The 228,629-nt window shown below is 50.3% G+C and overlaps 1 protein-coding gene and 1 long non-coding RNA gene across 2 annotated transcripts; one reads left to right on the forward strand and one right to left on the reverse strand.

Moving 5' to 3' along the window:
- Positions 1-104,064: 104,064 nt before the first annotated feature.
- Positions 104,065-217,078, reverse strand: LOC309842583. The gene is made up of 3 exons (XR_014299683.1): positions 216,912-217,078; positions 104,634-104,746; positions 104,065-104,521 (listed from the first exon to the last, which is right to left on the reverse strand). It is a non-coding gene; the product is annotated as an uncharacterized lncRNA (long non-coding RNA).
- Positions 217,079-217,269: 191 nt separating this feature from the next.
- ZC3H12A (zinc finger CCCH-type containing 12A) lies at positions 217,270-226,025 on the forward strand. The gene is made up of 6 exons (XM_082687703.1): positions 217,270-217,418; positions 218,251-218,703; positions 223,063-223,202; positions 223,465-223,699; positions 224,260-224,366; positions 224,505-226,025. Exons 2-6 carry the CDS (start codon positions 218,330-218,332, stop codon positions 225,377-225,379), a joined length of 1,731 nt encoding a protein of 576 aa, XP_082543829.1. The 5' UTR covers positions 217,270-217,418; positions 218,251-218,329; the 3' UTR covers positions 225,380-226,025.
- Positions 226,026-228,629: the final 2,604 nt, after the last annotated feature.

Here is a 228,629-nt window from a genome sequence, read left to right on the forward strand (position 1 = left end):
CCCAGGGATGTGCAGTGGCGTACTGGGGGGGGGGGGGGACATAAAGGCACCGAATACCGCACACACCCGTGGCATTCGGATTTCATTGAAAAATGGCTGGCAGGAGGCAGGGGAGCTGTTTTGAACCTCGCCAGTCACACACATCTTTCTCCTAAAGCAAAGGCAGCACCCTCCTGCTTTCCATTTTGTGTAATTTCATATTTTTTCATGAAAGCTTGGAGGTTTTTTTTTAAACGTTTAATCAAAGTAACACACAAAGTTACAGTTGTATTTTTTTTTAATAAAGTTACAGTTTTAAAATCAAATCATACAAAGAACTTCTCATGAAAAACCATAAAGTCCTGCTCTATCCCACTCAACCCCCCGGGCAGCCTGCATCCCCCGAGGTTAACAATTTATAAGTCTTTATAACTCTTGCAACTGTTTTTTTTTTTTTTTCCTACCATCTATCTCCATATTTCTACATAATGTTGTTTAAACTGCTCTTTATTGATCCATACATTTCAGACATTCTCTATTGATTTTGAATTATGATGGCTGTGGGTTTGACTCTTTCATTTCCCCAATCTGCATAACCCCGTACAGCTAGTTCATTCTTTGTAGTTAAACAGTTTGGGCTGAGAAGTACATATTTGCTGTTTGATGGCCACGTAACAACAACCATTCTCTTTCCCCTTTTATCTGCGCTTTGAGTTCCATTTGGGAATCCACAGCTCCTCTACACAGGCACCGCCCTTTCTAGATGCTGACACCGGCTCCAGCCGGAGGTGGGGGGGAGAGGGAGGCTCTGATTGGCTGAACCCAATTCCCCAAGCTATAGTGATTGGCCAAGGAAAGCTATGCAACCCAGTACTGACCAATGAAAGGCTTCCTGGTGGAAACTGGAACAAAATTTCCTTGCTTTTTTGTAGAAGCCTCTAGAGAAGTGTTCTTCTCTTGATAGACATGAAGGAGGAAACTCGAAGCCCCCAGCAGGTGCTGGAAACCACCTCGGAACTACAAGGAAAAGCAATCTTACTTTAATAAATACTGCAGAAGGCAGAGGATGATTAATATTAAAGATTTTAGGGAGCTCCTGCTTCGAGCTTATCTGGAACCTAACCTGCCTTCAAAGTTGCCAATCTTGCGAGCTGCCTACTAGAATTCCTTTACGGTTTAAGCCACTTTGAGTTACTTGCAAAGCAAAGATTCCTCACCAGCTTCAGGATTTGCTTCATTCTGATACACAGCAAATTATTTATGATTTTCTGCAGAGCGGGGCAGTATATGATCACATATCTTTTCCTGTAGTTTTTTTTAAGTGGTTTTTGAAAATTAATTATCATTTCTACTTGCAGAATGCTCTGTATGCATATCCTTAATTCTTTCCACAAACTTGGGTCCATCCTCTTTTTCCACTCTGGGCTGGAATCTCTCTCAGCTGTTAACCTGCACCTTCTCCCCCAGGCTCTCCTGAGTTGAATCCCTGGTTGCCTGAATCCTATGATGTCCCCTCTTTTGGATGATACTTGGGATTTGCTAGAACATTTTCTCAATGTTTTCTGTGAAAGAGTTTCAAGCAAGCAAATTGCCTAAGGAGGGGTGAAGATGTCTTGATTCCACCCTCACAATGGACTAATAGCTTAGCATGGTACACAATTTCCAGATGAAAATTATATTCTGTAAATGTTTGATGCTACTTTTCTGTTGCTTTCTGGTATCCGGTGTTGTTACCGAGCAGTCTGATGTCATTCCGATTCTAGTCATGTGTGGGTGACTTTTTTTGCATTATTTTTGCTTTGTGGAAGCTTTTAAGGGATCTCCTAATCCCGGGTTCTAAAACCTTTCTATGATGTCTCTTGATATGGGTATTTTTTTCTCTCTTTCTGATGTGTCCCCTTTATGAGGTTAGCCTCTTCAATCAGAAGCCTGATGTCTTTCATTTTGGAAACTTTTTTCTCAGCTTCTTCTGCATCTTTTCCTCTCCTCTCTTCTTTCTTTCTTTCTGGGGACTTCTTAGTCAGATGTGGGATTTCTAAGGCATATACTCTGTCTCTTCTCACTGTTCTCTTACTGTTCAAAATTTTATCTTTTTGTCCTGCTTTATATCATATTTTCTTGACTTTGTCTTCTACTCATTTTTGAAATGCGAAATACCATTTTTATTTCCATGAGAACTTTATCATATCTTTTTTTCAGCGGCAGATAATTTTTTTTCACTTTTTTTTATTATGTTCAATTAGCCACTGTATAGCCATCATTAGTTTTTGATGTAGTGTTCAGTAATCATTAGTTGTGTATAACATCCAGTGTCCATCACAAAACATGCCCTCCTTAGTGCCCATCACCCAGTAACCTCACACCCCAACCTCTCCTCCCCTCTGAAACCTTCAGTTTGTTTCCTGTGTCCATAGTCTCTTATGGTTCATCTCCCTCTCCAATTTCTCCCCCTTCAGTTTTCCATCCCCTCCCCTATGGTTCTCTGCACTATTCCTTGTATTCCACATATGAGTGAAACCATACGATAATTGTGTTTCTCTGCTTGACTTATTTGCTTAGCACAATCCCCTCCAGTTCCATCCAAGTCAGGGTAAATGGTAGGCATTCATTCTTTCTGATGGCCGAGTAATATTCCATTGTATATATGAACCACATATATATTTTTTATCCATTCATCTGTTGAAGGGCCTTTTGGCTCCTTCCACAGTTCGGCTCTTGTGGACATTGCTGTTATGAACACTGGAGTACATGTGCCCTTTCTTCTCACTACACCATATCTTTGGGATAAATACCTAGTAGTGCAATTGCTGGGTCATAGGCTCTCTTTTTAACGTCTTGAGGAACCTCCATCCTGTTTTCTGGAGTAGCGGCTGTACCAGCTTGCATTCCCACCAACAGTGTAAGAGGGCTCCACTTTCTCCACATCCTCGCCAACACTTGTTCTTTCCTGTCTTGTTAATTTTTGCCCTTCCACCTTTATTTGGTGTAAGGTGATATCTCATTGTGGTTTTGATTTGTATCCTGCCACACTGTTGAAAGGACAGCCTTTGCAGTAGCCTATAGGTTCTGGACCAATGTGTTTTCATTCTTATTAGTTTCCATGAATTAAGTTCTTCCTTAATTTCATGGTTGAGCCAGTCATTCTTTAGTAGGATGTTTGAAATCTTTCCAAATTTTTTCTTGTGATTGAGTTCCAGTTTCAAAGCATTGTGCTCTGATAACATGCATGGAATAATCTCAGTCTTTTGGTATCAGTTGAGACCTGATTTGTAACCAAGTATGTGATCTATTCTAGAGAAAGTTCCTTGTGCACTCAAGAAGAATGAGTATTATGTTGTTTTAGGGTGGAATGTTCTGTATGTATCTACAAAGTCCATCTGGTCCAATGTTTCATTCAAAGCTCTTGCTTTTTTGTTGATCTTCTGCTTAGATGACCCGTCCATTGCTGAGAGTAGAGTGTTGAGCTCTCCTACTATTAATGTATTATTATCAATATGATTTTTTATTTTGGTTAACAGTTGGTTTATGTAGTTGGCCACTCTCATGTTGGGGGCATAGATACTTACAATTGTTAGATTTTCTTGTGGGATAGATCCTTTAAGTATGATACAGTGTTCCTTTACATCTCTTACTACAGTCTTTGGTTTAAAAATCCAATTTGTCTGATATGAGAATTGCTACCTCATCTTTCTTTTGAGGTCCATCTGCATGATAAATAGTTCTCCATCCCCTTACTTTTAATCTGGAGGTGTCTTTAGGTTCAAAATGAGTCTCTTATAGGCAGCATATGGATGGGTCCTGTCTTTTTATCCAATCTGAAACCCTATGGCATTTCATTTTTCAGGCTGTTCACATTGAGAGTAACTATTGAAAGGTATGAATTTCGTGCCATCATATTGCCGTAAAGTCCCTGTTTCTGTAGATTATCTCTGTTACTTTCTGGTCTATATTACTCTCGGGGTCTTTTTTCTTTTATAGAACCCCCCACCATGGCTGGCTTGGTGATTACATATCCTTTCACTTTCTGCCTGTCCTGGAAGTTCTTTGTCTCTCCATCCATTCTGAATGAAAGCCTTGCTCAATAAAGTATTCTTGGTTGCATGTTTGTCGCATTTAGTACCCTGATTGCGTTTTGCCAGCCCTTTCTGGCTTGCCAGGTCTCTGTGGACAGGTCTAATGTTATTCTGATGTTCCTCCCTCCGTTGATAAGAAATCTCTTCCCCCTGGCTGCTCTCAGGATAGCTTCCTTGGCTCTAAGATTAGTAAGTTTTACTATCATATAGGGGTATTGGTCTATTTTTATTGATCTTGGGAGGGGTCCTCTCTGCCTCTTGGTCACAGATCCTTCTTTTTTCCCCAGATTAGGGAAGTTCTCAGCTATGATTTGCTCAAGTATACACCCTAGTCCTCTCTCTCTCCACCCCCTCAGGGATCCCAATAATTCTGACTTTGGAATGTTTCATGGTGTCTGTCACTGATCCCTCTATTTCTGATCTCATGGGCTTATAGTTGTTTACCCCTATCTTTCTTGACTTCCTTCCTTTCTGTCAGCTTATCTTCTAGATCTCAAATTTGTTCTTCTTTCTCATTTATCCTGCCATTCAGAGTATCCAGTTTAGACGGTATCTCCTTTATAACATTTTTAATTTTGGCAAGATCACCTCTCCATTCTGCACTTAGAGATTCTATACTGTCACTAATACTTTTCTCAAGCCTAAATAGCAACTTTATAAATGTTACTTTGAAGTCTTCCTTAGAGCCATATCCATTAAGTCTGTGGCAGAGGCCATTGTCTCTAGTTTTTTCCTTTGTTGGGAGTTCCTCCTCCTAGTCATTCTCTTGAGGGATGGTTGAGGGAATGTACAGAGTCCAAAATATCAACCACAACCCAGACAAGATGAACCCAAGGAAAATCCAGAGTGGTCGGAAGCCACCAATCTCACACTGATTTCGTGGGTGCTCAGGATGGTTTGGTAGATATCCAGCGCAATTCAGGGGACCAGTGGCAATGAGTTTCCCTACTCCTCTGTCATTTTCTTTATCATATCTTATTGTTTTATAGATGCGATATTTTCTTGTTGCTCTCTGAAAACATCTATTAGAATTGGGGAAACACACTAAGAATGTCCCTTCCCATTGTCTTGCTGTCTTACCCTGAGCCAAGGAATCTGGGTGACAGCATCACTATTACCTGAGCTAAATGTGCAGCTGTGCTGAGTATGTCACCATGCCAGCAAAGAAAGCTCTAAAATGGTGATACCACTAGGAGCTTGGTCATTAGTGTGTAATTCACTTTGCCTGGTCTGTCTCAGAAAGGTACTGAAGAGAACGCATACTCACTGAGTTAGAGAAAAGAGAAGGTCTATTTTCCACATTAAGCAAGAGCCCACCACTACATGGGACAGTCACCAAACATACTACCAAAAAAAAAAAAAAGGAGGAAAAGAGAAAGGAGGAACAGAAGGCAGAAAAAATGAAGGTAGAAGAGAAGACAAAGATGCTGGCAAACTACTAACTATCCTGACAAAGCAAATAGAAGTTAGACAAAGACTTCATGGGAAAATCCTAACTCAAGAAATGAAAGCACATTTCCCATCCATGTACACTTAAGAATGGCTAAGATGGTAAGTTTTACATTATGTACATTTTATCACAATCTTCTAAAAAACACCTTGGGATGAAAGACCCCACATATTGGGAGAAAGGGAAAGAAGATGAGGGACCAAACCATAAATGTGTCTGAAGATCTGGGGTCAAAAGGGGTAGCCAAGATAGAAAAACATACCCTTATAGGCTGAACCATAAAACACCACATTATAATGTGTTTGAAAAGATATATTTGAGGACACCTGGGTGGCTCAGTGGTTAAGCCTCTGCCTTCGGCTCAGGTCATGATCTCAGGGTCCTGGGATCAAGCCCCACATTGGGCTCTCTGGTCAGCAGGGACCCTGTTTCCTTTCCTCTCTCTGCCTGCTTGTAATCTCTGTCTGTCAAATAAATAAATAAAATCTTAAAAAAAAAAAAAGAAAGAAAGAAAAAGAAAGATAAAAGAAAAGACATATTTGAACAACCAGTCAGGAGATGGGGCTTAAGTGGATTCTTTACCTTACAGTCGTATGACTGAACAGATGTTGATGTTTAGGGCATTTTATTGGTATTTGTTCACTATGTTTATAATGATGATGCCTGTAAAGACATTAAATGCAAATTTCTTGATGGCAAGATAACTGTTTAAGAAAATTTCACCAAGATAATATGAGTTCCTGAGCAAACCATGATATTGGCTGTTGAAAGTGAACAGATGGAGGTAAAATTCTGACAGGCACAACTGCAAGAGTGGCAGTAGCAGGCTCAGGCACACTCTGAGTGAGCCAGAACCACTGCTTCAGTCATCTACATGCTTCACCTCAAAGGGTCTGCCTCCTGATTGCCTTCACGTTCTCAGTGAGGGAGTGAAATGGGTAAATTTTGTAATAAGGGGAAGAAACTCCTTATCGCAGAACACTCATCTGGTGGAAGGTGCCTTGAAAAGCTTGTTCTACCTCACTACTGTACACTGGTTTTATAAGGCCAGATCCCAGCCCCACGTTTCTGAGACACAAAAACCCAGTGTGAAATCATTGATGAGAGGAAGGAATTTGTGGCTCATCTTAATGACAAAGTGGCTCCCCAAACCAGCTTATTTAGCAAGCTTCTTCTTTCAAGGTTGAACACACTCCATCAAAATCTTTAAGGCCAAACAGTGGAGGTACACTATTAATAATCACACCAAGTCCTGGTCTTAATTATGAGGACACCTCGAACTGCCAGAAGATTGGCTCTTGAATTTGCTGACATAGTCTTAGAACAAAATAATCAAATTGCTCAACATGTGCAAAAAAAAAAAAAAAAAAAGCTTGATTTGGTGTTTCTTTCTTTCTTAGGTCATAGTCTTCGTAAGTGAGACTGGACTTCTGCTTCCAGAAAGAAATTGAAGATGTGTTTTTCCCTCTTCCTCCTACTAAATATAGTTAGAACCATGGACATGACATTCAAAACAAACATAAGGCTCTGAAAGGTAGTGAAAAGAATACAGACTGGCTAAGGATATTGGGAACCAAGGAATGATTCAAGTGAGCTCCCTGGATCTTTCTTGGCCTTATATAACCCACTGGATACCAGAGAACCTAGCAACCTGGAAATGTCAATGGGTGCAGAAAAAAGACAAGTTGAGTAAAGACTGCTTTCTCTAGACAAAATATCAAGAAAAATGCATCTAGTAAACTTCTAGATAATAAGCACTCTATCCAACCAAACATCAAAGAAAACCTTTGACTCCATCACCACCCCCACCAGCAAAGGCTGAGGAGGAAGCCTAGATTTCCATCTACATCAGGATGAAATGAGGTGCTCAGCCTTCTGCCATCCTCCCCCCACCCCCCGCTCCAGGTGGTGTCAAAAAAGACCAGGTGGAGAACTGGGACCTTCACATCCACTAAGTGGTATTGAGCCTTCTCTATGCTATGTCAGTAGAGATACACCCACCCAGCTGTGTCAAAGTTCCCTCCCCTTTCCTGCTGAGGTGGTGTCAGAGGAGGATTAGTGAGGAGTTCAGACTTTCACCATCACTCAAACTTAATGAGGCCTCTCCACCACCAGTACTATCACCACCATAATCTATATTGTGTGAGTGGAGGCCATGTGGAGAGCAGAAACAAGACACTTCTGCCTCTACCAGCCAGGGTGGTATCAGCAGAGGCCTAGTAGGGAGCCTGCACTCCTGCTCCCACACTGTGGGGCAAATATCCTTCCCCCACTATCCTGTCAATGGAGGTTGAATGCTAAAACATCTGATTGAAATAATATCCAGCATCTTATAAGAATATACCCAATATGTCCCAGTTTCAATCAAGTCACTCTTCATACCAAGAACCAGGCATATCTCCCATTGAATGAGAAAGACAATCAACAGATGCCTGACACTGAGATGACACAGATATTAAGATGATCTGACAAGAATTTAATAGCAGTCATCATAAAAATGATAAAACAAAAAATTACAAACACATTTGAAAAATTCAAAAAAAAAGAAGTTCTCAGCAAAGAAATAGAATACACAAAGAAGACCAAAATGGGAATTTTAGAACTGAAAAATAACTAAAAATTTTAAATTCAATGGATTGACTCAATAGTAAAATGGAGAGGACAGAAGAAAACCAGTGACCTTTTAGAATAGAAATAAACAGATCTGAACAGAGAAAACTGACTGAAAAACAAATGAGCAGAAACTCAGCGAATTGTGGAACTTTAATAAAAAGTCCTAAATTTCATGTCATCGGAGTCCAAGAAGGAGAGGAAAAAGAGAGTGGGCTGAAAAAAATATATATATTCAAACAAATAATGTCTAAAAATTTCATGAATTTGCCAAAACACAAACCAATGAACTTAAGAAGCTGCAACCCCAAACAGGATAAACCCAAAGAAATCCACACCAAGATACATTATAAACAAATTTCTGTGAACTAAAGACAAAAAAAAAAAAAAAAAAGAAAGAAAAAGAAAGAAAGAAAATCTTGAAAGTAAGAAAAACAATACTCTTTCTATAGAGGAAAAGCAATTTGAATGATTTCTCATCAGAAACCATGGAGGCCAGAAGAAGTGGCATGACATTTTTCAAGTGCTGAAACAGCTGTCAAAATAAAAACCTATATCTAGCAAAAATATCCTTTGAAAATGAGGAAAAATCAAAATATTATTAGTTGAAAGAAAACTAAGAGAATTTGTAGCCAAGAGATGTGCCCTAAAATAATAGCTAAAAGAATTTAAGTTGAAGATAGAGCAATAAGAGAATACAGGAAGGAAATGATAAAATTAGGAAACTTTGAACATCAGGAATGAAGAACAATGGAAGAGTAAAATTATGGGCAAAGAAAATAGACTTTCCTTCTCTTGAGTTTTCTAAATTATGTTTGATAGTGAAGCAAAAATTATCACACTGAAGTGGTTCTCGGTATATATAGAGGAAGTATTTAAGATAATTACATTATAAATGTAAGAAGTAAAGGGATACAATGGGAAATAAGATTTCTTATACATCACACAAACTGACAAACGTTGACACCAGTAGACTGAGATAAGGTTGTGTATATATAATGCAATGCCTACAACAAACACTTAAAAAAATATCTGTGCTAAGATTGCTCAAAATATCATAGATAATTCAGGTCACCTGGGTGGCTTAGTCAGTTAAGTGCCTGCCTTTGGCCCAGGTCATGATCCCAGGGTCCTGGGATCCAGTCCCATATTTGACTCCTTGCTCAGTGGGGAGTCTCTTTCTCCCTCTACCCCTACCCCTGCTCATGCTCTTTCTCACTCTCTCTCTCTGAAATAAATAAATAAAATATTTTTAAAATAGATAGTTCAATAGATAATTCAAAATGAGTTTTTTAAGATGTTTACATAATCCACAGAAAAGTGGGAAAAACAAGGAAATTTTTTAAAGAGATAAGAGAAAACAAACAAAAAAGGTAGACTTACTCCCTAACATATTAACAACTACATTAACTGTAATTATCTAAATACACCAAATAAAAGATGGAGAACTGGCAGAATGAATTTTCCCAACTACACGATAGCAACAGGAAATTCACTTCAAAAATATTAATATAAGCAGATTGAAAGTGAAAGAATGGGAAAGACACATTAGGCAAACATTAATCAAAAGAAAGCAGGACTGGCTACATTAATATCAGATAAAGTGCACTCACAGCAAAAAAAAAAAAAAAAATGACCAGACAGAGGTAGACATTATATAATGATAAAGGAGACAATCTACCAAGAAAATATAGTAATCCTAAGTATGCATGCACCAAACAAAAGAGCTGCAAAATGTGTGAAGCAAGGTATAAAAGGAATTGTACACCACAGTCAAGTGGAGTTTATTCCAGGAAGCAAGGTTGATTCAATATTTGAAAATCAGTCAATGTAATTTGCCATATTAACAGGCTAAAGAAATGGATACAATAGTCTTTAATAAATGATGTTGGAGCAATTGAATATCCACCCACAGGCAAAAAAAAAAAAAAAATAACTGACTTAAACTGAACACCTTATATAAAAAAAGAACTCACATGTATCATGGACTTAAATTTAAACCTGAAGCTATGAAAACTTTTAGGAGAAAATATTCTGGACTTAGGACTTGGTGAAGAGTTCTTAGAACAACAGAAGCACAAACCATAAAAGAAAAAAATCAATAAATTCAACTTCACTAAGATTATAAAATTTGCTCTGAAAAGAATCTTGCTAAGAGGATAAAAGCTACAGATGGGGAGAAACTATTTGAAAACCATGTATCTGATAAAGAACTAACATCTAAAATAAAAAATTCTCAAATTCAACAGTATATCACCTCACATCCATTAGGATTGCTATTATTTAAAAAAAAAAACAAAAAACAGAAATTAATGAGTATTGGCAAGGATGTGGAAAAATTGAAACACTTGTGCACTGTTGGTGGGGATGTAAAATGGTCCAGCCACTATGGAATAACATTCCCTCAAAATATTAAAAATAGAATTGTCCCATGGCCCAACAACTCCAACTCTGGTTAATTCTCTGAAGGAATTGAAAGCAGGGTTTCAAAGCACTATTTGTATATCCCTGTTCATTACAACATAATTTATAATAGCCAAGAGGTTGAAGGAGTCCAAGTGATCATCAGTGAATGAGTGGATACAAAAAATGTGTATCTTTACCATGGAATATTATTCAGCCATAATAAGGGGAGGAAATCCTGGCATAGTCTACAACATAGGTGAACCTTAAGGACATTGTGCTAAATGAAATAAGCCAGTCACAAAAAGACAAATACTGTATGATTCCCTTCTATTCCATGTAAGTTAGCTAGAGTAGTCTAATTAATAAAGGCTGAAAGTATGATGGTAGTCACCAGGGATGGGGGAAGGGGTAAGTGGGAGTTGTTTCCTGAATGCAGAGTTTCAGTCTTGCAAGATGAAGAAGTTGTGGAGATTGGCTCAGCAATAATGTCAATTAATATACATAACACTACTGAGTGGTATGCTTAGAAATGGTGAAAATGATTAAATTTTATATTATGTGTATTTTACCATGATTTTTAAAAACTCACCAGTACAGAAAAAATCCAATTAGAAATGGGGCAAAAGGCACAAGAAGGCATTTCACCGAAGAGAACAGAAGGCGATAAATAAGTACATGAGCTTCCCCATCACTAGCCATGGGAGAAGCAGAATAAAATCAGAATAAAATCACAACAAAATGTCCTTTTTGAAAACTTTAAAAGGTGACAGTATCAAATGCTGACAAAGATGCAGGTTTCTCAGACTTCGCTGGCAGAAATGTAAGACAGTGCAGCAATCTGGAAAATAATTTGGAAGTTTCTTTAAAAACAACATACACCCATATAACCCAGCATTTGTACTTGTGGGCACTTATCCCAAAGAGATGAAACTTGTCCACACAAAGCCATGTACACAATTGCTCATATCTCCAAATTGGAAACAACTAAATTGTCCTGCAATCATTGAATGATTAAACAAACTGTGGTATATCCATACGGTAAACTACTATGCAGCACTAACGAGGAACAAATTACTGATTCATGCCACAACTTAAATGGTCCTCAAGGACATTATCTAAGTGAAAAAAGCTGATCTCAAAAGTCTCATACTGACCCCATTTTTGTAATCTTTTTCTCCTTCTCCTCCTCCTCCTCCTCCTCCTCCTCCTCCTCCTCCTTCTTCTTCTTCTCCCCCTACTCCTCCACCTCCTCCTCCTCCTTCTTCTTCTCTAGAAAAGGAGTGGGATGGTGGGGCAGAGGGAGAGGGAGAAAGAAAATCTTAAGCAGGCTCCATGCCCAGTGCTGAGCCCAACGCACGGACGCTGAGATCACAACCTGAGCTGAAATCAAGAGTTGGACGCTTAGCTTCCAACTAAGCCACCCAGGAGCCCCTCATTTATGTAATATTCTTGAAATGACAAAATTATAAAGATGGAGAATTGATCAGTGGTTGTCAGAGGGTAGAGATAGACACAGCTGGGCATGAGTAATGAAGGCTAGCATGAGTGAGATCTTTACTGATGAAGGCTAGTATGAGCATGGAGCATGATCTTCCTTTGTGGTGATAGAATAGTTCTGTATCTTGATTGTGGTGGTTACATAAAGCTACACATATAGCTACATAGAAATATATACCACTGTCCTCTCTCTCTCTCTGCCTGTCTCTCTGCCTACTTGTGATCTGTCTGTCAAATAAATAAATAAAATCTTTAAAAAAAAAAAAAAAAGGAGGGGGACGCCGGGGTGGCTCAGTGGGTTAAGCCTCTGTCTTCAGCTCAGGTCATGATCCCAGGGTCCTGGGATCAAGCCTCACATCGGGCTCTCTGTTCAGCAGGGAGCATGCTTCCTCCTCTCTCTCTGCCTACTTGTGATCTGTCTGTCAAATAAATAAATAAAATCTTTAAAAAAAAAAAAAAGAAATATATACCACTGTCTATCAATGCCAATATCCTGATTTTTACACATTTACATAAGATGTAACCAGTGAGGGAAACTGGGTTAAGGGTCCGTGAAAACTCTTTCTACCAACTTTGCAACTTCCTGTGAATCTATATCTATTCAAAATGAAAAGATTTTCTAAAAAGTAAACGAAGCTGATTGTGGATCTGAGGCCTTTGGAGGCTGCTCTAAGAACCCAGCAAATTGTCCTTTTTGCAAAGTCCATCTGTGGATGTCTCTACGTATGGTAACCTGAAAATCTTGCCCATGCCGCTTCTTTGACAACATTTGTCACATCTTTCCTGAGTGCTTATGCTGACATAGCTCATAAAGCAAGAAAAAACATAAACTGTTGCCATTTGTGCCCCAATATCTAGGCAAGCCTGGGAGCACATTGTGAGACCACATTGTGAGGCAGGGAAAATGACTCAGCTGGATCCTTAAATTGGGGAGGGCAGTGTTGATTCATTATCTGTGATATCTATTGGTGACACCACACGTACCACTAATACCATCGCGGTCCTCTACCGGCAGTCCTAATTGAAGGAGATGCTAAATTTCTGCTCCAGGCTATTTTAAATAAATATATCATTATTTTTCCACCCAAGTTCACAGTGTCCCCGGGTTCTTACCCCAGGTTAAAAACACCTACTCAGAGAACTCTTTTAACTGCATTCCCACAAGTTTTGATTTGTTCCTATTTTCATTTCTGTTCAATTCAAAATATTTTCCTATTTCCATTGTGATTTCCTCTTTGACCTGAGGGTTATTGAGAAGAGTATTGCTTTGCATCTCCTTCAAACCCGCAGCATATCCCTTGCAAATGTGTTTTAGAAGTGAAGTTCCACAGAGCCGGGAGGTAATGGAGCCCCCCCCCCCCAAGCCCCCAGCAGAGCTGCTGCAAAATCAAGCTGCCAGGCTGCTGGAGTCAGTGATGCTACCGCCAGGATGAAGTGTTTAATGTACAGATTTTATCGCTTTAAAAAATTTTTTTAAAAGAGCAGTAACACAGGCTCGAGCTTTGAAGACTGAGTGGCTGCCTGGCTGGAGCTTGGGCAAAGAACCGTCTGACCAGGAGGGGGTGTCCTTCACACTGCTGCCTGGCTGGCTATTGTCCTTCTGCTTTCCCTCAAGGTGAGGGGAGCCCCCGAGTGGGGAATGACCAGGAACTGGACTACAATCTTCTAGCTGAGGAGGATCTGTGGCGAGTCCTAGTTAAGCTGTCCCACATCAGCTAAACCCAAAGAGACGCTTGCGGTGGGGGTAGGGGGCTGATGTGGGGGATTTAGGAAAAGAAAACCAATGTGTGCCCCAAAACAGTCCACAGGGGCAGGAGCCTGTCCACCCCACAGGTTGGGGGGATTTATCCTCAGGTTAGAAATGCACGGTGTGCTAGCCAAGCTTCCATTGGGTGATGCAAGAAAGATAACTGGAAATTAAAGAAAAAGGCTCAGTGAGTTTATTCCATTGCTTGACTCCCAGTGTGATGGGGAGCACACGTTTCAATGTCCTGGCCCTCGGTTTCCCTGCCTGTACACAGGGCAGGTGGCGACGGAGCTCTCTGTGGACTCTTCCTGTCTAAAATGTCAGTGACAGGAACTGGGAAGTAAGGGGCCCCTCAGAGCCTCACTTGGCTCATATATGCATGCAAGATGATAATGCCCCGTCCACGCCCAGGGCTGCTGGCGTGACGAGCTGATACTGGGCACGGGAAGGTGACACCGGGCATCATGGCAATGTGACCTGTTTTCCAAGCCACTGCAGCTCCAGATGTAAGAAAAGCTCACACTCACAGCAACAAGCTGGCAATTCTCAGGCTCTGCCCTCTGTCTACTTGAGGGGAACTCTACTGTCACCCAGTTCCCACCTCCCACAAGCCTCCAGGACCTCTCAGGAGTCTGTCATGGACACTAGGGCCACCGTGTAGCCTCTGCTACTTTATGACTCATGGAAATGATGTCCTAGTGCTGCCAATCCCACACACGACAGAAGTGCCCCCTACATCCTCCCAGGGCAATGTGTTACCCTGTGGGCCTCCACTGACTGCTTTGAGCACGCCAGCATCTGACTGAAAGTCAGAGATTGCCCCAGCCTGCTCTGGAAATCACTTCTTCAGGCACACAGACTGGCCCCAAAGCCACATCTGGAATATTGCCAGGCTATGCCCCCAACCCTCGCTGATGGGGTAAGAGGAGACACCTGACCCTGCGGGTCAGTCAGATCTCTCCCAGGCATTTGGACAGAGGCCATATACCAGTCTGTTTCTGCAGGTATAAATAAATGCTGGGTCTGAGAGGGGTCCTGCTGTACTCTGGGCCTGAGGAAGCAGAGGAAGGCCAAGTGCAGCAAAATGAGAAGGAAGCAGAAATGAACAACGGGAGAGCTCCTGGTTCTTGCCCTCCCGGACTAACTGCAACCCTACCCTTGGCTCCCAGGAGACTCCCTGTACCTGTACAACACAGATCCTTTTCTGCCTAAGCCAGCTCCAGTGGGCTTCTGCTACTTGCAGCCCAAGAAAGCAGAGAAATGAGGGGCTTCTCTGATCCGGAACTCAAGCAGGCCCAGAGGTTGTGCTGGGGACCCCAGCAAGAGAACCCTCCTACCCAACTCAGCTCTCCCTGCCCAGCTGGTTTATTTCCTTGAGCTAATTGTATCCCTCCTCCCCTCTTTTCTTAAGGCAAGTTTTTCCAGGAGGCTCTTGGACATTTTTGTCCGTAGATACCAAATCTGCTTTCTCTCTCTCTCTTGCTTTCTTCTGATTGCAGAGCTCAGAAAGGTCTGAATCTCAAGGCAGGAACCACAACTTAGGCACTAGCTGGGGTCCAACTACCATACTCCTGAGCTTCTGTGTGTTCTCTGCGTGGCCTCCCCCATTAGGATTCCAGGCACAGTGCAGACTGCCTCTCCCCCTTGATGAAATTACCCACTTAAGCAGATGCCTGTCTGCCCGGTGGCATGCTGGTGGAATTCCAACAGGCCTACGACCCTGCTCTGAGGGCACTGCCAGGCCAGACCCCAGCACCAACTGCCTACCGTCTGCTTAGACCCTGGCAGACCTGAGCCCGGGCTCCTTCCCATGCAGGCTGGATGAGAAGAGAAAAAAAAAAAAAAAAGCAGGACAGAAGGGGCGTAAGGGAGGGTGGAGAGGCTTTGCCTTCTCCAGGACCTTGTCTTCCCACAACCCCTCACTGCCTGACCCCCAACCCCAGCCAGCTCAGCAGCTCTTTCCTGTGTGCAGCTAGGGAGAGGGAGAGATACCCAAGTATCACAACTCTCTGGTATGGCTAGCAAATCCCCCCAAAACCAATGCACTCGGGCCAGCACCCAGTTCATGGAGGGTTCGTTCTGAGACTTGACGGGGCTCAGCTGGGCGGTTCTGCTCACAAAAGGTCAGCCAGGAATGCCGGCAGTCATCTGGGGACTCGGCTGGGCTGGAATTTGCAGGGCGGCTCCTTCCCATGCCTTGTGCTTGAAGGGAGTGGCTGCAGACTGGGGCTCCCCTCTGGGGAGTCCCGGGTCATCTTCTCCGCATCTCTCCAGCGTGGTTCCCAGCTCAGACTCCAAAACGCACAGAAGAGGAATCTTCCAGACTTCCCAAGATGGAGGACAGGATGCAACACAGCCCCAGCTCTCTGCGCTCTCTCTGTTCATTGAGCCATAGGCCAGCCAGACTCCGCAGGAACAGAGGCTGTTAGGGTCAGGTTTGGAGTCTGTTGCCCTAGCGAAAAGAAGGAAACCCACGATCTGACCTTGGCTTATGGCTCATTTAAAGGGACAGGACCTGCACAGATATTCAAATGTGGATGCCATGCCGTGACACACAGACAGGCTCAGTCAGGACACACCCATGCTGAAATGTCTTCACGCACAGAAGAACATTCACACACTCTCACCCTCCCCTTCACACTCACACACACATGCACACACACACACACAGCAGCAGCAGCAGCAGCAGCATCCCATAGTTCTGTACCTGCTTCTCACCTGTGGGCCTTCAATAGAAACAGGGATGGCATCTTTTCGATCAGATCTGCAGGTAAAGGAGCAAGCATATGTTGTAAAGACTCAAGATTCAGAGGTTCAGCTGGATTGGAGGGCTAGCAAGGTCACCTCCAGTTGGGATGGGTATAGAGAGACCATATAATTTCTCTGAAAGATGGATCACATTTAAGAGTACAAAGGACACCAGCTGAAAAATAGGATGCTGGAACGTGGTCACCCTAGTTAGGGATGAAACCCTGACCACGGCGTTAAAGTATCAATTTCACAAGCACAGGGGAGACAGCATGTGACAACCCTCACATCTGTGACATCCACTCGGGTACATGTGCTGGTTAGGCTCCTCAATTCTTATTCAAAAAATGTCCCACCTACTCTGCCAACTGTCAAAACACATGAATACTGGAGAAAATCTGCACATAGGTCCTTGCCAGAGAATACAACCTCGAACTCTCTGCTGCCCCTGAATGACTTTTTAAATTGTACTTTGGTGCCAAGGCTTTAAAGTTTTCCTTTAGCTTGCACTGAGGCATTGTAAGAGATAGTCATTACGCAGTCTGCTACTGTGCTGAGCGTGGGAGTATGGCCTGGAAATGACCCTTCACAAGGTTGTACTTACGAAGACCAACAGCAGAAGTTTTCAGATTTCAGTTTCAGAAAAATCTGGGGTTCTTCCAAGCGCCTGCTTTATTTAAAACCTAAGGGAACTGTAAAAATGTAAACAGTTTGGCTTCCCTGTTTTGCCTTGGCTGCTGGGAAACTCAGAAGTAATTTCGCAGCCCACCTCTAGCAGCAGTAAGGGAGCACATGATGTATATTTCTGGATATTTCATGGTATGTATGTCACCCCAATACCCCGTTACTCATTCCAGCCCATGTGATTTGTATTGGCCAGCCATGAAATTCCATTCCCCTTATCTGTGATTGGCTCAGTAGATAAGGGACCTGATTCCAGGCAATAAGAAATAGTGAGCTTGGGGGAAAGGGGCATATCTGAAAGTTTTTCTACTCTCCTAGGAAGAGGTGGCCTTCCTTCTTTGGGGGCATCAGGATCTCTGGATATGATCCCTTAAAGTGCTATTAGCCTAAGGATAAGGTATGCATGTGCGCACACACACTCACACACACACATACACACACCCCCAAATGATACCAGGACCAAGACAGAAGGAATGTGGGTGCTGGACTTGCTTGTATGTCAGATAAACAGGTTCATTGTTAAATACTTGCAGCCAAAGCCAGCCTAACTGACACACACTGGCTCTCTTGTTTACTTACCTCATTTTACCTTTGAACTTGGTCTGTCAGCTCATTTTCTATGATTCTCCATTGTGAGTGTTTTTGCAGGTCACCACATAAGACCTGAATGTCCCATAGATATGACTCAGTGATTTGGCACAACTGCTCAACGAGTGTGTGTGGTTGGCTGCTGCCCAAATAGAGCCGGAGTTTATCACTCGATGAACAAACACATATTAAGCACCTATTTTTTGTCACCTCTCTTCTAGGCACTGAAGCCATATTCATGAAAAAACTAGATAAGTGCTCTCCTCTAGGGCAGGATCATGGAGAGTAAATGTATAAAAAAGAATAATAATAATTTCAAATAGCATGGATGAGCAGATAACGGGAGGGAGAAAGAAGAGGTAATACAGTTAGTTACTTCAGATGGGGTAGTGAGGGCAAGACTTTTTGAGGAAGATGTTTGAGCTGAAACTTGAAAGAAAAGAAGGAGGCAGCTATGAGACTCTCCGGAGAAAGAACATTCTAGGTAGTGGGAATGGCAAGTGCAAAGAGCCTGAAGTGCAACATGTTTGATATGTTGGAGCCATATTTTCCAAATGATGGGCGAAAACCTATTGGTGGGTTGCAAAATTGGTTTAGTGGGTCAAGATCCAGAATTTTTTCCAATGAAATAAAATAGAGGAGAACAGAATGAAAATACCAGCATGCCTTGCACCTAGGAAGGATTAATATGTGGTTTTGTAATGCTTTGTTTCAGTGGTATATAGGAGTGGTTAATGTGATGGAACATAAAATGACTTTTTTTACTATGAATTGTGGTTAAAAAAAAAAAGAAAAAGGAACCTACTGTGAGAGGAGAGGAGAAAAAAAGAAGAACCAGGGTCTGGAGCACAGTGAGTGAAGGAGCAAAGCAAGAAACAGAGTTCTGGAAGAGAAAAAGATCCAGCCCAGAAGAAGTGATCTGAGCACAGGGAGGAAAGCAGGCAAGAGTGGAGCCAGAGAGACGGGGTACACCACAGCAGAGTCCCTTGAGATGAGGAGCAACAGGAGGGGGAGATGGCCATGAGGTCCTTAATGAGCCTAATGAAATTGATTGACCATGGAGTGATGGGGCCAGAGCCTGATTGGAGAGGGCAAAGCAGAGAATGGGGGGGGTGAAGGATTGGAGTCCACAATCAAAGAAAGCCTTTCAGGAAGTTTTGACACGCAAGAGACTAAAGCAAATGGGGTGGTAGCTGGCAGGGGCACGGTGTCACCTCAGAGGCAGTGGACCCTCCACCCTCAACCTGGTTCAGTCCTGGTCAGGCCACCTTCAGATCATGCTTCCTTTGGGTTCCAGGCCCCACATCCCACTGGGACACTGAGAAATTGGAGAGAATTCTCTAAGCCCTCTTCCCTCCATAGAGTGTCATTTCCACAAAGATACAGGATGGGTGAGAAACAGGAAGGAAGCAAGGATGGAAGAGTGAGTCACTTTTGCTTTCGAGCCAGTAAGAGTCCAGGACCATGACATTCTGGCCAAGTCATGTGACTTCTCTAAGTGCTGAGCCTTCCCAGTATTAATGGGATGATAAGACCCATTTTGCAAGAAGAGATCACGTATAAAAGGGGCTTCATGGAGAGTGACTTGTGCACAATCACCTTCTCCTTGCCTGGATTGGTGCCTTTGTGGGGCCATGGACACCAAGGACAAGTACATGGCACAAAAAAAATCAAGAAGAGAGCCAAGAGGAGGACTAAGCAGGCAGCAAAACCGCCCCACCTACGTCTGCAATGGATGGACCCCTCTTTCCTTAACTGGATGAGGTGGATAGCTCCAGGTCAGTGTCTTCTCCTGGACACATGTCCACAGCAGCTGCAGAAGGAAGCCTAGCTCCTTAGCTTCAAAGCCTTCTCTGTCTGGCCCACAGTCTGACAGGATGTGTCATGGCTAAGAACACAGTTGTGAGTCATCAGTCTTCCCAGCTTTGTAGATTCTGAGTCCCAGAATTCCTTATATAAGGAGGAGACAATCATCTCGAGAGGGGAGGATGACATGAGATAAGGGGGGTAAGACATTCGGCACAGTGCAAGGTACATAGTAAGCGCTCAATAAATGCATCATTATCAGGGATGTTTTTCCCACTTCTCTTACAACCACCGCCCTCATTCACCCTCTTCTCCTCCTAAACCAGCCTTCTCACCCTCACTAAAGTCTGCCAAACCGTGGGCCTTTGTTTCTGCCCAGTCTGTTCTGGTGAGGTTGTTCCTTCTCCCACTTTCCCACTCAACGAATGCCTACTCCTCCTTTAAGTGCCCGTTCTAATGTTACCTCCCCTGAGAAGTCTTCCTTGACTCCTTGGGCAAAATTAACGTTTCTCACTATGATGCTTTCAAAATACTTTCTTTATACTTCTGTCATAGGACTTTTAACAGTGTGTTATAAGAGGTTCTTTATGCAATGTCACCCTCCTCCTCCCCAACAAGAAGATTTGAGAAAAAGAGCCATATCTTATTTCTCTCTGTATCCTCAATGCCTTGCACAAAAGAAGATGCTGGTTGAATGAATCAACAGAAAGGTGCATGAACATGGACAGATGGATGGATGGACAGACCAACAGATGGATGGATAGATGAATAGATGGATGGATGGATGGATGGATGGGTGGATGGATGGATGGATGGATGGGCAGTGAGCAGTCCTCCTGTCCACGTCAGCCCAGACCTCAAACTCAGCTCATCCTCTATGGGCTCAGGCTCAACCAAGATCTAGTAATCACTTGAGTGATTACTCAAGTGAGCAGTAACATAGCCCAACTCACCTGGACTGGAGCGACACTGCAGGCTCAAAAACGTGGGAAACAGAATTTTGAGCACCCCTTGGAGCCAGAGTAAACCACTCAGGAAGAGCCAGGCTCTGCATAAACCTGCAAGGATCCTCAATGGGAGAAAATGATTTAATTATCAGAGTGTCACCAAACAAATTGTACACCTCATTTTTGGGTACTTAATGCTTATGGTAATTAACATTACAGAGATTTTTCTTCTCTCTTCTGTTTATATTTAGTTTAGCCATTCACAATAGAGCTAAAATTATTTCAACTAAATTTAGGCACTCTCACTGCATTGCCCCTGTGTTTTCTTCCTCAGCACTGATACCCAAATGCAATCTTTAACTTTAGAGACAGCCAAATGCAGGACAAATTGGAATCAATGCTGCCTTTGTCTTCGCTAATAAGTGGCTGCCACACAGAGGAGTGCAGAACTGCTAATTGGCCGATCTCAATAGGGAAGAGACAATGGTGGTGAGGGCTGGGGGATTAATTATAGGGCCGCCTTCTGCGAGCCCTGGCTTCCGCTGCTCCTGCCTTGCAGTGCAACAAGGGTGGGCCTCCCCACCCATCTTTAGAAACAACAAGCTTTCCAGCTGGAATTCTGCTACACTGGAGATTCAGACCAAACACCCGGCACACACAAAGGTCAAGGGAGAGAGGAGTGGAGTGAGCAGGTGGCCACCCATGAGGAAAAGTACCAGTGTGCGTGTTGGGGAGCGGGGTGGGAATGAGTACGCACTTACTAGGATGGGGAAGATACGTGTGCCTGTTCAGGCATGTGCCATCCCCCTTCCAAATGAGAAATGAGGCCCCATGAGACCCAGAAAGTTGAGGGACAGGCCCAGGTATGATAGGTCAGCTCCTTGAAAGAGGCACAGCCCGAAGCAGCCAGCCTTAGAGAAAGAACTCTTCTGAACCTGGATTTCAACTCCGTTTTACCTGATTTCCAAGCCCAAGCCCTTGGCACTGCTTTGGAAATCTTTCCTCCACCATTAGTCTGTGTCCTCTGAAACCTCATTTCATTGTCTGTGGGGTAAAGAAATTACCTCCTAACTGTCCCTGTTAAAATGCAAATACCTCAGCTGAGCGGAGGAGCTGTGCATGTTAGCCCAGATTTGCTGTTTAAATTAGACACCTGACACCAGGGAGAGCGGCTTCTCAAGGGAATGAGGCTCATGAGTTTTAGGAAGGGGAAAGGGGAACTGGTAGAGGTAGCAGGCCCAGATGGAACTCGGTGGTCGTCTTGGGAAGGAGGTGGAGAAGCACAAAAGGGAGGTCCCAAAGGCAAACCGGACCAAATCCAACAATCCCAAACCAAACTTAGCATTCTCCTGCCAAAAGCCACACGGCCTCGCCAATTCCACAACGCGGCTCCCCTGGGAAGCCTACGGTGGGTCCCGATGACACCTTCCTGTCCTTGCCCTGCAACCAATCTTGCTTCCTCTACCTTTAAAGCATGCTCTCTCCCCCCGACTCCCTCCGGCCCGTCTTCTGCTTGGTGCGGAATTTGCCCCGTGTCTAAGTCAAATTGCACCGGACATTTGCTAAAAATGGCAAGACAGATCTTAGGTCAGTACAGGGCTGAGCTCAACTCCAAATATGGCAGGAGAAATTGGGGATTTATCACCAAAGGGCAGGGTGAGAGCATGCTGGGGCAGGAGTGGAAAATGACTAAGAGGAATTTGGTTAGGTACGGAAGGCGGCAGGAGTCCTGCTTATGTGGCTTTGGCGGGATTCTTGGTAAAACTAGGCTCAGAAACCAAGCGTAGCAAACCAGGGTCAAGGCTAGTCCAGAGAAGGGCTCAGAGGAGCCTAACCAAAGCGGGTCAAGGCCCCAGTCTCTGTCACCTCTCCCTGAGCCCTCTGTCTCCCTGCTCACTCCTCCGGCTCACCCTCCATCCACACCCAGAACTGTCTTCCTAAACCCAGTCTGATCTCATCTAAACTGACACCCACCATCCCCCTGCCCCCTGCCGCACTCTCCTCAGAATAACACATGAACTCCTAGTATCATGATCACATAAGGTAAGTCAATTATACCCAGAGAGTCCTGGAAAACCTGACCCAGAAGAAAGAGAATTATTCAGTGTTCATTCCTGAGTCCTGAGTCCTGGGTTCAGAAGGGGTTAAACGCACCAGAACACGAGTTTCCCTAGCTAGGACATCGCCTTGCTACAGTAGAACTCTTGTTTCCAAGATCTCTTGTGCTTTATCTCCTTGGTTTTCACACCTCCCTAAGTAGCAGGTTGGAGCTTCCTGACCATGTCACAGATACAGGAGTCTGGACCAGAGTGGTAAAGTGGCTTTCTCAGGTCACACAGCAAAAGGCTAGGTTCAGCCAGCATTCAGGCCCAGTCTTCTGAGCACCATGACTGTAATTGCCCCTTTACCCTTCTAGATGAGAAACTCCAGGAGGCGAGATACCGTGGCCATCTCGTTTATCCTTTGTCCCCACTCAGCCTCCCTGACACACAAACACTCGAGGGGAAAGGCAACGACATCACGACTATTTATTGAGGACTTACTTTGTTCTGGTCCCATGCTGAGTGTGTTGAAAGGTCACTCCTGGACTAACACTATTATTAATCCCATTTTACCGGTATAGAAACTGAGGCCCTGGGCAATTTAGTGACTCAACTCAGGTGGCACGGTTAATCAAGTGGCTCGGCGGGGCTTTTCACCTGGGTCTGCTTGCCTGCAAAGCCCAGGGGTTTAATCTGGAGGCTACACTGCTGAGTAAGCACATATGAGTGAAGGAAGGAAGGAATCCAGTTCATTTTTTTTTTTTTTAAGATTTTATTTATTTGACAGAGAGAGACACAGCCAGAGAGGGAACGAACACAAGCGGGGGTGGGGGGTGGGGGGTGGAAGAGGGAGAAGCAGGCTTCCCGAGAAACAGGGAGCCTGATGTGGGGCTCTATCCCAGCACCCTGAGATCATGACCTGAGCTGAAGGCAGACGCTTAATGACTGAGCCACCCAGGGGCCCCAGGAATCCAGTCCTGGAGCTCTTTTCCAGCATGCCTCGCTTTCATTCGAAGAAAATACCTCCTGGCTTTCCTCTACACCCTGACCTCTGGGCTTATCTGCACGTACACACTTTGCAAGCAAAAGAGAACTCCCAAATATTAATGCTTCTAGCTAACGTTCTTTGGTAAAGATAATTTCAATGTTTTAAGATATTAATGTTCTTCTGAGTGGTGTCCTTTCTAAGCGCTTCTGAGTAAACACCCCTATCTTGTGCTGATTGATTCTTGCAATCGTGCTATTATAACCTAAACTAGGACATTCTGAGTCACATATTCAAGAGGAGAAATGGCTCAGGGTATAAAAGTATGTGAGTGTGTGTTAATATTTTTTTTAAGTTTCCTTTTGTGCTCAACTCGCGAGAAATATTTGAAATTCAAATAATGAGGTATTCATAGTGAATTTGCCTTCGTTGGGCCCAGGGTAAAAATAAAATAAAATGCTAGACCTTTTTCTTCCTCCATTATGTGATGCTGACTTTCCTCTCTCATTATGTTTACCTCCAAAATTTGAATGAGAGTAAAATTTACAGGAATTATCACCATTCTTCAGTACATTTGCAAATCAATTAAGAGGAGCCAAATTATGCTCCTGCTTTTTTCTGGGGCACCCGACTTCCCCAGCTCATAGGAGCACTGCAGCCCACAGCTGCCCCGCAAACAAAGCCCAGCTGTCACATAGAGAAGCAGGCTTGGCATTTCAGTGCTCATCTCCAGTGGCCAGGGCCACCCGAGGAACCAACCCCTTGCCTTGCGGGCAGCTCCACTTACCTGCCAGGGGCTGAGTCTCCCACAGGGTGTTAATGGTGCCGGAAAAGCACAGGCTGTCTTTAGAGTCAGAGACCTGGCCTGTGCCATCCCTAATCTGCCACCTCCAGGCTCCATGACCTCTGGCAAATCACTTGACCTCCCTGAGCCTCCCTTTCTGTGGCGGCAGGGGAAATAATAATACCTCTCCCAAGGTTGTCCCCAAACTGCGCTCTGGAGGAAATGAGCCCCTCCCAGCGCAGACACACACGGGGCCAGAAGCATTTCCTTTCCTTTTTCAGAGCTGGGAGAGAAGGTGGGTGATACCCTCTATTTGCTATCCCTGGTCCCTGAGAGTGTTCTTGCCTCTTGTCCCCAAATCCTACCAGTAAGACCTGGAAGTTAAAATGCCACTTTCTCCAAGAAGCCCTGCTAGGTTGCAGCGATATCATGTCCTCCTTTCTTAATTCCCTCTGAATTAGGAGCATTTTGTTCTCTCCCTTGCATTGTTTCTCTCCTCTCTGCAGCAGAGCAGTTCCATGAAGGCAGGAACAGCGGGTGATGGCTCTTTGCTGTTTCGCTTTCAACCGAACAAAAATTGTGGTTTCTGTTGATTCTCTCACTAGCATGCCTTTGCTCACCCTGTCTCTTCCACTGAAGCATCCCTGTCTCCACTGTAAAGTGGACAGGCTCCGACGCCTGGACCAGCTGTGGGTTTGCCCCTGAAGATTCAGGGCAGAAAGAGAAAATGTCCCACTTTCTGTTTTTCTTTTTTTCGATCTAAACTCCACCCAGGGCTGAGCTTGAAGGTCAGCTCATTGCCTACCGGCCTGGAGGACTAGATTCCAGGCTCCACTGTGCCTTCCCCAATCAGCCTGAGCTGGGCACTGCACAAGCTCCCCCAGCGCTGCCCTTCTCGTCCTGAAGGAGGGGGCCCCACGGTCATGGGGTTTGGACTCTGACGTGGGCAGAGAGGTAGCTCTTGGGAAGACGCTGGAGCCCATACAGTGTGACCTGCAGATAAAGGTTTGGGGGGAGCAGCAGAGCCCCGAGGAGGGGCAACCAAGGGAGGCCAAGCACTAAGGCAGGGCCTGGCAGCCACAGTCTAGTTCTGGGCCCCTGGTCAAGGCCAGCTGGGAAGCAAGGGAAAGTTAGAACAGGCAAGACAGGCTGCTGTAGGCCTGAGCCTCCTTCTCTGCATGTGGGCTTCCCACCTGTAGATTCAATGACTTTGAGTCACTGACCTCCAGGGATCAGTCACTGACCTCCAGTCCCCTCCAGGGACCCTGACAACACGAACATTCTGGAATCCTCAAGGGTAGGCACAGCCCAAAGTGTGTCTGGTAGGGCCAAGACACTTCCCTCCCGTCTTCCATGCAAGCAGCCGGCTGACCTTGAACGCATCATTATGGCCCCACGCTCACGGGGGCTGGGTGAGAAGTGTGGCCCAACTTGCTCTGTTTCTCTTCAGCTCGTGTGGACTAAATGCAGTGCTGGGGCTTTGCACACCTTCCTTACCAAGGAAAGTAGACCGCTGAGTTCTGATGGGCTCTGCCTGGCCCAGGGATGCTGAGGGGTGACCCTGCTTCTCTTCACAGAGGCCCTGGGCTACAGGTAAAGAAAGCAGGTGAGTGGGTGAGGGGGTGGGCAGATCTGACCCCCCAGGTCCTCTGGTCAGAGTATGTGTCATCTTTCCCTCACTGGGGCTCAGAGAGCACTGCATAGCTCCTCCCTGTCCGCCTCCTGCCCCAGGGCATCAGGAGCCTTGTCCCCAGGCCCCAGTCAAGGCGGGGCCCACTCCACAGGGACGCCCCAGCCAGGTGTGCAGAACTGTGCTAAGCAGCCTGCCAGCCCCAACAGATGGCAGAGCAGAATCGCCATCCATCACAGCCGTAAGTGGCCAGCTCCCCTCCCGGTGCCCCAGACAAATGGCTCTCCTCCTCCCTCCCTCCCCCAGTCCCTCCATCTACCACCCCTGCCAGGCAGCCGGGTAGAGCCATTTACTCAGCGAGCCCTGCGTGCAGAATAAGGAGGGAGGCAGAGCTGAGCGACACACGGAGAGGCATCCATCATCCCCGAGAGCCAGCAGCTCGCTCTGCATGGCGATGCAGAGGGTACCAGCCCTCACGTGTGTGTGTGTGTGTGTGTGTGTGTGTGTGTGTGCGCGCGCGCGCACGTGCATGCACACCAAGCGTCATCCCATCTGCCCAGTTCTCTTCAGTGGGCCTTGTCTTCACAAGGAAGAATGTGGCCTTGCCTCTCACGGTAGACTGGTCTGCCTGCCTCTGCCCTGGCTTTGGCTCCAGAGAGCAGGGAGGATCGGACAGCTCAAAGCTCAGGGCTGAGCTGGATTTCAGCTTTTTATTCATCTATCCACATGTTAGACTGTGTGCCAACGTATAGGTCAGACCGAGGGTCCCGCGCGACAGTGGGTCATGTGCTGGGCCTCTCAGCAGCCTATAAGTGAGAACGTGGGTCAGACCACCTAGCAGTCGCTCGTCAGGCTCCAGAAATGATAGCCGTTGAACTGAGTACGGAACTTGAATCTCTTTCCAAGGGCTCTGCCCTGAGGAAAAGGGAAGTGTGCATGGGATGCGGTACCAAATCCCAGCTCTCCCACTTCCCGACCCGGGAACCCTGGATTAAGCCATAGAGACTTCTGTGGTTCCAGTTAACACGCTGACCAAACTGAATGGTATCTACCTCCAAGGACTCCATGTCCCCAGCACCTAGCAGAGAGCCTAGAAAGGAGAAAGCACTCAGCACGCAGCACCGAGAAACCCTAGGGCACCAAGGGACAGCGAGGTAAGCACGCAGAAGGAGGAGAGTGGTCAGAGCAGCAGGCAGAAGAGGGGCAGGGCTAACCCCCGGTGAGGGAATGGATAGAAGGCCATGGGGGGCAAAGAAGAACCAATGTGTACAACTGAGCCACTGAACGAACTTGCCAAAGATTCTCAGATTGGTCCTTTCTTCTTTATAATGTTCCAGAGTGGCACAGATGGAACATATTAGGGCACCTGGGTCAATTCTGTGGATGGCCCAAAACAAGACAAAGAGCTCATTTATTTGGATGGCACATCCCAGGCTCACCACGGATGGTCCAGCACCAAGACAGCGTTTCATGAAGATCTGCCTAACATCCTGCCCCTACTTTCAAGTACTAGAGTCTCCGTCACAAAAGATGGAAGGACTTGAACTGGCAGAAGGTCTTGTGAACACGAGCTGCCAAAGTCCAGTTCACCTCACGCCCCCAGAGGCAGCCTTCCCCAGAGGTCCCCTTCACACTTGCCTCCCTCCTAATGCCCCTCATACTGGGTCCCATGCCCATTCTCCCTCTCCCCGTGTAGTCTGTGCCTTCCACCAAGGCTGGGACTAGGTCTGATTCATTTTTCACTCATATTCCCAGAGAACAGCAAAATACCTAACACAAATAGGAAACGTGGGAAGGAAGGAAGGAAGGAAGAAAGAAAGGAAGACTTTCATTGCTGTTTTAGCTGTCCACAAGCTCCAAATGAACCAAGAGAGTTATGGCTGCTGATGAACGTGTAACCTTAAGTTAGGCTGGATCAATAGAGGTATAGTCCCCAGAACAATGGAGGAGAGTTCTTCTCTGTTCTATGCTACTCAGAAAGCCCAGAGAAGGAGATGAGAATGGAGGTAGAGTCTGGAAAAGAAAAAAAGGCCATGACAGTCTTCAAGAAATCCAGGGAAAGGCCACACCTTGGCCCAGCTAGTGGAGGTGTCGGACTTCCTGACATCCTCCAGGGAAGGATGGAAGCAGCAGGTGGAGTCTCGGGGCTCGGCTGGTGGCTTCTGGACTGGAGGGTGATCCTGACCCCCGGCTAGGCAACTTGCCATTGCTGGGTCAAACAAGAGCGTTGGCAAATCTCCTGAAATGGATAAATCTAAATTCCAAATATAACTTCATTTTAACTTTCTTTCCCAAACTTATGTGTTTACTTCAGGGAGGAGGTGCTATTTCGTGGTTTCCAGGACAATGCAGTTCATAATTTTTTCACACCCTTCAGAGCAGGTGACAGCTTGCTTACAAAACCTAATTCACTGCCATGCAGGGCCCCGAGCTGCACTCTGATACACGCACCAATAACACATCACAATAAGGTTAGAGACAGACACTCCCTCCCTCCACCTCAAATGGGCATTTTCTGGATCCAGCCATCCAAGAAGAGAGCCACGCCAAGTAGACACCTAGAGTGAGGCCTCCCAAAACTAGCAATAAGGGAGGCCTCCCCGTGTAATTTCCTCTTGGGCCAAGCACCACCTCCTCACCCCCTCCCCAACTTAATTGCAGGAAGAATTGTTATGCTAATTAGCATTATTCACAGAGTTAACGGAGCACGGGGTCTAAATTTAGATTCCCTGCTGTAGAGGGGCTCCAAATTTCCGGGGAGCTGGCAAAGATGCTGGTGGGGAAGGCGGGTCGCTGGGATGAGGGTGTCCAATGGGGCTGCAGGAGAGTGGAGGGGGAGGCGAGCAGGGGCCCCTTGCCCCATTTTCAGGCCTACGGGGATCTTTAACTTCCAACAGAAAGCCTGTGGCTTTTGGCAGGGAGGACTCTGAGGAGGGAGGCCTTTCCCAAGGGAATATTGAGCAGAAGAGAAGGGAAACCCGTGTGTGCCCTGTGTGCCGAGTGCCCGCTGGGTGCCAGACCCAATCCCTGGGTGACCGTGTGGTGGAGCATCTCAGGCTGGTGTACAGGCCTGACTGTGACTTACAGGCTGGGGGGGCCTCAGGGAAGTGACTTTGCCTTTCTGAGCCCCAGTGTCTTCCTCTGTCCGTGTGGGGGGGGGGGGGGCGGGGATCCTAACGCCTCTTTTGCAGGGCTGCAGGGAGGGGGGAAAGAGGCAATAATGAGAAGCGCCTGGAACAGGTCCTGGCCAGCAGGTAATGGTCCCTGCTGGCTGAGAGGACGGTGGTAGAGGAGAAGGAGAGTTGGGAGGGGACAACCACCACCACCACCCCTGTGGGAGGAAGGAGCACTTTGTCTTGTTCTGTGAATGAGGAAATTAAAGCTCAGAGAGGCTTGCAGGGGAGCGGTGGTGGGGGAGGCGGTGGCGCTGCTCAGGGTCAGAAAGTGTCCCAGAGGCGGCTTGGGTGGTTCAGTTTGTTGAGTGACCGCCTTCAGCTCAGGTCGTGGTCTGGGAGTCCCCGGATCGAGTCCCACGTGGGCTCCCAGCTCCGCGGGGAATCTGCTTCTCCCTCTGACTTTCTCCCCTCTCATGCTCTCTCTTACTTGCTCTCTTTTAAATAAATAATTTTTTTTTAATTTGACAGACAGAGATCACAGGTAGGCAGAGAGGGAGGCAGAGAGAAAGGGGGATGCAGGCTCCCTGCTGAGCAGAGAGCCCAAAGCAGGGCTCGATCCCAGGACCCTGAGGATCATGACCTGAGCTGAAGGCAGAGGCTTTAACCCACTGAGCCACCCAGGCGCCCCTAAATAAAATCTTTAAAGGGGAAGAAGGAGGAGGGGGAGGAGGAGGAGAAAAGGAAGAAGAAGAAGAAGAAGAAGGTGTCCCAGAGTCCTGATCCCTGCTGGAGGGAACTCTGCCCAACTCTGGCCCTTCCTCCTGTGACCTCCCCGCTCCCCTCCCATTGCCTCATGGGAACGAAAGACCAAAATGGATCCAACCTTCTCCTCTTCAAGGAGAAGCTAGGCTGGGTTGTCCTGCCTCCTACCTCTCTGTCCCTAACAACATAGGAATGAGCAGAAGTGGCCCGGTGACCATTACACCTGGGCCCTCACCTAAAATGGGGAATATCAGTAGTACCTACTTCCCAGGGCCATTTGAGGAGTCAATGAGTTACTTTTCCTTTTCTTTTCTTTTCTTTTCTCTTCTTTTCTTTTTTTGACATTTTAGGTTTTACATATTATTTTTTAAATTTTTTTAAATTTTATTTTATTTTTTCAGTGTTCCAAGAGTCACTGAGTTACTTTATGTTAAGCACTCAGAATAGAGCCTGGCACATATTAGAAGCCCTATTACTATAAATGACTATGACATTCTGGAAGGCTGGAGGCTAGCCCTGTTTAGGACCCTTGCCCTGAGATCCCACCTTGAGGTTCCAAAGACAGCTTCCACTGTCAGTTCCTCATGGGTGGGACGTCGATGAGATGCCTGAGACTGCAGAGTGTGGGACCTTCTTTTCCTCTGAGAAAAGAAAGGGTCTTGGGTCTGAAGTTCTTTCCCCATCTCTGTAAGTCTCCAGGCTCCCAAGACCCCTGAGGCCCCCTGGGGCTTCCCACCTGTTACTGGAATTCCCAAGGGATGCTCCACACCAGGGCCTGGGTCTGTAGTCTGAGCACAAAGCCAAGTCTCAGCCTCACTCAAAACATAGCTGAAGAAGGCCTGTGACTGGGCAGCCTGGAATGTCCACATGAATGGGGTCTGCACGAAGGCTTTAGAACCCGTGGCAGTCAGGAGACATGGATTCAAACCCTTGCTCAGACCTCTACTTGCTATGGGCCTCAAGAAAGTGTCTGGGCCTTGTGGAGCCTCGACATCTTCATCTTAAAAGAGAAGAGGTAAATCCCTCTAGAGCAGGTCGGTTCTACAGATTAAACCCAACAATGTGATGCTATTGGTTATACCTGTAAGTTCCTCGAAAATGGGAGGGATGTTTCATGCCACCCAAGTGTGGCTCCAGGTGTACAGACATGGATGAGAGTCCTCTGACAGGTCCAGCTGCTTGTGGATGAGTGTGAGGGGCTGCATTCTTGGGCCACCCCCATCATGGCTATGGCTCCTCTGTCATTGACCACTCTTCTTCAGTTCCATGAACACTTTGGATTCCCGATGGCCATCCTCCATCCCTCTCCTTCCCACTGTGGGTCTCTGACCCACCAGCAGGCTTTCAGGTCCCACCTCGGCTCTCAGAAGCTGTCCCTGGCCCCATTTTCTCCCCCAAGGGGCAGACCCATCTATCTGACTCCCTCGAATGTTCCTGCCCTGGCACTGGCATTTCTAACACAGCAGGCCCTGAGCTGAGCTCACCATTCCCCACCCCCTGGAATCTGCTCCTCCTCCCTGCTCCCCATCTTCAGTCAATGATGCTAACGTCCCCAACAACTAAAGTCAAAAGCTAGGAGTCATCCTGGATTCTTCCTTACCCCATGACCCCAACCAATATAGCCCTTCCACCTCCACCTCTGAAATGGTTCTTGAATTGAAACACTGCTTCACAGTCCAGGTCCAGTCTTGCTCATCTCACTTGGACCAAGGTGCAGCCTCCATCCCATCGCGCTGGCACCTTCTTCGTCTCCTACAAGCCACACTGTGGTCAACAAGTTCATCCTAAACAATGTATCTATCATGACCCTCCCTGGCCTTCAAAGCCCCCAGAGCTGCCTACAGCCACAGGTCTAAGTCCAAACTCCTGAGCAGTTCCTACAAGACCCCCATTATCTAAATTCCACGGTCTGGTACATTCTGTCCTCAAACTGCAGGAGGGCGTGGAGGAGGAGGTGAGTCACCTACAGAATGAATATTTAACTTACATCTGTTGAGCTCCATTTGTTTGCTGGGCTCCATGCAAAGTGCTCATGAAGTGAGCTTCCTCACTGAACCTTCACCATGGTCCTCTGAGGTGGGCAGAACAATAGCCCCCAAAGAGGTCCACATCCTCACCCCTGGGACCTGCACATCTGTCACCTTCATGGCACAAGAGACTTTGCTGGTGTGATTAGGTTAGGGATCCTGAGTGGAGGAGGTTATCTTGCTTATCTGGATGGGTCTTATAAGAGGGAGGCAGGAGGGTCTGAGTCAGAGAAGAAGACGAGGTCACAGAAGACCAATATTTGAGTGATGTGTTTGATGTGTTGTGAAGACAGAGGAAGGGGCCATGAGCCAAGGAATACAGGTGGCCTCTAGAAAGGCAAGAGTTCTCCCTGGAGCCTCCAGAAGGAATGTGGCCTGAGACCTCTTAATTTAACTCTTTAAGACCCAGTCTCAACCTCTGACCTCCAAAACTGTACAATAACAAATTTGTGTTGTTTTAAGCCTCAGGGTTGGTGGTTACCTGTTACAGCAGCCATAGGAAAACAATACGCACTATCTCCTTTTTATAGATAGGGAAATTGAGACATGGGGAACTTCAGTAGCTGCCCAGCATTCAATAGCGAGTAAGTGTCAGAGCCTGGATTTGAACTTGAGCCTCTGACACCAGAGTCCTGGGATAGGAATCCTGTGCAGAGGGAGGTAGACCTGGGTCTGACTAAAAGTCTTGGAATGAGTTCCACTGTCGTTGGAGGTGCTCAAAAGAGGCTGAAGAATGATTTACTGAAGTGCTCTGACAGATTTCATTATCAGGTGTATATTTGCTCACACATACAGTGGTTTTCAAATCACACAGAACCAGAACCCTCTACCAGAAGAGAACTTCCTGGAATCCCTCTTTCATAGAATCCAGATTGAAGAGAAGCTTCCCTAGGTGGAGGGCGTGGGAGCCCTGTCTGCTGGTCCTGCTCCAGCAGGACCCTATGGTCCCATGGAACAGTGTTTAAAAACATTGGTCTGGAGGCTTTCTGAGGTTGCTCCAGATATAAGGTCCCAGGAACCTGGGAATTTCTCAGGAGACACACAACAGGTGACACGTGGTGTCGCTCTGAGCCCCTACAGCGGGAGCAGGAGCAGGGAAGGTTTAAGAGCTTCTAACGATTTTTAGTTACTTAATTTTCCTAGAGCTTTGACAGGTCCCCATAACTTAGGGTTTATTTGCTTTCTCTTGAATGTCACATATAATTCTTGTCGAAATGTTTATTTGCCTAATGCAACTTTTAGTGCCTGGGTAATTTATTCCCCCTATTTGTCAGCCAGGAGGAAGGAAGGCTACTTTTAGCCTCTGGCTCAATTGTGGAGAGTAATATAGCATCTTCCACTTTTTCATCTCCGTGACACGATGGGGTACCTTGGCAGCCAAACACCTTTCCCTGGGAAAAGCAAGGTCTACTCCACTTCAAGGCTTCCTGCCCCTCCCACACAGTCTACAAGCTCAGTTCTGTCCATAAATGGGAGTTTTGTTTCCTGGAAAAAGACTTTTAAAAAAGGGAAGCCAATGAGGAGGTGAATTGTATCATCACAGGCCCTTGGGGGAGGCAAGAATCAATTCTACGGATGCAATGTTGTTTCCAAATTGAATCAATTCCATGAGTTCTGAGGAAATTCAATTCAACTGACACTAATTGAGCACCTACTATGTGCTAGGCCCTCTGCTGGGCTGGGGATTCAGCAATAAATAAGCCTGTGTTCCTGCCCTCCGGGGGCTGTCGGCCAATTGGGAGGCAGGTGTACAAAGCAATAACTGGTTGTAATCCAGGCTGTAATAGGGAAGCGAACAGAGTGCTGGAGAAAGGTGGAAAGGAAGGTATGCCCTGGCTTTGGGAGCCACCAGCGTTCACATGGGAGCATGGGATGCAGACTATTGTCCCTGGGGAAAGAAAGGAAGGCATTGCAGACACAGGGGTCTGTAATAAGGAAAAGCAGATTGGTCTGGAGCATGCCATGAGGAACTTCAGGGCCAGGGGCTGGAAAGGGAGAGGCCAGGCATGGCAGAACTTGGATGCTGTCTCTCATAGGCAACAGAGAGCCACGGATGGATTGCGTTAGAAGACAACTGTGGCTGCAGTGCCAGAGTGAACTGGCGCCAAGTGCCGACCTTGGGGGTCTTTGCAAAAATGCAGGAGAGAAGTGGTGGGCTAATCCAAAGCAGCAGGGATGGAGGAAGGAGGAAACAGCATGTCTGGGAGAGATTTGGCCTCCATTCAATGTGGCCAGTGAGGGACAGAAAGGGGTCACGGATGCCATCCCTGAACTTGGAGTGCTGTCAGACACCAGGTCTGTGGACAAGAGGAGGCCAACTCTGGACATGTCATGTCTGAGAGGCCCGAAGAGCCCCAGGGAGAAGCGTGACCCAGTGGTTGCTGGAAATGAAGGTCTGAGAAGGGCCTGTGTGTGCCTGGCTTACTGGCCAGAGAGGCCTGGGAGAGACTGCACAGAACTTGGGGCCCTGGGCTGGGCTGGGCTGGGCCAGCAATTTTCCACACCCAGGCCAAGCCTTGTCCCTGAGACATGGTGCTGGCCTCTCCAAGACCCACCAGCAGAAACACATCTGGGGCAGGGGTGAGTCTTCAGAGAACATCCCTGAGGCTTTGAGGTCCCTCCAGAGGTGGGGGAGGGAGCCACACTGAGGAACCCCTGGTGAGGAGCTCCAAGGGGACAGGAGAGAAATGGGGGTACATAAAGAGATGGTGGGTTCCCAGAAGTCTAGAGAGGGGCTGGGCTAGAGGGCAAGTTATAAGGGAACCGATAAAAACCTAATCCACTCCAGACCCAAATGTCCAACAGCCTCAGAAGGCAGACTATGATCAGGAGTGATACAGAGTCACCCTCCCAGGTAGAGCAGTGACTGCCAGCTTCCAGAAACTTCTGGAAGTCTCACTGGGGTCATCTGGACATGGTCAGGGGTGTGCATAGGCAAGACAGAAATATGAGAGCAGGGGAGCGTTACTTACGCCTCACTCTCACGTGATGCCCCGCAGGAAAGACCAGCCTCGTGGTTGGCAGTGTAGCCTTCAGAATGAAGCTAAGCCTGAGTTCAAATCCTGCCTCTGTTACTGACAGAGGGGACCTGGAGAAAACTGCTTAAACATTCTGTGCTTTGGTTTCCTCTTCTTGGTTTTCAGTGACTTCCCCCAAGTTGTACTGAGATGTAACTAACCCATAGCCTTGGATAAAGCATGCAGCAAAACGATGTAACATGTATTGTTACCTGATGACCACAGTTAAACTGAGTTAACATCCATCATCTCCTATTGTTTCTTAATCTAAATAAAGAGATGATTATAAGGGTGCCCACCTCATATAATTGTTAGAAAAATTAAATGAGGTGGGCACAGTACCTGGTATTTTTTTTTAAAGATTATATTTATTTATTTGACAGACAGAGATCACAGTAGACAGAGAGGCAGGCAAAGAGAGAGGAGGAAGCAGGCTCCCCACTGAGCAGAGAGCCCAATGCGGGGCTCGATCCCAGGACCCTGAGATCATGACCTGAGCCGAAGGCAGCGGCTTAACCCACTGAGCCACCCAGGCGCCCCCAGTACCTGGTATTTAGTAAGCTAAGCAGATGTCTCTTTTTTTAACATTATCATCTTTATTTATTTTAAGATTTTTATTTATTTGTCAGAGAGAGAGAGGGAGAGAGAGCATGAGCAGGCAGAGGGAGAAGCAGGATCCTCATGGAGCAAGAGGCCTGATGGGGGACTCATCCCAGGACCTGGGATCATGACCTGAGCCGAAGGCAGATGCCCAACCAACTGAGCCACCCAGGTGTCCCCAACATTATCACCTTTATAAAAGAAGCTCTAAACGACAGAGTGTGACATCCGCAGCGGTTTCCAGAGAACGCCTGAATCTGGCAGAACCCATTGTGTGTTCCAATCCTGGGAAGAAACATCCTTCCTGCAAATTAATACACACGGCCCCAGCAGGCATGAAGCCACGCCAGACTTTGACTACCTCCTGGTGGTTCACATAGGCACAGCCAAGGTCACACCGTCAAACCATGGTGGTCTCACCAGACCGTTAATAGGGGAGCCCCACTAGGAACCAGCCATCCTGGGACCATACCTCTAGCTCATTCTGCTGTGTGTTCAGCTCTAGCCTGGAACAAAGAGCCCTTTCCCTCCTGGGGAGCCTTATCAGCAGTGAGGGCTGCTCCCTAGGGCTCCTCCACAGGAATTGGCTCTGACGGGAAACCCACAGACACCCCCAAGGGTAATTGACAGGGGATTCCCCTTCCAATTGCCCAGGCCTGCAGTCCCCTCTCCCCACTTCTGTGTTCACAAACTCCCATTTCCTGAGCACCTGGTAAGAGTCGTCCCAGTGAACACACCAGCCAACTGCCCGCATTTGTGCCAAGAAAGACAAACTCTCAGAAAACAAAGAATCCAAAAGTCACTGCTAATCACATTTGCATAATGTGATTTTTTTTTCCAGCAGATTTACCTTCCTAATTACGCTTGTCTCTAGCCAATATTAAAGTGATTTCGCATTCCCAGAGCACACCGGTGAAGAGTGAGGCCACTTCCAGAGGTGGGCAAGGAGCTGGGCTAAGTCATCTTGGAGGCTGAGATTTTGCCACAAAGTGAAGAATTCCCAGGTGAGGAATTAAAAGGCCTACCTACATTCCTGGTGGGGAAGAAAAGTAACAATTGACTTTGCCCCCGTGAAGACCCCACATGAATTCAGCCAGAAATTCAGGAACAATCACCCAAGAAAACTAAGCAAGAGCTTGGAAGGCTTACAGACAAATCTATACGGGCACCAAGGTCAGCCTCGTCCAAGCCAGGCACAGGTGATCTCCATCCTCTCATTGGTCTTATAAGGTGGCTCTGCCAGAGGCCAGACCTGGACTCTGATCTCCAACACTGCTGGCCCAGTTGGGAACCAGGAATCAGCTCCACGCTTCCTCGAAGGTGAAGAGCGTGGATTGCAGAGTATGTGCCTGGGTTCACCTCCCAGCTCCTTCTCCTAATAGCTGTATGACAAACTGTGTTTCAGTTTCCTCCTCTGTAAATAGAGATCGTTCAACACCTACCTCATAAGGCTGCTTTCAGGACTAAATTTATGTATGTAAAGCTTGGAAGAGTCCCCAGCATGTAGGAAATTCTGCATAAGTACCATTTCCTACTACTTCTACCATTACCTCTGCTATTAGAATGATTAGGATTGTCTTTCTTGTCTTGTCTTCCATGTCTCAGAGGAAGGACCCTGGAGAGGAAAAATCACACTCATGCTCTTGGAAGCAAGTCCCCGCTTTAGCCTCATGGAGGCCCCCTTACCCAGGGCAGGACGCTCAGGTTCAACGTCCCCCAAAATGCCATTCTTTACCCTGCCTTTCCTTTTCCTGGACCTAAGCCCAGTATGTGTTCTCTGCAGGGTTCTCTTTCTGATTCGTTAGTCCTAAAGTCATTCTGAAATCCATGCTCAGGACTGGTTCTGATTCTGGAGCCAGGGTAGGCCTTCTTACCAGTTGCACCCCAGAAGTCCCACGATCTGTTCTGTGCGTTCCCTCACTTTAAGGTCACAGTAAAGAAACTCTACTCTCTGAACCTGGAGTCGGGGAGATCTAGGTTCAAACCCCGGCTGAATCACTTAGTAACTGTGTAGCCTTGAACAAAGCACTTCACCTCTGAGTTTAGATTTCTTTACCTTTAAAATAGGTCCTTGATACCAGCCCTCTACAGGCTGTTTTGAAGATTAAATGAGATAATTCTACATATGTGTGTTAAAGTAACAAATACACCCTGCTATTTCAGTAGCTTATCACAAGAGAAGTGTATTTTTCATTTCCATAATAGCTGAAGAAGATTGTTTCTGCTTAGTTTATGGCTTTCCTTCACATGATGATTTGGGGCCCAGGCTACTTCTGTGTAGTGGGTTTCCCTCACTTAGGAGCAATGAGCCCTGTGCATCCAGCCAATCAACAGGAAAGAGAGGTTGGAGAAGATAGAGCTAATTCCCATTGACGTTGGACCAGAATAAATATGCATGATCTCCCCTCCCATTCCATTCACGAGATGAAGTCATGGGTCCCCTCTGGGTGTAAGAAGGATTAGAAACAGAAACAGTCTCTGGCTGGGGAGCACTTCCCAATGACAGCTCTACGGTATGGGAGGGGAAGGGGACATGAGCTTATGGTCATGTCCGCTCAAGTCTGCAAATGCTTACAGAAATGTCTCAGGTGCATCATAAGTAGTCACAATGGCTATTTCTGCTGCCACCAGGACTACCCCCACTGCTACTTTTGCTATTTATGAAGAGTTACCTTGGGCAATGGAGATAACAATACTGATCACACAGAGTTGGGGTGAGCACAAATGATGTGAGTGCATGAATGACATCACCTCTTCTTCCTCCTCCCACATCTGAGTCCCCAGTTGCCCCTACAGCCCTTCCTGGGCCTTCCGAGGCTGAGCGCCTGCTGGGAGCCACACGTGGGGCTCAACTCCCTTCTAAGTTGGAAGCCAGCCCTCCCACTGGCTCCATGCCCACCCCAAGCTTGTCTAGGACACTCATCCTTCTCTGTAACCCTCCTAAGAACCACTAGAGGTAGCTCCCCAGGTCAGACTGTGCACAGTCAGAACACAATGCTCTCCACCTGCTTCTCTCTGGAACTAAAAACTGGACTCAGAGTAAAAGGAGGAAATGGGATTTCCTATATTACCTCCCTCCCATTCTCCCATGACTATTTCTTTTTCAATATAAATGATGTTTCAGGGGATTTTTCCAAGTCCTCCTCTTACCAGCCCACTCATTCCATTTCTGTTAATTCCTACTCCCTCCCACTTTTTTTTTTTTTCCTGGACTGTTTACTATGGAAAGGATTTTATTTTCAGGAGCAGCTCTCCTAGAAGTTTTGGACCACCCATTTCAACATGGCTTTTCCTAAAACCAGGTTATTAAAGGGCAGAGTGGGCTTCCCAGGTAGGCAGAAGGGCTCTCCACATGATCTTATAGATTTATCACTTCACAAAAGGGAAAAGAAAGAGGCCCAAGTTGGAGACACAGACACAAGGGGTCTTCTGGGAGGAAGGTAGGAAGATAAATCCAAAGAAAAGGATGGAGAAGGTCAGCCAGGTTTCATCAAACGTGAATTCCGCCTCACTCTCTTTCTCCAGAATGATGCAGGGGGGTTGATTTCTTGTTCCGCTGCCTTAGCAATGTGGTTTTCAACAAAGCCTTCAACTTCCCTGCCCCTCAGTTTCTTCACCTGTCCACACAGTATTATTGGGACAATTAAACAAAGTTAATCCACGCAATACAGCCACACAGTGCATGAAGAGTAGTAAGGTGACCACTAAACAGTAATTCCCTTGCCTTCCTCCTTTCAGAACAAATGCAGGTTCAACTTTCTGAGCCTAAGGTTAACTTGTATTTTTCTAATAAAAAAGTACCTTGTTTGAACACAAAAATAGCACCTTGATAGTATGTCTTCAAGTAACAGAGCTTTGCAATGTTGCTGAGCCTGTGTCTGGGTCCTGGGGCAAAAACAAGTGGCCCCAGAGGAAAAATCTTGCTGCACAAACTTTATATTTAGTTGTCAATATTGGATATGTTATCTACGAAACACCAATTTTATACAGTTCAATAATCTAAATCCTGTAATAACAAGAGCAAATGCTTATGCAGTACTTACTATGTACTGAGCCTTGTTCTAAGCATCTTAGTACTCATTAAATCCTTACAACTCTGAAGGGTAGGTTATACAACAAATTCATTTTTAAAATTTTATTTATTCACTTATTTGAGAGAGTGGGGAGGAGCAGAGGGGGAGGGACAAGCAGACTCCACGCTGAGCTTGGAGCCAGTTGTGGGGCTCGATCCCGCGACGCTGAGATCACACCCTGAGCCAAAATCAAGGTCAGACACTCAACAGACTGAGCCACCCAATAAATTCATTATTTATTATTATATGAATAAATTCATATTCACCCCAATAAATTCATTTTATACCTAAAAAATTCAACACAGAGAGGTTACATAACTTGTCTGAGATTGCATAGTCAGTAAGGGGAAGAGCTGGTATTTGAACCCTGGTAGTTTAGCTCCAGAGGTCATGATTGAAGCCTCTACATTTTCCTGCCTCCAGTATGAATAATCGAAAGGCCTCCAGAGGAAGATCGTATCCATATTGCTCTCAGATGAACAGGGGGAAAGGAAGCTGCAAAGCCAGGTCAGCAGGGAGAAGAGGGCAGCTACCACACCCAGCCATCAGTCCGCCGGCAGTCCTTAGCCTTCCCCAGGAAGCGGGAGGCCTCTCCTCCAGTAGCAGAAGGCAGGTACTGGCAGGCACCCGGCCCCACCCTCTTTCCCAAGCATTTCATTTCCCTGTCCTTTGTGGTATGACTCTCATAAAACTATTCATTTCTTAATTCTGATGGCAGAAAGGAATTTAATCAAGTTGCTTGAATATGACGACAGCCTCCCGCTAAGCCAGCTGCCTCCCGAGGGTCATTGGGAGACAACGCCCTGTTAATATTTAGCTCCAACAGCAAACATTATGGCTTTCAATTTAGAAGATTATGCTTCTGGTTAGTTATGTATCATATGTGCGCGCGTGCGCTCGCTGGGTGGCTCATCTCATCAGCGCGGGAGCATTTTGCCAGGGTTATAAAAAATGCCATTTTCTCTGCGAGCCCTTTCCACTCAGTGATCCAGTGAAGTAACATCGAGATCAAATCCATGTTCTGAAAAATAATTGATCTATTCAGCAGCTCACAGGCCTGCATTCCAACCGCCCCCAAAGAGCCATTTTCGGGAGAAGCCAGGGGCCAACGTGGGAGGGGGCTTCGGTCTGCTGCTACCCTGGTCTGTGGAGCTTGCACCCCCGAGGGAGGCTTGGAGCTGTCCGTGGTGCTGAACCCAAGCTGTCCCAGAATTGTCAGTGAGTGGAAATGAATACTGGCTAGAGGGACTGGCTGACTGTCTGGGGAGCTGTGCCTATTCTAGGGTCTTGGATCATTACATTTTCCTCCTTTCCAGAGCTCCCAATCCTCTCTCTTAATTCTGGATCCAATCCTCTAGTGCCTTCTCTTGTGCTCACTCTCTCTGGTGGCTGCCTTCGTCCTGAGGAGCTCGTTCCTACTAGTCATTTCATGATTTTTCTTTCCTTTCTTTTCTTGTTTGAACTCTTCCTTAAGATGACACAGAGCCTCTGGTGGATCTGAGAAGCTTTATGTTTTAGAAACACAGACCCATCTCTATTCCCTTTACTCAAGCTTCCTCTCCCTCAATTTCTCTTTCTGTCTCATCGTTATCTCCCCCACTTTGCTCCTCCCCTTCCTGCCTAAGTCCCTGTCCTTGCCCTGCCTCCTCCTTCTCTACGCCTCCTTCCTCCTTGGCACTTTCAATCCCTCTTTCCCTCCCTCCATTCTCCCTCTCTTCCCTTCTCTTTCCCACTCTGTCCTCAGAAACCCCAGCCTACTCCATCTCTCTATTCCCCCTTTTGCCCTCTATCTTCTGTCTCTCTCATGGTCTTCCCAGTTTTTCTATCTCGTCTCTCTCCATTACACTTTCTCTTTTTCCCTCTCTTTTCCTCTCTCACCACTTTCTTGTTCCTCTCTGTTTCCCTCCCTCACTCTTCCAAGATCCCCCTTCTCTCCCTGCTTTGTCTCTTTCTCTCTCTTTGCCCACCTCTCTCCCCCTCTTTTCTTGCCATTCCCCTCGATTCCTCCTTCTATCTCACCCCATTTCTTTGTGTGTTGTTTCTCTCCCTCTCCGTTTCTCTCACTCTCTCCCTGCTCCCTTCCTCCCTCTTCCCATATCTCTTCCCCCTCCCATTCTCTCTTTCTCTGCACACAGATATCCTCTCTAGGAGCCCCCAGCTGCCTGGTGAATTCATTTCAGCAGCTATTAGGGATCAACACCTGCCCTGATACTTGGTGGGGAAGATGAGTTTGAGATAAGATGGGCTGTTTCAATCTCAGCACATCTGTAATTGCATTACCATTAAATTGCACCATTTTCCAAAGGTGAAAGCCCAGGGCCCTTGTGCTGAGTCTTCTGTAAATCCACTGCCAAGTTCTGCATGATGTGGAAGCCCCAGGCAGAGGGGAGAGTAGAACCAGCTTGATTTGACCACCATATTAATCCCTCCTTGTCTTCAAGGTCTCTTGTTTTCCATTTTATTTCAAAGGTAAAAGAACCCCTGGGAATCATTATTTCCAACCTTCTCATCTCACAGATAAAGAAACTGAAGCTTAAAGAAAGGGAATTGCCCAAGGTCACACAGGCATGAGCCACTGAGTCTGCAGTTGTCCCTCATTCTGCAGCCTTCATGCAAGCTAGGACTATAGCAGGGAAAGTGGGCAAAGTGGGACAAAATAGGATCCAGAATTTTCAGGTTCCAAGGGTGTGACCTTGGTCACATGAACAAGGATCTGTCATATCTAGTGGGCATGATACAAAAATGGTACTTGGGTCAATAGGATAGCAACATCATGACGCCTTGTGGCCTGTCAGGTTTGGCCAGGGATACAGAGAACAGGATTCAGCCTTGAGGAGAGGACAAAGCTAGCAAAATCTGAATGGGGGCTGGGTGATTTGTGCTCCAGACAGATGGGCTGGTATGCAGGGCAGGACTCTGTTTCCAGCTTGGACCTGGGAGACACAACCAGGAAATCAATGCAGAAGGTGGCACATAAACCAAGGCAATAACACAGGGGCTGGCCAGGGGGTTTGCAGTCTGGGGGCTCACCCAGCTTGTGTTTGTAAAGGGAGAAGCTGGGAAAGATGGAGTCTGGAAGAATAGAGTTCAGGTTGAGCTGGAGCCCGGATGCAAGGGGAGGAGAATGCAGATGGTAGCTGGGGAGTGGATACAGAAGGAGAATTAAATACACCCTCTGGGTTCGACATCAGGAAGGGCTCCACATGGAAGGTTATGAAAGAAAACCAGATGAATGTGGGAAAGGGTCAGTACTGGCACAGAGCACTAAGCAGAAGAGCTTCAAGAGACCAGAGATGGTGTCACCTGGCACAAGGGTCTGTCTCTTTAGGCTCCATTCTGCCTTGTTGTCTCCCGATTTCCTGCTTCTTAAGGAAAATAGATAAAAGATTACACGGAACCCAGACTTGTTCTATCCTAAGAGATCATTTCCAATGCCCACCTGCTGTTGGCCAGCCTGAGGAATTATGGGTTTGGGGTTGAAGGGGATGAGGAGGGCAGGGAGTCATTACCTCGGTGGCCTCTGGTGCCCAGCAATCCCACTCTGTAGCCTCCTGCACCAATAGCAGCAGGAACTTAACCAGGCAGGCTGAGCAGATACAAGTCCCCATCACATCATTCCCAGCTCCAGGGCTGGGAGGCCAGCGAGCAAACAAACAAACAAACATCCAGCCAGTGTGTCCCTGTGCCCCAGGGTCAGCCTGCCGCAGTGGCTACACCTGCTTTGGCAAAGTAGTTACTTTGAAGCCCAGCCTGATGCAGAGAGCGGGCAGCACTCAGGGACCAAATTGGGGGCTTTAATGATGTGAAATAGCTCCATGTGTAATCTGGGTGCGCTACAAGGGCTGCTGAGAGACTCTAAAAGCTTCCCGGGCCAGCCTGCCTCTGAGGCTGGCCCATTATGTTGTTTTGCTGCCTTGTGATCAGGATGAAGCCAGCCCCTGCCAGCCCTAGTTCCACGCACACTGCTCTTTCCCCCTCAACTCCAGGCACCCGTGGGGCCCCCACCACGGGTCATCGGGCACAAGGTTGGCTGCCCTAGCAATTCTTAGATAAATCAATTAGGATAAATGAGCTTAGTGATGTATGATGCCCTTGCTCCACTGCGTGCCTTCTGAACTATTAGTTCTCCGGAGAAGATTAATTACGGGACTGCCATGCTAATGCTCTTTTAATGGAATCTGTTATTTAAGTTTAAGAGCAGGTATCGAATATATGGGAGTTAGATACCTGTTATGTGCATCTCAAATCAGAAGCAATGGATGGAGCTAACCTCAGGATGGACCTGTTGAAACAGAGGAGCTAATAATCACTCTGAACCCTACAGAAGGTTGCATCAAGTCCTGGCAGATTTTCCTAGAATTAATCAAATGTATTTGTGGCATTAACTTTTTACTCTGCTTGGACAGGAATTATGTTAGTAGAAACAGAGTAGAGAAGTGGAAGAGCTGCTAAAGGGAAGGGACTGGGTGAGCTTAAATAAACCATGTAGGAGGATATAGACAGAAAGAATGTATTTGACTTAGGATCATATTAATAGAGGTATAATATCATGAGCAAAGGAGGTTTGGTCTTGCCCTAGACAGTCAGTATATGAAGTCATGTTTCCCAAGTGACATTGACTAGTAACAGAGTAGTGAAGTGGCTAGAATAAGGAGAGGTCTGAAAACTGAATCCTATGAGAGTTGCAAGTATCTCCTGGGAGATGTGGATTGGGGGAGGCAGTGATACTCAGCACTGGCTACTTCTTAGAATCATATGGAGAAACATTTAGAAAATACCAATGCACAGACCTCCTTCCCAGAAACTCTGATTCAGTTGGTCTGAAGTGGATTCAGGCATTAGTAGTTTTTAAAATCTGCCCAGGTGGTTATAACATACAGCCAAATTTGAGAACCACTGCTCTAAAAGCTGTCACAGGTACGAAGGATAGCACTTAACCATGTGTAGCTCCAGAGAACAGAAGACATGTGAATGGATTTTTTCCCAAGACATTGGAATCCTGTGGTGGCAGGCCAGCAGTTTTTGTCCCAAGACACTGTCCCACGACATTGGAATCCTAGGGTGGTGGACCAGCAGTGGCTGGGAATGGAGTGAGCTGGTGTAAGGTGTCGGGGCCAATGTCTGGCTCCTCTATAGGTGTTAGCAATGGAGGCACAGCAGGTAGGACAGCCAGAACAATCAGAGTGGAGGTGGTGGAAATAATTTGCAATCAACCTCACATTTGTCTACTGAATCTTTGTTTTAAAGAAAGAAGAAAGAAAGAAAGAAAGAAAGAAAGAAAGAAAGAAAGAAAGAAAGAAAGAAAGAAAGAAAAGAAAAGAAAAGAAAGAAAGAAAAATAACAGAGAGGAGTCAGCCATGTGGCCAGGATTCCTACTTTCCAGGGGGGCCTATGGGTAAGGGGTGGTGTGACAGATGTCCCTGGGCAGAAGCAACACTCCGGAGCGATATGGAAGTATCAGAGCATTATGGGACAAGGAGGCCTTGACTGAGTATATTCATGGCTCCTGTCAGTTGCAGGTGCACAGGAGACAGGATGGTCCTGCCCTCAGGAAGGAGGAGTCTGGCAGGAACTCGACAAAAGAGCCAGGGCCCCACTTCCCTGGACCAAAGTTGGTACTCAGATGCTGTCCTGGAGGAACCAGTCAGAACCAGAAGCCCCTCTGGATGGGAGTAGTGGAAGCATTTGGAGAGATGGGAATGAGTATTCCCTGCACAGCTCCTAGAGGCCAGGCCCTGTGCAGGGGTTTCATATACATCATCCCTTTACTACTAATGATCACTGTACTGGTTGGGGGAAGTGATGAACATATTTCATATACAGATGTGAAAATGAAGCTCAGAGAGCTTACATGCCCTGCCTGGTCATACCCAGCTTGTGACTGCAAAGCTCTTTCTGTGGCCCCATTCTGAGGACCATGCTGCCAACTGTCTACACCTGGGACTGAAGCCAGAGTCAGGTTGGTCAGGGCATGAAGAGCCACACCAACCCCCTGTCAGGCCTGGTCCTCCCTTGTCCCCAGAAGAGAGGAGAGAGAACTTATGGGGTTTTGGAGGCCTTAGAAGTCAAGGCAGAAGGAGGAGGACATATAGGGTGCTGTGGGGGGGATATGGGATGGAGGATGAGCAGGAGCTCGGTGCCACATGGTGCTGGTTTCTCTAAACCAGAGATCCGGAGAAAACTCAACATCATCAGCCAAATGGCAATGGCAGCCTCTGTGCTGTTCCTTGCCATGGGGTGATGGGGTTTAAGAGGTTTAGAAATATTACAGACTCTAAATGGGACAAAGTCACTTTGCCCCCGAGATGAAGCATGATCCTCTAAGACACCCCCGTACACACACAAATATGCATGCATACACACAGACACAGACATATGAACAAGTTCATTTATACACAACCTTCAAATTATACCATGTTTATCTCCCTGTTGTCATCCCCAATACTCCGGTAAAGTCTTGTTTAAATATTCCAGTACAGTCTGAACTAAGCCAAAGTCTTCCAATGCTTGGGACAGAATAGCAGATCAGGAGTGGAGTGCCCCTTAATGCACACAGAAGCCACATGATAAATATTTGGTGAATGTATGAATGACCTCCCATTGTAATTGCAGTCTTAACAATTCATATATAGAGAACAGTGAACAATGAGATTTGATACATTTTATCTCAAATAATCCCATGACAGATATTATTATTCCCACCTTAACTTTTATTTTTTTTTAAAGATTTATTTATTTGACAGACAGAGATCACAAGTAGGCAGAGAGGCAGGCAGAGAGAGAGGAGGAAGCAGGCTCCCTGCCGGGCAGAGAGCCCGATGCGGGACTCGATCCCAGGACTCTGAGATCATGACCTGAGCCGAAGGCAGAGGCTTAACCCACTGAGCCACCCAGGCACCCATATTATTCCCACTTTACAGATGAGTCATCTGAAACTCAGAGAGGTAAAATCACTTTTCCAAAAATACACAGCTAGTAAATGGAGCAGGAAGATATAAAGCAGTGAGCCAGGTGAAGCTTACACTTACACAATCTTAAGAATTATTTCGGCCCCAGTATCTGGAAGCTCTCCTAGTCTCCCCCCTCACCAACTCCCATCTCTTTCTACCCCATTACCCTGCCTTCTATTCTCCAAAGGACTTCTCACTGCCTGACTTTAATTACTGATATATTCCTCTGTTACAGTCTCTCTCTAGTTAGTTAGTGAGCTCCAAAGGGCAGGATCCATTCCCTTGCTGTTCACCACCATATGCCCAGTACCTAGCTGAGTAACCAGCACACAAATGTCCCACTGAACTGCAATTTGTGCCTGGCTGAAGGACTGCTCTTAGGGGGCTCTGATGGGGGGGTGGGGGAGTGGAGATATTCCTGGTGACATGACTGACTCCTCCATGTCCTCCTTTGCAAAGGTTCAGTAAATAAATGTGAGGCTGGTTACAAATTATTTCTGCCATCTTTCATACAATGGAGTTAACAGCTGGCTGAGCTACAATATATCAATTGTATAAATTTTGAGGGCATTTTCATGTTTCAATCTCCTTATGTATTTCTAGTTGACCAAACTTGTTCGAATTGCCATTAACTGCAATCCCATCACCTGGCTCACTGGGCAGGAAGGCAGTAGCTTGGGTTTAACTCCTCGAGGACCATGGAAGCGAGAGGGGATGGGGGAGAGGTCTGGCACCGTCAAGGCATAGAGAAGGGCCTGCTCTTAAAAGTCAAGCAGCTGCTTTCATCTGTAGATCTCATGCTTTGCTTTTCTCCGGGGCCTCTAACCACCTTCCATCTAAATCTGTATCCCCTCAGATCCTTCTCTCTTGAGACCTGAAAGCCATTTCCTGCCACATTTCCACCCCAACCAATGACTGATAGAGCCCCTCCTTAAATACAACCCCCTTCAAATTCAAAACCATGTAATAGACACAGGGAAGGAACGATGTTGAATAACTAAGGACTCTGTTTGGAAAAGTTGTAATCCAGTGGGAGTAGGGGAAAAGAGGAGCATTAGGAATATTTTAGAGCAGAAATAAAAATTTGTGCCTCTCTCTATTCCCGGTGCCTGACACAGAGACTGGCACATAGCTGAGATTAAACAATGTTTCCTGAATAAACAAATGAATGAAGGTAATATAAAGACCATGCATGGGCTTGGAACCACAGAACTGGCTTCAAATCCCAGTTCCACCTCTTTGTGATCTTGAGCCAATCACCTAACCACTCTGAGTGATGGTTTCCTCATCTTTAATGAGCAGAACATTCAGAGTGGGAAGGTATCACATGACTCCTTCCCCCAATTTTCCAGAAGGAGAGAAAATCTTGTAACTGTCAGTAACCTGCTAGAACTGCCAAAAGTACATAAAGGAGCTACAGCAATTGTGAAAGAGAAGTCATAGTTCTATTTATTTTGCAATAATGTAAACTTCAAATTTTTTACTTCTAGAATAAAAAAAAAAAAAACAAAAACCCTTCCATGAAAACTGTGAGATAATAAATGTAAATAGTTTTCAGCTGCTAAATTTGGGGGAGGGCTGGCTATTTGCTACAAAACAATAGGAAACTAATAAAATTATTATTCCCATTGTATAGATGAGGAAACCAAGACTCCGAGAAATCACCAAGCTTGTCTCCCTTATTCACACAGGGAATAAGTGGAGGAGCTCAGATTAGAACTTAAGTTTATCTGACTTTGATGTCTGCGTTCTTGCCCACCATGCATTCCTGCCTCCACTCTGGGGCCTTACACTCCAAAGCTAATTGGCCTTCCCATCACATGTTATGAGGTTATATCATCAGCCCCTGTATGTATCTGTCTGTGGCTCTCGTGTTCAGGGATTGGCCTTTGTAGGGTTTTGAGGTTTCAGTCACTTCTTCATGATAGTCAGTTGAGGCACATTGATCCCATGACTTTTTTTTTTAAGATTTATTTATTTATTTATTTATTTATTTATTTATTTAACAGACAGAGATCTGTTAAATAGGCAGAGAGGCAGAGAGAGAGGAGGAAGCAGGCTCCCTGCTGAGCAGAGATCCCAATGCACGGCTCGATCCCAGGATCCTGGGATCATGACCTGAGCCAAAGGCAGAGGCTTAATCCACTGAGCCACCCAGACCCCGCAATCCCATGACTTCTGATGTCACCTTGAATATATGCACATGACCTCATCCCCTGCCTGGAGAAGGTGATGGTGTACAAGACAGTGGCAAAGAAATAGGGGAGGGAGGGAAGTGATGGCAAGGAGGTAGGAGAGCCAATTGTCGTGTCCTTTGTAAAGCACCCCTGTCACGTTCCTAGGCACCCTCAACACTCATTCCTGAGCATTCTGTTGTAGTCACTTCACCCACCTTCTGGTTCTAGGTAGTTTTGCCATGAACATCTTTGCTGTATATATTTTTGTCATATTTTCACCACAAAATTAATTGGCCCTTAGGCAATTTTGCCATCACAGATAAAACCACACACACACAAAAAAAAAAAACCCACACACAAGAGGGACACAGCCTAAAAGGGACATAATGAAACACAAACAATGAAGAACAAAATCTAAAAGACTTTAGGGATGCCTGGGTGGCTCAGTGGGTTAAGCATCTGCCTTCGGCTCAGGTCATGATCCCAGGATCCTGGGATGGAGTCCTGCATCAGGCTCCTTGCTCAGCAGGGAGCCTGCTTCTCTCTCTGCCTCTACCTGACCCTCTGCCTGCTTGTGTTCTCTCTCTCTCTCTAACAAATGAATAAATAAAATCTTTTAAAAAATAAAAAATAAAAGGCTTTATTGCAGGGGCACCTGTGTGGCTCAGTTAACTGTCCAATTCTTAGTTTAGGCTCAGATCATGATCTCAGGGTCTGAGACTGAGGGCCATCTTGGGGGTCCATGTTCACTGCAGAGTTTACTTAAGACATTCTCTGTGTGTCTCTCCCTCTGCACCCCTCAACTGCTCCCACTCTCTCTCACTCTCTCTTTCTAAAATAAACAAACAAATAAATAAATAAAATATTTCTAAAAAGAAAGACTATATTGCAAAATACAAAGTATTTGAATGCCTTCAAAATATGTATAGATTCCTGGCAATGCTGTGCAAATAACTGATTTTATTTAGTGGATGGTACCTATACACTGTCTTTGGAGTCTTTTGGCCATAGTATTACACATTTCTCTTCACTTGTGGATTCGACCTTTTTTTTTTTAAAGATATTTATTTATTTATTTGATAGAGATCACAAGCAGGCAGAGAGGCAGGCAGAGAGAGAGGAGGAAGCAGGCTCCCCGCTGAGCAGAGAGCCCCACTTGGGGCTCGATCCCAGGACCCTGGAATCCATGACCTGAGCCAAAGGCAGAGGCTTTAACCCACTGAGCCATCCAGGCTCCTGGTGGATTCAACTTCTTGTCCAGCATCACACTTCTTCAGTTTTTACTAAAATGTCTTCCTTCAGAAGTATCTGTTTCCCAAAACTAGGCTACATGTTCATAAATGAATTTCGTATTACGGTGTGAAATCCTTCTCCGCTGTTGTTTGTTCTTGGCATTTCGTCCCATGTCCCTTGACAGTCGATCCAAAGTCCTCTATGAAATGTGAGTTCAAACTTTGCATCTCCAGACCATTATGAGGGCTAAGATTGATATAAAATAAAAATGGGAAGATAGGTTCAGTGGAGAAATGAAAACAAACTGCCAACCAGTCGATGAAACAAACTGTCAAACCAGCCCGTCAATGGGTAATTTTTTTATGCTTTAGGGCAAAATTGCTTGATACTGAATTACTTATAGGGTGGAAATGCTAGCAGCAAAGACACTTAAAGTAAAATACTGGACTTGCCCCCTTTCCCACCCCACTCTCATCAGCAGTTCCTCAAGGACCCCCAAGGAACCTCACCTGTGATGCTACCTCACCTGTGCCACATTGCTGAAGGTCTGAGCAGGCCAGCACATCTGCCCTGCTCACAGCTCTCCCCCAGGGCAGATAGACTCACTGGCCTCCCCAGTGCATCCAGAACCCAGTGAGCCAGAGTCAGCAGAATTTGGTTCCAATCCCTGCTCTACCCTTCATGCTCTGTGTGGCCTCAAGTCCTCTTCAGCCTCAGTTTGTTCATCTGCAAAATGGAAATCATCATCATCATAACAATAAAGTTCTTACTCTAGTAACTGGCATGTGTTCAACACTTAAAAAGTGTATTAACGGGGCGCCTGGTTGGCTCAGTGGGTTAGGGCCTCTGTTTCGGCTCGGGTCATGATCCCAGGGTCCTGGGATTGAGCCCCGCATCAGCTCTCTGCTCAGCAGGGAGCCTGCTTCCTCCTCTCTCTCTGCCTGCCTCTCTGCCTACTTGTGATCTCTATCTGTCAAATAAATAAATAAAAGTCTTTAAAAAAAAAAAAATATGGGGCGCCTGGGTGGCTCAGTGGGTTAAGCCGCTGCCTTCAGCTCAGGTCATGATCTCAGGGTCCTGGGATCGAGTCCCGCATCGGGCTCTCTGCTCAGCAGGGAGCCTGCTTCCTCCTCTCTCTCTGCCTGCCTCTCTGCCTACTTGTGATCTCTCTCTGTCAAATAAATAAATAAAATCTTTAAAAAAATAAAAATAAAAAAATTCAAAAAAAATTTTTTAACGTGTATTAACACTTAGTTATTATAGTTACTATTTCCTTATTATTCCTTATTATTTCCTTATTTGCAAAATTGGGAGAATTCTGTATTTCATAGAACTATCCGTTGGTATCAAACACGCCTCTGTTGCATAGACCACTGAGAAGGAAAAATGCTCTCCAATATAATCCCACCGGCCAGAACACCTTTCCCACCTCTAAGACTGTATCTCAGAATTAGTGAACCACAGAACAAGTGTCCGCCTCACAGAACTGCTGTGGAATTGAATGGGGGTAATTCCATGGTGCTCAATAAATGTGTATGAACTGGATGGAGGCTAGATTCCCGTCCAGTGCTCTTCCTACTCTGCAGTCACTGCCCACTCTGCTCACCCTGAGGCACCTGCAGGGCAGCAGGACACACCAGCTGAGAGGTGCCTTCCATGAGCCTGCTCACTGCACATGGCTCGGCTCCAAGACCCCCACCTGGCAGAGCCATCCTTCCTGCCGCCCAGGGAGATGGCCCAACCGCTGTGAGAGGTCTCCTGTTCTGCAGTTGCCCCACAGGGAGCAGCCTTATGGGACAGCATTCAGCACTGCATGCCTGAACAGCAGCATCCCTAGCACTCCTCCTGAGACTGCCCCTTTCTGCCTCAGTTTCCTGCTCTGCAGAATGGGGCTGATGACTCCTACTTCTTGAGACTACAATGCCCATGCTCAGATGTGAGGAGATTTTCCCCCCAGAAGGAAGTCCACTAGACCTCTCCGCTGCCCACCTCACCTCCTCCCAAGCCCAAGGAAGTTTAGTGACTTCTCTCTCCTTGTCAGGCCCAGCCGACCCCCACCCCCTACCCCCCTGCAAAGCCAGTGTCTGCTGGGGCTCCAAGCCGGGAAAGGAGGCATCAGCCTGAGGCCTCTCCCTAAAGGCCACCTGAGGCTAAGATTGCACAGGCCCCTCTTGATGCTTCCTTAAGAAATTCTTCCCAGGATCTGCTTTCTGTCCTTTCAGCAGTGGGAGCCCAGACTGCAGGTTGAGCAAGCCCAATGAATAAAGGCTTCTGGATCATCCTCCCTGCAGACCCTCAGTCAAGTTCAGGGTTGGGGAGGGCCTGGGGGTGGGCATAGATACAGGGCAGCCCAGGCTCCAGTTTATAGCCTTATATCCCTCGGGCAAGACCGGCATCCACAACACCTAGTAACTTGTCTAGTTTTCAGGAATATGAGTTCAGGCTCCTCTGCATGCAAGTCTCTCTCCCAAGCACCTCTGCCTGGAGGCATCTGTCCCTCCCCTGCCACCTCCTGCCATGGTGGCCAGGACGGAGATCACCCTTCGCAGGGCCACTGAGGCAGAGCACATGCTGGTCCCCCTACCCCCAGCACAGAGATTCTGGCTCACCTAGACCAGCTCGCAGCAGCTGCTTGGAAATAACAGTCCCCCCTCTCTCAGTTATGATGAGCTCCTTATCTCTCTGTGCAAATTAGGAGCACTTCATGGTAATCCAGCCCCGCTCCCCGCCTCAGCAGACTCTCTGAAATAAAAAAGCTGGAACTGAGTCATCAAACATTTAAGCTCCCCCACCACCCCATCCCCCCAGCAGTCATGCCTAGGAGGAGAGAATGATGCTGCCTGTCCTCCCCAGCCTGAGCCCTTCACTGGGGATCCAGGTGTCCGAGGGTCTGTGGTCAGCTTTCCCATAGGTCATACAGTCTCCTGCCCCTGGGAGCCTGGCTCACAGCCTACAGAATGCACCAATACTAATGCCCACTATTTATGGAGACCTCAGAACCAGCCAAGCCAAGCCGGGCACAGGGCCAAGTGCTTTGCATGAGTAAGTAACCTCATCTAAGACTCAAGACAGCCATGTGAAATAGGGGTGTTAACCCCATTTTTCAGATAAAGGGCAGTGGGGTATGGTGCTTTGGCCAAGGTTGCAGTGCCCACAAGGAGTGGTAGAGAACTACAGCTCCTCCACCATCTGAACCGCCCTGCTAACCCCAGCCCACTGGCACGCATCCCTGGGGACAGTCAAGGCCTCATGTCAATGCAGCTGTATGTATACACTCCCAGAATATGCCCACTCCCAGCCTCATGGGTCTAGGACTCAAAGTCAGATCTTTTTCCCTCAAATGGACCCGGAAGGAATGTGAGATGGGCTGCAAAACAGGCGCTCAGGCTATAAAGTAAAAAATCAATTTGTAATAGACAGAGCCACGATCTCCCGGAGGTGCCAAGGATGGCTGGCCAGCTGAGGAAGCCAGGTACCTGCCACCCATACACGCGGGGAGGGCCTCGCGTGCATGTCCGCCTGCACTGCTCCCTGCTCTGGAGGCAGGACCCGAGCAGCCCTGCATTGTTTCCAGATTGCTGCTGCCAACAGGTACCCGCTTCCCATCTTGCTTCCCAGGGGTGGCTCCCTTGCAGGCACTGAATTCCAAATGCAGCAAAAAATAAATATTTTAAGGCTCTGTGGCCTGAGTCACCAGAGTTTGGTGGCAGTTAGGGCTCTGCAGCTGGCCCTGCCCACGGGCCTGCTTAGCATGCAATTAAGATGCAAAATAACATCCTTCAAAAGCTCCCCTCTGGGCCTCCTTGCTTCTCCCTTCAAGGCCCTGGTGGATTAAGAAGATTCAGAAACAGTCAGGAAGCACTTCTCCCACCAACCTTATGGAACAAGTCCCCCCCCCCCCCCCCCCGCTGGGTTTATGGCCTTGGCTCAGAGCCCTGCCTAGGGTTGGCTGCCCACCTCCTCCTGGCTCCCTGCAAACTTCCCTCCATACAGAGCACACTCAAGTCTGAAAATTTAGAGCCCTTCATGGATGCCCCATTGGCCTTGGTTTGGAATCTGACCAGCGACAGTGATCTCGATGCCAGAGCACTTGACCGGCCCCTCCTGAATCTGATCTCCTCTCCCTCCTGCACCTGCTCCAACCACACAGGCCTTCTTTCAGTTCCCCAAAACAAGTCCAACTTTTTTCTGCCTCAGGGCCTTTGCATTTGCTGTTCTTCTTTCTCCTGATCTGTATATGTCTGGCTCCTATTCAACCTTAAAGATCACCTCTTCCAAGAAAGCTTCCTAGACCACCCCATGTAATAAGAAGCACTCACTAGATGCCAGGCATGGCACTTGGTACTTTATAACCACCTAGGGGTCAGCAAACTGACACATGGAGCTCATCAAGGGCCACACAGAGATGGTTCAGGTTCAAAGCCAGGTATTCTAGCTTCAGAGTATGGATCCTTAGTCAGTGTGCTACACTGTCTCTAACTACAGTGGCTTCCTTCCCCCATCTGCCTCCCTGCCTTCTCCCCTTCTGTCTTTATTCGTTATCTTGTCTGTTACCCCTGTTGAATGTTGTTAGTTCCTGAATATAGAAGTTTCTCTTATCTTATTCTCTCCTGTTTCCCCAGTGCTCACAGCAGTGCCTGGCCAGTGTAAGTGCTTAATACTTACTGGATGGATGAATGGATGAACCAACGGACGCACAGATGGAGTGTTGTAATTCATTCTACCTCCTCCTGCCCTTTTTTCTCTAGACCATTGTGCCTGGCCTCTGACTCAGTTTATCCTAAATATCCCCTCTCCCCTCCCTCACCTCACCCCACACTAGGCACCCAGGCTCGGACTCGAGACAAGAGCTTCCCCGTGCCTCTCAGATGAGCTTTACCAGGAAGGCCTCTCCACCCAAACAGATGCTCTGTGCTGGGCTTTCAGCCAACCTCTGGGACAGGGGCAGTGAACAAGGAGGCATGGAGAAAGCACATCTTTCTCTAGGCTACAGATGCTGGGTTCCGGGTTGTCAGCTCTACTTCTTACCTTGGGCAAGGCACTCACCCTCTCCAATCACCAGTTCCCTCATCTGAAAAATGGGCACATGATACCAACTTCCAGGGAAAGGCACAGTGTCAGTAGGCCAGGAGGGTCTTTCCTGACACCACCCAAGGAGAACATAAACCTTTAGGGTCAGACTGGGTCAGGAGAGGGTGAGGTCGCCCTGGAAATGCCCAGTGTTCCTGGAGAGTTGGTCCTTGTGGGGTTGCCAAGGTCACAAAGAGGAGGTGAGCAGGAGTCCAGAGATAGAGCCCATGGGTCTAGGATCCCAGAGCCCCGGCCCCCAGGAGACGCAGGGCAGCAGCCTCAGACCCCGCCAGCTTCTAGAGTAGTAGAGGGTGGGGGCAGCAGCTGGCATTGAGGGGAGGAAGTGAAAGGGGAAAGTTCAGAGGCAAAATCAAAATGCCTCTCACAGCTGAGGCCCTGTCAGCCTTCACTTTAGGTGTGACAGGCTGCCCCAGGGGACAGCTGGCAACCCAAAACAGCCAGACCACAGAAATGTCGCTAGGAAACATCAAGGTTGGCTATAGGCAGGGATTGCAGAGTGTGGAGGGTGAGCACAAAGTCTGCTCGCCTCAACAGCCTGGAAGCCGGCCCACAGGTTGGAAGTGGGAGCTCAGGTGGTCAGCTCCAGGCCTCCCAGGGAGCATGACATCAGGCATGTGACTTGCCTCTTGTGAGTTGCACCAGCCCCATCTGATAAATGGGGTCCTAACCCAGCCTTCCGGGCCACTGCGGCAACGAAAGGCCATGATGAACAGCAAGAACTTTGCAAATTCTAGGGCGCTCTGTGCACACTAAGACCCTGCAGATACACTGCACCGTCAGACTCCCCTTTGTGCTTTTCCACTGCACCCATCTGACTTGCTGGTAAGTATTTATTGTATGAAGAGTAAAAGTGGTGTCCCTGAAGCCAAACAGCCCAGGTTCAGAAATCAGCCCTATGACCTCTTAGCTATGCAAACCAGTGCAAGCTGCTTACCTTCCCAGTGCCTCTGTTGTCTCACCTGTGGAATGGGAAGAACAGAGCAACACCACAGTGATAGAGAGGACTGAAGGAGCTAATAAGAGCTCAATCTATGTGAGCTATGATCACTCCTGCTGGAGCTGTGACTAGCACCGCCCACTTCCCCCCACCATGTGCACGTGCACAGACACACACCAGGGCACATGCAAGGGCACACATGTACGTGCACAGGCCATCAAAAGACCGTAAGCCCCACAAGAGCAGGCTGTAAGCTGCGTGGTTCACAGAGGTGGTGCCTTACACACAGCACTTTGCCAGTCAACACTTGTTGGCTGAAAGACATGTAAATATTTGAGTTCAGTAGCTGGGAGGATCCAACTCCACTCTGCCCTCCTGCGCTGCTGGAAGCTCTGGCTCCTGACGGATGGCTACTCTGGCTTCCTCCTCCTCCCCCTCCTCTCCCTGCCTCCGCCAACCTCTGCTGGGTCCTACAGGGAAGCAAGGGTGGGCTTCAGCATAAAGCAGAATCTCGACTTTCTTTTTCCTAGGTGTGTCACCTTGAGCAACTTCTTTTCGCCCCCCTCTGAGCCTATTCCTTCCTCCGTACATGGAGGTAACACCTCTCAGTAGCCAGCACAGAGGCTGGAGGGGGGGGGGGAGGCTCTGCAACTGTCCCCAAGGATGTGTCTTCTAAATGCCACCCCTACTGGACGTCACCTCTTTCTGACTCAGATCTGACCACAGCCTCTCCCAAGGCCATTTCCCCACCCTTGACCCTGTAAAGGTCAAGGACATGATCCATGGCTTTCACATCAACTCCTGCGGCATCTAGCTGTTGCTTCCCTCTAAACTGAGCCTTCCAAGCATCCCTGAGGACCAAGATTGTGGCTCTTGCCTCATGTCTCTTCCCAGACCCTTTATCCCTCTCTGGGCATCCAAGTGGCTGATCTAAGAAGGCCCAGCTTCCCCAACCCCTCCAGGCCCCGTGAAGGGGTCCTGATCCCCATACATGGGCTGCAACATGCCGCATGAGCATGGGTAAGGTATGCTTCAGTGTGTGCACGCGGGAACCCACTTGTACAGACTGGTCCGTGAGCACCGAGGCAAGGACAAGCATTCACGCACACCCACATGGCTTTATATGCACACCGGTTTGCTAAATGTGCACACGCATGAAGTGCGGACTGGAATGGGTGCCCACTGCCTGAGAATGGAACTCAGGGAACCACATCAGGGAGTGTCCCAACCCCCACCATACCCAAGCTGCACCCAGGAAAAGGAATTAAGGACTGAGGGCTTCAAGGCTGGAGGTGGGCCAGGCAGTTTGGATGGGAGGGACAGTCAGCCTTTCTGGCCCCCAGGGCCAGCCACCGCGTTCTCAGAACCCATCCCACACCCCCTACCCTCCCCAGAGCCTCTCCTGCAGCAAGTGATGCTGCTGAGGCCTGGCTCCTACCCAGCAACATGCTGTCGCCACCTAGAGTCATCCCTGGGCATCTCTGCTGGCTGTCAGCCCCACCCCCAGCTCCAGGCTCGCTCCCACATTTGGCGGGGATTTGGGAAGAGGATGGCTAGGAGTGGAAGGATCGCTAAGACAGGGGAAAGTCTGGCGTGGACACAGGTAGGATGGGGCAGGAGAGCTGGGTTTCAGCCCTAGCTGGGTCAGTAGCTCTTTATGTGCCCTCCAGCCCGTCCCTGTCTTCCCTGGGCCTCAGTTTCCCAGTCTATAAAAGGACAAACATTCACATATGCCTAGAGATACTCATGGGCATTTCTCTGGCTGGAGAGTCTGGGGGTTAAGACCTCACAGGGAATGGGCAGGCCTTCTAAGGAGTAAGAGGCCACCTGAGGCCAGGCCAAAGTGGACACTCTAGCTCATGCTGCCTCTGCTTCCACAGCCGAGAAGCCGGTGCTGCCTTAGGTTCGAATCCCAGCTCTACCAGTTTCTCACTGTGGGACTTCGAGCCAGGTACCCAGTCTTCCTTCCTCTTTACAATAGATGCAGATGAAACACTTGGCATGGTCCCTTGGACCCCGTGTGTCTAACTACTATTGCTTGCCCAAGAGGGCCAGAGATGGCTTCCGATGGGACCAGATAATCCACATGTGCTTCTGCTGTGCTCCATTTTACCTGAATGGAATCTGCCAGAAGCTGAGTGAGGGGACAACTATTTCCCTGAATTGGAAGAATTTGGGTCACACGGTGGAAACCCTGGCAACCAGCTCCAAAAGGATGGGGGATGGGAGGCTCCTGGCTGCAACATCCCATCTACCTCCATGGTGGTCTCCTAGACAACAGTGGGAGAGCACCTCCAGCCCTGGCCCCTCCCCTCTCCGGGAGGCCAGCCTGAAGCTTCCCTCCCTACCCACCACCCCCCCACCCCCGCTGCCACGGAGGAAGGGGCAGCTCACCGGCAAGGACTTGACCCACTGCCCCAGTCTCTCTACACTTAGCCTGTGCAGCTCACAAAGCTCCTCTGGCACCAGGTCCAGGCATGTAGAAGCTATCTCACCCTAGGTATTGGGACCAACAAGGCTACAGCTGCACCCGCAGCCCCTCGCTCCTCATCACCGCCCTCCAGGATCTGCCACGGGCTCCCTGATTGCTAATTTAGACTTTCCTGCCATCCCACGCAGGGGAATCAGGGGAAATCAAATTACCGAGTTATTCACTCTTTTTGTACAGCTGATGGGCTGATTAGCTGTCAATCAAAGCTCACATTAACATCTGACACTGTGTGCATAACAATTACCAGTCACATTAAGGAAACCTTTCCCTTTCTCTCTAAAGGGAGAGAGGGGAGGGGAGAGACAGGGGAGTGGAGGAGGCAGAAGGAGGCACTGGAGAGAGAAGGAGGAAATTCAATCAACATAATTAGCTGCATCAGAGGAGAGCATCACTTCACCAGCTGAGCAGAGCTCCCGACCCTGCCAAGGGCCCCAGCTGACCAGCTGCTCCCAGAGCCTCCGCCCACCTTGCCCTCCAGCAAGTTCCCAGACTCTCCCTGCAGCCCCAGCTCTGGCCACTGCTGCGGGTTCCCCTTCCGGTCAGTCAACCTCTCGGCCCCGCCTCCAGGCACTTTTTGCTCCAATCAGGTGGTCCCATTCCTACTTACTTCCCTGGGATTGGCTCAGGCTGAAGAAGGGGGAATATAAAATTCCAAGGACCGAGGCAGAGGCCGGAGTTCGGAGTTCGGTGGGTGTTTGGAAGGTAAAAAAGTGGTAAGGTCGTTGGGAAGAGCAGAGCTTGTCCGGGACCCATGGACTGATGGGCGTGACGGTGTGTTTGCGGAGGTGCCCAGGAAGGCGGGCTTCTTGCTAGCTTGCTTTCTTATCACCGGGTACAGATCTCAGGAAGGATGCCCTCAGCCTCCTTGTCACTGCCCTGACCGGAGGAGCAAGTCACAGACAGGCCAAGTGATGAACTCCATCCAGATCCAGGAGGACCCTCCTGTCACCCCGAGGTGGGGGGTTGGGGTGGGCTGTGGATGGAGTCAGGAAGGTCCAGGCAGAGGAAAGCCTGGACTGTTCCAAGGCTGTCCCGACACCCGGGAGGTCCCAGAGCATGAGGACACAACAGGTTCTCCAGACCACTGAGTTTCCTGACCCCGTGTGTTCACTTGTGCAGGCTGCCATAGCAAAAGACCACAGAGTGGGTGGCTTCACCAGATTATTCATTTTGTCACAGTTCTGGAGGCTGGAAATCCAAGATCAAGGTTTCATCAGGTTGGGTTTCTCCTGTGGACTTCCTCTGTGGGTACACGTGGTCGTCTTCTCTCTGGGTCTTGTAGTGGCCTTTTCTCCATGGGCGCATTCCTGGTGTGGACATGTGTCTCATCTCTTCTTGTAAGGACACAAGTCAGACCGGCTGAGGACCCCAATGCCTCATTTCCCCTGAATCGGCTCTTTAAAGCCCTTATGTTCAAATATAGTCACTTTCTAAGGTACTGGGGTGGTCAGAGCTTCAACAAATGAGTGGGGGTGGGGAGGCACACGGAGGCCCAACTCAGCCCTTAACCCCCAGAGAACTAATAGGGACACTGTTGTTGGTGCTGTCAACACTGGTCTAGGTGCTTTACAGCGTCTCCTGAAATCCTCACAGAGCTGAGCAGGTCCTACAGGACGGGTATTGCTGTTGTCCCAACTCTACCGATAGGAAAGGTGGGGTACAGAGAGGTCAAGTAACGTGCCAAGCTAGCAAACAGTAGAGCTGGGATTCAAACCCAAGCAGCTGGCTCCAGAATCCACAATCCCAGTTGCCTCTCTGCGAGGCCCTCAGAGGCTCCCTGTCCATGTAGGCAGTCTTTTTCCAGCTCTCCGGAGCAAGCTGTCCCCTGGGCCCAGGTCCAGCAGCCTCCATGATAGGGCCACCTCAGGCACCCTCAAGCCCAGGCCTGGTACCCAGCGATCTTCAGCCCAGAGAGCACACCTCCCACCCCACCACGCTCAGGAGGGGCTCCACATGGAGCAGCAGGGAGCACATCTGAGCCTAACAGCTGCCAACACTCACTGAGCCCTTGATAAAAAGCCAGGCCCTGGGTTGAGCGCACTGCAGACACGGTGTCATCCAATTCCTGTATCAACCGGTGATCTAGAGTCCAGTTTCTACGCCTGTTCGCTCCCATTCCCACCCAGTCTGACATCAGCTAAGCACACCCAAGGTCACTTCTGAACCTCTGTTTTCTTTTTTAGGCATTATAACTAATTTACACACTCATTCAAAAAATTAGTGAGTGCCTAGGTAGCAGACACTGTCCTGTATGTCCGGGATTGAGTGGGGAAAAAAAAAAAAACAATAGAAAGGATTCCTGCCTTTCGGAAGCCTGTAATCAGTTAGGCTCAGATGGGAAAAGAACAGGTATGGAAATAAAGAACTATGGTAATTACAAAGAGTAATATGCAATAAAGAAAAAAAATGGGCAATGGTCTGGGATTCACTGATGGTGAGCCGTCACTTTAGAAAGAGTGGGTAGGGGACACTTCCCTAAGGAGGCAGCATGGCAACTGAGATCTGAATAAGAAGGATCCCATAATGAAGGGGAAGGGTAACGAAGACAGAGACAATGAGTGCAAAGGCCCTGAGGTACATGTAAGGGACAAAATGAAGACTAGCTTGGCGGGAGTGGAGAGAACAGGAAGACTGGCAGGAGCTAATAATGAGGTTCTGCCGCTGAGTCTATCTTCACATCTTCATATAGGATGAGATGACAGCTCCTCCCAGCATCTAATTCCAATCCTTCCAACTCCCTCGCTCTGTCCTCAGTGAAAAACAGACTGAAATTTGAGAAAACTCATCTGAGTGCCCCTCTCTGACAAAACACATCCCACCTGAAAAACAGGAGCCTCCTCTCTTCCCCCAAGTGTGTCCAGGTGGTATTTGAAGTGTGGCAGTGGTTGGGTTGGAGTCTCTACCGGCTCAAGAAAAATCTTTCTCATGTTTTCTGCTGCCTCCCTCCTTAGGCTGGCAGAGCGTGACAGGGAACATTTCTCGCCAAAGGTCCCCTCGTGTTACTGCCTAAACACACTCATAAATCTTTGCCTGAACCCAGAAGCAAAGCCCTGTGTTTAAAATGAAAGGCAGGGAGACCCTGAGAGAACTCTGCCCCACCATCCCCCCTCCATTCCATTCCCCTTCCTTTTTCTTCCCAGCTCCCAGATGCAGAAAGTAGAATCTTCAGGAGTCAGGATGCCTGGATATTTGTGTCTACATTCCCAACTACCAACAATGTCTCATGGGGGAGACAGGTGTGCCAACAAACACATCCAGTGACCTAGGGGCTTGGGAAGCTCATGGTTAGATGGGGTGGGCAAGCTCCTTTTGTGTATTCATTCAACAGATATTTATTGAACAGGCACTCTCTGCCAGGTGCTGTGCCAGGCACTTGGCTCATTTAGGGTCTGGTTAAGAAAACGGAAACCATTCTAGGCATTTCACACCATGGGAACTTAATGCAGGATATGGGTTACACAGGTGATGAAGGAGTTGAGAGGTTAAATTAGCACGATCAAAAAATTAGCAACAGCAGGAAGACACCAGGACCCCTAGGAATAGAACGATAGGGAGAGGAGATGGTTTTAGTAGATCCTAGAAACCAGAGTTGCCCTGCAGGGAGCTAGACAACCCCCTAAACCCAGGAAGGCTGCCCAAAAGAATCTGGAACCACAGAGGGTACACTGTCTAATGGGAGAGGCAGCTGCTGCCAGAGATGTATCCCAGGCGGCGAAAAGGTGAGAAATGCCCCCAGCTTCTCCCTTCTATCCTCCAGTCTCCTGCCAATGTCTCTTATCTGCTAAACCCAGCCAAAAGACAGCTCGCCAGGAGCCTGGAAAACACAACCAGTAGGAGACAGCCATCCCCTTCCCCTGTGGTAGAGGAAAAAAGGGAAAGAACAAGGGATGGATTTGAGGGCAAACAGTCAAATCAGGGGCACAGTCCTAACAACTTTGCAGAGAGAGGATATAGGGCATAGGACATTTGCTGTGGGTTTTAAAACATGAATAGGAGCTTTCCAAGCAGGAAAGAGAGAAAGGGTGGAGGGAAAACCAAGTTTAAAGACAGAAGATGGGAGCCTGGGTGGCTCAGTGGGTTAAAGCCTCTGCCTTTGGCTCAGGTCATGATCCCAGGGTTCTGGGATCTAGCCCCGAATCAGGCTCTCTGCTTAGCAGGGAGAGGCCTCCTTCTCCTCCTCCTCCTCCTCCTCCTCCTCCTCCTCCTCCTTCTCCTCCTCCTCCTCCTCCTCCTCCTCCTCCTCCTTCTCCTTCTCCTCCTCCTCCTCCTCCTCCTCCTTCTTCTTTTCTTTTCTTTTCTTCTTCTTCTTCTTCTTCTTCTTCTTCTTCTTCTTCTTCTTCTTCTTCTTCTTCTTCTTCTTCTTCTCTCTCTCTCTCTGCCTGCCTCTCTGCCTACTTGTGATCTCTGTCTGTCAACTAAATAAAATCTTAAAAAAAAAAAAAAGACAAGAGGAGGTGGCTTATTCAGCTCACAGTAAAAATAGTCTTCTTGGCTGTCAGGAAGGGTGTATGAGCTGCAAAAAAACGAGAAACTGGGGCCTGTCTTATAGGGCCTTGAAGGCTGAGCTCAGGGGATTGGAGTTTATCCTGTAGGCAGGGAGCACCCCATTGGCTCTCAGTCACAGACAACTCACTAGTCAAAAAGAGGCCCCACATATTGGGATGAAGGGGAGTGAGGAGCCTTTGTAACGGTTCTAGAAAACGATGAAGTCTGAACTAGGGCTCTTTCCATGGAGACAGGTGGTGGAGGAGGAGAGTGGGTTTAAGAGAATTTTAGAATGTAGAGCCAACAGGGTTTGGTGGTTGACTGACTACAGAGAAAAGAGAGAGGGAGAAGGAGAAACAAAATCTGGTATTTGTGGGTGTCTCCCTACCTTCTCTTTCTTCCCACCTGTGGGCGAGACCTCTACTTATCTCCTAATATCCAATATCCCCTCTTCCCATTGTTTTAGAATCCTCAGTTTCTGGCTGGACAAAATACCTCCCAGGATAAAGACTACATTTCCCAGCATCCCTTGCAACTTGATACGGCCACGTGACTGAATTCTAGAGAATGCTACATAAGTGGAAGTGTCATGTGATTGCTCTGGGAGCCTTCCTTAAAGGCAGCTGGCAAATGTTCTTTGACCACCTCTTCATCTCCCTTTTTCAAACTGATTCTTGCACAGTAGGTATGATGGGTTGAACCATGGAGCTAGAAAGAACCTGGGTCCCTAAGGGCTTGATGGAGTAGACTTGGCACCAACCTTCCATTGCCTGCATAAAACTTGCACATGAAAGAAAGAAATATCTACTTGTTTAAGCCACTATTATTTCGAGTTTGTCACAACCAAACTTAATCCTGAATGATAGAATAACCCCCAATAAATCTCTGGCAATTATCTCAGTTTCTCCTCAATAATCCAATGATAGAGACAATATTAAGACACCCAACTTATAGATGAGAAGACTGAGGCTGGGTGGGGTTAAGTCACTCGTCCAAGGTCGCACAATGAGCAGATGGTGCCGGTGACATCCAAACTCTGGAAGTTTGACTCCAAGTGCTCTGACTTCCTCCGAGGCACCTTCTTTTCCCTTCCCAGATGTTTTTCATCTTCCCTCCTGCTTCTTTCAGCCTGACACATGCTTCGAGCAATAATAATGGCCTCAATAATAAGGATAATAATAATAAGAGTGCTGAGGTTTCTTCTTTCGTGGAACCGAACAACTTCCCATTATTTCTGCCAACAAATTAGTCTTAATTGCACTCTGGCATCATTAGACGGCATTTGGGAAAACATAGAAGGTCCCCAAAATGTCAAGAATATAATTTGATCAACAAAACATCTGAAAGAAAAAAAATCAGTGGATGCTTATAAAAAAAAAAAAAAACCCACTAGGCTGAATTTTATAATCTGTCCTTTTAACTCCTCTCTTTGTAAAAGACAAATTACACCTTGGTGGCTTCTGGGCTCTGCCTCACTGAACAGTCGCTGAGCTGCCTGTGACACTTCCAGCTGAATTTGTTCCCCTACTGTCAGCTGGAGGGAGGAGGTGACTTCACTGAGAGAAAAGCGGTTATTTGGGTTATTTCCCTGCTTCCACTCCTGCCCCTCTACAGTCTAATCAGCAGAGAGCAGCCAGAGGAGGCTTTAAAAACTTAAGTCAGATCATGTCTTAAATCATGTCCTCTACTTGAAAACTGCTAGTCGCTCCTCCTTCTATGTAGAACAAAAGACTGAGTCTTATTCGTGACCTGCTAGACCCGGCATGATCTGGTCCTTGCCCGTGTCTGGGCTTACTGCCAAATCTCTGTTCTTCATTTCTGGTGCTCCTGCCTTAACATGCCAGACATTCCTGCCTCAGGACCTTTGCACTTGCTGCTCCTTCATCGGGGAATATTCATGTGATCCTCTCCCTCACCTCATTCAGCTCTCTGCCTGGTTACCTCCTTGGAGAGCTTATCACTGCCCACCACAAAACAGCATCCCTTGTGGCTATTGACCTTCTTGTTCTGCCTGTTTTTATTGATCACTACCTACCATCACAATGTAAATGTATGTGTATATATATTTTGTACTGCCTTGTTCCCCAAGTTGAATGTAAACTCTGTAAGGGCAAGGACTGTGTCTGATTTGCTCAATGCCTAGAACAAGGCACAACACACGCTAGGTGCACCATAAATATTTGCTGGAGGAAGGGAAGGAGAGAAAGGGAAGGGAAGGCAGGGAGGACAGGAAGACAGGAAAGAGGGAGGGAGGAAAAGGCTGGCCAGTGCCTGCAGAAGGGGAGAGGGAAGGCGTCAGAGAGATTAGGGAATAAATTACTCTTTAGGATCAAACAAACTGAACTTCAGTAAGAGCGTTCGGAGTTAGATAGAGGAAGTACTTTTTGACAGTGAGAGTCATAAGTAAGGTCCTAAAGCTGGATGGTGCAGGGTGGGGGTAGGGGTAGGAGGAGATTTGCAGTTAGGTTTTGTGTTCCCAGAGCGAGGGTCAGAGGGAGGGAGGCCATCTGGTTTTCCCCCCCGGCAGTGTGGGGAAGGCCAGGCAGGGCTGCATTCCTGCCTCCCTCTCCCTGCCTTCCTTCCCAAGGGAGCAACTGGAACAGAAGGGATCTGGGACTCAGGGAAGGGAGAGGCAAGAGGGTGAGGCTGTTCTTTTCTCTTAACCTCCCCAATAAGTTACAGAAGAAATCTCGAGTGGTGAATCATCATCCCTCTTTACAATCAAGCAGTTATTTAAAATGGAAAAAGGAAAAAAGACACAGAGAAAGAGAGAAAGCGGGAGATTATCACCCGCCAGCTCTCTCCCAAATTCCCGGCAATCAGCCACTGAGATGTGTCTAATCTCACGATGAGCTGCTTTCCTGATTGAGGGAGCTAATTGCGGGGCTGACACAGCTTCCCGGGAAAGTACTTGTAGACAAAAATGCCAAGTGTTACCACCACCAACAAAAATACATCCAGCACACTCATAAGGGCTCGGGATCTAAGAGGCCCGTGCTGACTGAGACCACACCCCACCCAGAGGAAGGGAGGGATGCTCTGGAGGCCAGTCGAAACTCCAGGAAACCCTCCAGGGAGAAATGAGTGCAGGACAGGAAGAGTCCACGGAATGGAAAGCCAATAAACCTAAGAAGGAAGGTTCAAACTCACGAGAAGTCGGATACCAATGACAACAACCGCAGTACCATTTTTGTGGGTGAAATTAGAAAACGTTTTGGGTGGGGGGAGATGCTTATGTTGCCTGTGAAGATATTGAGGAAAAGATAAGATCCTGGGTAGATTCCTTGGGTGTTGGGGGTTTATCGTCAAGACACCTGGGTGGAATGGGTCACAAGGGAACAGTGTTTTTGGAGCCTATGGGCACAGAGCCTGACTGAAGTAGGAAGAAATGGCCCTGCCTATTCTGGGTACAGCTGAGCCACCTTCCTCTGCTTGTCTGTACCTGCCTGAATGGTACCCAGAGAGCGGGTTTGATGGTCACTCCACCCAACAAGGGCCTCCCCTCTGGTCTCCCTGGGGCCATGTTCTGGTCTGATTTAGACTCCTTCCCCCACCCCAGCACTAACCCACTGTGGCAGGAGTGACTAGTTTCTTTCCACCTGGCCACAAGTCAGAGTCTCCAGAGTCTCCTGGAGATGGCATCCAAAGCAAGCTCCTCGAGGCTTCATCGCCCGCCTGACAAAATAATAATACTCCTTCCTGGCAAAGATGTGGTGAAATGCACATTCCTATGTGCTTTAGTGATGGAGTAAATTGATGCCAACCTTCTGGAGGACAATTTGACAAAACCTTCAGAATGTTCGTTCCCTTTATCTTCTTGGAATCAGGAGGGGGAAGACATGCTTCAGCCACTCCCCGCATGCCAGACACCCCTTTTTGCCCAATCCCCTTATAGCTCCCATGCCCTCCACCCCATCAAAAAGAAGAAGTCACTGTCTTACTGGTCAGAGGCATCCGTCAGCCCAAGGTCATTAGCAGCAGGACCCCGAAGCCAGGTCCCTGCAGTGTGCTCTGGGGCATGATCCCTATGCTTGCGATGGGCTCAGTGAGCACACCTGAGGATATGGCCCCAAGACTTAGACCCAAGGAGAAGGGGAGTACTTGGCCCCACGGGATCCTCAAGCCAAAGTCCCATACCCTGGGATGGTTAATTTTATGTGTCAACTTGACTGATCGTGGGGTGCTCAGAGATTTAGCTAAACGTTATTTGGGGGTGTTTCTGGATGAAATTAACATTTGAATCCATGGACTCCGTCAATGGTTAGTCCTCCTCAGCATGGCTAAGCATCACCCAATCCACTGAAGACCTGAATAGAATAAAAGGTGGAGGAAAGAGGAATTCAGCCTCTCCTGTCTGATTGCTTGAGCTGGGACATCGATCTTCTCCTGCACCTTGCACTCCTGGTTTCAGGCTTTCGGACTAGGACAGAATCATACCACCAGCTTTCCTGGGTCTCCAGCCTGCAGACAGCAGATGGCAGCTTCTCAGCCTCCATAATGATGTGAGTCAATTCCTTACACTAAATCTCTTCTTACATATATACAGACCCTTGTGATTCTATTTCTCTAGAGAACCACCGCTAATAGGAACCCCAACTTGGCCTCGCACTAGAGTCAGAATTTGGTACTGTGGGTGCTTGCGTGGTCATGAACAAAGTGGCACTTAATCCCAGTCCTGCTGTGATTCCTGCCCTATGGCTTCTCTGTATCCTCAAAGGCAGATGAGCCGTGACAGGGAAGGCTGGACTCCGGCATGTCCGAATTCCTGGGAATAGTAACAGCATTGAAATTTCACCCTAATTTCTGTATTTTTTTTGATGGAGGGATAGGCCACACAATGTACAGATATGAAGTGTAGTTGTTTTCATTGTGTAGCTTGATACTGGGTTTTCCCGTTCTCTAGACTCATGTAATGTCCACCACGATCAAGATAAGGAATATTTCTAACACCCTGTAAGCTTTTATCATATGCCATGTGTTTGTTTGTGTCTCCCCCCAGATGTGATCAACTATTCTGGGTTCAGTAAACATGAACTCATTGTGCCTATTATAGAAGTTCATATAAATGAGGTCATGAAAAAAAATTTTTGCATTCAATTATAATACCTGTGAGATCCACCCATGTGGTCGTGTGTGCTTATAGTTTTCTCCTTTTGTGGCTATATAATATTCCACTGTATGAAAGTAACACAACTTATTTAATCCATTTAACTATTGGTGGTTACTTAGATTATTTCTAGTTTGGGACTATGATGACTAGAGATGCTATGGATATTCTTAGATATGTCTTTTTATGGACACACACTCATTTCTCTGGAGTACGTGCCTGGAAGTGAAATTTCTGGGTCATAGCATAGGTATGTGTTTAACTTGAGTAAAAACCATTTTCCGAAATGACTATACCATTTTCAACCACACCAGCCACGTATGAGAGCTATAGTTGCTTCCTATCTCTGCCAACACTTAGCACTGTCGGTATTTAGACTTTTAACCATTTGGTATAGAGTGAAATCTCACTGTGGTTTTACTGTGCATTTCTATGATGAGTAACAATACTGAACGCCTTTTCATGTGTGTATAGCTGTCTGTATATCTTGTTTGTGAGGTGCTTCTTTAAATTATTTGTCCATTTTTTAAATGGACAACTTAATTTCTTTTTTTTTAAGATTTTATTTATTTGACAGAGTGAGAGAGAGGGAGAGAACACAAGCAGTGGGAGCAGCAGGCAGAGGGAGCAGCAGGCTCCCCTCTGAGCAGGGAGCCTGATGCCGTGCTCAATCCCAGGGTCCTGGAATCATGACCTGAGATGAATGCAGATGCTTAAACAACAGAGTCACCCAGGTGCCCTAGAGGGATCAATATTGGAAAAATAATCAGAGAAGCAACTTCATGCATGAAAACATACATCCCAGCATTGCTTATAATATCAAATTTTTTAAAAAGAAAGAAAGAAACAACCTAAATGCTTCACACAGAGAATTAGTTAAGTAAATCATGATAGAATCATATATCCCAATGCTAAGTAGTCATTTTATTTATCTTTTTTTTTTTTTAAGATTTAATTTATTTGACAGAGAGAGACACAGCGAGAGAGGGAACACAAGCAGGGGGAGTGGGAGAGGGAGAAGCAGGCTCTCTGCTGAGCAGGGAGCCCGATGCTAGGCTCCATCCCAGGACCATGGGGTCATGACCCAAGCCAAAGGCAGACGCTTAACGACTGAGCCACCCAGGTGCCCCATAAGCAGTCATTTTAAAAGATGCTTATGATGAATGTTAATAAAATGAGGAAATGCTTTTAACATAACGTCTTGATAATGACTTTTTTCTAATGTAAGCATTAAAAGACAAACTGGAAGGAAAACCCCCAAAATGTCAGTGCTGGTTATTTCTCAATGTTCTACAATGAGTACATACTACTTTTGTAATCAGGAACACAATAAACATTATTTTTTTTTAACTGCCGAGGCTATTAAGTCTGACTGAAATTGAGTATTATGAACAAACCATTGCCTGCACAGAAACTATTCCTGTGACTTTCACCATCTTTGGGCACAATTTTCTCAGCCTGAATACCTTACAAACACCTTCTCAAGAGAAAATTGTTTTGTTTACTCCACATGCTGTAAAGGTACTTTTGTGTCTGTGTTCCGATTAGGTCTCTATCAAAGGATGCCAGCATCCTGCTCGAATTTGAAAAGACCTAAATGGGTCTTGGTAATGGGGCATTTAGGAACAGGAAGGCTCATCTGCAAATGGACACAATTCCAATCCTAAGCAAAGGAGACAAGGACCACAAGGTTCATGAAGTCAGGGACCTCTATGCCTGTCCTCTTCACCCTTGTGTCCCCGGCTCCCGCCGCGGGAAATGGAGGCCATAAATATTTGTTGGATGAACGAGTGAATGAATTTAATGATAAGAGGACTGATTTTCCCTTTCAAACAATCCAGACCTGCATATACAAAAGAGTGTTTTCTCCACAAAGACCTCCCCTTGGGAGACTATAAATAGTTCTTACAATAGCACTCCCATGGCATACTACATTAGACATTTCTTTTATAGAATTACTTCCAGACACTATAATATATTCCTCTGAATAGTCTCAGGTTGACAAATCAGGAAGAGTAGAAGGAAGGCCTCCTAGAAGGGGACATTGGAGGTGAGGCTGGATTTAGCCACTCTCTTTTCCTCCCAGGCACTGAGGAGACCCCAGAACAGGCAGGACTGTACAGAAAGCTGGATCCAAACACAATGGACCAGCATCACCTCCTCCAGGCTTCTGCACATCCCCTTCCACCGTATCAGTCCTCCTAAAGCTCCTTCTCATCCTGTAACTTGCCTACCTCCAAACCATTGATGGCTTCACAGTAGAGACCAATGCTATTGGGTCTTTATTATGGTCCTCCAGGGTCTGACTCCTTCTGTTTCAGCCTCATCTTCCACGACTCCCTGATGTGCACTTCCCTCAGGGAAGAGGGCTATCTCCTGAGACTCCCTGTGCTTCCCAGCCAGGTTTCTCATGGTGTTAGAAGGCATGGCCACCCAGGAGGATATTCATCCATAGCTCCATTGCACTAGAGACTGGGCAGGGAAGAGTTGGAATGATATTCTCATCATGCCGGGAAGCTCTGAACCAGTGGTTCTCAACCTCACCACACATTAGGATCACCTGGGAAGTTGTAACAAAGTGGCCATCTGGCCACCAAGGTTTATGATTCCCTCTGAGTATGGCTAGGAAGCAGCCTCCCTGGCAAGGACTAGATTTCCAATTTCCCTTGCATAGAGATGGGACCATTGACTGAGCTCTTGCCAATGGAATGTGGATAGAAGTCATGTACATCGTGTCTAGAGCTGGCCCGTAAAATCCTCCCAAGCAATCCTCCATCTGCTGACTAGATGTAGAAGGCCAGGTGACCCTGGAAGCCATGAGTTGATGATGATAGAGCCTCCAACAGCTGGGACCTGAATGACTGTGCGAGCATAACCTCTGGACAGAATGAACTTTACAGGAGCAAGAAATCCTTCTCCTACTCTAGGCCATTAGGATTTTCAAAAGTTTGTCTGTTAGAATCCCTAAGGCTACCTTAATATAGGACTTTTTAAATTCTTTTATTTTTTATTAACATATAATGTTTTATTAGCCTCAAGGGTACAGGTCTGTGAATCACCAGGACACCTTCCCCAGTGTCCATAACCCAACCACCTTAATATAGGCAGCCACCAAAGGGACATGCCTGAGCCCTGGCCTCAGATTCTGACTTTGTTCCCTAGGATAGAGCCAAGGTTCTGGTGTGTTTTCAATCTCCCCAGCTGTCTCTAATGTCAGGCCTGAGAACCAAGTTCTAGGCGCTCAGCAGTATTCACAGATCTTCAGAGAGTTCATTTACCAAATCATGGAGCCCCACTCTGGGCCAGGCCCTTGGCTGCTCCCTGGAAGTTTTTTCCCTCAAGCCAGTAGAGACACAGCTTCTTTCCCACCCTTGACCGTGGCCCCAAATCCTGCTACCTTAGACATGAAGGCAAATAGAGATCTCTGCCAGCCAGTGCCTGCTTGGGGTGTGTGGTGGGGGGCTGGTAGGCCTCTCTCCCCACCACACACCCCAAGACCCTGCCCACCACCTGAACCAGAGTGTGGATTATCCTGCAGCTGAAGAAAGGCTTAAACATTTCCTCTGGGCAGCCCATGGTGTGACCTCAAGCACGCCAATGTCTTAGAGCATCACCCCAAATACAGGCAGTCCTTGAGCTGGGGTCAGGAGCAGAAAGATGGCTAAGATGCGGCCCCAGCCCTTGAAAAGCTCACGGTCCAGTGGCAGACATAGACTATGGTGCTGGAGATGGAGCAAAGGGTCATCCAAAGCCCCTCTGGGTTCCTCACCTACTGGGTGTCTAGGAAGAGCACCAAACCCCTAAAAGTGCCGATCGTACTGCCCTCAGATGACGTCAGCTCATGTGGCCAGAGCCACCGTAGGTGCTGAATGGGGCATGGCAGGGGGCCTTCAGGAGGGAGTGGCTAACTCCTGGAGGGTGTCAGGGAAGACCTGACAGAGGGCTTGAGGTTTGAATTGGGCCCTGAAGGAAAGCAAGAATTCATTGAACAGACAAGAGGGCCAGGCAACACAGGTAGAAGTCGCAGAAGAGAGAGAGCGCAGGAAAGGGTTTAGAAGTCCATCTGATCTGGTGGGAGACAGAGGAGCAAGGGGTTGGGGCAGGAAGATAAAGCTGGAGAGGGAGCTGGAATGGTTTGAACAGAGCCCAAAATCTGAGGCTCAGGGGTTTGGATGGCAACCCTTAGGCCCTCAGGAGTCCTGGATTCATGGTTTATGACATGGATTTATGGTTTACAAAGAGGGATTATAATGGGGGTGTACCAATGAGAAGGAGAGAGGCGGGAGGTGGGAGCCCAGGGGAGAGGCTATTAGTCATCCGGATAGAGGTGATCAGGGTAGTGGCTATGGTGATGGAGAAAAGGGGTACCCTTAGGATCCCCAGGGCTCCCCTCCCAAGAGGTGGCAGCATCACCCTGGAGAGAATCCTGAAATTGGAGCCTCCGCATGCTGTATCCTTTGTCCATCTCTTTATTCTTACCCTCTGGTTCTGTCCAAACCCCTCTTCCTCAAGAGAGGCTGTCCCTACCCATCATATCAGAGCAGGTGATACCTCAGTTTCTCCCCATCCCAACCCCCTGTGATTTCATGATCTGTGCCTTCATTCATCTGGTCACGGATTTCTGTAAGCCTGTGAGGACAGTCACCACGACTGCCTGTTTACTGCGAATCCCTGGCTCTGGGCACAGTGCCCGGCGCTGGGTGGGTGCTCTGCAGAGTACGTCACTGGCCTTGGGTCCTTGGTCTCCCTGCACCTGTGCTCTTTGCCATGAACCTCGCAGTGCTCTCCCGCTGTGGCTGGGACGGATCTCCCCACCTCTCCACTTGAACCTGGCAACATGGCTCGCTTCAGCCAGTAGAAGAAGGAGGAAAGGGCCATCGGCTCTCTGAGCTTGGGCCCCAAGAGACCTTGTGCACGTCTGCTGCCGCCCTGGCAAGGGTGTGCCAGGCTCACCCATGGGTCTCAGAAAGGGGAGGAGAACCACCCCCAGGCAAGCCCAACCCAGGGCAGCTGACCCCTAGATCCAGGAACAGAAGTAACTGGGGTTGTAAGCCACTGTGATCTGGGGGTAGCGTGTTATATCCATCTTCTCTGCCTATAAAATAAAGGTGCTTCCTGGGGCTGGTTTAAACATCTCCATCCCAAGTCTCTGGTTTTTCTTTAACCATGGCAGCTCCCAGCTTCCCAATTCTGTCCTCTCCCCCTTCTGACACACGCCACTGCCTTGTGTCAGCCCTCATGAATAACCATGCGGCATCCACTTTCCCAAGGCCAAGTTCATGGCTCCTGAGAGCCTCTCTTTACTGCTGCTGCCTCTTCTCCAGCTGCTGCACCAACGCCCTGGTTCTGATGTGCAAATCAGAGAGCCGCAGGCAGCCCTAGGAAGAGCCCTGTGCTTGCCAGGACGGCTCAGGTGAGCCCGGGGAGGGTGGCTGGGCTGGATTACCCATATAAGGGGCCCACCTGAGCTGGCTGTGAGACAGGAGGGCCTCAAGTCGTGGAGTCTTAGGACTGCCTGGAACCAACCTTCATCTAGCCTATGGGGAAACTGAGGCATAAGTCATCTAAGGTATGGGAACACACCAAGGCATGAGGAAGTAAACAGACTAGCCCAAGTCAATGATTCCCAGCCAGAGTCAGGAACCAGATTCCCAGACTTCCAGCTCAGTGCTCCTTCCACTGCCCCCTGCTGGTCAGAGGAGGATCAGCTCACAGGCAGAGGTTGGAGGCTGGGATAGATTTACTTCTTTTTTTTTTTTTTGAAGATTTTATTTATTTATTTGACAGACAGAGATTACAAGTAGGCAGAGAGGCAGTCAGAGAGAGAAGGAAGCAGGCTCCCTGCTGAGCAGAGAGCCCGATGTGGGGCTCGATCCCAGGACCCTGGGATCATGACCTGAGCCAAAAGCAGAGGCTTTAACCCACTGAGCCACCCAGGCGCCCCGATAAATTTACTTCTTTGCTGACTTAGGCAACCCCGAGGCAAGGGGACCTTGCCATAGGCCAGATCTGTGCTGGGGGGTGGGGCATCTATTCGATGTCAGGTCCTGTGTTGGGGAGCTTATACCAGGATCTGGGCTAGGTGAGCTCCTGGGGGCCAGGCCATGAGCTGGCTGAGAGCCCACTATGTGCCTGTTTTATGCCAGAGGCCACCTACTCCATGACAGAGAGCCCACGGACTCCGCCACCTCCGCCTCCCGGCCAGTCACTCTGCCATCCCTCTGTCTCTCTGGATGTTCTGTCTTCCTCCCCTTGTTCTCAATGGGCTTCTGCCAGCTTGCTCTCCTCCCACTTACTTCTCTTCTCTGCCTCTGAAGTTTTCTGTCTGTGTCTGCGTCTCCACGCCCCTCCCCCGCCCCCTGCCTCCCACGTGAGCTCTGTCCCCCTCTGCCACCATCACTCCACTGGGGTTTCTGGCTCCATCTCTTTCCTCGCTGAGCGTGAGCAGCCCTTCTCCCTCTTGCCCAAGATTGTCACGTTCCCTGTCTCTGGGACTCTAGCCCTCTCACGGTCTCTGTGCCTTTCCCCCAGCCTGCCTCCCCTCGCCCCACCCCCTGCACCCCAACTCAGGGCTGCCTTTTCCCCGCCAGCTACATGGCAAGCACGTTTGCTGAAGAAGCCCCGCTCTTTCTCCATGATGAGTAACAAGAGGCCGCATGTTTGCACTGGCTGGAAATCCTGAATTCCTTCTCAGCAAAGAAAGACAAGCACCCTCTTGGTTTATAAATATTAATTATAGGCACCAGGTAATGAGAGAACAGGGTGGCTGTTGGCTGTGATCTCTGATTGTTTGACTAATCCTAGAGACAGTTTAAACAAGACACTTATTACCTGACGGGAAGCGGGAATGTGGAATGAGCGTTGTGTCCTTTCATGAGGATCTTGGCTTGGCAAAATGACAAGGGGCACGCACTCACTAAGGACACCTGGACGGTGACCTTGGGCAAAGCCCCTCCCCCTTTCTGGGCCTCAGTTTCCCCTCTCCTGAGAATATGACCTTCTAACTCTTACCTATTGGTAGGAAGGTGACACTTTGCTAGAACGTTAGGCAGGCCATCTCAGAGCACCTGCCAAGCAGGGATCGTGGACCCACAGAGGGAAGCCCCAGCTCAGAGAAAAGACGCCTCAGGAGTCACGTGGGGGAGCATCCAGCTCCTCTAAATCCTTGGGGCGATTCATGGGTCAATGCCCCGCCACCCACACACACCCCAGGGAAAGATCCTGGCTTAAGGTAAAATCTTGAGCAGGAACTAAGGTGTGTCCCATGTTGCAAGCCAGACTTTCCAGATCTATCACCGGCTGGACAGGCCGTACCTCAGTTTCACTTTCTGCAAAATGGGAGTGACAAGGCGTAAATGTATGCAGCCATCCTCCATGCCAGAGTTAAAAGTCGATCTAAATTGAATCTGAGAAGTCCCAGACTGGCCTTGTCTGCCAGAGGCCACTCTAACAATTGCCCTCTCTCCAAGCTCACATCTCAATTCAATAGTTATTGACATTATGTGCAAAGCAGAGATGCGATTCCCAACACCCAGCCAGGAAGAAGGGGCTTAGTGGAGGAAAAGGAGAAGCATCTAGAACACAGAGTAAGCCTTTGAGAGGTCCCTGGCCAAGGTCCCCATGATGAGGTAAAGTGGACTATTCCTTCTAGAATGTGTATTTTCTAAAAGATCTTTACATTTGCATCACACCACACCATCATGTCTTGGGAACACAAGTCAGCCTTCAGGAGAGCCCCTGGGACATATGTGGTCCCCATTAGGCAGACACAGAACCAGAGCTAAGAGGCATCCCACTCTCTTGCCCAAAACCATGCACACAGGAAGTGGCCAAGCCAGGAGTCAAACCCTGGTCTCTGATTCCAAAACCCAGCTGTGGGTCCTCAATGGGTTCCCAGCCCCATTGGCCTGCAACATCTCCTAAGGGCACAGGAGACCAGCAGGACTCCCCTCCCTGAAACTCTCCCTTCCCACTGCCGTGGGGCCCACACCAGCCCATGGAAGATCCTCACAAATATTTACTGATGGAACCGAAGAAGGAGGGAACGTTCTTCAAGGTTCTGGTTGTGTTTCCACCAGTGACTCCTTGCCTGGTAGTGTAAAGACTGTGTACCTGAATTCAAATCTTAGCTCCAACACGTGTGTGAGTGTGTGAGACCTTGAGCAAATTAGCCTCTCTAGGCCTCAGTTTTCTAAACTGTAAAATGGGAATAACATTAGGAAGGACTTCACTTCCATATAGTAAGTGTTCCATTGGTGTTGGCTATTATTACCAATAACTGCCTCCTGGCAGCCCTCGTTCCGGAGCCCCTGAGGATACCTTACCAAATTTCACATGAGGGCAAATGAGGAGGGAACATCAGGCCAATTTGGGGATCGTGCCAGATGCCTTCGGCTAGTGTGGTGAAGGAGGCTGGGGAGGAGGTTCAGCTCAACCCTGGCCCTCGTGAAGCCAGCGGTGGGCAGAGCAGCCCCCCCTGCCCTCAACCCTCCCAGCCCCCGGTCTGCGGACAAGCACCACAGGCCCCTCCTGGCTGACTCTGGACAGGGAATGAAAGCTCCCAGCCCCACGGCCTCATGAAAGTTCCAATCCCGCAGGACTGGGAGGGGCTGGGGGGACAGTGACCTGCTTAAACAAAGCTTCCTTCTAGAGTCCCCCCGCACCCCACACGCTCGGGCCCAGCTAAGTGCTTCCCGGGAACCCTTTCAACTCCAAGTACAGAGGCAGCAGAGGGAGTCCTGGGGGATCCAGGGGCTGGGCTTGCAACACGAATCAGAGCGCAGCCGGCCCAGACAGCAGAAAGGAGTGTCTTCCGCCTCTTCCTGAGCTTTCTCTTCTTGCCTTCTGAGCGGCTTGAGAGGCTCCCCAGCCTTAAATCTTTCATGAGGCCCTCGACACACAGCAGACCTTCCCCAGCACTTCCAAAGCAGTCCCGGTCGGCTCGGGGGCCAAGGTGCAAGCCCATTTTCAGGCTGGGCAGCTCGAGGGTCCAGCCCTCCTGCCTTGGGCACTCCTGACACTGCCCAGAGGTTTGCAGTATCAGTGAAATACCTGTGCGGCTCCCTCACATCTGTGTTGCTCCCCAGCTTCCCTCCTTCCTTCCCGCCCTCCCACCACCCCTCCCCCAGCCCTGCCAGACTCCTGCCTGCCGCCCAAGCCCTCACAGCCCCTCCTAAGGATTTCCTGGAAAATCTTCCTGCAGATTCCAAAAAGCTCAACCTCAGTCATTCACATTTTCCGCCCCAATCCGTCCGTGAGCACGTTCATTGAGCTCCTATTCTTCCCATTGAGTAACGTGGTCATCTGGGGCCAGCATCTCGGTCTGGGCCTCGACTTCCTCATCTGTAAAAAGAGGGACAGGAGGGTACCTACATCCGAGGGTGAGCAAAGAGCCATGAGAAGTTGCCCACAAAGAGTTTAGCTAAGTGCCTGGCCCACAGAGCCCGTGAACCAGGCGCCGCAGCTGCTACTAGGTGCATTTCGTGTTCGCAGAGTCCACGTTGTGCGCCTGGCCCCAGACCCACGCAGGGGGAGCCAACCTGCCTCGCTATTCTCGAAGAGCTCGCTAGGACGTGGAAGAGGAAGACCGGTAAACAAAAATGCCCATACTTTGGGAAACGTTTGCAGCAGAGAACAATGGACCTGTTACCGGGAGGCACGAGAAAGGAGAGCTTGAGAGAGATGTGGGTCAGTGTGGAGGGACTGTCGAGGACTGGGGAGGAGCTCACCGGGCAGCCAAGGTAGTACAGACAAGGCAGGCAGATGGGGCGATGGATACAAAGACTCAAAGGGAAGAAACAGAGCCTCCGAGAATGAGAGGCCGGGAGACAACGGCAAAGCGAGCTGAGCTGCTGGAGGCCGGGGTTTGTGCGGACGCCGGCGTCATAGGTGAGGCTGGACTTGGGCTGCAGGCAGTGAGGTCATGGTGTGAGGAGGGTTTTCAGCAGGAGTGTAACAGGATCATACTCACGTCTTAAGCAAGGCGCACGTTCAAGCCTGCAGGGTTTACATAACTTTTCTTTTTCTTCTCGAGCATTTATCCAGCCTAGAAATTTTAGAGCCAGCATTTTTCCCTTAGTTCTATTCAACCTGAAAGCGGCAGTCGTGTGCAGCTTGCGTGGTATTGAAATGCAGGTGGCCTCTGTGCAACAGTGTTGCTAAAATTACCAAAACTAACCACAGCCAGGGAAGGGCCATTATCGGAAACAGATTTTATTACCATGGAAACCAGCAGATAATGCCAAGTCCGGTCGTTCTTATTCTCCGAAAAGAGAGAGAGACAAGGAGAGGGGAAAAGAGGAAGAGGGAAAGCAGCAGGCGAGAGAAAGGGATTGAAAGGAAGGAGAAGCCGGGCAGCCTGGAGAGGGGCGGGGAGAGCTGGGGCATCTGGCGAGGGTTTCAGGCCAATGTGGTCCCTGTCCCCAGCTAATGTTTACAGAGTGCTGCGTACTACGTGCTGCAGGCTGGCAGGGAGCCACCGGGAAGGCTTTGCAGTGTGACTTCCTCTGCCGACCCAAAATGCGGGGAAAGGTATAAATGCTGCCAGAAAGAGCTGCCCCAGATGTAGTTCAAGGCCACCCTGAGGGTTTCTGCTGATAGCGTTGGACTGGGGGGTCAGAAGACCTGGCTTAGAGTTAAAGCTGTGCCCAGAGTGGCTTGTGACCTTAGACAAGGTCATGGACATTCTCAGAGCCTCAGTTTCTTCGGGTGTCCCAAGACGGACCTCCTGGGACAGTTACGAGGGTCGAGTGTGCAGGGCTGCCAAGGCACTTGGTAACTGGAAAGGGCCGTGGGCGCAGAAGGCTCTGCAAGGCTCCAGGATTCCTGCATCTGTTTCAATATTCTGTCCCCTGATTTGAAGGGCTGCTTCCTCCCATTGCCCTGCTCCCTGGCCCGCTGCAGTAGGGGATCCAGCCCACATAGCCCCAGATGTGAAGGTGTAGGCACGAGGTCCCACTGAGAGCTCTGGGGGTGCTGAGTGGAGGGGCAGCGGGAGAATGAGGGACCAGGGAGGGTTTCTCAGCAGGGCTGAGACGAGGCATCCGCTGGCTCGATCCAGGGGAAAGGGAAACCAAAGACAGAGGCGCATCAGTGGGCAAGACAAAATGAGGTATGCCAGGAGACCCCAGGAGGGGCGGGAGAGCCTGCAAATACTCTGGGATCCTGGGGAAGGATGAAGAAGGAGGTTTCAGCTGCCAAAGTGGATAGTCAGGGGGAGCGCCATTAAAAGGAAGCCTCAGGGAAGGCCCATCGCAGCACAGGAGCCACACCAATGGTGGTCCCCTACGAGCTGGTGTCGGTCCCCTACGAGCTGGTTCATTCCACTCTGAGAGGTGCCGAGTCTACGTCACATCCCTTCCCTGAGTCTCAGTTTCTTCATCGGTGAAGTGGGACTAAGAACACACTCCCGCACACACGGGGCCGTCGGGAGGATTCCAGACAAAACAAAACAAAACAAAAAAAATAGGAAGTACCCTATGATTGGAAGCCCCTGTTCCAGTGTTATGCAGTTCTGGCTATTTATACACGGGGAGACGAGCCTCCCAGGGTAACAAGGCACTTCCGTAACAAAATGACTTGATTAGACTGTTCTCTCAAAAACACCGCTCCCCAGCTCCCACTTTCCTGCCGGCAGGCCGCGCCTCCGTCTTGCAGCTGCGTATTAAATCTTCATCCCATCAGCCCTTGACTGAATTTGTAGAAACAAAATGGAAGAGGGAACTCAGGCATGAATTAGCAGTTTAAGACAGGAATGAGATTACGATAAAATCCCCACTCTCTCCATCCATCAAAATGTAATAAGAATAGAAAACTAATGTGAAAATATCAACATGACCTATTGCTTCCAGCCTGTCATCACCATCCTTTATGATCGAGCCCCGCAAGACGCGAGCATCTCATTTCGCCGTAAACATCACGCTGTTGGCAGGAGACACAAACCGTGTCCGAAGCAGGCTGCACACTCGGGCAGAGTCTTAGGGGGGAGATGGGAAGGGACCAAGGGTGACGCGGCTCCCTGGCTTCCCGAGTCATGGAGCAGGAGAATGAATCAGGGTGGCTGGAGACCAGGGCTGTTTGGTTTGGTTTCTGACTTTGTCTCTGGGTGGGGAGGCCCCAGCCCTATCCAAGGATCCTAGCTCCTATCCCAGAAGCTGTCCAGGAAAGGACGTTTCCTAAGCTCTGAATGTCCCCAGCTATGCAGCACTGGTAGCTGGCAAGCTGTCTAGCCACTTGGGCACTGCGGGATACCACGCAGGTACATGGGGGACAGTAGTATTATCATTTGTCCTGATGGCAGGAGATGAGAGGCGGATAGGCTCAGAGAAGCAATGGGACTTGCTCAAGGATGCACAGCAAGTGAGGAGTAGATTCCAGATCTGCTGTGCTCCTTGTCCGGTGCTCTTGGCCTGGCCAGCAGCATGCCAGGATGGAGCTTACCCTGGAGACATATGAAGCAGGAGCTCATAGCCCCGTTCCTATCCCGACCTTCTTCCCTCCAACCACCTGCCCCTCCACTCTGCTCTGGCTGCCCTGACTTCCTATTACTCCATCAAAGCACTGAATTTTTCCCCAGTCAGAGACTTTGAACATTCTCTCCTTTCACACTGGAATGCTTTCCCGGTCCCTGCTTAAAGAGACAACTCCCCATCCTTCAGCTCTTCTCCAGAATGTCACCTCCTCAAGGAAGCCTTCCCTGATGGACCTTCAGCCTCCACTCTCCCTGCTTCAGGGCCCTTGATTAGTTCCCTGACATATTGGCCTATGATATTCCCCTATAGTACATTCCTCAAGAATTATATCATTTCTATTATTATTTAATATGTATCACCTCCCCAGGAGATCAAGCTCTAAAGGTCCAAGACCCTTCTATCCTTGTTTTCTATCATATTCCCCAGCATCTAGCAATTACCTGGCATCAATTCATCAATCCATGCAAACATTTTTTTTTTAAGATGTTTTATTTATTGTCAGAGAGAGAGCACAAGCAGGCAGAGTCATAGGCAGAGGCAGAGAGAGAAAACAGGCTCCCTGCTGGACGAGGAGCCTGATGCGGGACTCGATCCCAGGACTCTGAGATCATGACCTGAGCAGAAGGCAGCGGCTTAACCGACTGAGCCACCCAGGCGTCCCCCATGCAAACATTTTAAATGAGTACCTACTATGTGCCAGGTGCCTATAGCATGCAGGATTCACTCTAGGGGAGGGACACATAAAATAAACTACCACATATCAGGTGGTGATGAGAGAGAAAAGAAAACCAGAGCAGGCTGTGCTAGGTTTACATCTGATCTTCAGGAATGTTCTTTCAGATGCTTGAGTGGAGCCTGGATGAGCTACACCAGTACTTAAAGGAATAGCATTCTCTGTCATAGGCGAAGTAAGTGCAGACGGCCTGAGACTGGTAGATGCTTGGCCTGTTCCTGGATATGGGAGCGAGGGTCCACTGGAGGACATAAGGGAAATGGACAGTTTTCAGAGGGTCATGGGCAGAGGAGGGGAAGGCTCTGATGTGGGTCCTAAAAGGACAGCTCCAGGCTATATGGTGATCAAGTGCGGGGGGAATGAGGGAAGGAGCAGGGAGGGCGGTTAACAAGCTACTGCAGCAGTCTGGGTGAGAGATGGGGGTGCCTGGGACTAGAGGAGCGGCAGTGAGGCAGGACCCAGAGTATGGTCTCTGAAGATGCTGCCAGTGGGGTTTGCTAATGGATCCGATGTGGGGTAAGAGAGAGAAGAGTCAAGGGTGGTGTCAGGAACTTTGGCCTGAACAACAGGAAGAATGCAGTTGCCACGAACCAATAAATTGGCTTGGGGGAGGGGAGATGTTGAGAGAGAGATCTGAGAGAGAGAGATTGCATGTGAGTGCACACATGTGCATGGTAGGGAGAGGGGCAGAGGGAGAGAGAGAATCTGAAGCAGGCTTTGCGCTCAGTGTAGAGCTGGAGGCAGGGCTCGATCCCACGACCCTGAGATCATGACCTGAGCTGAAATCAAGAGCTAATGTTTAACCCACTTAGCCACCCAGCCTTCCCCTCAAGAAATTGTTTTTTATGCTTAAGCCCATTTGAGCTGGAATTTTATCACTAAAAAAAAAAAAAAAAAAAAAAAATCTTGATGAATACAGAGACTAACAGATGAGAGATAGCTGGGTGGGGAGTGGGAAGGAGGGGGAGAAAGGACTCTGGGGTTTCCACCCCAGGTGCTTAGGAGTATGGCAGCCTCATTCATGGGACATACAGGCTCCACCGAGGGTATGACTTTTCATCCTTAACGTCTTAAATTTTAGGCACCAGCTGCTGGAGCTCTGCAGAGAGCTCAGGGCTGGAGGGAAATCAGTAACATTTTCCGTGTGCCTTCAGTGAGCCAAGCCCTGAGCCCAGCTCACTGTGTAAAAAACTCTATCAGGTTAGAACACCTGTCTCCATTTTACGAATGAGGAAACAGAGGCTCACGGAAGTTACAGGGCTTGACCAAAACCATGCACTCAGGGGCGCCTGGGTGGCTCAGTGGGTTAAGCCTCTGCCTTCAGGTCATGATCTCAGGGTCCTGGGATCGAGCCCCGCATCGGGCTCTCTGCTCAGCAGGGAGCCTGCCTCCCCCTCTCTCTGCCTGCCTCTCTGCCTACCTGTGATCTTTCTCTCTGTCAAATAAATAAATAAAATCTTTTTTAAAAAATGCACTCAAAAATAAAGATTTGGGAGCCACCAGGAGAAACAAAGCCCTTCACCCATGGGTGTCATCATGACTCTGGAGCTAGAGGTGAGGAGTCAGGTTCCAGCCCTCACTGGGCCACTCACTCCCCATGTAACCTTGAGGGAGCTCCCCTCCAGCTCCATGCTCATGGTCTCCATCTGGGAAATGTCCAGCTTGGGCTTGACGATCTCCTCAGTTCCTTATGACTCTCATTCCTTCCTCCTCTTTGGACTTTGGGGGACCAGGGTAGGCAGAAAGAGTCTGTCGCCTGGGTTGAAGACGTAGTGTACGTAGCACCTTCTCCAGGGAAGAGACCAGAGAGAGGAAGGGCTGTGGGCTTGCCGCAGTCTGCCGAGGGTCCTGGCACCCACCCACAGAGGACCCCCAGTGTGGTAGGGGCTGAGTAGGTGGGGCCGCAGCAAACAGCTCTGCTGGGAGAGTCTGGGAAGCCAAGCCAAGCTCCTGCCCACGACCACTCACAGCATATGCTCTACATTTCATTCATCATTTGCAAGGAGCTGCTACCCTCTTTAAAGTCCCTTCTTGCTCCAAGAGCGTTTGGCTCCTGCCTCTTCTGATCCAGCTTCTGCCGTTTATTCTGTCCCCTTCCACGGCCACCAACAGCTGGGGACAATATTTTCCTGCAGGTTTCGGAGGTTCAGGTAGAAGTGACTCAGTTCATTATGGGCTCCAGAACGTAGAGACCGTGTGTGATCCAGATCCTGGGAGATGTGCCTGGCAAAAGTCCCGCCATAGTGTGAGGGATGCGTCGGGGAGGGCACCCTCAGAGATGAGCGTGAGGACCACTGGAGGGTGCACAGAGTAACATAAGCAATGGCCGAGGAGGGATTTGCTGAGGAAGGCAGAGACTGCCAGGGTCAGGTTTCCACGTGGTGCTGCCGTGATTTGCTAATGTGGAGAAACACCCACAACTGGGTCCACTGTTCTGTCAGATGGGATTTCAGCAAGTACATCGCTGTGTCGGAAGGGTGGGGGATACGAGGGGCACCGCTGTTAGGGGGCCCTGGAAACGTGGGCAATGTACAGATAAAGTAGATCTGAGCCTTGTTCGTGGTTATCTCTGGGGCTTGGCACATAGTAGGTGTTCAACAAATCGTTGCTAGGCAAACAGGTGGATGAGCCCAGTGAACAGCACTTCGCCCAGGTACCCTAGGTGACAGCACCCACCATTGAAGAAGGCTTCTCCCAGCACGGCTCCCAGGGCCTGCCCCAGATTTGGGGCCACAGATACAATGGAAGCAGGTCATCTAAGGAACCAACTCTATCTCCCCTTGCACTCTTGCTCCCTCTCTCATTCTCGCTCTCTCTTCCTCAGTCTCTGGCTTGTGCCTAGAAAGAAAACAAAGAGAAACAAAGTATGTTACTCCATGCACCCTCCCGTGGTCCCTATGCTCATCACACAGGGTGCCCGCCCGGAGGCATCCCTCACACTATGGCTGGACCTTTGTCCCCCTCATTCCTGCAGAGACCCGCCCACCAAGCCAGACCTTCCCGGGGTGGAAGCTGTCTACCCTCCACTCTCCTTCCAAAGCTGGGCCAGCAGCTCAGCACCTAGGACAGGGAAAGTGGAGCTTTGGGCTCCCCCAAGCCTGACCCTTGTCCCCCATCCCCCACACCTGGCCTAACTCCTGCATCATTACAATGGCCATGGAGCCTGCTGGGCCAATGTCAGGCTCCAGTCTGGCAGGATGCACACGCATCCCCTCCCTGTCCTGGGTGGCCCTCCCCTGGGTGGCCTAAACCCAGGATGGACCAAGATGGCTTAGGGAGCCCAAGCAACAGTGCAGCCTAATGCAGAGCCTCCTTCTTTACTGATTCTTTCATTCAGTACAGGCATCGATGACCTACCCTGTGCCAGCCACCTTGCTCAGCACCAACAGTGCCGTCGTGGCCAAGCGGAAAGGTCCCTGCCCTTGAGGGGCTGACATTCTTATAGAAAAGAAAGCCAGTAAACAATGAGCCAACCAAAGAAATAAGACTATTTCAGATGGTGTTATAAGCACAAAAAAGGCGACTCAAAGGTGTGCTGGGTCTTCTTTTTTTTTTTTTTTTTAAGATTTTATTTAAAGATTTTATTTATTTATTTGACAGAGATCACAAGTAGGCAGAGTGAGGCAGAGAGAGAGGAGGAAGCAGGCTCCCTGCTGAGCTGAGAGCCCGATGTGGGACTCGATCCCAGGATCCTGGGATCATGACCTGAGCCGAAGGCAGAGGCTTTAACCCACTGAGCCACCCAGGTGCCCCTGTGCTGGGTCTTCTGACCTCAACTCCATTCCTCTCCCCTTCCCGCCACCCCCAGAATTCTCTGGGCTCTGAGGGGCTGAGCCCTGTGATGCATCCCTGGGTTTTCATCCCACCTGCTTCTCGCTGGGCTCAGACAACGGGAAACCTGGCAGGAATGAAAGCCCCAGGGAAGAGAGGTCCAGGGATTTCTCCTCTGCTCCCCTGTGCCTTGTCACCTGGCCCTGGGTGCTGACAGCCTCCCATAGTTGCTGGATGCTGTGTTCCCTTGTCCCCATCATACCTCTTCACATTCCCAGCTAAGCATGCCCTGCCTTTCCTCCCGGGCCCCTGACTGATGCAGGCGGATGCTGCTGAAAGTGCTGGGAGACAGGGTAGGCAAGATAGCAGGATCAAGCCTCGGTTGTTCAAGACACAGAAAGATAGTCAGTATGTGCTAAGTGAGGGAGAGAAGGAGGGAAGATGAAGTCGGAGATTCGAAATAGTTAACAGCTGGCTGAGCACAACCACCGCTCAGAGAGAAGGAACCCCTAGCTATAAAGGACTTTTGCCCCTGGCGGATAAGTGTGCTGGGGGACCAGACCCATGGGTAGAGGTGCATCAGCGGGGGCCCGGCAGAACCACAGTGGCGCCCAGCAGCTGGGTCTTGTGAAAACAAGGGACTTTGATGCACGTGTGTGCAGGGAAGTCGCTGGCCGGTGGAGATCTCTAGGAGTACAGCAACCCCAGGCGAGAGGGCGAGAAGACACAGCAGCCATCAGAAGCAGACAGAATTATGTAGACAGAGGATTGCCTTGAAGGAAGCCCAGACACAGCCACAGTGACCACACGGGGAACGTTCCAGTGAAACCCACACCCAGCCTCTTCCCTGTCCCCGCTCTGCTGCTGCTGACAGCCGCTGGCCCCTGCTACCCGAGACCCGAACAACATGCCCACAGGTCCTCCTCCTGAGACCTGGAACAGCCTGGAGAAGAGAGAAGCCTGGATCTTAAGAGACAAATGGAAAATGTCCAGCCCTCTCATCATGGAGGACCTGGAAAATCACAGTAAAAGGTTTGGATTTCAGGCTAAGCACAGTGGAAAAATACCAAGGATAAGAGCAATAAAATATCACTAGGATCCTTCGCCTCCATCCACAGGGAGGCAATGGAACGGGCTCTGCCCTTGGCAGTCTGGACCAAACGTCTCCCAGAAGCACTTTGCATTGGGGGTTGGGAGGAAGAAGAAAGTTGAGATAATGTCCTGGAACCAAGCCCCCCCCAACCCTTCACCCCCCGGGCAGGCCTGTAGCAGACAAATGAGTGGAAGAACCCCAGGGACCCCAGCCTGCGGGGGGACAAACACAGGAGAGCGTCCTGAACAGGACAGAATTTGGTCTCCCTAAGAAATCAGAGAATGCCCAAGGCTTTCCTCCAGAGCCTCCTGCAGAACGACCGAGGAAGCCTGAGCAGGAGGCAGAAGCCCTCCCCAGACCCGGCTTTGCCAGGCTGTGAAATGGGGAGAGCGGCCCCTGGGAGCCTGCCCACGTGCCTCTTTCTCCAGCCATCATGAAGGTTAAGGCAGGGATGCAGAAGAAGGGAGGGAGTGCGCCGGGCCCTCTCTCTGCCCAAGTGATGGCAATACAAGACAAAGGAAATAAATCACCTCGACTTGGACTCAGAAACCCAGGGTTTGAATCCTAGCCTGCACGTCACAAGTGCAAGAGACAGTGCGGAAGAGAGAGAAGACTCTAATGTTTGGGGTAGTGCTTCACGGGCTCGCGGGCCACCTGCCTGTGAGCCAGGCACCGGCTCTGCATGTGTCCCCGACTTCCCCCTTTATATCATGGTACCAAGAGTCCGAGCTAGGTATTCTCACACTTATTTCACAGCAGAAGGAATGGGCTCAGAGGGACTGAGTCCCTCACCCCTACTCCTGCAGCTGAGCAGATGGAGCCAGGAGGGAGCCCCAGGCTCCGTCTTACCAGCACCCCCATCCTTAGGGACAGGGTCCTGAAGCCTGGGATCCCTCTATAGATGCTGGAGTCTCTATAAAGAGCCCAGCCTGATGCTCCTGTTCCCCGCCTCACTAGGTAGGAGCTGGATCCTACCTGATTCATTCCTTTAATCAGGGATGAAGTGGTAGCAGCAGCTTCCAGAAGAACTCTTCACACTCATATTAAAGTTAAGTCATTGCTTTAATATCCATGGGGCGGAGGCAGCTGCAGCTGGAGGCCTGCGGGCTTTCCGCCATTTCCGAGGATCTGATGCGCGAGGCACTGCCTGCCCCGGGGCCCTGGGGTGGTCCTGTCCCACCACGCCCCGGTCTGAGACCGTTCTCCCTCCTCTCTCCCAGGGCCATGCCAAGGGGGGAGCTGTCCCTGCAGGTGCCTCTCTGACCATTCACTGTGTGGGCAAGCCCCGAGTCCAGAGGGCACCTCTAAAGCAGATGCCCATGTAAGTTCTGACTCAAGCCGCAAAACTTTCAAGCTAATCCTAAAAAAGTTATAATCCAGGAAGCTTACACAATTTTCCCAGGGTCACACAGCCAGCCAGAGGAAGCACAGGGGCTTGAACCCAAGTCCATGTACTCCTTCCACTCCATCACGTGGCCTCAGTGTGTCCCGCGTGGGCCCTGGGACAGGCGCAGCAACACCTGGGCAGACACAGCTGGCGACGTCACTCTCTGGCTCTGTGACGTGGGGCCAACTGCCCCACTCGCTATGCCTCAAGTGCCTCATCAGTCACAGGGGGCGTCAGGCCACTGCTGACCTCGGAGGAGGTAAGAAAGCAGAATTGCTCTGTGCCCTGCAGAGTGAGAGGTACCTTGAGGTTGTGGCCACCTCAAGCTTCAGGGGAAAGGCAGCCTCCCCGCAGATGTCAGGGCGGGGCTGGGAAGCGGCAGAGAAGGGCAAAGCAGGGGACCTGAGCTGGAAATGGATGAAGGAGCCCCAGCAGATTCTGGGGGAGAGGAGCCCTGCAGGACCTGTGAGCAGGAGGAGTGGGGGCCAGGCTCAGGGAGAGAGGGGGTGTCCTGCTTGGACCACCCAGAGGGGTTAGCAGCCAGCAGCCAGGGACCAGGAGACTGCACCTGTTCAGGGCAGAGCGAGAATCGGCCAGGCTGGGGCGGGCTGGGGCAGGGCTGTGCACAGCACTGGCCTCGTCACTAGCCTCTGAGTCTCGGGCTCCTCTCTGTACCACTGAAAATAGATCTACTTTGCAGGGCTACGGGAGGAGTGGCACATATGGGACGTGCCTGACATCCAATAGGTGTTTGGTAAATGGGTCCCATTATGATCACAGCGATGATGATCAGAAGATTACTAAAAATCTCCCTGTCTGTTTTCTAGGCTACGGAGTAGAAATAACCAGATTTATGTCACAGTGTCCTTGGGGAGCTAAAGGTCATAGTCCATGTAAGCTGCCAAGCACAGGGCCTGGCACACAATAGGAGCTCAACAATCACCAATTCAGTCTCCCCTGTCCTCCTTTTTTTCAACCCTGTGAGCAGATATGGTAGGAAGACAGGCTCTAGTTCTAAGATCTCTCCTCTCCCCACCCCTGGACACATCCAAGGAAAAGTCAAATGACCTTGTGTCAGTGGAGGAAGGTCATACATTTCCCACAGGAGGCTGGATTCAAGGCCAAAAGCCCTTCCAGCCTGGAGCATGCAGAATTCTGCGACTCTGCAAGCTCTGGGGTCATGAGACGGCCCAGGTCTGGCCAGCAGGGAGCACAACCTCGGACTTGGAGCCAGAAGGCTGTAGGCTGAACCCTGGCTCAGCTTCTTCATTTCCTCAGGCGCTCCCACCTACTGAGGAGCACCTGGGGTGCTGCTGAGTATCACCTACGGCTCCCCACACCCCTGCCCCAGGCAGCCCCGGACCTAGGCCCACCCCCAGCAGGTGTGTTTGGAGAAGTACATCCCAAGTCTCACCCCGTCCATGTTCCCCGGCTCAATTACAGGCTCAATATTATTTTCCGCGTAATCCCCAAATCAATATGTGTTCATACATATTTAATCGGGAGGCTGTTTTTATTAGAGTGGGGATTAGCTTTACATCTTTCTCCTCACTGCATAGAAGGCAGCCGCCACTCACGAGGAAGATGAGCAGATTAATGAGGGAAAGGCCCAAGTGTGGGCTGGGCCTGGTGCCCCCCGGCCATGCCAGAGAGGCCAAGGGAACACTTCGGGGCCTGCCATCCCCCTACAAGGGGCTGGGGTCCTGCCAGCTTCCTGCCTCTGGGGCCAGCCTTGCAGCCCACCCCCTGCCCCCAACACCTGCTGGAGGGCCCCACCCAGGGAAGCTCCCCAGGGTCCTTCCAGACCTGCTCCCTACCTTCCCCCAGATAAGGAGCCAGAGGAACAAGGGCCAGCCCCTGTTAGAGGTCAGAGAGTGGAGGTCGCCCTCAACCTTGCCTTCCAGAAGTAATAGATTTCTCCTTCCAACTCGGAGTCAAGGCTGAGCAGAATAAATTATCACCCTTCCACAGCATAATCACTGTCACATTCAGCCCCAGCTGCCATCTGCTTCCTCACCAGCATCCCCACCTAGCCAGGATGAAGGGAAGGTGGGGGCACGTGGATCTGTAGGTCACCGTGCTGGCCAGAGAAGGACAAGGGCAAGAACACTCTGGGGGCTGGAGCAGGAGAGGGAAGGGCTGGCCAGGTTCCTCAGGTTCCGCTAAAATGGGGCTGGAGCTGCCGTAAGTGGGTAGGTGGTGAGGTGCCAGGCCCCAGCTCCTCGTCGTCTGATCTCATCCTCACGGCGTCTCTGAGGGGTCTCCGAGGCGTCTCTAGAAGGCAGAGCCCGTTCCCATCATCCACATGCCATCCACATTTCGCAGAGAAGGGAACAGAGGCTCAGCAGTCTCTTAAACAGGAAGCAGCAGACCCTGGATTTGAGCCGGGAAGCGTGGCTGTGGGGTTTCGCCCTAAGTGGGTGGGCTGCACCCCTCCCTCTCTCCCTTACGCAGTGGTGTCCCCTCCCCGGCACAAGTTTGGGGGCCATTCAAGGTGACATTGATAGATGAGAATATTTGAGAAGCGCCAGTTACTGGCAGGGAATTGCCAGCAACGGGGGAACCTGGGGACGGTGGGCCGGACCCACGCCTCCACTCACGGCCCCCCACCTCTCTCCTCTACCCCTTCATGGACTCGTACCTAACAGGAACACCTATGATCACCTCCACCTGCTCTGGGCTCACAGCTGGGTGGCGTGGATGAACAAAGCCAGGCACGGTCCCAGTCTCACGCACACTTGGGTGGCTTTATGGGCGAGGCTACATCAGTCAAGCCGTGACATGCTAGGAGGTGTGTCTGCAAATGGAACCAAGGGTCTGGGGACCGCATGCTCCCACCCCCCTGCCCCATGTACTCTTTCCGTCCCGAGCCTCGCCCTGTCCATCACCTTGCTCCCGCAGCTTCCCCTCCAGCCGCAGTCTGGGACTGCCCTGTGCCTCCCCATCCAAGAACTCACCCCATATGCGATTACTAAATTGCAGAGACCAGGTCTGTCTTATTCGCCATTGGATCTTACTCATCACTGTCACAAAAACTGCGGGAAGAGGAGCACAGGAAGGCAGGGAGCACGGGAAGAAGCACCGGAGAGGGAAAAGGAAGGGAGTAAGGAGAGAAATGAGGTAAGGAGGAAAAAAGAATAAGACAAAGGGAAGACACGTGGTCACTTTTGAAAACCCAAATGCACCCCAGAAGCCCTCTGCTTTCCTCTGCTTCTGCCTGCAGTTCAAGCTGCCCCCCCAGGCACTTGCAAGGTGGGAGACAGCTGTCAGGAACACAGTGGTGGGGGAAAGAGTTAAGTATTGGAGGGTTTCCCAAGAGGGCAACTGTCACTGAATTCACTCCTTCCCAGAGGTCAGCGATCGTGCCTCTCTTCTCAAAGCCACCAGAGGCAGACGGAGGGGCAGCATGACCTCCAATCACTGACTTCATGTCCAACGTCACCATGAACTTGACCAAGGATTGGGGCAAAGCCATCCCTAAAGGGTTTTTCTGTCCAAGGTGCCGTGGCCGGGGCTCAGGGACAGGCAGAGAAAATCAGAAAACTTGTGTTTCTCCTTGCAGGCCGCCCTCTCCAAGCAGGTGCTCCGGGAGCTGCAGCTAGAAGGGCTGTGCTGACCCCGGGGCTGCCCAGGGTGGGGCAGCCCAGCTCCGCTCACCCTCAGTCCATGTTTGACGAACAAAACAGATAACCTAGGCATGCGATTCCTCCTTTCGCTGTCAGATGGGGATAAAAAATGTGTGAGAGAGAAAACCCAAGGGAAAAAAAATTAGGTGGTGATAAATTGGGAGGGAGCGCTCCAAAGAAACACAAGCCGTCTCTCTCATCCTGTTACACCTGCTGTCACTTAATTTGAAAATATTCTAAGTGTGCAGGGCTTTCCTCTTGGCACTTTTCAGCCCTTCCTGAAAAGATCCTGGGCCCCTTTTGCCCACAGCCCCCGTGTCCCCCCCCCCCCAAATGCAGCAATGCCTCCAAGATCCGGACAAAAATGCCAGCCAGGACGCCCTCCAGGCTCCCGGGACCGCACACAGCCGCCGCCATGGGGCGCAGCTGTCTCTCGCTGCCCCTCCCCAGAGGAGAGGCCTTTGCTCCGAAGCCTTACAGTGTTAGTCCAAAGCACACAGGGGAGGGAGAGGGAGGAAAGAGGGGGGAAAAAAAAGATGTTTTTGCTGTGATAAGCGTCAACCCTGCCTGCACATAAAAGGACTGGTTGTTTTGCAAAACGGAACATTATCCAAATACGCAGAAGCCATCCGCTGAAGCAAGATTTCTTAGATGAGGAGTCGAGGGGCCGCCCTAGGGAGGAATCAGAGCGGGAGTTGTCTCTGGGGGTTTCCTCACACCACACAGGGGCCGGTTGAAACTGCAGCAGCCCTCAGAGCCTCTGAGGGGCCCCTCTGGCGGCCCTTCTGCCCCAGGATGGCCCGGAAGTTCCCAGTCTCCCTGATAACCTCTAGGAACAGAAAGTCATCTGCCAAGCAGAGATCCTGGGGCCTGAAGACAGAGGGTGGGGACATAGTGACTTCAGAAAGTCCGCCTGCCTGAGGACACGTCTGTGAGCTCTGGGATACCAGCAGGGGTGGACAACAGGCCCTGTGCTCTGAGAGACTGTTGGTCCCTCTGTGGACCGGCGGCGGGCCTGGATGACCTCTGGGGCTAACCCCCACCCCCCCCTCCCCGCAATTGGGATTGCCCCCAGGTTGGGAACACCCACCGGGGGGTGAATCCGCCCAAAACCTTCTAGAAAAGAGCTGTGGGAGAGGAAGCACAGACATAAAGGACTCCAGTGGTGATCAGAAATGGAGACTGAGTCAGACGGAGTCACACGGCCCCGCCCCCAGGGAGCGTCATCCACACTTTAGAGATGGGGAAATTGAGGCCGAGAGGGGTAGAATAACCCGCCCAGGAATGTGGGGTTATGCATGCCCCTCCCTCGCCCCAGTGTTCAGTCCTCCTCCAAAATACCTCTGGACTCAGCCCCCTCCCCTCCGTACCCACCACCACCCTGACCGAAGTCACCACCTTCCCTTCCTGGAACGGCTGCCGTGGCCTCTGGTCTCCCCACCATCAACCAGAGATTGCCTGATAAAACACAATGTCATGCCACCCCGACCTGAATATTTCCATGGCTCCCCACTGCCCTTGAGGTGAAATCCAACCTCCCTAACGGAGCTCTTAAGGCTCACGCTGGTGTCCCCAACCTCTGTACCCTCATCCCTCGCCTCTTCTTCACCACATTCCAGACCCAGCCAACTGAACCAGTCTTAGTGTCCCCCAGGGGGCGCGTTCTCTTTGCTTCTGTCCTTTTGCACATGCTGTTCTCTCGGGCTGGTGCACCCTCTCCTCTCCCTCTCATTTGGTTCTGTCACCCTTCAGGGCTCCCCGGAGGTGTCACCTCCTTCAGGAGCCTCTGCAACCCCGAAACCAAGTTAATTCCCCACCCACTCTATTCTTCCAGAGCCCCCCATACCTCCTGCATCACATTCTACCAAAATTGCCCACATATTGTCCGGAAGCCTCACTGGCCCGTAAGGTAAGGACTCTCTCTCCCTTCTTCCTTATTGTGCCCTGAGCATTTGGCTCCGTAGCCGGCACACAGTAGGCATATAGGAATGATTTGCTGGACCAGGGATCCAAGGAAGGAATAAGTGAATGAGGGAACGAGGAGACCCGAGTAAGTGCTCCTTCTCCGCATATCCAAATGTGTAAAACGCACAGGCAAGTCCATCAATAAGGCAAGCACTCGCTCCTCACAGCCTGTCCTTGGCTGGGAGTCGGGTGATGGATTTCCGGAGGTGATGCATGGGAGCGTGAGAAGGGCGGAGTGGACGCATGGAAGAATAGAATATAGATTTCTATAGATTAATCATTTGTCATTCCTGCTGCTCGGCACGCTCACGCACACACACTCCTTCCCTCCCGGGTGCCCCTCCTGCCCTGGGGAAGCACAACGCTTACTGCCCTTGGACCGTGCAGTAGGGGTGCGCGCGCGCACACACACACACACACACACACAGAGCAACACAAACACACGCAGAGAGATGTTTCATGCAAGTTTACCCATCACAAACCCCCCCAAACACACAAATTCAGACACATACTCTGTCCCCCACATACATGTGTGCACACTTACTCTGACACACACACACAGAGGAACCTATATTTTCTGTGTCCAATTCCTCCTTCATAGATAAAGGGCAGAGGGGAAAGCTGAGTGGGCTCAAGGCAAAGCCCCCTGGTTCCGTCCACCTGCTGTGCCAGCTGGGCCAGATGATCCCATGTGTGCCCCACAGGTCACTTCCTGCCTTAGGCAAAGTTGCTAAGGAGGGAACTGGAAAGGAACAGAAACTCTTTCATCCCAGCTGAAGGGGAAGGAGCCCGCTGCCCCAGCCACTCCCTGGCCAGCCACTCTGCTTAATGCTTGGGCAGACGTGGGTCAACAGAACAACCCCTCCCCCCAACATTCTACAGACCCTCAGAGGCCCTGTCTGGCATCCCAGGAGCCCCAAGGCTGCCCCACCTCTCAGGACCATACCCTTTACTCCAGCACCTCACGGAGGAACCCCCAAATGCCTCCTGTAGTCCCAAATCCAGAATCTTCCCAGATCTCTCCAAACTGTAGAGCCCCAGGACACACACACACACACACACACACATACATGTACACACTCCTCCAGTCTCCAGACCCACCAGCCATGTGAGAGCTCTGTGTTCCCTGCAGCCCATGGGCTCCTCCCGGGGCTCCTTCTGTCTCTGTAACACTCAAAGACTTCCAGCATACGCTGGTCACTCTCCAAGGCCCTCCTAACCCACTGGTTCCCCACACTCCCTCTTCCGGTCACCTACATTAGCACTGAGCCTTTACCTTGGACCCTCAGGAACATGGCCCATAGTCTTCCTCCAAGTCCCCATCCTGACTTCCGCTTATTGGAAACTAAACCCTCCCCAAAGCCTAGGGACCCTGGCCCCCCCGGTCCTTGCTGGCTCCCAGCGAAGGCTATCTCTTCATTACTCTGACCGCAGACCACTAAGAACGTCCATAGTTATTCAGTCCCATGGTCCCTCATTTGTTCACTAAGCAAACACATATTATTGCTCACTTTGAGTTACATCCAAAAGGATGGACAGTACTAGGGGCCTGCCCCCAGGGAGCTTGCCATCTGCTGAGACCCAGACACTCACAGAAGCACCAAATCCCAGGGCCGAGAGGGGCCTCAGAGCGGGACCAGGACACTGCTGGCTACAAGTCAACAGACAATGACCCTGCCCGATCCAGGGTCCCATGGAGACATAAGAAGAGCTCGAAACCAAAGGACCGACTCGCCCATGCCCCTGCTCCCAAGCATGGCAGGTCTCAGACCAGCCAGGCAAGGGGAGGGCAGTCTCCAACTCTTAATCAACCTCAGAGATGCATCAGAAAGAACCAGCCTCTCCTGGAGCACGTCCATCAGGTCGTGCTTCTCCACCACATCCCACTGCCACACCAGTGTCTCAGCTTCCCCAAGGACTGGATGAGAACCTCGGGCACACACAAAGTCACACAGCGGGTGCCATGGAAACTCAAAGAGGGTGTTGTTTTCTCCTGGGGGTCCCTGATCATCTGCCAGGGGTATCTGGGGGGACATCAGAACTCAGGGACCCTGAACTCCACCAACCCTATGGAGGGGCTGGGCTGAGCTGCACTGCAAGGGGCTTCTCATGCCCCTTCATCTGGACTCAGTTTCCCCCCGGAGAACACTTCCATGCCAGAATGTCGGTGGCGGGGGGTGGTGCTGAGGCTGGGAGGGGCAGGTGGTGGCCCATTGCATTGTCTTTAATCTCAGCCACACTCCAGTCGCTCTGACACCCAGCCGCCTTTCCCTTCCCATCTCCCTTTGAAGTTGCTGTGTAGAGATGATGATAGATTACTGCAGTTTCAGCTGCCTGGGGCAGGACCTTCTCCGGCTGTCTTCCCTTTGCTCTTAGGCTATTTGCTCTGTCTGGGGGTCCCCCGAAGACCCTGCTCCAGATTGGCCAATGCCAGGGCTTCTCTGGACCACAAGGCTGGGGCATTTGTGCAGAACTGACCCAGCACCTTCGTTTGCTGTGCTCCCAGGAGACAGCTCTGCAGACATTGAGCCGAGCATCCCTGGGGATGCCATCGAGGTCCCAATGCTCCTAGCAATGGTGTGGTGAACTCTTTGTGTTGTTGGAGCCAGGTCCCACACCACCGTCGTCTGCAAGTCTCAGATCAGCGCCCCCGCGTGATGGTCGGCTCGGCACTGCACGGAGTGGGAAGACAGCCAGCACCCCTGTTCCCTGCTAATGCGGCGCTGATTCCCTTCGGGCAAACTGCCTCTCCCCCATCCTCCCCAAGTTTGTGTCTTCCATCCAACTGTTCTCTCTCTGTTCTTTCTGCCCCCTCCTACCACCTTCCCTGCTGTTATGTCCCGCCCTGTGAGAGTGAGCTTTGCAAAGCACAGGTCACTTCCCCCCACAAAGTAAACCCCGCAATGGCTTCGCAGGGTTCCCACACTGAAGGTTAAACCCCTTAACGTCTTGACACACGGGGCCACCCGTGGGACCCGTGTGTCCCACTGGCCTCTTTGCTGTCCCACCACAGCCCCTCGCCCCCTCCCTGGGGCAGGCCTGAGCCCGCCCTCCACTCCCCTCCACCCCATCCCATGGTACAGACCCTGGAAGTCTCCAGCCCCAGCATGCAGGCTCGGTCCTCCGGGATTCCGTGCTCCCGCCCTCTCCCTGGGTATAAGGGATCACTCATCCCTGGGCCTGTGTGATCGGAATCTGCTGCCCCACTAAGTTCCATGAGAATAAAGACTTGGTGTGCTTTTACTCAGAGCTGTCACCAAGGCCTAACACCCTGTCTTGACCATCACAGGCACTCGGACCTTGCTTACCGAGTGAATGAAGGAAGCGGTGGTTTTGAGTTTAAGGGAGCGAGCAGCCCTCGGCCGGGCCACGGAGAGCTCACATCCTGCCATTCCAGCAGACCACATGTGAGTTTGGCTCCTGGGGAAAGAAATCAGCAACAGGCCCTTCTTCTCAGCCCTTCCTGGATGGCCCAGAGCAGTGCCACTGACAGCTGAGGGCGTGGATGTGGGTTCAAGTCCTGAGCGCAGCCCTTCCTGGGAAATCCACACCTCACTGCGGGGAAATTCAGTGATACCAAAGGGCCTGAGCTAGTAACCCCACAGCTTCACACCCCAGGCCTCCTGCCGGTGGTGCTCAGCTTAAACAAGCTACCTTCAGCTTTAGAATCAAGGACAGAGAAAGTTCTAGAAAGACCAGGAAAGTTCTGGAAGCCACCAGAGGTGCTGCGGCACCAGAAGGGGCCAGAACCTGGAAGTCCAGACCCTTGACTTCAAACCTGATATCCGCTGTCCCAGAGCGTGACCCAGAGCGTGACCCGAGAGCTATCCCCTTGCCCTCTCCTTCCTGTCCCCAAGCCAGGCCTCGGAAAAGAGTATGCTTCCTCCTGCTGAGCCCAGCAGCATGAGGCCTCCTGGAGGGGACTGACAGCAGCCACTCAGCTCCTGACCCTGTCCCCACCCACACCCAGCTCCACCCCACCCCCTCGAGCCCCAGGTTCTGCTGTCTAAAGCTGCCATGCTCTCCGACGCTGCCAGAAATTAAGATGCACTGTTCTTGGTTAGTCACCGTGCGTCACTAAAACGAGGAAAGAACCTGCTTCTTGTCTTCCCACCTTCTCCTTCCAAAGCGTCTTCAAAGGAAGGGGGAGGAAATGCACGGAGACACCCCCTCGCTGCTCCAGGCGTTTTAATGAATTCCAGCCTTCAGGGAGAAGGACGGCTGTGCTAACGGAGCCCGTGAAAAACGAGGGGAGGAACAGTAAAGCAAATTTCTTTTTATTGACTTTTAGTGAGCTATTTAATCCAAACAGCTCATTATCTGCAATATAAATATACTATATAATGGATTTTGCAATAAGAACAATTAGTTTTGCAATTAGCATGAGAATAAGCTCTCCCCAACCGCAGAGAAGGCAAGGCCCAGACTTCGAGGGCTGTGGGAGTCTGGCTGGGGGGAGAAGCGGGGGTGAGAGGAGAAAGCGCCCTCCAGAGGGAGAGGGCCGGGCTGACCCCACCACCCAGTCCACTTGGCAGGGTGGCCCCGGGATGCCCAGGGACATCACCGGGAGACGGGAGCACAGAGCCACGCGCATAGGTGCTCGGAGCACAGGCTTTCCGCAGATCTGGGCTCGAGGCTCAGCTCCATCACACGGCAGCTGTGCAACCTTGGGCAAGTCACCTAAGTTCTCTGAGACTCGCTTGCCTCATTTGAGAACCAGAGCAGCACTCTGCTACTACCTCTTCCTGGAGCTGAGAGGAGGACAAGAGGAGGGGATGTCCCTGCCCCTGGCCGAGGACGTCCTCTGTGAACACTTGGAGGGTGCTGAGCTGGGCCTTCTTTGTAGCTCCTTGTCTGGCTTGCCTCCACGAAGGAAGGAATCATGTCTGTCTTGCTCACCACTGAATCCCAGCACCAGGCCAGTACACACTGGGCACTTAATAAATGCTTATTGAATAAATATTACAAAACGAATGACACCCTATGGTTGCTTGGACCAGTACACCCTGTGTACTGCTGGTACACAGTAGGCACTCGCTAGACCTTCCTTGAATGGTGTTGCTCAGCAAATGAGACCCAGTGGCTGGGTCCTTCCTGTCATGTGACAGCAGGCTTGTCTCACGCAGCCTTGCAGACAGCATTGTGGCAGAGATGACCATCCTCTGTAGGCCCCATTTTTGGAATCTCCTGACCTGGCTCTCTCTGCAGACTCTGAGGCTAGCTACTCAGAGGCAGGGCCTCCCACCCAGGCCCCCTCCTGTCTGTAACCCCAGAGCCTTCGGGCCTTGTCCCTCCTGCTGCCCATGGGCCCCATCCTTGCCCTGAACCGAAATGTTGATCACACTGGTGTCCAAAGGCAATGGGGCCAGGGTGGGGGAGGGTGATCACATGGTAATCCAAAGGCAAAGAGAAGAGGCTTGAGGTCTTCCCAAGTATCCCAAATGCGATAAAACAGATGAAGGCACAGACTCTCAGCCACATGGCCTGAGTCTGTATCCAGGAGCTCCGTCTTCCAGCTAGGCAATGCTGACAACGTGGCTAACCTCACTAGCCTCATCTGTAAAATGGGAACAGAAATGGATTATCGATGGCCTCGAGTTTGGGGAGAATTACCTAAGAAATCCATGGGTGTCACTCGTGCCTGTCACAGTCAGAGCTCAACAGACATTACCTCCCATCCTTATCACCATCCTATGGTGGATTCCAATCACGACGACCCATGGACCACACTCTTGGGACCCAACGCAGCCCCCACCTGGCCTCTCTCCAGGAAGCTTTGTAGAAGGTATTTCTCAACTTAGCCAGTCCCAACCAGCTAAGCAGGCTGGCCTGGGGATTCTCCAAACATACAGCACCATCTAATCTTCGCACCTCCATGAGGGAGGCTTCGGTATTGCCCAGGTGGGGAAACTGAGGCCCCCAGAGGTTTCCCCACACACAGACCCTGTCTTGATGTTCTTTCACTCCCCGCCTTGTGAGAGGCTCCCATTTACAGCAGAATAAAAATGACAGCAAGCGTTTCCCATTGATAGGTGCCAGAGACCACTTGGCACTTTCTACGCTTCATCCGGCCCCGGGCTCATCCTGTCCGCAGGTGGTGGAACCAGGACTCCACCCCAAATGCTCCTAAGCTCCAGCCTCTTCCCCAGGCACTCACTGTGATCCTGAAGACCTTTAGTTCTCCCACTTGAGTCTCCAGATGTTCGATCCTGGGCCCTGCTGGGTAACTGTCCCACTGGCTTGAGCGAGAATAGCATGGAGCAAAGGGGGATGGTGTCCCGGGATCCCAAGCCCTACGGCTCCCTCCAGGCAGCTCCCGGGATACACAGTCCGGGCTTGCAGAAGACCCTGACTTTGGGCTGCGGCTAAGGTGACCTTCAGGCCCCCACCATGGCTGGCTGTGGAATGAAAGTCAAACACCTAGCACACACAGTTGCCAGGCAGAAAAACACAAGGAGCCCCAAAGGCTGATGGGAATCTCTCTGAACGTAACAGCCAAGGACACTGGCTTCAGAGGCACACAGCCTGAGGTCGAGTCTCAGTCCTACCATTCACTTGCTCCCAGACCATAGGCTAGTCTTGTCTTCTTCCCGAGCCTCAGCCTCCTCCTCTGTGAAGTGGAGACAACAGCTCTGCCTCCCGGGGCTGCAGAGAGATCAAGCATGGGAAACACCAAACAGACCCTAGAGTCCAAGAAATAGAAACTCACTGTCACTCACATTCCGCTGTAAATGTGATGCTCTGAGACAAGGCAGGGAGTGAAGTCAAGTCAGGACAGGGGCTGGGGCCGGCAGCCCCGGGTCTGTTTCCCCACCAGGACCCAGAGTCCCACCCAGGGGTTTCTGGTGCCTTCCACCTCACCCCGCCCTTGCCCTCGCTCTCCCCGGCTGCAGCCTCTTCCCGTTGCCACCTGATTCTGTGTCCCAGCTGGGTGCGGTGGCCCTTCCACGGGAGAGCAGAACTGAGTGCTGTTAGTCACGGCATGGAGAGGTGCCATCCATCCGGGAGGCCAGGGGGACACGGGAGAGGTCATCTCCATTACAAACTGGCTATGATGAAGCCATTACTTACCGTAATGGGATCCTTTCAGTCGGAGGTGACGCCTGCCACAGCCGATAACGCCTGCCGCGGCTCCCGCAGCCGGCGGCTTGCAATAACACGGGCTCTCCCCTCTGTGACAGGTTCAAGCTCTCACGCTCAGCAGAAAGTCCATTTTCCAGCACAACTGGGTACACTTCCCTGTGACAAATGCCTGTTCGCCTTTAATCTGTTACGAGCCGAAGAGGCCCAAAGGAAGCAGTCCATCACGGGGAAGAATGTTTTCATAAGTGCGCTCTTGGAGGGCCCCCGAATGAGGGGGGCAGTGCGCGTGCCGGCTGTCTGAGTACTTGTGGGGGGCACTGGGGGGCCCGGAGCCACGTTTTAGAGGAGGGGGTGGGCCAGGGTGTGAGGGTCTGCGGCAAGTGGGAGGTTCTCACAGGTGTGTGGGGACATGCCTTTGTGTGTCTGTGCCTGGGAAGGGCAGGGAGCGTCCCTGCAAGGGTGCGCGTCCTTTGTGTGTGGGGGGGGGGGGGTGCAAATGTGTGTCCGTGAGTGAGGGCAGGAGGTGGTGTGATGTGTACCGTGTGAGAGGAAAGGGGAGAGTCTGGAGGTGTGTGTTCAGATGCACGTGTCAGGACATCAGGAGCCTCCACTGGTGTGCAACAGCATCCAACAGTAGCTCCATGTGTGTATGCATGCGTGTGTGCGCATATGCATGAGTGTGCTACAGCATAAGGCCCACACAAGGGCCTGGGGATAGGTAGGGCTGTCCGGGTAGAGACCTCTGTATGTGCACGTGATGGACTGTAAGTGTATGTGTGGTACACGCATGTGAGCATTCAGGTGTACACCCGAAGCAGGCAGAGTGGGACTTCACAGTATACCCAGCTCTCCCAGGCCTCCTGGGAGGATGGGGCGGGGGGAGCATTGAGCACAGGCCCCTCAGTCCTCATAGCTCAACCAGGCTTTGTCCCAACACCTGGGAACTGCCTGGCTGAGGATTCGCACTCAGCTGGGGTTTGGGGACGGGGGGCGGAGGAGGGTTCAGAGGCCAGAGTGCCCTCCTCCTACCTAGATTCTGGGTATAGTAGAGTCAGGGTGGCGCTCAGGATGGGGACTGAGAAGTTGCACTCAGATCCAGGTTGAAGCCATACACGAAGAGAGCCCCGTCTGTCCGAGGTTGGCCATGGGCTGGGAAGAGCAGCCCAGAGAGGCCGCTGGTGGTGTTGGAGCCACCCATCCAGCCTGGACCAGGAGGAGCAGGAGTGGGACCGCAGGGAGCACCGACGGTGGGGAGAAGGGGCAGTTCCCCCCATGCCCGTCCCGTGCTTGTGCCCCACCCCTCAGCAGGCCCTGGGACACCGGTTTACAATCTGAATCCCCCTGGATGTCCCAAACCACCTTTCCCAAGGACGGACTCAGAACCAACGCCCCCAGCCGCAAACATGTCTGCGCGGTATTTATAATGACTGTGAGCCTGATTATTACGAATAGCTAATCCACATCAGGTAAATGCATGGGTTTCATGCACGTGCTTGCATTTGTAAATATCGATTCATAGGGAGAACAATGGCGTCTTGAATCCCTGATGCGAACTTCCCACATGTCATCAATGATAACATCGAGACCTCACCGAGGAAGGTAAGGGTCAGGGCGGGCAGCTAAGGGCGGCCAGTCCCAGAGCGGACAAGCAGAGGACCTGGCCCTGAACTGGGGTCCACCTCTAAGGAGCCCCATCCGGGAGGTTTCCAGCAAAGACATCACGTTTCCCCCTCCTCTCACCCTGGAGCCTCACGCCGGCCCAGCTGAAGGCAAAGCTTCGCTGTGCACTGGTTCACTGACGGAAACCACGCTGAATTCATTCAGCAATCGGATTGGGGGAAACAGCTCGAGTCTTCCACTTGGGCGGGAAGCAATAGCAAAGTGCCAAGGAAAACCTCCCGGTCACAAACCAGTCCACGAAATACAAAGTACCATCTGTAAAAGGTCTCCCGCCCAAGGTCACACAGCCTGTGATGGTGGAGCCAGGATGCGGGCCTCTCTCCCGGAGATCCCGGAGAGCCCCAGCTGGGGACCGGCATGACCTTGTTCTCATTTCAAAGAGGACACACCAGAAAATGTATGGTTGTGTTTTCTGTTGAACGTTTAGTGTTCAAAGAAAGATATGTGCAAAAGGAGTGGTCAGGACAAACCCAGGGGAGGCTGAGGATGGACAGGAGGGGCAGGCATGAGTGGGGACCTTTGACCTTGAAGATGTTCCATGTGACCTTGAGGGCTTAGGGGTGGGGAAAGGGGACAAACTCTGAGTTGGTGAATGTGAGGACAGCGAAAGGCAGGAACTTGCAGAGAGAAAAACAGAACTCAGAAGGAGGGAGCAGCTAGCCTGGGAAATGGATCAGATAAACCCCGATTTATTCTTCAGAGCTCAGACCAAATGTCACTTCCTTCGGGAAGCCTTCCCTGACCCATCCCCAGGTTCTCACTGCACAGTACACCGGCCCCTGAGACACAATTTACAACCAAACCACAGCTGGCGGAATGCGACATTGGGTATGTGTCTCCCCTACTGGGCTGTGTGCTCCGTGAAGGGCGGACGGCACCTAGGAACCCCCAGTCTTCAGCACAGAACTCTGCACACAATAGGAAGACAATGAACACTTGCTGAATGGATGAATGCGTGCATGCTCAGGGCAGAGCTGGGGCTCCCCTCCTCAGGCTCCTACAGTCCCCTGGACATAGCTCTTCACTGCCCCCTCATGCCCAGCCACTGGCCTCCCTTTCACAGTCTCAAACTCACAACCCGAGGGCCGAATCTGGCCTGGGAATAGATTGAAAGTAAGTGATCTTATATATTTAAAAAAAATAAAAAATCAGTATATTAATTTCTCTTGAAGAAGAGGATAATCTGGCAATACAAAGCCATCTTTTCACTTGACAACAGAATCAGGTGGAGTTGAGAGGCCAGTGTCCCCCAGTAGCTGGGTCCCAAGGCTCCAGATGGCCGAGACCCCCCAGGTGCCTACCCTTCTCACCCCAGACCTGCGGCACTCATCTCTGTGCCCCACCCAGACACTGTAGCATTTGGAGTTGGGACCTCCTGCTCTGTCTGCATCAAGCCTGCCCCCGCTAGACCCTGAGCTTGTTCAGGACCGAACATACACTGCACGGGGCCTGGCACAGAGCGGAAGAATGCTATGTATTGGCTGAATAGGTGAAAAGAAGCCAGAGCAGAAGGAAGCCGCAGTGGGGTGGTGAGACCAACTGAAGCAAACTTGGGTGTTAGGAGAAGAAAAAGCCTTCTCTGAAGGAACGGGAGCACCAGATTATACGCTTTTTAGGGATTAGCTGAGAAAAGATAATTGAGTGTACCAAACACTTTGTATTTTGTCTCATTAGCTGCTGTGATGCTTGCCATGCTTAACGTTGGGGGTGGTGAGTAGGTTAATCTCATTGAACTGATTTAATAAATAGAAATCCATTTTTAAATATCTCCCAAGGATGGAAATCATGGTCGCGGTGTCCTGGCGCCGACTGCCAGGGACTCTACTGCCACCTGGTGGTGAGGTGTACATATTGCAGGAAGAGTGTTCTAAAGAAAATCCTGCCAAAAGCCACAAAGAAGGTTCAAGAACGGGGAACCCTCCCACTCCCAGGCAGAAAAAAAAACCTTGGCAAAAGGAAGGAACAAAGTAGGGCATAAATGGCTAGTTTAAAAGAGAAATTAAATTAAGTGTACTTCAAACTACAATGACTGAGTTTTTGAGTTACCTGAGTCAGTTAAGGGCACCTCAACCCTCTAGGAATTCTTAACCATAATCAAGACTGACATAAATAACTAATTCTAGGAAGACTGAGGCCCAAGTTCAGACCTGTCAAATCAGTCCTCTGAGTGTGGGTGTTGCAGGTTAACTTGAACTAACCACAATACCTGCAATATAGGCCAGACATCAAGCAAAATGCTTTACTTGGTATTTTTTCCCAGGAAATCTCTTATTATTACTATTATGTTTTTTATTTTAATTCCAATATAGTTAATATACAGTGTTATACTAGGTTCATGTGGACACTATAGTGATTCAACAATTGTATATATTACTCCTTCAGTAAATCTTTACAAAAATCTTTTGGAATAAGCCCTATTATTACCCCATTCTGCAGATCAGGAACTTGAGGCTCAAGGAGGTAAAGTCTCGTGCCCATGGTCAAAGAGCTAGTGCACGGTAGAGAAAGGACTCAGACCTGAGTCAGGCCGGGCTGACTCCAGACTCTGCCATTTTGTTGAAGGCTCCTACCAGCTCTAGACCCAAAGTGACCCCTTTGAGATTCCAGGCTTCCCCCCAACACCCCACCCCCTGAAATAAGCATGTCCTCTTCCAGTAGCTGCAGCAGGTCTCTGGAAGGGAGAGATAAAAATACAGAGAAGTGTTAGCCTCACCCGCCTCACACCTCAATGGTCCCCCTCACCCCACCTGCCCTCACCCTCCAGAGGTTCCCCTGGGCCCTACCTGTCCCGTCCTGAGCCCGGTGCCCCAGTCCCCCGTCTCTGCCATGCTGAGTCCACAGCCCTTCTGGGCAGCGTGGAGCCTCGTTTGCTGATTGGCAAGTTCACACTATGGGCCTGCGCTCCAGAGAAAAATACAAAACCATAATTGTCCCCAGATTAGCTTGTGTTCTTTGTGGAAAGAAACAATACACAGCCTTTGTGTTTAAAGAAAAAAAAATTACTGAAACAAAAAATTTCCAGTTCACACTCTTTTGAATTGAGAGAAATAAGTAAACACTATTTCCCAAATCTGTGTTCACTGGGAAGCCTCCTTTTATTATATTTATGCAAAAACACGAGCCAAATCTCATCCTACGCCACTATAAAACACATTCGATAATAAAATGCAAAAGCTGTTTGCAAAGAATTACAGAGGATCAAGTTCTAGCCTATTGTGAGGAGTATTTTAAAATTAAGAGTTTTAAGCTTCATGTATCCCAATTTTATTTTGCAATAATCCATGCCTTTAACTTACCCTGTTTATATTTGCTCCGAATAATGTAGCCAAAAATCCACTGAACATTGATTGTGAAAAGGGTAACTCATTATCTGCTTTTGCCCAGAAATAACTGAGGAAGAAAGGAAGGTGTTTGCTTGTGTTCCCACAATTCTTCGGAAATATTTGCTTTCAGACATTTTGTAATATTGCGAAGTGTGCGTATTTCTGCATGGGAGCTTTGCAATTTTAAAAAAGATACCAAAAGGAGCAGAAGGGAGGCTAAGGAGGTCTGCATCTGTACCCCTGTATCCCAGGTCACAGCAGAGCCTAATCTGCATGCCCACCTGGGGAATTCTGGAACAACCCCACCACCCACTCCCAACCCCCCCCCCCACCCCCTGCTATCCTGGGAGAATTTACATAAAGGGCCAGCAGGGAGGATTTAGGGTGGTTGCTAGAAGGATTTCACACACTACACCCCACAGCCATGAAAGGAGAATGGGGTGAGTGTGAGGACACCCTGGGGAGGATGGTGGGTGCAGGAAAGCCACCCTATGTCAAGGGAGTCCATGAGTATACAGCTCACTGTGACAGTGACCTGCCAGCAGCCTCCGTGGGGCACTGGGAGCCCTGGTCAGCCAGCAGCCAGGATGGACCGTCCCACTATTGCAGGATGAGGTTTAGCTCCTGTGCCTGCTGACCAGCTCCCAGGGATGGGGCTCCCCCAACCTCCCAGTCTCTACAGAAATCCCCTGGAATCATAGACCATAGAGGCTCAGACCTCTCCCTCTTTGGGGTCCAGCAGAGGTGCCCAGGGAAACCCAGGAAACGATGGGCAAGGTCTGGTTCCGGCGCCTGGCCCCCACCCGTGCCCTATTCCCTCTCTTTGACCTTCCCTTTCCGCTCCCGACATCCGACATCCGTCTTGCTCCATCTTGCTCACCTTCCTCTTCCCGCGACCGCCAACAGTCACATTAAAACTCTCTGACCTTTACGTAGCATTTTTTGCTCTTTGAGAGCACTTTTTCTCACATGAACGCTTCTTAAACTGGGGGGCACACACCCTCGGGGCTCCTGTCCACGGGCCAGGGAGTTTACAGAGCCACGTGACAAGCACGGCCCACCTTGCCTGCATTAAAATTACCCAGTGGTAAGGAACTTAGAGCCCTCTTTGTGTTACCAGAAACAACACGGATCTTGGATGCAACAGAGTGCAAACGGCACATCAAATTTTAAGCAGCAGCCTAACTTCAAATACCTTGTGAGCTAGCAGCAGGCTGCTTCAAGTTCCGCCCTCAAAGCCCCAGGGTACCTGTTTACTCACTTTTGCCCTTAGGTTTTGCTTTGGTGGAAAAGTTGGAGAAGCTCTGACTCACTTTATCATATAAAATCCTCACAACAGCCCTTGAAAAAAGTGAGGCAGTCTTAGAGAAGCAGGGATAGGGACTCAGGGAGGCTGAGTAACTTGCCCCCAAGTCACCCAGCCAGGACTGGTGATTTCCAAGTCTACAGCATCCTTCAAAACACATAGGCAAACACGTGCTTCAAGCCTGTAGAGCTTAAACCCAGGCAGCTGTAATTCTGACGTCACCCGCAAAACCCACCATCAACCCCGGATCCCCAGCCACAGAGGCTGAGGGCAGGAAAGCTAGGGCTGTATTGTACCCCCTCGTTCTTGCTGGTAAGACTCAAAGGGCAAGAGGCAGAAAAACAGGGACAAGGGGGGGGCCTGGCCTCTTCCTCAGTCCCCAGTGCCACACCGTGTGAGGCTATGAAAGGGATCCCGCCCTGGAGTCAGGAGGCTGGAGTGCCAGCCCAGCTTCTCCCCCAGGAGCTGTGTGGTGGGGCAGGTGTCTTCCCCACTCTGGTCCTAGAACAACAAGATCCCTTGAACTTCCAGGGTCCCAGAGCCAGGGCTCTGGGTTCCAATCCCAGGTTTCCATCTACCAGCCGGGTGGCCCTGGTGTGTCCCTTCCCACGCTCGAGCCTCAGTTCCTCTTCTGTAAGTGAGCACACAATCCAGGCCTGGCTCACGGGATTGCTAGGAGGACTGAGTGAGCTGATTCAGGCAAGGCCCTTAGAAGAGGGCCTTGTACTGAGCAGCACTCAATATACGTGAGATGTATACAAATGAGGGTAACGAGGGTCAAGTGGAGACCCCAAGGACCCCCGCCCTAGCATCAGTGTGCCTGATTGGTGGGGGGGGCAGGGAGGGGGGGGAACCACACAGCCTGCCCCTTCTTCCTACTCCTGCTGCATCAGACTCAAAAGCTGCCCCGTGGTTTGTTCGCCATGGATGGCAAAGTCTTTCTGGGGTGCAGGGCTCAGGTGGGAAAAGCTCTTATGAGAAATCGCTAGCCACCCCCCCCACCCCCAGGTGCCTTTGCTGGTGTCTGCTCAACAACCACTTACTGAGCATCTTTTCTGGGCCAGACACTGCCTGGGGCATGGGGGATGCCTCCAAGGAGAGCGAAGCCAGACACAGTCCCTGTGGGTCTAGAAGAGAGACAATCAACCCACAGTGCAATGACAGGGGGTGGTCAGTTCAATGAGGGAAACTAAACCAGAGGAAAGGGACAGCAGCGGGGAAGGAGATTAGATATATGGTACTTCGGGAAGACCTAGTAAATGAGCAAGTTTACCATCGACTGATGGTAAACCATTGACTAATACTATTTGGCCACTCAAAGCTTCTGAGCACCGCTGTTTCCCTGGCTGGGGAAACCGCTGGCGTGACGGCCACCCAAGTGACCCCAACAGCCTGCAAGGAAGAGGAGGAGGGTTCGAGCATAGCTGAAGGGGACAACCTGATATCAGTGGATATCCACCTTTGGAAAGATGCCAGAGGTGATTTTCCACGAGGAAACTCAGGTTGAAAATAGGAAGCTGGGAGTGCTAGGTGGGTCCAGACAATTGCCTGGTGCTGACTCCAAGGCATGTCATATGCACGAGATAAGAGAAGTCTCAGAACCAGCTTCAGCAATGAGAAAATCATCTTAAAGCTGGATCACTCACTTTCCAAATTGTAAAATAATGGCTTGAATTCAATTTTTCCAAGATAAACTTAGTGGTTTGTTTGTTTGTTTTAAAGATTTTTATTTATCTGAGCGAGAGAGAGAGAGAGAAAGCACATGAGTGGGGAGGAGGGAGAGGGAGAAGCAGGCTCCCCGCTGAGCAAGGAGCCTAACGTGGAACTCGATCCCCAGACCCTAGGATCATGACCTGAGCCGGAGGCAGATACTTAACCCACTGAGCCACCCAGGCACCCAGTGTTTTTGGTTTTTACCATTAATTGAGATAGAACTATTCTATGTTCAGTATTAGAATTATTGGTACCTTATTTTATTATCAGATATTTAAATGTTCCTGCATAGTACATGTATCGAAAGATCATAACTGCAGACAATTCCAATCAATACAAACACATCAGACCCTTTAAAGTAATATTTATAACATTGTAATATTATGAACAGTATTTATTCGAAAATAAAGAGACAAGTTTATGGGATTATCTAAAGAACATTCTCGGTAGAGGAAACAGCAAGGGCAAAGTCCTTGAGAATGAAACAGGCTAAGGGGTTTGGTTTTATTCTCGGTGTGAGAAGGCAGTTTGCTCTTTCGAGAAACAGATGTGGATCATGTCTAGTAAATTCAATCCAGGAGTCCAGAGCATTGACCCACCTTGTCCAAGATCACTCACCATCCTAGTTTCTTCCCATCCTATTGAGACAGAAAAAAGCCCAAAAGACTACCTAAGAGCCCAGTGCATGTTCAAAGCTCTGTCTTCATTAATAGAAAGGGGGGGAAAAAAACCTGCACAAATGAACACGGCCTCCTCCTCACGCTGAACAGTTAGCCGTATTTAACGTACAGATCACAGCAGCAGGTAACTCATACATGGTTAGTAGCAAATGAAAAAATCAAAGCAAAAGAAGTTAAAAAGAGACACAGCAAAGAAGAGAATGCTTCTCCTAATTAAGCCTTTTAGAATGCTTCAGGCACCCCGGAGGGCCTGGGGAGATGCCAGTCTCAAGCTTGCCAGGATTTCTGATGCTGGCATATCCCCCATGAGGACAGCCACCGCTTCTCCGACGCCTCCTAGGAGTTCAGGGGGGGTCACAGGCCAGAGATGGCTGAGGTGACATGGGGCAGGTGTCGCAGGCTGGCCGTCGTGGGAGGCGCCTTTTCAGGGTCTCCTTCACACCCCACCTTCAAATCCTGGGAAGTTAGGGATTATCCTTCCCATTTTACAGATGAGAATACTGAGTCCCAGAGAAGTTAAGAAACTTGCTAAAGTGAGGAAGTTTGCATTCATATGAATCCTGGCCAATTCAGGAAATGTGTGAGCTCCCAGTTGAGAACGGGAGACTGGAGGCTGGAAATGGTGAGGCGAAGATTTGGAGAGAGGAAGAGGGACAGAGGAGTCACACGGTAGAAGGACAAGACAAGGCATCTTTCTCCCAAATCTCACTCAGACCTCATGGCTGCTCTGTGGGACAAGGACTATTAGTTCTACAGTCACACTGAGGAAACTGACACTCAGAAGCCATGATGGACCCGCCCAAGGCTGCCGGCCACAAGCAGGGGCCAGAGTCCGGCCAGGTGTGACAGGCCACACAGCCCCCATGGCTGCTCTGCACCTGGTCACGGCACCTGGTGGTGGGACCAGGCTGTCCTGGGATCACAGCGCCTGGGATGCGGCCTCAGCTTTTCCAGTGACTTCCTGTGTGACCTTGGACCCAAAGCTCCCCACTCTGAGTCGGAGTGCCCTCACCCATAAAGTGAGGAGGTGGATGGGCTGATGTCCCTCTTGACAGTAAGCCTCGGGGTCTGTGAGAATCATTAAGCCAAACACAAAGTGCTCAATGGCTGATTCCTCCCACCCCAGGCAGCACGCAACAAGGGTGCCTTGACTGTGTCCCGTTCTCACCCTGATCCTCCGCATCCCTGGTTTTGGAGATCCTGGAGGCTCCCATCCTGGACAATTAGAGATCTGCCCCTCATCTTTACCTTCCCCCCACCTTCCCTGCCCTCACATCTGCTCAGCATCAAACCCAGTCCCCTCCGTCTCATTACTTCGCCCCCAAGAGGTGTGCCTGGGCTCTATCCCTCTCTACCTCTCCCGCCAGCCATGCAGAGCCTTCTGCCTAGTCCCCTGGCCCCAGTTTCTTCCATGAAATGGCTGGGAGGGATCTTTGTCGGACCAGATGTTTTGCATGCTCCAAACCCTTCAAAGGCCCACCGGCTAAGTCCCTAAGCATGACATCTGATATTCAACACGCTTTAGGATGGGATGCTAGTCCGTCTTAACACATTTCCATCCACCTCCTTCCTCCTTCTCACTCCCACCTCCATGTCAGCTGGGCATTCTGCTTTTCCACTGAACTGCCCCCTAGGCTCTTCTTCCAGACTGGAATTTCCAGCTCCCTCCTCCTCTCCACTCCCCTCCCCTCCCTCACCTGGTTCCAACGCCTTCCTCCCAAGCACCCCAGAGAGGTCGCTGTCCTTCCTTCCTCTCTGTTCCCATGAATCTTTTTACAACACTTTGTACAGACCATGATTTATTCGTTTCTGAATCTTCAGTGCCTGGCACGGAGCCTGACACACAGAATGGATGTAGATGCATATTTGATGGATGAATGGAAGTTTGACATCTCATTCCCTCATGGGCCAGGGATTTGTTCTCGTCTAGAATGTCAAGTTACCCAAGAAAGCTCTGTCCATCACCCAGAGCAGCACTGCCTGCACAGGCAATGCCTCCCAATGTCCCCTTCACCCACGTCTGGGCTTCATGCCAGCTTGATGCCTGGAAGGCTCCCTCTCTCCCTCTCTGGTTTGTGAGGACACAGCTTCTCTCTCCTTTTCTCCGTCCACCTTGAACCCCAAGTCCCTGGGTCCAGGGGAAGGCCAGAGAGGAACAAAATGAAAAACCCGTGGCAGGGGGACATGAGAAGTTACCAGAACTGGTTCCTGAGATTCAAACATCCATGTTTTAGGAAAGATATACAACCAGTAAGATCTACCTAAGTGAAGATCCAGCCAACAATGAAAGCCCACACTACATGTCAAGTGACAACATGGCTATTTCTGGGTTATGGCTATTTCCATGGTTCGCTGTAAAGGGAGAGAGAGAGGTTCCTAGGGGATCAAGTGTGCATGACCTGAGTCCATTCTGGCAAACATGGAAGGCTCCGAATGGCTATACACCAAAATGTCAAGGGGTCTATTTGTGGATGGGGGGAGATTATGGATCATTTTTATGTTCGTCTTCAAACTTTTATACTTTTTTTTTACAAAGAGCATAAACTTTTCTGTTCAGAAAAACAATAATGTTGTCTTCATATTGGAGGAAGAGGGCAGAGGGGAGAGGAAAGGAAGAAGAGCTAAATCAGAAATGGATGAACACAAATGTAACTGCCCCCAGAAGACCCTTCAAGCTTCTCCTCCCAATCCATATGAGGACCCCAGGCCCAGGGAAGATTCCCAGGTCTTGACTCCAGCACTCACCACAGACCCTAATCTCCCGCCTCCCACCTACTCCTCCAGGACCCCTGTTCCTGCAACATTAACACTCAGCCCCACCCCCTCCCCCCGGGATGATGCTGATGGCTCAGGGAACTCATCAAGACTGTTGGCTCAGACCAGCTTCCTTGTTTATCTGACTCTGAACAAAACACCAGGGCAGGAACCCAACCCCTTGCACTGGTACCCATGAGGGGGGACTCATGCAGAGACACTGCATTGATGGCCAGCTCGGCACCATCTGAAGACACATTCCTGTAGGGCACATCATGAGAACCCAGGATGGAGGGTTCAAATTGATTAAAACGTGGACACAAATCTGCAGGGCTCTGGGGTTCCCTACAGAGGCTGAGGATCCCGGCCCCTCGCCCTGCTCTAGTGTCCGCATTGCACTGCTCTGGTTAGTTAACCCCCCTACACCTTGGTTTCCCCACCTAGAAGTGGGCCTGGTAATAACACAGGCATCACAGGAGGAGTGAGAAGGCTGAACCAGACTACACGTGGACAGCACTTAGCGTGGTACCCAGCACGCAGTGGCATTCAACAGATGACAGCTTTCATTACTGTTAGCAGAACTGTCCTCATCCTGCACTGGGTAGGTCATAGACATGCCGAGGCCACTGGCAGTCCCGCTAACAATGGGAGCCCGATGTGTCCTCATCGGTTACCATTAGGAGGCTGGCAACGCCTGAGGGACTCTGACGGAGGGAAAATCAATTGGGGTTCATGCACGGAAGAAATAACTACATTTGTCAGGGGACGATTGTTGCACAGAAGAAATATGAATGGCTCCATTCAGCTCATCCTCTTTCCTCCTTGAGAACATCTAGCCTTATTAAAAAAATAATGAGGAGCATGGTTGCCACCTTCATCATGGCTAGTTGGGAAGCAGGAGATGCCAAGGCAAAGGAGGGAAGAAAGGAAACCATCTATCTGCGGGGGTGGGGGGGTACGGGCAATGCCTCGGGATGTTGCTCAGGAGCTGCAGGGGAAAGAAGACGGTGTGTGCTAAGCACCAAGAATGGTCCAGCCAGGAGTCAGGTGCAGGGGCCCCATGTGGGCCCGGGACATGGTCCTGGATCATCTTTTGGTCCCAGAACCTCTCCTCTTGCCTCCTGAATCCCATATGTCCCAGCCTATGGCTCTCAACTCAACCACACAGATGTCTCCAGCCTACCATGGCCAGGCCCATCCAGAGGTCAGAACCTGTTTTTTCATTCAGTCCACAGGTCTATGTGGATCAAGCTGTTGTAGACTCTTGGGACCATGTCTTCTAGTCAATGAGATATGGCAGGTGCACAACTAAGCCCAAATCATGTCAACCCATCATGTCATGTTTCAGCTGAAAAATCTTCTGGGGATCCTTAGTGCCTACATGACAGTATCTGAATGCTTGAGCATTGCTTCTGAAACCTCTCATGATCAGTCATAATAGATCCGCTCCATGTCATATCCAGCCCCATTCCTCCTCCTCTCCACCACTCAGCCTCCCCCTACTTTGGCCTTGCTGAGCACCAGTCTGTTGATGCCTTGGGGTCTTTGCCCATGCTCTACTCCTTTCTTTTTGACAAACTTCTGCCCCTCCTTTGACATCCTATTCGAGTGTCCTCTCCCCCACCCATCTTCTCAAGCAGCCCCCAAAACTCTTGGTCTCTTATTTCTGTGTTCCCAGAACAGTGGATGCAAATGTTTATTCTAGCACCTATGATACCGCTTCATGTATTTTTATGTTCATCTTCCCCCCCAACAAAGCTGTGAGCTTTTTGAAGGCAAGATCCATGTCCTATGAACCCCTTAACAATATAAAGTACCTGGCACACAGTAGGGGTTCAATAAATGTGTAAAAAAATACAAATGGACAATAAATAGAAGGAAAAGTGCTCAACCTCCCTAGTAGCAAGAGTAATGCAAATGACAATAAAAACAAAGTGCCATTTTCACCTACTGGAGATGCAAAAATTGTGAAAGATTGATAATATTTGGTTCTAATGGAGATGGAAGGGCATGGGCTGGTGGGAGCCCATGTATTGCTACAATCGTTTGGAAAGAACAATATTTCCATGTGCTAACAATTAGGATGTGTATACCCGTTGACTATTCAATATCACTACTGAGAATTTATCCTATAGAAATAAAAGCACCAGCATATAAGCTGGGGTAGCTGTCTGTTGTTATGTAACAACTTGCCCCCAAAACTTAGGGGCTTGACACAACACACATATATTATCTCACAGTTTCTGTGGGTCAGGAATCTGGGCACTGGGTATTCCGGCTCTGGGTTCCTCGCAAGTTGCCCACCAGGGTTGTGGTCATTTGAAGGCTTGACCGTGGATGGATCTGTTTCCAAGCTCACTTATAGGGTTGTTGGCAGAATTCAGCTGATTCAGGGCTTTTGGTCAGAAGTCCTAAGTCCCTCACCAGTGGTGGACCAGAAGGCCATCTTCAGTTCTTTGCCAGGTGGCCTTGTCTGTGAGAGCAAACACATGAGACTACCCAAAGAGAAAATATCAAGAAGGCAGATGTTGGTATTTTTTGCAACCAATTATAGGAGTGAATCCTATTAATTTTGCTATATTCTATTCAGGAGAAGCAAGTCACTAGGTCCAGCTTGCATTCAAGGTGGGGAGAATAGGGGGTATAGCTCAGTGGTAGAGCATTTGACTGCAAGGTGGGGAGAATACACATGGCATGAAGATAGGAGGTGAAAGTCATGAAGAGGCATGTCAGAAGCTGTCTACCACAGTTCACGCATGTGGATGCATGCGCATGTGTGTGTGAGAGAGAGAAAGAGAGCATGAATCATGAAGAAAGTTATCAAAGAACACCCCAAACCCTTAACAAGGGTTACTGGCTAAAGGAAATAGGTTTAGATAGATAGGAAAGATAGGATTTTTTTAATTACTTTGATTTTTTATTTTGTTTTTTTTTAAATAAATCTCTTTTTTGTTTGACTTTTAAAATAAATAGACATTCCTTTTATAACTTAAAAATTAAATGAATAATAATATGAGGTCATCAATGCCAAAAGTGTCCTGGAAATTGAAAGAGGGACAATTCATCCTAGCTTGGAGAGAGGTGAGGAGAATCAAGGGAGGCTTCATGGAGGAGCCAGTGTTTGAAGTGAGCCTTGAAATATGAGCTGGGTTGGGATGTGCAGAAACAGCAGGACGGGCATGGGGAGGGACGAGCACAACAGAAGGCATGTTAACTGTCCCAGGACCAAAGACTAGTCAAGATGACACAGGTAGACAGAGCACAGGCGCACAGCTGAGGCACCCAGGCCAACCTGGCATATGTCTCCATCCCTCTGTCCAAGTTGCTGCAGAAAGTTCTGTAGAGACTTAGGCTGCAACTGAACCACTGGGTATCTACAGAAGGTTCTAGACCTTTGTACTTGCTCTTACTGCGGCCAAACTCAAGCCACAGCACTGATCCCAGTCTGAGAGGCCCTGGGGGGAAACCCTTAGGAGCTTGAACCCCTCCAATTGGGTCTCTCCAGAGGAATACTGCAAAGGAAGGAGAAATGCCAACATTGTCCTTCTCTCTTAATGGCTCCCCTTAAGGGAGCCCTCCCAAAGACTAAGTCCACACTGTGGTTGTTCCGAGGACAAACCCCTTTACATCTCCTTAACCATTAACTTCATTAAATTCACCAGCGCAGAGGGAACTGACTCTATCAGTACCACAGACCTGGGGCTGGCCCCAGTTCTGTTATCCCTTGGACAAAAGGGAAATTAGAATCAAAAGGCTGGACCCCAGAAAAGGGTCTTGGTTATTAAGTAAATGTAAACTACAAAAAATTCATCCTTCAAAGATTCCTTGATCACCGGCTCCTGGACAGGCCCCATGTTGGGCTCCAGGGAGGAGGAGAGGCAAGACCCATCTCCCTACCCTATAGGGGCTGTATAGGGATCAAGAGACATGAATCAAATGATTCCAGAGTAGGATGGTGTGGACCAAAAGGGAGGTGGGGAATCAAAGATTGGTTTCACCATGAGGAAGAGATGCATGACTGGGTTTTGAAGAGTGAGTAGGAGCTTGGTAGAAAGAACGGGAGGACAGGCACTTCAAGTGGAGCCAACAGCACAGGCAAAGATATGGCATCTGGACCTGCAGTTCAGTGTGGCTGGAACTTGAAGGAGAGGGCAGGGGAGGAGACAGGATTGGCAAAAGGTGAAAGAGGAAAGGTTGATAGGGTCACCAAGTGAGGAGTTTATAAGGCCATGTGTAACAAGGCTTCTTTACTGTAACCCAGGGGTTTATGGCTCATTAAAGATGGTAGGAGGAAGCAGAACCTTTAGAGAGAGAGATGGGGGTATGGGGAAGAGAAGACCAGAGAAGGAAGAGACTTTCATTTACATCCTTCAGGGTGTTTTATAACAAGTCTGTATTACTATTATAATACATTGTTAGTATTTTAAACTTTCTCTCTTGGCTAGTATCACAAATAATTCACAACAGCTGACATTTATCACGGACTCATGAACATGATTGTGCTCATCCTCACACTAGCCCTTGGAGAAAGTTACAATTATCCCCATCTCCCAGATGAGAAACTGAAGGCCAGAGAGAACAAGCAATGCTGAAGGTTACACATGCACAGAGACAAATGTGCCAGAATTTGAACCTGGGTCTGCTGATCCCAAGCCCATACTCCTGACACCCATTCCGTAGCCTCCTGGGAGCACACGTGACAAGGAGAGAAGTTCATCACTTTCACAGAGGCCCTGAAGTCGGAGACAAAGCACAGACTCGGGACAGCAAAGCCACACTCAAACCATCTGGAGAGCCTGGTACCCTGGGCACGGAGCCAGTGTGCCAGGATGGAATGTATCAGGCACAGATGTGAAATCCTGGACTTGGGAGTAAAGCCCTGCCCCAGGACAGGTGGGAAGTGTGTGTCCTGCCTGGGATTGCACACCCTGCTGAGATGTGCACACCCAGAAGCCAGACCTGTGTCCCATGGGAGCTGGGAGACAGTTGGCTGATGGGATGAGCTCCAGGCTGACTTCAGCCCATGCTTGTGGGGACTCCCTGGCTCTTTTGTCCCCATGGTCATCCTTGCTCATGTCTCCTCTGGGGGTCCGGATGAAGCTGGAGCCCAGCCCTGAAGAACCCCAACCAAATGACAGGCTGAGATACGGTTGGGACCCTTGGGGAGGTGGAGGAGCCCACTGTGTGACTTTGGTGAATTGCCCTAAGCAAGTGATTTTTTAAAAGCCCCTTCTCCAGGATTGAATCTTATCTAAAAACCAGTACAAGAACTAGGTAAGAAGCAGCCGAGTTTGGAGGGAGGGTGGGCAGACTCTCTGCTGGTCGTTTTATGTTCCGTGCCCACCCGACCCCACCCCCTGGCCCCAGGTCTCTGAACACACTATGAAACCCACTGAACTAGATCCCTTTGCAAAGCTTCTGGTTCAGAAAATACCCTTTGATCCCTAGTGAATAATCACAGCACACACTAACACCTATTGAGCACTAACTATGCGCCAGGCACTAAGCTACAGGCTTCACACAAATCTTCTCATTTAATTCTCATCAGAAACCTACGAAATGGGTTCTATCACCTGGCAGAGACTGCCCGCTGCCCGCCAAACTCTCTTCTCCCCCATCTAATGACAACTGAGGCCAAACTACATTTCCCAGCGTCCTTTACAGCGAGGTAGAGCCACGTGACCAGGCTCTGTCCAATAGCACGTGCGCAGAGGCGACTGCGCCATTGCCCGCCCGGGCGGCGGAGGCAGTTAAGTGGAGCCCCCCACCCTCTCTCCACCTGCGGCCTCGGACTGAGACCAGGGCCACCAGAGCGACTGTAGAAGCCTGGCGTTGAAGTGGCGGGTTGGGGGGGGTCCCTGAATTTACCCAGTGTGGCAGCGCCCTCTGCCGACCTGGAGCCCACCCACCTGTACCATTACCTGAGTGAAATTGCCACTCGTTTTTAGCCACCACCGTGTAGATGGGTCTGTGGGGCGCGCTCTGACCTTCCAGATCCTCAGTTCTCCGAGGAGGAAGACGGAAGAGTTGAAATAACTTTCTAAGATCACCTAGAGAGCGGCAGAGTCTGGAGCCATTGAGTCTGACACTAAATTGCCCGCCCTCAATCCATGACACTCATTCACACACACACACACACACACACACACACACACACACACACACACACCCCGGGGAGGGTAATAAAATTAGTAATGCCCAAACTTGGAGCCCCCGAGATGTCCTTCAGTAGAGCAGGTGAATGGAGAAGTAAGGTGTGACACATCCAGCCAATGGCGTTATTCAGTGATAAAGAGAAATGAGCTATCAAGCCGCAGAAAGACATGGAGGGACCTTAAATGCAAATCACTGAGTGAAAGAAGCCAATCTGAAAAGGCTATGTACTGTATGATCCAACTATCTGGCATTCTGGAAAGGGCAGAACTATGGAGACAGTGGTTGCCAGGCATTCAGGAGGAGGGAGGGATGAATAAGAGGAGCACAGAGATTTTTAGGGCACTGGAACTACCTTTGTAGGATACTGTAATGGTGTCATTTGTCAAAACCCACAGAAAGTATAGCACAAAGAGTGAACCCTAATATAAACTGAGGACTTCAGTTAATAATAACCTTTCAACTTTGGTTCATCTATTATAACAAAGGTATCACACCATCACAAGATGTACACAATAAGGAAAAGTGAGGAGGGGATATAGGGGAAAATCTCTATGCTTTCCGATCAATTCTCCTATAAACCTAAAACTTCTCTAAAAATAAAGTCTATTCATTTAATTATATAAAAATTTAAGTAAAATATATACAACTTCAAGGAAAACTCGTGTGAAAAAATTAATATTTTGCCACATGCAATACACTTTGATTAGCACCCATTTGATTTTCCCAGCAAGCTGTGATGTGGGCACTATTATTATGTCATTTCTCAGATGAAGAAATTGAGGCCCAGAGAGGCCAAGTAATTTGTCCAAGCCAAAATTCCCATTTCTTTGACTTTCTGTCATCCGCCCTCTGTAAGACCTGCTCCCTCTACCTTCCATTGACTGGAGATGTGTCCTCACCAAAACAGGGCTCCGGTTCCCCAGCCCAGAAGAGCCTGCATGCAGGTGCCTGGGTGTCAGGCTGCATGGATAAAGGCTCACAACAGCCCTATGAGAGACACTCCAAGGTCACGAGTCACCTAGCAAACTAGCCCCTCAACCTCCCTGTGCAGTGCTCCATCATCCGCAGAGCACTCACTCAAAACAGATCAGTGCCCCTACGCCAACCAACACACACACACACACACACACACACACACACACACGTGCACACACAACCCCTTTCACTTTGTCATTGACACTCTAATACACAGGCTTGGAAGGTCCAGGGGACAAGAGGCCCTTCAGTACTCACACAAGCCAGCATTTCTCACCAAGAACAGAGGGTCATTCGGGGACATTTTTTTTTTCCTGGAGATTGTCAAGACCTCCTTCAAAATGCATAACCACACCTGCACATTAGCTCAAGGCATCACTTTCCCTGCTCTCTGTAACCCCTGGAGGGGAACTGAAGGAATGTATCAAATTCTTAATTTAAGAAAAAAATCCCTGGCGCCTGCATGCGGCGAAAGGGCCATTTCGTATGTTGGAGGCGTTATGAAGAAAGTCGCTGCCTGGAAAATTCTGACTGACTGCGGTTCCTGGGATGCTGGGCCTCCCTGTGAAAGAAATAGGGCCTGATCCAGCTTGGGTGTTTAAAGAACATAAATGCAGACCAGGGACAGCATGACGTCTGACTATCGGGGCTGTGGACCATCCATTACCTTATGACAGGATGAGATGATTCGGAACCTACTGGATTTTATTAAATGTGCTGGCTCTGTTCCACTATAAGGGGCGGGGACAACACTGGGGACTGGGGCGGGCAGCCTCAAGGGCTGTCAATGACTTTAAAAATGAGGTGTCCCTGGGCTTCCATCCGCCACCAGAAGGGCCCACCAAAGTTCAGGGTTTAGACAGGCCCCACCGTTTCCTGGTTGTCTGATCCCGGTATACTACCTAACATCTCTGAGCCTTCTTTTCTTCCTCTGAGAAAGATTAACAATGCTGACAGGTTCTAATGAGATAACACAGGTCAAACACACGGTACATGAAAATGTTCAGTAGACATTAACAATTTCGTGGTGATGGTGATGGTGATGGTGATGGTGAGAGAGCTAGGTAGGTTCTTACAGATGCTCTCATCCAATCCTCTCATTATGCAGATGGGAAAGTTGAGGCCCAGAGAAGGGAAGTGACTTGCCCAAGATCACATAGCAAGCTGGAAGACCTGGGGCTAGAACCCATGTCCTTGTTTCTTAGACCAAAGCTTTCTCCTCTGTGCACACTGGTCACCCACTGAGAATATCTCAGATAGGTAAAGACGATGCCAGCAGTCATGTGCGTTCTGTACCAGAAGCCAGGCCTGGAACAAGGAAAGTCTGGGGTGTCCCCTTCCTCCAGCTCACCTAGAATTCCTGCTCAGCTCCCCTAAGGGCTAGGGTCGGCCTCAGCCCCTCTGTGTGAGCAAGTGGTTGAAAGAAAGCAAGGTGAGTAGAAGGGAAGTCTTCTGCCTCAGGCTAGATGTCTCCATTCCTAGAGAAGCCAGCAGGAGGAGACCTGGGTGGGTGCGAGGGTCATCAGTCCTTCAACCCAGCCCCACCTTCTTAAACTCCACTCCGAAAGTTAGCCCTTTGCTGCTCAGGCCTCCTCGTAGGCGCCTCTGGTCTTCAGGACTAAACCAGACATTGAGCCTTTGCAGGTGTTCTGCGTAGACACTGGAAGATCACATCCACAACCTACAAGAGGGGCATTGTCTGCAGGGGTGGCACTATCCAGGGTCCCCCCAAAACCACTCTTTCATGTCCCTTTCTGAGTCTTTTTAAGTGGGCAGCTGCCACTACTACCCTCCTATCTTGGGAGCATAGATGGGTCAAGGCCCTATTCCTGTGAGCAGAAGGGGAGGAGATCCAGGTAAGTGCCTGGCTGGGTTTGCTGGGGTTTGGAGAGCATGATTAGCCTGTATTCCTTTCCTAAAGGTAGCCATCATCATCAGCCCCCAGGAGCCTCTACTGAGTGGAACCAACTTTGTTCTGTATCACAGGACCCCATCAGCACCCGGCCACAGCTAATTGGTAAAGAAGGAAACACCTGACTCAAAGATAGTTCTCACCCATTGGCTGGCCCCCTGTCCTGTGAGCAGACCACAGTCTAAGAACTAAGAGATTTGGAGTCAGCAGCTGTGTAGTTGGTGGGGAAAGGTGGTGTGAAGGTAGGGCTGCTTAGAGAGTCATGTGATCTCAGAAAGCTGCAAGTTTTACAGGGGTGATGGAGTGCTGGTGCTGATCAAGGTGGGAAGGAAGAATCCCAGAGGGACCTCTGCAGAGCGCTGAGAAAGGAATGCAGGCCAGATGCTCAGATTAATGGAAATCAATATTAATTAGGGTTCCTCTCCCCAGCAAGGTGGGAAGATTCCCAAAAGGGCACAGAAACAGAAGCTTTAAGGCCACCACAGTGTCCACAAAGAATGAAAGCTAAAGATATTCATGAAAGAGGTTGGCATTAATCCCTAGGAAGGGAGATCCCCATGAGGCCCCCAGATATAAAAAGAGTAGGTCTCTGGAGTTGAGAATTGATGAAAACAAGAGAAATTCTCTCAAACCCTGAACCAGAGCCCACCCAGCGGCTAAAGGCCATGGCTTCCTGACCTCTGGCTGCTGTTTTCCAACACCTGGATGGGTATCTCTTTCCTGTGGAAAGTGGCAGACATTTGGAAGTTTAATTTCTGAAAATGCATCAAAAGGGCAGGAGAGATCCTTCTGCCTCCTTCTTGTGTTTAGAACGAAGACTGGTTGAATGGTCTCAGCTGGGGCAAGAGAGAACGGAGGCTTTTTGCAATGAGAAGCTTCTGTGGGTGATTGGGCAGCACAGAAAGCCAGAGGGACCCCCTGAATCATCACTGCTAATGAAGTTAATTAGGGAGGAAGGCAGGAAGAAGGGGGCAGATGGCCTAAAGAAAAGTTATCTGGCTGCAAAGTCATCAGCGAAGACCTGACTCAGGTCTTGGGGTAGGTCTCATGTAGCTGTGTCCAGCAAACTGGGTCACATCTATACCAGCCAAGGCTTCTGGGGCTGGAAAGAGCCCAACCCAGTCCCAAAAGCTAAGCCACGGGTTCCAAACAGAGGAGGATCAGATGCTGGAAACATCCCCGCGCCCCCAAATTCTACAGTCAATATGGACAAAGCGAGGAAATGTCCTGGGAGCTGCTGTGGGAAATCTACTCAGGTAGTCTGGGTAGCCTGCTTCCTCCTCCCTGGGGCCTTGGGGTGGGGGTGGGGGGATTGTGTGCTGAGAACACCAGGAGATCAGCAGAGAAGGGAGACTGGGCTCTGGAGGGTCCCAGAAGTGATACATGTAAGCTCAATGATCTGATTTGGACACTGCTCCTCCTCCCTCTCTTCTGGGGCTCGGGAATGAGAGAAGAGCTGGACACAGGACACAGAACACAGCATCCATGAGGATTCGGAGAGAAAGGAGAGGCTTCTGCAGAGCTCACAAGCTTGGGGGACCGGCTGGACTTGAAGATTTTCCTTATTTCCAAACATGAGGTGCCACACTCTAGGCAAAAAATAGGACAACCCTTGGCTCTCTTTCTTCTTCATGTGCCTCGTCCAGACAATGCCTTAGCTTGACCCCAGCCATACCCAAGGCCAGTTCTCGCCAAGCAGACCTGCTGTGAACTGGACAAGGCAGCCAGGCATAGGACCGCATATCTCCTTTACACAAGTTCGGCTCAATGTATGTCTGAGCAAAGCACCTGCTTGCAGGGCATGGGAGAATGCATTCTTAGTGTTTAGTGACCAGCAGGACCCCATTAGGAGCCAATGAGCTGCAGGATTACCCATGGATCTCACTCTCCATTCATCACTCCAGCTGCATTCCCCAGGACAGCGATCTGGAGAGGCCCAGAGATGTCAGGATGGTGAGGGCTGCTGTACCCACAGCCTACTGAGCCATGCCCACGGGTGATCAGCAACACAGGAAGAGACATGCCCGGGTCCGCTCCCTGTAGGCACCATCCATCTCTCTGGACACCAGGAGACCATTTCCCATGATGTCATCAGAATCCATTCTTAACCACCACCTCTGGCTCCATTTGACTTCCCTCTTCATGCCTCGGCCTTGGGTTCATGGGTGGCTTGGCTCTGAACTTTCTGATAAGCACCTGCCCACGCCCAGAAAGGCTGACCTTCCCCCCATTCCAGGAGGCTTTTCCAATGTCTGTCTGTGTCTCTTCCACTTACTCATTCCACCCATCTTGGCTAGAATGAGACCCAAAGTAGCAGTTCCTTCAGACCAAAGGTAGGCACAATCTCATGGAGGTCTCTATGTCCAGCCACATGAGATAGCCAGCAAGCATCCAGAGCTTTGCAGATCCACGTGGCCCGCCTTCGGGTCCACGTGATGATTTGCCCCATGACGCTACCTCATCTTCACCAGGAGGTTGATACTCATCCCCCAGCCATGGCCCATTGACTTCCCCTCCCGCGAATGACGGTAACAAGAAAGCCATCACCTCTCAAAGGGCTAGATAAGCCAGGCACTGCAACAAATATTTCACATAAATCACTCAGGGAATTTTCACAATTGCCCTGAGGATAGGCACTTTCCCCATTTTACAGGTGACAAAACAGGCTCATAGATTCATCAAAGGGCACCCAGCTAACAAGTGGCTGGACAAGAATTCTAGCTCATGCCTATTTAACTACGAAGATAGGGCTGATCACCCCAGTCTAAATGTCCACCCATGCCTGAAACTTTCACAGAAGGGGTCAGGCCTTTCAACATTTTGTGCCCACGTCGCCACTTCCTGCCCCTGCAGAACTTTCGGGGTCTACATTCAGTGCCAGTAGGCATCCCACAAATATCTGACAACAAAGGGATGAAAGGGCTAGCAAACCCTTATGTTGCCATTCCAGGTTCAAGTGTATATCTTGACAGCTCCAAGGCCGAGAGAATTGGACCCAGCTCCTTTGGTAGATCCTTTCTCCTGAGGGGGACTCAGCACCTTCTCTCTGGGCACCCTCCATGTCAGAATTCCTCTATACATTTTTGGGTTTTCTTCCTACAGATATTTGATTCAACAAACCCCTATTAAGATCAGCTGCATGTCAGGTTCCAGGGACTCAAAGATGAATCACAAACTACCTGGCTTCCTGAAGCCCACAATCCAATGGCCAGGTAGGAAGACCCAGACATGGCAACAGGAGTTCAGGTTGAGCTAAGACAGCACCACTGAGGCTTGGAAATGCTGGGGGAGAGGCTGTCAGGCCAGGATCTGAGCGACCCTCTGGTCCTAATATCAAACCTCTGCCTTTATCACAAGTTCCCCCCAACAGGCACTCACCTGCCCCTGCCTCCTTTCTCTCTTTGGTTCCAAGAAGGGGTGGAGAGATCACCAAAGCCCTTGTAGCCTCTCATAAGCATCATGCCTAAGATCTCACGGGATGACTTTGTGGGAAAAACTCAAGGGGTTAGAAGATACTGAGCTCAGCATGAACTCTATGATTGTATTAACAGAAGAATAAGCCCACTCATAGGAGGTGATCATCCATTTAGACCCCAGGTTGAAACTCAGATGCCCAGGTGCCAAGCAGCCTGTAGAGCAAATGGTGAAGCATCCTGGTTTGGACTGGAGCAGGCCGGAGAACACAGGTCTGACCTAATACAGGCAGCTTCCACTCAGCCCAGCAAGAGTTCTGTCCTGTGGAAATACAGGCCAAGTGTGGCCTGACAATACTTTTAAGTGTTCCTACTCTTGAGTGTTTCGGTTTTCTACTGTGGGGTAAAAAAAAAAAAAAAGCAGCCCCAAATTGAGTGGCTTAAATCTACCTAAGGCAAGGAGGAATGGGGAGGGGGTATGTGACGGGGACACAACTGGGCTGACCTAAAGTCTCAGGAGAGGGATAGTGAGGATAATCACTTTAAGTACATTTGCAACGAACTGGAGGCTTCAAAAGGGCTGGAAAGGTAAATTTTCTGTTATATATATATTTAGCACACTCAAAAGTGACGAATTTTATTAGTGTTATTAGGGATGCCTGGGTGGCTCAGTTGGTTAAGCGGCTGCCTTCGGCTCAGGTCATGATCCCAGCGTCCTAGGATCGAGTCCCACATTGGGCTCCTTGCTCCACAGGGAGCCTGCTTCTCCCTCTGCCACTCTGTCTGCCTGTGCTCTCTCTCCCTCTCTCTCTCTGACAAATAATTAAATAAAATCTTTAAAAAAAAATAAAGTTGATAAATACTTTAAATTTTTAATTATTCTCATCAGATGACACTAAATTTCACTTAGTGTAATTTTAACTGACTGTGCAATGCAGCATAATGGCAGATTGATCCACTAAAGAGAATTCAAGAAAATATCTTCTCTGCCCCCCAAAAAATACCCCTGCAATGATTTCTCGTATTTTTATATTTCTTATTTTTCATTTTCTGTGTTGACCTCCTCAATTCTCCTTCACGTTGCCTCTCAGCCACTGGCCGGTCCAGCTGGGTTTCTTCCCAAGCAGGACAGCCTCAGGGTGCTGAAAGAGGGAACAGAAGCTGCCAGACCTCTTGAGGCCTAGGTTTGAAGTCATGCAATACCACTTCCACCAGCATCCAGCCATGGGAGCAGAATCCATGTGAATGCCTTAAGAGAAGCCATCTATTATAGGAATCAGACCTTACACAAATTATGGGAGGAGCAAGAGGCAAAAGTTGGGAGGAAAAGTTGGAGGACACGAGAAGGAGCCACTAACCAGAGAAGCCAGGTGCATCCAGCATCAAAGTGGGATCATGAAGGGGGAGCTGATGGAGAGGCTGGAGCAGAGCTCCCAAATCCATGGGTCAGCAGCCAAGCGTCTGCTGGGGGGCTGAGCTGAAGGTCAGCGGGGGAGGCAGCCAGAGGGAAGAGCTGACCACAGAGGGAGAGGGAGGGACAAGCTGAGACCCACTGGACACCTCTGCATCTGTCATTCCTTCTAGGATGACCTTCAAGAGTAATGGCCACCGTGTCCCTTCCTCCTTTCGATCTTCTGTGGCTTGCTCTTTGGCCAACTCTAATGGGGGTCTGCACAGGGTCTGTGTTCACCAAGTCCACTCAGTGCAAACCACCACAACCAGTGGACTTATGGGGACAGCATAGCAGAAGGTGAGAGATCAGGGCTGTCCTGACAACTCTGGGAGGTGTGCTCCCCAGACACAGCGGGAGCCTCCACCCCAGTAGGGTAGACTTGTTTTCAGCAGCTCCAAAAGAGAAGACATTAGGAAGACAATACAGAGCCTTAGAACCCCAGGCAGACCTGAGTTTGATCCCAGCACCTCAGTGTACAGGTCTATGCTCAGCTCCCTGAATCTCAACTTCTCTATCTTCAAAATACACAAGAAGAGCCCCAGCTTCATGGAGTTGCACGTGGCACAGTGCCTGAAGCCAGCGCCAGTACTCATTACTCTCAATTTCCCTTTCCCCCAGTTCCAGGGAGTAGCTGCACCTACCATGGGCCAGGTGCATAATGGAAGGCTCAAGAAATATCTGCTTAATTGTGCAATTTCTGGGATGGCAGATTTTGGCTGAGATAAAGGAGACCTAGCACCATAACCACCCAATCCTGGTAGGGGTTCCGTTTGGGGGAGGGCGCTTCTAATTGAAAGAGGTATGCAAGCCCATTGGGAAATGAGCTGGACTTGTGAGTTCTAAGGACTCTTAAGTTTCCAATAAATTATAACTCTACAAAAAGCTCAATGAGTCGAAGAAGCATTTTTCCCATCAATTTTAGAAATGTTGCGCATTTACTATGAAGTGCCCACCTCTATTCACTGATAATGGGATTATAAATTAACACAAACTTTCTGAAGGGCAATTTGACATACTGTATCAGGACCCTTAAAAATATCTACACCATTTGACCCTGTGGGAATTTGTCCAGAGGAAATAATCTGTAATGGGCTCAGAGATACAAGTACAAGAAAGTGGCTTGTTATTTATAATAGCAAAAAAAAAAAAAAAAAAAGTGGAAATAATTGAACTGTCCAACAACGGGGGAAGGATTAAATAAATTAGGGCACAGCCAAAAGCTGGAAAACCACGCTTCCATTAATCTTGAGGATTTTCCCCACAATTATCCATTAGAAACAAGAAAAATCTCTAAATTCTAGTTCTTAGAAAGAGTCTCCTATTAAGTGCACTCTCTCTTAGTTACTTTATTTTAAACAACAAAGTACTGTTTGGGGAAATCACATTAGCCCTCCCTGACCTCAATCAATGCTAGTCTGGGATGTTTAAAGAGGTCACCTGCCAAAATCGGCAAAAAGGAGATAGAGAAATTTAACAGGGATTTAGTAATTATTCCGGGGGTTACGACCTCACAACTGCAAGTGTTGGCTGTCATTGTAAACAAGCTTTTAAAGATCACTTTTAAAAAGCAATGCAGTAAGTAGTTTTGTTGTAGAGATCACTAATACACACTTATGGGACGAATAAAGACTAACCTAATGTTATGTAAATAGGTACTTGTGGCTTGGAATACAATTTCCAGAAATAACATTGTACACAGATTTTAAAAGTGTTGCATCTCAATCTCAAACAAGTTAGACCCCAAAATGGAAAGGCTGCGACCCGGACAGCTCTGCCAGGTAATTCACAAAGGGCTCTGTGGATGATAAAAGCACAGACATCCAAGATACCCGTAGAGTCAGTATAAAATGCGAAAGTGGAAAAAAAAAAAGAATCTTTCTAAATTTGAGATTCTTCATGTTACCCAGTTTTAAATATCCATGTGTAACTGCATTTATAAATGAAGCATTTCAAGTCAGCATTTGGTGATTTCTCTAAATATTTGCATCTTCAAGCCGACCTCAAAACTTTTTATTGAAACTTCCATTTGGGAGAACAGGGTTTAATGTCCTTGGCTACCATATATTTAGGACCATGTGATATAAAGCCAGGAAAGAAAAGATCTATGATATGGACATAGAAAGAAAAGACTAGGGACATCTGGGTGGCTCGGTCGGTTAAGCATCTACCTTCAACTCAGATCATAATCTCAGGATTCTGGGATCGAGTCCCTCAGAGAGCTCCTTGCTCAGTAAGGAGCCTGCTTCTCCCTCTGCCTCTGCCTGCCACTCTCTCTGTTTGTGCTCTCTCCCTCTCTCTCTGACAAATACATAAAATCTTAAAAAGGAAAGAAAGAAAAGACTAGAAAGAATCATACCAAAATGTTAACAATGACTGTACCTGGACGGCATGATTATGAAGTATATACAGCTTTTTCAAGTTGTTTTTTTTTCTTTAAAATGTATTAATGTGAATGCAGTATACATAAATCAATATATATATATTCCTCAAAATGTTGAAAATAGAACTGCCCTTTGACCCAGCAATTGCAGTATTGGGTATTTACCCTAAAGGTACAAACGTAGTGATCCAAAGGGGCACGTGCACCCGAATGTTTATAGCAGCAATGTCCACAATAGCCAAACTATGGAAAGAACCTAGATGTCCATCCACAGATGAATGGATCAAGAAGATGTGGTATATATACACAATGGAATACTATGCAGCCATCAAAAGAAATGAAATCTTGCCATTTGCGACAACATGGATGGAACTAGAGCGTATCATGCTTAGCGAAATAAGTCAAGCAGAGAAAGGCAACTATCATATGATCTCCCTGATATGAGGAAGTGGTGATGCAACATGGGGGCTTAAGTGGGTAGGAGAAGAATCAATGAAACAAGATGGGATTGGGAGGGAGACAAACCATAAGTGACTCTTAATCTCACAAAACAAACTGAGGGTTGCTGGGGGGAGGGGGTTTGGGAGAAGGGGGGTGGGATTATGGACACTGGGGAGGGTATGTGCTTTGGTGAGTGCTGTGAAGTGTGTAAACCTGGTGATTCACAGACCTGTACCCCTGGGGATAAAAATATATGTTTATAAAAAATAAAAAATTTAAAAAATAAATATATATATAGTAATATATAGTAATAAACATATAATTAAATAAACATATAGTAATATACATATAGTATATTACATATAGTAATAAACAAATAAATAAACATATAGTAATCTTTTAACCAAGGGAGATAGTTTCTTAAGTCTTTTGTAAAAGTGCCTCCTTTCCTAGATTCTCCCTTGGGGCTATTGGAATATCTTTTGTTCCTATTCATTTCCTAAATCATCGGGAACTGCATATATATGGGGACAGGAGGATTTTAATAGACACATATGCGCTGGCCTGGGAACATGCACCTGTCCCGTGAAAGCGAGAACAAAGCAGGCTAAGAAGCGGTGTCAGTAACATGTATGTGATATGATTCCCCTCTGATGGAAGAGGGGTCGGGGGAGAGAGCGAGAGCAAAGGAGGACGGAAGCAAAAAGGATGTGTGTATCTATACGAGAAACGTGTTTCCATAGGCAGAGCGGCAGGTCCTGGAGGAAACCCACCAAAGTACCAAAAGCCCCCTAGGGTAGAGAAATCCTACACTCTTCGGTATTCCTCATCTTTTTACTTGTGTGGTGCATGTTTATAATAGGATGTAATCGGCTTTTTGCTGATTCTACTGAAACGGGGGAATGCCGAAGGCGAGTCCCATCCATTTACATGGCTTCACTATTCCACAAAAGAAAAAAAAAAAATTAACCAGCATTTCCTAGACCCCTCGAGCCTGTAAGGGTACAAAGGCGTTTACAATTACAGCAACAAGCTGCGTTTCTGAGGTCCCATCTGCTAGGGCAGGACTTCTGGTCTCTAAGAGGACACAGAGACACAATTGAGCATAAAGAGCTGTTTGCTGAGTATTTCCTGCACACCAGGCACGGAGCCAAGTGCAATGCAGGCCTTAGCCGAGTTAACCCTTACTGCAGCCTTCTATCCATTTAACAGCCGGAGAAACTGAGCAAGAAGAGGGTGAGCTGACACAGCTGGTCTGTGGCAGGGCTGAGATTGGGCTCACGCAGCCTGGGCTCCTCTTGGGTGACTCCTATGTGCCCACAAATACACCTTCAAGCCACAGCCCTGCAGTGACAGCCTGTACCCCTCAAAGAGGCCACCAATATGGAGACCAAGGCCCCGGAGGCTTCCAGCACCTTTTTACCACCACTGGGCTGGGGCTGTGTAGTCAGGGAGCTAAGAGCCCAAACCGCGAGGACAACCTCTAAACCAGCCTCCAAATTTCCGGATTCCACCCTGGCCTGGCCACTATCCTCCTCCTAAGAGGTCCTTAGGGAAAAGAGATCGCCAAGGAACCACACAGGACCAGCAGCCTCTTCCGAGCTTATATCGAAGCCCAGCTCCACTGAAAGCACGCTAGGCTTATCCAGACTTCCTTCTCCCAAACTAGGCTGAGCCACCCAGGCTAATCTCTGATCTCAGGACCCTGAGGCAAGATGAGCTCCAGTCCCTCCCTACCCCTCCCTTTGTTCTGTTTCTCCTCCAAGGGCCAGCAGAGAGACAGCCAGTAAGAGAGAGCCCCAGGCTGAGCAGACTCCACTCCCACACGGCCTTCTGAGGGCTGCCCAGCTGGGGAAGCGGAGGAGAGATCCAGGCAGAGAACTGGACCTTCTCCCATTTTGGAGAAGCCCTAATGAGTGCTCCGTCCTGTCTCCTGCAAGGATGGAAGAGAGAAGAAAGAACAGGCCCACAACCCCTAGAAGTGGCCTCCTAAGGTCCTTAACTTAGACAGCAAGCATCCTTCTTCCCTTGGGGGTAGGGAGGGGCACAGTTTCTGGCCCTCGATGCCGATCCGTCCTCAGGGAGGACTATCAGGGCAGTCAGGGGAGAGGGGACCCCCACCTCAGTGCCTTAGTGCTCTGTTGCTGCTGCCGATGGTGGCCCTGTCACTGTCAAGCCGTCAGTGAGACAGCCGGGGCCTTCAGCACACCAAGCCCCCATGCTAAGCTGGGCACGATGCCCTTCCACCCTTTTGTGCCACACGGCATGGCACAGAGGACACAAGCTAGCCTCTAAAAGCACCTCCCTGTTTCCACTTGCAGACCTCCACCCCCACAGACAGGAGCCCAGACGAGGACAGAATCGCCCCCTCCCCACTTCCCTAGGATGCTTTCCCCCCTCGATCGCACCTACAGACAGGCTCCAGCCAGTCCTCCCTAGTCTAGGTACCCGCAGTCCTTGCCTGATGGTGCCTGACTCCACATTAGCTCGGGGCACAAACAGCCCTGCCCCCATCTGCAGCGTCACCTCCCTGTGTTCCCACATTCTTAAAAGGAAACAGCTCCCCAAACCCCCAGACCTCCATCAGACAGAGGTCCATGGTCAGTCTGCCCCTGTGCCGGCAGAGAGCCTTAACTGACTTGTCGGGGACATTACGAAAGGTCAGAGGAAATGCGCAGTAACATGCCCGGCAGGGGCCGGGGGCTCCTGGTCTGCGACCCCCTTTGGAAATAAGAGAAGGACCTATGAGCCTCTGGAAACCACTCTCCATTTCTCCTCTCAGATTTCATCTCCTCCTTGGTCTTCCTTTTGATCTTGTTTTCAAGCCAGAGATGAGCATTTCCACGTTGACTCAGGCTTGATTATAACTGACTCTGAACCTTTCTAGTGATTAAAGTAGCCGCGAGGCGATGTTCTCCAGAGATTTGTACTGCAGGTTGAATAATTCAAGGCATCCCTTCCAGAAGGCTGAGAAAACTGAGAGGAAAAAAAAAATCCGAAAACAGAAAACTTTTTTTTTTTTTTTAAGAAAAGAAAAGAGTAATTTCCCCCCTGCTGGCAACACAATAAGTACTTGATAAACGCCGGTTAATTTCGATTGACAGAAAGGCTCAGACAGAAATCTGATGGAGAACCAGCAGTAACCTGGCGATTCTAGAGCAAGACACTGGATGCTTCCAGCAAGTGGGGCCGTTCAGGGCTCGTCCTCCCTTCCTACCACAGGGTGATATACTTGAGAGCTTCTGGTATTTTCCAGATGAGGACATAAGCTTGAAATGCGGACGGTAGGAGAAGGGGTGAGGTGGCAACTGTTGCCTTGCTTGGCCTGATGGGCTGAGGTTGAAGCCAGTGGAGAGGGGTTCAGTGCAGAGGACAGACCTACTTTCATGAAGGCTGACGGTGTGAGACTGTGGGTTCGGGCTGGGCTGTTCCGGTGCCTGAGTGGCCAGGTGTGACATGGTGAGGAGGGGGAGGGGGTCCTCTCTCTTCCTCAGCTCTAGCATCTTGTAGCAGAGTCAGGGAGACCTGGAGCAATAGTAGAGCAGAATCAAGCCATCCCTACTGGGCAGAAATCCTAGGAAGCGGCCTTCTCAGTGACGGCATCAGCAGCAACAGAAGCGACCCATCACCACCATCAAATGGTGAGCAGAAGGCTGCCCCAGGAGAAGAAGAAGAGGCGTGACTATGAGAACCAACTACCATGGGTAACCTAACAGAAGCAAGAAACACTCCAGGGGCAAGAGGAGACCTCCCAAGAGACAGACAGAGTTTGCAGCTCTTATAATCTAGGACTAATGGTACTTTGACCCACAGGCTGGGCAGTCCCGATGGTGCAGGTTTTAGAATGTCCTACACTAGACTGGTCCAATGTTCAGCATCAACACCTACTGGAAATCTCTAAGCTAGGAAGGCTCTGAAATCCTCCTGTCTGACCCCTCATGGTACAGAAACTGAATCCCAGAGAGGTTGGGTTGCCCAAGCTCTCACAGCTGGTGAGGATTGTGTGGGGGACAGACAGACAGACTGAGATTCGGGCCTCTGAGTCAGGGCCTCTCCCAGTAACTCTGGCCGTTGCACCGTCAGCAGGTCACTAAACTGGACCCCAGCTGCCACCACTCCCTGAGCCAGCACAGTCAGCATCCACAGAGCCCGTCATCTACCTGGGCTTTAATGAGCATCTGATGCTGCAACCAGGGACCTGAAGGCCCAGAAAATTCCAATTTCAAGCCTACTCTTTAGAGTCAATTAGCTTCACAAGCCCAGATCCTGGAGACCCCAGGGTCCCAGGAGCCACAGAGCCAACAGATGGGGCATCTCCCCCAACACTGAGCCCTGCTCCTGGTGGGACAGCAGTCTTGGAAATGCCTCCACTCCTGGAAAATAGCCAGACGGCTGGAAAATGGGGCCTATGTTAGTATGAGAATGGAATGAGAGCAGGGGTCTCATCTCTGGGCAGAACAAATCATCAAGGAATAGATACACTCTCTGCTTTCAGACCCTCCCCCCAGAATCACTGCAGCTTGGCAAACCAGCCTCAGTTAACTCAGGAAGAGCCCAGAGCGGTTCAGATAGGTTGACCGCGCCACACCTGTTGGGTTCTCTGTCCAGCCCCCTCCCATTTCCATTCACCTCCTTCTCCCTCCACCTGCTCAGGGCCAGCAAAGCAGGTGCTCTGCTAACCTGCTATGGCTCCGCCCCTATGACCACTGTTGATTGGACAAGGAGTGGGCATCTGGTCTAACCTGGACCAATCAGAGTCCCTTCCCTATGGATTGTGGGAAACTCCTGATGGGGGTGGAGAGAGAGGAAGAAAGAGATTACGTCTCAGGTACCAGGGACTAGAAACTATGCAAGGAGCCTATTCCACCCACCCTGTGGACCAGAGAAGCAAAGAAATTCTGGCTTCAGAGAAAGAAGCAGGAAGCCGAAAGGAACAGAGAAGAACAACTGAGAGTACAGGGACATCCAAAATCGATCCCGGTAACCTCCCCTTCCTCCCTGGTCCTCTGGGGCGCACAGACACATTTGTTCTGTTTCCTGCTGAACTGTTTTTCTTCTGGCTTATACACCCTTAGGTCCTTTAGCTGCCCCTCACTGGATGTGATCCGGGATGCTGCCCCCATATTAAAACAGACCGGAGTGTCTCTGTTCCCTCTGGAGTGGAGCATAGGAACTCAGCCAGAGTCCCAAGCTCAAGTGGTCCAGGCAACTGTGAGGAGAGGGTGACCCCAGCACCTCCCTGTTCCTCTGTTCCAATGCCCTGAGTCTGTCAGCCAAGTGGCAGCCACGCTGCTGCTCGGTTGGCTCATGGGAAGCTACATTTTCTCACCTTCCTTCATTTCACTGGAGTAGGGCTTTCAAGATGCTACGCTCTCATCGTGTGTCCCTCTCCATCTGCTCTCATCCCCTCATCCCCTGGCTCCCTGCTGCTACTCTGCTTCCTGTCACACCCCACACAGAAGCCAGGGGTTGCTACCTAGGACACAGAGCTGACCACCTTACACCCTGGGTAAGCCTTTCCGTGGTTCCTCTGCCCTAAGGAGAGAGTTTGAACCCTTGGGAGCAGCCAGAGTCTTCCAGGCTCTGCCTGCCCATCTCTCCAACCTGTCTCCCTCCTCCCCACCTCACAGCCGATGGGGACTACATCCTAGCATGCTGCCACACTTGGGGACCTGTCGCTCCTTCAGCCTGCATTGTCCTTGTCACTACACCATGGCAGGCAGCTCTGGATTCAGACATGCTGGCTGGGTTGGGATCCGAATTCAATCAACCAATAGTCTACAACCTAGAGAAACTTCACTCCCTCTCTGAGCCTCTGCTGCTCCAACTATAAATTGGCAATAAGTACAGCCTTCCGGGGCATCTGGGTGGCTCAGTGGGTTAAGCCTCTGCCTTCAGCTCAGGTCATGATCTCAGGGTCCTGGGATGGAGACCCGCATCAGGCTCTCTGCACAGCAGGGAGCCTGCTTCCGCCTCTCTCTCTGCCTGCCTCTCTGCCTAATTGTGATATCTCTCTCTCTCTCTCTCTCTCTCTCTCTTTGTGTCAAATACATAAATAAAATATTTAAAAAAGAAAAAATTCCAGGGTGCCTGGGTGGCTCTGTCAATTCAGCGACTGATGCTTGATTTCAGCTCAGGTCATGATCTCAGGGTCATGAGATCGAGCCCCATGCTGGGCTCCCTGCTGGGCATGGAACCTGCTTAGGATTCTCTCCCCACCCCACTTGTGTGCTCTCTCCCTCTCTCTAAAAAATAAAATAAAATGTAAAATAATAAATTTGCTGGTAGCCAATCAAAAGGAGTAAAAAAGAAATGGGTGAAATTGATGAAAACAAACAAACAAACAAAAAACCTCCCTGTAGGACTGTGGAGAGAATTTGAAATAAGTAAAGCATCAAGCACAACACCTATAAGTTGCCTATAAATCGCTCTGCCCACCTACTAAGGTTCTAGGTAGACTTAGAAAATTCCTATCCTTTTATCAAAACCCAGTGCCTGTGGTAGCACATCCATGAAGCTTTTCCCCACCCAGTCCTAGACTCAGACAGAGCTCCTGCCTCTGACCTTGTAGCAACTTAAACATGCCCCTTTAAGCTGCTTGTCCCTCTATACAATCACCATCTACATCCAGATCTGTCCCCCTGACCCTCCTATCTAAGTGACACCAGGGAAAGGACTGGGTCTGATTTCTCTCTGCAACCCCCAGTCCAGGCCTGGCATGCAGCAGAGATCTGTAGATGTTGACTTAATCGAATCACATTGGATCGCTCAAATCCTATTGAATTCTGTCACCCAGCATACTCTCCTGGCTTTTAGAAGTGGGACTTCCTTCTTCATCAATAACAATAATCATAGCTAAACCCTATTGATCGCTTCTTGTGTGCCAGGCACCTTCTGGGTGTGCATCTCGTGATTATCTCTTTTAATCTTTACAGTCACCTTTGAGGTAGGCACTGTCACTAGTCTCGTTTTACCGATGGGGAAACCGAGGCTCGGCGAGTTGCGTCGGATGTCCAAAGTCAAGCAGCCAGGAAGTCAAGAAGCCAGATCTGAGTCCACGTGTTCTGTTTCTGTTTCCTCTTTTTGCCTCTTTTGCTTCTTTTTTTAGCTTTTTATTTTTAAATAATTCTCAATTTATGGAAGAGTTGCAAACACAAGACAGAGTCCCCATCTGCCCTCTACCCAGCCCCCACTAGCATTGAGGTCTCCCTGAACTGTTGTGTATTGATCAAAATTAAAAATTAATGGGGACACAACAATATGAACAAAACTACAGACATTCCTCCAATTCCCTCAGTTTTTCCATGAATGCTTCTGTTCCATGACCAAGGCCAGCCTCCCAGGTCATAGTTAGTCATGCTATCTCCTTACTCTTAGTCCAGACTATGACCATCTCTTGGCCTTTCCTGATCTTTCATGACCCTGGCACTTTTGGAGAGTAACAGATAGATTTTACAGATGCTCCCCAGTTTAGATTTGTCTGGTGTTTCCTCGAGAACAGTCTGAGGTTATGGGTTGGGGGGGCACACTGCAGAGGTACAGTTCCCATCTCCTCGCATTGTGCTGGGGATGCATGATACCAACATGGCTTGTGACTGGTGATGTTAGCACTGATCCTTTGGTTTCTGCCCTGAAGAGTTGCTATTTTTGTGCATTTGCTTTTAACCAGCATGCTCTAATCCCCCTCAATCAACATCATTGGTGCTGGGAAAGAATAGTGCCTAGTCCAGTGGGATAAGAGCCCAGAACAAAAAGATTCTGGATTGCCAACTGCCCTTCATGGCACCCAGAGCATCAGGAAAGGGCATTCTCCCCACACTGGGATCATCAAACAAGGCTTCTCCAGATCACAGCCCTTAGGAGTGATCTGTAAGGCAGCAGGTAAGGATGACCATGCCAGGCAGGGAACTGGCCCCAGAGCAGGCATCCTTACCAGGAGAAGTCAGCAGGGACAGGATCTACATAAGAAGGCAGTGGCTCAACTAAAATCACAAAAGGTCATTGTAGCCATCTCCCATCTCCAGGCAGGACTAGGTCTGTAATACCCCCTCCCCACCCGCCGCCATCCCTTCAAAACATCTCTGTATTTACATCATAGAAACACAGAGCAGTGGTTTCCAGATGGGAAAAATCAAGCCAGTGGAGCATCCCACATTCCTCCCCAGCCCTCTCCTGCCTCTCTGCTCCCAGCGCACTTTGACACCGCTCCTGGCATTTATCACAGCCGTCTTTGCTCTTAGATGCAAGCAAGCAAGCGTGGTAGTGTGAGCACCCCCACCCCCACCCCCACCACTGGACTGCAGCAAGGGGGGGGGCGGGCATTGCACCATCCTCCTTTGCCCCTCTTCCTCCAGGCACTGAGCCCAGAGCCTGACACACAGTAGGGGCTTAGCGAAGGCTTGTGGGCAGCAGGGCAGGGAGCAGACTTGCTTCTGCAAGAAGCTTGGAGAAAGAATATTCTGAAGACATTTTGTGGCTCCTACCACCTTCCAAGGCTCGAAAAATCATTTTTAAAACTGATGACTGTGAAATTTCAATTATATTCACGAGGAGAGTTAGAGTGTACTGCAGGAAACACAGAATAGTGGCTTTGCATTCGAGAGGCCGGAAAGGGTGGAAGGAGATGAGGAATCCCCTGAGCCTTGACCGTGAGAACATGGCCCAGTGGGGAACTAACCAAAGCCACCATTTGGCGGCCTGCGTTCACTTCTGGACTTGGCCTTCAGGGATCTCAGAGAACCAGCAGCTGGTAGGAAAGGCTTTCTGCAACGGAATTACATGATGTCTACTTTTTGGGGGGTGGGGAGTTCACCCTATAGAAAACTGGGCACCAGAGCTCATCTCTTTCCCACTGGACTTCCTGTAAAATAAAGAGAAGCAAATACCTATTACTCCACTCTTCCTACAGGGAGAGCAGCCAAGCCTCCCCGGCCAGCACACGGTGGGCACCCGTCTGGGTCCCCAGAGATAGCTTCAGAGGCATTTCACTGCAGCAAACTCTGGACTATTAGCCTCTGGCCCTGGATGCAGAGAGTCCACTGCACTCCCCTCCACACCCTCAGCCCGGCCCCTCTCTTCCTGTTTCCCAGGTGCCACTCCTGGAACCTCCACCCTCAGCAGTTCCCGAAATCAGGTGCAGCTGCCACTGTCACTGCTGCCACGTCAGCGGGAATGCGCTGTGCAGGTCCCTGCTTTGTCACTCCCTAGCCGAGGTCCAGGATGGCTGTGTGTGTTCGACTGGTCCTCAGCCTGTATCCTGCCAGCATCGGAAGCTGGGAAAGTGAGTTTTCTGATTGTCTGCTGAGGCTGTCTGGTTCCAAGACTCAAAAGCTATTATTCTTAAATATGGGGACTTGGTTCCAGTGAAGGATGACCAACAAGAATGGTAGATCCCCACTGTGGGGGGCTTCACACAACCTAGAGTCTAGTACCAATTTCTCTCCTTGCCGAGGCTCTCTTAGTGTGAAGCAGAAGCAAGCTCAAGACTGGGAATGATGGGCTGGATTGTGAGGTTCAGAGAACCCACAAGGCAGGGGCCACCACATAGGCAAATCCCTTAGATTCTGTGACCCCAAGACTTCGTGAGACCCAGGATCCCCAAAACTCCTGCTAGCAGTACAGGGAAGGGATTTATGGGTCCCACGTGGCCAGACCCTCCATGTTGAAACCCCATAATCACTGCCCATGAAAGCAGAAGGTCAAAGCCAGAGGCAGAACTTATGCGATGAGCTGAGCTGCTTCCTTTCCCCCAAGGCAGTCAATGTCAGGGGACCCCAAACCAAAAGCTGCACGGACTGCCTCAAAGCATAAACTAAGGTTGAGAGAGACTCCTCAGTCCCTGCCTCCCTAGAAGCTTCTGCTTCTTTAGCCACAAGCCCACATCAAGACACAGAAACAGCCGTGTCTGTCCCACCATGAAGCCAACTGCACCCTCTTCCTAGAATCCTAGGTGACTGACCCCTTGGAGTCTATCTGCACTCCTGCATCCTTCAACGATGGGAAAAACATTCCACGAGTTCGAGCCATCTGCTTTCTGGAAAACTCCCGCACCTGATAAAGCCCTATCCTTAGAGTCCAAGCTCCGAGGATCCTACCTGACAGCAGCTGGGTAGGAGGCCAGTGTCGAGCTGGGAGGGAGAAGCATCCGCCAGCCAGCACCCGGTCTTCCTTCCCAGACCCTTACCTAAGACTCCGTGGGAGCTGGAAAGAAGGGCTACCCCAGGGAAACATGCTACAATCAAACCACCGTGAGAGCAAAATGGCTAACACTCCCCCCGCCCCATCCCCCTACCCCCTGTGATTAATTAAGGATTTGCCACACTGGCCATCTCTTTCAGAAATTAGATGAAACCTTTAGGGAAGAGGAGCAGAGATCTGTGTTGCATAATCACACACTTGGGACACCAGCCCTCCCCCTACCCCACCTCCCCTTTAGCCTAGAGAAAAGAATAATAATAATAATAATTAAGCTGGTCTATTTATGGTCCTGAAAATCAGCAGTTCTGGGCCACACCTGCTAGGGTCGAGCTGAGCTGCGGAAAGACTCTGTGAGACGTCCCCAAGTCTGCCTAAATGTAGCGGGCAAGACGCAGGAGCTGCCAACATCCCTCCTTCGGGGAGAACACAAGGGTTATTTAGAACAGCTCATTGATGGGGTCAAGGAGAGGAAGCCGGAGACTCTGAAGGGCATTTCACGTCGTGAAATCCAGCCGGCAGCCCAGGCTCATCACTCAGCATAAGCCATACAGATTTATTTATATTTTGCACGAAAGAGGGAAATTACTTAGCCGTAGGGATCAATTCTTCAATCCAATGTTTCTAACATGGCAATAAATTTATTTCATCACCTCCCTTTTTCTTTCTCCTCTTCTCACAGCTTAAAGAAATAAGCCACCCTCTGGGGAAGCCAGGAATGGGACAGGAGCAGAAGGAAGGCAGGAGAGAAGGAAGGCGCCACGCCAGGAAACCACTCACTGGGCTGCCCGGCTCTGGGGAGTGAGCTCTGGAGTCGGGAGTCCTGAGTCTGGAGTTCCGACCATGGTTCTGCCACTTTTCTGCGGTGGAAGTGACCCTGAAGAGGTAGGTCCATGAAAAGGGGTAGCTCTTCGGGGTCCTGCTGGGTGGGAGTGAGGAGTCAGTGAGACCAGATATGTTCAGGCTTCCCGTTCACTCCCAATACAGCAACATGATTGACTGAACATGAATTGTAACCAGATGCGATGACATGACCCATCGCTTCTCCCGACCCAGGCTGAACCATCTGCGATGCTACAGAGACATCATGGCTTGAAAACAGTAACCCCGGGGCCATTTCCCAAGGCCAGAGCCTACTTGGATGTCCCTCCCCGTGATAGGACCGGCTGAGTCGGGGATGTTTGTGACAGCTCTGGCCAAAAGCACCCTAGAGTCCGGGGAAGCCTCCAGCAGCTGGACCAGCATGGTAAGTGGTCCCCCGGCATGGCACCCCTTTCCACCGGAGACAAGTTGGAGCTGATGTATGGGTCATATCCACGCAGCTATTGGTTAACACAAGGCTGTGATGAAGAACCGTGGATGTGGAAAGGCCCGAGGACAGGATGTCATGGGGATCGGGCCCAGGGAGGCACAGGAAACCCTGCAGCTGCAGTGGCGTGGGGGGGGGGGGGTGTCTAGATAGAGGAAACAGCTAGAGGAAGCCAAGGCATAGGGGGGGTAGGAGGATGCTCAGGAGCCTGGGTAGCAGGCGGCAAGGAGCAGAAAAGACCATCCTTCAAGGCCTGTGCCAGCTGTCTCCTCTCCCAGGAAGATCGTTCTGACTCCTGGTTCCGCACCTGCTTGCAAAGTAGCCACAGCCCACGTATCTGTAAGACTCCTTCCCAGTGGCTTCCAAGAGCCTCCAAATCTAGCCCCAGACCACCTTCATTCCCCCCAAACCTTCCTTCCCCAAATTCAGCCCCTCCTGCCCACCAGGCGTCTCCTCTACTTGGAACACCTGCCCTGCCTCCCTTCCTGCGCCAAGCCTGAGTACCAACCCTACTGATCCAGCTCACATGCCTCTTTCCTGGGACACTATCCCACGGCCTTCCTCCTGACCTGCTGTCATCCCGCCACCCTCAAATCCTCAGAACGCTTTGTCATTTGGGCTGGCTCCTTCTCTACCTTGTCCTGGTGCACCGACATTCATTCCAAACCAAAAACTGATTGAGGGAAGATAAACAAACATGGCATGTGCATACCGTGGGATACCACTCCGCAATAAAAAGCGACAGATTACTTGTACACACAGCAGCATGGACCTCGGAAATTGTACGCTACGTAAAAGAAGCCAAACACTAGAGCACACACCGTTAGTGAGTCCCATCACGTCAAGTCCTAGAACAGGCAAGAAGGATCTCTGATGCTGGACCTCAGAATCGTGGTTGCCTCTGGGGACAAGGGAAGTGCTGAAGGGGGAGGCAGGACCTGGGGGCACTTTCTGGGGCGATATAAATGTCCTGGTTCTGTGCCACCCAACACAGCAGGCGCAAGCCACAGGTAGCACAGGAGCACCTGAAATCTGGCTAGTCGGAACTGAAATGTACTGTAAGTTTAAGTCACGCCCTGGTTTTCAAGGACGTGGGATGAGCGAAATGATGTAAAATATCTCATTAACAAATTTTTATATTGATTACATGGTGAAGTAAGAGTTTGATTATATTACATTAAGTAAATATGCCCTTAAAATTAATTTTACCTGTTTCTTTTTATTTTTTTTAACAAGGGCTACTTGTTTTTAATGACCTGGGTGGCTCACATTATATTCCTGTAGGACAGCCCTGCTGTAATCTCAATTTAGGTGTTGACTACACAGGACACATTTACCAAAACTCATTAGAATATACCCAGAAGATCAGTACATTTCCCTATATGTAAGTTATAGCTCCATGACAGATCAGATTTTAGTGAGCACCTACTACATGCCAACAGACACTGTGTTAGGTGTTATTGATACTGTGCTGTCAAAAGAAAACAGACCGAGGACACCTGGGTGGCTCAGTTGATTAAGCTTCCAACTCTTGATTTTGGCTCAGATCGTGTGTAGCCTCAGGGTTGTGAGATCAAGCCCTACATCCATACTCAGCAGGGAGTCTGCACGAGAGTCTCTCCTTCTCCCTCTGCCCCTCCCCCCACCACTCTCTAAGTAAACAAATAAATCCAGAAAATAAAAGAAAAAACCAGACCCACTCAGTCTAGTTAAAGACACTGACTTTAAAAAATTGCTCTAAAGCATGATTTTATCTCATTCTCGAGCTTAGTGCTGTTGAGGCAGGAACTGCATTGGAGAATCTTTGTCCCCACCACGCCCAACACAGAGCGGGGTGCATGTCGGGTGCCTAGTGTATTCTGATGCACTGAGCTGAACTACTGAACTGGCTAAAATTCACTTTCTGAAGCAGGTAAATAGAGTCTGCCCAGAGAATGTGGCTGCCTTTCAACCGGACCAGCTAATATGTTACGGCTTTGGTCTCTTTGTAAAATTTCCAGGACAGAAGGATCCAGAGTCTATCACCATTCTTGGCTTGCTTTTTTGGGTATAATCCTAGTCTAAGTCACGGAGCCTTTTGGTTAAATACTCTGAGCCTCTTGGGTAAACATTGTGAGGAGCAGGGTCGTCAAAATTAATATTTTTAAAAAACATTTTTCTCATTCAAATTGGAGCATGTGTATATGGACTGCTTTTACCCTCCAGAGATTTTTTTTAAGGTAAAGTATGTTAGGAAATATCCAGACGGAGCAGGTGCTCCCCGCCGGGTGGGTGCCCTCAGGTAAGGTGTTTAGGAAAGGTTTGTAAATAGGCACAAGCCAGATTTCTTTCCAGATCTGGAGGCCTTGTTAGCAGAGTTACTCCTTGTCTATTGGCTCAGAGCACTCTTTCCACTGTGCCCACTTCTGCACATCTCGGGACAAAAGGGGAACCACTCACATGATCCCTGTTTGCTGATGAGGTTTGGGGATTTTTTTGAAAATGAACTTATTTTTTTTTAAGATTTTATTTATTTATTTGACAGACAGAGATCACAAGCAGGCAGAGAGGCAGTCAGAGAGAGAGGAGGAAGCAGGCTCCCTGCTGAGCAGAGAGCCCGATGCGGGGCTCGACCCCAGAACCCTGAGATCATAACCTGAGCCGAAGGCAGAGGCTTAACCCACTGAGCCACCCAGGCGCCCCTGTTTTAAGGAAAGCCACCCCATGACTTGGTGGGAGGAACTTGGCTGTGTGGATCTGTTAGAGACCACCGAAGAGAAAATCCCACTTTGAGCAGCAGCAGGAAGAGCATCTGTATTAACTCGTTGTAGGGCTGTTACCGACCTCTGCTCTGAGCTGAGCCTATGCAGGGTCCAGGGGTCCAGGAAACACATAGGATCGTCAGGTCCCCGACCTCAAGAATCCCACAGTCCACTGGTAGAGTGGTAGGAGTATAATGAGCATAGTCACTGCCAAGCCACTGGTAAGAATGGCCCAGAGAGACCATCTGGGGGGCATAAGGAAGGATGAGATTCATTCCCACCTGGGGAAGGCTGAGCCACAGCTCCTGGCCACCTCCTCTGTGCCGGGCACCATGCTGGGGTCAGGGTCTATACGGATGGCTTAGAACAGTCTCCTCCTCCCTTCATACACCTTCCCCTCCTCACAGCAGCCAGAGAGAAGGCTTAAAATCATGGATCAGATCATCTCACCCTGTTAGTTAAAACCTTTCCCTTTTTTTGCTTTGTTTTATTTTTTTTAAAGCACAAGGATAGGACCCATGGGCAGCAAGAGATGCTAATTAAAAACTTTCACTGACGGGGCACCCGGGTGGCTCAGTGGACTAAGGCCTCTGCCTTCGGCTCGGGTCATGATCCCAGGGTGCTGGGATCGAGCCCCGAGTCGGGCTCTCTGCTCAACAGGGAGCCTGCCTCCCTCGCTCTCTCTCTCTGCCTGCCTCTGTCTACTTGTGATCTCTGTCTGTCAAATAAATAAATAAAATCTTAAAAAAAAAAAAAAAACTTTCAATGACATCCAATTATACTTAAAATATAGCTCTGTTTCCTGACCTTATTGCATTGGTCAGCTATCGCTATGTAACACACCACTAGCTACCACAGCAGGTACTGCCTCACAAACCCCAAAATACAATGGGCTCAAATGACAATATCGTAGTATCACATGTCTGTGGGTCAGCTGGCTCAGATGATTTAGTCTGACTCTGTTCCACATGTTTTTGAACTGAAAGGTCCACCTGGATATGTTTTTCTCCATGCGGGATGGCAGAGTGCATGAAAATAAGCAAAATATACAAACCCTTTCAAGGTCTCTGCTCGGACAAATATCACTGACCAGAGTAAATCACAGGGCCAAGCCCAATGGCGAGGAACAGGAAGGATGTTCTGCCCATTGTGACTCCCTGGCTAGGGTGTGGATACAGGGAGGGATTAAGAATTAGAGCCAATAAGAGTGCCTGGGTGGCTTGGTCACCTAAGTGTCTGCCTTCAGCTCAGATCATGATCGTGGGGTCCTGGGACTGAGTCCAGCATTGGGCTCCCTGGTCAGTGGGGAGCCTGCTTCTTCCTTTCCCCTGACCTCTCCTCCCTGCTTGTACTCTCTCACACACACACACTGTCTCTCAAATAAATAATTACAAAGAACGAAAGAAAAAAGAGAGAGAGAGAATTGGAGCCAATAATGCAAGCTATGATCTATCCTCTACCCTCATCTCCAGATTCACCTTGTATCACACCATTCTCTTTCTTCACTCCAACCACACTGGCCTTTTTCATTCCCTCATATGCAGCAAGCTTTTTCCTGCCCCAGGACCTTTGCACAGCTCTTCCCTCTACCTAAGACAGTCTTTTTCTCATTTTTTTGTGGGACGGTTTCTCTCATCCTTCTATTCTCCCTTTAATGTCACTTCCTTAAAGAGGTCTTTCACAGATCCCAACTCAAGTGGGACCCACTCTTAGTGTTTGTCATGGTGTCCTTTAACACACCCTTCACAGTCTGGAGTGATCTGTGGTTTTTCCATTGTTCATTGTCCGTGTTCCCATGAGACCATAAGCTCCACAGGGAAAGACAATGTGAGTTTTGTTCACTCAACCACACATCCTGAACCTTGCACAGCCACTGGCACCTAACAGGTGCTTGGCTCACATTTGAGTGAATAAATGAGTTGCATTTGAACTGGCCTTTGGAAGAGGGTTGGAATTTGAGATGCAGATGGCAGAAAAGGTGTTCCAGGCAGAGAAGCAGCCTAGGTCAATGGTTCTCAAAGTGTGGCCCCCAGACCAGCAGTTTCAGCCCTTACCTGGGGAACTGTTACAAATGCCTATTCCTAGGCCCCAACACAGCCCTCCTAAGTCAGGATCTCTAGGGGTGGGATCCAGCAATCTGCCTTTTCTAAAGATTTTATTTTTTTATTTTTTAACAGAGAGCGAGAGAGAAAGAAAGAAATCAGGCACAAGCAGGGGGAACTGGAGAGGAAGAGAGAGAAGCAGACTCCCAGCTAAGCAGGGAGCCTGATGTGGGGCTCGATCCCAGGACCCTGGAATCATGACCCAAGCTGAAGGCAAACATTTAACCAACTGAGGCACCCAGATGCCCCAGCAATCTGCTTTGGATGATTCTGCTGCAGGCTGAAGTTTGAGAACTGCAGGCCTAAGCCAGAGGCCGGCACTTTTTTTTTTTTTTCTGTAAAGGACGAGACAGTAAATATTTTAGGCTCTGCAGGTCAGACGGTCTCCATTGTAACTGCCCATCTCTGCTGTCGCAGCAGGAAAGCAGCCACAGAAAATGTGCAAATGCATGGGCGTGGCCGTGTGCCAACCAAACATTATTTACAAAACCAGGCAGATCTGCCTTGCGGGGCTGTTCTCTGCTGGCCCCTGGCCCAAGCAAAAATATTGACTATGTCCCAACGCACATTACTGAAGCTCACGTTTCGCATCTTCAACCAAAGAAATGAAAAATTCAGAGCTAAACAAATTTCTTTTCTATAAACATTCCATTTATTCAACCAATCAGTGTCTTCTTGCACCAGGCGTTCACAGTATGACCGTGAAGAGAACTCGTCCACGGTCTTCCATAAAGGGAACTCAGACCATTCGGAGCCAGCAACTTTATACATGCTGTCCTTTTCATTCCTCACAAAAGCCCCACCAGGGCGCCTGGGTGGCTCAGTCTGTTAAGTCTCTGCCTTCAGCTCAGGTCATGATTCCAGGGTCCTGGGATCAAGCTCCTCATCGGGATCTCTGCTCAGCGGGAGCCTGCTTCCTCCTTTCTCTCTGCCTGCCTCTCTGCCTGCTTGCGATCTCGGTCTGTCAAATAAATAAATAAAATCTTAAAAAAAAAAAAAAAAAAAGCCCCACCAGGTGGTGATGTGCTCCCCATCGGACAATCAAGGAAACTGAGGATAGGGGTGGCGGGGCAAAGTGACTTCTCTGTGGCCACCCAGCCAGGAACCAGCAGCCTGGGGATTCAGACTCTGAACTAGGACTGTGTCTCCCAAGGGGTGGGTCCCACAATCAATCCAGAGGGACTGGGCCTGTTTTTTAAAGCTGCCTGATTGCCTGACCAGCAACCTCCCCCGGCTCCTTCCACTCTCGCTCCTGCCACCAGCACCTGCTCCTTCTGCCCTCAGGAAAGCCAAATGCCGCTTGTCCCATCTGCCGACAGAGCCGCAAAATGCATCCAAACGAAATTGCCGAGATAAATCACAACTTTGCCATGTGCCGGGTACCTCTTCTCCAATGCAACCTGCAGATCCTGGGGATGGGGAGTGTTGCTATTATTCAATAACATGCAAAGTAATTTTTTTGGAAGAATGCACTTTTTTGGATGAATATTGATTGAATCCCATCTTCCTGACCAGAGAGTTAAATCAAGCCTTTCAGACAGGTGATTGAAACGATGCTAGAAGTCGATTTGGTTTCACTCAAACTCACCCTTGTGAGAAGTGAGCTAAGAGCTTCCCCGCTATCTCAAGAATCATCAAATTAAGAAGCTGGAGCTGACTCCAAAGACACGGCTCCAGCCCCAGTCTCTGCCGGCAGCCAGCGCAGAAGAAGCAGGGTCCCCAGGGGACCAGGAACCACTGACTCCCACCTCTCAGGTTTCGCCTTCCAGCCAATCGAATGCCTTCTGCTGCAGGTGAGCTTTGCAGGAAGAAATTCATGCATTTTCTGCAGGAACTGGGGCATAGAAGTGGCCATGGCTTGGGGGAAGACACCAGACTGTGCACGCACCTTGCCAGCAAAGTGCCCAGCCCCTGGGGAGGCAGCTTTTGCAGGGCAAACACTGGGGGACAGGGTTGGGGGGGTGCACATGCTCACTCCTCCTGTCCCTTCCCGGCCCATCTGAGACCTTGTCCCAGAGAATCAACTTCCTGAGAAGGCTCTGGTGCCCCCAGAAAGGCAGAAACAAAGAACCTACCAAAATGCTGGGGGCATTCCAAATTATCCTTTTCCAGCATGGGCTCCTGGGGGCAGTCAACGTTCCCCCATCAGGCTCTTTGCAGAGCCATCACGTGTTTTATCTCCAGAGTCTCCGCCTGGCAGTCAGTCACTCTTTCTCTCCTCCCGCTTGGCCCCTCCCCAGGGCCACTTCTTCCTCTTCTCCAAAGACAACGTCAGAAGAGTTTGCAGATTAAACGCAAAGAGCAAACCATCAGAACGCCATCAGCCATCAGCATAGCTCAGCTGGAAGCCTCCCACTGGCCTTCCACCATCACAGATCCCACGACAAAGACAGTTTCCCAGCCAGGTCAGGGGACAGGTGGGCAAAGCCTGAACAGTGGCCTGCAGGCCCAGGGAGGGAGCCTCCTCAGGAGGCAGTGGCCGTTACCCTGGGAGCTTCCAACACCGTCACTTGAGAGTAGCTGGGGTTCCTGAGGAGCAAGCAGCCGCAGACTTAGAAGGTGTCCCGCCTCCCTGGGGACTGGCCTTTCCGCACCCACCCATCTTGGGCTGGTCTGTGACATAGGTGCGGCCAGGAGCCGGGGCCCACAGCAGACCATGACAGGCAAAAGCACAGCCACTGTTCCTCCCAAAACTGGATTAACCAAAGGTGAGGCGGTTGTGGGGTCTGGCCATCCCACGGGTTGCAGAGAATGGGAGTAACCGGGAAGCACCTACCCAGAAGGGGGTGAGCCTCGTTCATCTCCAAAACCCTAGTAGAGGGAGAGGGAGGGATGGAAAAGGAACTTCTTCTGGCTCAGCCTTGAGCCAGAGCTAAGGCTGGAAACTGAACCGAGGGAGGATGCCGAGGGGGAGACAAAGGGATGTTGGCACCAGCCTGGACCCGGGGGGCCTGAGAGCCCATGCAGCTCGAGAAGGCAAGATACCAGCCGACCTTCAGGTGGGAGCAAGCCTCCGGCTGTCAGTCAGAAAGCCAGGTCTCCAACCCCACCAGTCAGCCGCCTCACAGCTCTTCCCACCCCAGTCTCAGTCTCCTCATCAGTAAAATGGGCACAAGGAGACCACTGCTGAAGCACCTTCTCATATGTTCTCTGGGATTGCCTCACCCATAGCAGCTGGTGTCTTGACGAAACTCCAGCCTAGGCAGAATGCTCTGGGGTGCTCGGAGGGCAAAGCAAGGAGTAAGAGTGTGCTGTTGACCTAGGGAGTCCCCAAGAGGAAGATGGAGAGGATATTAGAGACACAAGAACACTCACCGAGACCTGGTGGGAACAGGGCAGCTGACCTGCTGGGGGAGGGGGCAGGGGAAGGGAGTACGGCCAAGCAGCCATGTCTCATTCCCACCCTCTGGTCTGAACACCCATTCTAAACCCAGTCATCCCTCATTGTCCTGTTTTGCTACAACCCCTTCTTTTCCCTCATGACACCCATCCTGACTTATGTTCTTTTTATTTATTCACAGGCCAAACACTTACAGAGCACTTGGATGGGCCAGGCACTATTCTAAGTGCTTTACACATAGTAACTCACTTAATCCTCCCAACAACCCTATAAAAGTCATGCTGCTGTTAATCCCATTTGACAGATGAGAAAACTGAGACACAGACCAAGGACCTGGTCAAGATCAGCACAGCTTGTAAGCAGCAAAGCTAGGACTTGAACCCACATGCTTCCTAAGGATGGGGCTTAGGTCCATTTCATTCAGTTGTGTTTATTATCTAGCACATAGTAGGTGCTCAATAAATTCATAAAGTCTACCAGGGAATGAAAGGACCCAAGAAGGCTGGCGTGGGCTCAAACTGCCACCAGAGACCACTAGGAACAGGCGGGGTCCAACGTGCCCTGAGCTGGGGTCTCCCTGAACCCTCAAACGGGTCCCAGAGTCAAGCTTGAACTCTCACTGTGGGAACAGGAGCCTCTGCCTTCCTGTGGCTTCTCCTGCCCCCTCCGCCTCTGTGGTTGGAGACTGCAATTAATTATGCCGTGTAATTAGATAAAGAATATTCATTTTTCATTAATGACAGTAAACTCTTGCTCTGTGGCGGAGTTCCTTATGTTTTAATTAAGCGGGGCTCCTGAAAGCCGCGTGGCTCCTTTGCGAGTGCTCCCTCTTATAATGAACAGTCACTTAGAATTTTAAGAAGTGAAGGAATCCTTCCCCAAGTTAATTACCTCAAAATTAGCTTAATCACAGCTCATTTAAACTTATCTAAACAACAGCGCAAGGAGTTTCAGGAAACAGAGGTTCTGACTTGGCTTGTTAGCGTCACAAAAAGTCATAATAACATGAACGTCCCTCTGCAGGGTAGCAGTGACCCTTGCTCCATTGGCTGAGGTCTGCCCAGAGCCAGAGCGATCACAGCGTCAGAGGACTGAACCAGGAGTGGGGACATCTGGCCTCTTCCACCACCAACGGCACATCTGCGGTCACCATAGTTCCTGGAGGTCATGGGGTGCCGAGGACCCCTCTCTTGCCTGCTCTCAGAGGGAGGACAAAGCACCAGGCGCAGGGCCTAGACTGCTCCTCCCACCTCAGAAATCTCACACACACCTCCCATCACTCTCCATCCTGGTCATACCTGGCTTGTGGCCACTTACAGCCTCTCTCTACTGAGCATGTCCAGACCAGAGCATCTGTGCAGAGGAGGTGATCAGACCCTGGAGAAGGGCAGGCTCTGGGGGCCAGAAATTCCATCTGCAACTCTCTGCAGGCATGTCTCCCGCCAGGCATAATGCCTGGCACCCCATGGGTGCTCAGTGTGCATTTACGGAGTGAATGACCAGCTGCATGGCCCCAGGCAGAGCTAGCAGAGCTAAGACCAATTACAAAACTGCTAGAGATTCACTCCCTACAGAAACAGGATCATCTTCCAGGAAAGGCAGTCTGGACTGTCCCCAAAGAACATTCATGGAAGCCTCACTGTGCACCCAGCACAGGCTGAGTCCCACCTGTCAAGCATCTCATTTAATCTTCTCATCAGCCCTGAAGCATAAGGATGGTTTGTTTGTTGTTGTTGTTGTTGTTGTTGTTGTTTTTAAGATTTTACTTATTTGAGAGAGAGACAGAGAGCATGAGCAAGGGGAGGAGGCAGAGGGAGAGGGAGAATCTCCGCAGGAAGCCTGGTGAGGGGCTCCATCCCAGGACCCTGAGATCATGACCTGAGCCGAAGGCAGATGCTTAACCCACTGAGCCACCCAGGCGCCCCATAAGGGCGATTAGTATCCTCTTGTTACAGGTGGGAAATCTGGCACAAAAAGGTGACAGAACTTGCCCAAGGTCACATCAGTAATAAATGGAAGCAGTAAACCCAGACATTTAGGTTCCAAAGCCCCTCTAAGAAGGAGTCAACCCAGCCTGAGGGAGGTAAGCAGAGGGAGGAGGACCACAGGTATGAGGACACTCCAGAGGGGAGCTCTGGGTGGGGCTGGAAAAGAGAGGAGACAGGGTAACTCCTGACCACCTGTGTGCTGTAGGCTGGAAGGTTCCGGGGCCTCAGGCATTTCCACCTGCCCCTTGGACACCACAATGTTTAACCCAATACCGTGATTTGGAAGGGTGACAGGAGCAAGCCCAGCAGAGATGCCTGGGCCCCCTATCGCCTTGTTCCTTCCCCACCCCGCACCCCACCCCCACCCAGAGGGCAGGGACTGGGCAGGTGGGGAGGAGGTGGCAGCTCCCCCTCCCGGTAGAGGGTAGAGCAGCTTGGGACTTCTGAGTGAAGGAGGCTGGGAAATCATTTATCTGCATCCTCTGTTCCACACAATTGGCTTTCCTTTGCCAACTCCCTGTTGGAGTGGGAATGCTCTAAAAGCCTGGAAGGGGCGTCAAGCCATCATAAAAGGCTTCCAAAAATAAGAAGCCCCCTCCCTGCTGTAGAGATAAACAGCTCGGGCAGCCAGCGCTCCCTGCTCTTCCTGCCCAATCCCGGGTCACCCTGACTCCTCCAAAGGACCCTACAGCTCCTGGCAAGGGGCCAGAACTTCCCAGCCACTACCTGTCCCCTCCTCCATCTCCCCCTTCTCCGGGAGAGGTGGCACCACTGTAATTCTGGCTGTCACTGCCCTAATTACACCCCATAGCCCTCCCGCCAGCACCATGCGCCCCAAACTGCCTGCATAATGGGCTTCTTTTTTTTTTTTTTTTAAAGACACTCTCTCCTTTTCACAGCTGCCTTTTGAAGGCGAACAATCTCACACAATGTCGCTTAATGACAGCGCAGCTCCGCGATTCCCAGCCCCCAGGCCCCCAGCCCTCTTCCTCCCTCCCTCTCTCTCTCTCTCTCCCTCTTCCTCACTCTCTCTCTCCTTTTTTTTTTTTTATGTGATAATCATCATAATTGTCATAATCACCCTGGAGTTAAAAGAAGGTACCTGGGACATTTCAATCAATCACAAAGTGACCTAATAAAAGGTCAGGATGGTCTGTGCAGGAAGGAGGCTGGCGGGGAGGAAGACAGATACACAATCACACACGCGCGAGTGCACGCACGGCACGCCACATGGTGCACACACCACGCGCCAGGCCCAGAAGGCTGACGACACGGGAGTCGGAGACCCGTAAAATTTCCTCTCGATGCCTCAGAACAAAGAGCAAGGTCAGATCCCCTGGGAGAGGCCCAAAGGCCCCACGGACCCCCAGCCTCATCTAGAGTCAAAAGCTCTCTCTCTCCAGGCCCAAAACACACCACAGGGGCCTCGGAGAAGAGCCCAAGAATGCAGGGACAAGGACAGTGAGTTTGGGTCCCTCTTTAATCTCGCAAAGCCTCCCCACACTCATCTGGAAAATGAAATCGCAAACCTACCCACCACAAGCTTCTGCGAGAACAAAATGCTCTGATTACAGTATCTAAAATAACCTCTCTCCAGGTTCCTCTCGATCCGGTATATTTATTCCCTTCGCAACATCTACAACAATCTGGAAGTACGTAAATATATGTAATTGGCTTATGCACCCCTCCTCCCCATCCCGGCTCTCGGCTCTCGGGTCCTCAAGGGCAGCTTTATCCACAGGGAGAAGGTACAAGGTTTAGATGCACGGGCCCCACAACTGAACCTGCTGAGTTCAAATCCCGGCTCCACCACCTACTAGCTGTGTGACCTAGCGTAAATTAATCAGCCTCTCTGGGTCTCACATTTTGACATCTGTGAAGTGGGAATAATAGTACTTGCCTTCAGGGTTGTTGCAAGGATTAAATAATATATTGAACCTAGGGAGCTTAGAACGGTGCTGGCTTATAGGAAGGGCTCTGCCAGATGTTGTATAGACACTCTGATGATTGGAAAACACACATACGGTCCTTAGCACTAGGAGTGAGTCTGGGTCAGCATTCCATACGTTTTGGCTATTATTACCATCTTCACGACCTTTATTACTATCACCCGGTACCTTAAGGACGGCTGTCCCCATTGCTCAGATGAGGCGTTGAGGCCAGGAATGGCTGTCCAGGAAATTTCTCCCCTCCTCCCGAATCGGGGCAGTCAGCACCCACTCAGGTCCTCTCCCAGCCTCGGCCCATCCCCACTCCGGTGGACAGAGCAGCTGGCTCTAGAGGTGTTTAATAAACAGACACAACAGGGTCTGCTCGAGCTGCCCCTCGCCCGTTAAAGCCTCGAGTCAAATCTGCTTCTGATGTGTTGGGGCCGCCTAGGAGCAGGCTCTGTGATGGTGAGGCTGAGCCATCTGCCACCAGCCTGGGGCTGTCGGGAGGGAGCCAGAGCTAGCGAGGAGCAGCCAGGCAGGATGTGAAAGGGCTTTGCCCCATCATGCAGGGGCCAGCTGTCTCTCCAGCAGAGGCGGGGTGGGAGGAAGCACTCAGACACCACCCATCGGCCACCACCCACCTGTTGGACACTGCTGGCCCCAGTGCCCGACTCAGTGAAGCAGAAGCTGGCAGCCCCACCTGGGAAAGAGTGGAAGCCAAACCCAGGGTTCAGACAAAGGGGTCAGACCCTGAGCCAGACCCTTGTACCAGAACAGACGGGAAAGTTCTAGATGGTTGATGCAAAACATGGAACCCATAAGCCCTGTCTAACAAAAACCAACAGATCAGCTGAAATCAGATAAGGTCAGGGTGTGATTAAATCTTCCGAAGCCCTAAAAAATGAAAAGAGTTTGCTACCATTCTCTTCTCCCACTACAAAATTCAAAATAATATGTGATTTTTGGAAACGACATAAAATCTACAGGAATTACAAAGGCAACACGCGGAGTGGTTAGGGTCAGGGGCTCTGGCGCCAGGTCGCCTGGGTTCAAGTCTGACCTCGGGCATATTATTTGAATTCTCTGTACCTCAGTTTCCTTTTTTGAAGTAGAAGGGACAACCACTTCTTAAAGCAGTCCTGAGGATTAAGGGGATAATATACTTAGACCAAAGCCTGTCACAGATTCCCCTTTAAAGGCCGCTATTATTATGCTTTTTGAAATTAAAATTTCTGCCTTCCTGGCTTTTTTGGATTACAAAATTCCGGATGGGTTTCAGCGAACCTTCAGAAGTGCTACCCTTGGCAATGTCCCTGCTTGCGGCTGCCCTTAGCAGATGCTCAGGTGTACCCACAGAGGACTCCCCCCAGCCCCGGCAGCACCATGATGCTTGAGGCCATCAGCTGGCCTGGTGCCAGAACCGGGGCTACCAGGGGCTGGGGCGTATGCAGCATCAGCAGTTCCCCTGGGGCCCAGGGTCAGTGTCCAGTCGCTGATCAGAGGCAAGGAGCAGTGGGAACGAAGCTGTTCCTGGACGAGCTTCAAGGCCAGGCCGTTTCCCTTGCTGGGGGTGCAGTGGGGGTCCGTTTCCCAGGACAAAGCTCAGGAGCACTGACAAAGGGGTAGGACTCCCAGTGCCCCAGAGGTACTCAGCTTCAATCCCTCCTGGTGGGGAGCAGGGCTGGCGGAGGCTGGGGGGGGGGGGGGCGGGGCAAGCCACAGCCATAAAAGAGAGAAAGAGCCTCTGTTCTCCACCTTCCTCCTGGGTCCTCTTCAGAGCAGGCGATAAAACACAGGGGACTTAGCTCTGTCTTGAAGTGCAGAGAAAATCAGATTTTTATAGTCACTCTTGGATTGGTATAGTAATTAAGCACTCAAAAGGAGAGATATCTGCTGAGAACAGCTTCTGGGTTGTCTGCCCAGCCAGCTCTGTCTCTAGAAACTGCTCTTTGCCGCCTGCCACCAGGCTGCAGCTGGGGGCTTCCGGCAGCCACGTGGGTCTCCCTCCTCCAGCCACAAGTTGGTGTTGGGGAGCTGGGGGGCCCTGCCAGGGCCATTGAGAGTCATTCTCCAAAAACGAGAATTTGGAGCCAAGGGACATTCAGCTCCTTCCAAGGCATTTGGCATCACTCCATGTAATCCCCAGAGCTGCGGGAGCTGAGATCTCTGCCATGGGGCCCCGAGAGACAGAGGAGGCTGGTCTGCAGAGGAGGGAAAAAGCAGACAGAGTTGGGATGATTTGCAACGAGGAACAGAGACCAAGAGAGATGCTGGCAGTTCTGGTCCTTTCCTGAGGACCAGCTACCTCTTTCCAGGAGACACTCAACATCCTTAGAGCAAAGCTCTCTTTATGACTGAGCTACTCTGAGCTGGCTTCTATTGCTTCAACCAAGAGAGGATTATGTTTTCTGTCTCCGACACCATGAATCTTAAATCCTATCATTAATTCATTAACAATGTGTGCATCAGGTATACATGCGTCCCCTTTTCAGAACAAAATGTAAAGAAGGGGAGGGGAGAGCAATCCTTATGCAATCCAAATTAATTCCTCTGCCCCGTGTGGCCGGGGCTTGCCTTGGCTCTACATTCAAAGCCACAGTCTGGCGGCCAAAGGCAATTAAAAAGGAATTCTAATCTTTACTTGAATCTCTCAAAGCATTGTAAACGTGACCCAGTTCAAACCCTGCAGACTCTTAAAAACCCCTTTCCTCTTTTCTCGCCTTTCTCCAGAGCCTCACATCCTCCAAATCTTAAAACTCTTAACCTTGTACTCCTGCTCTGTCAGTTCTCCTGCTCACCCCATCCTCCCCTTCCTCAGTAGCTCCTTCTGGAAGTGTTGGAGGCTCCCCTTTGTCCCTTATCTCCATTTGCCATGACAAAAGGGAGCCTTGAAACAGCTGGAACTTCTGGGTCTCCTGCTATTCCTCTGTCTGGTCTCTCTACTTACCCCCTCCCAAGGGTGCTCACCGAATCCTCAAAATGAGGCTGGCAAGGACTGAGGCACTGAGGGGACAGAATAGGGGAGAGTGGGAGGCAGGGGCTTGCGGGGGGGTGGGGGCACACATTGGGCAGGCCAAGGATACTAGCAGTCTTGGCCTTGCCCCTTTGAGAACCTTGGAGACACAACTCAGTGCCCCAGGGGCAGCCAACAAATTTCGATTTCACTTCAACCTGTGGCTTCCACATCCAGAGCCCCCTACTCCCTCCACCCCATGTCCCCAAGACCCTACCCCGTCCTGACCTCCAGTGTCCCAGGGGCCCTACGCCTGCTCCTGTTCACACCGACTCCAGTCCTTCCATCCCTGCTGCCGGCTGGCCACTGGTCCCGAAGTTTCTTTCCTCCAGGCCATCTCTTTATCCACTCTCAGAGTCCGTCCAGGCTGTCATCACAACCCCTCACATCCATCACACCCCTGGGGCCACAGCCTCCCACCTGCTACTTCCTGCCAGCGCAGTCGAACTCCAGAGCTCACAGTGGAGCTTGGTCTTCCTTCTCCCAACATCATCACATCCACTTTTGTCTGCCAGGGGCTCCCCGCTGCCTGGGATAATTTACCATTTCCTCTCCTTGGCATTCAAGGCCATCTCTCAGCCCGGCCACCACCCCTCCCACACACATACACACACACTCCCTGTCACAAGGTCTTTAGCTTAGCTCTGTCAGCTCAGGGGTAGGCCTTTGTTCAGCTGGCTCCCCCACCCCCGATCCTTACATCACTGGCACCTGTATAAATCCAGCCCCCACCTGCAGGGTCCCCAAATCCATGTTGCTTTCTTTGGGCACATAAATATGATCGAGGAACTTCCAGTGTTTCATGGCACGTCACTCTGACCGTAAGCTCTACAGGTCTAGTGCTTTAAGGACTACAAAATCATTACCGTCATCACCATCATCATCATCACAGAGCAGTAAGTCTAGTACACCCTGATTTTTTTCAAGAACAGACAAACGATACATGTTTTAGGTGTGTATGTATATAAAGGTGAGTAGGGGTGTGTGTGTATACACACATGTGCAGAAAAAGGGAAGGACACACTTTTGACATTGGCTATCTCTGGAAGGTGGAATAAGAAACAGGGATGGAGAAACTTGCACTTTTTATTTTCTCTTTCCTTAGTGGTTACATTTATTACTGCAAGCACATATCCCCTGTAATTTTTTCCTAAAAAAAAAAAAAAAAAAAAAAAAAAAAAGAATAGAGGGAGCCAGATTTTGGTCCTGACTCTGCACTACATCACTGCACTTAGCCAAGTGCCTTCCCCTCTCCGGGTTTCAGTATCCCATTGTCTGGGCAGGTTTTGTCCTGAGCACACAAGTGCAAAGCAGGACTCAGTTGGTCCCTGGAGTCAGACCCCAGCCCCTGGGGCCATTCAGGAAGCACCTGGCTGCTCCACCTAAGACCAAGGCAGGAGCCCCAACCACAGCCATACTTCCCTTCCCTGAGGGTTCCCACCCTAGCACCAGGATGGATGGAACAAATCTACCCATGTGGCTCAGGGAAGGGGGGCGTCCTTTGTCTTAGGTCCCCAGAGCACATGGTTGGGCCTCATTAAGACCTTTAACACAGTCAAAGAGAACCTAAGCCTTTGGAGAGTGAGAGATTTCTATGGAAAGAGAAGGGAAAGGATTCTGGAAGGTTCCTCAGAGTCGACCTAGACCATCCAGCCTTGGAAATAAGGATGCCATGAGACAGGGAGAGAAGAGACAGGCTAGAGTTGCATGTATTTATAGGGGAGGTGGGGGTTCAAGGGGACCCTACAGAGACCCGGGGGAAACCCTACGTACTTCCTAGTGCCAGGCTGTGCCTGAGGCCCTGGGACAGGGGCCCTGGCCGTCCTGGAGGGCACAGCCCTAAGCTGGACTGAATGAAGGCTAAGAACACAAGGAAGGCAAAACCAAAGGTCAGGCCCAAGGGAAAATTCTTATCTGCAAAGTGCCATTAGCAAACCTGCCCCCCTTCACTCAGCGCATGCACATGTGTGTTGTTGATGCTTCCTCGATGGGCTCTCCTTGTCCATGTCAGCAGCTGTCTTCACACCCTCTGACATTCTCTGTCCTACAGCCTCACCCTGTCCTGCAAGCACACAGTAGGCACTCAGGGCAGATCTGGGGACGCAGCAGAGTGCAATGGTTTGGTGTCCAACCTTCGGAGTCCGATAGACTCACATGCAAATCTCACCCCTGCCACTTGCCCCTGGATGTATGATCTGGACAAGCTATTTTTGTTGGGATGTTTTTACTGTGGTTTGGCAGCTCCTTCTAGCGCCTTCCTCCATGTCTACACCCCACTCCAGGGTCACTCTACTCTCCTGAGAGACCTCCTCCCATGGCAGGAATGAACCCTGTGAAGGCCTCTGATCTCCCCCACCCTGCACTTTCTCCCTCCCTATGACCCTACCAATGTCACCACCTACAGAGGTGAGGAGGGGACAAAAACCCAGCCCACACTCCATGTCATGCCTTGGCACAGTGCTGCAATCCTTTTCTGCAAAGTTCTTTTCCTAATTTGCTGAAAGCTATCATAACAAGCTACAGAGGCCCCAACCCAGGCCAGAGGACATCACTGGGTGTCCTTATGCGAGACACAAAAACAGACACAACACACACTCCCAGAAGAGTACTGGCCTCTTGAACGTCACTGGAAGTTCCTTATCTGGATACAGGTCCCTGCCCAAGACAGAGAAACCCCATCTAGTGGCATACCCCCAGGGCCAGGCTGAGCTGCCCTGGTCCACAAGAGTCCCCAGTGAGAGCTGTCAGAAGCACACAGAAGTAGGTCTCCAGGAACCCAAGCACCCCAGCATCAAGCAACACTCCACACCAACTGCCTCACTGTGGCCCCAATGGTAGGAAATGTCCATTTCCTGGTTCCCAGTACCCAGCATCAGTTCAATTCAGCACATGTCTGTTTAGCCAGAAACGTGGGCCCTGGAGTCAACTTCTTTGGGTTCCAGTATAGACTCTACCACTGTTTGCTGTGTGACCCAGGGCTTGAAACCTCACCTCTCTGAACTGGTTTCATATCCTGTAAGACATAGCTAATAACTGTACTCATCTTTTAGGATTATTGCAGAGATTAAAAGAGATCGTGTATATTGGGGTGCATGGGTGGCTCAGATGGTTGGGTGTCTGCCTTTGGCTCAGGTCATGACTCAAGGTCCTGGGATCCAGCCCTACATCAGGCTCCAGGCTGCTCAGCAGGGAGCCCGCTTCTCCCTCTCCCTCTCCCTCTGCCTCTCTCCCTGCTTGTGTGCTCTCTCTGTCTCTCTCTCAAATGAATAAATTAAATCTTGGAAAATAAAATAAGTAAAAGAATCTATATCAAGTGCTAAACACAGGGAAGAGCACCCAGTAAGAGTTCAATGTAATTAGCTATTACTGGTGTTCCAATAACTATTATTACATCAGCTCACATTGACTTCTGAACTTCTGATTCCACAAAATCATAGGCTCTGGTATCTGGAGGGGCCTCCTGTCAAATAAGGAAGCTGCAGGCAACTGGGTGGCTCAGTTGGCTAAGCATTCAACTCTTGGTTTGGCTTAGACCTAAGCCATGCATGATCTCAGGGTTTTGAGATGGAGTCCTATGTCAGGCTGCACATTCAGCAGGGAGTCTGCTTGAGATCCTCTCCCTCTACCCCTCCCACCTCTCTCTCTCTCTCTCTCTCTCCCCCCCCCACCCCTGTAAAATTTTTTTAAAAAATCAAATAAGGAAGCTGAGGCTCAGAGAGGTCAAGAGACTGAGTAAGGTCACACAGCTATTAGGACACTGAGATGGGTCTCGAAAGCAAGCTTCCTACATCAACGTTATTTTCTCTGCAACACCCCCTGAATCCTCTCTAATTTGCACTCTTATTCTGGCTTCAGGTCATACATGGTTCTGTATTATCTTTTAACATCCTCACGTGTGAGTGTACAGGAGAATGCTTTTGTGTTTGTGTCCACATGTTAGCAGGTGCCCAAGGGTTTGAGAGTTGGTGGGGCTTTGTTGTATGTTTCTGGGCACACTCGGGTGTGTACGTTTGCATCTGTGTGGGTGAATGTGTCCACATACATTTGTGCTGGGGTGCAGGTGAGTGTGAGCATGTGTCCAAACACATACAGATAAGAGTGGATACAGAAAACCTTGCAAGCCTTCACCATGTGCATGTACGTGTGTATGGCTGTCCGGGGGTGAGTTCTGCCCCCAACAGGAGGGAAAGATCACTGAAGTCAGGGCTGTGTCCTCCACTTCATAGTGCCCTCCCTGTGCTTGGCACAGTGTTGGGCAGGCAGCTGGCTTCAATAAACACAGGTGGAATGGCAAGTGGCGCGGGGACGATTTCCACCTCCTCGGCAATCTCTGCTCCTAGCTCAGCAATTATAGGAGGGGCATTCCCTGGGGACCCCATCCAGCTGGGCCATCCCGTGCCTTCCCTGAATCAGGCATTAAGTGCAAAACAGCTGGCTGAAGCCATCCCCGGGGGCCAAGATGAAGTGGGTGCCGGGGGACATACCCCCAGCCTGAGGGTGCTTGCTTAAGCGGCAGTAAAGGAAACAAAAGATGAAATACATCAGCCATTGGCAGCCGTAAAAAGAGCAAAATCGCTCAGCGGAAAGCCGCGTGCTATCCATCATCCGGCCCTTCTCCACTTCAGCTGCCGAAGCAAGAGGGTTTTTTAATGCCCTCCAATTCATTTGCATTCGTACTGCCACTCTTTTATGGTATCAGGGGTTGCCAAGAAGATCTGAGTGGTTTTTTAAAGACGTTGATAAACCATTTCCACCAGGGAATAAAAGTTTTGGGGGGAAAAGGGAAAAGAAAGTTTTCCAAAATAATGCATTCCGTCTGCAGAGTGACGGGTAAGTGATTCTGTAGATGTATTGGCCCCATAAAACGGAGCAAAGAGTTTGGCCCAAATGTGCTCTGTGCTGGTGAGATGAGCAGTTCATTCATTTTGTAGCTGAGTTGAGACCTGAAACTTTGCAGAGAGTCACTGAGAAGAGCTTCAAAGGCAGCCTGCACCTTGTGTGTGACCAGAACTTTGTGACCCCTAAAACATATAGAACTATCAAAGTCTCTGAGCCTTATAGCTTCCTCTAGCCATCCCTACTGGCTTTGGCAGTGTAGCAGCAAAGGATTCAACAGAGGGTGAGTCTCCTTCCCTTCCATGGGTCTGAGAGCCTAAGCAAGTAAATCAGATCTGTACCATACCAATATGACACCATCGCCTACCTCTTGCAATGCTTGACTAAGCTCTACCACATGACTCAGTTTTGCAGCCAAACTCTGATTTCATGACCTTGAGCAAGCCCCTTTGCAGTCTGGGCTTCAATTTATGCAGCAGCCAAGGGTACATACTGGTCTAAATGTTTGGTCTGCTAAAGGAGTCGGGTTTAACCGCCCCATGTCATAGGCAACTTAGGCTCAGAGAAGGGAAGTTGCTTGTCTATGCCCACACACTGGGTAAAGGTAAGGTAGGACTTAAACACAGGCTTCCCAGTCCTTGGGTAATGGCCTTTTCCTCCCTCCCTCCCACATTTTGGACATGTGTTATACATCAGGTAGTTGTCCACTACTTCCCTGCCTTCCTAGAAGCCGGGAGTAGAACAGAGGGAGAGATAGGATAATCCCAGAGAATCCTGGTCCTACTGAAAGGACTACAGAGTTTGCCAGAAGACCTCTCAATCAAAAGGGCAGGAATTGTCACAACCCCACTCAATCCCAAGTGAGAATTTCCAGATTCCCTCTCAGTCTGAGCTTTATATTCATTATCAATGTTCATACATGAAGACACAGTAGATGACTTCTGAATGTGTTGGTCTGACCAGCACCAGGAAGATCTCTCTGCCCCCAAAATAACTATCCTAACCCTATCATCTTGTCAAACATTCCCACCATTAGTCACCCCCATGGGCCAAGGCACTAGAGATACAATTAAAACTCAAGTGACATCTCCCTGGAGGAACACAAGTGACAACTCTCTGCTTCTCCTTGGTCAGTTGCCCAAAAAGTTGAAGGAATGCTTAAGGAACAAGAGTCTCTGAAGGATGGAGAGGTTTAGAGTACCTATGATGAGTAGCTGAGTATCTAGTACTGGTGGAATGGGCAAGGCTGAAATAGAGAGGAAAGTGCCAAGACGGGTGGAGGGGGGAATGGTCAGCATTCTGGCAGCGGGAACAACTAATAACAATGGGCATCATTTATTGAGCTCTTACTATGTTCCATCATTGATTTATTTTATTTCATTTGACCTTTACAACAACATGCTCCAATCATTACAACAACAATTTCCAATCATCCTCCTTTTACAGAAAATGAAACTGAGACCCAGAGAGGTTAAAGTAACATGCCCAAAGTCACACACAGCTAGGAAGTTACAGTAGAGCTGGGATTCAAGTCCTACAATCCAATTCTAGAGCTATACTTTGCCAGCTAAGTGAACAACCATGTCATAGGATCATAGGATCATAGGTTGTAGCAGATATCAGCACCCTGCCTAGAACTCCTTACAGGCAAATGCTTGCTAGAGACCCTTAGAGACCTGTCCTATAAACTCTTCTCCTTGAGCATTGCCAAACTGAATTCAAGATCCTCTCCTCCTATCCACATATTCTCATATCCCTCCTGTATTCCAAGGTAACCAAGGAGGCAAGCTGGACTCCTCCCTTTTGTTCACCTCCACATCTCACCGCTCACTAGGCCATCTTGTCCATCTTCTATAGGGACCCCCCTTGCTGAGCCTGTGAGCTCAGGCTCAGGACAGTTCATTGACTACCATCCCCATTTTCCTTCTTACATGCCCCAGGCACCTGCAACTTCCCATGAAGGCAGGCACAGGTCCTTGATGGTGTCTTCCACCACCCACCTCCTTGACCATGGATCACAGATCATACAAGTCTGCACAACATCTTGGGGAGGGACCTGGGCTCTTGCACTTATTAACTTGTCCACTTGGGCAAACAGCTTCCTTTCAACCCTTCATATGGAACCTCCCATCTGCCAGCTAAAGAGCTCAGAAGTGGGTAAGAGCTGACTACTGCCTTTGAGTGACTCAGAATATAGCAACAAGACAGATACATGATAAGATCATTAAAATAGTCTGATAAGGCTCTGGAAAGAAAGCATCTGAAACAGAAAGAGCACAAAAAAGGGAGCAATTAGGTAATTAATAATGACAGCTACTGTTTATTGATTATCTCTCATACGCTAGGCATTTTACTTATATGAGTTCACCCAGTCCCTGCATTGAAGCTTCCAATAAGGAATAATTATCCTATTGTTTAGATAAGAAAGAATAGGTTTGGAGAAATAAAATAATTCTCTCAAGGCTACAGCCAGAATGTCCTTGGGATTTCCAATGTTCCTCTCCTTTTTATACTCATAATACAGTCTCATCCATGACCTCCTTCCAATGGTGTCTGGGCCAGCCTTAGTTTCCCCATTTACCCAGAGAACAGCATGAGGTGATAATTTCTCTGTGGCCTCCATTTTCTCATCTGTAAAATGGGGATAATAATAAAACTCACCACAAAAGGTTGTGCTAAGAACCCAAAGCAGCTAATATATGAAAAGCATTTAGAGCAGTACCTAGCACAGTCAGGGCTACATGGTGATATATTCTTCTTACTAATGTTATGTTATTGTTATTGTTATTTCCAAGGCCACCATCTTGCCTTGAGCCTCTGGATCACCTTGGGCTCATCATCCATGTTTGTCAAATGATACAGATGAGAGGGGCACTACAGTGGCTCAGTCAGTTGAGCATCAGACTCTTGATTTTGGCTCAGGTTGTGATCTCAGCATCATGAGATCAAGCCCCATGTTAGACTCCACGCTCAGCAGCAAAGTCTACTTGAGATTCTCTCTTGCCTCCCTCTGCCCCTCCCCCAAAGCTCTCTCTATCTAAAATAAACAAATAAAAAAAATTTTTCTTAAGATACAGTTGAGAGTCACCTGCACTGACTGAACTCTAAGTGAAAGCTTCCATCCGCCTCCCACCCAACCAGCTCTTCCCCAAACCACAGTGAGCAAGCTTCTCTCACAGACCATTTCCACCATCACGGGGGGGGGGGGGGGCTCGCAAGCCCTCTCACTTCCCCAGCCTCATGAACCAAAAAAAAAGTGGAGGGAGGAGCCAGAAGGGCCTGAGAGAGGCCAGTAGAGAAAGGGAAAAGGCTGTTTTTCCCCAGGGGTCTAAATTTAGTGGTAAAAAGTATGCTTGCAGTTCATGATCAAAAACCCTTCTGTCTCCAAGAGCACCAGTGTTGGCAGCTGTATCTATGACCAGCCAAGAGACTCATGTCAGAAACTGCCCATTCCTGGTGAATTTCAATGAGGTGCCCTTTCTGCAAGGAAGAGGAAAGCCATCATTTAAAAGACGAAGGATGCTTTCACTTGGCAAGATAGGGTGATAGAGCAAATGCTGCCTTGGGGCACAGGAAGAGAAGGCTAGGGGTCTTTGCCACCACAAGTCACACACAGCGCATGTCAACAAGGTCCCTGCTCTGTGCCTTGTCTTGAGTTGGGTGCCAAGACAACTGGCGTGCATCTGATACCATCCCACATGTAAACAAGCAATTACTAGACAGAGTAATATGTACCAGGATAGAGATATGCACAGTGAGCTCAGGAGGGAGGGGGCAATGGAATCATCAACCCAGAATGGGACAGAGAGGGTTTCACGGAGCAGGCATGCAGCATGCCTGAATTCATTTGAGAAGGGTATTGAAAGAAAAGTAGTTCAGCTGGTAGAGGAAAGGGCTGGGGTGGGTGTGGGGAAGTATTCCAAACAGGAAGGACAGCATGAGCTAGGTTGAGGATGTTTGTGAAAGCCCAGAGTATCAGGAAATGATGCCTTGTAACAATTTGTCAGAGTACCAGAGAATGGTGAGGAGTGAAACTGGAAAAGAAGCCGGGGCCAGGTTGTAAATGGCTGTACATGCAATGGTTAAAAATGCAGATTTCCAAAAGCATGGCGGGAGGTGCCTGCCTGGCTCAGTCAGAGGAGCGTGCAACCCTTGATCTCAGGGTCATGGAGTCAAGCCCCACATTGGGCACGGAGCCTACTTTAAAAAAAAAAAAAAAAGTGTATTTCCTCTTTTAAAGAACTGAAGGATTTTAAAAAGGAGATGGTATGATGCATGTATGCTTGAAGAGTTATAGAGCATGGATTCAGGAGTTGTAAGAATGTAAACATTCTTGACAGTTCCAGAGAGAGAAAATGAAGTGTTCAACTTGGGTTTCTGGCTTGGGGCTGGGCTGGCCAGAGGGGGAAAAAAGATGCCGAACAACTTAACAGCAAAGAAACAAATAGAAGATCTGTGACACCTGGGTGGCTCAGTCATTAAGTATCTGCCTTTGGCTCAGGTCATGATCCCAAGGTCCAAGGTCCCTCCTCTTCAGGGAGCCTGCTTCTCTCTCTCCCACTCCCTCTGCTATGTTACCTCTCCAGCTGTGCTGTGTCTCTCTCTATCAAATAAATAAATAAAATATTTTTTTAAAAATGGGTAGAAGATCTAAATAGACATTTTCCCAAAGATCTACAGATGACCCACAAACACATGAAAAGATGCCCAACATCATGCATCATCAGGGAAATATAAGTCAAAACCAAAAGAGAGATTATCACGGTGAGGAAGTGGAGAAAAGGGAACCCTAGTGCACCGTTAGTGAGAATGCAAACTGGTTCAACCATTATGGAAAACAGTATGGAGGTTCCTCACAAACTTAAAAATGGAACTACCAGTAATTCCAGTAATTCCACTTTTGAGTATTTATACAAAGAAAATGAAAACACTTAACTCAGAAAGATACACGTCCTCCGTTCATTGCAGCATTATTTGCAACAGCAGATCATTCACTGCAACATTATTTACAACAGATATGGAAGCAACTTAAGTGTCCACTGATGAACGAATGGACAAAGAAATTATGGTACATGTGCACAGTGGAATATTACTCAGCCATAAAAAGCAATGAAATCTCACTTGCAACAACCTGGATGGACCCAGAGGGTATTATGCTAAGTGAAATAAGTCAGAGAAAGACAAATATTATATTATCTCACCATATATGGAATCTAAAAATCAAAAACCAAGTATATAGATACAGAAAACAGACTGTTGGTTGCCAGAGGAAGGGAGTAGAAGGGGTCAAAAAGAAAAAAAAAAAGAAGAAAGAAAATACAGTTGATGTAAAACAGACATAAAAATTTTTGTATTTTTTTTAATATAAACAAACAAACAGAAGGCTAGTTTTTGACTGTGGGACATGAAGTTGATAGCCAACCATTAATAAAGCATAAATATTCACCCTTACTGACTTTTCTTAAGTGTGTTAAGACATTTTACCTGGAGAATGTGTAAATTAATTCAGGGGAATAAAGACAGACTCTGGTCAGCCCCAGGGTAGGCTGGCCAACCAGATGATGATGTCTGGGGATTCTCCAAGACCAAGAGAGGCCTGGAGCTCTAAGTCAGCTGGGATGTGGGGTCTGAGACCCTAGACTGGCAAGAAGGGGGGTCTAGATTCCAAGTGCCCAGCCCATATTTCCCTCCGCCCCCCGCATCCAGGATGGTAAATACATTACATCCTACATGCCAACACTGATGGATTGCTGGCGTCTACCAAAACTGTTATTTGAAAAGATTATAAGACCATATCTGGGCCCAATGAGAAAGAAAACTCTGATTGATTAGCAACGTCTGTCATGGATGCTGGGTCTAGAAAGTCGTACATGTATCTCACCCTTGTTTTCCCTGCAATACACACTTAGATTTGCTGCCGAGAATTACTGAGATGAGCCTCGGGTGCCTCGCTTGAGAGCAGCGGTTGCACAGGGGAGGGCATAGTTAGAGTTGGGAGCCAGGAAGCAGACCACCAGTGTTCTTTGGATCTCCAGCTAGTGGGACCTAGAGGAGTACGAGGTAACACCATCTCTTGGGCTGCTTGCTGGCATCTGAATGATATCTTAGAAACCCCTCCCGGGAAACCCATGGACTCCCCCAGATGCCGACCAGCTGCTGGAACATGAATAATACCTAAGCATTCAGGGTCATGTCAAAAGACACTACAAGCCCTAAAGACTAAGAAAGGGCATCTTTCAGATTAGAAGTTCCTCACCTGGGACCCACAGATGAGCTACAGGAGGAGTATAAACACCTTGGGATTACACACAAATTATTCTAAATATGCACATTTTGGGAGCCCCTGGGTGGCTCAGTCAGGTCATGATCCCAGGGTTCTGGATCGAGCCCCACATCGGACTCCCTAATCAGCGGGAAGCCTGCTTCTCCCTCTCCCACTCCCCCTGCTTGTGCTCCCTCTCTCACTGTCTCTCTCTCTCTCACTGTGTCAAATAAATAAATAATTTTTAAATAAATAAATAAGTACGTACATTTTTCTCAAAGGAGGTGTTTAGTGTTTGTCAGTCTCTCAAAGACAGCCATGGCCAAAAAAGCCTTCACTCACTGCTCAAGATGAAAGAGAGTAATGAGATACAAGTGGATTCTGCTGGGGTGAGGAAGATGAAGCATCCACATCTGAGTACGAAGTGAACTTCTGGGGATATCATCTGTCTACTCAGCCATTATAATCCACTTAGCTTTTAAAAAGTATCTTCCAGATCTGAGATGCAAATCTGGGGCTACTTTTGAGTATTGGGCAGCTCAGAAATCCAGGGAGGCATTTCTTTATTCTCAAAAAAGTGTTCTTAATTTTTGTCAATCTCTCAAAAAGATCCATGCTCCCCAAAAGGTTTTACCATTGCTGAAGATGAAGGGAAATAATGCAGTCTGTAATCAAGTAAGCAGGGAAGGTTTGGGGGACCAGAAAAGGCAAAAACAAACAAACAAAAAAAAAAAAAAGCAAAACAAATAAAACCTCTTGCCTTCCAGAATTGGCCACACCGGACACATCTTCCACCTCAGGAAACTGTGGGAGGTTAGGAAGATGCTTTGGACATTACAATGGGATTTTGATGGAAGCTGCCAGCAAATATTAGGCTTGGGAAATTTCATCACACAGGGGTTGAGGGTCTGGGTCAGAGCTGGGAAATGAGACACAGGGACCTGGGTTGGCAGCCCTGGCTCATAAGCTGTGACACATAGAGCTGTGTCCCTTTCGTCCAGAGCCCTGATGGTCAGTTGTAAATATCCATGAATTTGTGTGTTAATATGTGATCCATCTATCTGCTCTCCAAGTCTGCCAGCTCTGGGACAGCAAGGACTGTGTCTGGTTTTGTTCCCATTGTCACCTGGCAGAATGGTGGGCACATAGCAGATGTATTCAATAAATATTTGTTGAGTGAAACAGTGGGTGGGTGGATGGATGGATGGATGGATGGACGGATGGAAGAATGTAAGGTGATCCATCTGAGAGCAGAATCTGGAGGAAAAACTAAATTCAGTGCCTCCTTGGTTTGGCATGCAGTATAGTAGCTCAAAAAAACAGACTCTGGAGATAGAATGCCAAGTTTGGGTCTCAGCTCTGCTGCTCACTTTGTGTATGACCTTGGGCAAAATATTTACCCTCTCTATGCCTCAGCTTCCTCACCTATAAAATAGGGATGATAACAGTTCTCACCCCGTAGAGTTACTACGAAGATTGAGTTAATACATCTAATATTAAGAGAGTACCTGACAGATAATAAGCACGAGAAAGTAAAATTTTAAGAAGCTACCTTGATATGGAGAATTGAGGCAAAGGAATGCAGGGGATAAGAAATAATTGAAAGCAATTGTGGACCATACTCCAGCACTCAGACTACTCCCCAACTCCTGCAAAGACCCTGTGCACTGAGACTCCCACAGTGACCCCCAGAGACAGCCTCCAAGGCTCTAGAGAGAAGTTTACCCTGTGGCCTTTGGAAGTGGTTCTGTACAAGAACGAAATGGATCCAAATCATTTCTAAACAGCCTCTCTGGATTCTTCTGGTCTGGGACCTTCAAGTATGCCTAGTCCTCCTGAGTTTGATGGTGAGAGGGAAGAGGTTAGAGGAATGGGAAAGGAGATTTGTGGGCCTCAGGATGCCAGGCTTTATGTGGACCATCCCATGCTCTGCTTCTCCTTTTGGGAGAAGTCCCTCCTTTGAGGGGACATGCCCATGTCCCCCCCAAAACACTAAGCACCAGATGCCTCCCTCTGCACCATCATAAATAGCAATGAGAGTAATGACCGCTCAGAATACCGACGGTCTTAACCACTTTCTCTGCTTGTCTGGTCAACAGTGGAACAAACAATGCACCTGTGGAAGGAACAATGACTCTGATCCACGGGTCACATTCAGTGTAGGCATATCCGCAGTAACTTCTACCCTCACCCAAATGATGCTGAAATCCATTACAGGGGCGCCTGGGTGGCTCAGTGGGTTAAAGCCTCTGTCTTCAGCTCAGGTCATGATCCCAGGGTCCTGGGATCGAGCCCCGCATCAGGCTCTCTGCTCAGCAGGGAGCCAACTTCCTCCTCTCTCTCTCTCTGCCTGCCTCTCTGCCTACTTGTGATCTCTGACTATCAAATAAATAAATAAAATCTAAAAAAAGAAAAAATAAAAAGAAATCCATTACAAATTAAAGACAGCAGGTGTCCTTGATAATGTTTGTGCCGACTGCCATTTTGTTTTAAGAGGGCAGAGTGAGGATCATCACAGTGGCAATCCTGATCCTTTTTGCTAGTCCCCAGACGTGCCAAAATAGATCCGTTTCTTCTAAATTTATCAAAGTGTTGACAGACCAAAAAAAATAAAAATAAAAAATGCCAAGTTGTCAAATTGAAACAGAGACCTCATTTCGGTATTCAAAATAAATGCACCCAAAGAAGTTCTACTCTGGAAACCTCGCCAGACTGCGAACCAAAAGACGGAGACTCCAGTTCTTGGTGTGGTCCTTACTGGCCTGGCCGGGTGGGCCCACTACACGCCCCTGGGCCTCAGAAAGCTCATCCACAACAAGAGGAATTGGGGCTAAAGGATATTATGCTGAGAAAAATGGTAACATTTCATACTCCTCACTTTGCCTCCATGCAAATTATCTAAGTCACCCTCTCCTGCCCTTCTTCCCTCTAAATGCTGATTGGTTCTTCTTCCTCCAGCATTTGTCATAAATAAGTGAACAGGGCAGGGCGGGGCAGGGGGAGGGACTGCCTGCGGCCCTGGAGAGCTCATTAGTGGAAACAGCTTCTCCACTGTGACTTCTGATCTTCAGCCCTGATTCACTCAAGCGGTCACAGGCAAAAGGAGAGGAAAATGAGGAGGTGAGGAGAGCTGGTATAGGGCAGCGGGGACTGGAGGGGGCGGGCCGCGTGCCTGGCTGAGAGGCACAGTCCCTCCAACTCAGAGCCCACTGAGTCCCTGACCAGGCCTGAGCACTGGACTAAAAATGTGGGGACCCCAGAAGATTACAAGGCTCACCCACCAATAAAGTGGGCCCTTGAAGAACCCGAAGCCCTTCTGAAAACCTTCCAGGAAGGTCAAATTCATGGACGACCCTCTGCAAATGAGCTTGAGAGCTGTTGGTGGCCTTCTCAGAGACCAAGCTCAGAAAGGGGTTGGCAAAGGCCCTTTAACAGCCAGAGAGCTAGGGGAGGGGTGGGGAGCAGGAGTGTTAAGGGAGCCTGGGGAGAAAAGTCTGCAGTGGGCCCAACACCAGAATGCCTAGAGAGTTGTTTATGGTGCTGGTGGCCTTGAGGCCCTCAGCCCAGACTATATCCTGTCTAACCTCAGCCAACTCCAGAGCCAGATGCCTGCCCGGCTCTGCTTCCTGCCTGACCATGACGCCCTCCAGCCCACCCCAGTTCATCACCAGGCTGCCCTGGACTGCCACCTCGGTCGGGTACCTGCCCGGAACCATGCAGCTACTTCCGTTACCTGCTGCCTGTGTTTGTAGTCTGTTCGCCCCAGCCTCTCCCAACCCGGCAGCCCCATTCCCACTCAGTTCCAGAGAACAGAGCTGATAAATACATCACAGGGAGAGGCACTGGGACTTGGGCCCCATAGCCAGAAAACCAGGCTGCAAGATCCAAGGCAGGAGAAGACCCACCCCTCCCCACACCCCACTCCTAACAGAGTACCCTAAAGGGATGGCTGAGTAAGGCTCCCCGACAAAGGAAACATATTGCTGAGCAGGAGCCCAGCCCAAGTGCAAGTTCGCCAGCAGTCTCCCTGCAGCTCTGCCCTCCCCTACTTTGCCCCACAAATGCACTGTCTTTGGGGAGTTCAGAAAAGCTGTCCCCAGCAGCTCACAGGTGGCCAACTTCAGCACCCTGGCCACAGTGAGGATAAATGTGTACCCCTTCCCTTTCCTGATGTCCCCGTGCATGACCCTGACCAAGTTGCCAAATTTCTCCACACCTCGGTGTTTCTGTCAGGGTGCCACAAGGCCATTATGAGATCATGGGCATGAATGTGGGGTAAACTACACATGACCCAAGGGGGAGTCAAGGTTACTCTCCGAACCCCCTCTGGGCCTCCACATTACTCTGAGCCTGGTCAAGGAGGATTCTGGAAGCTAGATGGTAAAGGAGAGCATGGGAGTATTTCCATGTGTCAGGAGCTTTTACACATGCTGCCTGAATTAATCCTGTGAGGCAGACAGTACTGTCGCCATTCTCCAGATGAGCTTAAATTCACTGCCCAAGGTCATGTGGCTCAAGGCCCCCAAGTGAGGATTTGAGCCCAGTTTGGTGTGTCTCCAAAGCTTGTGAATTTTAAAGATATTATTTGATGGGGCGCCTGGGTGGCTCAGTGGGTTGAAGCCTCTGTCTTCAGCTCAGGTCATGATCTCAGGGTCCTAGGATCGAGCCCCGCATCAGGCTCTCTGCTCAGCAGGAGCCTGCTTCCCTTCCTCTCTCTGCCTGCCTCTCTGCCTACTTGTGATCTCTCTCTGTCAAATAAATAAATAAAAATCTTTAAAAAAAAAAAAGATGTTATTTGATAAAGAGAGAGAGAGCACACAAGCAGGGGAAGGGGTGGAGGGAGAAGCCAACTCTCCGCTGAGCAGAGAGCCAGATTCGAGGCTTGATCCCAGGCCCCTGAGCAGAAGGCAGATGCTTAACAGACTTAGCCCCCCAGGTACCCACAAAGCCTGTGCATCTTAACCATCACTGGTAACTACATCCCTCTTACCTAGTTACTACCACCCCTTCCAACAGGACCAGATCTTGTTTCCAGAAACCCAGAGAAGCAACCCTATCTCAAAGGAAGGCCTCTCATGCCCCCCTGCTCCTCTGGTCCACCAGATCTCTCGTCTGAGCTTCTGTTCCGAACTAGGCCTCACTCCCAGTTTGCCAAACTGTCTGGAGCTTGGCTTTGGACTAGGGCGCCTTAGACGACCCCACCTCTTCACTCAACCCCCTCCCTCGACCCAAGACCCCAGCCATTTCCTCTTCACAAGCAGGGGCACTGGAGATACAGAATGTGCCCTCAGGCCAAAAGTCTCAAGCATTACAGTGCATGGGAATTACTGGGGAAAATGCAAGGAAAATGCACAGTCATCCTCCACCAAGACTCCAGAGCAACAGATCTAGAAGGGGCCCAGATATCTGAATGTGTAACAAGGTGATTCCCGTGTCCCCACTGCCCTGGACCCACAGTCCTGTGATTTTTTTCCTTGGGGCTGGAAGGTGGAACTGATTGGAAATCTCAAATATCACATTTATAAGGGGCTTTGAAGTTATGTAACGTTCCTTTTCTGCCCCCAACTTTACAGATGAGAAAATTAAGGCCTAAACAGAAAAGGTGATTCCTTTCAGATCAGACCACTGGTTATTTGAGCCAGGACTGGGGCCTAGGGCTGCTGCACGGGGCCCACAAGGTGCAGAGAGCCCGGGAAGGGATGGTGGGAGGTGAGACCATGCAGCCCCATGGCCCTTGGGTCACTTAGTTGAGGGACCGCAGGACCATCCAGCAGGGACTGGGAGCCTTTCACACTGATTTATGAGGAGGACTCTGCTGGAGGACTCCTGGGCGGGGATGCCATTTGTTACTTCCCCATGGACAGCTCCAAAACGATGATCACAGCACATGACCCCCGCGTGAGCATCCATGTACACGGGAGTGTGTGCGCACACACATCCTTGCCTTAATGACTCTCAGGCCATCTGGTGCAACCACCCCCAGGGACTCCCAGGCCTGGGTGTCAGGTGTGGGGGCCGTCACAAGACATGGCCCAGAGCTGGATTCTTTCGGCCAGCAGGAGATACCTTTGCCTAGTGCACTGAGTTAGAGCTGGGAGAACCCAGGGGCACCCACACCGAGATCCAAAGACGGGCAGGCTCCCGAGAGCTACTCAGCTCATTGGGTCAGAGGTCTGCAGCGGCACTAGTCAACAGAACTTCTCATATGATGGAAATGACACAGAAATGACAGAGGACATCTGCTCGGTCCAATACTCCAGCTGTATGTGGCTAGTGAACACTCGAACACGGCTAAGGAGACTAAGAAACTCGTTTTCTTCTAATAAATACTAAAATGAATGAAGATGTTAAGCCATTTAAATCTCACAAGAGGGGACGCCTGGGTGGCTCCACTGTAAGCATCTGACTTCTGCTCAGGTCTTGATCTCAGGGTCCTGGGATGGAGCCCTGACCATGCAGGGCTCTACGGAGAGTCTGCTTATTTCCCACCCCCTCAGCCCCGCCCCCTGCTCATGCTCTCTCTCTTTCTCCCTCACTCTCAAACGAACAAATAAAATCCTTTTTAAAAAATTCATCTCAAAAGAGACTTCTGGGTAGGGACTATTATTTTGTCCATTTATAGATTGAAGAAGCTGAGACATGGAGGTCAAGTCACTTGTCCAAGGTCACACAGCTAGAAGGTGGTGGTGGGGAGAACAGAAGCCCAGCAGTATGGATCCAGAGTTCCTTCCAAAGCCCTCCAGTAAGCCCTGCCCTGCAGACATGCTGCATTTCTGCCTCACTGCCTGTGACACACCATACACACACACACACACACACACACACACACACACACCAGGGTCTGAGAATCAGAGCTCCACTCTGGAGGAGGTTGCTCACTTGCTGGAAGAGAGCCCCTCCCACACCCTCGGCCGGGCCCCCATCCAATGAGCAAAACAGCAGACCAGCAGCAGCAGTGGGAGCCTTGACTCAGTGAGAGAGACATGCATCCCTGAATGATGCAGCGACCGTCTCACAGGGGAAGGCCAGTCCCTGCCCTGGAGCACCTCCCCATCAGACGGAAGAGGCAGGGACAATGCAGAGGTTCCTGCTGGGGTCACCAACAAGGGCAGGTGTCTGTTGAACCATCCGCGACCCCGTCAACCGCGCTGCCTCCATGTCAGCTGACCCCAAGGAAGCGTTTGATAAGCCTTTCCCGAGCCTCTCCGAAAGCGAAGGTCTGGAGGAAGTACGGCATCGCACTGATCACTTCCCCCGCATGCCGGGATAAGGGAGCCCTGTTACAGCTAATTAGGAAAATGTATTAAGAACTCGACTTACAAATGGCCCCACGGTTCCCCACATCTCATTTGCATTGAGCTGTTGTTACCTTATTGATTATATTAAATTAGGAGATAGTCACACCGTCTGCAATGCAACAATTATCATCATCAAACCAATTAGGATCAAATGGGATGTGGTCCCCGTCGCTCCAGCTCGGCACTCGGCTATTTCCAACGCTGTCAGCTGGCCTTGTGAAATAATTGTGTTTCTACTGAAACAGTGGCAATCAGCAGAAATCTTCCCAAGAGACCCTCCTCTTTCTCCACAGCTCTGTGTCGGGATATCTTGTCACGCAAACACAAGCAAAATGATACAACTGGTATCTTTGGTAGCAGAAGTCTCAAGGGGGACGAGGGGAAAGCTTGACAGACAAACTGCACCAGGCCACAGACAGCCTTAATCAGCTCATCACAGAACCGTGTGAACAGATACCTTCATGCAGTGGCCAGCCCCCCATAAGCCTTGTGTGCTCCCCCACAACTAGAACTTACACACACACAACACGTGCAGACCCCCTCACTCACACGCAGCCCCACAAACTTCATCAACACCAACCACCCCTTGAGCAAAGGCATACAACAAACTCACACGCACTCACACTCACACACCGACACCCGCTACCATCCCTGCCACACATGCCTACCACCAGCACACTCGGGCACAGCACACACACAATTATACACTCAACACGCATAAGCAAGCCCACACAGGACACACACTCACACTCATGATGATTTATCACAGTCACACACAAGCACAACACACACACAAGCATGCATCCCTTTTGGAGAGATCTTCGATGGAATCCAGGGGTCTGGCCCAAGGATTCCTAAGATCCCCCCAGCTCGTGGCTGCTCCTTCTCAGCCCTCGCTGACACGCCACACCCCAGGTTTGGTGCATCACTCTCCACAGTGTGGTGTGAAGCCCTGTCCAAGGTCATCACCCGATTTGTGGTCATCCCCTCTCGGTGACCAGAGCGGGGTGGCGGGGGAGGCCGGGGGGCACATGAGGGGAGTCGGGCAGAACACCAGCTGCTCCGAGGTTTTCTGGGAAGAGGCAGCCCTTGGAGAGAAGCGGCACCATAAAGACCTTGATTGCACTGGTGCCTGTTCATCGGTTCCCACGGTTTTAACCCGGCCACCATTTACAGAATGCATGCGGGATGCCTGTGGCGGGGTTATTCCCTCATTTATGCAGTCAGTATTTCCTGAGTGTCTCCTCTGAGCCAGTGCTATTCCAGGCGCTGGAGATTCGACAATGAACAAAAACAGTCCCTGTTCTTGTGACACTTAGAGTCTAGAGGAAGAGACAGATAATAACGTAATAAACCACTACATATATAAAATGTCAAGAGCGGTGAATAAAAATAAAGCCGACAGAGTGTGGGGGTGCTGTTTTAGATAAGGGGACCAGAGAGGACCTCCCTGGTGATGTGACATTTGAGCAGAGACCGGCTGGAAGGAGAGGCGAGCCGGCTGCTGCAAATGTCTGGGAAGAGAGCATGGGAGCCGAGGGAACAGCCAGGGCAGAGGTCCTGCGTGGCCGTCCCTGGAATAGCAGGGCGGCCGGCACAGCTGGAGAAATGAAGCAAGGTGGGACGCCTGGGTGGCTCATTCAGTTAAGTGTCTGCCCTCAGCTCAGGTCATGATCTCAAGTCCTGGGATCGAGCCCCACCTCAAGCTCCTTGCTCAGAGAGGAGCCTGTTTCTCCCTCTGTCTGCCGTTCCCCCTGCTCATGTGTGTATTCTCTCTAACAAATAAATAATTAAATCTTAGGGGAAAAAAAAAAAAAAGAAAGAAAGAAAAAAGAAGAGAAGCGAGGGACCTGTGGACAGGTGTAGCCTACTTCAGGTGTGCTCTCTCACTTAATCCGCACAGCTCTCCAGGACTGGGGTACTAACATCTCCAGTTTTAGATGACAAGGCTGAGGCTCAGAGAGATGAAGCCATGGTGCCAAGCCACACAGCTCTGAAGATACTGAGCAGAGACACACACCAGGGCTGCCCCTTAACTCCAGGCCCTCTCCTGCCCTCACAGCTCCCGTCTCAGGGCCAGACGGAGTCCAGGTCTGTTGACACAGCATCGAGCGGCGGCTCACTTAGCATGGTCACCAAAATCACAACTGACCTATTAACTCATCGCCAGAGCTTTCATTACACACACAATTACAATGCACACAATCACGGTCATTAGCGCAGCTTATAATGGCCAGCACCATTAATAACTCAGCGCTCTTTCCATCACCACTAACGGGCCCCTCTCAGGGTCCCCAACGCACACACCCAGAGCCAGTGAGGGACTCCGGTGGGAGCTGGGGAGATTCGAAGCCTCTGCGGTCTGTCCCCAGCCCCCTGTAGCCGCTGCAGCTGCACCCACCCCACCGCCCTCCTCTCCTGGGTAGCAGCCCTCTGCTGCCTGGGGTTGTTCCCACTCACTTGCTCCTCTGGGTCTGGGAGGAAGAGAGGGCAAGCAGAGCCCTGAAACCCAGAGTTAAAGGAGAGGAGAAGGACTCAACAATGAGCCCCGCTGCCCATGTACCCTGCCACCCTCATCCTCACCCCTCCCTTCATCCTTTGTACCTAATATCCATTTGCAACACGTGATCCTGAATCCGTGTTCAAATATATGGCAAGAATTGGATGGTCCAGGGGCACCTGTAAGGGCTCAGTTGGTTGGGCTTCCAACTTTTGATTCGGGCTCAGGTCATGATCTCAGGGTCATGGGATCGAGCCCTGGGTCAGCCTCCATGCTCAGCAGGGAGTCTGCTTCTCTCTCTCCCTCTGCCCCTCCCCCCACTCATCTGCCCCACGTGCTGCCAGTCCACTGTTCAGAGCACTTCTCTTCAGAGAGACTTGGGGTGCCCAGCAGGACGGGTGCAGCCACAGAGTCACACAAGTCTGGCACTTGGCCCACACTCTGGCATTTTCCCATGGGCACCTCTGCCTAAAACGCTATCCCCTCCCAACTTCACTGCCTGGCAAACCTCATTCCCCCATTAAGACTCACCTCAAATGTCACCACCTCTGTGAAGCCACCCGTGACTCACAGGTAGCAACCGTTGAGCATCACAGCTGTGTCTGAAGAGTTCATCCTCTCCCCCTCCTGCCTTCCATCTCACTTCCTGGAGGTCACAACAGACAGGCCATATTCTCTCATAGAACTTTCCAGGCCCATAACAACACACACAAAAACACATGTGAGCTTCCTTGCCCCTTTTCTTCCTTTCTACTTACATGTTGAATGAAAAAATGGGATTTGTATTACTTCAAACTCATTTTGTCCACGTCACATATCTGGGACATGCTGCCAGGTCAGTGCACGTGGACAGAGAAGTCCCTCCTCCCCGCTGGTGTGACCACAGCGGAGCTCTGCCGGCTTATTTGGCCATGTCCCTCTCAATGGGTGTCCAGTTGTTTCTTTTCATCACTATGAACAGTGCTGTAACGAATGTCTTTATACATTTATCTCTATGTTCTGATGCTGTTACTCTCCTAAGATGGATTCCCAAGGGAGGATTTGTGAATCAGAGGGGCACTGTATTTTAAATTATAATTGCTAAAGCTGATTTTGTTCCTTAACTTTTATAACAATTCTCGCTCCCAGTGATGTACGCAAGAGCCCTCTTCCCACACCATGGCCAGAATTGGACATTCACTGTCTTTGTTACTCTTGCCAATAGATGGCTGATAGAACCTACCTCATAAAATTGTTGTGAGGCTTAAATATAAGACATAGTGTATTACCCAAGTTCTTAATTAATACTAGCCATTTATATAACTCTGGTGTCGCCTTATCATCATATATCTAAGGAAAGCCTACAGTACATGATATGACTTGTACGTTTAGGAGAGAGAGAGAGAGAGAGAGAGAGAGAGTGTGTGTGTGTGTGTGTGTTTTAAGTAGATCTGATTTTCAATCCAGCCTTCTCTGCCCAGCTGTATAGCTCTCTGCTGGTCATTTAACCTCCCAGAGCCTCACAGACTCCATCTGTAAAATGGGGACCTGAATGAACCCTGGGCATTCTCCTTCATGAGGAAACAGAGAGGGCTCAAAGGAATTTGTAACTGTGAAGTCATCTTTAAGACTCCATTCAGGGGCACCTCGGTGGCTCAGTCTGTTAAGCGTCTGCCTTCGGCTCAGGTCATGATCCCAGGGTCCCTAACAGCCTATCACATGGCCTGACATGGTCCCGCATCGGGCTCCTTGCTCAGCTGCGTGTCTGCCTCTCCCTCTCCCTCTGACCCTCCCCCTTGCTCATGTTTTCTCTCTCTCTCTCTCAAATAAAATCTTTTTTAAAAAGAGGTTTTTGGGGGGCATCTGGGTGCCTCAGTTGGTTAAGCGACTGCCTTCTGATCCTAGAGTCCCAGGACCAAGTCCTGTATCGGGCTCCCTGCTCTGCAGGGAGTCTGCTTCTCCTGCTGACCTCTCTCTTCTCATATGCTCTCTCTCTCTCTCTCTTATCTCATTCTCTCTCTCAAATAAATAAATAAATTAATTTTTAATTTTTAAAAAATGAAAAAGAGTTATTTTAAAACTCCATTCAGGTGTGGAGGGTTATGTTCTCAGTTGCTCTAATGACCAGTCATGGTCTCTAGGGGATTACCAAGCAGCTACTTCTCAGGAGAGCAGGCACCTTCACAGTCAGAGAAGGGGGAGGAGGTCTCCTGACCCTTGGCCTCAACATTTCTTTTTTTTTTTTTTTTTAAGATTTTATTTATTTATTCGACAGAGGGAGAACACAAGTAGTCAGAGAGGCAGGCAGAGAGAGAGGAGGAAGCAGGCTCCCTGCTGAGTAGAGAACCCGATGCGGGACTCGATCCCAGGACCCTGAGATCATGACCTGAGCCGAAGGCAACGGCTTAACCCACTGAGCCACCCAGGCGCCCATGGCCTCAACATTTCAAAGAGGCATCTATGCCCCAAGCATCCTTGAGGACAAGGCAGATACATGAAGAGGAGCACAGGGTCACCTAAGGGGCCCTAAAGTAATCTCTATCCACAAATGTCCCCTGGCCCAGAGAATATCATGAGATGTCTGAAATTTCCCTGCTAGAGACTTATACACTCCCCGGGGGACCAGGTCCACTCCTGTGACTGCTAGCATTGCTTACCAAGCATTGCTGAGTCTGTGCTCTGTGCCAGGCACTGTCACAATCAACTCTATGCTTGACTCCATCAAGGTCATCTCTCCACCTCTGGCTCCCACCTACATTTCAGACCCACATGCCCATCCCTCTACTAGAAATCTCTCACCATCCATGCCCTGCAGGCACCTGAAAACTCAGCATACCCCGGACTGAGCTTATCAGCCTCCCCCACAAATCTGCCCCTGCTCCTCCTGCTTCCCCCTCTCCAGGCCTGGCCTCTCCCTGCTCTAGGCCATGACCGCAGAAGCCTCCGCAACCACCGACTCCCTCACCACCTGCAAGCCATCAGTTACGGAGTCTTATAAACTCAGCGGCCTTCTCCATCCCCCCACCCAGGGCCAGGACTCAGATGAGAAGAATAAGGCAAATTCAAGCAGGCGCTCTAGGTCCCTGTAAGTGGTGACCTTGAGAGCAAGCATCTCCTTCAACCTGGCACCCTGGGAGCCTCAGCTGCCCACCCAAGTCCAGGCCAGCCCTGACCCCTTCAGCGTCTCTCGTGGGGCTAGGGCAGGAGCCTAGTCTCCCACCCCGGCCTCCAATGATCCTCTTCCCCATGGCCAGATTAATCCTCCTCCCGAACCCCAGCTTTGATGCAATCACATCCCCAAGAATCTCCCAGGGCTCAACCTCCACCTACTGAATTAGGTACCAAGCCGCACTCACGCGGGACAAGCGGTCCACCACGAGCCCCACACCTGTTTGAATTTTCCCTGCCAAAAAACTTCAGAGCTGACATCTGATTGGATCACGAAAGCGCATGACACAAAAGCAGCCCAGCCATAGGTTCCCTAACAGCCTATCACATGGCCTGATATAAGAAGTTCTACCTGGAGACAAGGGGCATCAGCTGAGCCAATCAGATTTCTGCTCTCAGGAGTTTGTACTAGAAGGAAAAGAAAACTGTCTAATTGTGGGGCAGAAAAAGCAGAAGCAAGGAACTGAACCTGAGTCATGTCAACAATTAATGCACTTCCTCTAGCTGTGCAGGTCCTGGCCCCATTTTAAATCCAGTCGGCCTTGGTTTGACAGCCCTGCGACAGTTCTCTTACTGGATCTCCATAAGAAGGCCCTTATGATGAGAGAAGGGTCTTGTGTGAGCTAGCTTCAGTGGACCCCTCCACCCATGAAATCAGAACATTCACAGATCTTTGCAGGACAGCCCAGCTTAGAATCTTGGCTACAAGTCACAGAAAGCTATTGGGGGCTAGCTTTTGTTCCAAATGAATTAAGGACTGGAAATGCGACACAGAAGGCCACCAGGAGCCAGCCCTTTCTCTCTCCCTCTGCAGTCTACTTGGTCCCTGAGTAGAGCCTACCCACTCCCAGCTTCCCAGTGAGAGATCCCAACCCTGCCTTCTCCCAGCCCCAGGGCTAAATTTCTGGAAAAGAGAATCTGATTGATCCCATTTGGGTCAGTTATGCAATGAGCCAGGAGCCAGGAAACCAGCTCAAGGGAGAGGCCTGGCTCCTGAATCTTTGAATTCTTCCCCTAGGTTAGCCTTTGACCTCTCCCAATCCACCCCCACCCTTGGCTGTGTTTTTGCCAGAAGGGGCTGGGGGCCTGCCTCTTCTGAGCTTGTGGGCCTGGCACTAGGTCAGGAAGGCTGGATCCCACCAAGACCCCCAGGGGTGGAAGACAGCTGTCTGGAGAGGCTGGAAACCCCAGCTCCTGCCACGCACCCCCGAGCTTGGCTCTGACACTCACACACCCACAGGAAAAGGGGCATCTGATGCTTCTGTGCAGTTCCAAAAAGCTGGAGACATCTCACACCCACAAATAATAATCATGATTTTCTGTAATTATTATTTGTGTATTTTGCATAATTGTCATAATTATTATCATCAGCTCATCAGCCTCCCATCCCAGCGTGCTCTCCTCCCGTCCTCAGCCCTGAAATCCGATCACATGGGGCACCCTTTCCTGCCTCTGACTTCCTCCCTATAGCTGGTTCTTAGGGATTCCTTCAGAAAACGGGATGGGACACTCCTGCGGGTTCTTCTGCCTTGCTTATCCCTCCAGAATATTTCTGGCTCTTGGTGCTTTCTCTGTGCCAGGCTGCGCTGGGGAGGGAGATGAGAGAAGCTGGCTTGCTCACTCACTGTGGTGAGGAACTCAGTCCTCCCTGCCCCCCTCCCAACTGTGGGGCGCTGGAGCTTGGACCAGCCCAGGAGTTCAGGGTCTTCCCCCAGCTCTGCATTCCAATGTGTGACATCACATGCACAGCCTGAAATCAGTCATGGTGGGAGTATTGACACCATAGAAATGGGCCAAAGGGCTTTTTTCCAGGGAAATAATTGGTGAACATTGGTCAGCACACCTTCAAACCCACCCTCCGTGCCACAGATGGGATATTCTTTTAAGGCAGAAATGGAACCATGTCACTCTCCTTCAGGGGCTCTATGTGACCCACAGGTGAAGTAAACTCTACAACGGAAGGCCTCCAAAGCCCTCCACGGCCCAGTCCCAGCCCACCACTCTGACTTCCATCCTTACTGTCTCCCCAGCCCTTCCAGAAGTCTCTGCACCCCTTCTAGTCTCCTCCACATGCACCCTGACTCTGACTTATCTTCTCCACCTGCCTCCGCCCCTTCTTCCTTCAGTTTGGGCTATGATGTCACGTCTTTCTACAAACCCTTGCCCGATGCCCCTGTTCATACCCACTCTCAGGGCAGCACGCGTTTTCACCATGAGTCTACCTGCCGGTACCCCCCTAAACCTCTTGCAGGGTCAAGTTTAATGTCCTCATTCTTTTACCTTCAGCACCTGGCGAAGAGTCCCGCCATGCTGAACTGAAGAGACTCAAACCAAATTGCATCAAAGAGAATCCACGGCACGGCCCAGAAGAGGCTGTGGGCAGGGTCCTCACCAAGCCCAAAGAGAGTGTGCTCTGGAAGGTCAGAGAGAGCAGGACGCTTCTGATGGGGACACATCCTCAGGGAGAAACACCAGGCCACACCCTCCTCTTGCTGCTTCCTGCCTACCCTGGGGCACCCCCATGAATACCCCCCATAGTTTCCCTATCTGCTGCTACAGCCTCATAACACTTTGGGTGCAGGAAACCCCCCCCCACAATCTCTACCGGCCTCATGTGTGCACATGCATGCCTGCACGCACACACACACATCTCCAACTTCCCCCCGCCAAAACTGGATGAGGCTGAATTTCCCAGATCCCCAGAGAAAAACAATGGGGGCTCCGTGGTCGATAGCAAAATTGGGTGAAAGAGGGATAAAAAGTGGTCTTTCTTGCACATTGAAGTGTGAAGTCTAAGGTTCCTATCTCACAGCTAACACTAAGAACTGTTTAGGAGGAAAGCAAAAGAGCAGCAAAACTAAATTAAATCATAAAGAAGAAACAAAACCAAACCTGAGTGCTTTCATGGTCTACACAAAGGTCCATAATATCTTCACTGGTGTATGGACCAGTGAAGATATTCACCAAGCAGTTTGTGGAAGAGGAAAAATCCGGGGTTTTCTATGCCAGGAAAGGGGGAGACAGCTGATGGTTCTACCACATAAGGATGAAAACTAGCTCTCCACCAAGGATTTACTCATGTCCAGAAAACCTCCAGCTGGGTCCAGGAAAGGTCTGGCATGGGTCACGTGGTGACAGCCAGCCATCCGTTTTGACACTTTCTGGGCAAGTGCTACTGGAAATAGATGTGTTACGTGTGGGGGGCTAACAGTCAGGGCACACTTACTCTGTCCTAAGGACTGGGCTTCCTGCCACGGCACGGGTTGGGGGGGTAGGGATGTGTCTGGGGAGAGGAAGTGGGGGCAGCCATTAAGAGTCTGGGCTCAGGGGCCAGACCACCTCTATCTGTTTACAACCTTGAGGAACTCACTACCTCAGTTTCCTCTTCTCTAAAAATGGGAATTATGATAGTATCTAACACACAGGGCTATTATGAGGGTTAAATGTGTTGTTATATGTGGAGTCCCTGGAACAGTATTTGGTAGGATCTTTTTTAAGAACTTTTACTCTAATTATCTCATTTAGTGTTGTCTTCAAGAGGGAGATACTGTGGATGCCGGCCTGGCTCAGTCTGTTAAGCGTCTGCCTTTGGCTCAGGTCTTGATCCCAGGTCCTGGGATCAAGTCCTACATAGGGCTCCCTGCTCGCCAGCGAGTCTGCTTCTCCCTCTCCCTCTGCCTCTATCTCTCTCTCAAATAAATAAAACGCTCTCTATCTCTCTCTCAAATAAATAAAATATTTTTTAAAAATTTAAAAATAAGCACACCTGGGTGGCTCAGTTGGTTAAGTGACTGCCTTCAGCTCAGGTCATGATCCTAGAGTCCCAAGATCGAGTCCCACATCGGGCTCCCAGCTCCATGGAGAGTCTGCTTCTCCCTCTGACCTTCTCCCTTCTCATGCTCTCTCTCTCTCTAATAAATAAATAAATAAAATCTTTTTTTAAAAATTTTTTAATAAAATAAATAAAATCTTAAAAAAAAAAAAAGAGGGAGATAGTATTTTATCTCCATTTTACAGATGAGGCACAATGGCTTGCCCACAATCCTTCCACCACCACGGCAGCCCAGGGTCTAAGAACTCACAATGTAGCACCAAGGCCCCAGGGGAGGCCCCTCTCATCGTGGTCACCATTCAACACCGGTTGCCATGGAGACACCCCTCTCCTGGCCCCTGGGGGACTCCTTCACCCCCACCAGCACACTTGGCAAAGCTGCGACCCACACAGCCCCCTGGGCCTCCTACCTCCTCCAAGGCCCCGCCAGGGAACAGATAGCCACCACCCCACCGCCCCCCCGCCAGGGACAACGCCAGACTTCCCTCACCTCCTAGGCTCTTGGGTCCACAAAGATTCTCCCTCTAGTCAGGAGGAATTCCTCTCTCTCTTTCAATATCCTCTCCCTTCCCTTATCAGGGCACCTGGCTTAAGCCCCTGGAGAGGGTCCAGCTTTAAGCAAACGAAACCCCACAAGAGAAGGGTCTTGCAGATGTCTCCTCCTGCCCAGGCACAAACCTCCCTGGAGCAAGGAAGCTGAGGCCAGCTGCCTGCCATGATGGTGGAAAGAGAAAGAAGACAGCACTGTCTCTCGTGGTCAGTCCACAGGAGTAGGGCTGGGTGCTGGAATTCTGCACAGGCGAGTCTCCCCAGAGGCTGGATTCTGGCCCTGAGGGTACCAGGCTGGCCCAGGAGCACCCCTGAGATACTCCCAAATGAGGTCACAGTTGGGTGGGGACACACACACCGCAGCTGATCCTTACTGTGCACCGCAGAAGATCCAGCGGAGGTCTGGAGCTGACAGTGAGAGAAGAGCCGTGCATTCCTCGTGGGAAGGGTAGCGGAGTCTTCAATGGAGGGGAGCTATGAACTTGGCCAGGCTGCGTGAGGAGGGGACATCAGCCCAGAGGGGTAAGAGGCCCAGCAGAGAGACTAGCTGGAGGCTTGATATTGCACTGGTGTCCAAGGATATGGTACCAGGTGACCCTTCATGAGGTGGAATGGGGACAGTTGGGGGCGGGGGACCAGGGTGAGGCAGGGAGGTCGATAAGGCTCAGCTGTCAGGGGCCTGCGGTGCTGGGCTGGAAGCCTGGACTTCATCCTACAAAAAGGGAGGGGTCACGGAAGGGTTTGCAGCAAGGAGGGATGCGCCTAGGTGCGGTGGGCGGGGGAGGCTAGGGTCGGGGGAGGCTGGCATGCCCAGGGGACATGGGGACCTACTGCTGGCAACCAGGAGGCTTCTGCCAGCAAGCCAGCCACCTGCCTGGAGGCCGAATGAACACAGTGAGCCTGAAGAGGCTGTGGTGTATTTTTCTAAGCCCACACTTGACTCTGTCCACACAGAGCCCGCCTGTGTGTGGTCTTTGGGGAGACTGCACGGGAGCAGCATATCGATCAGACTGGAAGGAGAGAAGGAGGAAAAAAATACCTTCAAACGGCAGAGCAAATCCGTTATCGGTTTCTAAAGACCCAAGAACACAAGCACACACACAGGCCGGCTTTGAGACCGCCTCGCACGAGAGACACGGAGGCAGATGTGTGTATGCAAAGACACGCGTGTGCGCAGAGAGACACTTGCAGACACAGAGGCAGCTCGCGGCTGTAAGCACAGAGCGACTCTCATGGGTACCCACACATACATGTGGCACAGGGGCTAAGGACACAGGTCCGAGGAGATGGAAGGGGCCGGAAGTACCTGCACAGGCCCAGGGAGACACAGTCCCATGAACTGACACAAGAATGTGCCCTCCCTGCGCAGCCAGAGGAGCTCCCGCTTCCCTGGACACACCCCTACAACCCGAGTCCCTTGCGCTCCGCCAGGTGGGAGCCAGCATCTCCTTATAGGGTCCCCTGTTTGCCACCTGCTCTCAGCTTCCAGATGTCCTGGCAGGAGTGGAGGGTCCTCAGACTCACTCCTGGGACTGTCAAGGTCACACGATGCAAATGAGGCAGACCTGCCCCACAAGAGGGCCAAGAAGGCCCAGGCGTGGGTCAGGTGCGACCAAGGAATTCAGGGTGGGAGCATCAGAATCACGGGGAGAGACTTTTGAATCACCGATGTCTGGACCCCACCCGCAGAGACTCTGCTCCGATTGACGTGGGGAGAGCACGGGGCCTGGGTAGGTTTGCCGAGCTGATTCCAATGTGCTTCCAGGGCTGAAAATTACTGGAGCAACAGATGTGGCCTCTGGGGTCTTGGGAGCATCCTCGTTCCCCCGCAGGACGGCCTCAATACATGAGATCGTGAGGGTGGGAAGGTGCCCCTCCCCCTGCGCTCCCGCACACCCAGGAAGCCCTTGACACCGGGGGTCTGGCGTACCCCACCCCCACCCCCAGAACCTTTCCTAAGTGTCCCCGGGTGCGGAGCGGAGCCGCGGTGGCGGGCGTGCCTATCCGCGCACTGCGGCTGCCCCCTGCTGGACAGAGACCGCCGAGCCCCGCGGTCTGCGGACCCGCTCTCCCCAGCGCCGGGAGAGAACCAGGAGGGCGCGCGGTCCTGGAGAGAAACTCCTTACCCTCCCCCAAATCCTCAGCTCTGCCCCCTCCTCCCAGGGCCCAACCACCCCTCCAGTCCCAACCGTCTCGAGCCTGGGGGGCCACAAAAGTCCTTTCTTTTGGTTCATCTACTCAATGGTAGCCAGCAATGCCATTGACCTGGCAGTCCTGGCCGCTGGGGCTACGGAGATGGATGGGGGAGGGGCCCAAAGGGAGGAAGCGCCCTCTTCCGTCCTCCCCCCACACCCAGCCATCCTCCTTCAAGGCGATGGCATCTTGGTCTGCTTCACACCCGGATTCTCCCACCACCCTAAGGGTATAGCCCAGGCTCCTGAACACAGCCCCCCTATCTCCCTGGAAGGTCTCCCCCCTCACCCCCACCCCCAGGCTGCCTGACAAACTCTTACTCACTCTTCCACATCCTGCTCCTGCCGGCTCCTCTAGGAAGCTTTCCCTGACCTCCCTGCTCCACCACTCCCCACACCCAGTGGTTGCTTCCTCCTCTTCTTCCTGAACATGACATACCCACCTCTTATAAATAATTCTCAGTTCCCATGTCAGTCTCCTCTGACCAGATAACGGGGCTTCCCCAAGGGCAGGGACCAGGGACCTGGGGTCAATAAAGATACGTAGGATGAGGGGCGCCTGGGTGGCTCAGCGGGTTAAGCCTCTGCCTTTAGCTTAGGTCATGGTCTCAGGGTCCTGGGATCAAGCCCCACATTGGGCTCTCTGCTCTGCAGGGAGCCTGCTTCCCTTCCTCTTTCTGTGCCTGCTTCTCTGTCTACTTGTGATCTCTCTCTGTCAAATAAACAAATAAAATCTTAAAAAAAAAAAACTTAAATAAAATAAATTTTAAAATTAAAAAAAAAAAAAAGATGTGTAGGATGAAGGAAGGCTTCTCTGACCCGCCCAGTATGCAGGGAGCTCTCCCCACTCTGGCCCTACGAGGCAGCAGGGCAGAGCCCTCCCCTTGAAGGAGCGATTGCTAGGACAAGGGGCCACGAGAGCCCTAATAGCACTAACACGAATGAAGCCCTCACTCACCGAGGGCCAGGTGCATATTCTGCTCCAAGTGCTTTATATATCTTAATTCATTTCACTGTCTCATTCCACAGATGGGAAAAGGAAGGCACAGAGAGGCCAAGGAACTTGCCCAAACACACAGCAGATCAGCCCAGAGCTGGGAGTCAGCCCAGGAGGCGCTCCAGAGGCCACACTGTTCACACGTCTGCCTTAAGGGAGAAGAACGCTGGTGGAAGATTGCTGTCCACTCCGGCCCAGGGCTGCCTCCAGGTACTTCTTCTGGTACCGGAGAAAAGCCAGGCCCCCAGACTCTCTCCAGCCCGCAGGTCGAGGGCTGCGGCTGCTTTCACTTCCTTCTTAATTTTTCTGACAAGAGCAGATGCCACTGCAGCTGACAAGCAGCCTGTCGGTGTGAACAGGAAGCAGATCCAGCCCCTCGTTTGTCTGGTAAGAAGATGGAATTGGACAGGGAGACAGCTGAGCTTCAGGAGAGCTCAAGGCTCGAGGGGTGGTGGCAGGGGCCGCAGGGCTCCCAACAGGCGGGGAGGTGGGGCAGCAGGACGAGGACCCAGATGTCAGGAGACCCAGGGGACCAGCCCTGCCTCTCACGGCTCCCTCCTTCCTTCTTCCCTCTCTCCCTTCCTTCCATCCAGACCGGTGAACAGCCACGCTTGCCCGGCTGCATAGGAGGAGGAAGGAGTCACTGTCCTTCTCCTCGAGGATGATGGACCATCAGATCGCGACTCCAAAGCCCAGCTGCCTGGGTGCCTTCTGACGGTGTGAATGGCACAGTCCTACGCTCCACATTTGTGAAACGGGGTGCGGATGACACCTGCCACATGGCGGGTCGGAAGGATTAACCGAATGCATACAGGAAACGCGTCCTGGCACAGCACCTGGCACACAGTGCGTTCCTTCTCCCTATATCCAGCCTCCTCGCCGCCCCAGGAGCTCTTTGCTCCTGTTCTTGTTGTTCCTCGCACCCCCTCGGAACCCAGACGTGCCCGTGCAGGATTGTGTAGGTCTGAGTAGGCAGCGACAGTGCGTTTCTGTCCATGCTTTATGGGACTGTGGTTCATGTGTCCCTACGACTGTGTGTCTGGGTGCCTGTGTGAATGTGTCATGGGGCACTGGGACACTGGGACACTGTCCTGGCTGAACACCTGGCTGAGTCCCTGTCCTCATCACCAGGATCAGCACTGCTATCCCCCGTGAGTACTCACTGTGTCCTGTGTGCCTTACCTATATGTGTTCATTGATTCCTCATGAAAGAAGCACCCTGACTCCAGCCCTTTGCCAGGCCCCACACATACAGAGTCTCAGAGGATAGGCCACACTCTGTGGCGTGGTCTTGGAGGTCCCTCAAATTCTAGCTCAGAACTCTATCTCAGGCTGTATCTCCCACCCTCCGCCTCCTCAGCCAACAGTCCTCTAGCCTTTCACATCAGGAAACTACTCCTGACCTTGTAAGACCCAGAAAACACTGCTTTCTCGTGGAAGCACCCCACACGCAGCCCTGCTACCTCCTCCAGGAAGCCTTCCCTGACTTTCCAAGAGTTGGCCCCTTTGGCCTACATGCTGCAACACTGATGCCTCCCAGCTGGTCGTTACTTCTTACATGTCCAACTTCCCATCTGCCTGGAACTCAAGAACGAGATGGAGCCTGAGTCTTCAATGGAACTTCTCTCATGCAGTAGCTGCTCAGGAAATGGTGGCTGCGCCTGTGACACTTGGCTAGGGATAAGGGAAGGAGGGAGGTGACCCAAGTTCCATTCCCTGAGGCTTCCTCCAGCTTAATTCAGGGCTGCGGCTCTGCTCTCTCTCCTGGCTCATCTGTAAGGGTCAAGGTGCCTGGTCCAAAGCAGATGGTCCAGAGCTGCCCGGATCTGGAGGAGCACTACAGGGGGATGCCCAGACCAGACACAGACCTCTGCTGGTAGCTGAACTCTCCCTTTTTCCCCAGACAGCTGCTCTCCTCAGCCTTGAGGCCAATCCTTGAGACCTGCCACAGCCACTGCCCCCTTCCCAAAGTCACCATCTAGGAGGCCTCCCTCAGAAGGGGGCAAGGCAGAGGGAGAAGGAGGAAGCCAGGAGGGGGTTGAGGAGCTCAAAGTCCTAGGAGGGAGATGGAACGGAGGAAAGGGGAGGCAGAAGAGAAAAGGGGGGTGGCTCGTTCATTTCACTCTCTGTGTGTCTGCAGCCTGATGCTTCCCCCTGCTTAACGACTGCCTGCCGTCCAGGCAAGGCCCCAGCCCCTGCTAATTACCATGATTAGCACTGAGCAAGCTGCCGCATTTTATGACTCTCCAAACCAAAAAAATAATTAAAGCAATTACTGTCATTAACACTCTGCCCTCTTCACCACCTTCTCTGAGAATGAGCAGCCAACAGGCCCCAGGGAGTCGTGATTGGACCCTGGGTGCCTTCCCCTCCTCATTTTGCAGCCCCCCCTCCACCACCATCTCTGCCACCACCTGCCACCTCCAGGAGCACCAGCCCGGACAGCCCAAGCTCCAGCAAGACAGGAAAGCCACAAGGAAGGGCCTCAGTGGGAACTGAGGCAACCCCCACCCCTAGCCCCCAATGTGCCTGGAAAAGCCAGAGCCAGGCCCCCTGAGAAACTGCACTGAGAAGGTGCCCCTCCCAGGCAGGAGCCCAACAGTGCCAACCCTCTCCCACCTCCCTGACAAGGGGCACCCCACCCCAGCCCTGTGCCCTCTGGTCTTCAGTCTCTCACCACAGCCTGGCCCTATGCTCTGCCACACCCAGTTGAGGGACTGGGTCACCTAAACCCCAGAGTTTCAGTTTCCTTGTCTATAAAATGGGCTATTTGGTCTGCTTGAGCTGCTATAATACACCACAGATGGAGGTCTTTTTTTTTTTTTAAGATTATTTATTTATTTATTTGACAGAAACCACAAGTAGGCAGAGAGGCTGATAGAGAGAGAGGAGGAAGCAGGCTCCCTGCTGAGCGGAGAGCCCGATGCGGGCCTCCATCCCAGGACCCTGAGATCATGACCTGAGCCAAAGGCAGAGGCTTTAACCCACTGAGCCACCCAGGCGCCCCAGATGGAGGTCTTAAACAACAGTTTCTTGCAGTTCTGGAGGCTGGGAAGTCCAAGATCAAGGTGCTGATGAACTCAGGCCCCTGTGAGAGCCCTCCCTTTGGCTTAGAGATGGCTACCTTCTTCCCATGGGCTCCCATCCCTTTCCTGGATTAGAGCACTTGCGGTGGGGGGAGGGGGAGAGGGAAAGAGGAAGGAAGCAAGCTCCGGGGCATCTCTCCTTGGAAGGGCCCCATCCCATCATGGGGGCCCCACCCCCACGTCCTCTGATAAACCTCATTACTTCCCAATGACCCCATCTCCAAATACCACTACATTGGGGATTGGGGTTTAGAGCGCCAAGATATGAATTTGAGGAAGGGGGACACAATTCTATCCATAGCATGGGCTTTGAATTGTCTATGAAATAATTCCTTCCTCATAAGCCTTTGAAGATTAGATGACATAATCATCAGGAAGTGCCATGCCTGGCACATAGTGGGTCCTCACTCAGCAGTGGTTCCCTTCAAAGCCCCTCCAAAGCAGACAACGGCTGGGAGAGCAGAAGGAATTGGGGAGGGCCAGGTTCTGGGCTGGGATGGTTTTGTAAATCATGATGATTGTGATCAGGCTTATGGCCATAGCCTCCCACCTGGTCTCCCTGCTCTGTCCCTACCTCCTGCCCTTCAATTAATTCTCAACACATAAGCCAAAGGGAATCTTTTAAAGCATAAGTCATAGAGCACGGAGGATTTTTAGGGCAGTGCAAATACTGTGTAGGATACTATAATGATGGATACATGTCATCAAGCATTTGTCCAAACCCATAAAATGTACACCAGGAATGAACCCTGGTTTCTATGGTCTTTGGGTGATAATGAGGTGTCGATGGAGGTTCATCAGTTGAAACAAATGTACTACTCTGGTGGGGGACACTGATGACGGAGGAGGCTGCACACGTAGGGAGTCAGGGGGAACAGGTATATGAGAAATCTCTGTACCCGCCTCTCAATTTTGCTGTGAACCTCAAACTGCTCTAAAAAAGCAAAGTCTTTACATTACGCCCCTAGAAAGTAATAAATACTATAATATTTATTATATTATACACACACACACACATATATAAATCAGATCATGTCACTTCTCTGCTCTGAATCCCACAATGGATCCCCATGTTACTCAGAGTAAAAGCCAAAGTCCTTAACATGGTCTCCAAGGCCGCATTCCTCTCCAGGCTCGCACCGCAAACATATCCAACACAGTCCTGCCCTAGGGCTGGCCCACGACTCGGCGACACACAGTCCTGCCCTAGGGCTGGCCCACGACTCGGCGACTCTTAACTCCAGACGCAACTCAACTCTTCCAGGATTTTGCCCAATGTCTTCCCAATGATACAGCTCTCACCTGCCTCCCACCACACAGCCCCCAACCCCCTTGCCCTGTTTTACTTTTCCATTCTCCCACTGTGCGTAACACCTTTTTACACGCTTTGCAATTTACTTGTTCATTGCCGTCACCGGAGACGTGGGCACAGGCAGTGGATAAGCAACGCGGATCCCCGATGGGACTGGGCGGGACCAGTCTTCCACAGCGACACCGTGTGCCTAGAAGCAGCAACAGCAGGGGGCAGGGGGCGTCGTCCCAGAGGCGGGATGACGTCATTTCCTCCGCCTGAGCCACGGGGATTCCTGGCCAATCCAGAGACAGGGAGAGGTTCTACCCTGGGCTTTCTTGTCAGAAGGTGGCCTGGAACAGTTATTTTAAAACTGAAAGTTCACATTCAGTAGGATAGCTATTACTTAAAAACAACAACCAAATAAGGTTGTTATTTGGCCCACAAGTGTGGGCCAAAACCTAGCGGAACTGAACTCTCAGGCAGTGGTGGTTGAAATGCAAAATGGAGCCGCAGCTAGGGAAAACCCTAGAGTGGTTCCTGGAAAACTCGAACAGAATAATCGTGTGGTCCAGCAGCTCCCTGTCTAGGTACACATCCCAGAGAATGGAAAGCAGAGATTCGAACAGACATTTGTGCACCAGTGTCCACAGCAGCCTTATGCACAACAGCCAAAAGGTAGACGTAGCCCAAGTGTCTGTCAAAGAATGGAAAAATAAGCAAAATACATCTGTACATACAGTGGAATAGTATTCGGCCTTCAAAAGGAATGGCACCCTAATATGTGCTACTGTTAGGTCCATAATCAAAGGAGCGAGACTGATACAAAGTGAACGTCAAGCAAAACTTTATTTTGCGCCAAGCATCGAGAATCAAACCAACCATTCGGGGCAGCCTCTTACAGAGAGGGCGACCACCCCCAGCCTCACAGAGTAACTTTTATAGAGCAAAGGCCATGTGCTTGAGCTGGCCACACACAGGTGACGAATGAGATTGCAACACACAGAGAAAGCTGCACAGTCATGCTAGGTCACACACGGGTGGCCAATTGAATTACAGTTCACCCCATAGTAGCTATTTGAACTAGCCTATCACCTTGGTCAGAATTGGCACCCAAAAGGCAGGGGCCACACTCCTTGGTAGTTAGGGAGACAGTATGCGTGCTCCACTGATTGGATGTCTCCAACCTGGCCTGACCCATCCTTGTATTTGGGCTCTGTTACCTGGGACTGGTCAACCACATTCTACTGGTTTCCCAGACCTGCTTTTAAGTAAGTCCCCAGGGTGGGGGTGCAGGGTCAGTTTAAGTTTTACTGAATAAACAACAAAATCACTGTTTAACTGGATGGAATCACTCTGGCTAAGTAGGCCCTACAGCTACAACATGGGTGATCCTCGAAGACACGATACTACCTGAAATAAGCTAGTCATTGGGGCGCCTGGGTGGCTCAGGAGGTTAAGCCTCTGACTTCAGCGCAGGTCATGATCTTGGGCTTCTGGAATGGAGCCCTGTGTCAGGCTACCTGCTCAGCAGAGAGTCTGAGTCTCCCTGTCCCTCGCCTCACTCATGCTCTCTCTCTCTCTTCTCTCTCTCTCTCTCAAATAAATGAATAAGATCTTTTTTAAAAAATACAAAATAAGCTAGTCACAAAAGGGTCAACACAGAATGATTCCACTTATATAAAGTACCTAACATAGTCAAATTCAGAGAAAGTAGAATGGTGGGTGCCAGGAAGTCGGAGGAGGGGGAAAGAGGGAGTTGGTGTTTCATGAAGACAGAATTTCAGTTCAGGAAGATGAAAAATTTCTGGACATGGATGGTGTCCATGGCTGCACAGCAGTGTGAATGTACTTAACAATGAACTGTGGGGCGCCTGGGTGGCTCAGTGGGTTAAAGCCTCTGCCTTCGGCTCAGATCATGATCCCAGGGTCCTGGGATCAAGCCCCGCATCGGTCTCTCTGCTCAGCAGGGAGCCTGCTTCCCCCACTCTCTCTCTCTGCCTGCCTCTCTGCCTTCTTCTGATCTGTCAAATAAATAAATAAATAAAATCTTTTTTAAAAAATGAACTGTACACTGCATTAAAATTGTAATATTTATATTATGAATATACATATTTTACCACAATAAAAATATTAAATTTAAAAAAAAATTTTTTTAAGTGGAAAAATGAAACAGAAAATAACAAGGTTGGGGTTACTCAGAGTCTGAGGAGAGTTGCTCCAAAGCATGACACGAAGGTGGGTACAGGACATCTTTCCCCATAACGTGAGCCCTCCAAGCTCCTGGCACCAAGTGACCCTACTTCTGTATACCACACTTCACCTTGTTGGGATCCAGTTTGGATCATATTTCTTTCCAGGGTTCATCTATAAGGACTCTGAGCTCCCAGAAATCAAACTGCATGAAATATTCCTCTATGAAGCTCCTTTCCCCTTGTTCTGGTCAACTTTGGATGAGGGCATCTGGGTGGCTCACTGGGTTAAAGCCTCTGCCTTCAGCTTGGGTCATGATCCCAGAGTCCTGGGATCAAGCCCCACATCAGGCTCTCTGCTCAGCAGGGAGACTGCTTCCTCCTCTCTCTCTCTCTCAGCCTGCCTCTCAGCCTACTTGTGATCTCTGTCTGTCAAATAAATAAATCAAATCTTAAAAAAAAAATTTCAGATGGATATGCGTCCTCTCCACATCGGCTGAATTGGCCAACAAGACCGTGTAGAGTCAGCTAGCGTGGCCACACGCAGCTTTGTCTGATACTCTCATTACTATTGACTAGGGCCCATGCTCTATGGAGTTAGACGTTCACTTGTGGAAAACTGATAAGGTACAGATGGTTTCCATCCCATAAATAATGCCAAAGTTTGGGGGGGGGGGTGGAGTTGCCTTATAGGATATTAACCAGTTTTGTATCTAATTTAGTAATCTTATTGCATCATTGTTTTTCTGATGAGTTTCCATATCCTCCTTTGAAACAGCTTTGTTCTCTCATTGAGTTAAATAATATTTTGATTGTGCTCACTAGGTATTGCATGATAATTCTGTTTTTAACACTTTGAGAGTTACACTTTGGCATCTGGGGAAACTGGGCAGGTGCTCATGTGTCCCAGACACAGTCCTTGAGCTACTTTTGTCACCTCCCTGCCTCAAGGCTCCTTCATCAGACTCCCCTCCCCTGCCTACCTTCTCTTACTCATCTGAAAATCCCTGTTCTCCTCGGCTTCTATCCCAGGCAATAAAACCAGGTCACATCCATAGTCCTGTTTGAAATGTGGTCATTACAAAACCGAGGATTCACCGTCTCAATTTGCCTTCCTATATTTAGATTTCTTCTTTGAGCTCTTGCTAGAAAAACAGGTAGTATTTGCCTTACTATGTGAAGGACTCCATCCTGTTGATTTTCTTAAAGAGCAGGGGTGGGGTGGGGGATGGGGCGTAGCCATCTCATTCAAGGTCACATGTATCTACACCTCCAAAAACCAGCTATCCCCAAATGAGCTTCCTCATCGTCTTTAAAAAAAAATAAATAAAGATATTCTCCTACAGATAACCTGTTACAATATTTTAGAACTGATCATTGTTATTATAGAAAGAAGTTCTTTTTCTTCTTTTTATGATTTTGTGTCTGATGTCTTACTAAACCCTTTATTAGCCATAATTAATTGTTTTGAGTTAATTTTATTGGGTTTTCCAGTGATAAAATTGTGTCTCTGGCAAATGATGATCATTTTCCCACAGCTAAATTTTGTAATCATGTTTTCTGTCTGATCACATTGGCTGTAATACATGTGCTTTGCTATGATTAAATGTGTTGAGCTATTTTGTGTATCGCTTTTGAGCAAAATTTATTGGCGAGTAAGGAGGCTAGGGACTAAGTTAGCAGCTTAAAAAAATGAAAAACAAACAAACAAAAAAAAGAACACAGAAAAGATCGTAGAAAACCGTGTGGGGAGATGGGACGAGGCCTGGACCAGTATCATGAAAGCAAGGGAAGAGCTACACAGAAGAGCAAGTTTAGATGATGAATCAGCATTTAGGGCCGAAACCAGACAGAACTTTAGATCTGTGCACCCAAAGCCCAGCAGTCCACCTGAGTGACCAGGTACCACGGGCACCCATTCCACCTTCCTTCCTACCACAGTTATTATTTCAGGAATGGGCACTTGATCCAGACTCATATCAAACAGGCCCTGCCCCAGTGTTCCCCATCATATGACCTAAGTTGGTCCAATCAGAAGCAAAGCTCAGGAATTCTATAGGTTGGATAGTTGGTCAAAAATCAGCCCCTCGGGCGCCTGGGTGGCTCAGTGGGTTAAGCCGCTGCCTTCGGCTCAGGTCATGATCTCAGGGTCCTGGGATCGAGTCCCGCATCGGGCTCTCTGCTTCCCTTCCTCTCTCTCTACCTGCCTCTCCGTCTACTTGTGATTTCTCTCTGTCAAATAAATAAATAAAATCTTAAAAAAAAAAAAAATCAGCCCCTCTCTTTCCCAGAACGTGAAGGAAGAAACCTAGAAGCCATTGGCACCCAACATAGAGAAGCTGGCCTGAGCACTTTGGATCAGACCTATCCAGGTTCATACTACTTATGGGCTTCCAAATCCCATAAACTCTATCTTCCTTTCCTGGTTAAGCCAGTTTGCAGTGGGTGCTCTATAATTTGCTCTGTGAAGAGCCCCAGCTGGTACGCCAGGAAATTAACGATATTTTTTAATAGATCCTACAATTCTCTTACAGTGTATTCATCTGAGAAAAGGTGTGAGGGGGGGAAGTAATTAGAATTCTCAGTTTATAAACATTTCCTAAAATGTGAATTCAAGAGAGAAATTAGCAGCTATTTTAATTGTCTACTCCGTTTCCACATCCTCACACTTGATCTACCTACTCTCTAAATATATTAATTAACATTTTTATAAACACTTTTCCAGTTTACAATACATCTTCACACATCTTGACTCATTTGGTTCCCACAACAAACAGGAGAGATGGCTGAGCGATGCCTCAATTTGTGTAGCTCCGCGTAGTTGGCGAGGGCCTTTCTCTTGTGTTATTTTCTGTGGTACTGGTACATTTGGCTCTCGTAAGTCCAAAACTCAAGGAAAACTGATGTACTTGCAAGTGGTTCTCTTGCAAGTTCCCAGAGAATAGCTGGACATTTCTCTCTATTCACTGGTGTCAGTCCACACTGTTTCTACCTTGTTCACCAGGTGAACTCCTATTCATACTTCAAAGCCCATTTCAGATAAGGCCCATCATGTCTTTCTCCCCAGAAAGAGGGGCATGTTGGTGTGGTCCTCAAAAACTATTGTCTTTGCCAGATTTCTCAAGGTGAGCCAACTGGGTGTTGGGATGGAATAGGGGGCTCTGCTCTGGCCAACTGTTTTGCAGTTTGGGGTACACTTCATCCATCACCAAAAGAAAAAAACTGGCCACTCTCCCAGACCCCTGGCCATAAGAACCTGCTTCCAGCTTAGCCAGATTTTCTCTCTTTGTTGTATGGAGGGAGAAGTGTCAATGTCAGCCTTGGCCTCAGGCCATTTTTATTGGTTTTATGCTACTGGCCCTCGGGCCAATCCAGACCATCTTTGGGCCTTTAAATGGGCCTCAAAGAGACTTACAAATAAACCTCAGACATGTTCTCAAATTGGTCTCAAAGAGACCCTCACCTGGATCCTCAGATAGACCCTGGATGAACCCTTCAATAGGCCTGGATCAGAGCATAGACCTGCATCAAGAAACCTGGTCCTCTGATCTCAGATTCCCTTAAGGACACCCTCCCCCAAAGAGCCAGAACCTGGCACCCACTCTCCACGCCCCTGTGGAATGTCTGTCCGGGGCCTACAGGATTCTGGGGTGTTTTATTGGGTCCAAAGGCCTGGCTGGGGAGGACTGAGGATACTGGTGGTTTTCAGCTCGATTTCCAGACTCAGAGCAGGTGTGGCACTTGGCCTCCCCCATCTTATCGCTGCTTGGGGGATTCTAGTAACCAGAGTGACCTCTCCATAGAATCAGGGCTCAGAAGGCAGAAGAAATGGGGAGAAAGCTGTCCCAGTGGTGTTCAGAGAGAGTCATTGGGGGCAAGGAGGGAGGTGCAGGGATCAGAAGGGGTAGTCCAGGTCCTTTCTCTGGGGGTTGCCTGCGGCTGCAGCACCAACTTTTTACAGAGTATTTACAGGATCTGGTCGGGACTGTCTGTGTGAAATCTACTTCCTGTGTCCGCAACACAATCCCATCTATACCTCGGAGTTGGCTGCTGTTGCCTTACAGAATTCCTCACCTTCCCTCATGCTCCTCCTCCAGGGCTCCCCAGCTCAGAGAAGGGCGCTCCCAATGCCTGAGGCTTCCTTCCCGTCCCCCAGCAGTCTGAGTGAGGCCAGCTGGACCTTCATCCAGCCTGAGGCCCTCAGCCGCTCAGCCTGGACGAAAGCCACCATACCTAGCTGACTCCTCCTTTCCCTCCCACCGGCCTCCAGAATCAGTTTTCCAGAAACCACCTGTGATCATATCAATCTGCTTTGGAATTTCCAAGGATCCCCTCCACCCAGGAGATACAGTGGAAGAAAGCCCCACCTCCTGTGAGTCATAGTCTGGTCCCCAGGGACCTTTCCAGAATCACCTCTTGCGCGTACACACACACACACACACACACACACACACACACACACACACACACACACTTCCTCCAGACCAGATTCAGCCCCTCCTCTTCCCACCACCACACCTTTCTCCCACCAGCCCCCTGGCCCTGGGCTACCTTTTCCTCTGGGCGGTGGGTCACTCTGCCCTTGCAGGGTTCACAGAGCCATGCTACTGTGGGGGCCTCCTACCAGCGCGGCCCCTCCCTCCTCAGATCTTGTGTGGCATTTGCCCCTTTTCTACAAAAAAACCCCAACAAAATCCTGCACTGGCTGAGATGCACCGTGAGTGATTCACTGCGGGGTTCCCTATTTCTGTTGCTTGCTCACATGAAGTCATTGCTCAGTCACTGGGTATTTGGGGAGCCCCTACCACACTTCTGGTGCTGTCCGGGACCTGGGGCACAGCCATGATCAAGCCCAGGCCCCCACCTTCAAGGATGGAACTCAGACCGTCCCTGAAGAGAATTATCCAGTGAATTCTGGCCCTCGTAGTGGTCTTAGCTATTCCCAGCTACCTCTCCAAACTCTGGTGCCCAGGGCCCCAGGAATCAAAAGCAGCCACCCCGTTTGTTCGCCCCCACAACCACCCGCCTTTTGACTGTGCACTGGGCGCTGGGTGCTGAGTGTTAAGTGACAGGCAGCCCGACAGCACACCTCCTCCAGCCCCGCACCGGCAGCTCCCTGCACACCGCGCTGCTGATGTTTAATTTTGCTGAACACCGAGTCCCAACCCCGTGTTAATTGGTTTTACTCCAGCCTTTTGTGCCTCCCATTAAATGAGGAAATGCCACCCATAAAATTTTAATTTTAAAAGCCAACTTGTTTGTTTTATATTGAAATTCCCCGGGCAGCTCCAGCAGAGGGAAACAGACACATTTTCGTTTCATTAAAGCAACTTGAGTGAAGATAAAAAAGAAGCTGAAAAATTAGATTTAAAAAGAGAGAGCGAGAGGCGTTTAAAGACAATGGAGGAAAATGAGCTGCCGCAGAGGGCTGCAGGGAGCGCGGCCCACCTCCGCAGACTGCACTCCTGCGTGGAGACAGGAGCTGGAGGGGGCATCGGTGGACAGCTGCGGCCGGCGCTACCAGAAGGCTGAGGCGTGGACTCTCTCCTCCCTGAAAAATCTGTGGCCTGGTATCCTAGATGAAGCAGGCTAAAGGGACTCCGTCCCCTGCCCCAACCCCAGGGCCAGCAGCATCCTCTTCCTTAGGATGATGGGTATGCCAACTGTGTGACCTTGACTCCACTGCTTACTAGCTGTGTAATAAAGACCAATGACCTCAGTTTTCTCATCTGTAAAATGGGAATAATAATATCACTTAGTGTATAGGGTTGTTATGAAACTAAAGTAGGTTAACACCTTGAAAACACAGCAGAACCTGGGATACAATAAGTGCTTAATAAATATTACCTTTTATTATTCTCATCCTTCTATTCCATCCACTACCCTTCTGCTCCATGCTCCTAACACGTTTCCCTCTGCTGACTGTACCTGCCTGCCTCCCTCATCTACACATCCCCTCACCACTCAATGTTGTCCTTTTAATGATGTCCCTGAGCTAAAGACAGCTTAGAGAGATTGGGGGGAAGGTCTAAGTAGAGGCTTAGAGAGATTGGGGGGAAGGTCTAAGTAGAGGCTCAGGGAGACCCCATTCCACAGTCTGGCCCCTATGGCCCAAACTAACTCATTAAAATGTTATTATAATCCAGGGTGCCCCTGTGTGGCTCAGCTGTTAAGCATCTGCCTTCAGCTTAGATCATGATTCCAGGGTCCTGAGATCGAGCCCCACACCAGGCTCCCTGCTCCATGGGAAGCCTGCTTCCCCCTTTCCCTCTTCCACTGCTTGTGTTCCCTCTCTCGCTGTCTCTCTCTCTATCAAATAAATAAAATCTTTTTAAAAAAATTTTTAAATTATAATCCTTCTGGGGAAAGCCAGTCTCCCCACATTCAAATCCCACTCCATTGACCAGCTATGTTCTTGGGCAAGAGCTTTTGGGCCCCAGTCTCTCCGTCAATAAAATGGGAACAAAAACCGGATCAGCTGCACGTTGCCATGAGGGACCAACGAAACGAGCTCTGCAGAGTGTCCAGTGAGTAGCTGCTCTTCTCATCCCATCTGGGGGTCTAAGGCTGTGGGGGTGGAGAAGGAGAGGGGCGACTGGTTCCACAAAAGGGTGACCTTACCTCCCGTTTCTCGGCTGTTACCACAGGGTCATTAGTAACGGCGCTCCCTTTCATTCTCAAAAGTGTCCCAATCTGGCTGAACCATTATCTGGTCACCGTATTTCCAATCCCCCACCCCAGGGAGGGGTCTCAGAGCTTGCCCTCTGGAACTGGGAAAGGGATCTGACTCTTGACCTATCTTCTGCCTGACGACTGAGTCCACACCCTAAACCCTAACCTCACATTTGGCTCACACAGTTGGGGAGAAGCCCAGGGAAAGACCTCGGGTTTGGGGAAGGTGCTGGGATTGGAGTCCGATGGGGTTCCTGGCCTCTGCATGCCAGAGGAACCTTTCTGCAACCTCTGACCCTGACTTCCTCTTCTCTCCTGGGCGGGTGGGGCCACGGATTAGAAAATGGAGTATCTCACCAGTGGCTGCAAAGCTGAAACCAAATCTACACAGAGATGTGAAAGGCTTGGAAACCACAAAGGGCCGCTCCCAGTCCGAGCACAACCTGCTCCAGCCAGCAGAGCAGAACTCCTTGTCCTTGGCTCTGTTCAGGCCGTAAGCCGAGATGGGGACACAGTCAGTCACAGAAGGGGTGGTCTGCCCCATACCTCAGCACAGGCAAGCCCCGTCACTCACAGCCTAGGTCCTGCAGACCCTGACCCTCATCCCACAGGCCCCCCATAACTGCCCAGGGTCCCTCAGAGACACCTCCTCCAGGCAGGAGCCTCTGCGGGCCCCCTGGCTCCATCCTGTGAGAGCTACCCCAGGGTGGACAAGAAGCCAGCGGCCTCGAGGACTGAATCTCTGAAAAGCCTCGAGAGAACACCTTAGTGGCAACATAGTGGCATCCATTTCTTCTGGGCAGGTTTCTTCTCCAGGGTTCCCAAAGTGTACACCAAGGCACCCCTAGGACTTGGTGACAGTTCTGAGAAAGCTGGACCCAGTGGGTAGGGTTCCAGATGTACTCATAAGCTTCCTCTCCCCCTCCCTCCCCCTCTCTGTCCTCTCTCTGCCTTCAGCCAGAGCATCTCTATTTTATATGATCCAAGATACTGTTTGCACAAAAGTTTCCAATGTTAGAATATTCTTTTCAAAAACATTGCTCTGTTCCTTCTCTTCCCTCCCCCCACCCTCCCTTCTTCCCTTACCTCCTCCCTCCTTTCTTCCTGACCCATCTGTCCTAAAACCCTAAGGTTCAGCAGAGCCAGGGAGACACCTGCTTGGGAAGGGGTGCAGAAAGCACCAGAAGAGAGTATCAGAGTCGGGTGAGGAGAGCTCCATGTGGAAGGCAGCCCAGCACAGGTGTCAGAGTCCCAACAGGGTGAGGCGAGCATCTGTCACAAAGGGGCAGCCTGGCCTGGGGGTTTGGAGTACAAATGGGCTGAGGGGGCACACACACACACACACGCACAGCAGCCTGAAGCAGATGTCAGAGCTGGGTCGGGATAAGGAGGGTAGCCACACTGGGTGGATGGGCCTAGGATGGGAAACCAGAGGCTGACTTGGATGAGGAGGGGTCCATAGGTAGGCCAACCCACAGTGAGGGGCTGTCTGAATGGAGGGGAGGGGAGCCCTGCCTGGGAGGTCAGAGCCTGAGGGGTCGGGGATGCAGAGGGAGGAGGGACTGTCCCAACCCTAACCCTTGGGGCTGGCCTCCTTCTCTGCCTGCCCAAACCCCTTCTAAAGCCAGGGAATACCTGGGACCCCTTGCCAAGTCAACCGAAGTGCCCATCCATTCCCTGAGCATCACGGATGGGCCCGGCAGTGTGCCTGGTGCTGGGGAGAGACCCAGGCTAAAGCTTACCTCCCAGCAGGGAGGCCAGACGTGGAGCCAGCATTCATGAAGGGGAGGGGTGGGAGCGTGGAAGAGGATGGCGTGACCTCTCATGGGGGATCAGGAGCTGTCCAGATTGGAGGTGAGCTGAGAGGCAGTATGGGAAGACGAGTTTGCAGGACGAGGGTGGCCACAACCCTGGACCTGGCTTCTTCCCCTCGCCAACCTCATCTGCCCAGTTCATCCCATCCCCAAAGACCACAATGGCCAAGCACCTCACAAAAGGCCTTTCAATCCTTGGGACCCCAAGGACTACACCCTAGTGACAGGCCCCCTAGGGACAGACAGGGAGCTTCATCTCCCCCTCTGTCCAGACCTCACTTGCCCTGGGGCTCTTCCAGATGGGAAGGTCCCAGCTCGGCCTTCCTCTCTGAGGTCCGACATCCCTCATAATTGAGAAGTCCTGCTTGGTGTTTCGCTCAAAACTTTCCTGCGCTCTCTGTTCTGAAGACAAGTGGCTCGCGGAAGGCCCTTTGCCACTACCAGCACGGAAGTGCTGATGATCTGTGCCACGAAGCCGTGAGGAGGATATCTATTCAGTTGGTGAGCTAAGGTCTGTACCAAAACCCTCCCTCAGGCAGAGGCTCCGTAACCATCCTTATTTCTCCCTTAAAAGCCCTAACATACATCCTTCCCTTGGAGGCCACTCTGCCCTTCCCACACCCCGGTGAGAGCTCCACTCACCGAGGACACCCTAACTCCCCAGATGGCGCTTTTAGTCCCGAAATCCTGCAGAGGGCCCACCCCAGGTGATCCCATCCATTTGGGCCTCAAGGTAGTCCAGCCAGCCCAGGAAAATAACTGCTTGGACTCCATGCAAACCTGATTATGTAAAGCAGAGGCGGGGAGAGCAAGCTACCCTCCGCTGCCCCATCGGGCTTCTGAAGGTCGCAGGGGAGATCCAGGTTAGACAGTAGGAAGGACTTCCTCCGGTTCAGCGAGGAGGCACGGCGCCCGGGTGGCCGGCCTCCCCGCGTTCACCAGGAGGGGGCGCCCCAGGCCAGCCCACGCCAGCGGAAAACCGGGCCGGGTGGCCGAGAGACCGTGGGGTTCCGGCGGGCCCTGAGAGCGCTGGGGGCGGGGCAGCTGGCCAGCGGCTGGAGAAGCCAGGCCACCTGGGGAGCGGGGGGGGGGGGTAGGGGGGAGGCAAACGACACACCCCCGCGCCCGCCCGGGACACGGGAAAGGGAGTGGCATCGCGTTCTGCCTAGTCATCGCCTGCGAGGTCGCGTCATCCCTGAAGTCAGGCCTTTGAGGGGCTTCGTTCCAGCTCCGGGCTCCAGGAAAGGGCGTCGCGGGGCCCAGCGGTTACACAACCTCCCCAAGGTCGTGCCGGAAGGGCCCGGCACGCCAGGGGATCCGCACCCGGCCCGATGTCCGCGGGCACTGTCCGCAGGTGGTCGGGCTCCGCGCAGCGCCCTTGTCCAATCCGTGGCCTTAGCCTAGCGTCCTTCTTCCTGGCTCAAAAATGGTCTTTCATGCTAAGCTGTCCTTGGCGGCTGTATCATTTAAAAAGAGCCTCTTGAAACCACACGTGTTTTGAAATGAACCCGGGAAGGGTGTGAGTGGAGGCGGGTGGACTCCCTTCCGTTCCAGCCGCGGAGCGCTGCCTTCCTGCCCGGCCCTGCTCGGACCCCGCGAGCACGCCGGTGGCACACGAGGGCCTTCCAACCGCTCCGCGAGGCTCTCCTGAAAGCTCGCGAGTCCTTGGGCTCTGAGTGGTTGGAGTTCGGTCCATTATGAGAAATCTCCTTTTGAGCACGGATATATTCAAATCCAGATGTTGTCCCCGCAGAAGAAAAAGCTCTCCTAATTCTCTTTATGAAGAAGGAAGTTCTCTTTGAGCGAATAACATCTCTGGAGAAGTGCTTTTTTTTTTTTTTTTTTTTTCCTCCCAGCCAAAGACCTGCTGCTCTGAATGTTTTAAAACCGATTTAATAGCCTCTCTCCATCCCACTTCAGATGCCAGGACGCCAGCGACAAGGTGAATGTCACCCGCTGGTGGATTCAATAGATTGGGTATGGCTTCACTAAGAAGAGAATACTGGGGTTTTTGTTTTTTGTTTTAATTGTTTTTTTTTTAATGTGTTATTTATTTAGGTAGATTTAACTCAAGATATGCATTCTAATGGGACAAAGGACACAAGAAATACAGATTGTCCAAAAGCTCCCAACTGCACACTTTCCTGATTCAAAAATGCTTAAGTAACGACTTTTCAGAAAAGAAAGATGCATTAAATATACATATGGATTGTAAGACAGTCCCAGTTTCAGTAATATTCACTTTTTTTTTTTTTTTAAGATTTTATTTATTTGTCAGAGACAGAGGGAGAGAGAGCGAACGAGCACAGGCAGACAGAGAGGCAGGCAGAGTCAGAGGGAGAAGCAGGCTCTCTGCCGAGCAAGGAGCCGGATGTGGAACTCGATCCCAGGACCCTGGGATCATGACCTGAGCCGAAGGCAGCTGCTTAACCAACTGAGCCACCCAGGCGTCCCAGTAATATTTGCTTTTAAGTATACCTTAGAATAGGAGAAATATGGATTACATATTTGTTAACTGTAAAACGTGTATATAGAGCTGAGGAGGATTTTTTTTTTTTTTTTTTTTTTTTTTTTAATCAGTAGGGCCCAGTGTTTTTGAGACTCTCTGAGGGCTCAAAGCAGGATCCTCTCCTGACCTGACTTGTACCTGTGGGCTCTCAGTTCTTCCCTGGAGCGGGGCAGGGGGATACTTCCGCTCCTTTCTCCGTGCCTGGGTCTTCTCTCCAACATCAGTGTCCCCAGTTCTTCGCAGTCCTTTGTTCTACTCCACAGCCTGGACTCCAGTCTCTCCCTGTCCCCTCAAAAGCAGGACAACCAGAATTGAACCCAACCCTCCAGCGATCACCTCCCTTATCCTCAACCTTATACCTCTACAGATACAACCTCACATAACATTAGTTCGGGGCAGCCATTTAACGTGGGATTATACTGACCCTTTAGCCACGAAACCTTTTCATGAAAAATCTTTGCACTTTACACCCATCCCTGTTCCATTTTATTTCAGGGGAATTAGTCCATCCTGTCATCTGTTTTAGATTTCTTTGAACCCTGGTTTGATCATTTAAAATACCAGCCACTGTGTCTAGTCTTAGGTCTTCTGCAAAACGAATAAGCATGCCTCTTGCTTATTTACTCCAGCTAGTGACAGACATGTTGCATGGGGTTCTTGACCCAGCCAGCCAGTGTCCTGGGACCCGAGTTTCCCCATCAATAACAGACAAGAGTAAAGAGATGAGCTCTGTTAACAGAGCTTGTGCACTGTGAGTCAGACACCATGTTAACATCCTGACATTTAATTCCTCACATCAATTCTCTGATGGAGGAATTCTTCTCCTTCTCATTCTGCAGGGGAGGAAAACCGAGACTTGCAGGATTCGAACCCAGTTCTGTCTGGCACCCAATCCCTGCTTTTTGGCACGACATTAGCCACTGGCCAGCATCAGTATGGCCTAGAATTGGGCCCACTAGGAATCATCTTCTTGCAAGCTGCTAAACGGCGTTCCTTGGGCACTCCTCAAAGACCCCCAAGCCCTATGCCTGGATCAGAAGCTGTGGAGAACAGAGGACTTCCAGGGCCTTTGGAAAGAACACCAGATGCCTCAACCACGACAGATGTGTGTGCATGCGTGTGCGCGTGTGAACAGATGATCAGAGACAAATAATGACCACAGAAAAATGGAAACCCTTCTCTCACTCCATGCCTGATTCTTCTTCAGAGCAAGGCAGATTAAAAACTTCGAGGGCAACGGAAGGGAAGGCGTTCGCCCCCTCTGGGGAGCCGCAGACTTGGCATCAGAACTTCAGGCTGGTTTCAGCGCGGAAAGGAAGCCCAGGCTTCTCACACGCCTGAGTGTGCAGTCCTAGAGTCAGACCCAGCCCACCCCTGCCCGGGTGCAGATGATGTATGCTCACTCGGAACTCCCAACAGCCCTGTGAAGAAGCTACTATTTTCAGAGATCAGTCTGGGGGGAAGGCAATAAAGTTTAATCTACGGGGGAGAGGCCCTTCCCAGATCCTGCAGTGGTGGTGGTGGGGGGGGGGGGTTGCTTAGCTTTCCATTTGTAAGTGGTTTGTTTGTTTTTTAAAGACTTTATTTATTTATTTGGCAGAAAGAGATCATAAGCAGGGGGAGCAGCAGGGGAGCAGCTGGCAGAGGAAGAGCGAGAAGCAGGCTCCCGGCTGAGCAGGAAGCCCAACATGGGACTGGGATCCTGGGATCATGACCTGAGCCAAAGGTAGAACTTAAACGACTGAGCCACCCAGGCACCCCGCATTTGTAAATGTTAAGAGGGCTCCCCCAAATTGCAGAAGCTTCAGGCCCCACAAAAGCTACCCTTATTTCTGTCCCTATTTTATAGATGGCGGAAAATATGGCCCAGAGAGGTCAAGCAAGTTCGCGGGGGAGGCAGGGCCTCCAGGTGGTAAAGTCTGGATTTGAACTCTTGGCTCTCTCCAGTTCTGAGGGAACTCTTAACTCCCAAGCATTCTGAGGGGCTCTCCCAGGGGATTCACGTCTTTAAATGCACTGCTAGCATCTGCTACTTCTGTATTATAATCAATTAATAAATATTCACTAATTTTTAAAAGGGAACCGTTTGAGAGACTTATGAGTGCTTACTGAATGGACATGCACAGTTACTCAGTCCCTCTCTCATGCCTGAATACTGCCAGGTGTGCCTATGAAACTGTTTTTGAATGATTTTTATTACAATAACAAATTCATAGTCTATACCCATAATGGATCATGGGTTAAAGGAAAGAATTATTTTTTTAAAGATGTATTTATTTCCGAGAGAAAAAGAGAGAGCAGGCAGAGGGGCAGAGGGAGGGAGAGAGAGAATGCTCAAGCAGACACCCCACTGAGCATGGAGCCCAACACAGGGCTTGCTCCATCTTATGACCCTGAGATCATGACCTGAGCCGAAATCAAGAACCAGCTGCCTAACCTACCCAGCCACTCAGGCTCCCCCTTTCTTAAAAAAAAAAAAAAAAAAAAAAAAAAAAGGATGGTGAAATACAATCAAGACAATGCTTTTTTTCTAAGATTTTATCTTTAACTCATCTCTACACCCAGGACAGGGCTTGAACCCCAAACATCGAGACCAAGAGCATACACTCACTCTACTGACTGAGCCAGCCCGGTGCCCCAGTCAGAATAACTTTTTAGTGAAAATATTTCTGCAAATTCCACATATCGACACACTGCTTACATTTGATCATGGCTTTCACACATTATTTGATAAATGCTGTTGGTACCATCAGGTATCCACCAGGATGGCTAGATTGGGTCCTTACCTTATACCTATGCCAAAATTATGTTCCAGTAGATTTTTTTAAACTATACACACGGGACACCTGGGTGGCTCCGTCGTTAAGCATCTGCCTTCGGCTCAGGTCATGATCCCAGGGTCCTAAGATTGAGCCCCATGGCAGGCTCCCCACTTGGCAGGAAGCCTGCTTCTCCCTCTGCCACTTCCCCTGCTTATGTTCCTACTCTTGCTGTGTCTCTCTCTGTCAAATAAATAAATAACATATTTAAAAATAAATAAATAAGCTATATGCATTAAAAAATGAAACCATAGGGGTGCCTGGGTGGCTCAGTCAGTTAAGCATCTGACTTTAGCTCAGGTCATGATCTCTGGATCCTGAGATCAAGCCCATCATGGCTGCCTGTTCAGCAGGGAGTCTATTTGTCTCTCTCCCTCTGCTCCTCCCCCCAAGTCATGTTCTTTCCCTAATAAATAAGTAAAATCTTTAAAAAGAAAAAAAAATGGAGCCATAAGTGTGTCAGGGGGAAAAAAAAATGGGAGAATTTGTGTCATCATCTTAGATTGGAGAAAGCCTTCCTAAGTATCACAGAAATCCCCCAAACCATAACAGAAAATAATCTGTCCATATACATTAAACTGAAAGATCCCCCCTGCCATAAAGGAAAAAGAAAAGAAAAAAGAAACTCACATACAAAGTCAAATAACAATCAACTCATAGGAAAAGAAAATAGGTGAAATAAAAAAAGAGTTAATTTCCCTTATCTTTTTATTTGTTATTTTTTTTTTATTTTTTATAAACATATAATATATTTTTATCCCCAGGGGTACAGGTCTGTGAATCTCCAGGTTTACACACTTCACAGCACTCACCATAGCACATACCCTCCCCAATATCCATAACCCCATCCCTTATCTTTAAAGAGCTCCTACAAATCAGTAAGGGATAAGAGACCACCAACCCAACAGAAAAACAGACCAACTGGCCACCAAAGAAAACACGAATTGGGGGCAACTGGGTGGCACCATGGTTTAAGCATCTGACTCTTGATTTCGGTTCGTGTCATCTCGGAGTGGCGTGAGCCCCTAGTCCAATAGGACTGATGTCCTTATTAAAAGAGGAAATTTGGACACAGACACACAGGGAGCATGCCTTGTGAACATCAAGGTGGAGATAGGGTGACCCGTTTACAAGCCAAACCAGCAGAAGACATACTTACCTTCGCATCTCTCAGAATGAAGAAACCCCACCCGGAACCTTGACCTTGGACTTCCCAGAAGTGTGAATTAATACGCTTCTGTTGTTTAACCACCCAGTGTACAGGACTTGGTTATGGCAGTCCTTGCAAACCAAGACAGCCTTTGGCTCAATAAGATGAATTTACCCTGCTCCGTATTTGGTTGCCAAGTGCTGGGTGACCAGGGTCTACACTGTAGTATTGCTTGCCAATAATAGCTAACGGTTAGAAATGCCCAAATGTCTATCAGGCAAAAAGGCCTAAACAAATTATGATGTGTCCTTACAATGGAATATTTTTCAGCCGAATATTTTTCAGTAATGAGGCAGCGCAACACACAGTGGTAGGGATTATCACAAAGGTTTATTAGGAAGTGAGCAAAGCAAGGTGCGAGGGCCTTGTTTGAATAGAAATAAGGAGAAGCCTAGCAGATTGCACAGTATATATGTAAATATTCCCTTGTAGATGCACAGATTCTGTCTAGAAAGACACACAAGAAACTGCTAACTTGGGTTGTTCTCGGTGAACAGAACCCCTTTAAGAACCAAGGAGAGGAGGCTTTGTTTCTACTAGAAACACACCTGTACCTTTTGAACTTTTGACGTTGTTTATGTATCACCTGCTCAAAAAAAAAAAATCTTATGTGAACGTCAAAATGGCTCTAGGACTTCAAAAACGCACACTAAAAAGAGAAAATATAGCCATTTTGGCTTTTCATCTTTTGGAAATAACAGCTATTCATCCCTGAAATGGGTTATTTGAGGAGATCCTATCTCCTCTCTTATCTCTTCTTTTAGAATCAAAGCACAAAATTTGTTTTTAAAATAACTAAATAAATCACAGAAATGAAGCGCAGAATGCTAGAATTCCGAACTCACATGTAGTGAGAGCAAAGTCTATCTATTTTTTTAAATTCACAGCATGTACATTTCAATCTATTATGATAATTTCAGCATACATTCAGTCCTCAAACCAAGCCTGACAAAATGTTTAATTCATTTGTCTATAAATCGTACTCTTCCTCATAAAATTAATTTAAATTCTGCTAAACAGTGGGCCTTACTTACTAAATAGGAAAGGGTCAAAAGTCACCTGTAAAAGTAAGGAATCTTAATGGATAGAAACTTCTTACAATCTCTGGGATCAGACTGATGTAAAATAAAATAAATTTTCTTCAAATATTTTCTTTACCTTGCAAAAAAAAAGTTGGAATTTTTTTTTTAAAGTGTTTGCAAGGTTATTTATGGCTGTGAAACCAGTCTGAGTGTTCAAACATGTTGAGAAATGAAACCTAGGCTCACTGTGTATGGTTGTACAAGCTGTGAACTATAGGACTCCAGAGGGTGCCATTCAGATCATAATCCAAATTGGGCAGTGCACCACCTATGCAGCTGTGCCTCTATCCATCCCATGACTACCATCCCATGAAAATGTTGGGGAGCCGTGGAAGAATTTTGGGGAGGGAGGTGTCAGAGCTGGAGCCACATGGGCTATGAAGCCAGACTCTCAAGCACACACAGCTTCCTACCTCTCTAAATTGACCTCCCTTTTGGAGTCTCTGGTTTAAGTTTTCTCTGAGCCTCATAACTTGGTTTTCCTAAGGCTGAGGGGTGTGGGGCAGGACCATCTGCTGGGCCTACAATCACTTCCTTCGACTGTACAACTCAAAGCCCTCTGTATTCACTTGGCCAGAAGAAGGGACCCCACCATGCCCCTAAATCTTTACTCCTACCCTCATAGAGGCAGAGGTGGTAAGCACAAGGGACCAGGTAGAGGTGGCTGAACTTTAAGTGACATTCAGGACATGTGGACTCCAGGATCAGCTCTGCCACCACCTTTCTGTGTGATGTTAGCAAATCTTTTAAGCCTCTCTGGGCCTCTGCCTCCTTGTTCTTCAATATGAAGAGGATTACTGCCATTCTTATCTCTGCCTTGTGGGAAAACAGACAAGGGGGGGGGGGGACAGGTAGGGATGATTTCACAGGAAATGCATACAAACTCAAGCATTCCAATCATTATCATGAAACATCAAGAATTAGTGAACTGAGAGCCAGAGGGCCTACTAAGCAGCTATAAAATCTCAAACAAGTCTTGTGACTTCTCTGGGCCTTACCATGTGCCAAACAGCAGATGGTGAACCAGATCAGCAGTTTGCTAGCCTTTTCACCACTAAGAGTCAGTTCTATTATTTCCAAACATCCCCACAGAGCTCCTATTTTGTAAGATTTTATCCCCAATGCTGTGTTTAGGTAATTATTACATACTTAATAAGTATTAAGTCGTTGTTGAGACCAATATAAAAGATATTTTCCATTGTGAGTGATAGAAGTTAAGGCTTAGAGCTAGGAATAGCTTCAGGCAAGGCTTGATCTGGCAGCTGTTACCAAGGATCTATGTTCTTTCAGTCTCTTGGCTCTGCCTCCTGTGATGGTCACAGGGTGGCTTCCAGGAGCTCCTGGCACTGCTTGCTTTACTCATTTGTGATTCGCAAAAATCAGAGAGCTTGCTTCACAATTAGCTCAAAGAAAAAACCTACAATTGAGACTTGTTAACCCTGATTGGCCTGATTTGGGTCATGTGCATTTTCCTGACCAATTACTAGAGCCTGGAGGCTGAGCTACTCTGACTTGCAATGGGGTCATTTCTGGCCAGATCACAGGGCTGGGAAATTCCCAGTACTGTCAGGAGGGGGAATGGGGCAAGGACACTGTGGAGACCACCAGCAAGCTTCCTGCCCTGTGTTTACCCGCCAGTGATATCTCAAACAGCCCATTACCCCTTCTCACCTGCATGTGAGCTACGCACTGATGACCTCTGGGATCTTGTGAGCTGGCAGAGATGACAACCCAGTCTGTGGGCGGGCACGTGAACCACGTGAGCTGACATCAGCACGGCTAGCAGCAGGCTCCTGACTCTGGGGTTAGATTTGGCCTAGATGCAGCTTCATCCATATCCAGCTTCCAGTTCTCCACTCCCATCTGAACCTTCACAGGTGGCTCAGTTGGAGAGGCCTAGGACTGCCATTTTCAGAAGGGACATGTCTGAGCTGCACTTGGCAAAGAGGGTACAATGCAGGAGCCTATGCCAAACACAGCTGGCATCCCTCGAGCTCACTCACACATTAACTCAACATGCATCTACTGACATGGTTGCATGCCAGATCCCATCCTGGGGAGCCATAGTCAGGCGGGGAGCCGGGTCGGGGGGTCCCAGACCATCGCAGTTAAGGGTGGGAACATAGTATAGGAGACAGTGGGCATCCAGGGTAGAAGGCATGACTGGCTAGCCCAGCACACTCTGCAGCAAGGCCACCTTGGCCTAGCCCTTACTCTCCAGGCCCTAGGGAAGCCCAGGGGCCCATCTGGCAGCCCCCAGGATATCACCAAGGTTGTGCTCCCCTGTATGTAGATGAGGGAGCATTCAACCCAAAACTGGGGACCTGACCCCTGTGCACACCCTTAAGGCTTTACAGAATTCTCTTGGGCCCCTTCAGTGCAGTAGCTCTGGGGCAAGAGCCGGAGGACTGACCCTTCTGCCCCACCCCCGCTTCAGCCTCCTTGTCTTCCTGGATCTCCAAAACCAGGTGGGGCTCACCCAGCAAGGGGGGACACAGTGGGGCCAAAGGGCAAACCGCGGCTGCACCCACCCCCTTTAACGGACACTTGAGATACGACCATTCCTTCGGGTTAGGCACTGCCCTGATCTAGTCCCTGAGTGAGTCACCAAGCCTTCCGAGCACTTGCGTGGGTCTGAACCTCAGGGCTGCCGCCAATGGGGCCACGGAGGCCAGCAATGGAGAAAGCCCGGCCAGTCCCGTTCTCAGTTGTGCCTGAATTAACTTGCTGTGTGGTCGGGGGCAAGTCCCTTTCCCCGTCCATCTCCCCATCTATAAAACAAAGACTCCAGGCTAGTGAAGTCTCTCCGGGGCTTTCCAGCTCTAACCATGCAGAATGTGAGCAGAATTCAAGGTTCAGAAGAGAGGGAGCAGGGGTACATGGGTAGAGGGAGATGGGGAGAAGGTGGGATCTAGGGAGGGGAGGCAGGAGGGCCATCTGGCCAGGGCCTCAGAGACAAAAAGGCCCCAAGTGTAGACTTGGGACACTGTCTCCAAATGGAAATACACTCGGTCACAGCGTACACACACACCCATGGAAATGAACAAAGACATCGGCCCCCTTGCCAAAACACACCACCTCTAAGGCCCAGGATGTTTTATATACATACATAGATTTTTTTTTTTACATCAACTTTTTTACTTTTGGAGTTGACGTTGGATTTATAGAAGAGCTGGAAAGATATACAGAGTTCCCATACACCCCTCACCCCATTTCAGTTTCTCTGATGTTGTCATCTGACATCTCACATCACAGTGGCCCATTTGTGAACACTACAACCACACAACATTGCTACATCTTTGTTGCTGAAGTCCAATCTTTTGTGGACTTAAGCAGCTTTTCCGTCAACCCTCGCTCTGATTCAGGAACCAACCCAGGGAACCACACTGCTTCCACCTGGCTTTTTTACAGGCGTCCTCTAGGCTGTGACTGTTTCTGTCTTTCCATACTTTTCGTTTTTGGTGGTGGGGGCGGGGGAGATTTATGTATTTATTTGGAGAGAAGGAGGAGAGAATCTGGAGCAGGCTCTTCATTGAGCGCAGAGCCCGACACAGGGCTTGAGCTCACGATCCTGGGATCATGACCTGAACCAAAATCAAGAATGGCACGTTTCCCAGACTAAACCAGCCATGTGCCCCTCTGTGCTCTTTAGTCTTAAGGAGCCCCTGTCAAGTGTTTTGTAAAATGTCCTTAAGTTGGTGTTCGTCTTGAGGCTTTCTCTGGGGTCATGGGTTTGGGGAAGAAGAATCACAGAAGGGACGTGCCCTTCTCATCACATGATATCAGGCTCGCACAACAGCCCCTCTGCTCACTCCCAGCGAAGTAACCTTGAGCACTTGGTCAAGGTAGTGACTGCCAGGCTTCTCCACCCTAAGGTTACTGTTTTCCCATTTCCTGCTCTATTGTCAGAAGTCTAATGCGAAGGGGGGGCGGGGTGGAAGGGGCGGGGCTCATGAACTCCAGATCCCGGAAGGGAGCATCTACATAGATTACTTGGAAGTCTCCAGTAAGGAAGATTTATTTCTTCTTTCCGGGTTAGCTATCTATGCAATAAGTTATTTCTACCAGCATGGACTCACGGATATACATTTTATACTTTGGGTTATAATCTAATACTCTGTTATTTCTTTTATTGCTCTAATGGTTGCTGCTGTGGCCACTGGAGCAACGTAGCTCCTGGGTCCTTGGGACACACACCACCATCCTTTTGCGTTTTGAGCGCTTTCCAATTCTGGTGTCTCCTGGGGCTCCCAACTCACCTTTTCCTTGACCCTGCCCTACAGTCAGCCATTACTCCAAGGAAATGACATATTTTTAAGACCAATCCCCCAATTACTATCTTGTCAGGAGTCCACTGCATTTGAATACATAATGAAAAAAGTTATTTTGTTCAATGACCGTTTCAAACCTACCTCAATTTTTTGGTTTGTTTGGTTTCTTTTTGTAGCTCTACTGTGATGTCTTTTTAAAATATACTAGGAGACGGGGCGCCTGCCTGGCTCAGTCAGAGGAGCACGTGACTCGATCTCGGGGTTGTGAATTTGAGCCCCAGGTAGAGATTACGTAGGTTAAAAAAAAAAAAATTAAATAACTTAAAATATACTAGGAACGTTAAGACATGGGAGGGACCTGCTCTTCTCTCCAATTCTAGAAGTCCTTGATGAATTTAACCTCTGTGGCTACTCTGCTAAGGCTTGGGGTGCAGCCTGACCACCCTTCCTACAGATGTGATCTAGCTTCGGGCTCCTCCCCATTCTGAGCAGCCCAGTGGAGCTATCAAAGGCCAAGGTGATTCCTGCAACCTTTCTCTCTCCAGACCCCCATCCCTCACCAAGTGGGTGACCAGTCCTGGACCTCTGTGGACTTCACCCAGGTTGGCCAGGTGGCGAGAAAGCAGGCAAGCTCCAGGAAGGAAGCTGGCGAGCCCAGCCTCCAAAGACAGACAAGCGTGGGCTGGGCACCATTCCATCCAGAGTGCTCCTGGGAATTAGGGCCAACGTTTGCAAAATCCAGCTGTAAGTGGAGCAGGGGTTTCCCAGAGCAGCCCTGGATTCTGCAGAAGAGTCAGCTTCTCAGGAAAGAGCTGCCTTCAACAGCCGGAAGAGAGTGAGACTTCAGTTCACTTGGGGAGGGGACAGAGCTGCGTGACTCATCACCCGGTCTTGCCGGCTACAACTGGCACAGCAATGGACCTCCCAGAGGAGGTCCCAGGCAGGCAATCACAATCCGGCACGTAGGGACACGGGCCGGGTGCCGTGGGAGGACTAGGGAGGAAGCAGAGTGGCGTTTGAAGAGTCTCGCGGGCCTCTCAGAGGAGGTGACATCATCAAAAAGATGAATGGAATTGGTCAGGTGGCAGTCCGAGGGAAGGAGGGGAGGGTACTCCCCGCCAAGGAAGAAGCAGATGCAAAGCACTGGCCCAGTGCCTGCAGCCTGGTGAGCAGTCCTGAAATGTGAGGCGTTATCACTGCGGCTGACTTACCATCATCACAGTGATTAACCTGGGCTTGTTTCTTAATATTTTCCTTATCTTAAAGTTAGTTCCTGTGATGAATAAATGCCTAATGGCACTGAGCTTTTCCTTACTATAAAAGAATGGCGCTGAAAATCAGGGGTTCGGTATCCGCAGCGCTCAGCCTGAGTAGCTGAGACCAATGGGGGTTGGGGGGGGCATGGAAAGGGGCCTTGTTCTGCCTCTCTCCTTGGCTGGCGGCCCTCCCCTGGGGGGCATAGGAGGGAACATTCTGGGGTCTTTAAAGTTGAGAGGCAACAAGGCAGGGACCTGGATAGACAGGGTCAGGCAAGTCCCAAGGAAGAGCTTCCCGGCCTGGCTAGAAATGAAGGCTCCCTCCTCCCTGGGTCTTCTGCGGCCTCTTAAAACAGGAAGGTACTAGAGGTGGGTACCTCAGAAGGAGCTCTGCGAATCCCAACTCTACGGCCCGGGCAAATGACTTCACCTTTCTGAAACTCTGAGTTTTTGTTGCTTCAACTCTACAAGCGCACTAAGATATGTACGAGAATTTTCAAAGCACATGCCTGGTAACAGCTACCTATGTAAATAAGTAACAAATCCCAAAAAGCACAACCGATAACAGAATGGACAAATAACTAGTGGTATAGTCCTAAAATGGAATATTATTCAATCATAAAATAAATAACTTATAGGGACACTGACAACAGAAATATATTAAAAAAAAAAAACATTTCTTTTTTATGTCGGGGGAGCCTGGCAGGCTCAGTCGGTGGAATGTGCAGCTCTTGATCTTGGGGTTGTGGGTTCAAGCCCCACATTGGATGCAGAGACTAGTTAAAAATAAATCTTAAAAAAAATAAATAAAACCAACAACAATTCTGCATGAAAATAGGGAGTCACATAATTATAGAATGCTTCCCTCTGCACACAAAAAAAGCAAAACTAAACTAAACAATCTGATGTTCAGGGATTTATACCAAAGTGATAAAACCAAGAGAAAATCAAGGAAATGACTAGCACAATTAAAACAAAATTCAGGAAAACGGTCCTTCAAGGAGGAAGGGCGGAAGCTGCAGTAGAGGCATGTGGAGGGTCTCAAAGCTACTGGTATGGGTCTAGTTTTTCAGCTAGCTAGTGGACATATAGATATTTTATTGTTACTACTATTATCCATTAAGCCGAATCTGTATAGCATATACAGTGTCTTTTACCATAAAACTTTATGGCTGTCACACTAATACTTACCTTATAGGATGCATGCCTACGATAAGGCAGAGAAAATTAAAGTATTGGTACACAGTCAGCTCTCAGTTTTGAGGGCTTTGGCTGCCTCAGTTTCCCCATTTTCAAAGAGAGCGGGTGATACTGCTGAGGCTTCATCCTCTAGCTTGAGGGTTCTGTGTTCCCCTTTTATTTATTTATTTATTTATTTATTTTTTTAAGATTTTATTTATTTATTTGACAGAGAGAGAGATCACAAGTAGGCATAGAGGCAGGCAGAGAGAGAGGGGGAAGCAGGCTCCTCACTGAGCAGAGAGCCCGATGACCCTGGGATCATGACCTGAGCTGAAGGCAGAGGCTTTAACCCAGTGAGCCACCCAGGCGCCCCTGTTCCCCTTTTAAACACATACACACACACACCCTTGAGGGCAGGTGTCAGGCCCGATCTTCTCACCAAAAAGTCTCCCCTCTGCCCCAGGTCACTGGTGGTTTCAAAAATGGCAAAGGTGGCTCCTGGAGCCCTGGCATGGAAGCCCCGGGTCCTCCTTCCAGTCCTTTCCAGACAGGGCAATTAAGCCTTTTCTGAATTTCTCAAGGGTAAAATGGGCCTAGCAATCTGTCTTCCTCACCTAAGGCCACGGGTAAACAGCGAAAAGTGCTGTGCTGCAGTGGGAGGCCATGACTGCCTGACCTGGGACCTAGGAGCATCCTCAGGGCGGGAGGCGGGGTGGGGTGCATCCGTGAGCTGAGCAAGAGAATACCGTGTGAACACTCCTGGTGATTGGAGTAAGCGGACCTCTTTGCCAAGTTTTTCGCCTCGGCCACTGTGTACTTCTGGCTGTACTTTCCTATCCTGCTAAGTGTCCTCACCACGTCCCTGTTCCAGTCACGGTGTACCTGTTCAGTGCTCCTGGATCGATGTGAAAGGTGCCCGTGTTTGCAACTAAGGACCTACCTCCAGCGGTGGGTGGATCGACCTCTGGGTACCTGATTCATTCAGCGCGACCGTGACTGTACCGGGCTCAGTCGGGGCGTACTTGTCAGGCGCTCCTGGGTCTGAATGTGCGCTGCCGACCCGGTCCCCGCGTGGCCGTGTGCACCTGGCCCGGCCCGCGCCTCCCTGACGCCGGCGGGGAGATGCGCCGCGACCGGGCACACGGAGGCGCTGCCTCCGCGGCTGCCCGCGCGTCCCTGCCCACCCCCCAGTTTTGGCCCGGTCAGCGGCCGCGCTCTGGCCGCGGGGGCGGGGCCGGGGGTGGGACGGGGCGGGGCGGGGGCGGAGCAGGAAGGGGCGGTGGCCGCTCCGCCCCCTACCGCCCGGGCTGGCTACCGCCTCCCCTGCCCGGCTTCCGCGTCACGGTGCGGAACGCCACCTGCGCGCTCGGTATAAAGGCGCCGCCGGCCTCTCCCCCAGGACTCGGCCCGATGGAGACGCCGCGGGCCGAGGCAGGCGCTCGGCGGGGTGAGGCGCGCGGCGGGGCGGGGGCACGGGCTCCGGGGAAGGGCGGGCGGCGCGGGGAGGGCTCCGGCTAAGACCGGCCGGAGGGGAGGGACGTGGGGCGGGTTCCCTCCGATCTCGCCGGTCCCCATGAACCCCGCCAACTTAGTTTAAGTTGGGGGAGTCTGAGGGAGAGGCAAGGTTCAGAGGGGAGCCGAGAGAGCTCGGGGCCGGGACAGCCTCCGCGTCACCCGCGCCCCGCGGCCAGCCAGAGTTTCCCAGCAACTTTTCTCGCGGGTGGGTCTTCCCGGAAACTTCTCCCTTCTCGGCCCGCGAGTCCGGCCGCGGGCCCTGCGCCTCCTGGGCCTGGCCACGGAGCGCGGGGCGAGCGGAGGCGACGGCCTCAGCGGGGAAGCCCCCGGCACCCCCTCCCCCCTCCCCGAGCGCACTTCCAACCTCGGGTTTCCATCCGAGAGCCCCGCCCAGCAGCTGTGGGGGCGCGGCGACGTCCTGCGAGGCCTTCCAGGACTGCTGGGTCCCCTGGGTTACCGTGGGGCTGGGGGCGGGGTAGGAGGTGGAGCCAAACTGCCTAAGTTCAAGTCTTTGCGCCACCAGCTAACAGCTGGGTGACCTTAAGTTCTTGAAGTCTGTGGCTCAGTTTCAACCTTTATATAGTGAGAATGATGCCTCCTAGCCAGGACAGCTTTTGAGAGGGTAGGAGAGGTGACACACGCAGATGGCTTTGCCTGGTGCCACCAGTCAGTGTAGCCTGAACCTGTTGGGTGGGTAGGGGCTGGAGAGGGGTGGGAGAGAGTGCCACTCCCATCCATCTCTAATTCTTACGGTTGTCCTATAGGAGCTGTGGCAGGTGCCTTCCACCCGTGTGAACTGTGAGTGGCAGGTGGAGAGAGGTCCACTCAGAAAGCCAGCCCACCATGAGTCTGTGGGAACTGGGTTCCCCCAGGCCAGCTCAGAAGCTCAGCGCGGAGGAGACATCGGCTGTGGAGCTGCAGATGAAGGTTGATTTCTTCCGGAAGCTTGGCTACTCATCTGCTGAGATCCACAGTGTCCTGCAGAAACTGGGGGTGCAGGCCGACACCAACACAGTGCTGGGCGAGCTGGTCAAACATGGGTCAGCAGCCGAGCGGGAGCGCCAGGCCTCCCCAGACCCCTGCACTCAGCCCCCACTGGTCCCCCGGGGTGGGGGCACCCCCAAGGCTCCCACCCTGGAACCCTCGGCACCAGAGGAGAGCAAGGAGGGCAGTGACCTGAGACCTGTGGTCATCGATGGGAGCAACGTGGCCATGAGGTACATGTCACTTCCGGGGCCAAGGCCAGGGCCTATGGTGGGGTGTGATGGCCTTATGTCTCTGCATCTCTGGTAGAGGGGCCTTCAGGAAAGCGTTTGAACTGTTCTCACAAACGGAACGAGAGGAAGGGAAAGCTCTTTACTGAGGCTCTCCCTTAATACTTAGGCTTCTTGGAAGTGGGTTTGTTAGGAATGCTTTAGGGATGAGGACAGGGGCTCAAATATGTGCCCATGGGCACACACCACTGGTAAGTGGTAGAGCTGGGATTTGAACTCCGGTTCCCCTGTCTCTGATGTTCACCCTGGGCTTTTCATCTCTCCCTAAAGACCAACACTCAGTCTTAATTCCTCTCCTGAGACACGAAGCAGTATGGTGTAAGGGATTATAGTTCTCCCGTTAGGAGTCGGTCACTTAATGTCTTGGAGCTTTCTCTCCTTGTCAGTAAGACCCAGCTAACCCCTACTGAGGTGACATTGTGAGGAGAGGAGGCACCGAGCCTGCAGACACCCAAGCTCAGCAAGCAGTAGCTGATACCACTGTTACTTCGGGATCTGGGGCCTCTGAGGCCTTGTGCCAGACCTGGACTCCTGTGGAAGTAGGCCCAGGTACTGGGACCTTTGTCGCTGTGACCAAGAGTGACCCCCAGGATCTGGCTTACATGGGGGTGGGGGATGGTCAGCTGTGACTTGGGTCACCTCTGCTACAGCCAGGTTTCCCTGTGCTAGACTGGGCCTAGTCCCCCGAGCCCCCCTCCAGGGCCAGAGCCAGGACTCCACCCCAGCAGTCCTCCCCTCTTCGCCAAGACTCTTACAGGGAATGGGGTCAGGTGAACCCCAGCCGGGGCTGAGCCTGGGGAGCCCAGACCTCCCTTCAGTCCAGGCCCCGCCCTCTAGGTAGGGGCTGGGTGGGTCGTCGACCGCGAAAAGTTCCGGTGGGCGTGGTCAGGGAGCCCCTCCTCCATGCCTCGGCCCGCCCCGCCCTTGGTCGGGGGCCTGGAGAAGGCTCCTTCCCCGGCTGCCCTGAGGGGTCTCCCTGGGAGGGGTGGGGGGCTGCTTAAGGCTTCAATGCCCTTGGCTCCGCCCACTCCCAACCCAGCTGGGTCAAGTCAGCAGTCAGGCCAGTCCCGGCCCAGCTAAGCCGTTGTGCAGGGGGACCTGTTCTGCCAACTTGGGATCAATCTTCCTGCCTCTGAAATGGGCTGAGCCTCCGTGGGAGGTTGGATAAAGCTGGCTCCCGCATGGTAGCGGCAGCCGGTCACAACCTGTGCTTTGAGAGGGATCCCCTCTCTGGCTCCAGCAGCTTGTGGCTGGCCCAGGAGCCTCGCGGGTCTGTGACTTATTCCTCTGGAGCCTTGGGCAGGCTGCGCTGGCCATCTCCCGCCACACACACCCCCCGCCCCCGGGACAGCCATGTGCTCTGTGTGTTTGTATCCTGGCGGGAGGAGGAGGGGCCTGGGCTGGAGGAGGGGGCTGGCCGGAGGAGCCAGCCGGGAGAGGCACAGCCTCGGGGGGGTTTCTGAGCTGGGGCTGTAGCAGGAGGGGAATTCCAGCCTCAGACTTCCTGTCTCAGCTGCCGCTGGGTTCCTGCCCTGCTGCCCCCTCCCCCCCCCAAGGGCAGGCAGGCCAGCCCCCAGCGTATGCAAATCGTGGGGAAAATCACCTCTGTTTCCTTCTAAGGGAATTTTTCTCCTCTAGCTGGGCCCAGCCCAGGCAGATCTCTTCACCTGGCTAGCCTGGCCTGGCCCTGCCCTCTGTCCTTGGGTGGGAGCAGCCAAGCCGGAGTGCCCTACGTCCTCCCACAACTTAGCCAGTGTCTAGTTAGCTGGACTGGGGGTGCCTGAGCTTCTAGGCAAACAGGACTGCGGTGGGGAGGGAGGATGTTTGGTTTTCCTGTGCCAGCAGAGCTTCCTTCACTGCAGCAAGATGGACTAAAGTTAGATCTAGCGAGGCACTTCTGGCCTGGCCTGACCTGCGGAACTGCCTCGGGTTCAGCTCCTTCCAAGGGCAGGACTCTGACTACCTGCGTGCGAAGTATTTTAGGGGCTAGGACAGCTGAAAGCAGACTTGTCCCCAGCACAGGTTTTTCATGCCCAGAGGCAGTAACTCTCCTGGATTAAATCCCTGAGTTTACAGATGCTGGCTAGGATGGGGCATGAGCACGCACTCATGTGTGTACAGACGTGGGGACGGTGGGTGTGTGTGCACCGGCTGCTCTCCTGAGTCAGGGAGCCAAGCCGGGGATGATCACATTCCCATGGTCCTGTGGAGGCAGCAGAGGCTCAGGGAGTGGCGGGGTGGAATGTGACAGGAGAAGCACTGGGCATTTGAAGAGAAACCAGGGATCTGAGCTATCCTGGAAGGTCCTGGAAGGCTTCTCAGAGGCAGTGCCGTTTCTTGTGGGTCATGAGAAAGAGCTGGAGTTGGCCAGATGCATCCTTGTCTCCTGTTCCCAGCCTGTTCCTACCTCCTAACACTTTGTTCGGGCTCACATTGGGGAGCTTTTCTTTCCACTGCACAAACTTCCAGTCTTGCTGTTAGGACTAGGAAGGCAAGCCAGGAGCCCCAGATGTGGGTTCAAGCTCTGCCCCTTCCCGCTAGCCGGGGAGCCTTAGATGAGTTCTGGATCCCCAGTTGCCTTCACTGTGGCCGTGTAAGGATGACGAAAGCAGGTGTGGGACCCATTTGGCCTCCAGAAGGAGCTTGGTGCCCACTCAGCCCCATCTGCCCCCCTCCCCCAGCCAGGGTTGGTGCTTTGTGCCTGAGAATGAGCACAGGCTCTAGGCTGCGTCCCTGTTCCACAGTCTCTGCTACGAGTTGTACTCCGTGGATTAGTTTTCTCATGGGAATGGAGGGGAGAGGGGCCTTTAATGATAGGACCCTTCTCAGAAGCCTGCTGATGATTCCCTGCTAAGCTCTTAGATCAGGGCTGGGCTCCCTGCTCTCAGTAAATGTTAACTTTCATTATAAACAGGCTGGTGGACAGGGGGGAGGCCCCACCACCTGGTGGGCATGAGCACTGCCTTCAGCTAGACTTTGCCTCCCCTACAATTTATGGAGACCTTCAGACTGGGAGCCCCAGACAGCCTCCATGCCCCCAGCTACCCTGCTCCCATCTCTCCCTTCTCTTGGGACTCCAGCTGCCAGCCTCCCCCCACCCCAGCCACCCACAGGATGTGGTTGCCCATGGACTTGCCTCTTTTGTGTAACGTTTATTCTGTTTTATTTGCCAAATATGAGTATCTTAGGGGAGGGGGCTGTTGGGGAGGAGCTGTAGCTGGCCTCACCCAGGGCCCCCAGCCTGGGCATGGAGGCATTCTACAACAGCCACTGGTTCCCCGGGAGCTCCCACCCCTCAACCCTCCCAGGAAGCCAGCTGGAACCTCCCTTTGCTGGACTGTCTCTGGCCTCAAGCAAACATGAAAGTGAAGCCACTGACACGGCCCTGCAGACTGCCAGGCCCATTTTTCAGCTAGGGAAACTGAGCCAGAGCAAGCCAGCAGCCAATCCAGGCTTGCTTCTGGATCCAGCCACCTTTGGAGGGGGTGACCTTGTCAGACCACAGCAGCGGGATGGCCCACCTCCCATCTCCTGACAGAGAGTCCCCTGATGGCTTCCAGATGGCCTTTCTGCCTCTGCTCCTGCCCTGCCAGGAGGGGCTAGGAGAGCACAGAGCAGTCTAGGCATTTGGGGGAATTGGTAGTCTTGGGAGGAAAGGCTCTTTCACTTTCAGACTGAAAGGCTTCTGCGTGCCTCTCCCACTGGGTCAGCGGCTGCCCTATGTGGGACAGTGGATCGTGCCTCCTTCCCCTTCGGCCTCCTCAGTCCCAGCCCTGGGGCCTTTGTGGGACTGAACTTTAATCCAGGTTTAATCCGGAGCAATCTGGTTTCTCTCCAGTTAGCCGGGGCTTGTCCCAGCCAACCCCCACCCACAGCACCACCCAGCGGGGTGAGGGAGGACTGGTGATTCAGTGTGCCTGTGTACGTCCGTGTCCCCGTGGTCCCAGCACCCCCGGGTGGGGCAGGAACCAGAAGGCTCCTGGAGCCTTTCCCCCACCCCCAGGTGTGTTGCAAGCAGCCTGACCCTCCCCACACATGGGGAGCGGGTGCCACCAGATTCCTGGGCGGCTCCTCACTGTCGGGAGATGGAACAGCAGGGAAAGTCCCTGGTCAGGCCATCCCGGACACTGTGGGAACCAGCAGGGAATGCAGGCCTTAGGCCAGAGGGCAGTGGGCTGAGCCTGGCCTCCCTGCCACCCAGGCCAGGCCAGGGGCTGGGGAGCAAGGCCTTCGTGCTTGGGGCTACGGGAGAGTGGGCCAGCCACCCTCGCAGGCTGACCCTGCCCCTCTTCTCCTTCCCAGTCACGGGAACAAGGAAGTGTTCTCCTGCCGGGGCATCCTCCTGGCAGTGAACTGGTTTCTGGAGCGGGGCCACACAGACATCACAGTATTTGTGCCATCCTGGAGGAAGGAGCAGCCTCGGCCCGATGTGCCCATCACAGGTGGGTAGCACCTCTGAGGGGGCGTGAGGGGCAGGGGATATCCTGCCCCCTCCAACCCCACTCAGCGGGGCTTCTCCCCACGAGAGACCCTTTGGGTGTGACAGCCGCTTTTAGGCCTCAAGCAGGGACCAGCATTGCTTTTCCCAGCTTCCTCTGCGCTCAGCAACTCCTGCTGGATACCTGGGGTTCAGAGCCTCTGTGCCTGGCCAGCAGGAGCTCCAGGGCCTCGGCAGCCCTGACCTCTGTTGGCGCTGTCTTACAGACCAGCACATCCTGCGGGAGCTGGAGAAGAAGAAGATCCTGGTGTTCACCCCGTCTCGGCGCGTGGGTGGCAAGCGCGTGGTATGCTATGATGACCGCTTCATTGTGAAGCTAGCTTTCGAGTCTGACGGGGTGGTGGTCTCCAACGACACGTACCGGGACCTCCAGAGCGAGCGGCAGGAATGGAAGCGCTTCATTGAGGAGCGGCTACTCATGTATTCCTTCGTCAACGACAGGTACGGTCCTGGTCCTTGGGGATCAGGGTCAAGTATGGTCTGGGGTCCCAGGGTGGGGAGGGGAAGCCAGATGTGTCCTTGGGCATTGGGGGTGGCTAGGAGGAGCTCTGCTGGGGCCACGGCCTTGCATCCAGGCAGCTTTGGGAGTGAGAGGGACCTGGCACCAGGTAGGAAGTTCAGGCTGGGGATGGGGGCACAGGGTGGAGGGGGTTAATGTGGAGGGTTGGGTAGAAGCAGCAGTTATGGTTTATAGTTAGTGGTTCCTGGCACTCAGCCCCTGATCAGCAGCCAGTGGATGGATGCAGCCTTTGATTAGGATTTTCAGGTTGCTGGTCTCCCATGGCCTTGGAGAACTGCTCTAATGGCCTCTCCAGCTGGGGCTTCCTCCCCTCCCTTGGGGTAGTCCCACCTGGGGCCGAGGGATGTCCTGCAAGGATGCTCACCAATTTTAGGAGCTGCACTCCCTCTTGTTCTTCCTTGTGAGGCTCTCTGTCCAGCCCCCCTCCCTGCCCCCACTCAGCCCCGGGAAGTTCCCTTCATGCCTCCCACCTCCTCTGCAGGTTCATGCCGCCTGATGACCCTCTGGGCCGTCACGGGCCAAGCCTGGACAACTTCCTTCGTAAGAAGCCACTCACAGCAGAGCACAGGAAGCAGCCTTGTCCCTACGGTAAGAGACACGGGCCCAGAGCTCTTCCTCTCAGAGACTACCCAACCCCAAGTTTCCCATGCCACTCCCTTTCCTCTCCTGGCCCTGGTCCTGGAGCCTCCCGCCCCCCAGCTCAGAGCTGTCCTCACTGTCTTGCAGGGAGAAAATGCACCTACGGGATCAAGTGCCGATTCTTCCACCCGGAGCGTCCGAGCCGCCCACAGCGCTCTGTGGCTGACGAGCTCCGCGCCAACGCCCTCCTCCCACCCGCTAGGGCCCCGGGCAAGGACAAAAGTGGCCAGCGGGCTTCACCCTCATCCCAGCCCAGCTCTGTGCCCACAGATCATGAGCAGTGTAGCCTGGATGGGAAGAAGCTAGGAGCCCAGGCATCCCCAGGGCCGCACCGAGAGGGTCTGACCCAGCCCTTCGCCCCAGCGGGCAGGATCCTGCCCCCTAGTGGGGGCAGTGGCAGCAGCTTTGGGCCCACAGACCTATTCTCCCAGACACCAGATTCTCTCCCATACACCTCCCAAGAGTGTCTGGACTCGGGCATTGGCTCCCTGGAGAGCCAGATGTCAGAACTGTGGGGGGTTCGTGGAGGAGGCCCCGGTGAGCCCGGCCCTCCTCGGGGCTCTTACGCCGGCTACAGCCCCTACGGGGCCGAGCTCTCAACCCCTCGGGCCTTCTCTGCCTTTGGAGGGGCCGTGGGTGCCGGCCACTTCAGTGTCCCTGCCGACTACGCCCCCCCGCCGGCTGCTTTCCCAGCTCGAGAGTACTGGTCTGAGCCCTACCAGCTGCCCCCACCCACCCCAGTCCTGCAGGACCAGCAGGTGCCAGGCCCGGGTGCTGACAGGGGCCCGTGGGGCGGGACCAGCAGCCTGGCCAAGGAGCGAGCCAGCGTGTACACCAAGCTGTGCGGGGTCTTCCCCCCACACCTGGTAGAGGCTGTGATGGGGCGCTTCCCGCAGCTCCTGGACCCCCAGCGGCTGGCTGCCGAGATCCTTTCCTACCAGCCCCACCACCCCAGCAAGTGAGCCAGCTGTGCTGCGCCAGCCGCCCCCAAGGCTGGACTGTGGGAGGAGTGAAATAGGGAAGGGAACCTGCAAACCAAAGATACTGTAGGATTGGTTCTGGCCCACCCGGCGCCTGCAGCCAGCTGCCGTGTGGGGCAGGAGCGATCACCCTGTTGATGCACATTGTATCTGTAGTTTAAGGAGACGCTGCCGTAAAGGCATCAGTCTGTGGCTGAAGCCCAAACCCTCCTTTCTCTCAGAGGGCGGGGAGGGAGGCGGTGGGGAGCAGAGGCCTGGGCTGGGGGCCCTGTGCACGGCCCACCACCTCCGACCCGTCCCTGGGATGCCGGCCTCAGCTGGCTAGTTAGGCACCATGTGCCTGCCCTCCAAGGGCCTCTCCTGTACGCCAATGAGGCCTCATCCGTGCTCTCGCGGGGCACCAGGCTTCATGTTAGTAAGCAAGATGCTTCTTAATAACCCACCTTCTGTCCCACTCTGTTCGCCTGTCTCCTTGCCCCCACCCTCTCTCCGCTCCTCTGTACTCCCAAGTCATCTCTCCCTTCCGCAAGAGTGGGAACGCATATATGTATGTGTACAAGTATAACGTTAAATTTGTAAGTCCCTGCCTCCCTGAACATGTCAATAAAGTACAATGTGAGCCCCTTTAGGAGATGATGGTCTGGGTTGTGCTTGGGGGTTGAGCGGGCTTTGCGCAGTGGAAAGTCAGCAGGCGTGCACTCAAGGTGCTTGGTCCCTTGGGAGCAGGGCCTTCCTAACAGGCCAAGGGCCAGGCCCTGGGGTGGGGGGCACCCACAGGCAGGGGTGGGAGAGGGCTGGGGAATTGATGTCCGTCCTGAGGCAGTGGGGTGGCAGGGGGTGGGGGTTGGGATTCAGCTGTTCCCCTTTTCTGCCCTGTGACCAGAGCTGAGGACAGAAAACCATCTGGCTGAGAAGAGGGCTTTCGGGATGGTTTGAGGAGAGAGGGTGGTGGGGGAGCCCTTAGGTGCCCGGCTCCGGCCCCACCCTCCCAGACACTACAGAGTCCTAGACGCAGAGCTGCCGAGTGAAGCAGGGTGTGTGGAAGCATCGTGGAGAGGCGACGTCGGGGTAGCCTCCATGTGGGAGGGTAGGGGTTCTGCTCCCAAACTCAGGAACTGGCTCTGTCACCAGATTCACCGGGGGCAAGTGACTGCCCCTCCGTGGGCCTCAGTTTCCTCATCTACGAAATGGAGATATTAATGGTAGCTACCTCACAGGATTGTACAGAGGACGTGAGAGCATGTGTTTGGCCACATGACCCAGGGCCTGGCACATAGTAAGTGCTCATTCAAGGGGCCTCTGGTGTTGCTGTCTGTGGGCTATGTTCACCTCACCATCTCAACCCTCTCAGCGGCCCCTAGAAGGAAGGCAGCCAGGAAGGAAAAACACTTTTCTCCAGTGAAAAAATGAGATATAAATGTTAAAGATTTTAAGTGAAAAGCCGGGCTATCAAAAATGGTCCCCAAACAAAACACCATCAGCAGGAGAAAACAGAAAAAATACAGTTTTAATAACTCTCTAGCTGAACATGTCACCTAATCTGTACTTATTGTTTGTGAAGCTTTTATAGTATCTATATTTTTTCTTTTTTTAGAAACTGCTTTACCACAGAACATCTGTGCATCATGTTGAGGAAAATGCTGGTGTGGCCATCTCCCCACACACTGGGCCCCAACTGTGCTCCTCACCCTGAACACTTTTTTTTTTTTAAAAGATTTATTTATTTATTTGTTTGTTTGTTTATTTATTTATTTTGAGAGAGGGAAAGAGTGATTCGGGGGGAGAGGGTGAGGGAGAAAGAGAATGTCCAGCGGATTCCCTGCTGAGCGGGGAGTCTGATGTGGGGCTCGATCCCACAACCCTGAGATCATGGCCTGAGCTAAAATCAAGAGTTGGATGCTCAACCGACTGAGCCCCTCCACCCCAGGCACCTCACCCGAGACATTTTTTAGAGGCCTACATTTAAAGCAGGAAGCCGATGCAAAGTGGGAATGATCTCAGCAAACATCTCGAAGCCCCCACGTGTGCTCTTGAAGGTACCCCATGCTCGTTGCTTCCAGCCTCCTTGGAAGGTTTTATTTGCACTGAGAAAAGTCATTGCCTTCCTTATAAAATATTTTCTCCAGTCAAGTACTATATTCCAGATTACAAGGCTATTTGTGGGTCTTTGTTTATTTTTATGGGACAGGAAGCTAAAAGACCAGACTGTCCAGTTCATTATCAGCTACTGGCCTGGCAAAGGAAGGCCACTGGCAACGCCAGGCTGAGTGGTTTGCCTGAGGTCCCAGAGATGAGGGCAGGCTGGAGCAGGCCCTCGAGTTTGGGGCCCCGGCTCCACACACCAGAAGGAAGGACCCCAGGCGCTGCTTCGCAACAACTCTCAGGCCTGAGAAGGAGGGAGGCAGGGGGTACCCTCAGTCCGCACCTCCCAACCCTGTTAGGTATACAGCCACCACAAAGAATCCCTCCAGCCTGACAGTGAAAGGACCACCCCCCCACCCCCGCTCAGCAGTGGGCACCCCAGCAGCCAAACCCACCAAGCCCCCCTCTATCTGTACATCATGTGGGACGCGAAGGCCACGAGGCCTCGGGAGCAGCCTGGAAGGAGCAGAGAATTCGAGGGCTCACATTTGGACCTTGACCAGAGCTGAGCTCTGGGTCATTTGCTGTTTCTGTGTTTGGGGTGCGGGGGAAGGACCCTCCAGGCAGGTGGGCAGCAGGTGACAGGCCCAGGCTGCGTGCGGCACGGCACCACTGGCTGGCTGATGGGCACCCACAGGGGCGGCTGAGTCCACGCGGCAGGTGCCAGCCAAGGCCAGGCTCCTGGGTGGCTTGTCAGCCCGGGGCCTTGCGGGTCTGAGCTCACCCCGCTGTGCTGCGCCGGCCCTCCAGGACCTGGAGCCGCTCCTCTGGGCCTCTTCCTCAACTTGGCTGCCAGGCCCGAAGACCCGGATGTATATGTCCTCCCCAGGACGTGGGTTTCAAGGGTGGAGTTCTCCGGACCAGCTCCTGCCCCACCCACTGAAGCCCCTTCCCTCACAGGGCCTCGACGCTTCCCACCCATCCAACAGACACAGTGAACCCTGCATCTCTCTAGATGGACAAGAAGACTCCTCAGTTTGTGGGGGTCCAGCCTGAGAGGGAAGGGTCCTGGCTGGGGGGGACCTATGCAACTCACTAGCCCTCCTAAAGCCCCAGCTTCCTGGCTTGCCTCTCAAAAGCGGTGTGAGGT

This window comes from Mustela nivalis (assembly GCF_964662115.1).
Source record: "Mustela nivalis genome assembly, chromosome: 10".
NCBI classification, from domain to species: domain Eukaryota; kingdom Metazoa; phylum Chordata; class Mammalia; order Carnivora; family Mustelidae; genus Mustela; species Mustela nivalis.

Excerpts from the sequence above, each read along its gene's own strand:
- ZC3H12A (XM_082687703.1), top strand. The coding sequence starts at position 218,330 with ATGAGTCTGTGGGAACTGGGTTCCCCCAGGCCAGCTCAGAAGCTCAGC. Across the intron at positions 223,700-224,259 it reads TATTCCTTCGTCAACGACAG|GTTCATGCCGCCTGATGACC; the intron begins GTACGGTCCTGG and ends CCTCCTCTGCAG. Across the intron at positions 224,367-224,504 it reads GAAGCAGCCTTGTCCCTACG|GGAGAAAATGCACCTACGGG; the intron begins GTAAGAGACACG and ends ACTGTCTTGCAG.